The 247,763-nt window shown below is 45.6% G+C and overlaps 4 protein-coding genes and 2 long non-coding RNA genes across 10 annotated transcripts; 3 read left to right on the plus strand and 3 right to left on the minus strand.

Annotated features, from left to right (window-relative positions):
• The first annotated feature begins 1,852 nt into the window (after positions 1–1,852).
• Positions 1,853–189,445, plus strand: DLGAP3 (DLG associated protein 3). Of its 3 annotated transcripts, none has more exons than XM_083625487.1 (13): positions 1,853–2,054; positions 123,070–123,167; positions 145,580–145,702; positions 147,343–148,433; positions 160,027–160,232; positions 161,318–161,432; positions 162,217–162,460; positions 163,507–163,847; positions 168,740–168,825; positions 173,339–173,763; positions 174,935–175,026; positions 176,457–176,600; positions 178,731–189,445. In XM_083625487.1, the coding sequence occupies exons 4-13, from the start codon at positions 147,408–147,410 to the stop codon at positions 178,947–178,949; spliced, it is 2,898 nt and encodes a 965-aa protein (XP_083481613.1). In that variant the 5' UTR covers positions 1,853–2,054; positions 123,070–123,167; positions 145,580–145,702; positions 147,343–147,407; the 3' UTR covers positions 178,950–189,445. The 3 variants fall into 3 exon arrangements, with proteins under 3 accessions (XP_083481613.1, XP_083481615.1, XP_083481614.1); XM_083625489.1 differs by having other exon boundaries at positions 161,366–161,432; XM_083625488.1 differs by lacking the exon at positions 145,580–145,702.
• Positions 189,446–192,879: 3,434 nt separating this feature from the next.
• On the minus strand, positions 192,880–197,788 carry LOC310767947 (platelet-activating factor receptor-like). Of its 2 annotated transcripts, none has more exons than XM_083625581.1 (2): positions 197,216–197,788; positions 192,880–195,452 (listed from the first exon to the last, which is right to left on the minus strand). In XM_083625581.1, exon 2 carries the CDS (start codon positions 195,443–195,445, stop codon positions 194,441–194,443), a length of 1,005 nt encoding a protein of 334 aa, XP_083481707.1. In that variant the 5' UTR covers positions 195,446–195,452; positions 197,216–197,788; the 3' UTR covers positions 192,880–194,440. The 2 variants fall into 2 exon arrangements, with proteins under 2 accessions (XP_083481707.1, XP_083481706.1); XM_083625580.1 differs by having other exon boundaries at positions 196,648–197,788.
• An 11,634-nt stretch (positions 197,789–209,422) lies between these two features.
• On the plus strand, positions 209,423–211,551 carry LOC310768194. Its single transcript, XR_014551202.1, has 2 exons — positions 209,423–209,598; positions 209,630–211,551. It is a non-coding gene; the product is annotated as an uncharacterized lncRNA (long non-coding RNA).
• TMEM35B (transmembrane protein 35B) lies at positions 209,981–217,516 on the minus strand. The gene is made up of 3 exons (XM_083625952.1): positions 217,056–217,516; positions 213,866–214,046; positions 209,981–211,749 (listed from the first exon to the last, which is right to left on the minus strand). Exons 1-3 carry the CDS (start codon positions 217,161–217,163, stop codon positions 211,619–211,621), a joined length of 420 nt encoding a protein of 139 aa, XP_083482078.1. The 5' UTR covers positions 217,164–217,516; the 3' UTR covers positions 209,981–211,618.
• A 5,753-nt stretch (positions 217,517–223,269) lies between these two features.
• SFPQ (splicing factor proline and glutamine rich) lies at positions 223,270–241,067 on the minus strand. Of its 2 annotated transcripts, none has more exons than XM_083625534.1 (12): positions 240,040–241,067; positions 237,711–237,899; positions 237,285–237,586; positions 237,074–237,169; positions 235,306–235,502; positions 234,216–234,300; positions 233,897–234,014; positions 233,601–233,649; positions 233,397–233,518; positions 225,220–225,267; positions 223,814–223,883; positions 223,270–223,360 (listed from the first exon to the last, which is right to left on the minus strand). In XM_083625534.1, the coding sequence occupies exons 1-10, from the start codon at positions 240,751–240,753 to the stop codon at positions 225,244–225,246; spliced, it is 1,896 nt and encodes a 631-aa protein (XP_083481660.1). In that variant the 5' UTR covers positions 240,754–241,067; the 3' UTR covers positions 223,270–223,360; positions 223,814–223,883; positions 225,220–225,243. The 2 variants fall into 2 exon arrangements, with proteins under 2 accessions (XP_083481660.1, XP_083481659.1); XM_083625533.1 differs by having other exon boundaries at positions 225,220–230,701.
• On the plus strand, positions 223,882–227,224 carry LOC310767988. The gene is made up of 2 exons (XR_014551145.1): positions 223,882–224,721; positions 224,770–227,224. It is a non-coding gene; the product is annotated as an uncharacterized lncRNA (long non-coding RNA).
• Positions 241,068–247,763: the final 6,696 nt, after the last annotated feature.

A 247,763-nucleotide genomic window follows, 5' to 3' on the forward strand; every position in this document is an offset into this window, starting at 1 on the left:
AAAACTCCCCACAATTCCACAGGTGCAACTTCACTCTGGGGGTTTGTAGGAAACAAGTGCTTGCTGCTCCTGGGGCCCCTTGGAGGAATGCCTTTGCCACAACCAAAGCCAGGGGATCAAAGGGGAGGAAATGTTTTGTTTCGATTGCAGCGCATGATTTATGCTTGCTGGTTGTTTCTTTGATTTGAATGCATCTGTGAATTCGAGATTTGTTTTGTCTGGTGCCTTTTGGAGTTATTTTTATTTATTGCTGTTGGAAATCTGTGCAGCACATGCTACTTAGGCCCTTTGCTCCTATCAGCCTCAGGCCCCTCCATACCCTTTAATCCGGGCCTGGGAACCTGGAATCCGCCTTGCACAGAGTCATTGGTTCATCTGGCTCAGTACGGTCAACACTGGCTGGCAGCAGCTGCCCTGGGTTTCAGGAATGGGTCCTTCCCAGGCCTACCTGCAGCTGCCCGAAATGGAACCCTGGGCCCTTCTGCATGCATAGCAGGCGCTCTAACACCGAGCCATGGCTGGAAGCTCATCGTTTAAGGAACATTGAAGACTGCCTTATGCCACTGGCATTGTCTGCACTGGCTAGCAGCAGCTTTCCAGGGTTTAAGGCAGAGAGCCTTGCACACTCCTACCAGAAGATGCTGAGGGCCCTTCTGAGGCCCAAGCAGGTGCTCTGCTACAGAGCTCAGGAGCTCCCCCTGGCGGAAGTGGCTGGAGCCTTTACCCCGCCAGAATCCACTCTCACTTGGCTGAGCTGCGTGTAGGAAGGCCTCCTTCTGAACTGCCCCCACCGCCACCCCACCCCACAGTCCCGAGGGAAAGTCCTCCCCGCTTTGCCAACCCCCAATGGCCAGGCCCTGCCTGGGCGAGACCCGCGGTGCTTTCCCCCTTCCCTTCCTCCTCGTGAGCTTTGATCATCCTCTTTTTCCAAGCACGTCTCTTCCTTCCACCACCCCGTCCCGAAAAGGCTCTGCCTCTTCCACCACCACCACCACCACCCCGCCCCATCCTCCCATCCTGCTGCTTCTGTAGCTGTGTAACAAAGCAGAAAAACAGCAGGCAATTTGTTCCGAGTGCCCAAAAATAAGCAGCGCATCCTCGCTTCTTGAATGCAAATCTCTTCTCTCCCCCCCCTCCACTCCCCCCCCCCGCAACATCTCTTGCTCCTGGGCTGGGCTGTTGGAAGGGATGTTCTTACATCGGATCTTTTTAAAAAAGAAAAGAAAAAAGATTTTATTTTTTGCTCACACTCTTGTGAGCCATAACGGCTCCGGATTCCCATTGCAGAGAAGATAAAACAGAGCCCAGGAGAGCTCCGAAAGCAGGGAGGGGGGGGTTGAGGCGATGGAGAGAGGGCGGGGAGGGGGCTGCAGGTTCCACGAAGCTCGTGTCGAGATGCACGGCTGGCATTATTAACACGCAAGGCCGGGCCAGTGTGTGTGTGTGTTCGTTCGTGTTCGCGTTCACGCGCGTGTGCGTGTGAGTTGCCAGCGATAAAAGGCCGGGATCGTGGCCTTCAGTCAAGGAGAAGTCGTGTGGAGTCTACCTGCCAATCAAAAAGAGAAACCCCCTCCTCCCCCGCTCTGCCCAGTTCCTGGGAAATCCACCTCCGCATCTTCGTGTTGTCCCCTCCCACTCCCACTCAACCGCCCCCCCCCTCTCATTTTCTCTGTGGTTCAGTAAGTAAAGGAACCTCAAGCCTCATCTTCTTACTATTAACCCATAGATCTGCAGTGCAGGGCTGGAGAGGCAGAGAGACAGAGAGCATCTTTGAAGGAAGCATCCACGCCTTCTCCAAATCGCCCCCCTCCCCGCCCGGCTTTCTTCCCTAAAACACCTTCCTTCCCATACCTCAGTCCATCGAAGACCAACTTGGATCCTGCCGGCTGGGGTGCTCGTGTGAGTGTGTGGAAGGGCCGCTTCTTCTCAGAAGGACAGACGATATTCACGGAGCAGGGTTTTTTTCCACCCCCTGTTCCCCTTAAAAAAACCAAAAAAGACAGAAGGATGTAGCAGCGGTACCCTGACCAGGAGCCTGGATCCCATCAGGCGAGGTAAGGAGATTTTCCACCCCCTTGTCCTTTTTGGATCCTTTCTCGTGCCAGTGGCTCCGAGAGGGTGGGGAGAATGGCTTTGTGTCCAGGCAGGAAGGAGGCTCCCCCCCCCCCGCACCCTCCCAGGTGGAGGAGGGATGGGACTTGGAGCTGTGGATGCTTTGATCAACAGTTAGTGCCAGGCACCTTGCGCATCTGGCGTCAGTGACGGGCACCCACTGCGCCCAAGGTGCGAAGGGGGAGCCACCCAGGGAGAGGAGCGGAGAGAAAGAGGGGGTGTGCTTCCTCAGTCCCACATTCTCCACACGTTGCACTACGGATCGCGGTGGCGCCTTGCACTCCTGCCATGTGGCGGTGGCTGAGCATCCGCTGCCACCACCCCAGCTGCATTCTCACATTACAGGGAGTCGGGAGGGAGGGTTGCCCGTCTTCCCAATAGATGCTCAGCTTAACCTCACAGGGTTATAAAAGCAGGGGAGACAAGAGCCTTTGCAGGTCTCTCAAAGGCATCCCAATTCTCCCTATCTTGAAAAGGATGAGGTGGAAAGAGATTGTCAAGCAAAAACCAGCAGACCCTCTTCTCTCCTCTCCCTGGTGCTGAATGCTCTAAGCTTTCTCTCGTGTCTGCCAAGAGACTAGTCCTCAGTGAGATTCAGGGTTGTTGCTTTTGTTTAATGGGTCTCGCCATGTGTGATTTTCTCGAGAGTGAAAAAATACCCTCACAAAGAGGTCATGGGCTGTGAAATGGTTGCATGATGTGGGGGGAATGGCCAAGTGTCTCCGTTAGATGTGAAAATATATGAAGTCGGAAGGATGAGCTGCGCTGGGAAACATGTGGCCCAGCCATCCTGCATGCATTTACTTTTGTGGGTCTGCTTTCTTTGCCAGGTGAAACAGAGATCACTCAGCTGGGTTTGGAAATTATGCTTTTCATAATGTGTCTCAGGTGTGTCTGCATGCTCCCCAGAGCCATAGACTTTCCTGCACTGGCAGGGGGTAAACTAGATGGCCTTTGAGGTCCTTCCCAACACTTATAATTCTAGGTACATTTGCACAACAGCAAGAGATCAATGGCTTCTCCTGACAGAAAGTTGTCAGCGGTGGCAACTTGTCACAAACACCGCCAGCAAATGCATGGATCAGCCTGTGGGCATACAATGTGCAGGTGAGGTTGCTTCCAGAACCATTGTGCCTCTCCCTTTTGATCTTTTGCTTAGGCTTTAGAGGTGCTCTTCTGGGGCGCACAAGAAATGTGGCTAAGCAAATCTTCTCTGTCTTGTCATTTGGTCCGTCACATGGGGTACCCAGAGAGCTCTGTGCAGCATGCAGAATTTAGCTGTAAGACACTGCTGGGGGTGCTGTGAGAGCTGCCCAAGGTGGTTTCAGGTGGAAGAAAGAGCAGGGGGAAGGAAGGCCTTTGTTTGGAGGGGGGAGAGGAAAAGTTCTTTCATGCCGTGTGAATGTTCTTTGGGGATGTGGAGAGTGATTTGCTAGAAAGACAATCTAATGTGGAGCTCTCCAGATTCTCACACTGTTGGAGAAGGACAAGCAATCACGCTTGGGTCTTTATTCATGGAGAGAGATGACAGAGGTTTATAAAATTATGAATGGAGGAAGGAGACAAGAGAAACATTTCACCTTCTCTGATCGTGAGATCAAGAGTCTCCCAGTGAAACTGACTGGGAAGGAGATTCAGGATCTGCTAGACACAAGGAAAGGTCTTCTTCACACAAAGCGTAATTATTGCCTTGAGGAATTCCCTGCCACAAGACGTGATGGCTGCTGGCTTTGAAGGCTTGAAGAAGGGGCTAGATGAATTCACAGGTGATCAGTCATAAAAAGGAATTAGTCTAGAGTGCTATATGGAACTTCCAGGTCTACATCTCTGAATACCAGGCGTTATGGAAGCAAAGAGCAGGGAGGGGCCTGTCACTTTCAACCTGGGAGCATCTGGCTGTCTACTATTTAGAACAGACATAGGCAAACTCCAGCTCTCCAGATGTTTGGGACTACAATTCCCATCATCCCTAGCTAACAGGACCAGTGGTCAGGGATGATGGAAATTGTAGTCCCAAACATCTGGAGGGCCGGAGTTTGCCTATGCCTAATTTAGAAGCTGTTTTAGAAATGGGACGGTGGACTAGATGAGCTCTTGTTCTGATCCAGGAGGGATCAGAGCGGGGGTGCTGTAGCTCTCAGAGGCAGCATTTTAAAAAGATGTCTTTGGAATCCCACTGCTGAGCATTTGGGTAACAGCTGGGGAAGCTGAAAAGACCGTTCAGAAGCTTCAGCTGGTCCAGAATGTGGCAGACTGGTTGTTAACGGGTGCTAAACATTGGGAACAAATTGCATTTGAATGTGTGTGATTTTTTCAAAAATCTATTTTTATTTTGCAGTGTGTGTGTGCGTGCTTGCGTGCGCTCGCTTGCTCGCATGCATGTGTTAAAAGAACTCCATTTACCCATTCATTTAAGAGTGGAACACATGCTGTCAGACACATGGAGGCTGCCACCCCAAAAATGGCACCCCTAGGTGCCAGGTTCTCCCATCTTCCACTGTGACATATTGTGCCACTTGCTTCTTCATGTGACACCATCACATCTTGCCAGGCTCAGTGTCACCACCCAGCGCCCACAGACACCTCAGAGTCAGGGCCCACCAGCACTGATGCTCAGCCTGCTCTCTGCAATTGTGAGCTACCATTTAAATTTCCTAGAAATGTGTTTGTCCCAGAGCTATAGCTCCCAGTACCCATAACAAACTACAGTTCCCAAGTTTTGGGGGGAAGAGGGAGCCATGGCTATTAAAATAGCATGCAAATGCTTTAAATGTGCAGTTGTGAGTGCAACCTCTGATAATGCTTCTTGCCTGCCTAGATGGAGAGCAAAGCTGCATGTGTGAGTAAATTAACATTCGTTGCTCCACCCATTTCTGCTTCTGGCCTTGCCCACCACCAGCACATGGCCCATGAGAGGATGCCTAGAAAGGAACTACAGCCCTTGGGGTGACAGAGGTTTCCCAACTTCTACACTTGGGCATTGGACAAAACTTAAAGGGGCACAGGAATGAGAAGAGAAGAGGGTTCTTTGCAAGGTCTCAGACCTGGACAATGTGCCTTTCTGCCTTTGCTCCATTACATTTAGGGATGGGCAAATCTATCAGTTTCTCATTTTTTTCTCTAATCTTAGCTTCAGTTCTTCAGATTAGTTTGCAATTTTCTTTCTTCCTTTTTAAAAGCCCTCCTCAGAATTTCAGTGCGAATTTCTCCCAACCAATACACATTTGTCTGCAATTTTGCCTGACTGACGCACACATTTTTGCAAAACAATTTCCTCTACTAGAGTGCATTTTTGCATGTTATCTTCACAAATATATGCATTTTTATGCACGATTTACCCTGGTAATCTGCAATTCTGTACATGTTACTTGGCTAGAAAACTGCATGGCAAACTTCAAAAAGTGTGGATTTCTAAGGATGGTTGAGTTTGGGTTCTCATATTGTTTTGGAAAGTGTGAATTACATAGGTTCACCTTTAAATGGGAACTGAACCGAATTTCTCTCTGTCCTTCATTACATTGGTGGACACAGAATGCTTGACATCACAGGGTTAGTCCCAGTAAGGAAACACCCCATTAAGGTGTTTCCAGCAGTGTATTGTTCTGCCCAAATCAAGCTGGCAACCAGTTACACATAATTGTAACACATAATCACAGGAGAACTTTAAAAAATGGGTGATTGTTTCTTAAGGAATAGCACAGTTGTAATGTGTCACACTGTCCACAAACCATTTAAAGTTCTGCCTATTCCCTTTAAAAACCTAAATCGTCTGGTCACCCCATATGAGCTCCTTCCCAGAGTCATTAGATCACTTTTTGAGATTTTGCGCCACCGAGCGCTGCCATCTGAAATTAGGTTTGCATTTATGTGCCCATTTGTAAACCCACTTTTGACCCTTAAAAGGCCCTCTAGGCAGTGTACAGCAGTCAGAAAGTGTGATGAACACTGAAAGACAACAGTAAAGTTAACTTTGAAAAAAGAGCATCCCAGGAGAAAGAAAAACACAGGCAAAGAGAGAAAAAGAATTGCACCAGGTGGGATGTAAGAAATTGATATTTTTAGTGTGGCAGCAACCACACTTTGGAACTCCCTACCTTCACTATGCTGTTTTCAGCACCTGCTTTTTGGCAAACCTATCCTGATACATAGAATGTTGACATGCATTTTTATCTGCTTTTGCTTGTCACCGATTTTAATTAATTTTTTGATGTTTTGAATTGCTGTTTTTAACAATAATTTTATTGGTTTATTCTTTCTGCAAACCACTTTAACTATAAAGCAGTGTACAAATTTAATGCAGTAAATCAATAGATAAATAAATAAATAAATGTAACACTGAAGACCCATTGAAGTCAATGAGTCTTTGCCCCCTTTCTTAATGTTTGCAGCACAGGGAATGGCTTTATACCAAATGAGATTATATTGGTCTATTAGTAATGTCTACAATGTCCGAAAGCAGCTCTCCAGGGTTCCTGGCAGGGTCTTTGCCTGGAGACAACAGGGATCAAAGTCAGGACACTTTGCATGCAATACTTATGCTCTACCTCTGAACTGTGGTGCAGGAAGAGGCTGGATAGGAGTCCTTCAGGAGGCAATTCCAGGATTGGACCCTGCAACCAAGAAACCCCTGCCCCAGGTAGCAACTGGCTGCACCTCAAATAGCACTGACACACAAAGAAGAGACACGCCCCCTCAAAAAAATATTGGTGTGCAGCAAGGGTAGGAAAACTGTGGACCATTAGATGCTGCTGGGCTACAGCTTCCATCATTCCTGAACACTGACCATGCTGGATGGTCATCTGTCAGGGATTCTTTAGATGTAATTCCTATATTTCAGGGGGTTGGGCTAGATGACCCTTTGGGGGGATCCCTTCTAAGGGTAATGGTAATGCTACCATTGTGCGATTCTGTGATTCTATGCTGGCTGGAGCTGATGGAAGCTGGAGTCAACCCCTGATGTACAGGTAGAGACAATTGGGAGCAGGTGGCCTTTTATGCACCTTGGCCCCAAATTGCTTTAGAGTTTGAAAAGTGATCACCAGCACTTTTGAATCAGGCTCGGAAACAAGCCAGGTGCCGAGTGCAAGATCAGATGATGATATGCTCCAGATAGCAGAGCCCTGGCAGCAGCATCCTGCACCAGTGGCTATTTCTGAACTCTCTAAAAAGTCTAAAGGCAGCCCCAGGTAGAATGTGTTGCAACAGTCAAGCCTACATGTGACCAAAGCACACTGCAAGGTCCAGGACTTTATTATGGTGCCCCACTTTCTCCCCAGGGGAGTTCTACAAACCTGCACTTTTAAACTCTTTGAGATGAATGAATCTTTTAAAAAATCCATTTTATGAAAATTGAGACAGCCTCTCTTATTGCATCCTTCACTCCCTATGCTGGGGACATCTATTGCAAGCCCTTTCTCACACCCCTTATTGCAGTCCTGGTAGAAAACTAGGAAGCTAACTTATACTGAGTCAGATCAATTATTGTCTACAATGACTGGCAGAGGCTCTTTAGGATTTCAGACAGTACATTCCCAGCCCTACCTGGAGATGGCAGGGATTGAAGCAAGGACCTTCTGCATGCAGTAGTAATAAGCTTAGAATCCATTTTGGCATATGAGCAATATATAAATTTAGTAATAATTATAATAACAACAACAGCAATTAATGCAAAGCAGGTGCTCTCAGAGCTGAGCGACATTTCCTTTCGAGTTCCTTGCATGATTATCAAATCATCTCTCCCCTCAGTCCATTAGTATTTAAAATTGCCTTTTTATTGCAAGACTTTGCAAATAATATGCTCCAGTCATTCTCCAGGCTTCCTGGTTTTTGTTATGAATGCATAGTTCAATCATTCATCGTGACTGATGGGACTCCTTCCTCAGGACACTTTGGCTTTCTGGTCCAGGCAACTGGTTCACAATAGTTCAGTAGGCAGAAACCCATCAGGCAGTGTATTGACCCAGTTAATTGACAGGCTGCTCACCCACTGGCCTGTCCCTTGGTGCTGTTAGCATTACTCAAGCTTCCCGAGGATGCAACCCTGGTTTTTTGGCAGGACATGTTGCAACAAGTTGAGCACTCATTTCTGTGTTATTTGCTTCCTGGGGGAAAAAATAATCCGCTTGCAGCCCTGTTAACCCTGAAATTAGCAGGACTTTTGCACTGTAATTTCATGTGATGAGCTTTCGGGTGGTATTCCAGCACACAGTTCTTTCCTGCCATTTAAAATGTAGCGAGGCTTGGCAGTATATAGATCAAAAGAAGATCCACAGTTCCATAATGCAACAGGTAAAGCCGTGTAAAAGGAGCACAAGAGTCCATGGTAGAAGCACTAGCATTATAATCAGGAAAACTAATGGAATAATCCCAGTGTCTGAGTGCACCCAAAATGTCTAAAAATCTACTCCAGGCCTCCTGTTTCCAGTGGCGGCCAAGATGACCCTTTTCTAGGAAACCCACAAACAGAGCATGGAAACAACAGCCCTCCAGTGTTGTCCTTCCCCGCTCAACAGGCATGTTCTCCCTAACAGGAGTGTTCAGGGTTCCAGCCAGCCATGCCCATTCCCAGGATACTGCATTCCATTCTCCCTATCCCCAGAGGTTTTTTTCAGGGGAAACACACAGGAACTCAGTTCCAGAACCTCTCAGGTGGGTGCCATTGCCATTCTAAGACAAGGGTGGTGTTCATGGTGAGTTCCAGCACATCTTATTTTTAGAAAAATAGCACTGCCCATCAGAAAAATCAGCACTGCCCACTATTTTTCCCTTTTCCAGTGTTTCATGACTAGCATTGCTCAGTCTTTGTCGGGCTGCTTTTTCAGGAAGGGGGAAGATCCCCTTTTTCAGTTTTTCAGTAGCCCCGTTCTGGCACTCACTACCTGAGTTTGCTGGAATGATGATGGCAATGAGGGAAGGAGGCTAGTTCCTGCCCAGAAAGCAGGCCAGATGCAGCCTTCCAGCCCTGAAGACTCTCGCTAGGCCACAACCTTTGCCCAGGCTTGGATTAAGCCCTGTGGGAGGGGAGGAGGCAGAAATTACTAGCCAAAGGAATCTAACAGCCAAAGGAAGAAGGCTGGTAAAGGTAATTAAAAGATCAGAGTGGCTTGTTCCTTCCGCTGGTGCCAGGAAAATGCCCAGAGGGAGGTATTTTTACAGCACTCTTCATGTCTTCCCCCTGGCACTCTCCACGGGGAACACCCCGGGCAGAAATGGCTTCAGCTACAAAAGAGACATCAATAAATCAATGGACGGGCATCTGTGAGATTAATGTCTGCCTTTCATCTTTTGTGGTAGGAGGGATTGTGCGAAAGGGGAGGTGAGGTCAGTTCAAGGGTTGTCTTGAAATAAATCCTTCTGTCTTGCCCATGTGACAGTTTCACAGCCCTGCAGAGAGAGAGAAAGAGAGAGAGAGAGAGAGATTTCCATCTGCTGGTCTTGCTTGGAAGCAGAACTTGCAGAAAGTTACTCTGCCTGACTTCCTCTGGGGCACAAAAAGGACAGAGAGTCAACCTGTCAGTTGGGACTGTGCTGTTTCACCTCCTTTTAATTACACACAATTAGCAGGACCCCTTTCCGATATGTTGTCAGGCCCCTCCTAAACCAATGACCACAGAGTTTGTGCAAAAATGTGTCATAGAGGAAAGCTCCCCTGAGCTTGTACAGAGTGCTTTCCCCCTGCTTCTGAGCAGTGATAGCCGGTCAGTAGAGGATGCTCCATTAGGGTGAATTTCCCAGAGCTTGGCTGGATCTTATTTTTAAATGGATCAGCTCAGTCCACTCTGTGACTGGTGGGACTGAGAGCGATTCATCCCTATGGAAGCCCATTTCAAATGATGCTCAAATTGACCCTTAAAATGCTGAGGTTTGAGGCTTGCCTTTTGCAGGTTGAATAATAATCAAACTCACTAAGCAGGCAAGGAGCCTAACATGTTCAAAGGTAACTCTTTCTACGACTGGAGTTCACTGAAAAATGAAACAGGCATGCTCAAAATAAGAGCAAGATCCTTAAAGATGCTTGTTTCTTATGCCTAGATGTTCTTTAAGGATGGGAGTTGCCCCAGCGGCAGCTAATCCATTATGGCTTTGGGGGCAGTGCCTCACCAACCCCAGTCCTTCCTCAGTCTGCCCACTCCTTCCTGGCTTCTGACCCTGGCTCTCAGCTTCCTCCTCCTCTGTAGTCTCAGTGTTTGCCTTGTAGAGGAAGGTTGGGGGCAAAACTGACATTAGTTGGCTCTGCGTCGCATTGGCTCTGGCTTCACCTACTGTTTGATCTCCCTGCCTCTGCCCTACCAGCCTCAACTGCAACCAGACCCCAAACCTCCCATTAAGGGCCCAAGGATGCTTTGAAACTCACCAGGCTCATCTGGGTGGGGAACTTGTGGTCCTCCAGGCATCATTGGACTACATTATCTTTGACCATTGAGCATTGAGGCTCATGGGTCATCGAGTGTGTTACATCTGGAGGTCCACAGGTTTCCGCCTCCCTCCCCGGCCCCGGCCTTTAAAGATTCCTAGCTCACTTCCAAGACGGTTGCTGCTGGGGGGAAAAATAACATTCAATATCGCTGGATTGATTAGATTTGCTGTCCCACCTTCCAGCCCACATGAAAGCCAAAGACAAATTGTCTAACAAAATAGCATGGCATTTGGGGTTGGTTCTATCCTTTCCAATAGGTAGCATTTCTTTGGGAACTGAGGGTTCCGATTTAGAGCTAAAGAGTGGGTTTTCCCTGGGAAAAGAGCAAGAGGAAAACTGCCTGGATCCATGCTTTCTAGGCACAAGACAAGCGGAAGTGTTGACGAGCCCACCGTCAGGCCACCTTGCTTAGTATTGTAGGCACTGACTGACAGCCACTCTCCAGGGTTTCAGACAGGGGCCCTGCCCAACCCTGGTTGGAGAGGCCATACACTCAGCAACCACCTTCCTCACCTCTGAAGGTGTGGCTCATGGAGTAAGGTCCCTGATGTAGATCTTAAGGATTAGGCAGTCCCTATGGTAGGGCTGGGACTGGGCTATCAACCCTGCAAGCCATGTTTGAGAGGTAGAAGGTTCTCTCCCAGCTCTACTGAGGATGAAACCAACCCAGTCTTTAACTCAATACGTTTTTCCTTCCCCTGCCTACCCCTTGCATTGCCCAGATCTGACTTTCATGTTTTTAAAAAAGCTCTCTTCCCCCACCTCTAACTTCCATGCTGATTTCAAAATGTGTACAGATTGTACCTTTTTCGTCCACTCCATAAAATGCTGAAACAAATTTTAAAAAGAAGCCAAATTCATTTTTAAAAATTGAGTCTGTGCAAAGAACACAGACTGCAAAGGACAACCTTGGCAGTGATAAAACAATGATTTTTTTTAAAAAAAACCTCACAATGTGTGTATATTGCGGCCCTCTCCCAGGTGTCTGAAAGATGTGCTTTGCATTTATGGCAAAAACAACCAGCTCTCCTTATCTCACTAAGGAGCCACTGCCTCAAACCCATCTCCTGTACATGTTTCTGCATCTCTATTGTTAATGAGGAGGGGAAAGGGAGGGGGGAGGTTTGATGAGGTGTAGAAGCCAGAAGTGATGAGTGTTTTAATTTACACTTGGCACATAGGTGAAAATTGCCCAGTCTGATTTTCTCTTTGAATATTCATTTAGCACTCACAGAACTGTTTCAGAGCAGGGGAGGGGGGATTCAAACTCTAAACAAGCTGCTTGGTGGTTGTTGTTGTTTTAAATTGCAATGGCGCAACTCCCTTTGGGTTTGTCATTAAGGAAGCCACATCTCACAGGAACATAGGAAGAGTCCTGCTGCTGGATCAGAACCCAGGCTCATCTAGTCCAGCATCTAGTCCAGCAGGACCTGAGTGCAACAGCAACACACCCCACTTGTGATTCTCAGCAACTGAGATTCAGGAGCATACTGCCTCCGACCGTGGAGGGTGAAACAGCCATAATGGCTAGCAGCCATGGGTAGCCTTATCCTCCATGAAATTGTCTAGTCGTCTTCTCCTGAACCTCTCCTGACATGGAGACTTAGAAATAGTGGAGATGGTGCAGTGCTTGAGAACTGATGGGGTGAATCTCAGCAGTGGCGGTTTGTGGCTCAACACAGGGATGGAGAAGTGGGACCCGTGCCCTGTTTCAGGATATTCTGTTCTATTTCCCCTCCTCTCTGTGTTTCCTTACCCACAACAGCCTGTCAACATTCCATGCCAAGCTTCCATCAGCCTCAGCCAGCCTGGCCAATGGTCAGGGATGATGGAAGTTATAGTTGGTTAACAGCTGAATTAGCCACCAATTAGCTGCCTGAGCTATAGGGAAATGGCTCTGAAGCTTCTTCAGCAATGTATGAATTGGCGACTTTAAGCCCACACCCTACCTTGTTTACATCCCCACCTTGATTCTACCCTTCCACTTACCTCCTCGCCTCTGATCCTCTAAATCAGGGGAACCTTTTTCAACCCAGAGGCCACTTTCGCTCTTGGGGGCAACTTTCCAGAGGCCTCTTGCCTGTTATGCATGGTGCCAGAGCCAAACATGGCTGGAGCACAGGATTTGACTCTTAGCTTTGTAGCATAGGCTACCCTCCAGCCCTGCAAAAAGCAGAGGTATCTGCACACACACACTCCTCCATCCTCCTTCCAGACAAGCAAGAGTTCAAGCAGGGACAGCCCAATACATTTTGCCACTTGAGGCAAAACAGAAAATGGTGCCCCTCTGCTGCCTCCTCCTCTGCCACTTTCGCCTGAGGCAACTGGAGGTGGCCCAGGGAGAAGAAAGGAGGTTGGAGAGGAGTAGCAGGTGGCGGCAAACCTGTTGTTCCTTAGCACAGGAGGTGGTAAGTGACACACACCTTGGGGGCCCGGATCTGCCATCACTCCCTACTGTCACCAGTTTGCAGCCTGAGGCAACTGCCTCACCAAGGCTAATGGATGGGCCAGTCCTGAGTTCAAGGACACATTCTAGCTAGGAATTCAAGTGGGAAGTCCTCTGTGGGAGGGGGCATAACTTGAGGAAAGTCTTGAGGGCCTTTGGCCCTTGGGCTGAGGTTCTTCACCCCTGTTGTAAAGGACATTCAGGCCTTGGCAAATCTCTTCCTCGCTCGCCTTCTCCTTCTCTGCTGGTTTCTCACTGTCAGATAGGTGCACTGGGGCCAAAGCCGCCCGAGCTGCAAATGTCTCCACCATGACCTATCTATCGAAATAGTTTCCGCGCCACTTTGCTGACGAGCACATCTCCATTTCCCCCACTCAGCTGTTAGGAGCTGCTTCCATTGTTTCTTCCGAGCGCTAGGATATTATTAATTTCCCAGCACATTCAAAACATTTGCATGAGCAACAAGAAGCGCTTCAAAGGGATAATGAGAACGACGGGCTCCGGCACTCGGGCAATTGCAAAACAAAGGACCTCTGGAGCCATCAGAGCTAACGGGATGGGAAGATATGAATTGGAGGCTGATTAAAAATCACGTCAGGACCAGCTCTTTGGTTCTGCATTTGCCACTGCATGGAGGCGCAGGGGAGGGAGGGAGCGGAACCATGTGGCCAGTTTCATTAGGCACTATAGAAAATGTCATGCGGAAGTTTCAAGGGGAGGTTGGAAGGAGGCTGGCCAACGTAGATATTGCTATCATTGACCTTCTCATAGGCAGCCCAGTTGCAGATAAATCCGCAACTCGTTCAAATTAATTCCTCTCTATTTCATGGGCATGTTGTCTGCGTGCTAGGTGGCTGTCATGTTTTCCTGAGGCTTCAGGGCTTGGACAGAATTCCTGTGCATGTGTTAACATGGCTAGTCCCTGTGGTCAGCTGGCATGGGCAAAAGCTGAGTACCTGATACATGGGTAAGGTTTACCAGTCTACTTACCGTTGGGAGGATAGGGATCCCCAGGCCCAGGGACAGCATGTGGCCTCCAGATCTCTCTTCATGGCCCTCAGGACTCTCTCCCAAGGCCATACCCATCAACCAGGCCACACCCCTCACCAGCACTACCCAACACCCTCCTTGAGTGCTTTTGCTGGGATGAAGTATGTGACCTTGAACTGTGGAAATCTCTGGATGGAGGGTGGGTGCAGAAACCTCTGGCCTTTTGTATGGCTGGAATGTAGCTTACCAGTAGAGCAGCCACATTCATTGCATCTTCCACTCTTGCCTGTGCCTCAGCCCTGACGTGCAACCCCAGAAAGCTGTCCATGAGGGAAGATGGTGCTTGGGCGGAAATCATTTCCCCATCCATAGCCTACCACTACCAGGGTTTGTATCCCCTTCCTTCCAGCATGCTCAAGTTCACTGCGACTTGAGGTGGACAGGGTGGGGAAGACGAGCAACAATGCGATGTGCAGGAACAGCTGGATCTCGCTGAACTTGGCAAGAGCCCAGGCGCTCCACAAGGCAGGGAAGATGAGTGGGAATGCTGCACACAGGAATGCCTCAGCTCTTGACAAACTTGGCAAGAAATGGAGCACTCCACAAGGTGTTGCTGTTCATCTTCTCTGTCTGAGAGGCGCAGAAGATGAACGGCGACAACCATGCGCCAAAATGCCAGTGACAGGGGGATGGGTGTGGCACCACCTCTCTTGCTTCTGCTGCCTGAGACAGGTGCTTCACCCCGCCTCATTGGTGGGCTGGCTCTGCTTTCCAAATATTTTGCTATTGTTTGGTGCCCTTTTATCCCCCTAGCTCTTTCTGCCTTTGATGCAGAGCACAGTGACCAGGCTGTTGAACAGAGCACAGGGACGGGCGAATCTGACCATTTTCTCTCACCTCCTCAATTTTCCAGTGTTAAGTTCAGTTTCCACGTCTCCACACCAGTTCATCAGCATGTTAAGGCAAATTTCTCCTAGTAGGTACATTTCTGCACGCAGTTTTGCTGAATGTACCATTATGGCTAATATGCTTCATTTTTGTATGCCATTTTCACAAATATAAGCATTTCTATGCACACTTTACCTCAATATATGCATTTTCATATACATTCCTTGGCTGGAGAACTGCACTGTAAAATTCAGAGAAGTGCGAATTTCAAAAGATGTGTTTCAGTGCATGTAATTTGAGGAAAGCACAAATTAGGTAGGTTCACCTGTAAATGTGAACTGAATAACTTGCAAACATAGGGAGCCTTTGGGTCCCTCTAGTTTTATATATCTACTTTGACTGACAGCAACAATCCAGGGTTTCAGGACAGAGACATTCCCAGCCATACCTGGAGATGGGGGGAATTGAACTTGAGACCTTTTGAATGCAATGCAGACGCTCTACATACCTCTGAGCTGCATGCCTTCAGTTAGATCACCTGGGAATATTTTACTAATGGCACTGCATTCTAAAAAAGAATCACAGGGCAGTGACCGAAAATGGGCATTTTCTGCCTTTGCCCGACACTCTGGAATAATCTTCCCTCTGCCATACGTGAAACATCATCCAACAGACGCCTTGTAATGCCAGATCTTTTTGCCTAGGCTTTCCTTGACCTGTAAGATTGGAGCGTGTAATACTGAGTTCTTGTTTTTAATCTGCTTTTAAAATACTGTATTACTGGGGTGGGGGTTGTCTCGTCTCTATTTTTATGATACTGTTTACTGTGTCGGGCTTTTTTGTATACTGCTTAGAGACTTTTAAATTTGACCAGTTCAAAAATGCTTTTAAGCAAGATAAGTACATCGTTTTTCATCTTTGCCTTTATTTGTCAATACACATTTCAAGTCCACTCCTCACCAAGTGGCCCTAAAACAACAAATCCACAGAAAGCAGATCATCACTAAGCTAACAATTAGAAAACCGTCTTAAAGAGAAATCAAGGCCAACAGCAGGACTACAAGAGATCTTTCGAGAACTGCAAGGAGGGGCAGGAAGAGTACTTGACTTGGCCCTCAAATGCAAAGCGGGGTGTGTATGTGGAGCTCAGGTTTAACACTTGTTGCTATCTTGGCATTTAAGAAGTTTCACACTGTGTTTTTTATGTACCGTATTTTCCCGTGTATAAGATTTTTTATTATTATAGAGAAATGTTAAAAATTGGGGGTCATCATATACACGGATAGTGCCAAAGAGGGATGGGCGATTGGTGGCAGCCGCGAGCAGGAGATTGTCAGCGGCGATCGGGTGGGTGATTGGTGCCTGCGGCAAGGCCTGCTGTCTACTGGCTGCTGCTGCTGCTGCCGGTTGGTGGCTTTGGCAAGGCGTGCGATTGGCAGCGGTGGTCAGGCGGGTCAGCGATTGTCAGCAATCCCCCCCCAAAAAAAGAAGCTCAACAACCCTGGGCAAACCCGCCCCCCAAACGCTGAACAACTCTGGACAATCTCCCATTTCCTTAATTTGGAGTCCCAAAAAATAGGGGTTGTCTTATACACGGGGGCGTGTTATACATGGAAAAATATGGTTGTTGTTGTTTAGTCGTTTAGTCGTGTCCGACTCTTTGTGACCCCATTGACCAGAGCATGCCAGGCACTCCTGTCTTCCACTGCCTCCCGCAGTTTGGTCAAACTCATGCTGGTAGCTTCAAGAACACTGTCCAACCATTTCGTCCTCTGTTGTCCCCTTCTCCTTGTGCCCTCAATCTTTCCCAACATCAGGGTCTTTTCCAGGGAGTCTTCTCTTCTCATGAGGTGGCCAAAGTATTGGAGCCTCAGCTTCACGACCTGTCCTTCCAGTGAGCACTCAGGGCTGATTTCCTTAAGAATGGATAGGTTTGATCTTCTTGCAGTTCATGGGACTCTCAAGAGTCTCCTCCAGCACCATAATTCAAAAGCATCAATTCTTCGGCGATCAAAAACATGGCATGCACTCCCAGCTTAGAGCAGCAAATCTAAGCAAATAAGAGATGTGATTTGGTAAATGATATGATTTTTTAAAAAGAACCTGATCTAGATTTTGTCATATTAAAGAATTTAAAATGTTCATAAAAATTAATTAAAATATTTCTGTTTCAAAGGCATAGGATTAGACCATGATGAACATGTCATCGCAGGCCAGCTGATTAGATAAACAAACCACAACTAATTTTTATTGTGGCCAGGGGCCTCAAAAACTGGAAGGGGTGTGGGTACCTCTGTACCACCGGGAGGGCCTGCTCTGCGAAAAATGCATTTATTTGGCTTGCAGAGGATTGAGAGATGTCACCCTGGCAGAAGAGAGCATCATCTTCCCTGTTGTGAAATTTATTATGATGATGATGATGATGATTTATTTATACCCCATCCATCTGACTGGGTTTCCCCAGCCACTCTGGGTGGCTCCCAACTGAATATTAAAAAGACAATACAGCATTAAACATTAAAAACTTCCCTAAACAGGGCTGCCTTCAATGCCTTTTAAAAGTAAGATAGTTGCTTATTTCCTTGACATCTGAAGGGAGGGCGTTCAACAGGGCAGGCACCACTACCAATAAGGCCCTCTGCCTGGATATTTATGTGTTCATTTGTTTTAATATTACATTTCTATCCCATCTTTCCTCCTTGGAGTTCAACCTGGCATACATGATTCTCCTGCTTTTCTCTGAGGAAGGGCTGTAGCTCAGTGGTAGAGTATGTGTTTTGCATGAAGAAGGTCTCATGTTCCATCTTCAGCATCTCCAGGTAGGGCTGGGAGGCAACCTTGCCTGAAACCATGCAGAGCTCCTGCCAGTCAGTGTAGACAATACTGAGGTAGATGGGCCAATGGTCTGGCTCTATATCAGGCAGCTTTGTGTGGCGGTGCTCTGTCCCTGCTCCACTGCTCCACTGCACCACTGGCCATGACAATGTTAACTTGATTTCACCAGACTTTCCTTTACAAGACACCAAAGGACCCTTTCCCGCCCACCAATTTCTGGTCTTTCTTTTTTGCCGAAGGGATGCTCAGGGGAATCTTTTTAAGAGCGCTTGACAACCAATTAAAGAGTTATTAGTTTATTAATGACCTGCCTTTTAACTGATTTGTGTGTCAATTCCATTTTAATAAACCTCAAGATGGGCACCTTTAAGGAAGAAAGGAAAAAAGATGGAGGAATTATGAGATAACATGCAATGGAACGAGCCCAAGCTGCAGGTTCTCATTAGAAGGAAAGGACATATTTAATATTTTCTTTCTTCGTTCCCAATTACGGTAACACACTGGAACCAAAATAGCCTCCAAATCGAATAAGTGCACTCTTAAACTGCTCTCTCCTCTCTGATTAAAAATGTGCCCATTCTGATTAAAATTGGCATTCATCAATTAAAGCTTTAGTTGATTAATCGACCAATTAAAGTGATGAAACCTTGCAACATCCTTCTAAGAAGGAACATTACTGAGTACAGTTGTAGGAACACTCATGCGGGGGAGGGTGTCTGTATCAAGCCATACAGTCTTATTCAGGTGGTGTTCAACCCCACGCAAGTAATATGGCATTGGGGCTGCTACCCAATGGGACTGGTAGGACCAAAGTCAGAGAGAGAACAAATGTAGAGAGAGAAAGAGCCAATGACACTTCCCAACCAACCAGCATGTTACAATAACTGAGATGAACAAGAAAATATTAAAGAAAAAGAGTCCCCAGACCTGTTATTCCTAACCAACCTTCCTTCCTTCCTTCCTTCCTTCCTTCCTTCCTTCCTTCCTTCCTTCCTTCCCTCCTTCCTTCCTTCCTATATACATAAAAATGTTAGGTTGTTGTCATCCTGCAGTTTGGCAGCCACGCCTAATCCACCACAATGAAGAGCAGCCAGGCAAGTGAGGAAGCAACACTGGTGGCAGGCGGCCCAGGGGAGCTGTTTAAACTGATGCGGGAGAGGAGCTTCGCAGAGCAGTGTAGAAAGCCACTTGGTGAAGCTCCCGCCTCGTTTAAGAGGGGTTGGGGTTGGAGTGAGCTGTGAGGGGAGGCAGAGGGGCTTGGGGCAAGCTGTGGAGGGAAGGTGAGGCAGTGGGGTATGTGCAAAGGGAGCTGGGTTTGGTCAGGTGTAGAGGAAGGGCCTTTGGCAGAGGGGGTTGCAGGTATGTGGGGATGGTGAGCAGGGGTGGCAGCCCCTAGCATGTACATATTTATGAATGACACTTTCCGTTAAAATATACTTCCACCATGCTTCCACCATTGCTGCTCCCTCAGTCCTCTGCTGAATGCCTGCAACTTGCTCTATCTATGCATGCTTCCCATGTGAATTAGAACCTTGGATGATCAAGGTTCTAAATTGCATTGGGAGTCCACATGGGGAAGGGCCAGTGGCAGGGCATTCGCTTTGTATGCAAAAGGTCCCAGATGCAATCCCTGATTGGAGAGATCCTTGTCTGAAACCCTGGGGAGACAGGTAGATAGCCGTGTTGGTCTTCCATAGTCAAAACAAAATAAAAAAAATCCTTCCAGTAGCACCTTAGAGACCAACTAAGTTTGTTATTGGTATGAGCTTTCGTGTGCATGCACACTTCTTCAGATACACAGTGTCTGGGGAGACACTGTAAGGCAGCTCTCCATGGTCCTGTGAGTAGAAAAGATGGAGTCCCTGCTGCAAAAGTGTAGCACCCAGAGGGCTACAGGAACAGTGATGGTGACACAATGGAGCAGGTAGGGCCAGGGTTTTGTCCTCTTCTCCCAGGATAATGTTACAGGGTTATGGCTGGAAGCTACAGGACATGCACTGATTGGCAACAAAGCAGTAGGTCTGCCCTGAATCTTTTCCAGGAGCAAACAGCATTGAAAGCAGTATCATATATAACGGCCCTGATACCACTATGAATACAAATAATCATGAATGCAGACACAGAAAAGGATGTCTGAAGGGCCCTCACATTCTTCCTATTGTGTCAATTGATTTTAGTTTGTGAGCCAGAAATGGCTCTTTTTAAAAAGATGGTTTGCACACCCCCTCATAATTTCAGGTGAATAAGATATTGCGATGGGAAAGTTGATGCTGACTGAACTGCCAAACATTCCAAAGAGGGGGCATTTGTGCCATTTTTCTTTTTGTAAAGCAAGTTGTTGACATCAACATGAGTTTCCCCAGTGCTAACCATCAATATTGAGTCACCCGGCATGTGTTAAGCCAGTCTTGTGAATGTGTCAACATATGTCAAGATTGCAACACACACACAGCAGATCTCTGTCCTCAAATGGCATGCTTCCTATTTGCTCAGCTATTATAATCTCACTCAGGGCTGCTGCATGAACCCCACTCGATGGCTGTTAGTGGAATAGCTAAAGATATGCAACCGAAACACCTGGAATTTGCCCCTTAACCTGGTATTAGCAACCTCCAATGTTTCAGTGCACACACCCAGCTGTATCATATACACCAAGCATTTGATCGTGTCCTTGATGGCTTCACAGCAGAGGCATGTTGCTGCCCAGCTTTAATTTACACAACAGGACCAAACTCACTGACAGCTGACAGAGTCTGCCAAAATGTCTGCAGTGAGAATATTCTCCCCCAAACTGTGAGTTCTTTTGGCTCATCCCTATTTTAAATTCTACCGGGCTCCGTACAGAGAATTGAAACAGGCGCATCAAGGCTGGAGTGACTTACAATCGAATTGCCACTACACATAGTAAAAGAAGAAAAGGGGGGGATAGGAGGAAAAGCTGTACATGCAGAGGTCAGGTGTGTTGCCCATTATTTACAAATGACTCAGTGGAATGGCCACTGGTGGAGTTTGTACTAGATTGGAGGAGCTGCTGGATCAGACCAAAGGCCCATCTTGCCTAGCATCCTGTTCTCAAAGCCAGGTGCTTATGGGTAGCCTGCAAGCAGGAACTAAGAGCAACAACACTCTCCTGGCTTGTGAATCCCTGATATTCAGAGGTATACCACCTCCAAAATGGAGGTAGAACATAGTCATTGTGGCTTGCAGCCCTCAAGAGCTTTATCCTCTATGCATATACTGAAGAAGGACTCAAATATTCCATCTCCAGCATCCCCAAGTAGGTCTGCCTGAAACGTAGAGCTGGAAGGGACCCTGAGGGTCATCTAGTCCAATCCCCCTGCAATGCAGGAATCTCAATTAAAGCATGTCAGATGGTCATCCAACCTCTGCTTAAAAACTTAAAATGAAGAAACATCCACCACCTTCTGAGGAAGCCCATCCCACTGTCGAACATCTACTGAGCTAGATGAGACCTATGGTCTAATTCAGTATGTTAGCTCCCTACCATCCACAATGATGGAGAGGGCCTAACTATCTCGCTTTATGCAGCCCTGAAACAGGGGCAACACTGGCACTGGGTGGAGCGACATCGTGGTCTTCTCCTACACAAACAAGGGCTTCTGACATTACCCAGGTTTGGGGTGAGAAGATGCACCACAGTGATTTCCCTGCTGCAAAGGCAATGCCAAAACCTGAGTTGCCCTAGAGCTGGCATTGCCCTGCTGCAAAGGCAGTGTCAAAACTGGGGCACCTGTGGCCCTCCAGATGTTACTGGACTACAGCAGCCATGATCCCTAACCATTGGCCATACTGGCTGGAGCTGATGGAAGTTGGAGTTTCACATCTGGAGGGCCACTGGTTTCCCAGCCCAGAATAAAGTGAACAGGCATTCAATGCCAACAGAGGAGGATTTAGTTAAGAATCTGAGCCAGCATGGTGCCTAATCCCACCATACAGGGTCACTGGGAAGATAAAACAGTGAAACCTATGGTTGCCTCCCTGAGATCCTTAGGCTGAGAGAATGTAATTGGTCACCCAGTAATCTTCATGTGGCTGAATGAGAATTTGAACCTAGGTCTAGTCTGACACTCTAACCCAGCCTTTCTCAACCTTGGGTCCTCAGATGTTCTTGACCTACAACTCCCATCATCCCTGACCACTAGCTAGGAATGATGGAAGTTGTAGTCCAACATCTAGGGACCCAAGGTTGAGAAAGGCTACTATAACCCCTACACCACACTGGATAGATAGATTTGTGCTTTTGGGGGGAGAGAGGAAATACTGCAAAGTATCCCATGTGGGGGAAAGGTAAACAGGGTGAGAGTATTTGTTCATGGCTAAAAAAAAAATGCACCCGAAAGCTGGATGTGCTGCCTTTTACAGGGAGCAGCCTGGAGCTTTTCTGGCTAATTCATTAAAGATTAGATGATATAACCCCTGCATTTCTCCCCCACTAATAGCTCATCTTCTCTTCCTCCTAAGTGCAGGCTCCATTCCAACAGCAGGTGCTGAATTAGTTAAAAGCCGGGGAGATTCTCATTGGCTGAGGGGGAGCCACACTAATCTTCTGGAACCTTAGCTGAATTGCTGAAGCTGGCAGTTGTTCGGTGATTAAAGTACACAGGAGCCCACTTAGCTGGCTGGTGGTGAGGAACACACTCACACACCAGTTAAGAGAATAGCTCTTCCCAAGATCAGACAGAGGAAGTGAGCAAATGCATTCAAGCTGCTGCTTCCATTCTTTTCCCCCAATGCTGAGTACTTCATAATGCATAGTATTTCTATAGCCCTTTCCATACGTTGCTGCAGTCATCCTTACAAGAGCCCCATAGGGTAGGTTGCAGTAATAATTCCCCAAACAGTCTGTGGAAGAGGGACGGAGAACTTTGTTTGAGAGCCAAGGCAAGGCTCTTTTTCTAGTTCTTGCTGCCTGATCACAGCCTAACCAACAGAAAGGGAAACAGCCCTCTGAGTATTTCAGAATTTTACACGTGTGCAGGGGCCAGAATGAGTGGCAACCTCTGAAGGCAGCTTGTAAGTGTGTTTGCCTGGATGCATTGACAAGCCCTTCTGCAAATCAGCAGCCCTAAACAATAGGGGTTAGGGGTGGCAGGGAAGCTTGCAAGTGCATTCAGGCAAACACACTTACAAGCCCCTTTCAGACCTGGTTGCTCCATGAGCAGAAGCCAGAGCTGGAAGGTGGAGGGGCCACTGCATACGGCCCCCTGCCTCCTGCAGGGTTTGGATGTTAGATCATCTGTAAAAGGTTAATGAAGTGGAACTAAAGCAACATGAAGAAGTCATATCCAGATTAGCAAACCATCTAGTCAGGGAACATTCTGAATTCCCAAATCCCAGCAACAGATGAATCTCACAGAGACTCATCTTATGTAATAGAACGTAAGTATTTATTATGCTAGTATTGCAGCGAACGTAGGCTGTAATACACAACACACATTTAAAGCACACACACCCCAAGAATTCTGGGAGCTGCAGTTTATCCCTCACAGAGCTACAATTCTGAGCACCATTAACAAACTACACTTGGGGTGGGGAGAATGTGCTTTAAATGTGCTTTAAATATATGGTTTGTTCGCAGCCCAAAATATAGTTGTGCATTCCTCACCATCCAGGTGCCTTTTGAGGGAAGGGTGAGCTAACTTACATTTTAAAAAACAAAACCCTTTGTTTTTCAAAGAAACAGCTATCTTTGATAGTTTCTTTTTCATTCCCTAAGAGAGAAAGAACACACTGGCACCAAAACAGCTTCAAAAGAGACACAAATTTCACCCTGCAGACCCACCAATTAACAGTTGCTATCACAGCAATTAAAACTGCCACCATTGCAATTCAAAGCTTTACCTGACTAATCTGCTAATTAATCACCAATAGGAAACTATCAAGATCCACGAAAAGTAGCCACAATAAAGCAGCAGTCAGCCATTACGCACCTGCCAATGCCTTTCAGCATCCATCATTTCCCACAGTCAAATATTTTACAGTGGGAAGAGGCATGTTTGCCACCATTCTCTTGGAACAATTGTGGAATGGTGCCAATGAGAGAGCCAGGGAAGAATTTCAGTTTAAACCTACTTAATTTTCACTTCCTGAAACAAGATGTGAAACAAAATGCAGCTATGTCCTTCGAAATTCACACTCCTCTGAATTTTGTGATAGAAATGTGTCCAAAAAATGTATATATGGAAGGAAAGCACACAAATGCATGCAGTCATGGACATAATGTATTTGGGGAGATTGCTTGCAAAAATGTGCATCTTTTTGCACTATATTTGTACTAGTCCATCTTCACACAGCTCATATTGGAGGATTTGTAGCGCTACATCACAATGCTGAAGTCAGAGGGCAACCCCGATTGGGGTTTTTGGAGTGCCTCAACACAGCCCTAGGTTTGAATGAAGTTAAGCAGCTTAGGGGAGCAAAAGAGAAGGCAGGCTGTACAATAGCAGTGACCATGGAGTGGGAGCGAGAACGGAAGGACACTGAGAGGCAACAGTGGTATTTGAAAAGAATAAGTAAAGGTAAAGGGACCCCTGACCATTAGATCCAGTCGTGGCCGACTCTGGGGTTGCAGCGCTCATCTCGCTTTATTGGCTGAGGGAGCCGGCGTAGAGCTTCCGGGTCATGTGGGCAGCATGACTAAGCTGCTTCTGGCAAACCAGAGCAGCGCACGGAAATGCCGTTTACCTTCCCGCCGGAGCGGTACCTATTTATCTGCTTGCACTTTGACGTGCTTTCAAACTGCTAGGTTGGCAGGAGCTGGGGCTGATCAACGGGAGTTAACCCCGTCGCGGGGATTCGAACCGCCGACCTTCTGATCGGCAAGTCCTAGGCTCTGTGGTTTAACCCACAGAGCCACCCGCACCCCCCTTGAAAAGAATAGGAGAGGCCTAAATAGATTGGAAATGGATTGGGAAGGGAGAAATGGTTTTAACAAGTAAAAACAGAGGAGAAGGGTACAACACAGAAGCCAGCACCAAAATACTAACACAACAAAACCTTTCCCACTGTCCTCAAATCTTGCTTTAAGCCACTTCTTTTTCCCTCTCAGTGTCCCTCCCTGCTGACTCAAGCCTTTGTCATTGTTTAAAACTGCCACTTTCCCCCTCTCAGTGTCTTTCCATCCCTGCTTTACTCAAGATTCTCCCTCCTCCATTTCTTAGCTTCCTCATTTGTGAGAGATGAAGGAGCCCTCAAATATTATTTCACTCTTGGTACCATGTGTTGTCTTCTGCATGAAGTTCCATATTAGATGTAGCGATGTAATATTTTTTTACAAGCAAATGTACAACATCTATCACTTAACCTTCTCCAGTTGAACAAGCTAACTGAAAGGGTTGCTCTCAAGACTCTGTTTATCCTAAAAATGCATTAACATGCATCTGCAGAAGTAGGAGGTTGCAGAAACCCTTAGAAGATTTGTACACAAGTAGTAGCACCTTCAACTTGGCCTGGTAGCAAATCAGAGATCTGTGCAGAACTCTGAGCACAGGTGTTACATGCTGACAATGTCTCTCACTCCTGTCAGCAACCATGCTGCATCATTCTGCACTAACTGCAACTTTCGGATTAAGCACAAGAAAAACCCCAATCAAGCACATTGCAAAAATCCATTCTTGAAGTAACCAACACATAGCCTATTGTGACTGTGTTTTCCCAGTCCAGGAACAGCTGGTAAAAGACACTTCTAGCCACCGCAGTTACCTGGGACACCCATGACAGAGATGGATCTAGAACCACCACTCTGCACCATACAGTGAACTTTCTCCTTCATGAGGAGTACAACCCCATCCAGGGTAGGCAATTGACCAGTGTCTCGGACATAGAAACCATTCACCCAGGTCTGTGCAGAGTGGGGGGCAGCTGGATTTATTTGCCCCAGGCCCCAGAGGGCTAAGCTGGCCAGAGGACTGCACTAGGGGACTGTTGGACTTATGCTGTCAAGAACAAGAATCCCACCCTGGGCCTCAGCCAAGTTCTGCACTCACCCACAGTGCCTCTGTCTTGCCAGGATTCAGTCTCAGCTTGTGAAATTGGTGGGAGACAATGACTGCAGAGTAAATGGATCCAGAAAGTGAAGTAAAGTTATCAACAATGGCTGTCTTGGGGTGGTAACACTGCATCTCCTGTTGTGTCTATGGAATGCTGGAGGGTAGGCTGTGTCCAACTGATTTCATTTGGGATGCAGAAAATGGGGAATCCATAAAGGAGAAGTCCTCTGAGCTTGTCCACTGTTATAAAGGATAAATGTGGTGATGTTGTTGTTGTCATTTTTTTAAAAAAAAAACTTAATGCTAGTTTTCCCCAATCCTGTGCCCACCAGATAATGTTGGACTCCAACTCCCATCAGTCCCAGCCAGCATCACTTATTATCAGGGATTATGGGAGTTGAAGTCCAAAATATCTGGTGGGCACCTGGTTACAGAAGTCTGATTAAGACATTTGCCTTTCATTCACAGGCATTGCATTTGGAAGAGGTGTGTGTGTGTGTGTGTGTGTGAGAGAGAGAGAGAGAGAGAGAGGGGGGGTTCATATATTTTTGGTATAGGTTTCTTTACAACCCCAGTGTGCATTTGAAGACTGCATGTTCCTTGTGCAGGAGCGTGTGAATATTTTGGATTATGGGTATGGATCTCTGAGGTTTCATTACTCTGCCTGCGTGGGTAGGTATCTCTGGTTGATAACTATCTCTCAGCAGGCAGGGATGTGTGTGTCTGTGTGTGTCTCCCTCTCCCTCTTTGTGAGGATAGCCAGCCGTCGGGTTGTGTGGGTGGAAATCTGCAGAGGAGTTTGAATGGAGGTGCACTTGTACATTGAGGAAGCTCACATCAGCTCCTTTTAGCCGGTCCTGACTATATGAGCATCTGTTTGTGTCCTTCTGAGTGTGTCTAAGAGAAGGAAGAGGTGAAGAGAGACACCTTTGTGTGTGAGAAAGAGAGTGAATGAGAGAGACTGAGATAGAGATAATATATTCCTCATTAGCATCCTCAGTATCATAGAAGTCTGGTTTCCAGGGCAAGGTGGGGCAGAGCCCCAGCTGTATTTTACCTGGAGAGTCCTACCTTTACTGCTACATTGCTTAAGTGTCTGTCCAAGTCCATAATTTGCATGGCCCTGCCCTTTAATTTGCATGACCCCACCCTGAAGTGGCATAGCCCCACCCATTTGGGAGTGCCTTTTGTGGAGAGAGGGAAGCTTTAGGACAGCATCTCTTCAGCAACAGCTCCTTTAACATTCTGGTTTGCTTCATTATCTTTGGCCTTTTAATCCTGATCATAAGCATTGCTGCGTGTTGGACTGAGAGATTCAGAGGGAACATCACTGCCCCTTGGATAATGAGGGTCAAAAACAGATTCCTTCTGCTTCCTTTATGGATTTTTAATAGGAGACCTTTAAGCAATTACTGTACTGTATTCTTACAAAAAAAAAAAGAGGGGTTTTTGTTGCGTTTAGTGGCTGTGTGGTGTTTTGTTTTAAATGGAGGGGGAAGCCTGCAGTCTCAAAACCCAGCAACATGCAAACAACCCCTAGATTCGCCTCTCATTGCCAGGGCTTTGCCAGGAGAATCAGGTTGTCTATCCTTTATCTTTCATATCCTGACAATTCCTTTGCGATGGAGGATGAAGGGAATAGTCTCCCAGCAAATGGAAAATATTTTCTCTGTCCCCTCCCACCCCGCTTTCCCCACCATTAAAAAAAAAAAATCTTTTCATTTACCTGCAGCAGGGTTGCCAGAAAAACATGATCATCCTTTTTTTGGCAAAAAGTGTCCCCTGTCCTGTTTGGACCTCAAATGGGATGACTTTTTCACGTATTCAAGCTCTTCCTCCTCAAAACTGCATGGGTAGAGGGTGGGTCTGGGGGGAGGGAGAGCCAGAGCCAGAGCAAGGGTTTATGTAGGCAGAGGGTGGTCCATGAGGAGGAGAGGAGAGAGAGAGAGTTATCATGGGGCATGGGCAAAGGGTGAGGTGGGACAGGGAGGAGGAATTTGAGAGAGAGAGAGAGAGAGAGAGAGAGAGAGAGAGAGAGAGAGAGAGAGAGAGAGAGCTTTTGTACTGGCAAAGAGTTGGTCGCAGAAAACAAGAGAGGGGTTTTGCATGGACCTGGTCTGTCCGGTGGAGAGAAGGGGGCAGGGAGATAGTTTTTGTGCAGGCAGAGGCAGGGTGTGTGTGAAAAGCGAGATGGGGGTTGCACTTTGCATGGGCCTGGTCCGTCAGGTGTGGTGGAGAGTTTGCACAGGCAGCAAGCAACAAGGGTGGCCGGCCGAAGAGCAAGATCGGAAGAAAAAGAAATAACTGGGTGCAACATAGCAGCTAAAATGCGAGGACACTCACCCCAAAAACTCATTCCTTGCAAAGGTGTAGTGGTGAGTTAGCTCATAATCTTGCTCTCTGGTTATATTTATGGTTTCTTTTTTGGAAATTGAGATTTATTAGGGCGCAATAGTTTTGTTTCCAATGTGGCAATGGTTTTGTAATGGATTGCTTTGAAGTCATTTCTGCACTAGGTAAAGTAATTTTAGGGGGCCTCCCATTCCCCCTGACCTGTCCCATATTTTGCTCAACCTGTCCTTTATTTTGCCCAACCAAAGCTGGCAACCCTAATCTGCAGCTGCAACAGCCAGGTTCTTCTCCAGAGTTGCTTGCATTCAGCACTGATTGCGCTCACTCACACACACTGTACATGCTTTGAAGCATTCCAAGTCTCTTACACTAGAGAACAAGGGACTGTTTCTTGCAGGATCTTGAAGGTGATATGAGAAAGACATCGCTCCCCGTGGTGTGTGCACAGTCTTTCCTCCATTGCTAGGCAACCTCAAGGGCTGCTGTTCACTTCCTGCACCTTTTCTGAAAAAGGCAGAATAACCAGGTGGTTGGAACAGCTGGCTCTGCAACACCCATGGGGCAAATGTGAAGAGACCCCCAAACCTGGATTTTGGAGGAAGTCATGGGCATTTGCTTCCTGAGCTGGAAAAGCAAGCAAGCAAGCAAGCATTCCTCTCTCCTTCCCCCTGGTCATGGTGTATAAAATTCAAGGCCAGCTAAGTTACTGTGGCAGAAAAGCTCATATATACCCCTCCACCTTCCTTCCAATAAAAACACAACAGTGAATTCAGGCTGCAACCCTAATCAGGTTACTGCAACAATAAAGTCCCATTGAATTCAGTGGGTTTTACTCCCAATTGAGTGGAACTAGGATTGCAGTCTAAACAACCAATAATTAGCTGCCCTTATATGCCACTCAATATCAGTTACATGGGGTGGTCACCTGCCTCTGCCTAATGGTAGGGCCAGCCCTAGACATGGATAATGAGCCCAGTCCCAGGATTAGCAAACAAATCAAGTTGTCCCTACTGGGTCAAAATCTGGATTCAGCTGTCCTTAGCAGATTCCATCTCATTTCAGTCTTCTTTTCCTATAGCGGGGCTTATGTATATGTGTGTGTATACGCACACGCCCCCCTGTTTGTGTGTGTGGTGTGAAAATATATATATATATATATATATATATATATATATATATATATATGGACCACAGTAAATAATTATCCAAACCTGGCAACTGAAATAATCATCTTCTCAATTAAGCGTCTCAGGTGACGTCTTCTTCCATCTGATATGGAAGCAGAAAATTAATTAACCCATCAGTCTGACGTTTGTAGGTCACCACTGTCTCCTTGAATGTAAAGGGCAGAGCTGACATGTCTTTAGCGGGAGTCATTTCAGCTGAGGGAGCTTTCCAGGGCCATGTTCACCATGGGGCAAAAGCCTGGGGGTGGAGGACGCCCCCCTGATAACAGCAATTTGACATTTGTTTGTTACACATGACAGAGAATCAGCTTCAGCCTATAAAAAAATGAGACCGCAGTTAATGTAGGAGTATGTCTCACTGGATTCAGTGGGACTTACTTCTGAGTAGACACGCATAGGACTGAACTGTTAGGGAACGATGTGAATTAGAAGGCCGCTAGGGAGTCCTGAAACCGAATGTTGTGGTGTGGAGTGCTTCATGTTCAGGGTGCCAGCCAACCAGTCAGCCATGCCCTTTCCTAGATTACTCCATTCCATCCCACCTCCCAGGAAGCTTCCCCTCTCCAGTAGGCAGCCAGCATGCCCATGCCACTGAGTCCCCACTGGGGTATTGTTGCTGCTTCCTTAGCAATTTTTCATTCTTCTGCAAACCTTGCAGTTCCCTGAAGCCTGCTGGTGCCTCCTTGTGCATGGATAGGGTTGTTTTGGCTAAATGAGGATCTACACTCAGAATGTGTTTGCTATGAGCATTTGAAGTTATGTTTTCTAATCACATAACCTCTAGGGCTCATCCACATTTCTGCTTTCCCTGCTGCTTTCTCCCTGGGGAAACCTGATCTTTACTGCTGAATTGGAACAAACGTCTGTCGGGTTTTTCACAGATCGGCGTTTTCTCCAATTTATTGCTAAACAGTGAGTTTCCTGGGGGAAAGCAGAGGGGGAAAGGCAAAACCACTGAGACCTATGTCTAGGAAGCATGGGGCAAGTGGGAAACTACTCAGACCTGTGCTTTCTAGGCACAGGACAAGCAGAAATGTGGGAGAACCCTCTCATAGCCCCCTGGCCAGCAACCCTGGTGTTCTGGTATGCCACTTTGGAAATGGAGTTAATGGGTAGTGACTCCAGGTCCTCACTCCCTTCTCCCAAAGTTTCCTGCAGGCAAATCCAGTCGCCAAAGAGTTTTGGATTTGGATTTGATATCCTGCTTTATCACTACTCTAAGGAGTCTCAAAGTGGCTAACAGCCTCCTTTCCCTTCCTCCCCCACAACAAACATTCTGTGAAGTGAGTGAGGCTGAGAGACTTCAGAGAAGTGTGACTACCTCAAGGTCACCCATCAGCTGCATGTGGAGGAGCAGGGAAGCGAACCCGGTTCACCAGATTACGGGTCTAACGCTCTTAACCACTACACCACACTGGCTCTCTAAGACACTGCTTTTTGGATCCAGGGTTGGCAACTGCAGGGCCAAGAATTACCTTCCCAAAGGGGACAGATTTGGCCCGGAGGCTTCCGGAGCTAAGATCCCCCTTTCACCATAACACAGTACCTATGGTTAAAGTTTTTATGGCTCTGGACTTATTGTATAAGTGCAGAATCAAATATCCGGCTTTGCATTTGTTACTGTGACTATCTCTACATCCATGTTTTAAGAAGAAAACCAAGTTTCTAGACCTTAAAGCTAAAATAAGCCCCTTCATGCAGACACGCAGAGCACCTATTCTGGCACTCTGTAACCAAGAGGAACTAAAAGGCAAAAGGCTCATGGGAAGCTCCCAAGCAGAGTGAATCTTCAAGCATCTCATTTGCAGAGGAATGGTGCATGAAAACATGGAGGTTTGATTTTAGACTTAATTGATCAACAGTCTTTGAAAGACATATCCTCTGCTAATTCATCTAACACTTCCTCCCCCCCCAAAAAAAGTCTCTCCATGTTAGTGGCTGTCACATCTAGTGGCAATTAATTCCACCAGCTGTAATGCATTGTGTGAAGAAAAAAAGTACTTCATTTTAATGAGTGGGATGTTTTAGCTTGTGTTTCTGGTTTGGTCGGGCTGTGCTGATTTCCTTAAAATGTTTTTGCAGCAGATGTTTTAATGTAAGTGTTTTCAACAGTGATCTGTCCTAAATTCAAAAGATGGGGTGAGTGAAGCACTTCCTTTCCTCCATTTCCCCACTCCCCAACTATATATTGTTTAAAATTCTAGAAATCAGGATCGGTGGGGCAAATGAGTGCAGATAACTTGATGTGGAAATATATATATATTGGGGGTTCCTGTGTGTAGTCTACAACACATTACTGAAGTTACCTTTGTGGGAAATGGACACACGTGCTTGCATGTGTGCATATACTTGTGGCCCAGATTTAGCTTGGCAACTGTGATCAATGTGCTGTGTGTCCCAAGTGCCTGTCAACTGGTATAACACACATACACACAAGGTTTCTAGAAGATTAGGCTCATTGTGATTCATGTCACTAATATGTTAATCCTAGGAAAAGATTACTTTTCTAATATGCTTTCCAGATTTTTCGGATGGGATAGTGTGCTACCCTTTACCATTATCGAATAATAAGGTGTGTAACCTGGGGCATGATGGGGAACCTGTGCCTTTTCCTGATGTTGCTGAACTACAGCTCCCATCAGCCCCAAGCAGCATGGCCAACAGGGAGGGTGATGGGAATTGCAGTCTGCCAGACTATGGAGGACCACAGGATAGCCACCTCAATACAGAGAATCCATCTGCGTGCCTCTGCAGCCCAGAAATTAAGTGACAGGTTTATTTGACAACCGCTCAGTTGGTAGAGCATGAGACTCTTAATCTCAGGTTCAGTCCCCATGTTGAGTGAAAGATTCCTGCATTGCAGGGGATTGAACTAGATGACCCTTGTGGTCCCTTCCAACTTCCAGTTCTATGATTCTATTATTTGATCTTGTGTCACAGGGATCTGTATGTAATTGGGGGGATAGTCTAACCGTTGTTATGATTAAAATGCAATAACCAGATTTTAGATAATTTTTGTGTGTGCTTTTAACCATGGTGCTATTTCCTTTCTTGTGTTTATGTTGTGATGACCATTGATGGTGAACAAAAGCAGTCATTAATTCAGAGAGAGAAAGAGAGAGGTGTGGAGGAAAGGGGAGCTGTATTTCTGAGCACCCCAGTGCCTGGGCTGTGCATGCACGCTACTGATCTATGAGTGTCTGTGGCACCTTGTATATAAGCAGCCTGATAGGAGTGTTGAAAAGGAGACAGTGAGGATATATCAAGCTATGGTGTTTATATGACATCTATTACCATAGAAACTGAACACTTCACATCCCAAGCCATATTTATCCGAACAGCACCCCAAGAGCTGTCAACTCCATGTTACAGGAACAGTAGTCTAACTGCTATTCAGTTAACAGAGATGTTTGTAGCAAGCATTGTCACCTATCAGATGATGGATACCACCTCTGCTGGCATCTCCCTACTGGGAGGGGCTGTAGTTCAGTGGTAGAGCATCAGCTTTGCATGCAAAAGGTCCAAGGTTCCATTCCCAGGTAGGTAGGTTTGGGAAAGTATCCTGCTCTGAAACCCTGGAGAACTGTTGGCAGTCAGTGTAGACTGAGCTAGATGTACTGATGACCTGATTTGGTGTAAGTCAGGCAAGCAGCTAGGTAGCAATCCCAACCATATCTACTCAGAAGTAAGTCCTGTTGAGTGGGGTTTACTTCCAGGTAAGTGGGAGTGAGCACTGAAGCCAAAGTCAGAAAAAGTAGCACTCAGGCTAAAGCTGCAGCACCTTGGATAGCTCCAAGCAGATAACTTGCCTTAACCATGACTTTTAGAGCTCAGCTGAAGCCTTTGATCTTGCTTTCATCACAGACTCCACCTTTTTCCATAAAAATGAAGAGCCTTAAAGGGGCAGTCTTCTTGCTTGGAATCTAACACTCCATCACCTCTCAGTCAGCTCCAACCTTGGTCATTACCTGCACTGGGGAGCTTGGGCACCGTGGTGAAAAGGGTGGGCAGTTCTCACAAGAGAATCAGACCCCAGGGGTGCTATCTCTTGGGGTCCCAGATCATGGAGCTCTGGCTCAAGGGGCCAGGGGTGGGAAAGATCTGGCCTGGGGCCAAATGTGGACCTCCAGGCCTCTGTGTCTGCCCCTTGGACCAAACTACCTCTCCCCAAACTGCATCCCTCACCAGCCCTGCCTCCTTGAATGCTTTTGCCTGGCTAGAATGTGTCTTTGAATTCTGACAATGCTTCTCGATTTATTTGGGACAGATGGGGGATGTGCATGCAATTTGTGCAGAGCCCGCTCTGTGAGAGGGGCTGCCATGTGTTGGGGCTTCTTTGCAGACAACTATGCACAACAAATGGTTCTTGGAGGAAGGAGGTGCATCATCTGGGTGAGGCTGGCCTCCACTCTAGATTCAACATGACCTTGTCCTAAATGTGAGGAACATGTGAATTGGGCTCATGTCCACTTGCACATGCCCTCACCACTGCTTCTGGAAAATGTGCAAAGCATCTTAAGGATGCTCCTGGATTCCCCTTTGTCACAGGAGACCCAAGAGGATTCATTAGAAAGGAGCACCCTCCATTGTGGCCATTCCTGGATCAGGATAGCTTGGCTGTGGTAATCCTGCCATTGGTAAACTTCAGATCAGATTACTGCAATGTGCTGCATGTGGGGCTTCCCTTGAAGCTGCAGCAAGTTCAAGATGCTGCAGCAAGGCTGCTAAAGTGGTTATTCTGTTTGACAGCACCTAATACCAGCACTGTCAGGCAATATGCTACCGGGCCAAGTTTAAGGTCTTGCTATTAGACTATGTAGCCCTGAACAACTTGAGACCAGGTTACTTCTGAGAATGTGCGTTGACCCGAAAAGGTGAGCTGGTCTGGAAGCCTCGGCTTGCAGCATATTGATGGTTAAGATGACCCCGGTCTAACTGATAGCAGCTGTAACACTTAGCTCATGTGTATCCACAGGCCCCAGGTGTGGCTAGAGGGGGAGGTAGTGGTTAATACCAACCACTTGTGTTCCCATGTAACATTGCCTGCCTGGACCTATAAAGATTGTGTGTACCTTTACCTGGGTGCAGACAGGCCATTTGCTCGCTATGGAGTTTGTCCCATGGAATGCTGCAAGGAGGGAGCTATCAGACTGTAAGTTCGTACCCTTCTTTAATAAATTGTTAGAGCAGATCACTCTGGTGGTTTGGGCATCTTTCTTTGGAATTCCTGCCCATCTGAGCTCCTGCCCTCCCACTCAAGCTCTGCAGGACATTTCAGAATGCAGTATCTTTGATTTTCAGGAAAGACACTCTTATTGGTGCATATGCTTCCCAAGGTTTGTCTCCACTAAGACCTCCTTCAGTGCGGTGGCACCTGCCCTTTGGAATGTGCTCCCACTGAACATCAAGCAGGCAGCTACAGTGCTGGCATTTAGGCACCTGGTGAAAACTCATCTGTTCTCATCCAATCAATCACTCACATCTTATCAGGAGGTCCACTCCACACACTATAGAAATTGGGCCTGTAGTGTTGTGGCACCTATACTTTGGAATTCCCTTGGGTTAAATATTAAACCGGTGCCATCTCTATTGTCCTCCTCTTCCAGCAGGCCTTTTAAATTGAGATCTTTCCCAGTGTGCATCTGCATTTGAATTGTTCTTGGATGTTTTAATTGTGTGTTTGTTGCACAGGCTCCATTGGGAGGAAGGGTGGGATATACATTTAAATCATCATCATCTGTTCACCTGGACTTTTCAGCTTTGTTGATGTCTCTGATCTGCTTATTTCTGATGCATTTCGTACTTGTTTTATGTATATCCTTCTATGCTCTTCATTGCTGTGATTTATTATTAACATTGGTGGTATAGAAATTTTTGCAAATAGATAAATAAGGCATGATCTGGCAAGTACCTAAACATGCAAGTGTTGTATCTGTGGGTGGAAACCAAGTCCCACCCCAAGTTACCCATGTGCCACTGTGTCCTTGACCTTCCCTGGTTGTCTCCTCCCCAGCCAGCCTGTCCACAACCTTTCCACATTATGAATGGAAGGTCAATTGAATGTGAATCAAATACCTTGCACAATCAGGGACCCTGCTTTATTGGCATTCCCAACTGCATGGAGGACTCTACTTGCATTCAAGTGAAAGCAAGTGAAAGTCCCCTGCAGACCTTCCTGGCACAACAAGGCACACAAGGAGTGGGGCAAATGCAAGCATCTCTGCTGTCTTCCACACTGAGGAACATAGGAAACTACCTTATACAGAGTCAGGTCATTGTTCCATCAGCCTTTGGCTGATTAAACATTCTATGGCCTTTTTAATGTGCTTGCAAGACGGGAGCTATTGGTTTGTTTTGTCTGTTTTATTATGCATTTTGTGTTCTCATTTTGTATTTTTATGCTGGGAACCCTCCTGTGATCTTTGGATGAAGGGTGGTATGCAAATGTAATACATCATCACCTCCACCACCACCATCTAGCTCAATATTGTCTACACTGACTGGCAGTGGCTCCCCAAGGTTTCAGGTAGGGAGTATTACCTAGCCCTACTTGGAGATGCCAAGGTTTGGACCTGAGACCTTCTGCATAGATGACTGATGCTCTACCACTGAGCTACAGGCCTTCCCCTAAGACCATTTAGAGACCCTTATGTGTTTCTGAAGTGGGCAAATGTGTGCATGTGTGAGTAAAGGTGGAGGGGATGCATTCCTATCAACGTGTTTGGAAAGCTGATTCCCGTGGGAGTGCTTTGATCATGATCATGTGTGCCTGAGTATCTTGTGTGTGTGATCATGAGATAATTGTTTAGGCTTTTCTCTATCAAAACTGGGAACGAGAGAAAGTGTGGTGAAATGGTGATTCCCAGCCAACCCCCACTATCTGGCAAGAGCCCATTCTGAGACTTATTCAGCTAAGATTTCTCAGGCGGCTTGTATGGAGTAAGCTTTCCAGCAGTCAAAACACACATTGAGTCACCTTTTCCCTTCCACAGCCTTGCTTCTCCTTATTACATTTTCTCCTTTCGCGTTCACATAAGGGCTCCACTGGCTTGTACCAACTTGAGGAATCAGGGCATACCTTGGCATGACCATTGGCACAGATAATGCAGAGAGGTGTGTGTGACCATACTTGACAATAGCAGAATGCGTTGGAAGGTCAGGCTGTTGGGAGGAAAGGCAGGTTATAAATTTAACAAGTAAGAAATAAACCCCCTGGGGTAGAGCCTGGTTGGATCAGAGTGAAGAACCATCCTTCACTGCCCCCCCCCAGATGCTGCTTAGCCCAGAAGCAGGACCCTTCCTCATTGTTGTTCCTCAGCAGCAGGTATCTAAAGGTAAACTGCCTTTGAATCAGGAGGTTGTATATAGCTGCCATGGTTAATAGTCACCAATATCCTTCAATGAATTTCTATTATTATTATTAGGCGATTACTCGTAGCCGAGTAAGATTGTCTTCCATTAATATGGTCTTAACAGTGTGTCCATAAGTGACTGTAGAGGCTAATTCTGGATCCACACATCCTTCCACAGTGGGGACACAGGTTTCTGGGCGGGAGTTGATCATGGCGAGGATTTGCCAAACGTGCCTTCCTCTTAGGTCATTTATCCTTTTCGTCCTGAGTTGGAGCGTCTTCAAAGTCCATGACACCTTTGGTAGAGGCTGTTCTCCAATTGGAGCACTATCAGACCAGTGTTTCCCAGTTGTCAGTGTTTATACAACATTTTTTAAGATTTGCCATGAGAGTGTCTTTAAACCCATTTTGTTGTCCACTGTCATTATGCTTTCCATTCTTAAGTTGAAAATAGAGTTGTTGTTTTGCCTTCTGCAAGAACACATTCTTGCTCAAAGCAGCTCCCTGGAACTCCCAGCTGCTGCAGACCAAGGCTTTCTCTAGCATGTCATGCACACACCCCAACACATAGCATAGATGCAGCCCTCCCACTCTTAGCACGTGCTCTTCCATGATGCTGCGCACGTGCGAACCAGCACTGACTTCATGCCCCTTTGCTTGAAGCCACAGAGAAAGTGCAGAGCTGGAGGAAAAAGGAAGGGAAGCCTTTTATCTGCCACTGTGCAAGCTGGCTGGGCTCCGACTCTCTGCTTCAGAGACTCCGCTGAGCTTGTTGAGTTTTAATGAGCCAAACCAGAGATAAAGCTGCATTTGCCCTATATGCCTATCACAGCATGAAATACGGTGTGGACAAAAAAAAAAACACGTGTTTGTGTGGGTCCCACCTTTTAGTGGGATTGGGGGGTCGGGAGTCATCTGAATTTTTGAATGCATCCATTTATTGAATCAGAACCCAGAGAAGCTGTGTATACACAATCTTTTATTCTACAATCAAGGGAGACTAAGTTCTTGCTTTTTCCATGTAGCCTACACACAATCTAGATATGGTTTGTTGTTGTTGTTGTTGTTGTTGTTGTTGTTGTTGTTGTTGTTGTTGTTGTTGTTGTTTTGGTTTGGTTTTTGGTTTTTTTGCCCCTGAAAACTGCTTCCTGAGAAGCTGGTTTCATTCCAAAAATAAAAGCTCATTGCAGATTGATTCTGGAACACCCCACATCATATTCATTTGAAAGCAAATGAAAACAGATGTCGGCAGTCCTGGCAGCATGGGGTGCATCCACACATGCCTAGCGATGATGTTGGAAGGAAGGTGGGGGATATCACGGTCACAATCACCACTTCTTTGTTTATTCACCTGGAAATGTTGGAAGGGATGGAGTTACAGTGGTACCTCGGGTTAAGTACTTAATTCGTTCCGGAGGTCCGTTCTTAACCTGAAACTGTTCTTAACCTGAAGCACCACTTTAGCTAATGGGGCCTCCCACTGCCGCTGCGCCGCCGGAGCATGATTTCTGTTCTCATCCTGAAGCAAAGTTCTTAACCTGAAGCACTTTTTCTGGGTTAGCGGAGTCTGTAACCTGAAGTGTATGTAACCTGAAGCGTATGTAACCCAAGGTACCACTGTATTCGACTCCTGAGACATCTGAAGGCAATCCTGTATAGGGAAGTTTTAAAAAAAAATGTTTAATTATGTATTTATATAGGTTGGAAGCAGCCCAGAGTAGCTGGGGCAGCCCAGTATGATGTGTGGGGTATAAATAGTAAAATTACCATTATGGAATGGGATGTCCCTATTTCATAGGAGAAATGTTGGAGGGTATGCAGGTTCATTTGAATGGGGCGTGTGTGTGTACTGTACATGCTCATGTGCATGCTAAAGGCCGCCAACCCTACTCACTCTGCTTGCCAATCCACCTAACCATTCCCCTTTCCCAACACCTGAGCAAACCCCCTTTGTTTACACCTCCCCACAACACACCTTGCCCCAGGCTCTGCCCCTCCCCTCCCCACCCCTCTCACCCCACCTGCTGTTAAAGGACAAGGAAGCATTTCAAACTGCTGTGTGGTGGGCCTTCCCCACTCTGTTAAACAGCTCCCCTGGGCTTGCCAGCCATTCCTCATGCTGCAGCTTTTCAAACTGCAGGGCGTGACAACACTTTGCATTTTTTATGTATATAGGAATACACACACACCTTTTGCTAGAAGCAGAAACATGCCTAGCAAATTTCTAGGAAGGCAGATTGGGGAAGGGTCAGGGGCACAGAAAGATTAGGAGGTGCTTTGCAATCATCTCTTCCTAATTTTTGCATCACCTTATCACGCTCCAGTCTCATTAAATTAGGCAAATTGAAGCAGCAGATATTTTTATGGAGGCTAAAGAATGCACCTAGACTCCATAATTACCCAGCCAGGGTGTATTTATGACATGCTGTGTTGCAAGTAAACAAAAAAAAAACCTTTGGATCAAAGCACTTTTTTTCAAGTTAGTGCAGAAACTTTGCATACCTTCCTCTTAGTCCACCCTCTCCTCTCTCCTTCTTGTAGCATACAAGACGACCTCAGATCATTATCATCCCACAGAAGAATTCTGCTGAGATTCTGAAGAGCAGATATAAGCTGTGGTAGTGAACTTGGGAAGAAAGGCAGGGGGAGGAAAAGAGATGTTCATAGTTATTGAAATCTTTGTTGGGGCCAGGCCAGCTACCTCACCCAATTGAGACTTGGGGCAAATTTCAAATTAATTCAGCTCAGGGCTCCTTGTGTTTCCCATTGCTGAAGCCTAATACATGACAGAAGAAATCTCTGTGATGCCCTGGCAAGCATAGAAGGTTGCATTCTGTTTATACCTGTTGTGGCAAGTACATTGGCTTCATACAAACTCATACAGAGGCTTGCAAACCGACACTGAGAAGCTTCATACTGCCCTCCAGTCAGAGAGATGGGCATTGCACCGCTCTGCCTCCTTCTGAATCATCATTAGGAGAGACCTGTTGCATCAGACCATAGGCCCATCTGGTCCAGCCTCTTGTGCCCCACAATGGCCAACCAGATGCCTATGGGAATCACACACAGGACACACATTCAGTCAGCTGTGGCTATTGTTGTTGTAGTTTAGTTGTTTAGTCGTGTCTGACTCTTCGTGACCCCATGGACCAGAGCATGCCAGGCACTCCTGTCTTCCACTGCCTCCTACAGTTTGGTCAAACTCATGTTGGTAGCTTCGAGAATACTGTCCAACCATCTTGTCCTCTGTCGTCCCCTTCTCCTTGTGCCCTCCATCTTTCCCAACATCAGGGTCTTTTCCAGGGAGTCTTCTCTTCTCATGAGGTGGCCAAAGTATTGAAGTCTGAGCTTCAGGATCTGCCCTTCCAGTGGCTATTATTCCCCAGCAACTGGTATTCCAAAGTGTACTGGCTAGTAGCCACTGACACTCTTGTCTTCCATAGATTGGTCTGATCCTCTTTTAAAGTTATCCAAGCCTGTGGCCATCAATCCATCTTGCAGGAGAGCATTTCATAGTTTAACTGTCCACTTTGTGAAGCAGTACTTTCTTTTGTCTGTCCTGATTCTTTCAAGATTAGCTTTGCTAATACTAGAGAGTTTTCTCCCTATCTACTTTCTTCACACTCTGCATTTTATAAATCTTTTTCCATGTCCTCTCCCATTTGCTGCTTCTTCTTTTTTATCTAAAAGAGGCAAAGATGTCGTAACCTTTCCTTGTTAGGGGCATTGTTGCTCTGTCCCCTTAAAAAAGCTGTGTTGACCATTTCTGCACCTTTTCCCAGCACAACAGTATCCTTTTTTGAGGTCTGGTGCCCAGAATAGTTCACAGTTTTCCAAACATGGTTGCACCCTAGTTCTGTATTAAGGCGCCAGAATATTGGCAGTTTGCATGGATCCCCCAGAGCTTGTCTGGATCTTATTTTTAACTGGATCGCCTCAGTCCACTCTGTGACTGGTGGGATTGAGAGCGATTCATTCCTATGAATGCCCATTTCAAACGATGCTCAAGTTGACCCTCAAAATGCTGAGGTTTGGAGCTTGTCTTTTGCAGGTTGAATAATAATGGCTGAATCAAGCTCACTAAGCAGGCAGGGAGCCTAACATGTTCAAAGCTAAAGATAACTCTTTATATGGCTGCAGTTCAGCTGAAATTGAAATGTGCATGTTCTAAGTAAGAGCAGGATCCTTAAAGATGCTTGTTTCTTATGCCTAGATGTTCTTTAAGGATGGGAGTTGCCCCAGTGGAAGCTAATCCATTATGGCTTTGGGGGCAGTGCCCCACCAACCCCTATCCGCCCTTAGTCTGCCCACTCCTGCTTGGCTTCTTATCATAGCTGTCAACTTACAGATTTGAAAATAAGGGACCAGCAGCCAAAATAAGGGACCTGCAGCCTCACCTGTTCCAGGCACTCCAGTCTTCCTGTCCTCCTGCAGTCTGGTCAAACTCATGCTGGTAGCTTCGAGAACACTGTCCAACCAACTTTGTAACCAGAGGTTCAACTGAATAGAATCTGAATCACATGCACCACAAGGCCTATGCAGCCTCAAGATGGCTCCCCAGCCTGGCTTTGCACTGCAAAGTTTGCAGCAGCACGTGCAACAAAATGGCACCCAGCATTCAAAAAACCCCTCAGCTTGCATTAACTAGCCACACACACACACACAGCCTCCCCCCCTCACCACGAGATCGCCAGTCACCCACCATTTTAGCCAACCAGCTCCTTTCTTTTCCCCCTATAAGTCAACTGAAGGAGCCTCCAAAACAAATTCAAAAGGCAGAAAGCCCAGCCAGCAGTCAAATGAAGCCTCAAGGAAAACCACCGTCACCTCTCCGCTGGGAAGCGCTGAGCAAAGGCAAGTCCCCAGGGAACACAGCCGATTTGGTCAGCACAAGGCATGCAAGCTCCACCCCCCAGTCGTTCTTATTGGGTGAGCAACACAGCCAAGCAACACAGTTGGAGCCTCCCTCCTCCCTGGCCGGCAGGGAGGGAGGGAGAGGAGCTGCTTCCTTTGAAATTTAAGGGACATCATTTAAGGGACATTTAAATCAATAAGGGACAGCAGCGGGACATGGCGCTGGAATAAGGGACTGTCCCTTCAAATAAGGGACACTTGACAGCTATGCTTCTTATATATAACAAGTCCAGAGGTGACCCTGGCTCTCAGCTTCCTCCTCCTCTGTAGTCTCAGTGTTTCCCTTGTAGAGGAAGGTTGGGGGCAAAACAGACATTAGTTGGCTCTGCTTCTCATTGGCTCTGGCTCCACCTACTGTTTGGGCTCCCTGACCTCTGCCCTACCAGTCCCAATGGGCACCCACCCACCCACACACTGAGTTCTCTATGTCTGGATTCCTGTGAACCTTTTTTATTTTAATCTCAAGCCTCCCTTGGGGAAAGGTCATGACATTTGACCAGAAAATGCATGTGTCTGGAAGCTTGCCAAAGGTGGGATCAGGGAAGTGATGTTTGGAGTCTACATTTCTCTTTGGGGTCTGTGTTCGCCTGGAGTCAACTCAGCTTGCTTTGTGTGGCTACAATGGAAGCTTTGTCCTCTATCCTGTCATGTAATCCATACGCGTGACTCAGCAGCAAAGCACACACAATGCCTTGAGAATGTTGAGCCTCTGTGGTGCGTTTGCCGTGCCGCGGGGAAGCTGATTTTTCTGGTCACATTAACAACCTTCTCTCCCCTGTTAAATCCACAAACTGGTGTGTGTGTGTGTGTGTGTGTGTGTGTGTGTGTGTGTGTGAATGTATCAGAGGCTATGTGGTTGAAGTGAACTCATCAGACACCATCTGAAAACTGCCCATCCTTACTGTGACCCAGCTCCTTAAGACCCAGCACATGTTGCATCCCAGAAAATAATCCCACATCCAGCAATTGGGGGGGGGGAGAAGGATTCAAATTCTCCTGTCAGAATACATTACCAAAGTCTAGAGTACATTTGCATACATTCCTTAGCTTGGCATCATTTTATTCTGATTCCAGTTGCTTTGACAAAGAAGTGAGTGTCAAGAGGGAATCTAGGACTAGGGAAAGAGGTTTCTAAGCTTTGATCGGAAAACATGAGGGCTAGAAGATTTCCTTTTGAACTACATAAAACACTGAGATTCTCAGCTTGGCACCTGCCATGCATAGCTAATTTCACATTCCCTACAAACCTGCTACCAAAGAGAAATAGAGGCAGAGGTCAAGAGGCTTCAAGGGTCTGGTCTGCATGAGGACTAGAAAAATGCCAGCAGAACAAACTGCTGGGTACATTCTTAGCTGGGTACATTCCAAATTCTACTTACCCAGGAAATCTATTACTATGTGAAATACAGTGATTTCCCATTCAGAACGCACAAATGGACTGGGTCCAAAAACTGACCTCCTGATATCTTAGGGAATGAGTGCAAATGATACCCAAAATGGAGAATCAGAGATGGAATCGGAGATAAAACAGCTCAGGATGGATGGTATACGTATTTACAAGTTTATATTGCATGTACAATAAGGACAGAGAGAAACAGGATGAAGGGAATTTATGTGCCCTAGAGTGCTTCTAGGCTTCCAAGACAAAAATTTCCATGGTTGCATCTACACCAGTGATGGCCAAACTTGGCCCTCCAGCTGTTTTGGGACTAGAATTCCCATCATCCCTGACCCCTGGTCCTGTTAGCTAGGGATGATGGGAGTTGTAGTCCCAGAACAGCTGGAGGGCCAGGTTTGGCCATCACTGATCTACACCATACATTTAACACATATTTAAGACCACAGCTTCCCCCAAAGAATCCTGGGAACTGTAGTAAGTCTTCACAGAGCGACAATTCCCAGCAGCCTTAACAACTACAGTTCCCAGGATTCTTTGGGGGAAGCCATGTGCATTCAATGTTCTGGTAATATGTAGTGTGGATGTGACCGAACTACCCCACTGTGGCCATTACATTTCATCATTTGTTTCCCTTCTTGGCCAGCCTCACACTAGAAATACAAATGCTAGAGTGAGAAAGATACACCCTTGTAGGAGTTGTAAGTAGATCCCTGCTGGATCAAACCACTCTAGCCCAGCATCCTTTTCTCACAGAGGGCAACCCAGATACCCAAAGGAAGCCCACTGGAGGACATGAGTGTGGTAGCTCTCTCCTGCTCCTGATCCCAAACAATTGGTTTGCAGAGGTGTTCTGCTTATGCTAGTGGAAGTCGTCTAATCATCATTACTGGTGGCCATTGGCAGCCTTATCCTCCATTCATTTCTCTGATCTGCTTTTAAAACCATGATTCCATCTCAGTTAGTGGCTGTCGCTGCATCTCGTGGTAGAAGACCCCATGGTTTTAACTATGTGCTGTATGGAAACATATTGCCTTTTGCCTGTCCCAAATCTGCCACCATTCTAGTATTAGGGAGAAAAGCATCTCCCTGCCCTCTTTCTTCATGCCAGGCATAACGTTCCATATGTCTGTCCTGTCCTCCCTTGCCTGCTTTCTAAACTTAAAAGACTCACATGTTGCAAACTTTTCCCCTTAGGGGATTTGCTCCAGTCCCTTGATCATTTTTTTTGCCCCTTTACTTTTTGCAGATTTACATTATACTTTTTGAGGTGCAACAGCCCAAACTATGCACAATATTCCAAGTGCAGATGCCCCACAAATTTGCATAAAGGCATTGTGACGTTAGCCATTTCATTCTCACCCCTTTTCCCGATGATCCCTAGCATGGAATTTGCCTTTCTCACAGCTGCTAAATGCTGGGCCGACATTCTTATCGAGCTACCCACCACGACCCCAAGTACTCTTTCGTGGTCAGTCGCTGCTAGTTCAGGCGCCCATCAGTGCATATGTGAAGTTAGGGTTCCTTGTGCATTAATGTGTCTTTTCACTTGCTCATGCTGACCCTTGATAACCCACCCAGATGGAATTTAGCTGCAGCATTGGGGGGGAGCATGAACATTTGTCCAAGGCCATGATGTGAGTCAAGATGGGAACTTGAGCTCAGCGTAATGTACAGAGTCGAAAGCAGCCCTTGTGAAACAGAAGCCTTAGTACCTCACCTTTCCCAGTTCTTAATCTGCCTTTTGAAAGATGCTTGTTCGCTCCCTCCCTTCTGCTAATCCGCTCAGTCTTTATCCCCATCGTTGCAATTCACAAGGCAGGAGGCTAGGAGTGCTTTACAGGGCATGGATCACACATGCTGAATTACTGATTGTCAGCTTAGTGAGGCGAGTGATTCCCCAGCACACGTACACAAGTTTGCGAGCTCGCAAACACCACTTGCCTTTTGCTAGGGAACTCTTCTCCAGCCCATATAGAGTGAAGACAGATGTGTTTTTATCCTAGGCCCATAGTGAAAACCTCTCTCATTTGCAAGTGGCAAACCAGGGGAAGCAGTTCAATGCTTATGGGGAGAACAGACTGCCAGTGGTTAGAGTGCCAAACTAGGACCTGGGAGACCAGGTTTCAAATCAGCCATGAAGTTCATTGGGTGAGCTTGGGCCAGTCACTTATTCTCTGCCTAAGCTACCGTATTTTTCGCTCGATAACACGCACCTGACCATAACACGCACATCGTTTTTAGAGGAGGAAAACAAGGGAAAAAACATTCTGAATGAAACAGTGGATGTATCATTTTTGTGCTTCATGCTGTGGCCACAGACATGTGATCTGATGGTGAATTTGGGGTGACCCAATGCAAAAATCCTGAGAATCCCTGTGGATCCATGCTTTGTAACGTTTTTGCACCATTGCAGCCCCAGGCAACAGTGGGTGTGTGATTTTGGGGGGGGGCAGGCTGTAGCCATGGACATGCTATGTGCTCTGATGGTGAATTTGGGGTGACCCAATGCAAAGATCCTGAGGATCCATGTTTTGTAACCACGTTTTTGCACCATTGCAGCCCCAGGCAACAGTGGGTGGGTGATTTTGGGGGGTGCAGGCTGTAGCCATGGACATGCTATGTGCTCTGATGGTGAATTTGGGGTGACCCAATGCAAAGATCCTGAGGATCCATGTTTTGTAACCACGTTTTTGCACCATTGCAGCCCCAGGCAACAGTGGGTGCGTGATTTGGGGGGGGCAGGCTGTAGCCATGGACATGCTATGTGATCTGATGGTGAATTTGGGGTGACCCAATGCAAAGATCCTGAGGATCCATGTGGATCCATGCTTTTTAACCACATTTTAAGTGGGGAAGGAAGGAAAAATACAGAATGGACAAGGAGCACGAGAGGGGTGTGCAGAGAAGCAGCTGGCTAAGAATGCAGGAGAGGGGTATAACGGGAGGGAGGAAAGGAAGCTCTCTCTCTCTCTCTCTCTCTCTCTCTCTCTCTCTCTCTCTCTCTCTGCTTGCCTGGAGGGGAGGGGCTTTCCCTGCTCTTTGTTCCGTTTGAGCAAACACAGCAAGGAAACAGAGAAGGGTGGGCAGTAAGACCCTGAGGCAGCATGCAGGAAAGCAGCCACTTCCTCTTTTCAGGTTTCCCTTCTCCGAGACGCGCGATTTGATTTCTGCCTGATTTTTTTTGCCATTTGGCTCCAGGGACCACACATTCGCTCAATAACACGCACAGACATTTCCCCTTCCTTTTTAGGAGAAAAAATCTGCGTGTTATAGAGGGAAAAATACGGTACTTCACAGGGCTGTTGTGACGATAAAATGGAGAGGAGCTCTATGTAGACCACTTTGAGTTCCTTGGAGGAAAGGTGGGATACACATGTAATTATTAATAGGAAGAACACAGGGAGCTGCCTTATTCCGAGCCAGACCTTTGGTGCATCTAGCTCAGTATTGTCTACATCTGGGGTTGCTAAACTTTTTGGACCAGTGGGAACATTTTGAATCTTGAGAGAGTGTTAGGACACTCTTCACAAAATAGCTGCTATAGACAGGAGGGGCATAACACTTAGAGAGACAGCCACCCCAACAACCATAGACAGACCATGGGAAGTCAGCTATGTCCTGCTGGTTGTGATTAGAAGATCACACAGTATTGAGCTGAAAGACACAGAGAGAGATGCTGTTGCTACCTAATAGGAACAGGCAGTATTCCTAAGTACCAGGAAAAATATACAAGGTGGCCACATCACACACACACACACACACACACACACACACACATTTTACAGAGACCGTTTAGAAGATACCTGCACATTTTTGCTCCATAAATTTCTTTCTAGGAGGGCTAAAGACTTGCTTTAAAAAAATGAAAGCTCAGAGTCTGGGGCACCTGCCTGGGGGCACCAATGAAAACCTTCATAGGCACCATGACACTCACAGGTGTTGGGAACCCCTGATCTACACTGACTGGCAGTATCGCCTCCAAGTTTTCAGGCAGGGGTCCCTCCAGTTCAACCTTGCGTTGCCAAAGACTGAACCTTGGGCCTTCTCCAAGCAAAACATGGATTTTGGTCCTTCCTCCTCCTCTGCATCAGTTTGCATTTGTTTGTTTTTTGTGTGTGTTTTTTTGTTTGCTTGCTTGCTTGTTTTTGTTTGTTTACTAAACCCATGAAAAATTGTCAGCATTTTGTTGCAAATTTCTCCTGGTATATCCATTTTTGTGTGCAATTTTGCTGATTTACACATCGTTGCAAGCGATGTTCACTAATATTTTAATATCTCGCTTTCACTAATCTATGCATTTCTCGTGCATACCTTTCCCTAACGTATACATTTTGTATGCAGTATTTCATCAGAATTGCTCTGCAAATTTGAGAGAAGTGCCGGTTTTGAAGGATAGCTGTGTTTTGGTTCACATATTGCTTCAAAAATTAGGCTGGTGCAAATTAGATGGCTCCACATTAAAATTGGAAGTGAACAGAATTTCTCTTTCAGCCCTAATCCATCTTGAAGTGTGGTGTCCATATTACTGGTGAGCAGAAGGTAGATTTCAATCTGCTGGTAGATCTATAGATGATTCACAGCAAATCAGCCAGCATTTCTGACTCCCACTTGTTCGATACAACACAAAGATGTGACTTTTTTCTCCTTAAAGCTCATTGCTGAAATGATGGAAACTTGTAACCAGGAGTGGGCTGTTGTGTGAACAGACTGTGTGAGCTCAGGTCATTACTGGTGCTTTAAACAAATTCTTAGCTCAGAATGGGCTCGGAGGCACCCTGTTCTTTGATTCTAACTATATGGGTTTTTTGTACCTGACTCTGGTTGATAGATCTTGTGGTCTTATGGAAAAGCAAAGCAGATCTGACAAGCCTGAAGTCTGCCCCCTGCCGCTGCCGTGCTCTAGATAAGGCCTGTCTAATGGAATAGATTGATCAGGACAGTGGGCTGCCTCTGGTTGATTTAAAATACCTTTCCACAGCTTGGGCCCAAAGGACCCTCCAATCCGTGAAATGGCAATTTAAAAGAAATCCATCAACAATGTAAGATTAATAACAATTTAACAAGGCAGATGGGGAGAATCGGCTACAGTGACATGGTAGCAGCAACAAAGAGTTCATAACATCACTATTTATTTGTCCTAGTTAATACACACACACACACACACTACTTCTCCCCTCCATTTAAGGAGGGGCTCAAAGTAGCTTACAAATGTAAAAGTGACAACCATTAAAACGTGTTTTTTTAAAAAAAAACAACTCTGGGAAAAAAAACAGCAAGAAAAAGCAAAGACACAAATCACAGTACCAACAATCAATACATTGGAGCAGCAACAGAATCGAAATCTTGTTTAAAAAGGAAAGTTTTCAGTTTCCAACAGGACACAAATGAAGAGGAAGGCCCCAGGGCGGGTTACACCGATTTGAAAGCACAATATAGCAATCACTTTAAAACAAATTATAGTCAAGAGAGTAGGCTGGATCCTAAATACCTATATTTGACATGTCTGGGACAAGGAAAGAGGAGCATCTTAAGCACACAGTGGAAACTGCACAATTCCATCTGCAGGGAGGGAGTTCCAGAACTAACAGGTTGCCATGCCCTTCCAACATTTCTGAGGGCAGCGGAACTACCCTCTGTTGACAGAGACTGTAGGGAGGAAAACCTGAAGTAGAGCAGGACTCTCTTCACTTGGGATTCCCAGCAACTGGTATTCAGAGCCATACTGCCTCCAACAGTGGAGGGTAGAATAAAGCTATCATGGTTGGTAGCCTTCAGTAGCTCTATGCTCCATGAACCAACCCTGCCTCAGAATGCAACAGCACACCCAAGAGGGATGCAACAGTTCATCTTAAAGGACAAGCTACTCATCCAACTACTCAACTAGTCCCAAATCCAGGGATATAATATAATGTCCACTTGGTGCCTAAATGATGCAATTGTATGCACACGAAGTAAGCATTCCTAGGGAAGGTGTTCTAGGGATGAGGCACCATCACAGAGAAAAGGGTCGTTTTCCAAGTTGCCATCCACTTAACCTCTGGAGTAAGGCTTCAGATAAAGATCTCAGAGAACAACCATCTGAACAGCCATTCCATCAGGCTGCAGAGCTGGGGGAGGGAAGGGAAGCATGTCTAGTCCATTGGCTGTACTAAGGCACCAATTGCCTTTAGCTTTTCTCTCATCCATTACCTAGCAATAGACAATCCATCAAGCTCCCTGTACTGTTTCCATCCCAGCTGGTCAGAATAAGAATGATAACTTTAAGAACCAATGCCTGAGCTTGCTTCAAACCCACACCCCTCTACCCTCCCCAACCCTTTTTCTTTTTGTGCTGTTTCTTTCATACTGTAAAAGACAGTCTCTTTCTATTATTGTTACTGATATGTAAGCCAATCTGGACACCTTTTTCATTTGAAGAGCAGGGTGATAACAAATGCTTTAAATAAACAAATAATAAACAATGGGCATGTTCTTACAAGAGAAGGTGATCCCAGCCCATATAGAGGTCAAAATCAGCGCTGCAAATTGCTGAATTTGACCAAACTGCGGGAGGCAGTGGAAGACAGGAGTGTCTGGCGTGCTCTGGTCCATGGGGTCACATAGAGTCAAACATGACTAAATGACTAAGCAACAATGTTGAGTGTGTCCTATGGTGAGGCAAATGGCTTAAATAAAAGAAAATAAAGGTACAGAATTCAGAGTAGTCAAGAAGATAGTCAAAGCAAAATCAGAATAATATTGTCCATTGAAGTGGCAAAGATATTGTGGCAACAGACAGAGGGAAATTAAGCTACAGGAGATTTTGTCTCCTTTCCCCGCCTCAAATGTGCTACACCTCACTTGTTTCATCTCAGTCTGGAAAATACTTTGGCATGTGCACAGAAACGTGGGGATTTCCATTTGAAGAGAAGCTGCCTCACTTTCCCGGGTGAGCGAAATCTCCCTTGGGAAAGCTGCCAATTTCAGCCCAGTCCACGTATTGAGACGTCAAAGAAGCGCCCCTGAAGTGACCTCTGATCATTGAAGAGGAAAATGGAACTGATCATTAGTTACTTGCTGGAGCTTCTCACGCTAATGGAGATCTCAAGGGAAAGGAAGAGGACTCAAGGTGACTAAGGTGCTCTAGAGCAAGACTCTCCAACCCTTTTAGGCCCCTGGGCACGTGGGGATTTTTGAGTGAGTGCTTCTCTACCCCCTGCCGCCAGAACAGAGAGAAAGTGTATGCCCGCACACTTAGCTTTTCCAAGGAATCTGATTAAAATAATCTGAGCCTTGAAAAGCACATAGAGGTGAAAAGAGGAAGTGAGAAAGAGCGTCACTCTTCCAACTTCCTCCTCAAGTTCCATGCATTTTTCATGGGTTAAACAGTAACCTCACCACCTCATTCATTCATAAATTTTATATACTGCTTGCTTGTTGTTGTTTTTTTAAAAAAGTAGTTTACAGTAAGAATAAAATCATCACTAAAAACAGTTAAAAGCAACTATTTTAAACATTCAAAAAAATTAAAATCAGCAAAACTAAAAACAGCTTAAAAACACAGAGATTCTACATATCTGTGTAGGCTGCCTAAATAAAAATGTTTTTAGCACATGCTGGAAAAGTGACCAAGGGATAAGGAGGCTAATGGGCACCACATGGATGCCACATTGTTGCAATGCCCTGTGACTACAAGCAATAAATATTTTGTTGAATTGGGTGCCACACCAGTGAATCCTGCTCTAGAACAGTCTTCAACCTGGGACTCACCTCTAGCCCAAACATGGCATCCAGCTGCTCCTCTTCTTCTTCTTCTTCTTCCTCTTCTTCTTCTTCTTCTTCTTCTTCTTCTTCTTCTTCTTCTTCTTCACCATAGTTCCATTCTGCTAGGGCTGCTTGTGTCAGGAGAGGGACAAGACAATTGGTTCGCTGTTTGACATCCATCTGTTTCAGGAGACAATGGGGGGACTAGACATTTCACGGAAATGGGGTGTGGAATGGCATTGTATGTTTATGCCTCAGGGACTCCACTCCATCCTTTCTCCATTAAGAACTTGGGGTCCTTCTGGATTCCCCCTGTGATTCAAACACCTTGCCTCTGTGTTGGAGAGAAGGAGCCTGGAAAACGATTGGAGAGGATGAAGCCAAAGAAAAAGGTTGTAATCTTATTTTGGCTCTGTGGATTTTTATCCAAACATGTTAGATCCCGGTATGTTTTTTTAATTCCTTTTATGTATTTCTGGCTTTTGCTCTTATGTTAGAACCTGTGTTGAGCCTCCAGGGTAGAACAAGTTTATGCTATAACTGCATTACTTCCCATCTGTGCAGAATACTCTCTGATTTCTACCTATGCACTGGGACCCACCTGGATAGTCACGATCCAGGGATGCAAGGCCCAGGGTTCAAGGCCCAGGTGAGTTGCACCCTCTCAATAGCAGGAAGCAGGTTTCTTCACCTTTCCAAAAATGCTGCTGCTGCTGCTGGTGCTGCTGGTGCTGCTGTTCACCAGACAGGCCCAGGGTGGGTTGTAACATTAAAATCAGTTAAAACAGTTTGGAATCAGAAGATTAGAATGGATCCTAAAAATATTTCTCCCTGCGTATGACTAAAGGAGTACAATGAAAGTACCAGGCATTTAAAAAATTAACTTTTGCATATATAATTGGTGGGGGACATAATGAAACATCAGCTAACATGACCTATAACAATATTCCATTGATCCTGACTGAAACCTATGAATTAATATAGGTAGTTCATATGTCCAAATAGGATCCAAGTGAAGTTGATGGTTAGAAACATCTTTGTTTAGATGTAGAAAGGGCAGTGAGATCTTCAAGCTGCGAGTAGGGTATTGATTCTTCCAGTTTCGCAGTACATTTCTTTGTCATCACAGGGCCTCACAGGGTTCATTTTCACTGTCCATCTGTGAGCCCTCACACCTCAGGTATATAATTTAAGAGGGCATGAACATCCACAAATGTCCAGGTTTATTTCCAAGGCAAACAATAATTGCTGATCAGAACGAAGGCATCACAAGAGCACATCCCCACATAATACACCTTGAAGAATCTTTCTTACTGCAAGGAGGATTTGTGTGCATCCAAAATCATTTATCTTATCCATCTTCATTTCTTAAATTCACAGTAACATGATCTAAACCCCCCTTTTTTTTACCCTTAACATCCACTCTCTATAGTCATCCTGCGTCTCCAATGGGTTTGCCTCTCTCACGGCAGGGACAATTGAATCTTAACAACCTTGGATTTCACAGGCCAAACTGATCAAAATCGCGGACCTAATCAAACACATTCATCTACTTTGTTAGGAACGGAACTAATCAAACTTAACAAAGTCAGCATCCCTCATGAATATTTGAAGTCTGTTAAAATTGAATTAGAAGACTCAATAATGGAAATGAATCTTCAGATTTGCTCCTTACGTCCATTACCCTACTTTCAAATCAGTTCTGTTGTACAGCTCGGCAGGCTGCTTTCAGCCCAGACCCATGGGAGGGGGGAAAGGGGGTTGCTTCACCCTTGCATTTTGCACCCCAAGTTTACACATGGCTATAGGTAGGGCTGAGTCACAATTGATCACACCCCAAATACGCACCTGAATGCAGAAACTGTTCCTTTGCACTGCAGTGCTTCACGTTTGAGGGGTCCTTATCCAAACTGCCCTCTGAAGGGTCCTATGTTAATTGGTCCCTGGAACTCTTACCTGTTGCAAAGGGTCATAGGAAGCTCCATTTTTGCTCTTTTTTCTGCCTTCCTCTTCTCTTTCTGCACTCTCTCTCTCTCTCTCTCTCTCTCTCTCCCTCTCCACTACCCCATTTAATTTTCTCTCTCTGCTATTCCCTCCCACACTCAGTTTCATCTCCCCTTCTCTTCCTTCCATTCCTTTTATTCTCCCTTTCTGCCACCACATTTTCATTCGCTCTCTTTTTCTGCCACCTCTTCCTCTTTATACGCTGCCAGGCTGCCAGGGAGAGGGGGCAGCTCACTCTTGCCAGAGCTCTCAATGGATCACTTGCAGTGGGCTTTTGATACTAGGTCAAGGGACATGTACAATTAGGTTGCCCGTCTCTGCCCTATTCCCTGCCACATGCAAAGAGGGAGCTGAGCACACATAGTCCACAGGAGTTCGCTCCCTTGACACACGGCTACAGTCAGAAGAATAAAATGTGCAGAGGTTTAGAAGGGGTTTTTTGTGAACATTTTTGCATCCCCCAAAATTTCATCTTTCCTCCACAGCAGAAAATCAAACTGCACAAGAAGTCAGCATAGTGCTAATGACGGGAATAAGTCCCTTCCATTGAATATATGCAATGTAATTGGCCTTGCATGTGCTGTTTCTCAAGAGATTTCTAGCCTCCAAATGCACATTTGCTTGCTTTCCCCCCACCCCATTTCGTAATGTTTTTATGAAAATGACCCTTGATTCAGTAAGCATCCATAGACTGGAGCACAGTGGTACCTCGGGTTACAGGCGCTTCAGGTTACAGACTCCGCTAACCCAGAAAGTGGGTTAACCTTGCTTCAGGATGAACAGAAATTGTGTGGCAGCGGTGGGAGGCCCCATTAGCTAAAGTGGTACCTCAGGTTAAGAACAGTTTCAGGTTAAGAATGGACCTGCAGAATGAATTAAGTTCTTAACCCGAGGCACCACTGTACAGACAGGCTGCTGGAGGGGTGGGTGGGTGTGCGTGTGCGTTTGTGTGCTTTGCTACTAGCTACTGGGAGCCCTGGTTCACACAGACCTGCAGAGCGCCTTATAGGGGCTTCTCCAAAGTTTCTCAGGGACTTCTTCAGTGGCAAAACCAGTGATGGCTAAAAGACTTTGCACACCATCATTTTCTGTTCTGATGTTTTGGATGCATTCTGGGGCACTTATGCAGTTCATATGGAAAGGACGTTGCTGGCTCCCATTGTTCTGGGAACCTGAAGCCTAAATCAGCAGGATTTGCATATACCATATTTCTCTATGCCTGATTTCATACTCTGGCAGGAAGCCAGCAGCTCCCCAGTCGTACCATTGCAACAAGCTGGTTTATGTGCTGGAAATGCTGAGAGTTTGTGCATCGCAGTTTTATTTTCCTAGAAAGACGAGACTCTGAAATCAGAGAAGGAGGGGGAGGCAGCACCCATGCCTGGAGGTGTGGTCACTGCAGAGCGAAATGTGTCCAGTCACCAGTTCAGAATTAAAGCCTCTTAATTTAATCACTAGCAATACATGAGCTGCAGCTGAGAGCGAGTTGCAGGAGGCAAGAGGTACCGTTATTTATTGCACTGCCGATTGATCGTAGAGTGATGCCTGGGGGGGAGGGGGAAGCATAGAATTAAAAATAATTCTTGGCAACAAGACACACGGGCACTTTGAGCCTTTGGCTTCAGCAGCAGTAGGATTGTTGAGTTGGCCTGAGTGTCTGCTTTTTTTGTGCGCAGTTTTGGAGATGGGGGAAATAGGCTGGTAGCAGCTAAGCAAAATAAATGCCTCAGTCCTCACACATTGTTTTCTATGTTTAAGAGCTGAGCCGTAGGCAGCTGTTGAGTAGAAGTCAGGAGCCAGGAGTTAGGAGAGAGTCAAACCCAGAGGTCAGAACCAAAGAACAAACCAAGCACCAGAGCCACTGAAATCTATCATCATCCAAAATCTGCCACTGCCCCAGCAGTTCCATGCTGAACAAGGACACTTTCTGGCCTCTTTCTGCTGATAATGCTGGCCCCAGACATTTTGGTGACTTAAGTGGAAAACCCCAAACCTGGATTAAGGTGAGGGCCCTGGTGCAATTCCCCAAATAGGATTTCCCTGCCCCCCCACAAAGGAATGCATACAGTGAATTACCATTGGGGCACCATTCCACACCTTTTTCTTCCCCCCTCTCTTTCTTGGCAAACAGGAGATCCATTGCTCATGAGACTTTTAATCTCAAGGTTGTGGGTTGTGGGTTGGAGCCCCACATTGGGCAAAAGATTCCTGCATTGCAGGGGGCTGGACTAGATGACCCTCATAGTGCCTTCCAACTCTGCAATTCTACGATCACATAGACAGGCAGAAGCAGGGTGGGGAGCAACCCGGCATCTCACTGCCTTTCTTTTCCTTCCTTCAAAAGCTCTTCTGTCCGCAGTAAATATGTAATGCACCACCAGCACACAGGCAATGTGGTGAAGCTAGAGAGGAAGCCCCTTCTACTGCCCCTCTTCATCTCCCGCTCTGTTCAAAAGCCTGAGTTCTGGGCAACAAAATATGTCCACTGCCAACACTTCATTGCTGTATTTTTGCCCCACCATCCCCGCCCTCCAAAAAACCCATCAAGGGCAAATAGGCTTACTTTTGGCTGCTGCAACCATCTTCCACACCAACTCTCAGAATTCCCCCCCCCCCAAGAGAAAGGGAGAGGAAAACTTGGCAGCCAATCAGCATGGAAGCAAAAGAGCCCTTCCAATACGAAACCTGTACCCCTTGCTTCAAGAAATTCTCCAGTCAGGTGGGTAACTTTCCTTCCAGGAGGGCTAGAGACTTGCCCTTTTTAAAATGAAAGCGCAGATTCTTGCCCACCTTGCAGGCATGGGCACTTGTGCAATTGCTGTAACCACACCATGGATAATCTGACTTTGGGAAGACCAAATCCCCACTACCATGCTAGGAGCAGCCCATTAAAAGAGGGATGGGGAATTTTGAGCCTTGGGGCTAAATGTGCCCCCTCCACAGGCCTCTCTATGTGGCTCTTGGGAAACCTCAGGCTATGTCTCCTCCCTAGCCACAGCTCCTGCTAGACTGAGCTTGCACCCTTCTTGTGTACATTTGCCTGGGTGCATTGTGTCCTTGAACTCTAAGAATGCTTCTCACTTGCCTGGCTGGAGAATGGAAAGAGCTGCATGAGTGTGTTTAGAAGTTAACCTAACAGGACAAAGATCAATTTTGCATTCATTGCTCTGCCCACTTTTGCCTCTGGCCATACCCAGAACTGGCATGTGGCCCCCAGACAGCTACCCAAGAGGGATCGTGGCCTTTGGACTGAATACATTTTCCCACCCCTGCTTTGAAAAGTCTCACCCACAGCATTCAGACATCAATTCCTGCCTTCTCCCGTCCCTCTAAATTCTACCACCAGAAGCCACCCACTTCCCCTTGCTGCTTGATAGGGGCAGCACTGCCTGCTGAGGAGAGCCCAAGGCCAGGCTGGCACTCCTTCAGTATGTGGGACCTCTTTTCCCACCAGGGAGATGCCACAATCTGTATCCCTGGTGGCTCACCATGTGGGACTGTTTCCAGCTCTGGCCTTAGCAGCTCCTGATGGCATTTAGAAACAAGGTTGAGTTGGAAATGCTTCCCCTCTCCTTTTCATAAAGGCATTGCTGTGATTCAGAATGACAGCACTGATGTGATATGAGTTCTTGGAACAGAAGGGATGTCAAAGGTCAGAATGGGCTTGGAGTCCAGAGGCATATTTACACACATCCAGGATTCAGAGGTTGTTATCTCAAGGTGACTTACTGCTGTCTACACCAGGAATAGGCAAACTCAGCCCTCCAGATGTTTTGGGACTGCAACTCCCATCATCCCTAGCTAACAGGACCAGTGGTCGGGGTGATGGGAGTTGTAGTTCCAAAACATCTGGAGGGCCGAGTTTGCCTATGCCTGGTCTACACAGTCATGGGGAAGCCTAAGTAAGGAGGGAGCTTCCTCCAAGGAGCTCAAGGTGTGAAGTTTATCTTCACAACAACCCTGTAAGGTAGGTTAAGCTGAGGGGCTGTCAGCTTTATGGCTCAGTGGGAATTTGAACCCTGGTGTCCCCATCAGAGGCTACTAGCCATAGTGGTTATGCTCTGCCAAAGGCTGGAGGCAGTATGAATACCAGTTGCTGGAAATCGCAAGCAGGGAGAGTGTTCTTGTACTCGGGTCCTGCTTGCAGGTTTCCCACCCCTACTTCTCACACATTTTTGGTTTCTTTCTTTCAAAAACTGATTCTGAACCTTGAATGACTGCTGGGGGCAGAGAAGGGTGCTGAGAATGGAGAAGCACCAGTAGACAGATGCAGCAAAGTTGCCTTGCTTTCCCTCTGCCCCCTGCTGCTTATAGGGCAATGGGCACAGGAAAGAGAGGACAGAAACCTTTCAATCCCGCTCCAAATTGAGCTCCAACTTAACATTCAAATAAGATGATTATGCACTGAAGACATGCCCATAAATTCCGGAAACTTAATTGCTCTGTTGCCAAGCAGAGGTTCAGGTATCTCAAGTGTGTCTTTCTCTAATGCTTGAGTTGTGCGGTGGGTGTTGTTGTGCTCTAGTTGCATCTGACTGGGCGTTTGCAGTCAATCCATGTGACCTTGGTTACAAAAGTTCTTAGCTGCTGACGGAGGAGCAAGGGACAAGATGTTAGGTGGGGTTGTGCACAAAACACCCAGAGAGACTGTGGGTCGGTCTTATGCATTGCTTAGATGCATAGGTGTCTCTCTCTCTCTCTCTCTCTCTCTCTCTCTCTCTCTGTGTGTGTGTGTGTGTGTGTGTGTGTGCATATGCCTGAATGAATAAATGAGTGGGTATATGTGAGAATGAATTGTGTGGCTCTTGTGTGAGATGTGCATGAATAAGAACAGAAGAAAAGCCTGGCCATTGGAAGATCATTTCCAAAAAAACTGTACAATGGAGGTGGTGAACCTGCAGCCCACAGGTTGCATCCAGCCCACTAAATTTCAGAGCTCCCCCAAATGCAGTTTGAAAACTAGTGAGGAGTTGGTTTGGAAGTGGGATGCCCAGGTACAAACCCCTCACTCAAGGCCAGCATCCACTGCTGATCCCCGCCCCCTCCCATTGCCCTGTTCCTCACAGGGACACACACAGCTATCTTATACTGCGGCAGACCATTGGCCCATCTAGCTGAGTATTAATTAATTGAATCTTGGAAAGAAAAAGAAGAAAGAAACTTGAAATGAAATTTTTAAAGTCAAGGCACACACCTTCCCTTTAATTGTCTTTCTGCAGCTGCAGTCAAACTATTTAATCACAGGATCAGAGGTGGCTGTCTTCTACTGACTCGGACCTATGGCCCTTCTAGCTCAGTATTAAGCATGCTGACTGGCAGCAGCTTTCCAAGAATCAGACAGGGTTTTCTACCATCCCTGCCTGAAGATGCCATGGATTGAACCTGAGACGTTCTGCATCCAAAGCTGATGCGCTGCTGCTGAGCTGTAGCCCTTCCTCCTACTTGCTGTTTCTGCCTATTCACCTTCCTTGCCCAAATGTGTGAGCATTGATAGAGCCACTTCCCTGGCCTGTTGCATTCCAGTTGTTTTGGACTACAACTCCCAGCAGCCCTGTCCATCATAGCAAATGGCCAGGAGTGATAGGAGTTGTAGTCCAATAACATCTGGGGGGACATCAGGTTGAGAAATGCTCACTAGTAGCAAGCAGGAAACAGCAGCAGTCTCTAGCTGCCTTGGCTTCTCCTTCTGATCAGTGGTGGGAATGGGCCACTGATGACAGGAACAAGGAGGTGGTTCTTCTCATGGAAGGAGCCCTACGAAGAACCTCTGGCCCTGAGTTCTTCAACCTTGGGTCACCAGATGTTTTACTACAGCTCCAGTCAGCCCCAGTCAGCTTTGCTGGGTCAAGAATGATGTAGTCCAGCAATATCTTGGGAATCCAAGTTTGAAGAAGACTGGTCTAGCCCAAGGTTCACAAAACCTTCTCAGCCAAGAAAGTGCTCCAGGTGACCATACTGGCTGCAGCACCTCTTTTACATTCCAGGGATTGCTGCTAGTGTGAAACCAAGAAAGATCCGTGAAAGGCTTTCTGTGCCAAGGAATGTTACAGAGAGAGCAGAGAGCAAAGTCTGGAGTGGCAATGGAAGAGCCATCAGTGGAGGCCTATCACGTATCATTGGGTGCCCTTCAAGGTTTACCAGCAGTTCAGCAATCCAGCTGGTTCAGCCAATGCAACTTGGAACCAGAAAACTTGAAAGTGCATTTGGGTCCATGATAAAGGTGCGCTGCTCTGCTACCTCCTTGAGCTGCGAGGGCCAAGCCGTTGCTATATAAATAACTTTCTCAGTATGAAAGGCCCTCGACCTACTTTCCAGACAATAGCACCGGCCTCTGTCACTCATTCATCAACCACTTTCCCCCCACCTACCCCTGGCTCCCGGCAGGAGTCTCATGTCCTGGATTGCTGCCATTCTGCAGCCTTCTCCACCTTTCTGTTCAGACAGCCTGCTTACTGTAAGAGCCAAAGTAACCCTCTGGCCTCAAGGTCATTCCTTCTCGGCCATGGACAGGCATAGCAATCAGTCATAGGACAAAGGCACATACCGTAGTACCTTTTGAAGCATGGTGACAGTACTTCAAGGGGCAGGCAAGTGAATTCTTAACAATACAACAGGAGTTGTAGAGGCTTCCATCAGTCCCAGGCAGCATGGTCAATGGTCGGAGATGACCTGACCATTGCAACATGTGGAGGGAACCACATTGACTGCCCCTTAGATAGGGGGTGTGTGTGTGTGTGTGTGTGTGTGTGTGTGCATTCATGGATGTATTTTAGCTCACTAGCAGAGTGCATGGCTTCCATGAAAATGGTCACAGCTTCATTCACTGGCATCTCCAGTTGCATTGTAGTGCGGAAAGTCTGTTTCTGGCTGAAATCCTACACAACTAATGCCAGTCAGAGCACACTAGGGCTAGCCAACATGGCATCCTCCAGATGTTCTTGGACTCAACTCCTATCAGCCCTAGTGAGCATGACCAATGGTCATGGATAATGGGAGCTGGAGTCCAACAGCATCTGGGGGGGACACAATATTGGCTGTCCCCTGTAGGAGACTATCCTGGGCTAGATGGATCTGACCTGGCAATTGTCAGCTTCCTCTTTTCCTTCCATTGGAAGAATTGTGCAGGGCAGCTACAACACTCTAAGGAGGCTGAGAAAAATGTTTCTCATTTGAATCCAAAGGATGGGCATTCAAAGAAGCCAACCGAATGGATGTCTTCTCTGGAACACACCCTTTCAGAGTAGAATTTCTGACAAAGAGGAATGAGCATCTATCGACAGATGTATCAGGAGCAGAGTCGATCTTAGGGGAGACACTCCTGCACCACTTAATAAAAAAAAGTCAGTATTTGTATAAAAGTTCCCCGTGCTAATCAATACATAGAGATGCAAAATTAGATGCGTTCTATTTCTATTCAAGTTATAGCAATTGCATCTCACCATACTGGATCAATTTATAGTTATAGATCATAGTTAAACTACGGAACTTATTCCCAGAGCAGGCAGTGATTGCAACCAACTTGGATGGCTTTAAAAAAAGGATTAGACAAATTCATAGAGCATAAGGCCACTTGCCCCGATAGCTAGGCTCTGCCTTCTGAATACCAATTGCTAGAAGCCACAGGAGGGGAATGTGCTATTGTGCTAAGCTTTTCCTGGCAGTTCTCCCGCAAGCATCTGGTTAGCCACTGTGAGAACAGGAAGTTGGACTAGATGGGCCATTGAGCTGATCCAGCAGGATCTCCTTATGTTCTTAGGTGGCCTGTGTACTTGCTCAGCCTGCCATTCAGGTGCTCACTGCTGTTACTGAGCAATTCCAAGGCCCCTTTCTTATGTTATTTTCTTTTTTTTAAAAAAAAAAACCACTTTAAATTGGATTTGTACCACGCAGCCCTTCAAATAGAGCACTGACCTCTGCAAAGTATGGTACATGGTCCTCCTAGGTGATGTGAAAAGAGGTGGCTCAATATATTGTTAGTTTCAATGGATTGTAACCAGGGCTTTTTTCCCAGCCGAAATTCACCTGATCTCAGTTCTGGCACCTTTCAGGTGGGCACTATTGTAAGAGAACAAGGGAGGCGTTCATGGTGAGTTTTGGCACCTCTTTTTCTAGAAAAATAGCACTGATTATAACAAATGTTAGTCCTACTTGGAGTACACTCACCAAAATGAATGAGGTTGCATAACAAAACTCCCTCTATTTCAAGAGGTCTACCCCAGGGTGATATCCAGCACAGCGCTAAGGCAAATATCCAATTAGAACAAGAATTTCAGCTTGCATAATGGAATGTTACCCCTCTCCTTCCCTTGTGTGCCCCATAAATCTGTTCTAGGGGTTTTCCAAAACCTCTGAAGCAGATTTAGGGAGAGAGTGGGGTGATGAGAGGGGGAAAGTCCCATTGCACAAGCACTCATCCTGGCACTGATAGGATCCATTAGTAGAATACTGCCTCCTGTGTCAAGGTGGTTCCATAGCTCTTAAATTCTCCTTGCTATATGTTCTTGGCCACCCAACCCCATAGGAGTTGGCAAAACTTAAAGCACCAAGCCCAAGGTGATTGCCCAGGTCCCTACTAGTTCATCTGTAAGCATCAGGAGGGTGAGCTGACAGTTGGCTTAGATGAGGCCAAAGCACTGAAGAGGTTAATGAATGAGTAATGGGGGAGAAGTCATTCTTGGAAGAGAGACAGCTGTCTCCATGGCTGGCTGTGGCTGCAACGCCAGCTGGCTGAACTTCCAACCGGCTCAGCTGTTTGCATCAGCTTCTGTGCCAAAGATCGGAGTTCAGATGGAGAAAAGGGCTTGCAGACATGCAGTGCTGAAAGTAAAGTACATGTGTGTGTTTTCCCTTGAAACTTCCAACTATGTATCTCGGTATCAAAGCTGGTGTGGACCAGCTATGTCCAACTGAAAACAAGGTTCATCCCCACGAGACACACCTTCCTCGACCTAATGCCTTCCAGACATTTTGGACTTCAGCTCCCGTGGTTGGGACAAATAGGAGTTGAGGACACCAAGCTGGGGGAAGGCTGAGCCTTATACTGAATCAGACCATTGGCCCATTTGGCTCAGGATTGCCTACTCATTGGTAATGGCTCTCTGGTGTTTCAGACGAGGAGTCTTTCCCAGTCCTACCTGCAGATACCAGGGACTGAACCCAAGACCTTCTGCATGCAAGGCTGATGCTCTACCACTGAACCACACCATCCCCTTCTGCTCCCTCCCTCTGGCCAAAGGGGAGGAGACGGGGATGATGACAGCAAAGGCAAGCAGCAGCCTTCAGCCTGCCTGCCCCTCCTTCTCCTCAGTGCCAGGGTCAGTGCAGGCCAAGCCTAATACCCACACCGCTGCCCAGACCACAAGACAATGCCAAGGAGGAGAATTTGGTTCACCTGCTGTTCCTCCTCTTCTAAGGGTGACTATGCAGGTTGAAGCAATGAGAGAAGGAGGCTTTTGCCCTGGTGAATTGCTGGTGGCCTGTATGTATGAATGAATGTGTGTGGCTACAACAGGTGAATGGGACCTTTTCAGTTTGAGGGCCACATTCCCTTCTAGGCAATCTTCTGGGGGCCACATGACAACAATGGACAGGGCAAGAGTCAATAAATGCAAATTTTACCTTTGTGCAGTAGGCTAGGTCCTGCAAACACTTTCACACAAGTCTGTATTCTCCATCCAGGCAAGCAAGAGGCATTATTGGAGATCAAGGGCACATTCCAGTCAGGCAAAACACTCAAGGAGGGGTGAAGCCTAGGGAGAGTCCTGAGAGCCAGCTAGAGAGGGGTGGAGGTTCCCCATTCCAGTGCTACCAGGCTACATTTCTTTTTTGCTCCCTGCATGTCTGAATGCATTCAAGTAAACGAGGGTAAGGGGCAGAGTTGTGGCCTGTGGTGATTTTTGCAGGACACCATTTTTTAAACAAATAAGCAAATAAACCATGATTGAAGGACTGAGTACACACTCCAGTTTTTTGACAATCTCAAATTTCCATTTTAAACAGATGACAAGTTTCTAGTCCTTAGTGCTGCAAAGCTGTGCTTCAAAGTGCATGGGCAGCACCTGACAGAACCTCAGAAGCAGCCTTCTGGTGGGTCGGGAGCAGGGCTGCTGTGCCCACAGAGTTCTTCCCTCATAACATGCTGAACAACACCCCCCCCCTGAAAAAAATTATGCAGAATAAATAATAAAAAGCAAGGAGAGTGATGTGCAAATGAGTCAAATTATGCAAATTTGCTCAATTTGAATAATTTATACAGGTCATGGAATTTTAACTTTCCTTAGTAAAGAATTTGGGTTGCCTGGGTGTGGAATTTAATTTTTATTTTGTTTAAACTTTTTAGTAAGGTGTGCACACTGCTGCCCTGAGTATGGAGCAGCGGGAGGTCTATAGATAAGGAGGTAGAACCTAGTGAGGTCCAGATTCAACCTCAGCATCTCTTATTAAAGGATCTCAGAGATCTTCCTGAAAAGAGGGGAGCCGTAGCTCAGTGTGCAGAAAGCTCCAAGTTCAGTCTCTGCAGTCTTTACTTTAAGAACTGATCTGGTAGAAGGTAGTGGGGAAAGACCTCTAGGCCCTGGAGAACTGCTGCCTGTCACATTAGGGGGTTAGCTAATGTGGTTCCCTCCAGATGTCATTGGACTACATTGTGCTCCAGCCATCCCTGATCTCTGACCATGCTGGCTGGGGCTGATGGGAGTTGAAGTCCAACTTCTGGGATGAGGCCACATTAGCCATCCCTGCAGCAGCTCAATACTGAGGCAGATGATGTGCAAATAGTATACAGCAGCTTCCTTGCTGCCTGTAGGAGCAGTTGGCACTAGGATAGAAGGGCCAGTGGTCTTATCTCAAGAAAGCCCCTTAAATCTACTGCAAGAGAACTAGCTCCTCTTCTGCAAGCAGGGGTACACATTCCTGGCTGCCACCCGCAGGGCTTGATTCAGCTGTACAAAGTGGGGATGGAACTCCTGTATTTCAAATTCCCCCCAAGATCAGGCTGCAAAGTTCCTGGAAGGATCTTGAGTTGTATTTTTCTTGCCTGCCACCAGGAGTGCCGACTTGAATAAAATATGGGGGAGAGGCAGTTAAGCCCTGCTCTGCATAATTGATCACATGATGCAGCACACACACATCATGAGTGGGAAACCCAGCCAGATGCAGTGGCGTAGCGTCGGTTGTCAGCACCCGGGGCAAGGCAAGTAATTTGCGCCCCCTAACCCGTGGATTTGCGCCCCCTAACCCGTGGATTTGCGCCCCCTAACCCATGGATTTGCCCTAACCCCAGATGTTGCGCCCGGTGCGGCCCGCCCCCCCTGCACCCCCCACGCTACGCCACTGGCCAGATGGGAAGGGTATAACTAAATTATTATTATTATTATTATTCAACTATCCTGTACATGATCAGTGAATAGTAGCACACAAATGACAGCCCATGCGCACGGCACATAATGGTGCAGCCCATGCTCATGATGTCACAGCTTCCTACAAGCAAAGTCCAGTTTAGGTAGAGGGTTTTTTTTAAAAAAAAAATTGATCAGGGCTTTGTGAATATCCATTATTTTCTTTGTGATTATTACAATGGATAAGTGTTCCAAATAGGCATCGAATCTGAGAACATTATCCTTCCTCTGCTAGTAACTATTTGTTCAGTCTGATATTCAGACTGTTTAGGGAAGTTTTTAATGTTTGATGTTTTATCATAGTTTTAATATTCTATTGGAAACTGCCCAGAGTGGCTGGGGAAACCCAGCCAGATGGTCAGGGTATAAATTATTATTATTATTATTATTATTATTATTATTATTATTATTATTGGCAGGGTATAAATTATTATTATTATTATTATTATTATTATTATTATTATTATTATTATTTGAATGGCAATGCACATTTATTTTGGGCTGCCCAGGGCCCTCACATATTTTATGGGGGGTGAAGACCCCTCGGCCCCTCACAGTTGGTTCCTATGCCTGCCACTCTATTCCTTCCCTCCTCCTGCCCCGCCTCCCCATCTGAGGTTCTTTGGCTCAGGCAACCAAGCATCTGATTATGCATCAGTTGCTGGAAACAACAGGAGGGGAGAGTGCTCTTGTGCTCATGTTTTGTTCCCTGCTTTCCCACAGGCATCTGGCTGGCCACTGTGAGAACCCGATGCTAGGCTAGATGGGCCTTTTGGTTCTCATGACTGAATCATGAGTATGAAAATTGGGGGAAACACCTGTCAGGAATTCATTAACTGTGATTCCTGTAAAGAAGGGGGTTGGACTTGAAGACCCTTTGCATTCTTTCCAACTCTACAATTCTATGATTTTATGAATCATACTAACCTATTCATGGATTTAATTTCCATGATTTGGCACATGACTTCAAGCAAGCCTTCTTTATTTATTGTGCTTATTCTCATTTCACAATATTTGCATACCCTTTGATTGCAATGAAACAGTTTATTCTGAGATGGTTCATCTGTATATTGCAGCTGGCACCATCTTAGAGGATCTGTGATACATAAGGTTGCATTAACATCTTCCTTTATATTAACATCAGCCACCTTCAAACTTTCTTCACTGCTTATACAAACATCATCATTATTATTATTATTATTATTATTATTATTATTATTATGTGAACTATGCATCAGGTTAGGTAAAAGTGGGGAGGGGTGTCAAGTTTGTCATTTTTATATGTAACAGAATACAATTTTTTGCAAGTATAGAACGCAATAAAAATTTAAAAGAAAAATGGTCGGCCAATTGGTGCCAAAGAAGGACAGAACTTTCTTTATGTATGCCACAACAGCAGCAAGAATACTTATTGCAAAGTACTGGAAGACACAAGATCTACCCACCTGGGAAGAATGGCAGATGAAGGTGATGGACTACATGGAACTGGCGGAAATGACTGGCAGAATCCGAGACCAGGGAGAAGAGTCGGTGGAGGAAGATTGGAAGAAATTTAAAGACTATTTACAGAAACATTGTAAAATTAATGAATGTTAGAAGGATGTTGGAATGATGTTATGTGACTTTAGCAGGAAGGATATAAAAGATTTGGGAAAAACTGACTGTTAATTGGTGAAAGGAGGGAAAGTAAAGCTACATTATACTAAGATAAATTACAGGACTAAAATTTGAAAAGATGGAAAGGATTTGCTGAAATAGATAATCGATCTAGAATACAAAAAAGGGAGGTGTGAGGAGGTCAAGAAAATAAGCTAATGAAAGATAAGTAATGGGAAGATTTGTTGTATTTTTCTTTGTTTTTTTCTTTATTGTTTAATGGATTTTATTTTTCTGTGTTTTTTTTTCTTTGTATTTTATCCTTTTTTCTTTACCTATTGTGATGTATTGTATTGTTTTTTGTTTAAAATGATGTTTTTTACTTTTTCTTTTTGTACCCCTTAAAACTTTAATAAATATTATTTTTAAAAAAATTAAAAGAAAAATATCTTAGAAGATACATCCTCACCTGGATTAGAGAACTGGGGAAATCTTTTATGGATAGATAAATTGTGAGAGTCCAATTGATCAGGGGTGATTTTTTTGTTAGATTAAAAATGATTGAAGGTTGATTAAGAGGTTGATTAATGTTGATTTAAGAGATTTTTATCTAAATGACCAACTGATTAAAGATTACAGTCTGATTGAATAGAAGATCAAGCATTAACTTTCATTATTAGTATTATTCTTGTAACTACTACAACACCCTTAATGTGCACAAGATAACAGACTGCTTTCTAGGAGCTTACAATCTGAATGACTTTGTCACCCATTTCAAGACATGTCCTCTCTTCTAAGACTTCTTATTTTAAGTAATCAGGGTTTCCTGAACTTCATGTGTACCAAAATCAGCTTTGCTCACAGAAAAGTGTTGTAAAATTGTTGATACCCGCAACAGTGGCTCAGTCCCAGGTTCATTGTGGTCCCTGTCTCCTTGAAGGGTTTCCCTACTGATATTTTTCAATATGAAGGCTGCATTTCCTTTTTAGGGGCCTCGTACCAGTCGAGAGCAAGGCCCAGAGGGAGATGTGAGCAGGGCAACGGGTGTGAATTTTACCTTTGTACAGTTGGCTAGCTTCTACACAAATTTACACACCCCTCTCTGTTCTCTATCCAAGGCAAAGCAAATGCCATGATCAGAATTCAAGGACACTTTTCACCCAGGCAAAAGCACTCGAGCAGGGCCAGTGAGGGGCATGGCTTGCGGAGAGTGCCAAGGGCCAGACAGAGAGGTCTGGAGGACCATGTTTGGTGCCTGGGCCTGAGGTTCCCACATCCCTGCCTTATTGCTTCTTGATCTCCTCTCCTCCCTGGAGCTCCAGCCAGGGTTTCATCTCAGCTGTTCTTTGCCTCTCCTTCCAAGCCAACTGTTCAAACAGTTTTTTCCCTCTTCCCCCTGCAAACAAAACTCCTCCTGGGCTGGGTAAGGCGAGAGCTGAGCAAAGCGGAGGAAGTATAATATTTGCACACATCTCATTACTAAATTCTCATCCCTGAGATTTAGCAGACTGTGACCAGGAGCATCCCTGGCAAATAATAAGCAGAAGGGCCATCAGAAAGGAAGCCAGCACACAGACCTCCGGGGACAGTAATTACCCATCACTTTTTCAAGCCGAGTGGAGGCATGAAGTGGATACCATCTGAGATGGGGCAGGGGAGGGAATGGACACAACATTAGGACTGAAAACTGTAATAGATTTAATTGGAAGATGAATCAGTCAAGATTTCGTTGATTAATTGGTCAGCCTGAAACTGATGAGCACGTTATTTTGTTGTTTTGGAAGCCATTTGCTGAGAAGAAGGCTGTGCACAGCCCACGTGATAAGCCTATGGCTGAGCTATACATCTATGTCAATATTATCAAAGTAGTGACCTGCTGCTTCCTCTCTAGAAGACTAAACAGAGGACTCTGGGGCATGCCTCACTAAAGGGAAAGGGAAAGGACCCCTGACAGTTAAGTCCAGTCGTGAACGACTCTGGGGTTGCAGTTCTCATCTCACTTTACTGGCCGAGGGAGCCGATGTTTGTCCGCAGACAGTTTTTCCGGGTCACGTGGCCAGCCTGACTAAGCCGCTTTGGCGAACCAGAGCAGCGCATGGAAATGCCATTTACCTTCCCCGCTGGAGCTGTACCTATTTATCTACTTGCATTTTAACGTGCTTTCAAACTGCTAGGTAGGTTGGCAGGAGCAGGGACTGAGCAACAGGAGCTCACCCCATGGCGGGGATTCGAACCGCCGACCTTCCGATCAGCAAGCCCTAGGCTCTGTGGTTTAGACCACAGCGCCACCCGCGTTGTGCACAAATCAGAGTATCTGCTTTCCATGTAGAAGGTAGAAGGTTCAATCCTTAGCAGCTGCAAGTAGAGCTGGGAATGCCCCCATGTCTGAAAGCCTGGAAAGCCACTGCCAGTCAGTGTAGGAAGTACTGAGCTAGATGGACCAATGGTTTGCCTCAGTATAAGGAAGCTTCCTGTGTTCCAGTGTGTTTCTAACCAGTGTTACCTCCACCATGTGTTCAGCCATAAGTCTCAGGGACCTAGGACAGGGCATTCTCAGTGGTGGCACCCCAGCTATGGAATTCCCCACTAAAGGAAATCAAACAGTCTCCCTGCTTTACTTGCCTACAGGAGACATGCAACAATTCTTATTTATTCCAGACTTTTGATCAATAGTTTTATGAAGTTTTTTATATTGTTGGTTTTAAATGCTGTCTGTCATATAATGTTGTTTTGTATTGTTTCTATGTAATTTTTTGTGAGTTTCCCTGGGCTCCCTTAGGAAAGGAAAGAAGGAATATACATTTCAACAAATAAAGAACAAGTCCATTCCCTTCCATTACTGAATTCATCTGCATGCCTATGCTTGGGATGTACTTTTCTTTGTGTACTTTCTTCTCAAAATACACATTTCTAAATGTGTTTTTTAACATCTCTTAAGCCAAGAACTGAGTCAGAACTTTCAAGAAGTGTGAAAGCCGGAAAATAACCGAATTCCAATTCACACGTGAGTCCAGGAGGTGTAGTTCAGGTTGGTTAGTACAGGATTTTGCAGACACAGAAGCCTCCCTATCCCTCTGTGTGTCCCCCACCACAGCTACTAAAGGTAAAGGTACCCCTGACCGTAAGGTCCAGTCATGGACGTCTCTGGGGTTGCGCGCTCATCTCGCTCTATAGGCCAAGGGAGCCGGCGTTTGTCCACAGACAGCTTCCAGGTCATGTGGCCAGCATGACTTAGCCGCTTCTGGCGAACCAGAGCAGCACATGGAAACACCATTTACCTTCCCGCCGGAGCGGTACCTATTTATCTACTTGCACTTTGACGTGCTTTCGAACTGCTAGGTTGGCAGGAGCTGGGACTGAGCAACGGGAGCTCACCCCGTCATGGGGATTCGAACCACCGACCTTCTGATCGGCACCACAGCGCCACCCATGTCCCTACCACAGCTACTACCCGTCCCCTAACACCCCATACACCCCTGAAGCAGTCCCCATCAAGCCAGAAAATATGCCTTGTGGGATGTATTCAGGAGAAGAAAAGGCCAGGGAGTGAACCCTACACAAATCCAGAGTGGAGTCCCTAAGATGGTTGGATGGCGCCTTGTACACTTCCTTCTGGCAACTCCAGCAGCCAAGCTGGTGTCAAACATATGGCTTTCCTTTCCTTTGGACCTTATCAGTGAGGCTGAGAGTGGGTCATGTTGTCTGGATAGCCCTGGACCTTCATATACACTGCCCAGGCTTGCATCCCAGGGAGGTCACTTTGGTCTGCTAACACAGTGGTTTGACTTCACCCTTGGAAGCACACTCCATTGTCTCTTGAGACAGACAGGTGCCAACAGCAACAGTGCTTGGTTTGTAATCTGTGTTCACATGCATTTTGGATAATGTATCTGCATTCTGTACCTTGTTATGAGATACTACCCTTTGATGTGTTGTTTCTCAAACCAGCTTCACACCAATAAGCCTTTCCTAATTCATCTCTAGCCTAAGGTGTGAGCACATCTGCATAGGGCAAAGACACCCCCACCCCATCAATGCCCCCTGATGAGTACACAAATAGATGAATCAGACACTAATGAAGCTGTGCTAATGTGAACAGCGGGGGGTGGGGTGTAAAATGTCTAGGGGTAAAACAACTTCCTGTGCTCTAAGACAGTGTTGTGAACACACACAAACTGCTTAGAGAATATTTACACCAGGGATGGAGGGACTGCAAGCCTAGGACCCAAATGCTGCTCCCAAATGCTGCTCCCTTTGCAGCCTCCTTGGGTGTGTTGGCTTTGGCTGGAGTGTGTCCTTCAACTCTGTATGCCTTTTGCTTGCTTGGATGGATGGAAGAGAGAACTGTGTATAAAAACAATCCCTCAAAGGTGGCTAGCTTGCATCCCAGTCCCGTGAGGTGTGCCATCCTTTGAATGGTTTGTGATCTCTAAGGAGGCTCCCTCTCTGCTACTAAAATTAAATATCAATTTGTACAACAACTGTAAACCCTCTTTTATCTTTAACCCCTAGTAGCAGGAGCTGCTCACGCCCTTAATCAGTGCTGAGTGCTTTGTTTTCTTTTGTGGTTCTTAAGTTGTATGTGTCCCCAAACCAGTAGGAATATCTTGCAACTTTGAGGGACCTAAAGCTTCAGTACCTTGGACAGCTAGAGGAAAGTCGTGAGCATTCTTGTGCGTTCATGACCATCCCTTGATTTCTCACTTGGTGTTTGAGGTCTTGCAGCTGAATGTGTTAGTGGATTTTACTGAAGCCTATTGCTTCTGAGGTGATGTGAGGTGACAGGAAAGTACTGTTCTGGTGGTTCAAGGCTAGCAAGAGAAATTTGATCTAGAGAAGGGGAAAGCAGCTTGCATTCCCACCATTCACAGGTTTTTTTTATTGTGTGATATACTGCTATGAAAATCACTCCTTGTTTTTAACTGATCTAAGTTTAACAAATAACAATAGTAATAATAATTAGTTGCTTTTTTTACAAAAGTAACTCAAAGTAGTTTATGACAACAAACAAACAAACAAATACATACATTAAAACCAGCATTTATAAAACTAAGAAAGATCTAAAAGACAATCCTTTTTTATTTTTATTTTTCAATGCAGAATCATAACAAGAATGACAAACATTTTTGACAATCCTTTTTTTAAAGGCAGGATTAAAACACCCCATCCACTGGAGGAGACCGCATATAATTAAGCGCCAAAGATCTGGTAAAAAATAAAATAAAGGTTTTTACCTGCGCCTAAAGTTATGTAATGATGAGAGGAGGCCCCAATTCTCCTCTTCACAAGGAGTTCTGAGAACTGTAGCTCTTTGATTGTTAAAGCACTCTAGAAATTATAGCTCTGGGAGGTTAACTGGGGCCTCCTAGCAACTCTCAGCACCCTTAACAACCTACATTTCCCACAAGTCTTTGTAGGAAACCATGGCTGTTTAAAGTGGTATCATAGTACTTTAAATGCTCGGTGTGAATGTAGCCAAGGTTTAAAATACTCAATGTCTGAGTGGCACTGGATCCCTAGTGTGATGAGCACAAATCACCCAGACACAAAATTGGCATCATTGTATAGATTTTATTTACTGTTTACCATAGATCTTAATTTTTATTACAAATGGATAAAAAATTTCAAGGCAAGAGAACTCAGCTTGCAGCACAATATGCTATTGTGAGTTGGGGGTAGTAGTGCTTTATCACTGAACACTGGCAGGGTCAATAGTATACAAATGTAAGAAGGAACATAAGAAGAGCTTTTTGCTGCTGGATCAGGCCAGAGACCCATCTAGCCCTGCATCCTGTTGTCACAATGACTAACAAGATGCCTGTGGGAAGCCCAAAAGCTGGATGTAAATCAAACAGCACTCCTCACTTGTGATTCCCAGCAGTTGGCATTCAGACACATACAGCCACCAAGAGTGGAGATAGATGGCTGGAGAGAGATGCCTAATATCTTGTGATCCGCCCTGAAATCTTTTGATGAAGGGTGGTATATAAATCTAATTAAAAAATTTTAAAAAAAGAAAAATAGCCATTGATCCATACCATTCACATTCGTGCATAACGTTTACAGGTCCAGTCATACAGGTATGCTATGTACATGTTGACCCAGCTATAAGCAGGGGGTTGCTAGCCTGGCACCATAGGGTCCCAGTGCACTTGCTAGTATCTTCATTTGACACCGACACACCATCTTGGAAATATCCCCTCAAAAATGCACAGTAAGCCAGGGAGTGTTTGCTCTTCTTGCTTAGTTCATGTTTGCATTTGCAAAGCCTCTTCTACATTGAACATGCCTCCTTAAACACACCCACATTTCATTGTATGCCAGGATTCTGAGCAGACGAGAGGTGCAAAGAACTTCTCTCTGGGAGTGAGCAGAGCAGTGGCTGATGTGGATGCCTGTTTCATCCTTGATGGGGCAGCTGACAGGAGAGAACACCTGAAAAATTTTGTGGTCCTTTCTCTCTCTCTTTGCTCGCTTAGATGGGGCAGCCATTACGCCATATCCTTGTGGCAGCCATTTTGCGTCATGCCATGTCCCACAGCAGCCATTTTGTGTTTTCGTGACTAGCACCAATGGCACTTCCTCAAAATTCCAAACATGCCCACTGGCCCTCAAAGGTTGGCAACCCCTGAGCTATATAGTCAGTTATATATATATATTTCCCAAATTATGCACATCCCCATATCCAGCAAGACACGCTACTATCCTGTTTAGCAGTGGCCTGGGCTGATGAGCATCACGAAGAGGATTCATCCCTCACTGTGTCATTTGTACGCATGGATGTTCCTGCCTGGGTCAGGGTGAGAATATGTGAAGCGACGTAGGCATAACATCCCCCCCCCCCCAGCTTATGCTGCGGAGAGAAAAGCAGCCAGAATATTGCGCCAGATGCTCAGCTCTGTAATGTTGAAAAGGGTCAGCCGCGCAAACGAGGCTCACATCTTGCAACGCTCCCGGGACCTTCATTGCGATTTGTGCATCCCAGCATTTCCATCTGACCATTCTAATATTTCAGAAGCATGCCACATTGGCACATGTGTTTGCACAAGCCAAATGGGGAAATGTAACATCGGAAGCAGCCCGTAGGCGCAGTTCACTCCCCCTTTCTGTCTGTGATCACCTTTACACCGACGTTTGTTCCAAAATATTGTAACAGGAGTGTTTTCGTGGGGAATAAAAAAGCACTTGGAATTTTCAAGGCTGAGAAAAACACACTCGTAGTTTGCAATGACACAGAAGAGCCTTCTCCAACCTGGTGCCCTCCAGATGTTTTCAGATGATACAACTCTCATCAGCCCCAGCCAGGACAGCTGCGCACCATTTTTATGAGAATTTTGTCTGGATTCTTTAAAAAAAATCGAATCTGGACAAGCACTTGAAATGGGGACTATCAGTCACATGCAGAAAACCCATGGACTAATCCATTCATCCCTCAATCCAGAGTACATTTCAGTTATCTTAACCTTTTATGCCGAATTTCTTTAGAAATCATTCCACTTGTCCCTGAAAATGCTCCCCGATTTGCAGATGGCAAAATGTGCATGTGGAAGGGGGATGTTTTGCTAATTTTCAATGTCGGACTGAATGGTTTAATGGTGTTAGTGGAAGGCACTTATTATGGGATGGATATTTGACACTGCAGCAAGCAGTAGCTTCCCCTCTTTCTTATTTTAGGGTGAAAATAGATGGAAGTGGCAGGGTCCTTTGAATAATCGTCCATTTTGATACATGATGGAAATGGACTAGTTGGTTGGTTGATTATCCCACCCTTCCACCAAGAAGTTCAGGATAGTATCCCTGACTTTCTGCCCATTCCATCCTCAAACCAGGCCTGTGAGTCATGTTAGGCAGAGAGCAAAGGACCCATCCATGGTCTCCCACTGAGCTTATGAACCTCTTCATATAGTGCATAGTTGAGCCATGGAGTGCTCTCACAGGTGGCAGTGACAGTCACCAGCTTGAAAGGCTGTGGAAGATGATCAGACAAACTTATGGTAGATAAATCTATCAGTAGCCAAAATGGCTATGTTGTCTCTCCACTGCCAGAGGCAGCATGCATCTACATCCCAGTTTCTGAGAATCACCCAGGTTTTTGGGGGGTTTCCCAGGGGCACCTGTTTGGCAATTATGCAAACACGATGCTGAATCAGATGACCATCTAATAGGGCTCTCCATGGGACTGAACGGAGCTCTCTCCATTATGTGCAGTACTCCTCCCACCGCACTGTCGCTCGGTCTGCAGCTGGGGGTGAGCACAGCTGGGAGGGACTAGCTTGCCTAAGGCCACCTAAGTGCATCCATGGCAGACATGAGATGCGAATCAGGGACGTGCTGACTCACAGCCCCATCTCTTGGCTGCTCCACTACATGAGAGCATTGTCAAGACCAGACACGATGCCAAGAGGATCAACTTGAGTGGTCCTGCCACTTTGCCGCCCTGTCATGTAAGAAGCTTTACGGCGGCATCTTTGCAAAGGGCCTGGAAGTCAAATTGAGTCATCTGGCTTCCAAAGCAGCAGCAGCAGCAGCCCGGCAAACAGAGGCAGGTTAATCGCTGCCTTCCTGCTAGCTCGCTTTGCTCTGCCTTGTGGCTGCAGGCTCGGATGCTGGATGCGGTCCCTGGGACCATATGGGCTGCATTACCTAGAGACAGCAGGGAGGCCAGGAAACAGATTTCAAGAACTTGCTCGGTTTGATTGAGCTGGATTCCAGTCCCAAGCCTGACCTGGATTCCTGCCTAGAAACCGTTGTTTATCACTCTCCCTAATAGCAAACTCAAGTGGTGAGAGCCGGCAGAAATGGAGCCAAAGCAAAGCCACAGAGAAGGAAGAGGGTGGTGCCGTCAGGGAACCCAGAACTTTGCATGTGTACAAAAAAGATTTCCATTAAGAAAACTAAGAAGGCAAAATAAACTTTGAAAGAAAATAAAGCCCAATGAAGAATGAGCATGTTCCGTAGTAATAGAATGTTGAGCATCACTTACAAAAGAAAAAAACAGAAAATTGGGGGATGGGATATTCTGGAGAAGGGCACCTAACAATGTCCATAGGACATTGATCATTTTGTCATTGGATTTTACTGTCTTCTGATATTGATTCTGCTGCATCGTAGTCCACTAATTTAAATAAATAACTTCAGGACTGTGCTAGTGCACAATTGTGCCAAAGTCACAATTCACAAATACACAAATGGGCTTTGAAGCTGAGTTTGCAAAGGTTACCGACACTCCATGCAGCCTACCTGTTTAGCCACAGGTGCCAAAGTTAGTCATGTGGGGAACACCAGTGGTCTGAAGAAAAAATGGGGGAATCTAACCCTGGTTTTGAAAACACTTGTCTCCTAGTCACCTGGAAGCAGTCCTGGCTCACCACAGGTGATCAAGCAAGCCTGCCTTAAAGCATGGAGGACAGAAAGAGAGAAACAATTCTGTTAGAGCTGCCACTGAGGCAAATTTAAAGATATGGTATGCTTTTAGAGAGCTGAGGAATGATCTAAGAATGACCTAGGAAATCCTCCTGGCTGTTTCCCCAGAAAAGAAAAAGGCGGGGGGTGGGAATACTTGATGGATGGAAGCAGCTTTTAGCTACTGTTTAAGCAACCATCAGGGGTATTAGCTTTCAGTTCTCAACAGTGCTTGAGAAATAACATCTCATTTTCCCTCCTGCCTGATCGCAAACATATGAGTGTTCGGTCTTTACAGTTGTGCTGGATGGGGAAGATGGCCTCTGATTTTTTCCAGGGAGAGCTATTAGATGCTACTCAATTTTTCTACTGTAATGTGCCAGGTGAGTGGATGAGGAGTGCAACATTTGAAATAAGATTAAGTAGTCCCAGACATGTTCACCAGTCCTTAGGCACATGAAGAAAAAAGGGGACATTAAATGGACATTGTCCTCAGCGGGGGGAATCTGATGGGGTTTCGCCCCCTCCGAATGGATTAACAAAGGTTGTCCTTTTTTGCAAAGAGGAATTCAAACATCCTGGAGTGATCAAGAAAGGCTGACTCTCAGGAATACCTCAGTTATTATTATTGTAATGATTATTATTATTAACCCAAACTTTTTCCCTGACAGGGACTCAAAGTGGCTTACAGATAAAATAAGATCTGCTAAAACTATGGGGCATGGACAAAAATAATGACAAAACAATTAAACATTAATAGAATAAAAAAAATTATATAGCTAAAAGATCTATTTAAAGCATACAGATAAATTACGATAAAAACAGCACGGCACCATCTCTTTCATTAAAAGCGGTCAGTTCCCAAAAGCTATTGGAATAAGGACAGTAGCAGAACAACAAAGGGGGAGTCAATCTAGTTCTCTAGGGAGGGAGTTCCAAAGTCTGGGAGCAGCCACCGAAAAGGCCCTCTCCCATGTCCCTGTGAGGGTGGTGAGACAGAGAGAAAGTGTCAAGATTAGAGTAGAGCCCTGGGGCAGAAGGCACAAAATTGTAAACTGGTGTTCAATTTTGGAGAAACAAACTTAAGATGGGGGGGAATGAGAAGCCGAGATGAACTGAAATTGACATATTTGCCCACCCCTACTCCACACTGCAAGATTTGTTTCAGGCCCCACCTGTCTGTATTCTAATTTGACCCAGTTTCACATGTTGAGATTATAAGAATTGCTGGCTATGTCTGCCTTAAGCAGAGTACGCTTTGCAACTCTGAAGTCTCTCCCCACCCCTAGCCGGAAACCTAGAAAATGAAGAGAAGGATCACAATCTAATTTATATCTAATTTCTGAAACAAGAAGTACCAAACCTGTGTAAGGATGGCTCCACACATTATTCAGAAGCATCTGTGGGTTTGACATGGAAGCAGGCTTCAGGCATTAGAAGACATCTGAAGGCAGCCCTGTTTAGGGAAGTTTTTAATGTTTGATGTTTAATTGTGTTTTTAATATTCTGTTGGGAGCCACCCAGAGTGGCTGGGGAAACTCAGCCAGATGGGTGGGGTATAAATAATAAAATTATTATTATTATTATTATTATTATTATTATTATTATTATTATTATCATCATCATCATCATCATCATCAAGCAGCCTGGCCATACAAGGGTGAAAGTGTGTAGTGGGCCAGGGTCACAGGCATCAATCCCATCCCACTATAACCCTGGATGCAGGACTTTTACTTGGGATTCAATAGCATTCTGACAAATTCATGTTGTGCAATTAAAAGATCAGACTTTTTGCAATTAGGAAATGAATGGGGAAATGCACTAAACAGTGTGAGATGACATTTGCTTGACATAACATCATCCAGCCTTCCTGCAAACAAATCTGGATGGATGTGCAATAAACAGGTCACCTGGAAGCAAGTCTTTTGCATGCTAATCATGCAAAAGTTGGAAGAGGAGGGGGCTGTGCCCAGCAACTTCAGGGTAGGACCGATGTGTGCACCCCCATCCTGCACACTTTTTGCTTTCACATGTCCAGGCTGAAAGGCTGAAGATGGCCTGAGTGTACCATAAAAACAGCCACAACCAGTCTCAGCCTTCTGACCTGCTATGCTTGTTTGCAAAAATATATTTGCTCCACTTAGCCATTATGTTTTTAAAGCATCTTCGATGTACACTTAAAAACTGTGCAGTGTGAAACGAGCCTCTAAAACGGAGAAAGATTCTGTGCCTGGGCACAGGGGCTTTTAATTCTTAATGTCTGTGTCTTGGGACTGTTAGGGTTTGAAAGGTTCCTAAAAACTCAGAGGCCTCAAGAGGGGCCCAGTGCCTGGATTTACAGCAGTCCCACCCAAAAGCCAGCATAGGTTTTGGGGGTTCAGCAAAGGTTTTAATCAGATCAGACCCAATCAACATTCAGACAACTAGTGCTCAATAAATTGCTTTTATTTCTTAGCAGAAAAAAAGTCAAATAGTCTATCACACCCTTTCTGCACTGCCAAAGCTTACCAACTGAAAACATGCTTACAAACAGACACAAAGTAGAAAAGCAGAGAACTTCACTGAGTAAGGACCATGCCCTGTTCAGATCACAGCAGCACAGAGTCTGCCTTGAGTGTCCAGGGAATTGTCCCAAACAATGGTTGAGTCCTGCCTTTATTAGCCTGCCTCATAACTATTAATTTCTGTGTTAAATCTTGTAAATTGATTGGTCAAATAACATCTGCATCCCAATACTTCCCTCCTTTTTCAGAAACTGAAACCTTATACAACCCCATTTCTAGGAACTGACATGTTTGTCATCAAAATGTTCCCAAATTGTCCAGCCAGCTTCCCATTTCCTTGACCAGCACAAACTGACTAGTTTCTTTTCTTAAGTGACCACCTATTTCTCCTTTTAACCACAAGGTATTATTGCTGTTGCTGTCCCGTTGTTCTTCCATTCCACTAATAACTGATAGTTCCCCTGTTCCATTAATATTGATAGTTAAAATGCTTCTAGAAGCCAAAACCAAATTTTCAAGGAGAAGTCTACTAAGAGATACTGAATACCTACTTTCTAAAAACTCCATGCTGTTAAATCCCTAACAAGGGCAACTTTCTCTTTTGGGGTAGTTTTAGGGTAGGCCCTCCAAGTGTCCCTATTTTCTGGGGATGCCCCTGATTTAGAGAAGCCATCTCAGTTTCTGATTTGATCCTGGAATGTCAATGTCCCACTTTTCCTTAGGACATCCTTTTTTTTAATGTTTAATTTTTTTTTTATATGTTGGAGGCTGCTCAGGGTGGCTGTGGGAACCCAGTACGATGTGTGGGGTATAAATAGTAAAATTATCATTATGGAATGGGACGTCCCTGTTTTCATTGGATAAATATTGGAGGGTATGCATCCAGCATTGCCAACTTTTAAAATGGGCCTTTAAGCTGTGCCTTTAACAGCAGTTGGATGTGTACAGACATTTGCAGGTGTTTTCCTACAGAGCAAACTACTGTTAAAGGCACAGGAGCATATCGAGCTGGTTTTTCTGACCAGTTGGCGATCCAAGGTGTATCCACTGCTCTACCTCTCTTTGTGGCTCCCATAAACCAACAGCCTCATAATTAGGGGCGGGGTAGATATCTTGGCACATTCAAAGATGAAGTTCCTTAATCCGCTCTTTCTGAAACAAGATGCAGATAAAAGCACAGCCACTCTTTGACATTCACACTTCTCTGAATTTTGCAGCTCTCCAGCCAAGGAATGTGCACAAAGATGCATGTGCTAGGGTGGGTTAAAATATTGGTAAAAAGAGCTTACAGAAAGTGCATTTATATTAGTGGAAATTGCTTGCAAAACATGTACTGTATATTGGGGGGAAATGCATACAGAAAGGTGTGTATTAGGAAAAATTTGCACTAAAATGCTGGTGGACGTTCAGGATATTTTTTTCCAAATATTGCAAACTTACGGGGCAATGTGGAGAACTGAAATTAAGACTGAAAAAAATGAGAAACTGAGAGAAACTGAAATTGTTAGTCACCCATCCCTACTTCTGAAGCCACTCTCACACCTTTTTCATAAGTGTGTGTGTGCTTGCCTGACAACTACAGGACACCCCCCCCCCCAGCTCACTCTCCTCCAACTACTTCTGGAGTAAATGAACGAGCTTGGCAAAGAGGTTCCACAGTTGCTAAGCAACCACACTGTACTCCTCTTCTCCCTGGAAGTTGCAAAATGCCCAGCTGGGAGCCTTAATCCCTGCTCTGAATTTAATTTTTTAAGCACTCCCTCATTTCCCTTGCAAAAGTGCCTGATCTGTGCCATGTTCTGCTGGATTTGCCTGCAACTGTGTCTTAATGACTCGCCGTAGCAACCCTTTGCCAAGCAAAAAAAAAGTGGACGGCTCTTTTGAGAGATGTCGGTCTCTTCTCTCTGGAGATTCCGCACTCAGACGTGGAACATTCAGATATTTCTGTTCCGTGCAAATGGGTTCCTCTCACTCTGTAACAGCCTACCAGCGGCATTGATCTCCCAAAGACCGACCACACATTCTCTCTCTCTCTCTCTCTCTCTCTCTCTCTCTCTCTCCTATTCCAGAGGAGTGCCAACTAGACTCAGAGGTCCAGAGGCCTGGGCCATGCCCAGCTTTTGAGGCCCCAGCCGTAATAAATGATAATAAAAATGATGGCACATGAAAGGAAAATAAGGCACCAAAACAGAGTGAGACATAATTTGAGGCTGATGAAGCAGGTAGGGAGATGGCTGGGTGAAGTGAGATTTGCAGTAAGTAAGTGGCCAGACTAGACAGCCCTTTATATTGCTTTTCTTTGAAAGTTAGAATGATGTTGGACTGGAAAGTAAATGGTTACTATTAGCAATGGTTAAGACAAGGAGAATAAGGAAGAATAGTCTAAATTTAAATTAAAATAAGGGAAGATTTGCTGAACAATCGATAAGAATTTGGAATACAGAAAGGGGAGGCATGAGGAAGTCGGGGAAGAAAGGTATAAGAAATTAGGATATGAAATGATACATGTTTTTTGTTCTGTTTTTGTCTTTGTATGTTTATGTTTGTTGTGTTGTGTTTATATGGAAAAAATAAAAATATTATAAAAATATATATATATATTGCTTTTCTGGTTGGTTGGTTGGTTGGTTGGTTGGTTGGTTGGTTGCTGCCCTGGGCTTGTTTGGAAGGGAAGTGCAGCACGGGAATGTAATGATTAAGTAAGTGTGATCAAACACAAATTAGGACATTTTGTTTTGGCATAAGAAGAGCCTACTGGGTCTGTCTAGTTGAGCATCCTGTCCTCACAGTGACCAATCAGGTGTCTGAGGGAATCCAACAAGCAAAACTTGAGCTCAACAGCATTCTCCCCACTGAGATTCAGGGCTCCAACCCTCTTTTCAATCAATCAGTCAGTCAGTCAGTCAATCAAACAAACAAACAGATAAATGCTATGACTTGTTGGGGCAGGTAGTGAGCTTTCTCTCCTCCCTAGATCTTTCATCTGCCCCCCCACCACCACCCACCACCCGGCATCATAAATTCAAGCCATGTCAACCCAAGCAAGAGCTCTAGCTCTGGGAGGGAGGCAAGCATAGAGGCCAGCCAAGCTTTTGCTCTGCCCCCTCCACCCGCTGCCATTTAAAATGCTAAAGCAGACACAGGGGAACTTCAGGTCCAGGGGCCGAATGTGGTCCTTCAAGTCTCTCTGGTGGCCCTCAGGATTCCTCCCCAGCCACACACCCTCACTTGGCATTCTTCTTACCCCGGTTGCCTTTGGCTTGCTGGAATGTGCCTGTGAACTCTCTGATGACATTATTAATATTAAAATGGAATAATGTCTCTTGCTTGCCTGCAAAGAGAACAGGGTCACGGTGCTGGTGAATGTGTATAGAAACTAGCCAGCTGTACAGAGGGCAGATTTGCATTCATTGCTCCGTCCAGTTTTGCCTCTGGCCCCACCCGCCACTGGCATGTGGCCTCCAATAGGTTGGGAACATGGCCCTCAGGCTGAAAAAGATTCCCTATCCCGGACATGGGGGAAGAGGAGAGGAGAGGAAAGACACCACCATCACAAGCAGCAGAATTTGAGAAGTTGTCTATGGGGGGAAAGAAGATGCTGCTGCTAAACAGCAGATTCTGATGGTCATTTTAATTTTTTCTGGGTGGGGTGCAAGGACCAATATAGTCAACCCCAACAGACAAACACTCCATTCCCTTCAAATCAGAATTGTTTCTCTAATTCACCTCTTGCAGTTGTGGGTGATGAACTGGGGGTGTTTGTTTTGTTACAGTCCTGGGTGCAATTGGAGCATGGGTAGGCAAACTAACTATGGTGCTGGAGGAGACTCTTGAGAGTCCCGTGGACTGCAAGAAGATCAAACGTATCCATTCTTAAGGAAATCAGCCCTGAGTGCTCACTGGAAGGACAGATCGTGAAGCTGAGGCTCCAATACTTTGGCCACTTCATGAGAAGAGAAGACTCCCTGGAAAAGACCCTGATGTTGGGAAAGATGGAGGGCACTAGGAGAAGGGGACGACAGAGGACAAGATGGCTGGACAGTGTTCTCGAAGCTACAAACATGAGTCTGACCAAACTGCGGGAGGCAGTAGAAGACAGGAGTGCCTGGCGTGCTCTGGTCCATGGGGTCACGAAGAGTCGAACATGACTAAACAACTAAACAACAACAGGCAAACTAAGGCCCGGAGGCTGAACCCGGCCCAATCGCCTTCTCAATCTGGCCCCCGGACGGTCCAGGAATCAGCTGAGGTCCAGCGCTGAGGGCCTTCTGGCGGTTCCCTCGCTGTGAGAAGCCAAGTTACAGGGAACCAGGCAGAGGGCCTTCTCGGTAGTGGCACCCGCCCTGTGGAACGCCCTCCCACCAGACGTCAAAGAGAAAAATAGCTACCAAACTTTTAGAAGACATCTAAAGGCAGCCCTGTTTAGGGAAGCTTTTAATGTTTAATAGGTTATTTTATTTTGGTGTTTTGTTGGAAGCCGCCCAGAGTGGCTGGGTATAAATAAATTATTATTATTATTATTATTATTATTATTATTATTATTATTATTATTATTATGTGTCCTTTTATTTAAAATGCATCTCTGGGTTATTTGTGGGGCCTGCCTGGTGTTTTTACATGAGTAGAATGTGTGCTTTTATTTAAAATGCATCTCTGGGTTATTTGTGGGGCATAGGAATTCATTCATTTTTTCCCAAAAAAATATAGTCCAGCCCCCCACAAGATCTGAGGGACAGTGGACCGGCCCCCTGCTGAAAAAGTTTGCTGACCCCTGAATTAGAGCTTCCTACTTCTCCTCTCCGCAAACTCCATGCCCCACAGATTTACCAGGCATACATGACAGCACACCATTGCTACATCTGACAAAGTGGGCTTGAGCCCACAAAACTTTAGGCCATCATAAAGGTGTTAATATTTACAACACAGGAATGTGCCTTATGCCAAGGCAAGACATTGGTCCATCAAGCACTGACTGGCAGCAGTTTTCCAGAGTTTTGGGCAAGAGCTTTTCCCAGCCCTGCTTGGAGATGCCGGGGATTGAACCTGGGCCCTCCTGCTTACAAGGCAGGTGCTCTGCCACTGAGCCACAGCTGAAAGCTGCCAAAAGATTCTTGGCTGTTTTTCCATCTCCCAGGAATCTCTCTGGAGAAGGGCTGTCAGGGATTCTTTAGTTGTGATTCCTGCATTGTAGGGGGTTGGACTAGATGGCCATTGGGGTCCCTTCCATTCTATGATTCTATGACTATTAAAAGAGTTTTAACTCTGTGGGGCCTGTGGATATGCCTTGCTAGTGTGCCACGCGACTGACAAATAGAAAAACAGTTGTGTTCTCTGCCTTTCTGCCCTCGTTGGGGTTAACCATTTTCTTCTGCTGCGACTTCTCTCTTTCTCTCTCCCTTCCCCCTTTTATTGGGCCGGTGCAAAGAGCTGTAATTATGTATTTAAATATTTAGCTGTTCATCAGCTTTGCAAATTAAAGCCATCAATTCAGAAAAACCTTCACCCCTCAGCGGTTTCTCCAGCAACTCATAATATTAAAAAAAAAAAAAAATCCAAGAAAAAGCCACAATGGTTGTCAAGTCCTTGCTTGTGCTCCCCTGCACGCACCTGTTTCCTTCATGTGGTTTGTGGGAGATGTAAGAGGGAGAGGGTTTCAGGAGCCATGTAACGCTAAACCTCATTAGGGATTCTGCATCCTTCCCTGTTAATTGTACAGCTTTCTGCTTAATAAAACATAGTGTACACGCCTGTCAAGGAGCTCAGCTGAGCCCAGTGCTGGCACACGAGCTGCAGTGAGATGTTCCATTTTGTTAGTATTTTGGATTGGGGGTAGGTGGGCCAGGTTAACAGCTAAGGTAGTGAGAGCACCCCACAGGCAATTGGGGGGAGTGCCCCAACCATTTATGTGAGCGCTGTGAGAGAAATGTGGCATGATCAGAGTTCTCTGTCTGCTGGTTTATCTCATGTATTGCTGTTGTCAGAGTTGGGGAGGTAGCAGCAGAAATGAGAGCGCTGCTGCTTTTGCAAAAAAAAAAAAAAAGGAAAAAAGATGCAAGTGTATTTGGTGGGTCGGACTAGTTGCCTCTGCTATATTTCCCTATTTTGGATCTGGTGCTGTGGTCTAAACCACAGAGCCTAGGGCTTGCTGATCAGAAGGTCGGGGGTTCGAATCCCCACGACAGGGTGAACTCCTGTTGCTCTGTCCCTGCTCCTGCCAACCTAGCAGTTCAAAAGCATGTCGAAGTGCAAGTAGATAAATAGGTACCGCTCCAGCAGGAAGGTAAACGGTGTTTCCGTGCGCTGCTCTGGTTCGCCAGAAGTGGCTTAGTCATGCTGGCCACATGACCCAGAAGCTGTATGCCAGCTCCCTCGGCCGTAAAGCGAGATGAGCGTCGCAACCCCAGAGTCGTCCACGACTGGACCTTACGGTCAGAGGTCCCTTTACCTTTACCTTTAGGAGTGATTATGGTGCTCATAAGTTTGTTGTTTTGGCTTATAGCGATGTTTAAGAGCAGGAATGCAGAATTGCCGCCCAGGTCTTTCTCTCCCACCCCATCCCCAGGAGCTGGTAATGTCAGGTGATCTTTTTTTGCCCAGCCTACTTGAAATCCCCACTTGCAAAGCACAGGATGGGCAGGTGATTGGCAGGACCAGCTGATTGGCAGCACCCACTAACCCAATTTGGGCCCATCCAAGTCTTTACCTGCCCCACACCTGAGGTCAAATATGATGTCAGGTGTTGGGCAGATGGGTGTGGCTTGGCCAAAACAGCCTTGCAGGTCACTTCCTGTCATCCAGAGCCGAGTATGGGGCATCGAAAGACATTCCGGAGGCATCTTCTAGGAACACTGTAGGGAGGGAGAGAGGAGACATGGAAGGGGTCCTCAAGCGTGGCAGCACACGCAAGATGGAGGGAAGCGGAGTTCCTGCCCGCTGCAGGGTACCAGTCACCGCTCAACTCTTCTTTTTTAAGTTTCAAGCAGCAAGTGGGCATCTGAGGTTTACTCCATATTGATATACCATGCATTGGTAACGTCACAGCTACCCTTGGGGTTGATCCAGAGGCTGTCACTAGTGCAGAACATGGCGGCTAGGTTGGTTGTGGGGGCAAGCTTGCACCATCGCATAACACCAGGCTCTGCATTGGTTGCCAATCTGCCACCAGACCACATTCAAGGTATTGCTACTAACATATAAGTCCCTGTGCAGCTCAGAACCGAGTTACATAATAATAACAATAATAATTTATTATTTATACCCTGCCCATCTGGCTGAGTTTCCCCAGCCACTCTGGGCGGCTTCCAATCAAGTGTTAAAAACAATACAGCATTAAATATTAAAAACTTTCCTAAACAGGGCTGCCTTCAGATGTCTTTGCCTCTGTCTGGGCTGAACAATGGGGGTGGAGACGCTCCTTCAGGTACAGTGGTACCTCGCAAGACGAATGCCTCGGAAGACGAAAAACTTGCAAGACGAAAGAGTTTTTTGTTTTTTGAGTTGCTTCGCAAGACGATTTTCCCTATGGGCTTGCTTCGCAAGACGAAAACGTCTTGCGAGTTTGTTTCCTTTTTCTTAAAACCGCTTGAAGAGGTGCAGTTGCGACTGACCGTGCTTTGCAAGACGAAAAACATCGCAAGACGAAAAGACTCGTGGAACGAATTAATTTCGTCTTGCGAGGCACCACTGTATACAGGACCGAGGCCGTTTAGGGCCGTTTAGACGCCGCTTTATGAGGTCCAGCGCCGAGGGCCTTCTGGCTGTTCCCTCACTGCAAGAAGCAAAGTTACAGGGAATCAGGCAGAGGGCCTTCTCGGTAGTGGCACCCGCCCTGTGGGACACCCTCCCATCAGAGGCCAAAGAAATAAACAGCTTTCAGACTTTTAGAAGATATCTAAAGGCAGCCCTGTTTAGGGAAGCTTTTAATATTTGATGAAGCACTGTATTTTAATATTCTGCTGGAAGCCGCCCAGAGTAGCTGGGGAAACCAAGACAGATGGGCGGGGTATAAATAATAAATTATTATTATTATTATTATTATTATTATTATTATTATTCCTTGTACACCCAGTAAATTGCTGTGGTCTCTGGGAGAGTCTCTCCTGCCAGTTGCAAAGATCTCAGAAACCTGCTCTGTAGTAACCCAGAGCAGGGCCTTTAATGTGGCTGCCCTGTCAAGATACAACATGTGCCCATTTATCTGCATTTTCTGGAAACCATTGAAGATGTTTTTATTCCAAGAGGCTTTCCCAGCTGGATACATGGGTCCTTACCACCAGTGTCTATAAGGGATTTACGGTAGTTTTCTTTTAAATGTTTTTGTGTGTGTGTGTGTGTGTGTTTTTAACTTTTTTCTTTATAAGTCACCTTGAGATGATGGTTTAGAAGGTGGTTAACAAATTAATAATAGTAATAGTCCTTTGTACTGCACCATTAAGCTACATGGCACTTCACAGAGTGCTTAAGATGGTGGGAGAAAGTGACAAAGGGGTCTGGGGACCATATACTATGAGTAAAAGTTTAAGGAGCTGTGTGTGTTTAGCCCAGGGAAAAGATTATTAAGAGGCGACATGATAGGCATCGTCAAGGATCTGAAGGGATGTTGCACAGGTGATAGAGCATATTGGTTTTCTGTGGCTCCAAAGAGGAGGACCTAAACCAATAGGTCAGAATGCCAAGAAAGGGGATGCTAGCAAAACATTAGGAAGAGCTTTTGGACAGTGGAAGAGGCTGCCTCAGAAGATCCTATGGTAGGAGATGTCTAAGCAGAGGCTGGATGGCCACCTGTCAGGGATTCCTGCATCAGAAAGAGTTGGGCAAGATGATCTTAAAGGGATGTTCCCACCTGATCATTCTGCAAGAGAGGCTCCTGCCTGCAAGAAATTTACAATCAAAATGTTGCCACTGGTGGAGATGGCAGACTTAGTTGGAGATTAGTAGCACAATCTTAACTGTCGAAAGCCACTGTACGTTACCTCCATTCTGAACTCTGTTCAAGAGGAATTTGATTTACACCACCCTTTTTGCCACCTAAGTTCCCCTAGCTTGGTAGATCATGTGACTGAGATGAAAGGGGTTGGGAAAAGGCATCTCTCTTTGCCCCACCATACCCCCCCGAATGGCGCTTTTGGAGGACTTAGGCTGGTGGAGCCCTGGTTCAGCCGGTAAAGCCTGAGATCCACCAAATCCAAACACTCTCTTCCATTTGCAATTCTGTACATTAGCAATTCTGCTAAGGCTGGTTCTTCCATTTTGGGAGTCCCTGGATAGGCTCCTCCAGCCTTCACCAACCCAATCTGTGCTTGCTGGGGCTGATGGGAGTTGTAGTCCAGAATTAGCTGGAGGGCACGAGGTTTGTAAAGGCAGGCCAAAACCATTCTTCAGATGTTACTGACCTAATTGAATATTGGATTTCCTTCCTGTGAAGAATTCCTTTTTAAAGTTCAGGGTTTTCTGCATGGCTGAGTCAGCACAAAGCGCTGAAAAGCACCAGGAGGTGATAAACTGGGTGGAGGAGACGGAAAGAAGCAGGGTCCCTCTGGCAGACTCTCAGGACTGCAGTTTTAAATCGAGTGTCACAGAGGAAGCTAAGGAGAGGCACTTGTGAACAATGCCAAGCTTAAGACATTTTTGCCATGTGGCAGGGGGAGATAGCAGTCGCTTTAAGACCATGTCAGCGTATCATTTCCCTTCCTCTTTTCTTATTGTATAAAGCAGACACTGAGCTTACACATCAAGCCAGGGGGACATGAAAGCTGACCCAGGGATTGGGGGCAAGGAGTGTGGGGCAGCCGAAGAGCTCTGAGGCCTAATCCTGCTTTTGCACAAACGAAAGGCGGCTTTTTGGAACTTAATTTATTTTTGGGGGGGTCCACAAAAGGTACATATATGCCGCTGGGTTGCATATAAAAGAAACCCCTCTAAGTAGTTTACAAAAGGGATCAAACAGTAACATTATCAGTAAAAAGAAGAAGAGGAAGAGGAAGAGGAAGAAGAGGAAGAAGAAGAGTTAGAAAAAACTATTTAAAACATTCAAAAATTAATTGTAATCAACAATAAACAAAAACAGGCTAAAACGCATGTCAACAGTCGACATATTGGAGTAAGCTTGTCTGAACAAAAATATTTTCAGCAGGTGCTGAAAAGAGTACAGTGAAGGTGCCCGATGTCACTAAGTGCTTGTGCCATGTGCCCCTTACTCTCTCCCTGTGCCACTCTCCACATCATACCACCCCTTGGTCAGAAACTCTGCAATTGGAGTTGCCCCTGCTCTCCCAAACTCCTCTCTTCCCAGGCACGTCTTACTTCCCTTAATTTAAAAAACAACAAAACCCCCAAATTTAAAACACAAAAGTTAGAAAGCTGTTAAAAGCAATGTAAAACATTTTAAACTTAAGCAGGCATGAATGGTGCTGGCTTCCCATAGTTAGGTTTGCTACCTTAGTCATTTTAGCGGTGCATAGATGCTGAGTGAGATATTCTCACGTTCCTGAAAATTCTATACTAGCACTTCATTTAAAGTCAGGCTGGGTGTCCACAGGGAGCTCTCCGACTCTATGAAAAGTACCAAGGGCATCCATCAAGGATGCACCCTGGCACCTCTCCTTTTCAACTTATATAGAAATGATGTGGTTACACAGCTGCCTGGTCCTCAGTATTTCCCCCTCCACAAATATACATAACATGCACGTAAGAACAGATGATGAATTCATTTCCTCCCTTCTATATTAAGATGGCACAGCACTGATGTCTTTAGCTCAGACAAGGCTTCTGCAGTCCTTCAGTGACTACTGTAAAAATGAAGATTTGCAGCCTAACTGCCAAAAGGTTGTTTTCAAAAACAGAAAAGACCTCACAAACACCTTTGGAGATTAGATGCAGTGGAAATTGAGTAAATACAGTTCTTTAGATATTTGGGGCTAGTTTGTTTTCTCACACAAGAAGCTGGACACAACATGTAGAGTTTACAAAGTGGGCAAAACAGCATGGGGCATCTTACATTTTCACAGAACTAAGGGTGGATACAACTAGCTGTGCAGTTGGAAATCATGTATCCCCCAACTTCTTTTTGAAGCCCAGGCATGGGCCTCTGGGAAGCTACTAAGTCCAAAATAAGCTTTTGCAATCATTGGCGGTCCTCCCCCCCCTCCAAATTGCCCCTTCTCATCTACACAGAGCTGAAGTTGCATTAATTACAGCACAAACAACAACATATAAAATGATGTTAAACTTTTGAGGGAAAACATTCTGGTAGTGAGCCATGTTGTCTATTTTGAGTAGGTTTTAAGGCAATGAGGAATCACTCTTAGAAAAGTTTCACCTCAACTTTAGTGCTGAAATTAGGGTCCTGTGAACAATAAGTTAAAACTTTGGGAACAGAGTTTGCTAAAAATAAAAACCAAAAAACCCTTGAAGCACCAATTGTGTGATGAATCTCTTCAAACAGACAGAGCAACACTGTCTCTATTGTATAATTTTTTCCCTTATATGCCTTTGACACTCATTGCCTTGCCAGTGTAAGGACTTCCATTAACAGAGATAGTAAAGCCTGATTAAAACTGTTGCCTTCAACTGCTTTAAGGTATTCGAAATATAGACAGGGCTCTGAACATCCCTGTCCTGTGGTTTAAACCAGGTCAAAACCTTCTGCATATTGTTAGAATCTGCCCTTTATATAATGCTGTGAAAGAGCAATATTTGGGACAGATTTTAGGGAGCAATTGGGTGAGGCCTGACTCTGAGTCTATAGTTCACTTACTGAGTGGGCAAGAAAAATATACAGCTATGACAATGGCATATTTTCTATTGGCAGTAATTGATGAAAGAAAAAACTCACAAGAGGGGCTGCAGGGTTCAATTGCACTCTCGCCGCTTGTGATTTCGGGCAACTGGTATTCAAAGTCATCCTACCTCTGACAGAGGAGAGAGAGAGAAGAGAGACATCAGGCTAGTAGCCCTTGAAAGCCTTATTCTCCAAATAGCAACCCCACCTCCCTTGCACTGTGCTACCACTCCAGATGGAGACCACCCTTCATTGTTTTTTGTTAAGGAAAGAGCAGCCAGTTGTGAGCACACTGGTAGCATATAATTCAGCCCTAGAAGTCTTAGCAGCAGTTAAAAGTCTCTGCTTCCAATGCTGTCTCAGCTTCAAACTCACTAGTGAGCCTTGGCAAGTGAGTCGTGATCCAGCAAACATCTTAACCCATCATCTTTATTAGATGCTGCTTTATTGTTTTGTTTTGTTTTTTTAACCACCCACCCATTTCAAGTTACGGAATTCGATTAAGAAGCAATAAACTAGCTGTCAAGTTGTTTGCATGCTTTGTGAACTGGGTGTCTGCCGGATAACTTTCACAATTGGTTCCGAAGGTAGGCTGAAAATAAACCAGTTGTGATGTTCAAGACCCAAGATTTACTGGTTTTATGATGTTGTTTTCATTTGTATTTGTTTAATCCTTTGCGGGGGGGTGCTAGCATGAGGGTCTTTGGCCAAAACACAACCTACAAATTAATAGTAATAAACCTGAACTTGCAATATGGAGCTATTGCAATGACTGGTGAGATAAAAGAACATAAACATATGAAGAGCTCTACTGGATTGGACCAAAGTATCCTTTCCTCACAATGACCATCCTGGTGCCAACAAGCAGGAGTGCAAGAGCTCTTTCCCCCAGCCATTGTTCCCCAGCCTCCGATCATGTCGACTGCCTTTGAAGGTGAAATACTTTAAATGCACTGAACACATGTGAAGTATTATGTAACTTGGCCTGTTGTCACCATCAAAGCACCTGGAAGGCATGAGGTTGGGGAAGGTTGGCCAAGGATTTTGTAGGGGCTTGAATACTATGGCAGGAATCAGGGCTGGCAAGATAAAACTTAGCGGAATCAGATGGAAGGTGGATTCAGGTACAGCTTGGGTGACAACCACAGGCCCAGGGGTCAAATGTGGCCCTCCAAGCCTCCCTGTCTGGTCCTCGAGTGTCTCCCACATCACACTTACTCTCTCCAGGCCATGGTCCTCACCAGCTCTGGAAACAAAGGTTCCAGGAGGCAGCCCAGCTGCTTTCGGTTCACTGAGTATGTGAACCCTAAGTGCTAACCCTAAGTGCAAAGAACCATATCCACTAGGCAGTTGACTTTTCCATTAATAAGGCATTTCCTTCCTGCACAGTTTATGCTTAAGTTCCTTGTCTTTCCTTTAGTTGCCACTGAGGAAAAATAAGGAAAAGAAGCGTTTGGAAGCACTTAAGAAAAAAAGCATCCAAGTGCATCCAATAGTTCCTCAACAAGGGACTGCTTCATCCCAGCCTAGGGTTGCCCCATGGAGGGGGGGCTGCCCCAGTGTTTTTGATGGCATGTTCTGATCTGATGCCAGATCCCATGGAGAAGAAGGCAAGGCCAGAGCAGGTCAGAGGTTGCAGGTCTGCAGCTAGCACCTAGTGAGTAACTTGCTCCTTCACAGGTTCAGAGCAGGCAGAGACCTTTTAGGCTTCTGTCTCCAGACTGCATCTTCTAGAGTCCCTTGTGAATAACTTTAGTCTCTTAAAGGGCCAACCCACTGGTCTGAAGATGCCCAATTGTCCTCATTCCATAGCCTCCCTGCACTGCATGACCCATGAGGTGCTGCAGGAAGCACTGGGTGGCTGAAAGGAAGGTGCCAGTGAGGGCCTTGGCTCTGCCTTGCAGGCCCTGGCAGCGCAGAAGGTTGTCCTGGTGGCTCCTGCCTGATAACCTTGGGTGCCGTGGCCTCTTGATCTCCATCAGCCAGCCCAGAGCCTTAAATGTGGTCCGGCCCTGAGAGCCAGTCTGGTGCAGTGATTAGAACATCAGATTAACACCTGGGAGAGAATAGGGTTCAAATCTCCACTTGACCATGAAGCTCACTGGGTGACCCTTGGGCCAGCAGCTGCCTCTCAGCCTAACCTACCTCACAGAGCCGTCGTGAGGATTAAATGAGGAGGAGGAGAACCAAGTACATACACCACCTTGAGCTCCTTGAGGGAGAAAGGTGGGGTTTGAATATAACAAATAAAGAAATAGCTGACGCCTCCACATCTGTTTCCAGCAGATTCAAGGGTAATGGCTCCGCAGCTGACTGACAGAAATGTAGTATGGTCAGGTACCCAAAGTGTCATCTAGTCCAACCCCCTGAAGATTTCAAGGGAATCTTCTACCACCCAGGAATAACTGCTTCATTCAGGTGATTAACATCCCTGAAGCATCAAGCCTGCTGTCAGAAGCACAGGAGCAAGTATAGCTTTGCTTTGATTTTTAAGGTGCTATCCATATGCCGGTTGGGAGCTCATAGCCACAGCCAGCTATAAGGCTGAGAAACTATGAAGGGGTCCCATCACGAGCCCTGCTTCAAAGTTGGGGTTCCAAGATGGATGCCCCTGTGTTCCATCTGCCCGCACCGGGTACAGCAGCCAGTTTCTGGCTCAGCTTCTCTGGTTTCCTAAACCCTGACAAGGTTTTTGACAGGGAGCCTCTGATGCCCTTTGCCTCACTTGCTCATTATTACTATCCAGGGGCTTGTTGGCAGAACATAGTACAAGAGCTGTTGGCCACCTGCCACGAGAGGATTTTGGCAAGGCCGGGCCAGGCCAAAAAAAGAAATCAGGTCCTTACCGACAAGGGAGCGGGGGGGGGATGGAGGGCTGGACTGTGGGTCCACTAAGGAAGTAGGATGTGCTTTTGATGCATAGGTTTCAGAGCATGGCTCTAGATGCAGGGTTCATAGCCTGCACATAGAAAGCTAGCATGTCAAGGATAATGCCCTTCTCCCTGACATGCTAGATTTTTCTGTATGTGGAGTTTTGCATTTAAGATGTAGGGGACGTATTATGTTATTTTCCCCCCACATACAGTGTAATGTATCAGTTTGTGAGAGGGGTGCTCTAATGTTTAAGTATGGTTTATTTGGTCCACCATCTTGATTCAACATGGCATCTGTAGTCTAAACATAGACAAAGAACTCCTCCTCCACCTCAGGAACCCTTGTGCCAAGTTGGATGAGGCATCCAGATTGGCACAGGTTGGAACTGCCCTACCAAATTGGGCAATGGCTTCAAAGCCATCAAAATTGCACTGGTTGGAACCATCACACCAAAATTGGTGATATATTCAGAGGTGTACAAAACAGCACAGTTTGGAACCTTAATGCCAAGCTATGCCTAATAATAATAATAATAATAATTTATTATTTATACCCCGCCCATCTGGCTGGGCCTCCCCAGCCACTCTGGGCGGCTTCCATAAAAACCAAAAATACAATAAAATATCACAGATTAAAAACTTCCCTGAACAGGGCTGCCTTAAGATGTCTTCTGAATGTCACATAGTTGTTTATCGCTTTGACATCTGCTGGAAGGGCGTTCCACAGGGCGGGTGCCACTACCGAGAAGGCCCTCTGCCTGGTTCCCTGTAGCTTTGCTTCTCGCAATGAGGGAACCGCCAGAAGGCCCTCGGCGCTGGACCTCAGCGTCCGGGTAGAATGATGGGGGTGGAGACGCTCCTTCAGGTATACTGGACCGAGGCCGTTTAGGGCTTTAAAGGTCAGCACCAACACTTTGAATTGTGCTCGGAAACGTACTGGGAGCCAATGTAGGTCTTTCAAGACCGGTGTTATATGGTCTCGGCGGCCGCCCCCAGTCACCAGTCTAGCTGCTGCATTCTGGATTAGTTGTAGTTTCTGAGTCACCTTCAAAGGTAGCCCCACGTAGAGTGCATTGCAGTAGTCCAAGCGGGAGATAACCAGAGCATGCACCACTCTGGCGAGACAGTCCGCAGGCAGATAGGGTCTCAGCCTACGTACCAGATGGAGCTGGTAAACAGCTGCCCTGGATACAGATTTGACCTGTGCCTCCATGGACAGCTGTGAGTCCAAAATGACTCCCAGGCTGCGCACCTGGTCCTTCAGGGGCACAGTTACCCCATTCAGGACCAGGGAATCCTCCACACCTGCCCGCCTCCTGTCTCCCAAAAACAGTACTTCTGTCTTGTCAGGATTCAACCTCAATCTGTTAGCCGCCATCCATCCTCCAACCGCTCCTCCTAAATAATGCTTTGGTCCACTTTATTAATTCAGAATGGCACCTGGAATCCAAATGTAGACAAAGATCACCTACTCCTCCTCAGGAATCCTCTTACTGATTTGGGCAAGGGTATCTTCAGAGGTAACCAAATTGGCGCAAGGTGAAATTGTCACACCAATACTTGGGTGAAATCAGGGCAAAGTCACATTTCGTCCACTATCTTGATTCAAAATGGCAGCCAGCGTTAATGAAAACTACTGCCCCCAACATCAGGAACCCTCGTGGCAAGTTTGAAATTGGTGCAGTTTGAACCTGGCAAGTCCAAAATTGGGCAAAGTCACAGCAAAGTCACATTTTGCTTTGCCACATTGATTCAAAACGATGGCTGGTTTCCCAACATTGACTGAAGCCATTTCCCCAATGTTAGGAACCTTTGTGCTGAGTGTAGCAACAATATCTCCAGAGGAGTCCGAACGCATAGAAAACAAACAACCAGGCAAACCATTTCCCAAAATATATAGCAGCTTAAAAAAGAAGTAACGAATAAAACCAAACAGGAGGATGGCATTGCACAGAATAATATTGCTTGCTGCAAATAAAATATGCAACATCGACAAATATAACCTTCCTCACTGCGAAACAAGTGCAAGGTAGAAGCTTTTCCAGTCTCACAATAATTCTCCCCATCGTACATTTTTGTCTTCTCTAGTCCTTCAGTTCAAATTCAAGTGAGCTAATGGTATGACAGTCATTCAGTCCCTGATGTATGAGTATGCACATCGCCAGCATCCTATATTAGGGTTGTTTTACAATGACATGCTCAGCTGGAGCATACCTGTGCCTAGTCTGTTAGGTCAGATTTTTAGTTTTTTTAAGGAAAAAGAAATGTGATGGGAAGGGAAGAAGTCCGGTACACAGCCAAGGGTCATGTAAATCATGCATAGTTCATTTAACCGAGTAGATAATAGTGATGTCCTCCAGCACTTGGTGCCTTATTACTAAATGCAAGAAATGGGCAGGCCTGGGTTGATGCAGGTGAAATATGCTTGCTAATGAGGTTAGGTGAGCTTCACGAGAAAGGAATTGCTGTTACACAGCAACAACATGTTGGCTTCTGGCATGCTACACTTCTGCAGTTATGCCATGCAACTGTGGGATGGTGCAGAATTCACCATCCCAAGAATCATTTTTCATTTAAAAAAATAAATAAATAAGGTTCTAGCCCTATCAAAGGACACAACATGTGCCTGCACAACTTGTGACACAGCTGAACATAGTCCCCATGTCATGTATTGCACCCTACCAGACAGTTCTCAGTGCTCTTGCATTTATAGTCCCTGGCAGGCAATAAAAAATTGTTGTATTGGACCCATAGAAAGACCTCATATCTGGTATCTGCATTTGCGTTGGTTCAGGCCATCTAGTTCAGGCCTGATATGGACAGCAGTTCTATTAGAATTTTATTTACATATACAAAAATATCCCTGTCTCTTCGCGGTAAAATCATTTATCCTGTGTTTCATTCAAGGAGCTCAAAACGGCATATGTAGTTCCTTCTGGTTTTTATACTTGATCTAGTTGAGATTCCTATACTGCAGAGGGTTGGACTAGGTGATCCTCAGGATCCTTTCCCACTCTACAAGTCTATGATTCTATGAGCCTGAGAAATGCCCCCATTATTCCTTTTGTGGGTTTGATGAAACCATCTTGTGTAGCATGCATGGCTGGTTTTTAAAGGAGAATTGGCAACTAACTGCTAATAAGTCCTTTGGGGAACATGGTTCATATTATCCCTAGCAACAGCATTGCAACTAGGGTCACATTGCGATGGGGCCTCTCCCTTTGTTGCGATGGGGAGATGAGCGCAAAATGGGCACCCCATATCATGTTGATAGCCATTAAATGATGCCTCCAATATGCAACATTAAGCATGTTTTTCAAGATGGGAGATGAAAAGCCAGCTGCCATCTCGCACAGAGGTTGAGGGCCGAGCTACACATTACGTTAAATGCACAGGTTTATCAGCGCTAAAGCGCAAAGGGAAGGTAAAAACCTCCCCCCCCCCCCTTTGCACTTAGCCCTGATCCTGTTCCAACTGCAGCTGGTAAAGAAATAAAAAAGAAATAAGAAATCAATGTGTCACTTAGTGAGGGCAGAGGTGCCACTACTGCAGCTTCTCAGTGGCCTGCAGCCTAACACAGTACAGCACATTCAAGCCATTCAGTAGCATTTTCAGGAAGTAGAAAACAGGAGGTATTGTGTAGCGGCAGGAATACTCAAAAGCAGCCAGAGAGGAGAAGGGAGGAATTCAGCAGCGGTATTCTCAAAGGTGTAAAGCAGGGCTGCTCAGCAACTGTTGCTGGACTCCAACCAGTGGCCATGCTGACTGCAGCTCACGGGAGCTGGAGTCCAGGGCGGCCACAGCTTCCCCATCCCCAGGGCAAAACTATTCTTAGCTTCTTTTGGAGCTGGTTTTCCATGCCCTAGCCTCAGAAATGCCTATATATAGCCAAGATTATATGGATTACATAGCCTGCATGAATTACACACTTCAGCCAAATAAGCAGACTTTCTCTAATTCTGCATGAATTATTTTGCATTTTAAAGGGCTCTGAGTAACGAGCACTCGCTTCGTTGCGATGGAGGTGGAAATGCAGGGCAAGGTCTCTAATCACTAGAGATCTATTTCAACCACCTCTCTGGCTTCAAAGAGTTCCTCAGGCCTTGCCCACGCATTTCCAAGCATTTCTTTGGCATCCTTGTGGACTAGGAACTTGTTCTTCTCAAAAATGCAAACCCAGATTCCCAAAAAGTGCCCGCCTCCTGTGCTTCTGCACCTCCTCTGTACCGCTGCAGAGCCGCAGTGTACTAAACACACACACCCTTCTGTTTCTGACACTGTTGCAGTATTATGGGCTGTTTAGCATAGCACGCCAAATTAGACCTGAGCATCTGCTCTCAGCAGTGGCCAGCAGGGGGCGAGGTGTCCCTCTCCTCCAGTTGCTAACGGTGGTTAACAGATGGAACTCACGCAGGCAAATCCTGAGCTGTTGTTAATGCATCACTTTCAGCGCTGTTTCCTCCTTTGGAAACATAAAAACCCAGTGTGTTGCCCTTTGCCTCCTGCCCCTCATTCCCTTTCCAGATTTGTTAAATGTGAACTCTGTGTCCTTCCCTCCTCCTGTGTGTCTAATGGAAGGGAAATTAAGAGCGACTCTCAGCCCCACCTTGGGTCTCTGGACAGAATTTTTCCACCCCAGATTGCTATTAACCAATTGATTCCCATGGTTCTTGTTCTGGAGAGGCCAGAAGAAGGGTAGTGTGTACAAGAAAACAATAGAGCATCCATCGAGGAGAAGATAAAAAAAAAGAGTCAGAGTCAATTCAGTTTAATTCCATTGCATTGAATGATGATCCTTTCTTACCAAGATGCTCAGAAAACGGGCTTGACAGGTTGCTCAGAGCTTTTCTTGGTCCTTCCTCTAATTAGTATGTGTAAAAATGGGGGAACAAATTCCTCTCAGTTTGCATTTAGTTTGATCTCACCTTTTTCACAGTTCCCAAAACAATATGAAGCACAGTGGTCCTTCGAAATGCACACTTCTCCAATTTTCTGATGCAGTCCTCCAAGCAAAAAATTTGTACAAAAATGAGCATGCAAGACAGAAGGTGTGCATAGAAAGGCACATATTGGTGACAATGACATGCAAAAATGTGTTATATTACAGAAAATTGCTTGAGAAAATGTGCATACTAGACAAAACTGCAAGCAAAAAATAGTATATTAGGTGAAATGCACACAAAATGCACACTGAAATGCTAATGAATTGCCATGATTCCCTTTTTAAAAAAATGTAAACTGATGCAGAAATGTGGCAAACTGAATTTAATATTGGAGAGATTGAAACTGGCCACTTTGTCCATCCCTCAGCATGCACAGCTCAGCCCCCGCCTTCCCCTTCGTTCTGCTACCAACCAGGAGTCTAGGCGCCTGGGCAAGGCATTCTTGAGACTCCTCTTTAAAACGTGAAAACCCTGAGAAGATGTGACAGATCTATCTTTGCAAACGCCACAAAGCTCTTCCATGAAAAACGCCTCCATGGTTGAACTCATGTGCCTCCCACATGTGCACACACTTAAATGCACTCATGTGCAGTTGAATCATGTGGCAACTTGTGTGTCAACTCCCACATGAAAGAGATTTCCATGTAGAGTGACCGGAAACGTCAGAGGTTGGAGCTGCTTCTGCAAGAAGGTTGCCTTTTCTTCTCCTCTTTTAAAAACCGTCTTCCCTGTTTCATTTTGCCTGTGATCACTTTCTCATGTTCTCTAACCCTCTTCAAGGACACTGCTTTATATTGTTTCCATGAAGCTCCCAGACTATGGAGTTCTTTTTTGTTCTTGGGCCCCAAATCAGGACATAACTCCCTGCATCCCAAATTCTCGGAGTAACAAGTCAGAAATTTGGGGACAACTTGGGGTCCATTCCGCAACCCCAACCCCACTCTTTTGCCTTGATAGCTGCACCATGCAAGTGAATGGAGTGGAAGTCTCCAGTAGCATAAGAACTATCCCCTGCTGGATTTGACTATAGCTCCATCAAGACCAGTATCCCATTTCTAGCTCTGGCCAACCAGATACCACCCAGAAGCCTATAGCTGGAGCCACAGGCAGCAGCCATCCTCTTCATTGCCTGCAACATGTCCACTGGTATTCAGATCCACTGCCTCTGAACCTGGAAGTTCTATTTAGCAAACCTAGCGCAACCTCTCCCCTCATCCATTTGCCTCCTTTTCTTTTGAGGACTCTGGACAGCCACACATCTTTTCCATTGAAGCCAGAGGCATAGCTGGGGGGGGGAGGGGCACTGGGCACCACACCATGGGGGGCAGCACTTACTGTTGGCCCTGCAGTGCGCCCGAGCCACACATCTCTCCTGGGAGTGATGCAGTGGCTCAGGCACCTGCAGGCTCCGCGCTGCCCAAAACGGCAGCATGGGGCTTGCATCTGCCCGACGCCTCTCACTCAGATGCCCTACAGCTGAGGGGGAGGTGGTAGCTGTTAAGATTCCTGCTCCTTGATTGCAGTCATGGGATTGTTGTCTATCACATGACGGTGGATGTTTTGACTCCACAGGGTGGGAAGTGACGGAGACAGGATGTTGTGTTACTGTGTTCCGTGAAGTGGGACTATTGTCCTTTGTTCATTCTCTTTGCTGTCTGATGAGAAAGAGGAAGGAGCTAAGTCAGAATGCGCCAAGTGTGTTTATATGTAAATAAAGTAGATTAGCCAAAATGCTGAGCTACTGAGTTCTGTAACGTGAACTGAACACACTCTGCGGATCCCTAAGTGTGCTGATGTCTGTTGGCATCAGTCGCTGTGATGTTCGGGCTGAAGAAAGCTTTTGAAGCTCCTGAACAAATGACCATGAGGGAGAGAACATGCCAGTCGGGCATGTGTCTCTACCAGGGTCCCACTCAAGTGTAGGATGGCTCCTGACAGTAGCGAGGCTCCGGACAGTGCGTCTTGTCCCAGCTAGTTCTGCTCCCAAGCACAGGGCACCACCCCGGGCACCCGAGCAGCCAGCTATGCCACTGATTGAAACACTGGTGTATGTAGAATGAATTCAAAAGGGCTTCCACCTAGGAAAGCCCTTGAAGAGAATGCACAGCGCGCGCACACGCCAAGACCGTTGGTAGTTGGGGGAATAGTATTCAGGTAGGAAAGCAAGACAGATGGAGTTAGTTTGAGTAATACATTGGTGGCCCGATAGCCAGCTACCATCCTTCCATGCTGGAGTCAATGAAAGGAAAGTCACGCCCGGAGAGTGTTCTCTGCTCCGAGGAAGATGACTCCGTAATTCACACTGCCGGCTGGCGCTCTGCTTCCTGTCCATGGTTTTATTGTGTCCATGAATTCTCAATGCAGTAATGACTGTCTGGCAATGATAGGGGCCCATTGATTTCCTCTTACTCGCACAAACCATGTCTATTTCTCTTACACGCACACACACACAATTTTATTTATTTTGGTTACCTAAGCAATAACCATGCTAATCACAGATGCTCCTTGAATGCTAAGCCGCCTGCTGCTCAAGGGAGATAGAGATGTATATGCTGGTGGCACCCAGTGCCAGTGCCAGGTGCCAGGGATTGTGCTGCGGCAGAGGGTGAAAATGAAGCAGGGAACGAGGCACACTTCCCAAGCAAACAAGGACCAGAGGCTGGCAGAGAGCAGGGAAACATCCCTCTTCCCCATCTCTCCAAGGCATGTGGGGGCAACCAAAGCAGCTGCAATTCACTTTACTGAAATTGTATTGGTCTCATGCAATGCCAGTAAAAGAGAGGCTGGCCTATAGTGTGGGGGGGTGATAAACAGCAGCACCCCAACCCAGACTCCAACTCCCATCAACCCCAGCCAGCATGGCCAGTGGGCAGGACAATGGGAGCTGTTGCGCGGCCACAGCTGAAGGGCCTTAGGTTCCCCTGCCTGCTGTTGCAACTTAGCCAAGTTGGGGAAGCCCACTAGGAAGGAAGGAAGCTCTGGATTTTGGAGACATTTAGGGCCAAGTGAAGATGGCAGTGCACCCAGTGAGGACTGTTGCAAGGGTGGCTCAGACATCAGCATCACTGCCACTTACTGAGAGGCGTTTTGGCAAGGCAGTGGTGAGGTCAGTGTCATGAGCCCCAAGACAGCATCCTGATGGGCTGGTCTAATCGGGAAAAGGGGTGGGGGGAGTTTGTGGAAGTGACATTGGGGAGAGAGACCCAGCAGGTTGGAGCAAGCTGCGTCAGGACCCCAGAACTCATCCAGGCTGCCAGTTGAGGAATTCAAGCACCACCTCCCTCCCTGCCAGAGCATCCACCCTCACCAGCCTCTGCTGACAAGCCTCTACCCACCCAGGAAGGGTCCAAGTCTGTCTCCAAGCTGGCACTGTTACCTCCTCCATCTCTGAGGACATAGAGATCCCAGTGCTGGTGTGAACAGACAGCCCAGGCCCAGGCCCCAAGGTGGAATTCCCATTGGCAGCCACAAATAATAATAATAATTTAATAAATATAATTAATAGCATTACAAAATGAGTTCGAGTCTTTTATCCAGCAGGAGCATGGACAAGTCAGAGCTGTGTGGGTGGCAGGAGTACCAGGCTGGGTCCAGCAGTGCACCTGTGCAACTCCGACCTCATTTCTCCCTGTGAGTGGTAGCAGTGCTGTCCTTGTTGCCAGTGGCTCCTTCCCACCAGGCGAGCCACACCTGTGCTGCGGACTGGTTGGTCTGCAGAGTTAGAGAAGCTTCACTGGCTGGGAAAAAATGGCTGACCCCCCCCCCAAAAAAATCATTTCCATATTTTAAAAATGTTTTCTTTTCAGGCAAGGCCCTCACAAAGTGGCTTACAAACTTGAAAATCAGTGAAATGCAATTGATAACCTTTTGGTCATTAAAACAAATCAAATTAGAACCAAAATAACTAGCTATAAAATCAAGAGAATCTTGGTGGAATAAGGGGTTTTTTAAGATCTCTTTTTTTATTAAAAAAAAAAAAAGGGAGGGAGGGAGGGAAGTAGGGAAGAAACTGAGGAATTTCCAAAGATGTGAGGCCACCACAAAAAGGCCCTGTGCCTGGTACCTGTCAATGTGCTCATGTGCTCTTTCTTAATGGTAGGCTGGAGAGCAAGAGCTCTGGGGTTGACCTTGGGCCCAAATGAGTTTGTATGGTTCTTCAAATACACAGCTTTTTAAGAAGCAAGAGCCTTCCCCTGTTTTGAATCTGACCGGTTACCAAGGTGCTGGTGCCTTTTGGGTCAGACTCCTGTTAGAATTAGGATGGCCACTTACACATCACCCCAAAAATGGAAGACAGATAAGGATGCAGATTTGCATAAAATGTGCATTTGCAATTATATAATAGATCTCACCCTAGTGGAGCAGCTGCCCAGGGCCTCACTGTTGATGGGCCTCTCCAAGGTCACTCCTGCTCTCCCGTCCAAGGGTTCTTTTATATTTAAATCAGCCTTGGATCAGAGAGCCCTTCTGATAGAGGATTGCCCTCTATAAAGTCGGGCACATAGCCACCCTACTGCTTAGGGACGTCATCCCCACCCTCTAGTCCCAGAAACAATTGGTACCCTTCACACAATGGGGTCATTTGAAACATGTCTGTGTTTGAGTTCCCAACAGGAGAGTAGGAAGTGAGATATCCTACAATTTGGTGCCATTCAGATCTTCTGTACATAACGGATGTAGGGAGGGGAAGATGCAACCTGCCAACTCTCTTGAAAGTGACAAAAAAATCACCCACAACTTCTGAAAACAGGTGCTGGCTGAAACACTTCATCTTTGACTACTCTACATTGCATGAAGGCATTTTGATGTTTTCCGATTGCTGCGTCGACATTTCTGGGTCACTCAAAACCATCAGTTTGGACTGAGATGAAAGTAAGATATTGAACTGAGTGGGGGCTTCTGTGGAGCATGAAACCAATCAATGATAACCCCCTTGAGCTATGAGAGTACACACACACACACACACACACACACACACCAAGGGCTGGGAGTGGGGACTCAGCTGGAGCTTCTCATCAGGAACAAAGATACTTTAGCATGCAAGAGTTCCATCTGAAAAGCTTCTCTTTATAGGGCAAGATGCTCACGTTTATTCACTGGCAGAAGAGATGAGGCAGAAGCTGGAGAAAGAGAGCAGAGGGGGAATATTTGCATAAAAGTCACATCCGTCACAAAATCGCATCTCATTCCATTTCAGCAATAAATGCAAAGCCTTATTATTGATCTCCCTCTACCCTTCCCCTGTACTCTCCTTCCCTCGTGTGCCTTGTCTTTTTAGTTTGTAAGCCTGATATCAGAACTGTTCTCTCCCTCCCCTCCCACCCCTTGATGTGAAAAGCAGGGTAAAAATATACTAAATAAATAAAATATTTCATCCTCTGCAATCTGCAGCCAGATCAAACTCTCTAGAATTTTGGTGCTTTAGTCTTTGTTTAACACAAGTTATTTTGGGTGGCTGGGTGTGCAAATGCTGCTTCCTAGGATTAAATGTTTTAACTGGAATTTCCACTAAGGCTCACTGACCTTTCATCAGCAGTTTCAATGGCCCTGAACAACAGGGATTTGAACAAGGAAACTTGTGGGTCCAAGCTGGAACCTAACCTGGTGAGCAACCTGGCAATGTTTACATTCTCTCCTCTGAGCCCTCTTCTGCAACAGAAGGAAATAGGGTTGTGTATGACACTGGACCCTGTGATTCGAAGGCAAAATGAAGCCTCTGCATTGGGCAGACATGGATAAATATTAGCAGCTTTTTGCCTTTTGTTCTTACCCGGTCAATAGGACAAGACCTTCTCTGTGCTGGCTCTGGGATTTCTGCACTTAGTGTAACTGCTGGGACTTTGGGCTGAAAAGCACACACTCCGAGTCTAGGTTGTATACAGCAATCCATGTCTTGTCCTAACAGTTGAGTTCCTCCAACCCCATTGCCCATACATGCTTGCATTCAGAGTCTGAGACTCTTTTAGGGCCTTCAGACTATGAATGCATCTCTCTGTGTTGTCTTTGCTACCTCTAAGAAGTAACAGAAGAGGAGGCAGAGAGGGTCCCATTTGGCCAAAAAACTAAAGCAGGAAGTTGGCTCCCAGGATTTGACGAAGGATGGCAACGGTGTCATGGCCTCTAAGTAGCCTGCTCCACTGGGGCTTGCAACTTGAAGGGGAAGGGGAATGCATCAAACAGAGTTTCTTCCAGGCAGGTCAAGTAAGCAAAGGCAAAGCAAAGGCAAGGCAGGTCCGGCAAAAGCAGGACTCTATAGGGAGAAGTCAGAATCACAGGTAGTGGGGAGATATTGTTGCAACAGAGAGCTGAGGCCGTCTAAAGCCTTAAGTAGGCTGACAAAGTCTGTAGTATAGTTGGCTCCAACTCCTTTGGGGGAGTTGGTTTTGCTGTCCTAAAGAGCTCTGGTCTTATCTGCAAGTGTGTGGGGGGGGTGTTATGGGGGGGCTTGGCCTCCAAAGAAGGCAGAAGGACTGATGTTCTCAGACTAGGAGGAGAGCTCAGGAGGAAGTGTTGAGCTCCCCTCTAAAATGACATAATCCTCCTCATCTGTAGCAAAAGGAGCTGAATTTGTGAGTCATGTCAATAAGGGACCTCATCTGGATTTTGGACCTGACTAAGGCATCAAACTTTGGTTTGGCCTGAAATGTGTACCCACAATGGAAGGGAATTTTCAGATCCAATGCCTAATTACTCCAGATATAAAACATGATGTGCTTATACCAGCTGCAGTATATAGGTTAGTTTAGCATCACATTGGGATCTTCTTTGGCTTGTCTGTGCATGGAGCAGAACAAGATAGTAGTATTCAGTGGTTTGGGGATGTACTGTACCACTTCAAATCACAAGTAAGGAAATGTGATTCCCCACCTGCAGCCTAAAGTGACACAGTCCATTCTACCACCACAGGAGCACTCAGCTATTTCCTTAAGACCTCCTTCGAGTGCACTTATAGACCATATAAACAAAGCAGTGCTACAATGTGATAGGAAAGGCTCATAACTCAGTAGCAGAGCATAGACATTGCATGCAGAAGATCTCAGGTTCAGTCACCAACATCTGGAGGTAGGACTAGGAAAGACCAATGGACCCTGGAGAGCTGCTGCTGCCAATCCTTCAACAAGTTCAAGCTAGATAGTTATAATGCAGCTTCCTGTCCTAAAAAAATTACCGTACCATCTATTTTGAGGAGGAGATGAAGTGCTAGGATAGATCACATGCTTTGCCTGCAGAAGGTCCCAGCATCTCCATGTAACGCTGTAGAGCTGCTGCCAGTCAGTGTAGACCATGGGTGAGGAACCTAAGGCCCAAGGAGAAAAGGGCCCCCAAACCCTTCTGTCTGACCCTTGGGACTCTCCCCAGGCCACCTCCCTCACCAGTTCTGCTTCGCCCCCTGCTTGAGTGCTTCTGGCTTAATAGAATGTGTCATTGAACTTAGATCAGACTGTTGGACTACCATCTGTCATGGGTGCTAGTTGGGTCATAGTTGTGAATCCTGCATAGCAAGTGGTTGGACCAGTTGACCATCAAGGTCCCTTCCAGCTCAACAATTCTAGGATTCTTGCTTGCCTGGATGGAGCAGAGTCAGGTGTGTGAGCATGAGTAGAAAGACAAAATGTGCATCTGGTTGCTCTGCTAACTTGCCTCTGACCCTTCACACCACTGTTGTACAGCACTTGGAAGGTTGCCCAAAAGGGAATGTGGTCCCAGGTCTGAAAGAAATACCCCACTCCCAATATAGACAATACTGAGCTAAATGGACACTCATTATATATCAGGTTCCATGATGGCCCAGCAGGTTTTTAGCAGAAGTGAAATGCAGGGATTCCCTGCAAGCTTGTGGAGAGAGGGAAGGAGGGAGGCAGAAAAAGAGAGTCAGGATAGATGTTTCATGCTCCCTGCATGATAGATGGAACCTGGCAGGAGGGAGAAGTTTGTCAACACGGCTGCTGGAGGTGACACCTCTGAGGTTTATTAGGAAGACTGTGCAAGGAGAGGCGTCCCCGGGAAGATGGATACAAGGCTGTCTTTCTCTGCCTGGAAATGCTGTGGGGAATGCAGGGGAGGCCATTCAGCTGAAATAGCAGCAGCGGCAGCACAAGGCAATCCACACAGATTGGGACAGGCGCAGAGTGAGCTGGTATCATGGAGTAGTGAGGAGTGTGTGCCTTGGGAGTCCTGGTGTAAATTTCACTTCTGCCATGAATGCTCTAGGTCAGAGGTTGGGCATGCTGTGACCCTTGGCCCTGTTTCATATGGGTGCCAAGATGGAGAGGGGAGTGGCAGAAAGAGAAAAGGTGGGGTAGAGAGAACGATGTGATGGCAGAAAGAGAGAGAAAGGAGGTGGCAGAAGGAGGAAGATAGGAGGTGGTAGAGAGAGAGAAAGGGGTAGCGGAAAAACAGAGAGAGAGAGAGAGATTCAGTCCATATTTGGGTTTGCTCATGCCCACCATGGCTCTCCTCATTCCCAGTGGCTCTCAAGAGAGAAATGACTCCATCCACACTCTAGATGACAGAAATCATTGTTTCCATTCTGCCAGCCCAGGCAAGTCCCATAGAGGAATAATGTCAGCCTACCTTGTTGTTGTAAGAGTTACTGAAATGTGCTTTGAGCACCATATGCATATCACATCTGTTCTTCATCGTCCACAATCCTCTCCTTTCTCATTACTAGCTGGCCTGCACTTACCAAGAGAAGGTCACTCCCCTCTGTGCCTTGCTTATGGCCCTTGACCAAGGGCGGGGGGACCCCCATAGCCCTGATGCAGATGAGCATCCTTGTCCTGCTTGGCTGCCTCTGTGCTGTCCAGCTGCCCAAGTGGTGAGGAATTTGCTTCCCATCAGGTGGCACCAACCCAGGGCAGAAAGTGTGTTGAAATAGCCATCCATATCTGCCTCAACAACCAAATGGGTACTTTGGTTGTCTGCCTGGGCTTTTTGTAAATGGCTCATCTGTGTTCACCCGCAGAGACAGCAAGGAACAGCATACTCTCGACCAAAAACGTTCAGGATTGTCACAGCAACATGGCCTCTACACCCCTCTGTTGCTCCATCTCCAGCTGCCTGTTCAGCTATTAAAGATCAATGCACATGGGCATCTCACTCTCTTTTGTTCTTCCGTAGGAGGCTCTGCTTCTTTTTCAGAGTTCCTTTTTGTCTCCTTGCTGTTTATTTCTGAGCCAATTTCTCTGTGGGCTTCTGAACTCCCTGCTCTTCCCTTTCTGTTCTCTGTTCCCTTGCTGAGCTTGTACTGTTTGAAGGCTGCTGCTGTTCGGAGATGTTTCTTGGCTGCAAATCGGGGCTGGAGAGATCAGCCCATTTTTGTTAGGACCAAGATTTTTCCCAGTCACGACGCAGGTCAAGTTCCCTGATTGTGGTTAGTTTTAGTAGAAAGTTTCCTTGGGTCTGCCTTGAAAAGCTGGCTGTGTTGGGAGATGTGTGTTTGTGGGAGCTTTGTGGCTGCAGCCAGGGCTGGATTTAGGTTTGATGAGGCCCTAAACTACTGAAGGTAATGGGGCCCTTTATATGTCCAGTTGTCCATTGTCAACAACAAATTGCCACGGATTTTTGTGTTGAATATATGCTATATGGTAATTTATGGACCTAATAGGTATCTAAAGCCATTTGAACATGACAAAATATGTATTTTATCAAAGTAATTGTTGAACTGAAATACAATTAAGAATAAGTATATTAATAGTGAAATATTTGGGGGGGCAAGAGGGGAGCCCTAAGCTATAGCTTGTTTAAAGGTAAAGGGACCCCTGACCATTAGGTCCAGTCACGGATGACTCTGGGGTTGCTGTGCTCATCTCGCTTTATTGGCCGAGGGAGCCGGCATACAGCTTCCAGGTCATGTGGCCAGCATGACTAAGCCGCTTGTGGCGAACCAGAGAAGCGCACGGAAACACTGTTTACCTTCCCACCGGAGCGGTACCTATTTATCTACTTGCACTTTGACATGCTTTCGAACTGCTAGGTGGGCAGGAGCAGGGACCAAGCAACAGGAGCTCACCCCGTCGCAGGGATTCGAACCGCCAACCTTCTGATTGGCAAGCCCTGGGCTCTGTGGTTTAGACCACAGTGCCACCCGCGTCCCTTTATAGCTTGTTTAGCTTATATGTAAACCCAGCACTGGCTGCAGCTTAATAGTAGAGCACATGCTTTGTGTACAAAAGGTCCCTGATTCAATCCTCAGCATCTCTGGATAGGAATGGGAAAGATTCCCTGGCAGAAACCCCAGAGAGCTGCTGCCCTTCAGGGTCGATCAGAGATCATTTCCCCTTAGAATCATAGTCATAGAAATGAAGGGCAGGGTAGAAAGTTAATAAATAGGCCAACCCCTTCAATGCAGGGATCACAGCTAAAGAATCCCTGACAGATGGCCGTCCAACCTCTGTTTTAAAAATCCAACAAAGGAGAGTGCACTGCTTTCTGAGGTAGTCCATTCCACGGTTGAACAGCTCTTGCCATCAGAAAGTTCTCCCAAATGTTTAGCTGGAATCTCCTTTCTTGTAATTTGAATCCATTGGTTTCAAACACCCTCTAGGTGTTAGAAGATGGTTATCATACACTTCTCAGTCTACTCTCCTCCAGGATAAACATACTGAGTTTCCTCATAAGGCTCTTCTTATTTTAATGCTCTTCAGTGTGTTGTTCTAATACTGTGGTTGTTGTTTCACTCTGGTTCTAGTCCACGAGCTGATAAAGTATGTATACAGTAAATCATGTTGGATTGACTGGTGAATCCTGAATATATCTCTGTATCAGCGTTACCCTCACCTTGGGGTCAAGGGTGCCGTGATGGGATTAACCATATAATCCACCCTGTCCCATCTAATAACTTGTAACCAATGTAATAACTTGTATGGCTATATATGCTGATGACAGCAAATCATTCAGGGTTGTTAAAGGGATTGTAAAGAGCTCCCCAAACTGGGTAAACAGGCTTTAAACAAATTTAAAGTGATGCATATTAGGACAATGCTTCTCCACGCACACCCCTCCTATATTTACACTGATAAGAGTTTGAGAAGTAAAGGAATTGTGTTGAGCAGCTCATTGAAAACGTCAATCCACTGTGCAGCAACTGTGAAAAGGGTGGATTCTGAGTTAGGGATCATTAGTAAAGGTGTCAAAAATAAAACTGCTAATATTGTGACGCCTTGATACAAATACATGGTGCAATCTCAGTCAGAATACTGTGTACCATTTCTGGCTGTCTCACCTCAAAAAGGAAATCGTAGAGCTGGGAAAGGGCATCCAAAATTACTGTGGAACTGGGGCAGCTCCCCTAAAGTGAAAGGCAACACTGGGCTTTTGTTTGTTGAAGCCATTGTGTTTCATCCGACTAAGTTTATACTCAATGAATGGACCCAACTTAGTGATGTCCATTCATTTTAATGGGTCTGTGCTGCACATGACTACGAATTGGATATAGCCTATTGCTTCTATTGATGTCCTTTGCTTTTTATTATAATATTTTCAGATGCATTTTTATTACTCTAAGATGTCTTGAATATTTTATACAACATTTTCTTTTCTTTTCTTGTAAATTTTACACAGCTTCTTTTCTTTCCTTGTAAATTTTATACAGCCTCCTTACCCACACAACAGGTAGGCTGGAAGATCTAGAGATATGGCACCGATGAACTCTTGAAAATAGCAAAGATCTAATTAATGAGCAAACTATGTCTTACAAATGATAATGGTTTGTTTATTATTGCATTTATATCCCACCTTTCCTCTAAGGAGCTCAAGGTGGTGTACATAGTTCTACCCTCTCTTCCCCCGTTTTATCCTCACAACAACCCTGTGAGGTAAATTAGGCTGTGGGAAGCAATGGCTGGCTGAGTGAGCTTCATGACTGAGCAGGAATTTGAGCCCCAGTCTCCCAGGTCTGAGTCCAACACTCTCACTATCACACAACACTGGAAGTTCAATTTGGACATTTTAAACCAGGGTTGGGGTTTCCCATGCAAATTACTAGTCCTTATGGATATGAAGATGAGCTTGAAAATGTATGAGTGATACTTGAGGGCATGTCACTTTATATATATATATATTTGGGGGGAAAGTGAAGTATCTAATCACCAAGCATGTTCAGGAGGTGTGAGTGAGAGTGAAAAAGAAACAGAAGGTTGTATCCGACTAAATTTTACCCATTGAAATTGATAGGCCTGGCTTTATTTCAGTGAGCCTACTCTGAGTAGGAGTAGGACTACAACCCAGTGGCAGGTATTCCCTAACACTTTACAAGGAATTACTGCACGGTTGTAGCTTATGGCAACTCCTATCTCTCCTGGAATGTTAATGAGCCAAGAAGACAAATGGGTCATTAAGAAATAATGCTGTATTGTAGGATTTCTCGATGCCCCCCTTCTCCCTCCCGCAACACTGCCCGCTCCCCAACCGCTGCCTCAGCAGAAGTAATGATCTTTCTCTTGCTTTCTCAATCAACCCCAGCAGCTGCTGCCAAATTTAATCAGGTGCTTAATTAACTATACCTTTCACATCAAAGCTGCCCTTCCTCGTAGTAGGATATCCAGCATCAGAATAAGCCAATGGCTCAAATCTCATTATTGAAAAGCAAGACACCATCAGATAAGTAAGCAGGGAGCAGTGGGGCAGGGGGAGATATGAACTTGGAAACCTGCAATGCAAACAACTAGGCTGAGACTCTTGGCCAGCCTGCTCCACCCTGCCTCTTCCTAAGATGTTAGTTAGTTAGTTAGTTAGTTAGTTAGTTAGTTAGTTAGTTGTGTTAATACCTCACCTTTCCTCAGGGTGACCTACCTACTTCTCCTCTCGCTCATTTTATACTCACAACAACCCTGTGAGTTAAGTGAGTGACCGGTCCCAGCTTCACAGCTGAGTGAGGATTTGAATCCTGGTCCAGCACTCTAAACACTCCAACACACTGGCGCTTAGGTTCCAACGCCCAGCAGCTCCGAACAGAGTGGCCAATGGAGTCCCAACAACATTTGGACATCACCAGGTTGGATAAAGGTGTTGCAGGCTAAGGGAACTGTCTGGGTATAGTTCAATGTGGTGCCTTTCAGTCACATACCGGCATGATCCAGGATGAGGCTGTACAGGGTAAAGGGTGGAGCTAAGCAAATAAAATGATTGGTTCTTGATTATAGCTGTGCCAAAAAATCAATTTGTCTTTTTTTAACCACTCAATGAAGTGACTCCCTCCTGAGAAATTGTTGAGGGGAGTGTCACTAAAAAATTCCAGTATGGGTTGCCACTAACCTTGCCTAACCTTACCAGAAGCCAAGGGTTTTCCATTTTTATAGGTACTAGCAAAGAATGCCTAGGTACTAGCAAAAAATCCCTGGGATTTTTTAGAAACCAAAAGATATTTTGTTTTTAAAATAGATAGTGTAATTTGTGAATTTTGACCCCTAGATTTATTTTGCTTTTTTCCCCTTTAAAAAATAAATAATGACAAATACTCTGGTCATAATTTCCTCCCTAGTTTTCAATCCATCTTTTTCTGGCAGGTGACCAGGAAATTGATAGTCTGTTCAGGCCTGTATAAAATTAGTAAGTTGTATTAGTAGCAGTAATGGTATTTGAAGAATCATTGCTGTTGTTCTTGTTATACAGGCTGTAGCCTCCCCCATAGCAGTTACCAATAGGAACACAAGAGTCAGACCATTGATCCATGTCTTCTTATCTGGCGATCACTTGTAGCCGAGTAAGATTGTCTTCCATAAACACGGTTTTAAAAGTGAGTCTGTAAGTGACTGTGGAGGCCAATTCTGAATCCACACAGTGGGGACATAGGTTTCTGAGCAGGAGTTGATCATGGTGAGGGTTTGCCAAGCATGCCTTCCTCTTAGCGCGTTTCTCCCTTTCGTCCTGAGTTCGAGTATCTTCAAAACCCATGACACCTTTGGTAAAGGCTGCTCTCCAATTGGAGTGCTCACAGGCCAGTGTTTCCCAGTTAATGGTGTTTATACTACATTTTTTTTAAGATTTGCCTTGAGAGAGTCTTTGAACCTCTTTTGTTGACCACCAGCATTACGCTTACCATTTTTAGAGTAGTTGCTTTGGAAGACAATAATCAGGCATCCGCACAACATAACCAGTCCAACGAAGGTGATGTTGAAGAATCATTGCTTCAACACTGGTGATCTTTGCTTCTTCCAGTACACTGGCATTAGTTTGCCTGTCTTCCCAAGTGATGTGTAACAATTTTCAGAGACACCATTGGTGGAATCTTTCGAGGAGTTGGAGATGCTGTTTATAAGTGGTCCATGTTTCACAAACATACAGTAAGCTTGGTAGTACAATAGCTTTGTAAACAAGCATTTTGGTTTCCCTACAAATCAGGAGAAAGCTGTTACTCATTATTGTCTCTACACTGACTGGCAGCTGCTCTCCAGGGTTGCAGACAGGAGTCTTTTACAGCCCTACCTGGGAATGCCAGGCTTCTGTATGCAAAAGATGGACTCTACCTCTAGAAATGCAGAGGTGGGCTTTTTCACTGGTAGCACCAGGGTTATGGAATGCCCTCTCTGCTGAAATGTGAGAGGCCCATATGTATTGGCCTTCTGCTAGCTTTTGAAGATGCACCTGCTTACACACAGACATTCCCTTGACCTGAAACTCCTGTTCTAATTGCTCTGCCACAGCAGAGCAACAGAAAGGGGAAGTACTAGGAAAGGGAGAGGTTAACAGTGGAAGAAGATGGATCAGTGCAGAGAAAGCCCTTATAGAGCAGAAAATGGCTCAGGACACTCATAACAACTTTCATAATGGTGGCCACAAGTCAAAACCATTTGATCCCTGCTGTTGTTCCTCTAATAATGTCTATCTCTCTGCACTTCATGCAGCTCTTCTTCATGAGCCCCTTTCTTTATGCACAGGCCATGTCAGTCTTCTGAAGGTAGAGGGAATTGCTGAGGAAAGCGTACTTAATGCTAACGAGGCTGGCAATTGCTTGCTGCTTGCTCTCATTGCGGTTTAATAACCTTGCTGTCTTGGACGCGCTCAATCATTTCAGCAAGGCACATTCATCAATTTGAGGTGGGATGAAGAATGAAGTCGTTTGTCAAGGGCCCAGCTGCAGAAAGCAAAGAGGGGCAGTCAGATGGGATGTGGGACTCCTACCCCCAAAACTCTGCCCGGACTCCTTCTGATTTGTACAGCCGTTGGCATGATGCAGCCAAAGACAAAAACTTTTCAAACTCATTTTTATTTCAATAAAACCCATCAAACATGGACTCCAAAGTGGACTCACCTGTTTCAAACAAGGTAGATTGTGACCCAGTCGGATCATGAACTTACTTCAGAATTCTACAGAACTCTTTACAATGAGGCCCCAGGGCTGCAGGCCTGCCTCTGTGTCCCTGTAAAAGATTGTTTTGCCTCTAAACTATTTTAAGCAGGTGATCCAGCCATCAAAGGCTCCTTATTACCACACAGTTTGAATGTGATATAGCAATTCTACTCTGTCACTCTCAGGGGAGATTTATTGTGGGGCGGGAAATACAGCTTGTATTTAAATAACGTGGTAGCAAGGAGTCCTGAGCACTAGTTATTTCAGGCTGCGAGTGGCTGGATTACCAGAGGCAGCACTGCAACCCTTGGACACCTTGTTACCTTTGTGTTTCTGCAAAAGCAAAAGAGGAGGTCTATCTATGCTATGAACTTACTTTCAGCTATGACTTCCTCCAATAACTCCTGGGGGCTCTCATTTACTGAGGAGCCTTTGTTCCCTAGAGTTCCCTAGCGGCCACTCTTGTCACCAAAATACAGTTCCCAGGGTTCCTAGTGAGAGGACATGACTCCTAAACAAGTTTAAGCCTGTAGGGAAGGAATGTCTAAAGGGTCTTAGCAACAACGACAAAGATCAAGCCTAGCCTAGCCTATGGCTGTGCGGTCTTCTAACTCATTAAGTTCTAGCTAAGGGAGATTCTGTTTTTAGGGCTATGGTAGTGGAAAATGAAGTGGCTGATAGCGCCATGCAGGAGGGAGAAACCAGTACTGAGCCTGTCATATGTTCATTTGAGCAGTAAAGACACATGGTGAGAACTGGGGACTTTGCAAGGTGTTGCATCCCTGAGAATGTACCATGGTCCTGACATAGTTTGTGTAACCCCAAAATTATCTATGAATCCAGCCCACCTAACTGGTTGACAACTTAAATAAAATCCTTACCAATCTGCATTTCTCTCCCTTTCAGCAAACAATTTACATTAGAGCAAAAAATTGTCTCTTTTTTGGTGGAGGGGAGATCAGTAAGGCTCACCTATTCTGAAGGTCTGTATTACATAAGGCTACAGAGAAACAGAGGGATCCACTCTTTTATCATCAGGGAATCTTGAGAGTATAGTTGTTCTACAAGGCTCACGGGGAAGAAGTTTCAATTGCTAAGATTTCAGCACCAAGGATAGCTCCCTAGTGCACCCTGTTCTCTCATTCCTTGGAGCTTCTTAAGTTCTAGTCTGTTGCCTCAGCACTAAACTCAATGATCAAGGAATGCTACAAAGTGGGGTGGGTAACTTTACATTGTTATAATGCATTGCACAGTACCCCCACGACCCCCCCCTCTGCACATGTGCCTTGTCACCTTACTAAGTTACAGGAGAACTACAAGTAGCCCTGAATAAATTTGGGAGGTCTGAAGAATGTATGCTTTAGGTGGACAAAATTTAGCACAGGTGGACAAAATTTGGCCGTACTGTGGGCTAATTAAATGCAGTCCTCATCCCAAATTTAATAGCCCTCTGCAAGCAAACAGTGTAGATGTCTGACAAGAGTGATCTGTCCCTCCACTGCCTGCAGCCTGCTGGATGGAAAGGGGGAAGAGAAGAGGGCTGGCAGAAAGCAGGGAGACAAAGGGGGGTGAGAGAGAGAGAGGGAGGGGGGGAGAGAGAGAGAGAGAGAGAGAGAGAGAGAGAGAGAGAGAGAGAGAGAGAATGCTGCCACTCACTTTTTGATCAGCCCCCCACCCATCGCTGGTTTCAGCCCCACCAACAATCTGCATGTTCCCCCCCCCCATACATTACCACCAAGGAAATACCATGCTGAGGGGGGGGAGGGAGGTTTCTTGCTCCTGCTTTATAGGGAGCCCATCCCTACCACTCCACCTTTCTTAATTAGAGGGAAATGTTCTGCTAATTAAAAATGAAACGGTTCCTCAGGACTTCCTACTTAATGTACAGTGTTGCCTACAATGAAACATCTTTTCTGGGCAGTTGGAATCCATTGCTTCTTACATAATCGGGGGGGGAGTATTAATGTAACTGTCTTCACTTAGAGTTCACAGTTGTATGATTTTCAGCAGCCATGAAACCATGCAACCATCTTTTGTCATACTTTAAAACAGGCATAGGCAAACTTGGCCCTCCAGATGTTTTTGGGACTACAACTCCCATCACCCCTAGCTAACAGGACCAGTGGTCAGGGATGATGGGAGTTGTAGTCCCAAAACATCTGGAGGGCCAAGTTTGCCTATGCCTGCTTTAAAGAGTCAGGGGATGGGTTACCTTTCTCTGTGTGTGTGTGTAACTTTTTTCTTGAGGGAGGGAGGAAAAGAAGTGACAAATAATATTCTCCAAGGCTCTTGCAAAGGGTAGGATGCTCTCCCAATGGTGTGAACTGTTGTGAACTATCAGCCCCAGTCAGAGTAGCCCATGGTCAGGGATGATGGGAGGTGTAGTCCAACACCAGCCGGAGGGCACTACTTGACTCCCCCTGTGCTGTGTCATTCTCCACAAATTAATGAGAAAAGTAATTGCATCATCAAAGCTCAGGAGAAGACAGGAGGTCGCTCCTTCAGACCAGATTGCATGAGTGCCCTTCAGATGTTTTAGACTTCATGAGATGCACTGAGTTTTACTCAGAGCAGACCCATTGAAATTTATGTGCCTAATTTAGTCATTAATGTCACAGATTTCAGTGGGTCTATTCTATGTAGGTCTGGCATTGGAGACAACCCCAAACTTTCATCTGCCCCAGCCAAAATGGTTAATGGCCAGCGATGTTTGTAGTTGTTGTCCAAAACAATTTGTAGGGCACCATGTTGGGGAAAGCTGCTCTAAGCCATTGTCTCCTCTCTGCTGGGGCAAGGGGGGTTCTCTCTTCAAGCATCTCTGCTCAACCTACCTTTGGTGCAACCGCGAGTTGTCCTTCAGGACTTATCAAACTTTAATTTTGATTCCTATTTATAGTTGCCTCACCCACCTCTTCTGAACAAGTTGGTATGAGGTTTATCTGTTTAGCCAGTTCAGTGAGCAATAATTGGTCCTTGCTTCCAAGCTAGTAACATGTCCAGCAGATGATGGGATTGTGCATAGAGATGTAGCTGGGAAAGCAGGCTGTAGCTGAGTGGGTGAGTGGAGTGCCAGACCCAACTTGCCTTCCCAGTTAGTTGTGCCCCCATCTTCCTTTCCCCATGCATTCTCTCCCTCTCCAGTCCTGGAGACTTTTGCCTCCAAGCTTTCCTCTTCTGTCTTATACAGCTGTAGATCCTCCCTGTATCTGGTTAAGTTCAAGGTGCTGGTAGCGGGGCACAGAGCCCTGTACATCTCATCCCTTTTGCACCCAACTGATCACTGCACTTTGCAGCAGAGGGCCTCCTGCAGATACCACCTCATCAGGAGATCCATTCTGTGGAATGCATGAATCAGACCTTTAATGTTGCAGAACTTTGGAGTCCCTGCTGTTACATTTCAGGCAGGTGCTGACTCTGTTTTCTTTTCAGCACCTCTTGAAGACTTTCCTTTTGATAAGTGGAGATTCATCTCCCAGTCAATATCTGTATTGGATTTGCATTGTGAGTGTGTGTGCAAGTGTAATTGTTGCTGTTGTAATGTATGCAATTTTTGCATATGTTTTTATTGTGTTGTGAAAAAACTTGAAGATGCTTCATAGGAAATTATTCATAAATGGAATAATTATTTTTTGCCTATTTTTTCCTTGCACCAAAAGCCACAAGAGGGGTTGAGTCTATCCATTTCACCATGATGCCACTTTGGGTCTCCAGAAACCGTTGTGTTGTGTCAAGGAAATTACAGAAATTTCTCTTTCTCTTTCTTTCTTTCTCTCTCTCTCTGGGCATCTTTCTAGCTTTATTGCTTGCTTAAGAGCTTTAGCAGCTTGTGACTACTAGCTACTAGAATGTGTGACACACCCCACCTATGCCCATGCCTACATGGGGGCTGAATGAGAGTGTTAGGTGTCTTTAAATGCAACCTGGGAACAAGAGAGAAGTCTGCATTTCTGCAGCTAGATGGTAAGAAGCAGTACTTCCAGCAAGGAAAATGAAGGTCTGGGGGGAGGAAGATACTGTAGGGTCCTGGAACATTCTAGATCCACAGGCCTCCTTCCTTTGCTACCCTAACATTGATGAAAATGCTGTTAGGCAGTGAGCACATAGAGACTCATGAATGCTGAAGGCGAATTAACAGAGCAGGTCACTTGGGCCCTGACTGCTTCAACGTCAGAAGCACAGCATCTTGGGTCTACTGGTCCTTTTACAATGATGTCCACCAGGCACTGGCTCTGAGCCATTGAGTGTGTGTGTGTGAGAGAGAGAGAGAGAGAGAGATGTGGCTAATGTGAGGCCTAGCAAAATATCTGCCTGGCAAGAGATTGGGCGGTGGGGGTGGGAGCTGAATAGTGTGGTGTGGAAAAGAGGGAAGAAAACTCAGGAGCCAGCCTGAGCCGTTATGTAGGTCACTGTAGCAAGCAGCGAGATAACAATATGTGTGTTTTAAAGCCTTCGCGGGGTAGCACTAAGCAAATTTCCATCCCGCTTTATCCTGCTGTCAGCAGGCTTAGAGTGAAAGATTTTACATTCAGCTCCTCGGGAGAACGTCTTCCCAACAGGACACAGAGCAGCCGAGGGCAAAGCCAGCCAAACTCGTCATCACACTTTCCTCCCCTTTTACTCTGCTTTGAGTAAACCCACCAGGATTGTGGCAAACGTACAGCTGTCCCTCGTCTTTGGGGGCCCTCCAGACATCCTTTTCATGGCACAATCATGACGGTACTGAGGCAGTTATACGCATTCCAGTTTTCAATACCGTCTATGCCTTCAAAGGTTTTGGGGTGAACCTATGGCTTTGTTTCCAGTCCATGCATGACGTGCAACTTCCTGCTGAAATCCTGAAACTTTTTATACGAAAAAATGAGTCTGCTACTGTTACACAAGAAAATGGTGTTTTACATTTGTGCAGTAGGCTCTCTTATGGGGGCATCCAGACAAGCAAGAAGTATTGTCAGAATGCAAGGACACATTCCAGCCAGGCAAAAACACTAAAGGGACGGCAAAGCAGGGCCCATGAGGGGTGTGGCTTGAAGAGAGGTAGTGTAACCAGGGAAGGGGTGCATCCTGGGGAGAGTCCTGACAGCCAGATAAAGAAGCCTAAGTATGTGTCATCCCCAGCAACAGCAACCACCACCAGCATGGCCAATGGTCAGGGATTATGGAAGTTGTCGCTCAAAACGTTTGGAGGGCACCAGGTTGGGGAAGGCTGATCCAGGTTCTCAAGCAGAAATCTTTTCTCCTTACCTCAGGCAAGGGGGACCTTTGGCCATTCTGATGTTGCTGAACTCCAAATCTCATCCACCCCAGTAAACACGGCCAGTGGACAGGGGTGGTGGAAGTTGTAGTTCAGCAACATCTAGAGGGCCAAAGGTTCCTCACACTTGCCTTTCCTGGTCCCTGATTTCTGGTTTCAGTGGAGATGCTGAGGATTTAATCTGAGACCTTATTCATTCGGAGCATGAGCTCTATCCTTGGAGTCATGGTCCACCCAGGCCAGGCTTGGCTGCTTCTGAATGGCAGCAGTTATCTGAGGTCTCACAAAGATCTTTCTGTTTGAAATCCTTCCATCTGGAAATGCAATGAGGGTCTTTTGGCTAGCAAAGCATGTACTCTGCTCCTGACTAGTGGACTCTCCCGAGCATATGAAACTTAGAGCAATAGAATGCCCTGTCTCAACCTAAGCCACCTGTACAGGGTTGTTGTGGGGATAAAGCAGGATGGAAAGCCCGTACGTTGTCTAGCCTCCTTAAAGGAAAGGTAGAAAAGAAATGTGATAGCAAATGAATAAATAAAATTATGGAACAGGTGACAGATAAGAGGCTGCTGTTTGTAGCAGAACTAGTCCTGTGCTGGGTTAGCTACAGCAAAACACAGTGCTCTTGCTACTGTAACATTGCAGAGAGTCTCTTTTGAAAATAACATATCTAGTATTTATTTAACAAGCTGATGCAAATTACATCCTCACCTTCCTTGTGTGTGAGCCACCAGAGAGAGAGAGAGCGAATCTGATCCTCTTTCAGCTAATTCTCATTTTAAGCAAATAATTACTTGCTACAAAATTATGTACTGAATTAGCTGATTCCACGCCAAGCCCATTCTTCTTATTTTCTTTTTATACAGAATATGTTTTTGTACTTAGCATGGCATAATAAAACAACACCATAATTAGTAATGTAATAAAGTGAATTATTCCATTATTCTTTTTTCACATAACAGCATGTTTTAAGAAAAGAAGTGTGGGGTGAACATTGCATTCTTCCTCATTTCTGCTTCAGTAGTGAAAAATTATATTAGGTTGGATGCTCTTTTTTTCCTGCAAAGCAAAATTGGGTTCTGACTTTGGGGCCCTGTGTACCAAGGGCAAATCTGCCACTCACCCTGCAAAAACAAAACGATTTTTTTTCAAAAAAATAAGGAAAGCCAGTTCCTAGTGTTTAGTTGGTTAGAGGTAACTATGTCTGTTGCAGTAGAAACGACAAAGAATCCAATGGCAGGGAGATTAGTGTGGTGCAAGCACTCTGGCGGAGCCTTTCCTGCTGGAGTGTTTGCACCATGGAAACCTCCCCATCTCCTCACCTCTCTCCCTCTCAGTAAGTCACAGCAACCCACCTGCCTGGAAGCTAGCATAGCAGCTCCATCCTGGTCAGAGAGGCATTACTCCTCATTTGGGTTCATTGGGCTCTTTTCCCGCCCTTTTCCCTGCCCCTAATTTTTTTTTTACTTCTGCAAACTCCCACTTGGGTGGCACCATCTTGCTTAGAACAGGGGAAAGAAGAAGAGCACTCTGGCCCCATCCGTTGGGCAGAAGAACAAGAGTCACCAATTGCTACTCAAGCACATAAATCAGGAAGGGAAGATCATCTTGGCCTGAACTGGATAAAAATGCCCATTATAGCTTACCACTTTGTTCTGGCCTTTAAAGACTGATTTCCCTCCTCTTTCCTTTCCTTCCACTCCACTTCCCTTGAGTGTCTTGCCTTTTTAGTTGGTAAGCCTGATAGCAGGACCCATCTGTCTCTTTTGATTGATATGAGCCACTTTGAGAGATAGTAGTGATTTGAAAAGCAGAATAAATACAGTATACAGTAAGATAAATAAATAATGATTCACACTGGGGGATGAGTTTGCCATCTGGATATAGAATTTGTTAAGCGTGTAGTTCCTATTCTTATAGCACAGTACCATAGGAGCCAACTCCTAGGGGCCAAGATGCCGTTGGCCCCCCAATAAAATATTTGAGGGACCAAGGGCCCCCAAAGTTGATGGGCATTGTCATTCAAATGGTGTGCATGTGCCACATCACGTGATTGATTGTGCAGAGCAGGGCTTACCCGGATTTAATCCCAGGTAAGAGTGTACAAGGTTGTAGCCCTAATTGACTATAATACAGGGGACCTTTTTTGCTTCCCCATCTGAAATTTGGCAGATCCAATCTCAGGAGGGATAGGAGAATGCCTGAAAATTCATGTCAGACAGGTGGAAAACAAAAGTTGCAGGCAGCAGAAGAACTCTTGGGTCCCCCACTGAACAGTGAATGAAATGAAGTGTGCCTGATTTTAACAAATGTATAATTTAACAAAGGAAATTTTAATCTACAAAATGAATAGAATATGGAAATTGGGATGGAATTTGCACACTCACAAGGAAAACTGTTCTCTAACTGTACTATTTATGACTGTAGGTCATTTGAATGCTTGACTGTGCCTTTGCATGAAAAACAAGCATAGAATTGTAGAATTGGAAGGGACCCCAAGGGTCATCTAGTCTAATCCCCTGTGATGCAGGAACCACAGCTAAAGAATCCCTAACACGTGACCATCCAACCTCTGCTTTAAAACTTCTGATAAAGGACTGTCCACTTCCGAAGTAGTTTGTTCCACGGTTGAATAGCTCTTACAATCAGAAAACCCTTCCTAGTGTTTAGTTGGAATCTCATTTCTTGTCATTTGAATCCATTGATTTGGATTCTACCCTGTGCAGAAGCAGAAAACAAGCTTGCTCCATCTTCTATGCGACGGTCCCTAAAACTATTTGAAGATGGCCATTATATCTCCTCTCAGTCTCCTCTTTTCCAGGCTAAACATCCACAGCTCCCTCAAACTGTTCCTCCTAAGGCTTGGTTTCCAGACCCATGGTCATTTTGGTTGCCCTTCTCTGCACACGTTCCAGCTTGTCAAGATCCTTCTTAAACTATGGTACTCAGAACTGGACACATGGCTCCAGATGGGCATATTAGACAGCAGCTAAGCTAGCACTGTTTTTCCTGACACGCTACTTTGGTAGGTACGTGGATCAGTTTAGGAGGAGAGGTGTATTAATCATGCAGTTGCAGAGTGAGCCAGGTCTGGGATGCTTTTAATATGCAACTTGCTGTTTGTCTCTCTAGCAGTTGGCAGAGTATGGATGCAGCTTACCAAAAAGAGGGAGAGGGGAGAGGCAGTGGTGTGGATGGCATGATGCAACAAACCCAGTGAGAGTGCCAACTGACTCTGCTAGTGAGTTTGCACTCTCTTGACTATGCTGCCACTTCTCCCCTCTCCCAATTAGCCACAGCAATGCCAGTGACAGAGGGTCAGTGTAAGGGTCCCAGCCCTGTTGACCAGGGGTCAGCAAACTTTTTCAGCAGGGGGCCGGTCCATTGTCCCTCAGACCTTGTGGGGGGCCAGACTATATTTTGAAGAAGAAAAATGAACGAATTCCTATGCCCCACAATACAGTGGTACCTCGGGTTACATACGCTTCAGGTTACATACACTTCAGGTTACAGACTCAGCTAACCCAGAAATGTTACTTCGGGTTAAGAACTTTGCTTCAGGATGAGAACAGAAATCACCCAGCGGCGGCAGCAGCGGGAGACCCCATTAGCTAAAGTGGTGCTTCAGGTTAAGAACAGTTTCAGGTTAAGAACGAATCCAGAACGAATTAAGTTCTTAACCCGAGGTACCACTGTAACCCAGAGATGCATTTTAAATAAAAGCACACATTCTACTCATGTGAAAACACCAGGCAGGCCCCACAAGTAACCAGAGATGCATTTTAAATAAAAGGACACATTCTACTCATGTAAAAACACACTGATTCCGGGACCGTCCGCGGGCTGGATTGAGAAGGCGATCCGGCCCCCAGGCCTTAGTTTGCCTACCCATGCTGTTGACCTCTACTAGCCAGCATGGTGTCCTCCAAACACTCCTTGGTGTGAGGAGGTGAGGATGTTGCAATCCCATCTTTCAGTTTCTTTGTAAGATATTGGCAGGAGCAAAATCAGCCTCTACATGATCAACGTAGGATGCAAGAGCATCGCAGAGTTTTAGGAAACATCTCTGATTTACACACACTGAATAGAGTGTAAAGTGCACTTTTTAAAAAGACATCTCCTTCCCATTTTTATTTCCAAGCCTGAAATGCAGCAGAGGCTTTTTCACAAACAAGCAAAAGAGCAGGAGCAATTTCCCATGTTTTCAGCTGGCTGGCTTGGGGCAGAGGGTCCTGGAGATTGTGAGGCTTTGCTCATTTCCAGAAGCATTTGAAAATCTACCTCCTGCTGCTCTTCAACTCATTTCCCTCTTAATTGCGACAAATAACTTCCTGTTACAAGGAACAACAAGGGCAAGAGTGGAGCATTCCAATAAATCTAAATTCTGTTTATACTTCAGAACGGTGTTTGATGCAAGGAGGCTGCAGCATAAAAAAAAAAAACAGCAACTCCAGCTGCAAGACTTTCCCTCTTTTGGGGGGGGGGATATGCAGGCCAGTGCCTCAGTTGCTGTGAACCAGGGGAGGCACCACTGAAATCAACCAACCACTTTTGTGTATGCTTTGTGCCACGGGGTGAGGGGTAGATGGTAACTGGCAAGATGGTCACAAGATCATGCTCAAGTCATCAGCAAGTGAGGAGAGATCCAGTTTGGTGTAGTGGTTCAGATGACAAGCTTGGACCCAGGTTCACATCTCTCCTTGACCACAAAGCCTGCTGGGTGACCTTGAATCACACCCTCACTCCTTTCAGTCTAACCTACCTAACAGAGCTTTTGTGAAGGCAGAATGGGATGCAGGGCCCTGTGTGCCAGCCTTGGCGCCGGATCAGGCCCCTCCAAGCAACTTTATATGGATCCGCCACCCAGCTCAGTGCATACATGCCAAGGACATCCTGTTTTTGTTTTTCATTTATTTCACTTTCTTTGTCCACTGAAAATTTTCAATAAAATGTAAATACGCAAATCAATAAAAAGAGATTCCTGCACAGCAGGTGGTTGGACTGTATGTGTATTTATTTTTCTATTTCTTTATGGGAATATTTACAAACCATCAACTTCTAAAATACGTCAAGGTGGTGTACATCGTACAGCTCTATAAAAAGACTTCTGCGTTCTAAAATTATGCTGCAGAAATATAGTGCCACATGGGGCTTGAATCTTTTCTGTGTATTATACATATATGTATTTTTTGTATATAATTAGTTGGGGGAGGTTAAAAAAAACTTTACAATGGCCAAACAGCTTGGACATAAGTGGGCACCCAGTTCAAGAGGTGGCCCAGGCCTCAGTCCACAGACCATGTATAAATCCACTTAAAATGGCTTCCACCTCATCCCTACTTTCCTCGTTTCCCCAGAAGTCTCACCACTTGCCTTTTTTCATTTCCAGAACTGCTTCCTTGTCGCTGGGGAGGAAAAGGATCTTCCTGGTTAAGGATATCGGGTTTCCTGGGGATATGAAAGGAACTTATCTTTAGGAACTAGCTGGTGAGTTAGAAACCCTCTCTTTCTTTCCTTCCTCCCTCTGATGATGACAGTGGTGCGCTAATTCAGGGGTGGGCAACCTGTTTCTGCCCAAGGACCACATTCCATTCTGGACAACCTGCTAGGAGCCACAGACAAAAAAGGGGGCAGAGCTAGAGGCAAAAGTGGGAAGAGCAACAAAATGTAAATTTTACCCACATACACTGGGCTAGTTTCTACAGTCTCACATCCAGTCAGGCAAGCAAGAAGCATTGAGAGCTGAGGGACACATTCCACTCAGACAAGGAACACTCAATGAAGGGTGCAAAGCAGGGCAGGTGAGGGCTGTGGCTCAGGAAGGTGTGTGGCCTGGTGAAAGCCTCAGGGGCCAGACAGAGAGGCCTGGAGGGCCACATTTGGACCCTGATCCTGAGATTTCCGACCCCTGTTCTGTGTTTCCCAGTTGACCTTAATCATGGGACATCAGAATCCCACTGAGCTGTCCTGGAGATACTGAGCAACAAATGTCATCTCACAAAGGGTCAAGTCCAGAGGCTGATAATGCTGGGTCAAAATGTTAAAGTAACCAGATCTGCTATAAGAGGACTGGAGCTTCAAGGGAGCAAGTAATACCTGCTGCAACAAAATAACTGCAGTGTATATTTATTTCCAAGCAGAAGTGCTCCTGTTCAGGATTCCTGCCAGTCAGCCTTGCCTTCCTCTAGAGTAACATAAGCAATGGTAACCAACCCGATGTCTTCCAGAGGTTGCACTATCAACATCAGCATTTGCAGTTCTCAGGAACGATGGGAGCTGTAGTCCAACATCTGGAGACCGCTAATTAATAGGTTAATAGGTTATTGTATTTTAGTGTTCTGTTGGAAGCCGCCCAGAGTGGCTGGGGAAACCCAGCCAGATGGGCGTGGTATAAATAATAATAATAATAATAATTATTATTATTATTATTATTATTATTATTATTATTACTTTATAATAAAAAATAAAAAATCCATACTTCAGCAAACTTCAGGGTACCTCCAAGGATGTCAATATTTCCCTGTTATTTCTATTAAAGGGAGAAACGTTTTGGTAGATCTTGCAGGAGAGTTGGCAAGACTGGGAAGGAAGGTTACAAGAGTGATGAGAGGAGCAGATAAAGCAGGGACAAGTGGGTGGATAGAGAGCCAGAATCAGGATGTTGCTCAAAGAAAGACCCAATGCTCACCTGGAACTATTCTGACACAGGAGTGGGGCTGTGAGCCAACATTTACAGGAGGCCAGAACAGCATTCAGAGCTAAGTTCAAAATAGTGGCTGGAGTGGGAGATAAAGCCACATGTAAAATGATGGCTTAGGGTGGAATTATTGCCTGCAGAACCCATCAACTGTACACTGGAATGACCTGCATATACCAGTTCCAGCAGGCATTTTTTATTTTATAGTTGATTTAAAGTGATTTTATCTCTACTGTATCTTTATTAACCTTATTTATTTATAAAAAATATTTGTTTACTGCCTGCTCATTTAAGTTACTATATGGTAATATATAAGAGCACAATAAAACCCCAAACACCATAAAACCAATGCAAGATAATCATTTGAATGACTGGCTAATCAAGAAAGTGGAACTGGCATTGGCCTATCAGCATGAAAGGGCCTCCGAGAGATGTCTGAAGGTTAGCTAGCTGAATCTCTGCCAGGAGAGTATTCCACAGGTGACATTTAATGCCTGGTGTCTCACTGAAGCCAGTCCGGCCTCTGCAACACAGAGAACGACAAACAGTGCTCCTTCGGATGATCTCAGTGATCAGGCTGGGTGTGGGGAAGGGCTCAGGAGATCCTTGAGGTATCCTGGTCCCAAGTTGTCCATGTCTTTGTATATCAACACAACAGCCTTGAATCTGGCTCCGTAGCAGATGAGCAGTCAGTGCAGATGTTTTAGCAAAGGTGTTGCATGCTGTCAGCCATCTTCTCCCATCAGCAGTCTGGTGGCTGCATTCTGCGCTAGTTGGAGCTTCCATCCCAAGCCCACGGGAAGCCACACAGAGAGCACATTGCAGTAGTCCAATCTTGAGATTACCAATGCACAGAATACAGTGGCCAGTTTATTCCATTGCAGGATAATGAACACCACTTAGAGACTACCATTTTCAGACTACGATGTTAAGCCGGTATATAGATGGTTGAAATAAATACATCTGTATATGTGTTACCATAATTCAGGGAGGCTTCTGGCAGTATAATTTTAGAAGAGAGGAGAGAGCTATTCTGCTATTATTACCATAACATCAAACAAAATGGCGACATAGTTGAAAAATTGGCATCCTCCTGGTGCAAACTAGAGGAAATTTCCTAACCATTGAAAGTGGGCAACAGGAGACCAGCTTTTTTTTTTTTTAGACATTTCAAGTGAAGACTTGCCAAAAGAGAAGAAAAAACTTTTTATGTGTGTTACAACTGCAGCTAGGATACTGCTAGCCCAAAGATGGAAAAGCAATGAAATACCAACCGAAGAAGAATGGCAAGAAAAATTGATGGAATATGCTGAAATGGTGAAGCTAACAGAAAGACTTAGAGAAAAAGAAAGTAGAGACTTTAAAAAAGATTGGGAATCATTTATGTTGTATCTACAGAAACAATGTAAAGAAATGGACTCACTAGCAGGGTTTGAGTAACAATTAACAAAATAAAGATAGAAATTACAATAGGATGTTAAAATAATAAGAGCATAACAATATTTAATATAAAGGAATTCAACATTAAGATACAATAAAGCAAGCAGGAGAAGTTAATATGTAAAAAACCGGAAGAGGAAGTTGAGGGAAGTCGGGAGGGGAGGGGAGGGGAAAATAGGGGGATTGTATTTCTTTTTTGTTATTTGTTATGTTGTTACTATGATAAACATGTAAAACTCGATAAAAATTATTATAAAAAAAGAAAGAAATGAAGTCAGCAACAGGAGCCCAATGGAAAGTGAGATGTTTAGATTTAGCTCATGGTTAAAGTTTTTGGGAGACAGGCAAGGCAGAATCTTTTTGTATTTTGTCACCTCATTATTTTGGAAGGGGTGACCTGCAGCTGACTGAAGCTCAGGGATGAGCAATGCTGGAGAAGGCAACTGCAATTGGTGTTTCATTTTGAAAGGCATCTGCAAATCTGTTCTTCTGCTAGATGCTTTTAGTAAGGCTTTATTATCCTAATTTCTACGGAGAATGGTTTATTGGATTTAAATATGGGATTTTAATGAGGTTGTAACATTGTGATTATTTTGATTCTATGGCTTCTCGATTGAGTGGCTGTATTTTATTGTTGCAAATCTCCTTAGGCGTCTTTTTTTAATAAGTAAGAAAATCTACAACGTAGAATCATAGAACTGTAGAGCTGGAAAGGTTCCTGGGGGTCATCTAGTCCAACCCGCTGCTATGCAGGAATCTCAACTAAGGCTTCTATGACAGATAGCCATAGTAGATAGCTCGATGACAATTTCAACCCTGTGTGTGGTAGCAGCAAAAATGCACTTTCTTTTAACTGGCTAATTGGTCAGTTAACTGATTAAACTGAACTATATATGCACGCAATGAAAACATCTACCTTTCGATGATGCTGAAAGGTGTGAGAGATAGCTCAATTTTGTCTTGATCCCCAACCCAGGCTCCTTGCACTGCCCTGAGGAAAATACAGGGAGAGAGGAAATACAACAGGTAGACTCTCTCCCTGGACTTTTCCCATGTAAGGACTGAGCTCCCTCACTTCCTCAGACTCAGAGGACAAGCCCCCAGGGTAGAAATCAGTGCCAGCAGAATTAGACAAGCGCCCTTTAAGTCAGCACAGTCAGCCCCTCAAGGACGCAGGGCCAACTGCAGTAGAGGCCTTTTCAGCCAATATCAAGCCTTGACACCATCAGCTCTTGGCTGAGACAACATCCTCCATATCCCAGTTAGCTGTGTCCACTGGGAGCTCATTAGGGCCTGCCCTTTCCTGATGACATCTGCTTTGATGAGGCTCTCTTTATTGCTTCCACTTCCTCTAGAAGCTGAGCCTCAAGCCTCAATAGATCAGGGAAACTTACAGCTACGATCTTTAAAGCCTCCATTAGAATTTCAGGATGTGGTAGTTTTTTGGGGAACATCCAAAAGTTCCGCCAAGGCTGGCCATTACTGGAGCCATGGGCGCAAAAGATCCCTGATTCAGCCCCCAGAAGGTCCAGTTAAAGGGCTTCAGGCAGCAGAACCGGTACTGATCTGGGTGTATACTGGAAAATATCTGAAGATCATGGAGCCTCTGAGCATGTGCAAAGTGATCTTCAGACATCATGTGCTTTGGGTCTAAGGAGGTGGCGTGGGTGGGTGTTTCAACCCTTCTTTTGCTCTGCAGATTAAGATCTTGCCCTAAAGCTGGCTGCATCTCTGGCTGGCTCCCAGCCCCTCCCTACATCCCAAGGTGGATGCATCCCCTCAGGTGCCTTCCAATTGCTAACACAGCGGGTGCTGTTAGGCAGAGCCTTCTAGCCATGGGGTGCCTGACAATGAGCAGAATGTTCCTCCTGCTAAGCACCATAAGGTCTACAGCACCCGTGGGAAATTAATGCTTGTTGGCAATTGGTGGAGGGCCCATCTATCAACCCACCCACCCCAAAGCCCCACACCAATTGGTTACAAGCTCCCCTACTCCCCCACCAAGTTGGATTTGGCACCACCCACCCATAATGCCCCAAATCCAAAGTGGGTGCTTAGCTTGGCAGCAGGGGGCCCTGGTTTCTCCCTGTATAAGCAAATATAAAAGCACAGGGTGGGGGAAGTTATTTGTAATGACAATTATCCTCGACCATGTTATCCTGGGCCCTCCATTATGTGGGCGTGAGGTTCCCAGTGGTGGTAATTATTCCTGCCTTCGACAGCACAATATTAAGACTTGATGATCTTGCTGTTGGTCTGTGCATTTAACAAGTTCCATTTGGCTGAGAAACTCCAGCTCCTCTTTCTTATAAATCCTCTTGCCTGGAACCATTAACTGACTTGACTCCCTGCTTTTTCCCTCCCTGCTCTGGATTCAGAATTACTTTTTTTTTTCCTGGACTTCTCCAACAGCGTCCCACTTGGGGATCTGTTATACTAAGCTTTATTATCTTGAAATACGAGTAGCCTCAGGGCTCGGGTACATACCGAGATACAAACGGAAGGAATCGTCTCATATTGCATTGTATCTTCCTCGGAAGCAGCTGTTCCTGTTGTTGCTACTTGGCTAGGCAGAGCATGGAACCAATCCAGCCTAGCTATTGCTGCCTATATTTCCCTGGTGCCTAAGTAGCTATGCTGTGAGACGTGCCACAAAACAAGAAGTGCATTGTCAATTAGATTGTCTTCTTGGTTTTCAATGAACTAACATTTGAAGTGTCAGAGGCAAGGTTGTGAGTCACACAGAACTGTTCTTCAGGCTGACATGTTCAAAGGGAGAAATGAAGAAACAGCATCATTAAAATGATATTTTTATTTGTCTGATGCTTTTCAGGGCAAAGAGATTAGATCATTAGGGTGTGTCATTTTAGGGGGTGAAACTTAATTTTTTGCAAATTTCTTCAGAGAGGGTTCTTTAAAATATGTTTTGGGGTATGAGGGATTCAAATGTGCCATTATTTTTGTGACTGGGCAACATTTAGCTTGGTAAGTATATGTTTGATTAAGCAGCAAATAAACTGCTCCTGGAAAACCAAATAATTTAAATTCTGCCTTCTGAAAGTGTCAGGTAATATAAAATATGTATAATATGTAAATAAAAATAACATTAATTTCTTTTTAATGATTTCTATGCAATTTAACACACATTTTATTTACCAGGCAAAACTAAATTATAGTAATTTTACCATTTTTTGAATTCCCAAGCTATGTTACAACTTTTTAGCACCTCTCATTTTTGGAATTTGAAACTGAAAAATTCAACACGCCCTATTCTTGCTGAAAACTCATTTCTTCATGGCTCACTAGTATTATGGCTAATATTTCAGTTTAGTGCCTTGAATGTTCCTGTATGTGCTGTAAACTGCTTAGAGGTGTTTTGTTTTGGTTAATTAAGCAGTATATAAATCGTGCCAAATGAAAATAAAGTTGTTTTAAAGTGCTGATTTAATGAATTTGCATTTTAGGTTGTTGTGAACTACCCTGGAATGTTGCTTTTTTTTAGTAGAAGGCAGCATAACAATGTTTTAAATAAAAAAGAACAAAAACAAAAACAAAAGCCCACACAATTGGGCTTACATACAGAAGGCTTCTCCTGCCTGTGATGGATTGAGCTTTCCAGGCTAGGTTTGGGAAACCTTCAACCCTCCAGTTGCTGCTGGAGTACAGTTTCCACCATCTATGACTATTGGACATGCTGGATGTGGTTGGGGGGAACTGTGCTCCCAACAAGATCTGATGAGCCAAAGTTTCCATAGCCCTGGTCAAGATCAAACTGCAGCCTGTTCAAAGCCTCAGCCAACTCCAGGCAACTGGTGAAGCAACATCTAGTCGCCCTGCTTGTGTGTTAGCACCCAGCCTGCGCTCCACTTGGAGCTGTCTCAGGTCCTGTATCCAACACTTGCATCTTTCAGGTGTTCTGCTTGAGCCTGAGCAGTTGCTGATGCCTAAGCTCCCAAATGAAACTTGGCTTGTGCTTGCACCTCACCCCAGCTATGTTCACTGCATGGGCTAGGGACAAGAGTGCCATGATAATTGGGGAACATACCCTAGGAGTCTTTCAGGTTAAACTGGTAATCTTTGTTGGATGATGCCAAATATACGTTCCTGGGAGAGAAACTTTCCAGGTGGCATGAACACTAGATAAGATCATAGTCTTACTTGTGAACTAGAAGAGCAGCGAGACCTGTCTTTATTTTCTTCCGTGTCTCCCCTCCACAACCATGTACTCCCCTTTTTTTCATACACTTTCCATCTTCTATTTCACACTGATTTTGCCCCCACTTCCAAGTTCCTAATCCTTTGAAAAGATGCATTTGTTCAAAGAGATCAGCATGTGGAAATTTGCATTGAAGATGTTGATTTTGATAACCTTGGCGCAGAATATAGAATATATATAATTCATACATACATGCATATATACACAGAGAGAGAGAGAGAGACATATATTAAGTACACAAGAATGTTGCCTCTATAAATTCGGCCTTAATTTCTTATGAAGCTGATTTAGGTCAGCCTGCTTTAAAGGTTTCAAAGACAGATGAAGTTTCTTAAACAAGTTCGCTCAAGAGAAAGGAGACTGTGCTGTCCTGTGTCCAAGATGACCTCCAATTTTATCATTTTCTGGAGGGAATTCTCGACAGAAGGAATGGTAGGGACTGTTCAAACCATCAGGACAGGTTTATTAATGTGTTTGGCATCCCTTGTCCTACCCCAGCGTCATAATCACCTGACAAGCCTACCTGCAGGGTAAGGGACACTCAGTCCTTTCATTTTAAAGGGGAAGAAATATATGCGGCGTCTCTAAACCCAGACTAAAACAGACACAAAATAAAGAATAGACCTTGAAACAGGACGGATGAGGTGGTGGTGGTGGGTTGTGATGGGGAAGGAGGAGGTTCCGCATCTTCATACACACACACATGTTTAATCAGGGCTTCTAAACCCTAATTGAACTTGCTGTTGGATAAGGGGATGGGGAAGGAGGAGGTGCTATGTCTCCTCTCCTCCCCACCCCACCCCAAACATGTTTTAATTAAGTTTTGAACCCACTGGATGCTGCTTCACCAGCATGTTCCTTGAGGGGATGTGCTGGTGAAGCAGACCCCTTCAGAGAGCAGGGCTGAAGGTTCAATCCTGCCGGACACTGCTTCTGATCAGAGCTCCTGCATGGGCCCAATCCCAGCCAGGCTTCTATTCAGCATTGAATTTAAATCCAGTGCCAAAGGCAAGCCCTGCTTGCAATAGGAATGCAGTCCACTCCTGGTCCTTTAAAGCTGAATCACCTGGTACCATATGACCTGGCAAAAGTGTCCTGTGGAGGCTGGATCCAGTTCCCCAACCCTGCACTGACTGGCAGCAGTTCTCCAGGGTTTCAGGCAGTGGCCTGCCCCAGTCCTACCTGAAGATGCCAGGGGTCAAACTTGCAATCTTCTGCATGCAGATTATATGTTCTGCTACTGAGCTACAGCCTTGCTTCTATTCCTACAGCCCTCCCTAGCTCATTGGTGGCCTCTTGCCTAAGAGGACACAAAACTTTGATGGATCTACCCAAGTCTAAGAGAGAAAATATCTTCCCTACTTTGGGAAGTCTTAACTCCAAGGTGCAGGCGGTTTCTTGTTTTTCACCCGGTTGTTAGAAATCCTGCTGGCAACACTAAGGAGGAAATGAATTTTTCATGTGGTTTTAAAATATTGATTGTTTTACTGGAGCACTAAATAAAAACAGAAAGGCTTCTGTGGGAATCTGACATTTGGGAATACTGTGGTTTCTTTTTTATATTCTCCCGGAACAGTGTAACAGGGCTGTGGCATATTAGAGGACTAGGCGCCACAACTAACATACCAGCCCCTCCCTGTGATCAGCATCTGGAGGGCCACAGTTTCCACACTCCTGGTTTTTATTTTGTTGGGTGATATCCAAGGGAACTCAATCCAAGGGAACTGTAAGAAGCTAAAAAAGGCCACTTAAAAGGTAAAGGGACCCCTGACTATTAGGTCCAGTCGTGACCGACTCTGGGGTTACGGCGCTCATCTCGCTTTATTGGCCGAGGGAGCCAGCATACAGCTTCCAGGACATGTGGCCAGCATGACTAAGCTGCTTCTGGTGAACCAGAGCAGCGCACGAAAACGCTGTTTGCCTTCCCACCTATTTATCTACTTGCACTTGGATGTGCTTTCGAACTGCTAGGTTGGCAGGAGCAGGGACCGAGCAACAGGAGCTCACCTCGTCGCTGGGATTCGAACCACCGACCTTCTGATCAGCAAGTCCTAGGCTCTGTGGTTTAACCCACAGTGCCACCCGCATCAAAAAAGGCCACTTACACCCTCCATTAAAAAGAATCAAGGGGACTGTGGGATAAGGAGAGCACATGAAGTTTGCACTAGGCTGAAAGCAAGGATGCTTAAGAACGTAATAAGAGCCTTGCTTCTGCCTCAGGCCAAAAGCCCATCTAGTCCACCATCTTGTTTTCACAGTGGCCCAAAGGGGAAGCCTACAGTGTAATGGTACTTCCTCTCTTGTGATTCCCATCAATAGTATTCAGAGGCATACTGCTTCCAAACGTGGAGCTAGAACATAGCTATCATAACTAATAGTTGCTGATAGCCATCACAACATCTAGTGGGAGTAAATTCCATAGTTTTAACTCTCAGCCCCAACCACTGGCTAGGCTGGCTGATGGTGTCCAACCATGTTTGGATGGTCGAAAGTTCCCCATCCCTGCTGTAGACCTTCATGGTGTCCGAACTCTGCTGCTGCCTCATGGCAGGGCCACCTCAGCTATTATGCTCCATCTCTACTTCTGGCCCCCAGCCTTCCTTCATCCTTAAATTTATTGCTTCCCATTGCTGCCTGAGCCCCCCAAAGTCAGCTCCCGATGTCAGCAAGTTCAGGCACTGCCTAGGACCTCTATGGGGGCAAAGGGCCTGTTGCCCTAAGTGCACAGTTGCCCTCATGGCACAGCGTCTCATGGCAGAGAGCACGGGAGGCGGTTGGTGGTGTAAGAGAGTCCTTAGCTTGCAGAGAATTAGGGGAGGCTTTGCCCTGAAGGCTCCTTGAATCCCAGAGCTGGCACTCATGTGCTGAGCCGCCCAGATAGGCGTCTCCCTTGCACTTCAGGTCGTCAGGGAATGACAGCTCAGCGCCAACATCTTTATGAGAAAATTGCAAGGCTCCCTCACCCACACAATCCCCAGGCCCGACTTTGTTTATTACATCTAATTTGTCTGCACAAAAGCTGGCTCACTGCATAATGACAGGCTTGGTTGGCTGTTGTGACTTTCTGGTTTTCTTTCTTTCCTTTTTTTCCGATCCCCCTCCCTTAACTTTTTAATATATTTTTTGCTGTAGCGGTTGCAATATTTAAAGCTGTTCCACCAAGTTAGGTGGGGGTGGGGGGTTGCATGTGCATGCTGTTATTTATTGTATGGCAACTGATGGATTTCCTGATTCTCCTTAGTTCCTGCTATCACTACTACTTTTAGTAGTAGTTAATTTAGACCACATTCACACCATGCATTTCAAGCTGTATGATATCACTTCAAACAGTCACAGCTTTCTCCAAAGTACTCTGGGAGCTGTAGTTTGTTAAGGGTGCTGAGAATTGTTAGGAGACACCCTATTCCCCTCCCAGAGCTACAGTTCCCAGATGGGTTTAACAATCAATCCATCTTTGCAAGGAACACTGGGAATTGGAGTTCTGGGAGAGGAATAGGGGGTCTCCTTACAACTCTCAGCACCCTTGACAAACTACACTTCCCAGGATTCTTTGGGGTAAACTGTGTATTCAAAGCAGTATCGTGGTGGTTTAAATGTATGGTGTACATGCCACTTAATGCCATAACAAGGCTTCTAAGGCTTCTAAATAGTTTATTTTAAAAAAAACAATTACACAAACATTAAAATGTAAACATCCATAATTAAAATGCACAATAAAACAGTCCCATTAAAATATAAACCTGGAGAGGTGAAGAGAAGCTTGCAAACTGGATGCTTATTTAAAGGGACTTCTTCTTCTTAAGGGTCTTCCAAAGCCTTGGGCCATCTGACTAATGGTTCCATCCTGTAATGCTGCTCCCTGCAGCTCTGTTATTTCAAGTGCATTGCAAACCCTGACATTGCCAGGGATCAGAGATGGCAAAGAAAAGCTACCAATTTTCAATCTGCGGGCGTCCAGCACTGCAGCCTCCTGGCAAGAGGCAATTTATCCTTCATCTAGTCTGGGAGCTGGAGAGCTTGTTCCCATGCAAGGAACCCTGAACCTCTCTGTGTCTCCTGTAAATGGGGCAGGGGCTTGTCATGCAGAGAAACAGCTCCTGAAATTCTTCTTGTTCAAAGGAGGACAGGAGCACAATAACTAAACTGCAGCCCAGGTGTATACATTCAACAGAGCAGCTGAAAAGTATTTTCTCCTAAGCATTCTACTCTAAAAATGCTCCACGTAGGGACAGATGAATCTGTTCATTTTGGTTTTCTCCATATATCATTTTTTTCCAAACTTAAATTCAGTTCTCTGCATTTCCTCAGCAATTATTTTTTCCCTTTTTAATCCTCATGGAAATTCATCAGCACTTCAGTGAGAATTTCTCCTAATAAACACATTTCTGTATGTAATTTTGATTAATAAAAACATTTTTGCAAGCAATTTCCCCAATATAATGCATTGTGGTATGTAATCTTGTGTGTTATTTTTCACTAATATATGCATTATCATGCACACCTTTCAAGTAGAGAACTGCATTGCAAAGTTTGAAGAAGTATGAATTTTGAAGGATAGCTGTGTTTCAGTTTGCATATTGTGAGACGTCCTAATTAGGTGGTTTCAAATTAAAATGCAAACAAAAGCAAATTTCTTCCCTCACCCCATTATTCTCCAGATAGCTGCTGAAGGTTTCCTATCTTTATCTGACATCATACAATATCAGATTTCAATATTTGGCAAGATATAATGGCAGACAAATGAGGTGGAATTTCTGCCTGTACTGATTAATATCTAGTGGCTCAATCACATGAGAAAGCCGTCACTTGAGAAGTCAGTGCACGATGAAATCAGGGATGACTATAGCTGTGTGGCAGAGTGTGTTCATTACACCAGGGGTGGGGAACCTCTGACCCACAGGTCAAACACGTTGCATGAGGCCATTGAGGGGAAGCACATGCCCATATGCCCTGTACCCGACATCATACATGCTGTCAGGTGTGGGGAAGATAAGGGTGGTAATCCATAGGAATGATCAGGAATGGACTCCAGATTGCTTTAAGTGGACTTCACCATGCTCCTTTGGACTGGAGCAAGACTTGCTCCCAACGGACCATCATCTTTTCACCTAGGAATACCCAACATGGTACCTTCCAGTTGTTGTTGGACTGCAAATCCCATCAACGCTGACCACTGGCTATGCTGGTTGCAGCTGATGGGAGTTGTTGCCCAACAATTTTTGGAGGGCACCACATTGGCTACCCCTGTCGCAGCCTATTTAAAAATATTTATATCCCATCTTCCCCATAAAATGTCCAAGGTGGCTCACAAGGAGCAATAAAAAGACAATAAAGGACATCTAAGCAATAACAGCAAAAGATGACAAAAGACAGCTGGCAAAATAGCTTAAAACCAAGGATTCATGTGCCAGAGGGAGCTAAAATTAACAGCAGGCCAGGCCAAATGCCTGTCTAAAGAAAGGAAGGCCTTTATAGAGTGCCAAAGTGTAAGTGCAGCCACTGAAAAGGTCCTATGTCCCACCTTCAGAGACTGATGTTTTGCACAGATTGCATCAGTCAACAATCTTAATACATAGAGTCATAGGTGAGAATATGGCCAAAGCTCAGTAATAAAACCAGTGGCGTAGCGTGGGGGGTGCAGGGGGGGCCGGCCGCACCGGGCGCAACATCTGGGGGTTAGGGTTAGGGGGCGCAAATCCACGGGTTAGGGGGTGCAAATTACTTGCCTTGCCCCGGGTGCTGACAACCCACACTACGCCACTGAATAAAACACATGCTTTGCATGCAGAACATCCTGGGTTTGATACCCATAGGGCAGGCATAGGCAAACTCGGCCCTCCAGATGTTTTGGGACTACAACTCCCATCATCCCTAGCTAACAGGACCAGTGGTCAGGGATGATGGGAATTGTAGTCCCAAAACATCTGGAGGTCCGAGTTTGCCTATGCCTGCTATAGGAACAAAGAAAGCTGCTTTAGATTTAGATTTAGATTTTTGTCTTTTTAGCTCAAAAAAAACCCAAGTATCCAACCTTTCCTTGGTGATTGTCCTCATCCTCTGTCTTCTTCAATACTAACACGTCACAAACCAACTTGAAAGCCTCATGCTCAACCAAATACCATGCCATCACTTACCCTGGCACTCCAGCAGATAGCATCATCGCTGCTGCCCTGAAAACAGTATCAGTGCTGTGCTCCCATAGGGGAGCTTAGTATTGTCTACACTGACACGCAGCAACTCTCCATGGTTTCCAGCAGGGGACATTCCTTACCCAAAAACTCCAAGGGTTGAACCTGGGACCTTCTGCATGCAATGCAGATGTTTTACTACTGAGCTACAGCTCATGCCTTTTAATGGGACTCCATAGGACTGCAGATTCTACAGAAGACTAATGGAGCCTCATGATTTGATTCAGGCCATTATCTGCTCAGATCAAATCAAATCAAGTGAATCCACTTTGAGATCTGAGTTCTGCAGGTTCCTTTTCCATCCCAATTACACTCCAACAACACCCTGAAGCACCATTTTAGCTACCCCCTAGGGTAGGTAGTGCTGATCTAGATGAACCAATGGTCTGACTTGGATGATATAAGGCAGCTTCCTAAGGCCATCCTTTAGACTTCAAAGGCCATGAGCATCACTCTGAATGGGCTCCAGAAATGACTCAGAAGCCAATGTGTGCTGGGCCCAGGGGTTAACCCAAGCAACGCGGTCCAGGTCCAGTCCCGAATCCAAGGATTCCATGAGGAGTCAGTCTGACAGGGCCAAGGCAGGACACAAATTCAGGAAACCAGACTAGGCCAGGCACAGGGTCTCAGGCAGATTCTAGCAAACAGCAATGTTGCTCCCACAACCTGGGGCAGGGTCTGACAGCCTTTTATATTTGTCAGGGTAACGGCCAGTCCTGATCCCCAGTGACTCACCTCCCTGTCTCGCCCGAAGGCAAGCACTCCTCCTGCAAGTACTCAGGTCTCTCCTTCTCTCAGACCTTAGTCTCTGCAGCTCGGGTGATGTTGGTGGGTTACTAGACCCAGAGGCCGCCTCAGCCTCTCCTGACCCAACTGGTAGTGGAGCAGCTGTAAGTGATTGCCCAGCTGAAGGCAACAAGATAATCCCCGCATCTGGAGCCAGGGCAGGCTCAGGCCCCTGACACGACCCAGCTGGTGCTTGTTGCAGGGGAACCTGTGCAGACTGGGGCTCTTCAGAATCAGGTCCCAGACCTGGTTCAGATGCTGCCTGAGGCAAAGTATCCAGTGTGGACTGAGACTCCTCTGGTTCTGAGTCCAAGCCCGAGTCCCAGGCCATCACACAATGCAAGAGAGGCTCATATTCTTGGCTCTGTTCAAGAATCTATAACCACTGGATTCTGGAGAGTTGAAGTTTCTAGGTAGCCTCACATGGAGTGTGTTGCAGTAATCCAGTCAGGTTGTAATGAAAGCATGGGTCACCATGGTCAGATCTGCCTTTTCCAGGACCAGACATGGCTTCCAGACACCATCATTCACTTCTAGCCATGGACATCAGCTGGGCAAGGTTCAAAACTGCATCATTTCCCACCTGAAATATGAGGCTAATGTTACTGCCCTACTTGCCAAGCATATGAGCAAGTCAGCTATACAGCAATGGCTCACCTCTCCAGAAGGTATGGGAGAATGTGCTGCTAACCAAGATGAAGTTCTACCAGGCTTGCGAGTTGAGCATGCTGCTTTATGAAGGCGAGTCTTGGGCAATTCACAGCCATCAGCGGTGATGCCTCAATGCCTTCCACAAGCGCTGTGTCAGGAGGATTTGGGGTATCACAAGGCAGGACAGAGTTTCAAACAAAGGTGTGCTCTCCCAGGCCCACATTCCCAGCATGTTTGCACTCCTGTCTCAGCGACATCTACTCTGGCTTGGTCATGTCCACAGAATAGGTGGCAGGATCTCCAAGGATGTGCTGTAGGGGGAGCTGTCTTCAGGTACCAGGCCCATTGGCAGACCAATATGTTAGAAAGATGTCTGCAAATGAGATGTGGAGGTTGGCAACATCAACCCCGCTGTGTGGAATCTCTTGCAAATGACTGCAGTGCCTGGAGACAGACAGGCAGGTCATGTATCCACAGCAGTGTACAGAAGAGCAATACCACTAGGAGGAGAGCAGAGAGAAGAAACGGCATGGTGCATCTGCAGCAGCACAACCGGACACCTTCATCTGCCCCAGCTACAGCAAAGCATGTCTCTCCCATATCAGTCTCCACAGACACAGCAGGCGCTGCAACCTTCCAACAGTGTGACCTTACCCTCAAAGGCACAGTCCTCCATTGCCTCCCAAGACAGACAGATGCCAGCAATTAATTTTGCAGTGTTGTTGTAAGGAGTACAAAATAACATACCTGAAGTATTTTGACCATTCAGAAGCGCAATATGAATCAGGAGTGGGGAACCTTTCTCTGTCTGAGAGCTGCAATCCCTTATGGGCAACCTTCAGAAGGCCACATCCCAGGAGTGGGCAGGGCCAGAGGCAAAAGAGGGTGGGGCCATAAATGCGCATTTTACTTTGTACAGTAGGGTAATTTCTACACAAGCTCACACCTCCCTCTTGATATGCCATCCAATAAAGCAAGAGCCATTCCAGGAGGGTGTGAAGCCAGGCCTTGGGAGTGAGAGGTGTGGGAAGGGGAAGGAGTCCGAGGGCCAGACTGAGAAGTCTGCAGGGCCACATTTGGCCCCCAGGCCTATGGCTCCCCCCCCCCAGGAGTCTATTATGTAGGGAGAGGTTGCAGCCCTAGTATTGCCGCTTGCCTTTCGATTCTTTTCCTAACGCTGCCATCGCTTCTTCTGTAAGCCCAAGAAGGCATAATTCTGCCAATACCTTTTCCCTGGTACAATTTACCTTTACGGTTGCAATAGCAGTGCCAGGTAGCCTATGGCGGCCCTGCTTAATATGCTAACAAGATTGCTAATGATGCCTGTTAATTAGTCAAGCTACGCACGGAACAAAGTCATTTCCTCCTTGGAAGGAAGCTTTCTGAAGGGTCCTAATGAGGTTATAACAAATCCCTCGCATACTGCTTTGCACATAGACGACGTGGAAAATGCAACCCATGAGGTTGGCTCCAGCTTTTGGGTTGTCCTCTGGAAACATGGCTCAGAAGGGCCCCTCTGGTGATGGGGGGGGCAGACAGTAAAGGTTTTTCCTCTGGTAAAACATGGTCCCAATTTCATCCCAAAGTTTGCTTTTTGAGCAAACTAACTAATGAAAATTGAGATTGCTTGAATGACTATGGTAGCCATGAGTCAGGATTCACCTCCCTCGCTGGGAACCCTGGAAGTTAAATTTCTGAAGGGGGGGTTGAGTAAATGAGGTAGCCCATGTGGTGCCCTCCAAATGTCGCTGGACTCCAGCTCCCATCATCCTTTGAGCACTGGCCATGCTGGCTGGAGCAGATGGGCACTGTAGTCCAACAACCTCTGGAGGGCATCCCTTGGCAACCCCTGGTGCAGGTGAATCCCTAGTGCACGTCCATGCACTGGAACACTAAAGCGCATTGCAGCACGCAGCCTGCTGTGAAAACACACCGCAGCATTTGAACTCCTGATGACATAGGATAGTACAGTTGCATTTATAGATCTTCAGCCATGAGCCCAACTATTCTCTTTTGCTTTAGCATTAGTGCAGAGTGAATGAATACAACATGGAGCATTTGCAGCAGACCCGAAGCAGATGCTCCACCCAGAAAGGGCTGTGAAGAAATGTTAGTGGATGGATGTTCTATGCACAGCTGCAAGGAACTCTGGAGCACATTATTATTATTATTATTATTATTATTATTATTATTATTATTATATTTTATTTTTTATTTTTTATTATTATTATTATTATTATTATTATTATTATTATTATTATTATTTATACCCCACCCATCTGGTTGGGTTTCCTCAGCCACTCTGGGTGACTCCCAACAGAGGACTAAAAACAGAATAAAACTTCAAACATTAAAAGCTTCTCTAAACAGCACTGCCTTCAGATGCCTTCTAAAAGTCAGACAGTTGTTTATTTCCTTGACATCTGATGGGAGGGCGTTCCACAGGGCGGGCGCCACTACCGAGAAGGCCCTCTGCCTGGTTCCCTGTAACCTCACTTCTCGCAGTGAGGGAACCGCCCAAAGGCCCTCAGAGCTGGAGCTCAGCGTTCGGGCTGAACGGTGGGGGTTTGCACAGCACAAAGGCTATTCTTGTTATGTTATGGATTCCATCACCGTTTGCTTTCTCCTTCTGAGAGGTCCAGTCAATTTTAGCAGCCAAGATACCTTCCATGGAAGTCTGCTTTGGGATATTAGAGGTGGTTAAACAAGCCCCCCCCCCCCCCCCGGAGAGGCTGGCCCCTCTCACTGCTCTCGGAGCTCGTTTACCGGTAACCTCCTCTGGCTGACTTCCCGGACAGACCAGGGAGATTTTGATAGGCGACATTTTCCCAGCGTGGGTAAATGCACACCCCCTCCTCCTGCTTCCCTAGCAGGGAAAGAAGAGTAGTCAGAAATCTATTTACATGTTTATTTCTGACTTTACAGCACTACAGAAATCATGTACGACCACTTCAAACTTCATCTAGCAAGTCAGACAAACTTCCTGTACATACGCAAACGGAAGGTCTCAAATTACACTCTTCACAGAGCTCTGAGAAGCCTGTAAACTTCCGGGAATCTTCTTTCCCACAGCTAGCCGCATCTTGTGATGTCAACAAGCTGGCTGTCTGCAGCTGCGATGTTCTCATATACTGACAGTGATGCTGTTATCCCTCCAGGAAGTCCCAGACTCTGCTCATGGTCAGCAACATTAAGTTTCAGATAACATTGTTTGGCCACCTCATTTAATTATACAGTCTCAACGTTTGCCTACTTTCTTATTCTCCCCCACTCTACAGAACTATAGAGTTCTATCATGCAGTGTCTCTGCCCACCTTCTTTTCCCCCAGACCACAGAATACTGGAGGGCCTGGCTTTTGCCTCCCCTGCTGTAAGATATCTATCTTAAAGGACCATTGGTCATCCTGTCTTGAGATTATAGGAGCTGGAATCCAACAACCTCAGAAGGGCACCAGGGCGCTCCACCCCTGGTATAAACATTAATGGACCAGATTCCACTTCATTAGATGCATGAAACAATCCCAAATTATAGCTAAGGAATAGTGTCAAAGTTATCTTTTCCCTTCGCCCTCCCAGTCCCTTTTCCTTTTGTATCATGTCTTTGTAGATTATAAACCTGAGGGCAGAGACTGTCTTGTTGATATTGATTTGGGAGCCACACTAGGAACCTTCTCTGGCTGATGTGTGGAGTAAAATGTCTTTGAGTGAATGAATGAATGAATGAATGAATGGAGAGGGGGGGGACCCAAGGATGTGTGTGTGTAGAGGAAGGTCAGAGGGAATAAAAAAGTACAGATAATTACACAAAAGCAAATAGCTACAACGGCAATTAGCAGGGCTGTCTTGGTGATAACAAAAAGTCCTGGCATTTGTTAATCTTTGAGGTATCACAAGACGCTTTGTTGATTTTGTTACAAGAGACTAACAACACAAATCTAACCATGTCTATTGAGATATAAAGGTTAGGACTGAAGGCTAACATGGCACCACTCTGGAAATTCTAGCATTGGCAACCTATCTGACACACATCATGTGCTTTTAAAAAAAGCATTATCTTGATTTAAGATGCAGATTTGAATCTTCTGGTTGTAATTTGGCAGTTCCCTGTTGCAGTCTCCATTTGAAATTCTTTTGTTCAATAGCCACCTTAAGATCAGTTGCATAATATCCTGGGGGCCTGAGATATTCCCTCACTGGCTTTTCCCTAATGCCATTTCCAGTGTCAGATTCGTGCCCATTTTATTTTATTTTTAATTGTTTTGCAGTAGAAAGTAGCCAGTTTGGCCTATGCAGAATGCAAAGCAGCTACCCAAGTAGATGGGAGTTTATAGCTCATGCTGGAAGTTGAGCATGTAGATGAATCCCTGGTGTTGTGGGTGTTTTGAGGTCCTTAATAGCATTGCATGAGTAGACATAGGGACCAAGGCTACATTAGGGGAATAAGGGTCTTTCCTAACAATGCTCAGCACCCTTAACAAGCTACAGTTCCCAGGATTCTTTGAAGAAGGCTTCCAGGGATGGGTGCCAGTGGTGGCATGACTGGAGCCACAAGAGGGCAGAGTAAACTGATGTAACTCTTGGTACTGAAAGGTACTGAAGGCTACCTTTCAGCTAATGATGGAAGAGTCCGACAGCTCTGGTTTATCTCCATTTCTCATTTTTCCTATCTCCACATCAGTTCTCCACATCAATTTGCAAATTCTTTTTCAGAAAAAGTTTTCCCAAAAGTTCATTAGCGTATAATGTGGATTTCTCCTGAATCTACACATTTTTGCAAAGCAACTTTCTCCAGTATAAAGCATCTTTGTACTCTGTTTTCATGAATTTATGCAATTTTATACACACTTTACCTAATATATACATGTTTGTGCACATTACTTGGCTGCATTATAAAATTAGGAGAAGCACAGTTTTCAAAAGGCAAATACGCTTCGATTTGCATATTGTTTCAGGAAGTGTGAATTAGGTAGATTCATCTTTAAAGGTGAACTGAGCTGAATTTCTCCCTACTTCTTTATTCCAGCTGCACCAAAGTCAGAGGCATCTAGCCATAATGACTCTGCTCTGCCTCCACAGTCAAAGGCAATAATGCTTCTGAATGCCAGTTGGTGGAAGCCAAAGGCATCTGATTGGCTGTTGTGAGAACAGGATGCTGGACAAGATGGACCATTGGCCTCTTCCAGCAGGCTCTCCTTGCATTCTTAGGGTTCTACACACACTTTTCTCCATCCAAGCGAGCAAGAGTCATTGTCACAGTTCAGGGACACATCCCAGCCAGAGAAAAGCACTCAGGAAGGGCATGGAGCAGGGCAGATGAGGGGTGTGGCTTGCAGAGAATGCCATGGGCCAAAAAAAAGAGGCCTGGAGGCCGCATTCAGCCCCTGTGCCTGGGTGGGGGGGGGGACTCCTGCTCTAGAATTGTAGCCAATGAAGGGAATTATTTCACTCCTCCATTTGTATTCAGTGATTCAAACAACCTTAAAAAGGCAGCCATCCAGCAAAGCTCAGGTGGAAGCTGAAGAAAGATCTATTTTGTCGCCCAGAACTGTGGCTAAGTTCAGGGTCCCAATAAGACCCTGGCATGTGTGCATTACGCTTTGTATTTGCTCCCAGCGCCTTGCCAAGACACCTCAGGACAATGGTGACAGAGAAACATCCTCCCAGCTTGAAATGTCGTGGTCCCCTCTGCACATTTTTGAAGATGTGCAGCTTTTTTGTGGGTGGCCTGAGTGCTTTGCCTTTGCCTGACAAGTGCCCTGGCATCCCAGCTGAACTGACAAGGCAGCCGTCATGCAGGTTTGAGGATGCCTCTTGCCGCAGTTGCTTCCCCTCCCGCTTTTTAATGCTGCAGTTTTATATTTATGAATAATTGAAGTGTGATTTGTGGCTTGCAGGAGCCTGGCTGCACGGCGCCCCCATAAATCTGCTCCAAGAATGGAGTGACCTTGTGCCTTTTCTCTCTCCCCTCTGCTTTTCTTTTCCTTTGGCCTCCTCTTCCCCACCCCCACCCCTTACATTCATTCATCTATCCATCCATCCTTGCATTTTTTATGAATAGCTAAAAATGAATCCACACTTTAAAAAAAAAAAAGCAGGGGGAGTGATAACATGAAAAACTATCCACAGGGGCTTCTCAACTCCTGCCATAATGTTTTGTCCTGGAATGGGAAGGTACACAGATATCTCCTTCTCAAGTCTAGAGCAACCAGCTTTTGCATCCAGACTTACCAGCTTCCTCTTTAGGGTTGCCGACACTCAAGAGCCAGTACAGTGTAGTGGTTAAAGTGTCAGACTAGGATGTGGGAGACCAGGGTTCAAATCCCCTCTTAGGCATGAAGCTCACCAGGTGACCTTGGGCCTTTCAGAGACCCTCAGCCTGGTCTACTTCACAGGGTTGTTGTGAGGATAAAATATGAGGGAAAGGAAGTGAGAGCCAAGGACTCCTTGGAAGAATGGTAGGATATAAGCTGGCAATTGAATCCTAGGCTGAATGAAACCATTGGTCCATCTAGTTCAGTGGTTTCTACACTAACGGTGGTTCTGTAGAATTTCAGACAAGGGTCTCTCCCAGACCTACCTTGCAGCATGGGTATCTCAAAAACAAGTCATGCCAGACTAATCTTATTTCCTTTTCTGATAGAGTTACAGGCTTGGTGGATCAGGGGAATGCCGTGGATGTAGCACATCTTGATTTACTGCTTTGCTGGTTTCAGGCTGTATTTTTGTTTTCATGATACTGTTTATTGTTTCAGTGTTGTGCACTGCTTAGAGATTTTTAAAATATTAAGCAGCTTAGAATTTCTTTTAAATGATGAATAAACAAACCAGCTATATTCCAGCCATACTACACCTGACAGCACTATATCAGACTCTACCCCGAATACACCAGGTTCTACCAATAGCCTGCTAGATTCCACCCCCAGCCCATCAATGCTCCATCCTCATTCTCCCACATCCCACTCAGCCTTTGCCCTAGACCAGCTGGCTCCACCCATCATCCACCGGATTCTACCCATGCAAACAGTTTGCCAGATGGAGCCTAGAACAATCCAAAGTGTATTTATCTATATGTACAGAAGATGGGGGAGAAATCTGATGCAGTTTGCATTTAAAGGTGAACCCACACCATCTGCATTTTCCAAAACAATATGAGGACTGAAACAGCCATCTTCAAAATTTGCAGTTCACTGTATTTGCAATGCAGTTCTCCAGCCAAGTAATGTGTACAAAAAAATGCACATAGTGGTGCAAAGTGAGCATTGAAATGCATATGTAAGCAAATATATATATATATATATATATATATATATATATATATATATATACACAATTGTGTATTGATTTATATATTGTGTATTTGGGGTAATTGCTTTGCAAAAATGTATATATTTGGCAAAATTGTACCTACGAATATAAGGAGAAATTCATCCCAAAATGCTGGTGAATTTTCATGAGAGCTTTTTAAAATTAAAACTGAGGTGGAAATGTGGAGAACTAAAGTTGGGAAACTGAGAGAAACTGAAAAGTGACAGATTTGCCCACCCCTAGGTTGGTGGTGCGTTGCTTTGTTTTGCTTTGTTTTGTTATGGTGGGTGAAGATTCAAAGGTACTTCTTCCCAACCTGCAGGAAAAGCTTCACCACTCAATTTTCCTGGTTGAAACTGAGAAACATGCGATCAGCAGGGATCTGTTCTTTCACAGCTCAGGTTTTTTTGCCCCTTTTCCTTCCCTGATTCTTTGAAGTCTGGTTCCAGTTGCAAGCTGCAGTCACTTTTGAGTCAAAGTTTTGACTAAGAGCTAAGGGGGTGGGGAGGTCTCTCCAGCGGTGCTGAGCTTGATTGAAGTTCCTGCAGGCTGGATTGGTATGGATCAAGGTCTCCAATCGCTCCATGGCCTCTGCCTTCTCTCCATCTTGTTTCAGATGCTGATCATCCAAGGAGGAGACAGATTTGGAAACCTTTGCTCAGGCTCACCTGCTTTTGCTTTTTGGATGCCTGTTCTTAAAAAAGGAGACCCTGAATATGTGCCCCCACACTAGGGATAGGCAAGTAAATTTTGGTTCCTCTCTGTTTCTCACAACGTTTTAGTGCAAATTTATCTTAATCTACATATTTTTCTATGTAATTTTGCCTAATATACACAAATTTGCAAAGCAGTTTCTCCTAGTAATGCATATGTTGTTTTCACTAACACATGCATTTCCAGGCGCACGTCATCGAAGTATATACAGTTTTGTACATTACTTGGCTAAAGAACTGTATTCCAAAATCTGGGGAAATGGAAATCTTGTGTGCTGTTTCAGAAAATGTGAATCAGTTATGTTAGCCTTTAAATGCCAACATGGTGGCCTCCAGATGTTGTTGCACTCCAACAGCAGCCATGCTATAGTCATATAGTATATGGCTATTGTCAGGGAATCAGGAGCAGGAGCAATGGGGAGAGAGGAATGGGAGAGCGAAGGGGAAGAATCCGAGGGCAGCGTAGGGGAGTATGACAGTGGCCCGAGAGATTCCATGAGCTTCTCCAGCGAATCAGAAGATTCCCAGAAGGGGGCGCCGATGGTCAGGGCAAGGGGGGTCCCAGGGGGGACGCACCAGAAACAAGGAGCCAGAGGGGAACCCCAAAACAGCAGTGGAGGATCGGGACCAGTTTCCCCACCAGAGCGTAGTGGGGGGGGAGAGTCACATGTGTCAGGGCCAGCGTCTCCTCCAGAGAGGGAGTCAGGGCTGACCACGCCTCCATCGGAGAGTGGAGGAACGGAAGGGAGGTCAGTTGCAGCTAGCCCCCCCGAAGGGGGAAGCAGTGACAGCAGCAGTGAAACGGTCAGGAGGAAAGCTGCTGGCTGGGCGCGCGCGCCAAGTTCAAATGTGCAGGCGCGCGGGACAGCAGGAGACCCGGATGGGGAACCAGCTCCTAAAGCCCGCCGGAGGGAGGGAGACGGCTCAGGGGAATCAGCCTCAGAGGAGGCTAGAAGGGGCGAGACCCCGGCAGGCAGGCGGACCCAGAGGAGGAAAGAGCAGCGGAAAAGGTGGAGCAAGGCTAGAATCTTAAATTGGTGTCAAGGGGGAGGAGACTCAGACGGAGCATCAGCGGTCTGACAGTTAAGACGTAGAGCTGCGCGCTGCGGCTCTGGAAGTGAAACTGAACTTCAATAAAGACTTTTGTACTTAACAACGAAGCAGCATTGGTCCTTTGTGAGCTGGGACCTAGGGTAGCTCTGACAGTTATCCTACCCTGAACATTCCTGAACTCATCTGATCTCTGAAGCTAAGCAGGGTCATGCCTGGTTAGTACTTGGATGGGAGACCACCTCCTTGTCTCAGTAGAGCATGAGACTCGTAATCTCAGGGTCATGGGTTTGAACTTCACATTGGACAAAAGATTCCTGTATTACAGGGGGTTGGACTAAATGACCCTCATGGTCCCTCTACAATTCTATTATTCTATTAGCATGTTCAGTGGCCAGGAACTACGGGAGGTGGAATACAAGAGCATATGGAGAGCATGTCGGCTAGCCCTGGTTTCCACCAGCAGGCAAAACCTTTCCAGGTTTCAGAAAGAGATTTTTTTTTTCCCCAGCACCAGGGATTGAACCTGGCATCCTCTTCTGCATGCAAGAAATGTGTTCTACTACTCCGCTTCTGCTCTCCCCTCACCTGTTTTTGCTGGTATTTCTCTTGGTAGGTTCGTCTGCTGCCACCCCACCAATGGCAAGATGAGTAGGCCACGCGGCGCACGGTTATGACACCATGAAGAGTTACCATGGCGAGCGCAGCCAGTCACGAGAACACCCCTGCCACTGCGTCCCGGAGGCCTGCGACCAGCCGATGGAATACATCCACCATAGCCAGGAGTCTCGCCAGCCATACCTCCTCAGCCCCAGCGAGCCTTGTTCCCTGGACCACTACTGCCCATCGCGGGGCTCTGCCGAGGCCCCGCTCAGCCTAACGGAGCCCCTCTCAGCCGCCAGCAGCAGCAGCACCTTCCCTAGGATGCACCACACGCCGCAGCAGTACGACTCCTGCGACGAGTGCATGGCGGCCGCCCACCCTTCCGGCAAGATCAACCGGCTGCCCCCCACCCTCCTCGACCAGTTTGAGAAGCAGCTGCCCCTGCACCACGACGGCTTCCACACCCTGCAGTACCAGCGGGCCAGCAGCACGGAGCAGCCACGGAGCGAGAGCCCCAGCCGCATCCGCCACCTCGTCCACTCGGTCCAGAAGCTCTTTGCCAAGTCTCACTCCCTGGAGGCCCCCTCCAAGCGCGAGTACAACGGCACCAAGATGGAAGGCCGGGGGGGCGAGGGAGGGTACCACCACCACCACCCTCACCACCACCACCGCCAGTCGCGCCACGGCAAGCGCAGCAAGAGCAAGGACCGCAAGCTGGATTCCTCCTCTTCCTCCTCCCGCCACCGGAACAAGATGATGGGCTGGTGGAGCTCCGACGACAACCTGGACAGCGACAGCAGCTACATGGTGTCCGGGAGGCAGCACGCCATCGACCAGGCCACCCAGTACTGCGTGGACACCCCTGAAAGTGCCTTCAGAGACTTGACCTTGAAGAGTCTGAAGAGCGGAGGTGGGGAGGGCAAGTGCTTGGCATGCGCGGGAATGTCCATGTCCCTCGATGGCCAGACGCTCAAGCGGAGCTCCTGGCATACCATGACCGTCAGCCAAGCGCGGGAGGCCTACCCCAGCTCGGGAGGAGGCCCAGAGAAAGCCTTGATGCTCCAGGAGGCCAAGGCCAAGGACCGATCCTATCATTATCTTCAGGTAAGGAGGTGGGTAGAGGCTACGCTGCTGTAGAGGAGGAGCAAGATTTGTGTCTCCAGTTCCATTCCATAGAGCCCCTTAGATAGAGAGATATAGGTGTCTATACTTTGATCGGGAATGGGGATGTTTTTGGATTACAGTCCCCAGCATCCTTGGCTGTGCTGGCTGGGGCTGATGGGATGGGCTGATCAGGCAGGTAAAGCTGGGACGGCGCATCCCATGCGCTGCGAGATGTGCACTAGTTAAAAGGGGCTTGATTCCTTGATCCAAGCAGCATATGAGGAGCCCCCTTCCATGATTGCAAGTCAGTCCATCGTAGATTTGATCATGGATTAAAAAGACAGGAAGCATGCAGGGAATAAGCCCCTTCCTACTGACCAGGCCTGCAAAAAGAAAGGAAGGGGGGGAGGAGAGCCTTGGGCTTTTCGGATTCCCTGCCATACTGTTTCCAAGGGCAAATGCCCATCTATCCAATGAATGGCCAGCCTAGATCACTTTCAAAGGCTCTCCCCTGACGGTTTCTTCCCCAAGCTTAAGACTCCCCTCCTGCTGATTCCGAAAGCTCCCCCCCTCCCATTTGCCGTCTTGCTCTCTATTCCCTTTGCTCTCCTTTGCATTCCCATGATGCACTGCAGCTCCACCTTGATGTCGGTGATTAGAGAAATGTCAGGGCTATAATAGCCTCTGCCTGCAAAAGGAAGAAGAAGCACAAAGGCGGCTCTCTGTTTTAAAAGGCCCGAGGTTTCTGAGGAGCTGCTGGTTGCGTCAGCTTACCAAGGTGTCCGAAGACATCCGAGCATTGCATTGCTCTTGCTAATAATGCCCAAACAAACAATTAAGATGAACCACCTTGCTCATCTCTCGGAGGGCGGTTTCTGTGCAGGCCTGAACAATGGGCTCCACACGCTAATGAGGAGGGCAACCTGGGACAAGGCAGCCAGAGAAAACACATGGGGGCCTGAAGGATCTCTCCAGAATTAGATGCTTATGGAAGCAGATGCATGAAACCTCTCCCCTTTGGCGCTTTTCTAAGTCTCCTAAGGGCCAAGCATGTAGGGGAAGGGGAACCAGATTACCCAACCAAGCATCTGGAGGGCTGGCCTAGGTTGAAGTGCAGGCCCACTAATATATTAGAAGAAAGGCAAGCTAAATTATTGTTGAAGTTATTGCTGCTGTTATTATTAATATTATATCCCACCCTTCCTCCAAAGGAAACTGGGATGGGAAACATGCCAGTGCTAAAACAAGACAACTAAAATGTCTCAAAACAGTTTAAAAACTATGTACCTCCTAACAAACAGGTCCAGCCCATCCTGTTTCTACCTTAATCAGCTAGTTATAAAAGTGAATCTACATGGAAATGTCTATTTAGATGCCTATTTTATCATGCATTAATATATTTTATCTAACTATTCACATTTCAAACATGTTTTATCTTAAAATATATTTCTCCACACATTTGAATAGTGGTGCAACAATAAAACTGCTAGCACATTTGCAAAGCTAAGCAGGGTCCACTATGGTTTCAACTTGAATGGGAGACCGTGTGTTGAGATTCCTGCATTGACTCTCAGGGTCCCTTCCAACTTCTATGATTCTATGTTTCTTGAACTGAATACTGTATCACAAAATTCTGAGAGGTGCAACATCCGAAGAATAGTTTCATTCTGATCTGTGCATTCCTCCATGAGGTGCGGGTCAGGTCAGCTTGCTTTGGAATCCACAGAATTCCACAGAAGTCGATGGCTGAATTGCACATTGACTTGGAACGATTGGCCACACCTTGAGCTTTAGGGTGCTGGACTCTTTGTTCTCTATCAAAGGGCAGTAAGCTGCCTTAGGGGGCACAGGACAGAACATGTCCAACACAAAGGGACACCGCTGCCACCACTGACACACACTCTCTGGTTCTGCCGCCTGAGGTCATCTCCTCACTCTGCCTACTAGTAGGGCCGACCCTGTTTAAAGGTTTTGCCGGAGGCATTGATAAAGGTGAATCTGGTGGGTGCCCTTGTACCTAGGGACCTTGTAAAGCTGTTGTCCTCCTCCCTAGGAACCAAGGTTCCTGAAATGCTAAAGAGGTAAGGACAGGTCTGGTGCATTGTGTGGTTAACCCAGCAGTATTCCTCTTAGTCAAGGGCTTGAGAATAATTTTGCCTAATTTCCTGGACTGAGTTCCCAGTTTTCTGCCTTTTGTTCCTCGGATCTCTTGTTCATATTCCTGGCTGGATGCGCAGAGTGAGTGTTGGCGCTCATTTGGCTAGGAGGCTGACAGAAACAGAGACAAAACTTGGCATAGCTGCACACTGCTGGTGGATGTGCTTGATCCTGGTGGAAAATTAAGCAAGAATCTGACCCCAGCTCAAAATGCAGCCAGATTCCAGAATCTCACTCCAATTCCTTGTTTCTGAAGCCTCGCATATATTTCAATCTCTGCCCTGACTCTTCCCAAAGCTCAAGACAGCTTTGATTTGACCCATGATTTGATACAAATGAAATATTGTTCAAGCGGTAGGCCCAGTTCACTGTACAGATAAAATGTAGAAAGTAAAATGACCCCCACAAAAACCCATGCTTGCTTAGATCCAACTGTTAATAACCAGAACCTCTTACAGTTAGGACTGTGCAAGTAATTAAAGTTTTTATTCGCTTGCTTGCTTATTTGTTTCCTTGCAGGGTTGTAAGTAAGAAGATGGGCAGGTGAGGGCTGGCTGAGAGCAAGCTGAGGTTGGTGGAGCCAAACCCCACTCAGCCTAATGGACCAGCCTTCACTGGCCAGAATTACTCCCAGTCTCAGATACTGGCTGGTGGAAGGGGAGATCAGGATAGAATTAGGCATTTTCAGGGGAACTTCAGTGGGTGGGGAAAGGGTTAACTTCTGCCCCATACTTGGCCTTGGCATTAAGTAGCAAACTCAGGCTTGGGAGCTCCATGTTTACTCTGTAACACATATCTCTGCCCTGTGGGGAGGGGGGCTTTGATTCAGGGGGCACTGAAAGGCGAACTTACCTAATTCACACTTTCCAAAACAAGATGTGAGTCAAAGGTCAGCCATCCTTCAAAATACTCACACCTCTGAAATTTGCAGTGAAGTTCTCCAGCCAAGTAATGTGCATAAACATACACATACAAGCATCGATTAAAATGCATGTATTAGTGAAAAGAACATATATGAATATCAGTGGAAATTGTTTTGCAAAATTCTATTAGGCAAAAGGTATATCAATGTATATTAATGCAAAAAATGCATTAAAAATGTGCATTTTAGGAGAAATTTGCACTGAAATGCTAATGAATTTTTATGATGACTTTAAAACACACACACACACCTTGGTGGAGAAATTTAAAGAATTTAAGACAAGATAAATGAGAAGCTGGGAGAACCTGAAACTGACAGACTTGGCCAGTCCCTATCCTCTGCCTTTTCCCTAGATCCAACCAGGCTGCCTTGTGCAGCTAGGGTTGTGGTTTGCTTGCTTTTTGCAATCTGCCTGCCTCAGTCCCTGGTTCCTCCTGCATCCCCCCTCCTCCTCCTCCTGTCTTCCTCTTTAACATGCACCTCACAGACTTTTGCAGAGGTCCCTGGCCTGCCGGCCTTCAGCCTGCATCATCAGGGCATCCCCCCTCCCCTAGCACACACCTGGATGGCTGGATGGCTTGAATGAGCCTAGCAGCTGCTGCAGCTGCTGCATCACCACCCTCCCTTCTTTCTCCCGGTTTGCTTCCTATTATAAAACATTTAAAGGTATTTCTTTAAAATAAATAAACAACTGCTGCTGGAAGGAACCAGGACTCTTCACCCCAGCTGCTGTTTGATGAACTGTGATAGAAAAATATACATGTATCCCCCCCCCCATAGTGCTGGGATACTCAAGTTACATCATGATGATGACGACGACGACATGTATTTGTCACTTTTTAAACCAAAGTGTCTCATAGCAACTTACAGGATAAAAATAGAAATTATTGATATTACTATTTATTAAATTTGTTGGTCACTTTATCTTGCCCAATGTAATCCAAAGCGACTTACAACCGAACGAATGAACAAAAAGTCCACATAGATGCATTAAAACCAAGCTGGGGGGTGGATTAAGAAGGAGCATTGAAACCAAATATGAAAACAACAATAAAGTAAAACCTATTGTGCTCATATGCACACACGCTATGGGCTTCAGCCCTGCTCTCTCCACTGGTAGATTCCACTGCCCACTACTAAGTTTTCAACCCCTGTTTTCACCTTCACCCCTGTGGCCATGCCTTCCCCCTATATTTGTTTGCTTCAATCATCTGACAGGAGACTCCAGGGTGGGCTCTCAGTTTGCATATCTGGTCCTTTCTGTAACATGCTGCTTCAGGAGGATGCCAAAACCTGAAACTAGCCCTTCTTGGGCACACAGGCCCACCACATAATACACACACACAGGGACGCAGGTGGCGCTGTGGTCTAAACCACTGAGCCTCTTGGGCTTGCCAATCAGAAGGTCGGTGGTTCGAATCCCCACAACAGGGTGAGCTCCCGTTGCTCAGTCCCAGCTCCTGCCAACCTAGCAGTTCAAAAGCATGCCAGTGCAAGTAGATAAATAGGTACCGCTCCGGCAGGAAGGTAAACAGTGTTTCCGTACGCTCTGGTTTCTGTCACTGTGTTCCATTGCACCAGAAGCAGTTTAGTCATGCTGGCCACATGACCCGGAAAGCTCTCTTTGGACAAATGCTGGCTCCCTCAGCCTGGAAGCGAAATGAGCGCCACAACCCCATAGTCACCTTTGACTGGACTTAACCGTGCAGAGGTCCTTTACCTTTTTACCTAACACACACAGAGCTATTTTGGAGCTGCTTCTATGATCTTCTAGCATGTGGCTGCTATAGCTGTGTAAATATGCATTTATTTATTTAAAAGCATTCCTAAACCACTTAATATTTTAAAAATCTCTAAGCAGTGTACACTGTGTACAATATAAAAACAATATGCGTGAAACAAAATACAACCTAAAACCAATGGAGCCATGTAAGAGCAAGTAAAGAAGTGATTCAGAGGGTTCATACAAATAATTCAGGGTCCAATCTTATGGGTCAGGGAATGTCTGAGCAAAAAGAAACATATTTTCAAGATATTGTGTGAAGCAGCTGGTGGCTACTGTTTCACCTGTGGTAGAGGAAAGGGCATTCCACATAACAGGGTCAACAGCACAGAATGCCCCATTTTGTGGCCACCACCCTATGGTATTCTGTAGAGTGCAATGCCACAAGTAGACGCTCTCCAGTTGGCTTAAGCGATCAGAGTCAGGCAGTTTTTCATGCCTGAGATAACCCTTCCCTTTAGGTAGAGTGAAATCAACCCCTCAGGTGGCAAATGCTATGGACAGTGGGGTCAGTACCCCAGCTATGATCCTTTACTGGAAAGACAAAGCTGTGTGTTCCATGTGGACTGTATTGCACCGTCCCAGTCAATCTTTGCCAACCTGCCTTCCTCTAGATGGTGTTGGACTACATATCCCATCAGCTCCAGCAAGCACAGCTGTGTTGGCTGGGGTGGGTGGGAGTAGTAGTCCAATGAAAGATGCAATTAAAATGCAATTGACAATCACAGCACGTTACAAATGCTGCAGCCACGTTACAAATGCTGCAGCCAACAGAAAAATCATTAAGCAGTCTGCCAAGACCTTTCACAATTTGCAAGTGGTCCGTGGAGGGCAGGGGGACGTTTGGGCACCACAGTCCTAATAAACACATTTTGTATACAATTTGGTGTAATATACATAAGTTTGCCATCCATTCCCCTAATATAATGTAGTTGTATGCTATTTCCATTGATATACAGTATGCATTTCTGTGCACATTTTGTTCTGCCAGAGAACTGCATTGCAAAATTCAGAGAAGTGTGAATTTAGTAGGATATTTGTGCTTCCGTTCATGTATTGTTTTCAGAAGTGTGAATTTCTCCAAGTCCCCTCCCACTTATTCACCAAATAACCTGTGCTCTCTCAATATGACAGAGGAGAATGCAGCAAGATGACTGGTGAGTTACTGAGTCTCTAGGGTCCTGTGTTATCATTAGCTAAGACCACAGCCCAACACTTCTCAATACTATTTGCAAGATCACATCCTGACAACAACAAGCATTACTCTGCTTGAACCAAACCATTTTTATTTGTTGATCCTACAGTATTTCTACCCCATTCCGCAGCTGCGAAAACCTCCTAAAAACCAATAGAGTTCTGAAAACATGACACAGTGGTTGGGAGGAGGAGGGAGGAAAGCAAATTCGCATACTAGTTCTTCATTTTAAAAAAGTTATTATTGTTGTTATAGATATTTATTAATTGCCTTCCAGACAGATAGCTATATCAAGGCAATGTACAAAAATGAGTGAAACTTAGTTGGATATAACCCATTATATTTAGTACATTGCCTTGATAGTCTAACTTAGTCATGTTCATTAATTTCAATAGGTCTGCTCTGAGCAATAAAAACAACTTTTAAAAACCCAATTAGGAACAACACAGAAAGCAACAGAATATGCATTTTTAAAACAATATGAAATGGACACTGCTGGCAGAGGCCTATTCATCCAGCTGGGAAAGCTTGTCAGGAAAATAATGTCTTCATTCCCCGCCAGACAAAGTTCTTAGAAGTGTTCTTACCAGTTTCCCACACAACATTATCTCTCCCAACTGGATAAACAGCCCCATTCATGGAGAAGGAAATTCAAAGGTTTGGTTAGTAGGTTGCTTTTGTTTCAGTGAGGCACAAGTTACTCAGGCCTTGTTTGTATGCATATACAGTGGTACCTCGGGTTACATATGCTTCAGGTTACATATGCTTCAGGCTACAGACTCCGCTAACCCAGAAATAGTGCTTCAGGTTAAGAACTTTGCTTCAGGATAAGAACAGAAATCTTGCTCCGGTGGCGCAGCAGCAGGAGGCCCCTAAAGTGGTGCCTTCAGGTTAAGAACAGTTTCAGGTTAAGAACGGACCTCCAGAACGAATTAAGTACTTAACCCGAGGTACCACTGTATCACAGTTGGAAGGGACCACGAGGGTCGTCTAGTCCAATGCCGTGCAATGCAATAATCTTTCACCCAATGTGGGGCTCAAATCCATGACTCTGAGATTAAGAGTCTCCTGCTCTACCGACTGAGCTACTTCTAACCTTCCCCAACCAGGTGCCCTCTAGTTGTTTTGGACTACAATTCCCATCCTGCTGGCAGGGGTGATGGGAGTTGCAGTCCAAAACATCTGAAGGTGGCTAAATCCACAGTAAAGTTTTGCTTCATGTGAAACTCTGGTCAGGCCTGAGTGTTCCATTTCCCAGCATTCTCTAATCACAGGGCACTGCTCACACTGGAAAGCTAGTTCAGTAGAAACAGCCAATCCCAGCCCTCAAGCCTGAGATTTAAGGCTCCAGTTAACTTGGGGGGGGGTGCCAAGCTGGGGACAACAAAGATTGGAGACCACCCTCCACAGCCCGTGGCACTAGTCAAAGTCCTGCCTAAGGATCCCCCATCTCCTTCAGCCTCGACATATCAAAACTTATCCTGCTCCTTCTGTTTACATCCTTCTGCTCCCAGACATGATCCAAACTCCCCCCTTACCCCAGCTTAGAGGCTTACTCAGCCAGCCAGCTCCATGACGGGCTTGTTCTTTTTTAATTAAAAGCTAATTAACTCTTCTCGCTCTCCCTCTCTGTGTGTGTTTTTTTCCCCAGGGGGAAGGAGAGATTGAATGACACTTGACTTGATTGCCCATCCAGAGTGAGGGGCTGGGGGGAGGAGGTGCTGTATAGGGAACACTCTGCCCATCCCATCCTCGCTTTGGCTGTCCCCATCTCAGCCTACTGCAGCAGGGGGGTGGGCCCAAGGATGAAAAGAAACATCCCTTGATGTTTCCTGGGAGAAAGAGACAAAGAGGCAACTGTGTCTGTTCCGGCCTCTTGCTCCCGTCCACCTGTTTTGCCCTCCTCCCGATAGCCCAAGGGATGCCAACTCGTCACCGGAAACTGGTAAGGGTTCATCGGTGCAGACAGATGTTTGCCTGTCTGCTTTGCTGCTCTGGTTATGGGTGGGATTTCATCTGCCGGAGGAGCTATGAGGTGAGGATTTCTGGATGGGAGAAAGCCCTGCCTCTTTCTAGAGCAGACGTGCTTCCATGGGGTGGGAAACGAAATGACTTGGTCTGGGGAAATTCCATCACATCTGGAGAGTCTTGAGCTGAAGGGTAGGCAGGGTTCAAGCTCTGTTGCCAACCTGGCAACCTCCAAATATTTTTGAACTATAACTTCCATCAGCTGAAGGGCACCAAGTTGTCAAAGGATGCTCTAGAGAACTATGATGTATAGGTCAGGTTGTGTCTACAAGTAGGCAGTTTCCAGCTTTCTGGGGGCTAGGAAGCCAACTTTGGTTGCCTCTAGCCAAAGAGCTCTGTTAGCTCCAAGATCTTGATGAGTCCATGTTTTGGGAATTTGGAATTGCATATGGAAATGTGGTGATAACTTCAGTAGCTAACCTAATCGCCAAACTGTACAGGGTATCAGGAGTTCCATCACTGGATCCCCTGGCTTTTTAGAAAACTTAAAAATAGCTACCTGGGGGGTGGGGTGCAAGTTGGATCTGAACCACTGAGGTAGGGGGACTAATGCATTTCCCCAGACTGTTTCCCCAGTTTAACTGTTCCATATGTGCCCCCCCCCCAAAAAAAGCTTAGATCAGCTGTGGAGGTAGAGAGAGCTCATCTGTATTTTGCCTGTATTTTCACCTTTGCTGGCTAATTGAAGTTTCGGTGATTAGGATTAGGATTAGGATTTATTTACTGCCCTATACCTGCAAGTCTCAGGGTGGTTCACAGGATAAAATCAAATTATAAAACCACCAAGTACATAATCAAAATAAAAGCAACAACAACTCAATAACCCTCCCCCAGTGCTATGTATATGATTTATTCTGTGTGTGTTGTCAGGGCTTTTTTTCCAGCTGGAACTCACCAGAACTGAGTACTGGCACCTCTTTGGTGCATTTGGGGCAAGCTTTAAAAAACATTTCCCCTCTTTAAAAAGCTCACATATGATTTGGCTGTAGGAGACAATCGCTTTAAGTGTATGAAGCAAAATATGGCACATAGGACAACCAATTTTACTCATGTATCTTATTCATCCTTCTCAGTATGGGCTCCTGAAAGCTGTAGTCCATAACACCTGGTGAGCACCAGGTTGGCGAAGGCTAGTTTAATGTATTGCAGTACCAACATTTAATTACCCCAAAAGAGAACTTAGCAGTTGTACACATCTCTTATTTAATTTGTAAATCTTAATAAAAATATTGATATCTTCTAATAAACACTTAGCTTAATGTATTTTGGGATATAGGAACTCAGAGGAACCCTCTGAACATCAAGTCAGATCAAGTTTGCACACCCCTGTAGATCCCTTGATTTGACATCACCACCTGATGACTGGTAGCTGAATGTGTGAATGAGCTCTGATGAAAAATGTATGTCTTCTTGAAATGACGTCTGAGAGTGCAGTTCACTCTCAGATAAGTATCTTTCAGCTGCAGCCTCCTGCAACTATGTTAGCCAGGATCAACCCCATAAATTAAACAATGGGTTAACAGTTGATTAGCAGACTTGGATTTGGCTGCTTTTTGGCTGCAGAAGATCAGATCACTTTTTTTCTGAACTCGTACAATATATAAATACCAACATTTCTTTATGTAAAAAGTTCTTCTTAAAGCTCAGGGATAGAACTTTGAGTGGACTCTGTTGTTGTTGTTGTTTTAAAAATCCAACTTCCTTTAAGATGTGAGTATTTTCCCCTTGTGAATATTTTTAAGTAAAAAGAGCAATATTCATTTTGACATTTCACATGAAGATAGAAGGCAGCAGAGTCTGGAGAAGATGTTTTCAGAAGCAAGGGAATAAGGGTTGTATCCAACCACTGCAGCACTAAGTCAAAGTCTCTTGGCAGCGTACTTCTTCCACTAGCAAAATGTTTCCGCTGCAGCAGAACATTGTTGCACAAGGAAATGCATAAGCAGGTTGCTGGTAACTTTGTTGCACAATGGATTTCACAATCTGTCGTGCAACAGATTTCCCCTTGTGCAACTGTTGCAATGAATTTGTCTGTTGTACAACATTAAAACTCACCCATGTGCCAACACAAAAGCCCTTGGCACCAGCAAACAGAGAACATTAGATACAGTCCTATGACATACACACACCAAAGAAAAAAGCCCACAGAAGAAGAAACTAGCTGGGCACATTTGCATCCTAGTTTCTATCTTATGATGCATAAAAAACACATCCATTCTATGCAGATAAACCAGTTTATGATTTATTGATATGGCTTCCTTTTAGCATGAAGGGATGATGGGAGTCATAGGACAGCAACACATGGAGGGCAGTGGGTTTCCCATTAGTATTGAGGTGTAATAAGTTCAGAAAGCAAGGTTTACTAGGACCCTGGGGTCCAGCAACCTGGAGCCAGGTGCAGAATAGTGACCTTGGGGTGGAGCCAGACCCAAAACAGTACTTTGGGGTGGAGCCAATTACATGATGCATCCCAGGAGCCATGCACTGAGATGATCTGCATCTGCAAACCTGAGGCTACATCTGAGTTGCTACCGATCAGCAATTCTAACACATAAATCTAAAACAGGTTAGCAGAATTGAGCAAAGACCTGGTCGAAAGCAACTGAACAGCCCTTACAAGCAAGCAATACAGACACTGCGAGAGAAGTAATTAGCACAAGTCCAATCATGGCAGAGATCTATTTCTTTTTTGCTTGCAATTTCAGAAACAGAGGAAGTTACTTTACACCGAGTCAGACCATTGGCCCATCTAGCTCAGCACCGTCTACATTTACCAACAGTGGCTCTCCAGGGTTTCGGAGAGGGTGTCTCTCCCAGCCCTACCTGGAGGTGCCAGGAATTGAACCAGGGACCTTCTGCATGCAATGCATGTCCACTGTCACTGTGCTTTGGCTCTTCCATATTTTACTTACTATTGTTAAATCATTGAAAATCAGAACCTGTAGCAAACTACAAACCACCCAGGGACCTAACATTAGATCTCAGTGTATTTGTAGCAGGCAGGCAGTTTCTTACAGACAGCTTATGAGAGCCATAACCTTTGCATCCCTTAGCAGTCTCCAGTGGAGATGTCAGAGAGCTTCAGGGCATCTAACCTACTCCCCCCCCCCTCATCTTTCCCTGGGAACTGTAGTTTGGGCAGGCTTATCGATCACTGGCAGAAAATTCTCACCAAGCTACAAAGAGTCCCTGTCAGGGATAAAGAGGGTATAAATAAATAAATAATGGTGATTATTATTACAGTTAAGGGTTTTTAAAACCAATACAAGTTTGTTGTGCAGAGTGGACTCCTAAGTCAAACAGAGTGCTATCGTTCTCACAGGGATGTTTGAGCAGGTTGGTAGAAGAACATAATCAAGATGCAGTCATTCCCTCAAATGCTATAGGTGCATCCTTGGGGCTGTCATAAATTGTCACCGGCATCTTCTGTGGAACTTCCTATTAGCCTCAAACTATCAAGCATATATGCACACAGATACACTCTGCATGAAATTTCTTTTTCCTTCAGGTACCCCAAGATGATTGGGGAGGATATCCAGCTTCAGGGAAGGATGGAGAGATACCCTGTCGACGGATGCGGAGTGGCAGCTATATCAAGGCCATGGGAGACGATGACAGTGGGGACTCGGATACCAGCACCAAGGTGTCTCCCAAGGGGGTGACCCGGCGTGAGGGGTACCGCCGTTCCTCCAGTGTAGATCAGGCCAGAACCAAGTAAGAAACTGAGAACAGCGCATTTCTCATATAGCCACGCAGGGTGGTGGGGAGATGCTCAGCAAAGGGAACAAAAAATATATGGAATTTTTATTGGGTGGCAACTGATAAGTAAGGTGAGATGTCTTGACCATGAGCAGGAGCCCATGCATAGAAGGGGTTCTTAGGCAAGAGGCATGTAGGACCAAACTGGAGTTTCAGGACCTTGGAGAACACCAAGCCCTGCAGTTGCACAAATGAGAAACTGGCCTTCTATCCCTTTTGGACCAAACTACACCCTTCTAGGCTTGACTCCTTTCCTAAAGGGTGGAGTATCTTCAGTGGGTAGTTCTGGAAACTTAGCTTTTCATCACCTTATAATCAGCTTCCACCTTATTCAAGTCAGTGGGAAGCATCCAGCCCCTGCTGTAAATGGGTCCAGCTTCTTGGAAGAACCTGGCTCAGAGTGTACTCAGTCACAAGGGGCTCTTGGCTAGGCTTAGTGCCAAGCTCAGCACCTCTTTCTGATCCAGCTGCCTCTTCCTCCTTTGATACAGTCCTCACACCTGCTCAGGATCCATGACAAAGGATGGGGGCTGTCATATAAAGCTTCTACCCATCCATTTTTGTGTTTCTTTAAAACTATGCTCCACACCAGCTGAGAAACCTTTTTCCAGCCCAAGGACCATATTCTCTTGTAGGAAACTTTCCAAGGATCACATACCAGGGATGGGTGAGCAGAACAAAAATGTACAGTTTACCTTTGTGCACTTGTCTGGCTTCCAGACATCCCTCTCTGACCTCCATCAGGCAAGCAACAGACATTCCAACCTGGCAAAAAGAAAAAAAAAGTGAAGCAGAACTGGTGAGGGTGTGGCCTATAGAGAGAGGGTGTGGCCTGTGGAGAATCCCAAGGGCCCAATAGAGGGACTTGGAGGGCTGCCTTTGGCTTTGGGGCCTGAAGTTTCCTACCCTTATCTGATAGGATCAGGGCAGAGAGCTTGCAAAGTCAAACCCAGCCAGCCCTGAGTCAATTTCCATCTGCTCTGATCATGTCATGTTTTGGGTTTTGTTCAGAAACCTTTCTTCCCCATGTCTCTCATTAGGTTTGCAAGTAGGCACTATTCTGACTCATATATCTGTAACTGTCCCAGCTGCTGCACATCACCCCGAATCCGGCCACGGGGACAAGGGTATGGACGTTCCTTTACCACCGGGCAGGTGAGGTGATTTGTTTTTAGCTCTTGCCTTACAGGAAGGGGACTGGGTAGAGATGGGTGAGGGATCTGTGGCCTTCCTGCCACAGGACTCTGGCTCCCATCAACTCCAGCTGGCCCTGGCTAGTGTTCAGGGATGGTGGGAACTGGATGTGAAAATCTGGAAGGCACCAGACTGAGCAAGGCTGCACTTCACCATACTGGATTTTTCAAACATCTGGATTTGAAAGCCACCTTAAAGGTGCTTGTCCAAATGTGGGTGACTCATCCAGTGAATTGCTCTGTCCAATAACAACAACTCTAAAGCAGCCTTCTTCAACCTGATGCTCTCCAGATGTTGTTTACCCTCTAGACGATGCTCAAATCCAAATCTAATCAGCCCCAGCCAGCATGTCCAATGATGAGACAAGGTGCGAGCTGGAGTACAACATCACCTGGAGAGCCACAGGTTCCCTACCCTGGGGTACAAGAATTGGAGAGTGGAGGGGAAAACTGACATCTGTGTAAATTGGGCCATGTGTCTTCAAATGTGGGGCACCTTCCTTAGTGGGGTTCAAGTGGACTGTCAATATTTCAATGCCACCATAATCAGTCAGTTTGAAATATCAAGTGTCCACCTGAATCCCCAAGTGAGGATTTTCTTTTCCCCTTCCAGAAGTGTGGGTGCAGAGGAGGATGGGATTTTGTGGGGAAATTGGACAGATTTGCACATCCCTAATCCTGGCACCATAGGTCTTAGCTCCATTCACGGCCTTCCATACCCCTCCATCTTCTTCCCCTTTCCTCAGATTAATGATGAGTTGAACCACCAGTTTGAGGCCGTGTGTGAGTCTGTCTTTGGAGAGGTGGAGTCGCAGGCTGTCGAGGCCTTAGACCTGCCCGGTTGCTTCCGCATGCGCAGCCATAGCTACCTGAGAGCCATCCAAGCTGGCTGCTCCCAGGACGATGACTGCCTCTCTCTCTTTACCATGGCAACCACCACCCACCAGCCTGGCCAGCCCCTCACCAGCAGCATTCTCAAGCCAAGCACCTGTAAGTACCAACACAGGACTTCGGAAGCTGGTTTGAACCAGGTCAGACTCCTGGCCCACCCAGCTCAGTACAGTCTGCCCTGGCTGTTTGCATCTCTCAAGGGTTTCAGAGGCAGATTCTTTCCCAGCTCTACCTGGAGATGCTGGGATTTAACCTGGGACCTTCTGCATACAAAGCAGGTGCTCGGCTCCTGACCTGCACCCCCTCACCAACAACAGGAAGTTGGTTCATCATCTTCACACGGTTTATTCAATGTGGTGCCCTCCCCTCCAGATGTGGCTGAATTCCAACTCCTGTGCGAGCTGAGGTTGAAGCGAGTTAGAGTCCGATAACATCTGGAGGGCACTTCAGTGGCTCCCCCTGTTCTACACTGACAGGCAGAGGCTCTCTCAAAGCTTTCAGACAAGACTTTCCCCAGCCCAACCTGGAGATGGCTAAGGTTAAATCTGAGCTCCTGGCCCAAACTTGTTCTGGTCCGATGTGACCCACTCTCAGAGATACTATGCAACATTTGTATATTTTATCTGTTTAAAAATGCCTGTCCCAATTTCCTTGCTAAATTAATTCAAAATGGCTCACAAATTGGTATAGGAAAGGAAGGTGGGGAAACCCCATAGCTAGCAAATACCTCTGCAAGTCTTCTCACTCCTAGGCCAATGACAACGAAATGTGTGTGTGAAACATTTCCAAAACAAGGCAAACAGTGGAGGGATGAGGGAGCTTGAAGGACATGGAGGCTGCCTTATATTGAATCAGACCATTGGTCCATCTAGTTCAGTACTGTCTGTGCTGATTGGCCGGAGCTCTCCAGGTTTTTGGAGATGATCCTTTCCTAGCCCTCCCTAGAGATGCCAGGGATTGAACCTGGGACCTTCTGCATGCAAATCAGTTTGGCACTGAGCTACAGCCCTTCCTCATCCCCATTGCCTCACCACATCATGAGCCCTGTCCAATAGGTGCCCGTATGAGTAGAAAGCTCCCTTCTTATTGACACATTTTGCTTTCCTTCCCTGTCTCTCCACCCCGCACCCTACCCCTCCGTGTAGCCTTTAGTTACAGGAAAGCTCCCCCTCCCCTCCCTTCAGGAATGAAAGCCAAGCCCCTCATTTCGGTGACGACGCAAAGCAGCTCTGAGTCCGCCCATGACAGCTTCCTGCCCAGGGAAGTCAAAAGGAGTCCATCGTGGTCCAAAGAGGCCGCCAAGCGCTGCAACTCCACAGAGAGCCTAGAAAGCACCAAGATCACTGCCATGTCCCTGGACTTGCCTTCAATCCAACCCAGGACTGCCCCCAACCCCCCCACCCTCATCATCAGGACGATTCCGGGGAGGGAGGAGCTAAGAAGTTTGGCTCGTCAGAGGAAATGGCGCCCATCTATCGGAGTTCAGGTAGGTTCAGGGTGGGTCCAGGACTGCAGGGAGGTTCGGGCTTGGGGGGCACAATTTAGTGAGTGGGGAAAAAAACCAGAAGGAAACCTCTCCCTGACTACTAAAGACATGCGCAAAAACCCAAAAGTCAAAGTTTCAAATTAAGTGTTTTTTATAACCAACCTATGAGGTATATATATATCACTGTTTTCTTTTTTAAAGTATTCCACCATCAAAAGGTCCACCATCAGCCTTTAATATAAACAGTTCTCTCATAAAATATTATATCACGTAATACACAAAAGTATAATTTTTACATGAACATAGATTATATCCTAAAGCTTAAATATATTTCTGGAGCTTCATACTGTATGAACCAGATACTCTGTTGATGTTAATACTGTCCATACATACATCAGCAAATATTTCACACCCTTGCCCAGTTCAAAAGATGGTATCGCTCTAATCCACCGAAGAAGTTTGCTGAAGTAGAAACACCTGTGGCACCATCAGGAGCTACTGAACACACCTAAATTACAGATATATATATATCTTGTGATTTAAAAGACAGCTCATTATATACCTTGAGAAATCTGCCCTAAAATGTTGATGAATTTTGATGAAGTCTCTTAAGAACAAATTGCAAATTGGTGCAGTAATGTGGATAACTGAACTTAGGACTGGAAAAATGAGAATCTGAGAGGAATCAAAACTGGCAGATCCATCCATCCCTAAGAGAAGGACAAGATAGTGCCCCTCACACCCACATACATTCCACATACAGAAGCCAGCTGGACTGGCAGACAGACCTTATTTCAACACTGGTGACAGAACCGCATTCTCGGCTCCTTTGCCCAGCCATTGGGTGGTTAGTTTTATTGTTCTATGCTGCTTTACGTTGTGTGTGTTCTTTGGTTTCATGGCAGTTTATGTTTGGCTTTTATCGTATGGTATGTTGGTTGATCCTGTTACATACTACCCTGGGATCTGTTTGGATGCAGCCTGGATTAGACATTTAAAAAATACATAACCAATAAAAAAGTACCTTGCTAGCAAAGCAAGAGAATATAAGATCACAGGACAATGTTTCTCAGTTGCTTTGCTTCAATTTGCTTTGCTACTCCATTCATTTTTAAAATTTATTGGTTGTGTTGATCATTCAAGCCACGTTTGTTTTGTTTTCCATTTGTGCACGGGGTCTTCGGTTTTCGTTCTTCCCATCTGTTATTTCCCTTTGCAGTGAATCAGTTGTGAATTTGTAGGCACTTTGGGTTTTGTCCAATGTACTCGTTCCATTAAGTATTTACAGTTGCACAATGGAACATTCCCCCCTGTCCTCCCCCCTTAAGTGCCCCAAGCCCTCCCTAAATCTGTGCTGGAGGGTTGGGGGAACCAACTCACAAACAGATTAAGGGGTGGCATGTGGAGAGAGGAGAGTTCTGTTGGGCACACATAAATCATTGTGCTAATGGAGCAAGTTACTTAGTGCTGCATTGGACAGCCCTATTGTTTGCCTCAAAGGGTTCAGACCTCTGCTGTGTGTTTGTAGTTTTGAGCGCAGGTCAGGCTCATTATGCATCTGGGCTGGAGTTGGCTGGAAGGGGTTAGGAATGAGACTGCCATCCCTGTGGTGGTTGGTAGGGGAGATACAAAGGTGAGCAAAGGTATATGACATCAAAGCCCTTGCCCCCTCTGTTTCACTGGTTGCATTTCAAAGTCTGTGGGTGCTAGTCAGTCAGCCCCCTGCTTGGTGGTGGTGTTGCTAAATGCCAGGTCTAACCAGAATAAAACCTTGATCATCCATGATTTGTTCACCTTATTTTTGAGATTGTAAGTTATTTTCAACTGTTTTTAATCTTGTGTTTGAATGTTGTAACCCATCCTTTGAGCTTGGGGTGAAGGGTGTGTAAAATAGTACCAGTAGAATAATAGAATTTTTGAGTTGGAAGGGACCGTGAATGTCAACTAGTCCAACCCTCTGCAATTCAGGACTTTTTTATACAACATGGGGTAGCAAACCCATGACCCTGAGATTAAGAGTCTCATGCTCTACTGACTGAGCTATACAGTAACAGTAGTAGTAGTAGTAGTAGTCGTAGTAGTAGTAGTGATGATGATGATGATGATGATGCTTTATATGCTGGAGGTACTTGGGAGGAAAAATTGGGTGAAGTCTCAGAAATTTGAGTATAAGCAGGGAGGGGGAATCTTTTTTACCGCAAGGTCAACCTTTAGAGGGCCACATGGCAGTGCTGTGTGGGGCCAGAAGCAAAAGTGAGTGAAGAAATGCATGTAAATATTACCTTTGTACAGTAGGTTAGTTTCTACACACACTTCACATCCTTCTTTATCCTCCATCCAGGCAAGCAAGAAGCATCACCAGGGTTCTAGCCAGACAAGACTCAAGGAGGATGCCAAGCAGGGCCAGTCCCAGAGGCAGAGTCCCAGAGGCAAGACAGAGAAGCCTGGAAGGCTGCCTGGACCAGAGATTCCTTGTCCCTTTGATAAGCTAAAGAAGTCAAGGGAACCTCAGGTAGCCGGAAAGGAGGTAGAATCTGGAACAGCCTTTCCTTCTGTCTTAGACTAGATTAGGAAGCTTACGCTGAGCTTACTTAGAGAAACTCTGAGGCTGCATGGCTGTTTTTTCCCAAGGCTCAGAGATGTCGCTGGGTTTGTCCACTAGTCTCTAGAGCTTTAAAGACACTATTGGATTTATTCCAGCAATTGGCATCCAGGGTTTTGCCTAAAAATAGATTTAAGTAAAAACTGCTCTTTTCTTCATGCCCCCTGAAAATCTCCATCTGACCTATTCCAGCTATGAAGGGGGCAAACAAAGCAAACGAGGGATACATAGAAGCAAATGAATATATGGTTATCAGAACTCATCCATTCCTCTGGCATTTGTTTCTTGACTGGTTCCAATTTGGAATGAAATTAATAAACCCATTTAATTTCCATTTCCACAAAATGCCCATGCACCTTGATCTGTTACAAATTGAGGGTCTAATGATACTCCTCCATAGGGGAAGCCAGAGCTCAAAGGAGCAATGTAGACAGTTCTGGCATTCATGTTCACTGGTTCAATCCTCCTGAGCATAGAGAGAGTTGAGTAGACTGTCCTTTTCAAAAGGTGGCATTGTTTATCTTACGAACAAGGGAGTGTGAAATGAGGACTTTCATCTTAGCTTACACAGGCTACAGAAAATGCCTGTAGGGTGAAATTCAAGTCATTTCTGACCAGATGTGGAAAATCCCAATGGTTTGTGACGTTTCATGGTTTCAGTAAGCAAAGATTCCAATTTTTGGCGATGACTTCAAACTTCTAATGAAAAAGAGCTCCAAGGCAGGCACCTGGTTCATGTTCTCCCCTTTTGCTAGTTTTAATTTTTATTAGTCTCCTAAATTTGCATTTCCTTTGCTTGCCATTTGTTCCTACTTCGTTAGCAGGCCTGTCCCTTGTCAGTAAGAATCAGCACAGGTGTTGTGGAGGGAGGTTAAATTAAGTTCAGACAAGTGTATCCGAGAGGTTCAGCCGAGGGGGCAAGCTGGCGGAAAGGAAGTGTCTGATCCGACTTCATGGTGCGCAGTTGCTTGTTTGACAAGGTCAAAATGTTGGGAGTGGGGGCTTTGGCTCTTAACGAAGCACAAGAAGCTGATGCAAAATGATTCAATTAAGCCACAGCTACCGTTTTCCAAAGGTACTCTTACAAGGCATCACGTCCCGTAGAGGAAACCAATACTTTAGAAATGCAAACTTAAGAAATTAAAATGCCAAATTTATAATTTCTGCTCTAGTAGGGGTTCATTCGACTGCATGGAAGGCAGATAGAGGCCATCAAGAATTTCCACCATTATCTTTACCAGCCAGTTGGAGGCAGATCCATTAGGGCAAATGGCGCACTACCCCGCTGACCTCAGGCTGCCCTCAGCCAGTCAAGGGGTTATGGGGGCCCTGGCTGTCGGCTTCCTCCTCCTCCATCTTGGTGTTGCGCTTGTGGAACTCAGCAGAGGACGAAACTAGACTGAGTTGGCCCTGTTTATCAATGGCTCTGCCTCCACCTACCATTGGCTTCCCTGCCTTCCACAGGGCACCACTGTTACCAGCTCTGCTCCTGTGACTTTAACTACTTGGCATGCAGAAATCTAGCAGATAAAGCTTTTTCCTTTCGTAAAGCCAGGATTGCCAGCTTTTCTAGTCATGTGCCTTGGATTCAATGGATCTGCTCTGAGTAGGGTTACTATTGGGTACAGCCCAGCACTTTACCCACTGTTGCTGTGGAGTTTTCCACTTGAGCCAAAGGAGCAAAATAATTCCCTACCAGCTGCTCCCTCCTGGAGTGTGGGGGTGACCTTTCTCCTCTCTTCCACCCGGCTTGCAGGAGCGTCTTGGCGCTCATCAGGCCTGTGCCTTTGAATGAGGTTCAGCATCCCCAGGGGAAGGAGGGATGAAAGGGGAGGACAGGGCTCCTGAGTACTTGATCTCTGCTCTCCACTCACATGGTTTATCTGGATTTCCGTTTGCATCTGGTGATGGGAATTCAAAATGCCCCCCGCCTGTTTTGCAAGTGCTCTTTCCTCACAGCTCCCTCTCCCTCCCACACAACTATGAATCGTTCTCTGATGCTTCCCTTCTGTACTTCAATACACTTAACTATTCATCTTTCCCTTTCTCCCTCTCCTTACTTTGTTCTCAATTCATTTTGATCATTTTGAATCTTTCTCGCACTTGTCTCCATCTCCTTCATTATTTTTCTTTCCTCTACTTATCAATCCCCCCTTCCCTGTTATCTCTTGCTTCTGCCACTTATCAATTCACCATAAGTGATACCACTTCTGGATTTCCCTTTTCCTCTCTGTTTATCTTTCCTCCTCTTTGCTTCTCCCTCATCCTCATTTCTTTCTCTTTCCCAAAGGTGGAAACCATATCCGATTCAGACACAGAAAGCAGGAGCCGCAGAGAGTTCCACTCCATCGGGGTGCAAGTAGAAGAAGATAAAAGGTACAGCTGGCAAAACATCCCTCTTGGTCCTTTGCATTCCCACCAGGAGGAGCAGCTTTTGCAATCTGCGCACAGCTGTCCCCATGCGCCCTTGCCCCCAAATCAGTATTCATGGCACAAGCCTGGACCAGAGAATCGAGCAAGAGAACCTCGTGGAGCTACGGATGCTGGCTGCTCAGGGCAGCTGGATTGCCCTCCCAGCTCATGAAACAAAGGGGTATCAAGACACAGAGGTGCCAGGCAGAAGCAAATGCCCACACAAGGCTGGCGGTGATGGAATAGGTGACCCGGGACATCCCCTGTCACCAAGCCATCCGCTTTTGTAAAACACTCAAATGCTACATGTTCCCAGCTAGAACCGAAGGGGAATATTAAGCAGGATGAAAGGCTTTATACTCAGGGCTCAACGTATGCTGCTGTTCTGGAGGGTAGAAAAAGCCACAGAGCATAGAAATACGTGCTGGATTTAAGCATACTAAGGCTGTGTACAAACTATACCTTTAAAGCACCATGATACCACTTCGAACAGGGATGGCTTCCCTGGGAAGTGTAGTTTCTTAAGAGGGCTGAGAATTGTTATGAGATGACTGGTCCCCTCACAGAGCTACAATTCTCAAAGTCCCCTGAGAAGAGGGATGGACTATGAAACCACTCTGATGACTATAGTGCTAGGAGTGCAACAAGGGCCTCGTCTCAGCACTTTTAACAACCGACTGCTCCCATAATTCTCTGGGGGGTTTAAAGGGGAATCATAGTGCTTAAACTGGATGGTGTAAATGAGGCCAAAGTCTACATACGCACTATACCTTTAAAGCACATCCATAGCGCATTTCCCCCCTCAAAGAATTCAGGGTACAGTGGTACCTTGGTTTACAAACATAATCCGACTCGGAGATCCAGTTGTAAAACAAAACAGGTTGTCACCCAAGGCGTGCTTTCGCCAATGGGGCCTCCCCCCCCAAAATTGGTTGTAATCCAAAAAAAGGGACACACACTTCCTGGTTTGACGTGGTTGTAATCCAAAATGGTTGTAATCCAAAGCAGTTGCAAACCAAGGTACCACTGTACGGCAGTTTCTTAAGAGTTTCTGGGAATTGCAACTCTGTGAGGGGTAAGCAATGGTGCCCAGAATTCTTTGAGGGGGAAATGTGCCTCAAAGGCACCTTAAAGGTATACTGCATCTGCATTCTAAGAATCTCAGCCTTCACTTGGAAGGAGGGGGAAGCAATCTTACAGCTCTTGTAGGAGAAGTTTGGCTAGAATATTGAAACCCAGTCAGGGTAGCAGAATGATATTTCCAGGGGACAGGAGGTGGAGCTTCAGCAACCCACATATTCACACACACACACACACACACACACACACACACACACTAACACACACTGACTTGCAGCAGATGAGTAAAATGTGCAGAAAATGAAACAATTATGCAGATGTGCTTAAAATATTTGGGTCACAGAACTCAGCTTTCCCAGGCTCAGAATGTGGGCTGTTTGGATTTAAATTCTAAGCGCACGGTAGCTGTATGTAGATACAGGATCAGGCGAGCAGCTTATCTAGCCCAGGTGAGCTGTGGTCCTCCAGATGTTTATGGGCTACAGCTCTTAACATGCCTAATCTCTGGCTCTGCTATGTGAGAGTGAGGAGAGTTGGAGCCCCAAAACTTCTGGAAGACCACAGATGTCCCCACCCCTGATTTAGCCCAATACTCTCGACAGCAGCAGGTGGAAACTCTTTGGGGGTTTTCTCGCTAAGATCTTTCTCAGACAACTTAGCTGAGCCCATGGAAGTATGTGGGTGATCACAGAGAAGCACAGTTTCTCAACAGAAAAGCTTCCTGGGCTCAAAACCCCCGAAGAGGACCATCCATGGACTTGGAAGCCTTGGTAGCTAACTTCTTATAATAGAAACATAAGATGCTGACTCACACTGAGTCCATTTAGGTCAATATTGTCCACACTGACTAGCAGTGGCTCTCCAGAGCTTCAGGCAAAGAGTCTTTTCCAGCCCTACCTGGAGATCCTCAAGATTGAACCTGGGACCTTCTGCATGCAAAGCTCTACCTTGCTCTACCACTGAGCTATAGTCCTACCCAATAATGGGGCTTGTGGGGTGAGGGGCTCACTACAAATTATTGGGGAAGCTTCCATCATTCTCCACCATTGGCTGCGCTAGCTGGGACTGATGGAATTTGAAGTCCAACAACATCAAGGGGATACAAGGTCTCCACGCCTGATATAGACAACACTGAACTAGAAGCCATCGGGGAAGAAGGACCATAGCTCAGTTATAGATCACATGCTTTGCATGCAGGAGATCCCTGGTTCAGAGCTGGGAAATTCTCCTGCCTGAAACCTGGAGAGCCACTGCCACTTTGCATTTGAAATATTGGACCAGATGGGCCAACAACCTGGCTCCAGCTTAATTGTCTGGAAAAGGGCTGTAGCAGTAATAGAACAGGCTTCCTCAACCTCGGCCCTCCAGATGTTTGAGACTACAAGTCCCATCATCCCTGACCACTGGTCCTGCTAGCTAGGGAACCTGGGAGTTGTAGGCCAAAAATATCTGGAGGGCCAAGGTTGAGGAAGCCTGTAATGGAGCATCAGCCAAGTTCAATCCCTGGTGACTCCAGGTAGGGCTCTGGGAATATCCCTCTGAGGGGAAGTAGCTCAGTGGTAGAGCATCTGCCTTGCATGAAGAAGGTCCTATGTTCCATCTTCAGCATCTCCAGGTAGGGCTGGGAGGCAACCTTGCCTGAAACCATGCAGAGCTCCTGCCAGTCAGTGTAGACAGTGCTGAACTAGATGGACCAATGGTCTGACTTAGTAAAGGGAAGCCTTTTGAGGTGTGTGCATGCACTCCTCAGACATGCACTCTAGACTCTCTGAGAAGTCCAGCATCTTTCCACCCCCATTTATTTCCCTTCAGTTCACTGCACGGACACTTGAATCAAAGAGCATGTGAGGTGATCACCATGTAGCTGTCCCATATCTTCATTCAGTCAGGGACTGGCTGGCACGTCCTCTGCTCTGTGTGCTCCCTCCCTCCCTCCCTCTAGTCCTTCAGCATCCATCCAGCGCTGGTTGTCATAGAAACAGGCCAGTGAACAGGAAGGAGGGAGCGATGGAACCATGCAGGCATGATGCTGCTTAGTGGCGGCTTGTCAGTTTCTGAGTTCTCTCCCTCATCCCTACCGCTTCCTTTCTGTAAGGAGAGGAGCCAGGGTTCAAGCATCTCTCAAGCCCCCATCTCACACATGGGAAAGCCCTGCCTCTGAATCCTTTGGGTATTCCGTGGTGCAGAAGGAACATGCAAACTTACACATAGACAGTGAGGCTCTTCTGCTTCTCTTTGAAATGTATTCCAGGGCTGAGCCCTGGCACAAATTAAGCCCCGCTGATTAAGAACATAAAAATATAAAAAGAGCCTGCTGGATCAGAACAATGGCCCATCTTGTCCAACATCCTGTTCTCACAGTGGCCAACCAGATGCCTGTGGGAACCTGCAAACAGGACCCGCAAGCAGGATCCTGCCCTTCCTTCAATCATGACCTAAGAATAAAAGCATGCAAATATATGAGTACCACCATAATAGAACATTTAAGATTACAACAAATGAATTCCACATGCACAACACAGAGCAGCCAAATAAGCAAATAAGCAAAGCAAGCCAGCCAAATAAGCTGGCTGTTAATGTCCACAGCCAGCCACTAAATGCCTGGTGAAATAAGTACATTTTCAAATGAAGCTGAAACAGTAGCAATGTCAGGGACAGTCCGATCTCAGCAGTGCAGTAGTTCCATAAATGGAGAGCCACCATCAAGTAGGCCCCACCCCATGCCGCTTCCCTGAAGATCTTAAAGCACAGGGGAGGCACTCCTTTATGTACTTGGGTCCAAAGCCATATAGGGCCTTACACACCAGCACTCATCTTGGCCTGGTAGCTAATAGGCAGCCAGTGCAAAGTTAGAAAGATGAACATAATATGGTCCCTTCTCACTGCCCCATATAACCATCTGGCAGCAGCTGCAGCCTCCAGACCTTCTTCATAGATACTGAGCGATATGGACCAGCAGGTTGACTTGGTATAGTAATAATAATAATAATAATAATTTATTATTTATACCCCGCCCATCTGGCTGAGCTTCCCCAGCCACTCTGGGCAGCTTCCAACAAAATATTAAAATACAGCAATCCATCAAACATTAAAAGATTCCCTAAACAGGGCTGCCTGTTTGTATAGCACAACTTCCAGGGTTCATACCTGTAAGAACATAGGATACCACTTTATACTGGAGTCATACAATTGGTCCATCTAGCTGAGTATTGTTGACACTGGCCAGCAGCTGTCCATTGATACTGAAACTCTCCAGGGTTTCAGGCAGGCAGCCTTTCCCAGTCCTACCTTGAGATGCCACTGGGGATTGAACCCAGGACCTAGTGCTTGCAAATCCAAGCTGGTTGGTTTTTGCAGCCCTTGCAAGGGACCGAACCCTCTCTCCTCCCTATCGCAGGCGCGCTCGGTTCAAGCGGTCCAACAGTGTGACTGCCGGCGTGCAGGCTGACCTGGAGCTGGAGGGTTTGGCGGGGCTGACGGTGGCGACGGAGGACAAGGCCCTTCAGTTTGGGCGCTCCTTCCAGCGGCATTCCTCAGAGCCGGAGTCCACACGGCAATACTCGGTGTACAAGACGGTGCACACGCAAGGGCAGTGGGCCTACCGGGAAGACTACCAGATGCAGTACGACACCGTGGAAGTGCCGCGCCAGGATTCCTGGATGGACAGGGGGTCGCGCAGCCTGCCCGATTCTGGCCGAGCATCGCCCTGCCACCGGGACGGCGAGTGGTTCATTAAGCTGTTGCAGGCGGAGGTGGAGAAGATGGAAGGCTGGTGCCAGCAGATGGAACTGGAGGCTGAAGATTATGATCTGCCGGAAGAGAGTGAGTCTCCGCCGGGTGCTGTGGGTTGGGGGATCCCATCTGGGGCTGCCAGCTTCCTTTTACAAGCTGGTACAGTCTGGTAGATATAGTTGGGTTGGGAACCAAGCTATACAATTGTGGGTCCATGTGAAGAATCTGTTGCTGGACTGCAGCATTCTTTGGACTGTGAATTGTTCCTCTGTGTTCTTTGAGAGAGAGAGAGAGAGAGAGAGAGAGAGAGAGAGAGAGAGAGAGCGCTACCATGTCAGGAAGAAATGCTAGCTTGCTTTATTGATGGGGGAGTGTCGTGGAAATGTCTATTGGAATTCGGGACGGGGGGGGTAAATTTGGTCCGGTTGACATTTTAATGCAGACCTCTCTAATTTGCGCTTCCCTGAAACAATAGGCAGAATGAAACAACTATCTTTCAAAATTCACACTTCGCTAAATTTTGGGAGGCAGTGTATTAAAAAAAAATCAAATCACATTGGGGGGAAGTATGCGTAAAAATGCATTCATGAAAATAACAAATATGAGGAAACGTGTATATTAAGCAAATTTGCACACAGAATTAGGTATATTAGAATAAATGTATACTAAAGTGCTGATTAATGTTTGTGAGAACTTTTTTAAACTGTTACAAATTGATGTGAAAATGTAGCAAGCTGAAGCTTGAAACTGGGAAAATGTGACACTGAGGGGGAAACAAAATAGACAGGTTTGTCCATCCCTCATTGGAATGTAAGATTTATATGATTGTAATTTTGTTGTCATAATGATAAAGGAAGAGCCCCACTGGATGACACCAAAGATCTGTGTAGTCTAGCATCCTGCATCCTACATTAGCCAATCAGGTGATTTGGGAGAGCCCACAATCAGGGCATAAAGTTATCCCCTATCAGCGCCAAATTTGGGAACTTTCCTCCCAGTGCAAATACCAACTTCAGAGCAGGGGGTCTTCCTCCAGAACACAGCAGAGGAGAATAGAGGCTCCCTGCCTGACTGATGCCATCCAGATAATTGTCATCAGTTGATGTCATTTTATTTTTTTGTATTGAAAAAACAACTGCATGTTAAATGCAAAGACATGGTTAATGTCACACTCTGGTAACCAATGGAAATTCTCCAGCATTGGGAGTTCTCTGGAGCAATGTGGTACTGACCCTCTCATTTTCTTTGTGTACCTCCCTAGTCCTTGAGAAGATTCGTAGTGCGGTGGGCAGTGCCCAGCTCCTGATGTCACAGAAAGTCCAGCAGTTTTACCGACTCTGCCAGCAGAACATGGTCAGGGAATCTCCTTGTGTGTGCCTAGATTTTGTTGTTGTTGTTGTTAGGTCCTCCAACTTTTGTCACTTTTAAAATTAAGTCACTTTTTGATGTCACCTGTGGGTGGTTTAGCCTCCTTTCTTGCGGGAGAATGACATTTTTACAAGGGATGTGAGACTACTGCGGAAAACAGCATCTCCCCATGCTAAGTTCTTCCCTGGAGATGTGGTGTCATTGTATGCCAGGGATTGCCAATGAGATGCCCATGTGCAGAATGGTGCCCTTACAGTCTTGACTTGGTGCCTACAAATCCTCTGAACTCTGCCCCTCTTTCACCTCAATGAGGTGGTGAGCATCCTTACCCTTTCTTCTCCGTTGAAAAGTACCGTATTTTTCGCTCTATAAGACGCACCAGACCATAAGGTGCACCTAGATTTTGGAGGAGGAGAACAAGAAAAAAAATATTCTGGATCCCAGAAGCCAGAACAGCAAGAGGGATCTGGCTTCTGGGATAGCCTCTAGCTGTTCTGGCTTCTGGGATAGCCACGCCAAGCCTCTCCTGGGCAGCGGGATGAAGGCTCCCCCTGCCTGGAAGAGGCTGCGCGCAGCTAAGGCAGAAGCCAGGAGAGGCACTTCGCTGAAGGGGCACCGCGCAGCTCTCCCTCTCTGTGCAGCGCCATTGGCTCCATAAGACGCACTCAGATTTCCCCTTACTTTTTAGGAGGAAAAAAGTGCGTCTTATGGAGCGAAAAATATGGTATATAGAGCTGAAGGAGGAAGTTGGAAGAGTGACTTATCTTTCCCACTTCCTCTTCCAGCTCTATGTACTTTTCAGGGCTCAGGGTAATTCTACTGTAAGTGGCTGGGGAGGGGGCACCAACAGCGCTTCCTCAAAAAATCAGAAGTTACATGAAAAGCAGCTCAGTACTTGTGTGCTACAAGAGATAAATCAACAGGCTTGTTAAAAGCACTCTTGTAGGCACAAAGGTCTCCTATGTCTCTGAATGAAACACTGCCCTTGCTTTGTCTCCTTCTCATCAGAAAGTGGATGATTCTACCATATCTGTGTGTTGGGCAGGATTGGGTCCCTTTCCAAATGGAAGAGACATGACAGGATTACCCATTCTCAGAGAATGCTGCCTTGTTGCATCTCTGCATGAGTTCTTGCTCTGGCTTGTCTCCTGCCAATAAGGTGAACAGAGCGCAAGCCATTTTTACCTACTCAAAATGCAAACCTTTCATGTTGCAAAAGTGAAGTGCACCTCAGAACCCTGGGGGAAACAGGTGTGACTTTGTATCTCAATTCCACATTCAAAGTTCAGAAAACCGCCTGCCCCATTTCTTCCTTCTTGTTTGTTCTCATCCAGGTTTATTTCCGCCTCCTAACAGGAGGGAGCCTTTGACACCAGCTCAATCTTTTTCCTTTCCTTCCTTCTCCTTCCTGGCAGGACCCCAATGCTTTCCCCATGCCCACTTTCCAGGACCTGGCCGGATTCTGGGACCTCCTGCAGCTCTCCATTGAGGATGTCAGCATGAAGTTTGCTGAACTTCACCAGCTCAAAGCCAATGGGTGGAAACCCATCGAGCCCAAGGTGAGAGGAAAAGGGGGCAAGGCAACCAGGGAACCAGATGGTTCGCAGTGCATGTTGTAACAGGGTTCTTTGCCCCTGGAAGTTCAGTATAAATAAGTAAGTAACCTTGCACCCAGGCCAGTGGAATTCTACATCAAGTAGGTGCATGTGGGCTGATAGCAAGTTGACTAGAATTCAGAAGGCTCAGAGGGAGGGCCGGATTGCTTCCCCACAGTAAAACGTTGCCCAGGATTAGGATTAGGGATGGGGGAGAAATCAAATACTGTTGGCATTTAAAGGCACACTTCTCTAATTCACACTTTCTGAAACAATATGCAAACTGAAACACAGCCACCCTCTGAAATTCACACTTCTCTGAGTATTGCAATGCAGTTCTCCAGCTAAGTAATGTGTACAAAAGTGCATATACTAGGATAAAGTTTGCAAATATGTATGCGCATATTAGTGATAATGGGGGAGTGATGCTTTTTATTACCCAACACACTCCCTGTGTTGCCCCTTTAACCCAGAACAGTTAAAGGCACAGCAGCCCTTCCAATGTCACTCTCCTCTTTGTGTGTCCTGCACAGAGTGGGGATGTGCTCATCCTCTCACCCGAGCTCACTGCTGTTCTGCACCCCTTCCTGCGCCTTATCTCAGGTGGCCTGTGAGATTTCCAGCGAGGGATTCAGATAAAGCCATCACAGCTGTTTTCCTCTCTCCCCGCGGCTCTAGAGCTGCATTGCTGGTCGAAGCAAAATAATTGGGCATTTTTAATGAACCTTTGTTCTTTTTTTTCTTTTTTAAAATTAAAACTGCAGAACAACAAAGCTCTTTATTCCCTCTGAATTGAGAGGCAGGAAGCAGCTTCAGCCTGGGCTGAAAAGCTATTTCCGATTGGTTTGTTTAAACGTCGTTCTTAACACTTTTGTTCCCTTCCTGCAGATACTTGCATTCACACACACTCCAGACTGGAGCTCTTTTGGGGGCTGTCATTTTCTGCAGCGTGTCATTGATGCAATAATATTTCATGAGTGGCGGGTTTATGCTGGGTCATCCGCACATCGTTCTCCTTTATTGGTTTTCCTGCGATGCATCCCCGGGGTTACTGCATCACTACTACCTTGGAGGGTCTTTGATACCCTCACGAGCACAAACTATCATGAATGCACACTATAAACGACACCTGGAGAGAACTTGGAAAAAAATTTTGCAAACTGATCTGGAAATGAGAGCTGAACTTAAGGCTGGAAAAATGAGGAATCAGAGAAACCTAGAGAAACTGAAACTATCAGACTCTGGGAATTATACTGAAGCGAGTGTAGGGATGTGTATATATAGATGCTAGAGGACATATTTATTAGATATTATCCTTCCTTCCTCACATTTGTGAGTTCAGCAGACTGCATCCCTTTGCAGCTTAAAAGGAAGCTGCTTTTAGCCTTTTAGTTTAAGTAATCCAGGATGCTTTGAGGCAGACTGGATTCTCCTGGTACTCCCGCCTTGTCTCCTCCTTAAAACAATAATCACACCAACAGTCTTGTAAAAGGTTTTTTTAAAAAGCATTTACTCACTCATAATACTTGATGAAGAGTAACAGATACTGCTGCTTTTGTTCAGGCAGGCTTAAAATGGTAATTCAGTTACAAAGTCTAGCTTAAGGTGGAGTCTGAGAGGTGTATGTTCTACATCAGGCATAGGCAAACTTGGCCCTCCAGATGTTTGGGACTACAACTCCCATCACCCCTAGCTAACAAGACCAGTGGTCAGGGATGATGGGAATTGTAGTCCCAAAACATCTAGAGGGCTGAGTTTGCCTATGCCTGTTCTACATTGCTGGAATGGGGTGAAAGAGCAAAGAGGAAATGCCCAGCCAGGTGATGATATTCTATGTCAGGACCCAGTGGAAGCGGCTCTCGGAGTTCTCTCTAGCAAACTTACAGGAAAACTCTGTTTTCCCATCATGAGCCTATCTAGCAATCATGCATTGTTGGCATGACTGCATTGTAAATATCCCACAGCGAGGGAGGGAAGGGCCTTCCACCATTGCTGCAGCCACCACCCCAGCGCTGTGCCTGTCATGGGTCCTTCCCTTCCCACTAACGCCTTCCCTCCTTCTCCCTCTCTCCCTCCCTCTTTGTCCTTTTGCAGGAGGAAAAGAAGGTGCCTCCGCCAATACCAAAGAAGCCGCCACGCTCCCGGCTGCACCCAGTGAAGGACCGGTCCCTGGACTCTGTGGACCGGCAGAGGCAGGAGGCCCGCAAGAGGCTCCTGGCGGCCAAGAGGGCTGCCTCCTTCCGCCAGAGCTCAGCCACCGAAAGTGCAGACAGCATTGAGATCTACATCCCCGAGGCCCAGACCAGACTGTGAGGGCAGGGGCCTCTTTTCTAACCATCCTGTACGTGCAGAAGACACAGCACCACTGTGATCTGTGTCCCATCATTTCCCCAGGGAGGGCAACTCTAGGCCTGATCGCAATCCCTGAATTTTTTAACAAGAACTTCTGCAATCCATGGACCTGAAGCCAGACAGATGTGAAAACTGGCCTCCTTCACTCGTCGCTCTTATAGCAAGATGTGGCGGTTGCCAGCCTTCACCGGTTGCTCTCCTCTGGTCCATCCAGACCGGAACCTTTCCCCCTTCTATTCCTCTGATTCTCTTCTTATATAACCTTTGCCCCCTGCTCCCATTGGTGGGCATTTCCACCACCAAGACCCCTTAACCCGCCCCCTTTCCATGAGCTTTTTTCACTGTCCTGCAGGCTCGGGGCCCCCATCAACAACCCCGTCACTCCGCATCCACGGATTCGAGGCCCATCAATATTTATATTATAAATATTATATGTATATGTACTTCTATAAATATAACCGAAGGGCAGAAACTGCCCAAGACCACAGCTGTGTTTCTGATGGCGAGAGCCTTCTCGTCTCCTCAGGAGACCCCGTCCCGTCCCGTGTCAGCAGCCTGAGTCCCCACACCCTACACGCACAAAACATACTAAGATCTCCCCCACCACCAACACATACACACAAACACACAAGTTGGATGAAGCAAGGGAGATAGCTAGAGGGATGGGTGGCCACCACCATATCCATCAGCCCCAGAAACTTGGCTGAAGGTCTGCTGGTCGACAAACATTTGGTGGAACTGGTTCCGTGAGGAGTGGTGCATCTATAACTTCCTGAGTCTTGGCAGCTGATGCTCCTGATGAGAGATTCTTAAAAAATAGCATTGGCTGTACTCTTCTGTGGTGATACCACTCAAATGACCAATGACTCATTCTCTTGCATCAGCAGCAGCACAATTCCCAAGACTTGGGAAGTCATGATTCCACTCTGCACAGCATGTCAGGGAGTCGTCTTGTATAGAATTATGGGTTTTACAGCTCAAGGAGGATAATGAAAGCCAGATTCAGAAAAGAGCTACACCTATGAGAAAGGATCTTCTAGGAGCCAAATTGTCCAATGGGGGGGGATTATAAAGGAACTAGATTCTAGGTTTGGCTCAAAGCAGTGCTTTTAAAGCTTCCTTCCTTCAGGGAACACTCCATGTTTATTTGCCTGCTTTGGAACCTTTGCTCATTCCAAAGGATTCTGGGAAGTGATCTAAGCTGCGAATTTAGTTTGCATGGGGTACTGGCTAGATCTGTTTGGCCTCCCTCTTACCCACTGTAAACTAAGACTAGGCCCTAGAACAGGCCTAGTTTTCTCCCACAATTCCACTTTGCAAGGAAAGAAGGATGGTGGTGGGTAAGATCTTTCAGGAAAGCTTATCCACCTTTCCTGGTCTTCTCATCAACAGATCCACACAGACACGCACCCAAGTTCCCTGGGACACAGTTTTGAAAGCCATTGGCTTAGAAAAAGGAAGAGTAACAGGACTAATTTACATATATATAAAAAATTAAAAGGGCATCAACATGAAAATAGATGGCGTGATTATTCACCCTCACCACTGAGAGCATAGAGTAAGAAGAAGAAACAGCGAAAATAAGCTACTAAGAGCGGTTATGGGGTGCTAAGAGCGGTTGATGGCATTTTCTAGAAGAGGAGCAGAAAACATCACTTTGGGATTTTGAAGGTTGAGGATATATTGTATCATGACAATGATTCTTATGACGTGAGAGCAGCATCGTTGACAACCCCTCATGACTTCTCCTACACTACTCTGGTAATGCATCAACCCAGTGGGGGAGCAGGATGATGTGGGAAGGACTACATCAGAGACCAGGTCTGGAGGAGTGGCTTTGAGGTGCTCCAGTTTTCTTCAACCCTGTGAAGTAGATTGGGCTTAGATGCAATGAGCTGCTTTAAGGTGAACTTCATGCTTGACCAAGGATTCCAAACCAGGACTTCCCGGTCCTAGACTAACACTCTGCACCATACAGGGGCTCAGCGATCCCACCATTCTGTCACGTGTGTTTGTGTGTATATGTGTTTTCTAATGTAAGAATTGGCACATGTTAAAGGGTTGTACTCAGGGTGTGTGGCTGGGAGTGTGGCTGTGTTTTCTAACATAATAATTGGTGCATATTAAGGGGTTGTACCTGATCAGAGGTGGGGAGCCTGTGGTCTGCCAGATGTTGCTGGACTTCAGCTACCATCAGCTCTAGCCAGCATGGCCCAGTGCATAGGAGCCAACTCCTAGAGGCCGTGGGGGCTTCGGCCGCTGGAATAAAATATTTGAGGGGGCTGGAGCCCCACAAAAAATAATGGGCATTGCCATTCAAATTGTGTTCATGCACTGTGTCATGCAATCAATTATGTGGGGCAGGGCTTACCTGGGCCCCCACAATATTTCATTCAAGTTGGCACCCCTGACCCAGTGGTCCAAGGTGATGTAGTCCACCAACATCTGGAAAGCCAGAGGTCGCCCATCCCTGTTTGAGATGATCACCTGAGGGTCTTCCAGCTGTTTTATCTTCCAGGAGGAGACATGATGATATTTTCCAATACATGTCAAGACTGGAACTGCCATGCCACAGAAAACCTTCCAAAAGGAGGCCAGATGAAATCAACGTAGGCTGGCACTTTTGAATCCAATTCCTCATGGCGAAATCAACTTGAGTTGATTTCACAATGACAAAAAGGGCCTAGCAAAACACCAACGGTTGTTACCAGCTTTGCCTCACCCTCCCAAATCAAATTCAAGGTTTGGGGCAGGAGGCATAGAGGAGGCCTCTCAAAGGCCATTGATTGAGTAGCCAGGGTGCTTGGGTTGGAGGGAGGCCCTGGGTTGAGCCCTGCTGGATCAGACCAGAGACATATCTAGGCCAGCACCCTATTCCCACAGTGGGGAACCAGATGCTTGTGGGAAGCCTGCAAGCCATACCTGAGCTCCACTTGCAATTCCCATCAGCTGGTATTCAAAGGCATACTGTCTCCAGTGGCGGAGGTAGAACATAGTCACAGTGGCTAGTAGCCACTGATAGCCTTATCCTCCGCGGGTTTGTCTAAAACTCTTTCAAGGCCATCCAAGTTGGTGGCCATCACTACCTCTTGCGGGAGAGAATTTCATAGTTTAACTGCGCTGCGTGAAGAAGGACTTCCAATATTCAGCTTCATTGGATGTCCATGAGTTCTAGTGTCTAGTCTCCCCATCCACGTTCTCCTTGCAGTGCCTTAGGAGGAAATCCTAAGTCCTGCTTGAGGCAGAAGTCCAGACCAGCATGAAATAGCTTAGCCATTTCTGACCTCCCAAAGGCAGCACTAACTACACAAGCATCACAGCCCTGCATTTCCTCAGAATACCAGTAGCTGGGGGAACAACAGCAGGGGAAGGTGATTGCCCTCATGTCATGCTTGCATGCTTCCAAGAAGCATCTTCTTGGCCGCAGTGGCAGCCAGGATGCTGGACTAGGTGCCCACCCTTTGATCTGAACCAGCAGTGGGCTCTTCATCTTCTCAGTTCCTGTCCACTCAGTTGCCATCTTGGCATCTTGTTCACATTGCATTGGCCAAGAAGCATAGGCTTAAGTTGAATATGAGAGGGTATCTTTCCATTGGGTCAATGAAAAAAAGTGACTGCAAAATAAACAGCCCACCAACAGAATGGCTGGATCCATGAGCTAGGGAGGAGCACAGAGTGTTGAGGTGGCCGCAGAACTGAGCTTTTTTTCCATCTTCCGAGAAATAAGTTTCTAGACCTTATGGTTGCAATGCTAAGCTTGAAAGTGGAGACAGTGGCTGGTGAAGTCTCAGAAGATGTGTGCATGGAAGAGAGAGTGTAAAATATTCAGGAGTCATAGCGCTCATGTTGCAACTTGCCTTGCTCCCATCACTGCAACCTGCAATTTGAATGAGGCAAAAATAGTGTTACATGGTGGTGAGTAGAGCAAGTTTTCTTTTACTCCATCAAACCATTAGTCCATTTAACTCAGTATTGTCTACACTGACTAGCAGCAGTTTCTTAGTGTTTAAGGCCAGGGGCATTCCCAGACCTACCTGGAGACAGCGAGGATTGAACCGCAGACTTTCTGCATGCAAAGCAGATGCCCTCTGCCTATATTTCATCATGCAAACTTCGGCAGATAGAGCTAGGGGGATGTATCCACTGTTAGTCATACTCAGAGTAGACCCAGTGAAATGAATGGCCATGACTAATCTAGGTTCATTGATGCCCATGGGTCTAGCCTGTATGAAACTTAAGTTGAATACAACCTAGTGTGCAGCCTTCAGCCAGTACAAGCTATGTCCCCTGTTCAAAGCTAGTCCTGAGCTGAACCCAGTGACAGTCATTCACTGTGTTGGTGGGTCTCCTTTGCCGGCTTGCGCAAGCAGATGGCTGAGTCCAGTGTCACACAGTTCCAGTGGAAACAAGTACATTGGTGGGATGGCTCATCCGGCAATGGAGCCGACGTGGCCTCAGATGCAGACTCAAACATCAGCTGTCACATCAAGTATGCAGGGAGGGTGAGCTGAGAAGGTAATTAGGAGCTGTAATTCATGCTAGGGCATTGTAATCCGATTGTCAGGTGGCTTTTTGCTCCTGCCCTGATTCAGGTTATGCCCAGTCCTTATTTGGACAGAGAACAGGGCAGCCGCTGCTGATCTAGGACAGGTGATGTGCTTGGAATATGCATGAGATGACTCAATGGCTTTTAAGGGGCTTACATCAGCCTGGTACCCACAAGCTGATTTAGGCTACAACTTCCATCAGTCCCAGCCAACAGGTAGTCCAAAATAGCTGGAGAGCACCAGGTTAAGGAAGGCTGGCTTGTATATTCAGGGGGCTCTTTTTGCACAACTTTCCCAGGGCTGGATGGGATGTTAAGAGAAGCACAACCCACCATGCCATCAGAGATGGCATCCTAGTTTTGAGATCTCCCCCTTTCCGTAGTGCTCAGTGAAACCCACCCTGTTTCCTGCTGTCATCATATCAGGCCCTTGGTGACCGATACTGTAGAAAAGGGGAAACACCCACCGCATGGTGATAATTAGGACATGCAATAAAGCAGCACAATGCATTGTGGAAGAGGAAGGAAAGAAATGACCTGGGGTTGGTGGGGTTGGCAGTAAACCCATGGCTCGTGTACAGAACTGGCCCTACTGTTAGGCAGAGCAAAAAAGTGATCTGCCTCAGGCAATGGTTGCTGGGGGAGGGCGGTGGCAGTAGCAACAGCAGCAACACGCACCTCTGGGTGCCTCCTCCCATTCCTTCCCAGTCATCTCCCTCTGTTAGAGTACAGAGATGAAGCATCATGAGGATGTAGTGCCTGCAGCCTCCATTCTAGCCTGCTGACCTCAGGAGCTATGGTGGATGCTGGCCCATGACTTGTGTTGATGTCACTGCCTGAAGTACATGGAGTAAAATCACAAGATTATGATGGGGGGGTTTCAGCCGGAACTCAATTCCGGCCCCTCTCAGGTAGGCACCATTGCCATTATAAGAGAACAAGGGTGAGTTCCAGCACCTCTTTTTCTAGAAAATAGCAGTGATGAGAGCCCTGCTGCTGGATCAGGCCAAAGGCCCATCTAGTCCAGCACCCTGTTCTCACAGTGGCCAACTAGATGCCTCTGAGAAGCCCACAAGCAAGGTCCTAAGTCCAAGAGCACTGGCCCCACTCATGGTTCCCAGCAGGTGGTACTCAGAGGCATTCTGCCTCCAACAGTGGAGGAAGAGCATACATGTCCAGTTGAGCAGCCATTGATAGCCATCTCCTCCTTGAATTTCTCTAACTGTGAATTGTGTGGAGGACCTTTTTTTGTCTCTCCTGAATCTTCCAACATTCAGCTTCCTAGAATGTCTCTGAGTTCTGGCACCACCAACCACCCAACCTGCACAAGTGGAACTGTGTGCCATCTTCAGACCTTCCCCATCAATGTGGGAAGGTAAGGGTGGATGACACAGCAAAGGGGACATTGTGGGGGCAGTCTCCTTGCTTGCCCCCCATCCTCCTTCCACACTGCAAGTCTATATGCATTCAACGAATGCATGAGCAGAGCTCAAATTCCTCGGGCCTTTGTAAACCAAGTGCATTGCTTTCATCTGGGTGCAGTGGTGACTAGCTTTATGCGCAGAATACCTTCAGTCAATGTACGTCCACCAGAGGCCATGGCAGCAGTGCCCCACCAACCTCAGCCTGGCCCCAGCCAGCCTCCAGCTGCCGCCCCTCTTACTTACAACCAGTCAGGCAGTGGCTCTATTTGTCATGGGCTCAGACTCCACCTACTGCTAGTCTCCTTGCCTTCCACCCTACCAGTCCCAGTGGGCGCCAATCGCCATTGCATACCTATCAGAGATGGGGAACACCTGTGGTCCTCCAGATGTTGTTGGACTCCCAACTTTTATCAGCCCCAACCAGCAGGACCAATAGTGATGGTCAGTCATGGTGGCTGGGAATGATGGGAGCTATGATTCAACAACATTTGTAGGACAACACTTGGCATCCAGTGGTCTAGGAGGGAGTTCCTGGCATAAGGGGCAGCAAGAGACCCTGTCCCTGCTCAAGGGCACATTCCTGCCTGCTTGGGGAGGGGAAGGACCGGGGCCAGAAGGGGGCACAGTCTGGGGAGAGTCCCACGAGTGAGATAAGAGGACCCTAGAGAACTGCATTCAGTCTATGGGCCAGGGGTTCTCCACTCCTGTCTTAGAACAGAGTGATGAGTCTGTAGGGAAAATAGCTCATTGTCAAGGTCATTTCCAAGAGTTGCATCTAGTGGGGTAAGATATATGAAGCGATATTATTTGTGGGTACCCTACTGCTCCCAACGTTCAGTGCATGCAGACCCACCTTTCTACCTTCCTCCCCCCTTTATCCTTTTCATGCCCATTCTGGCCATGTGGAAGCACCCTGAGATGCTCCACCATTAAACCTTCTGACCCACACCAGACATCCCACAAATGTCTGCCTTGCTGCAATCTATCTGTGAGCCTTTCTGAAGACCACAGAGTGATGCCTTATAAAGAAATGCAACACTGCCCTCTGCTGGCAGATAGGTGGAGCTGCTAGCAGAGTCCCTGCCTTCTCTGCCCTAGAGCCTTTCAACCTGTCTGGTCACTCTGATGCCCCTTCCTTCCTGTCTCCAGTCTCCACTGCTTGCACCCAGTCCTGGGAATGGGACAGTGGTGTGAGGCTGGCATTAGCCTCAGCCAGCAGCTTTCAAGTTTTCTACCTTGAGGGAAGAGCTTCCACATCTTTCTGTTTGCCAAGGCTGAACTAAGGCCACTGAACCCATGCACATTGCAACAGGTCAAAACTCTTCAACATAAGGGCCCCAAACATTGTCGGGCTACAGCTCCCATCACCCCTAGCCAGTTTAGACAAAGTTCGGACAGAATGGGAGTTGTAGCCCAACAAATTTTGAGAACCCAAGGTTGAAGAGCGCAAGTCCTCCTCCTATGGGTGTATCTGAGTGGGCACCTGTTCCCTCAGTCTTTATTTTCCCACAATGCATAGGAAGTTCTAGTTCTAGCACACTGTAGGTTAACAAAATGGCCACTACAGAGTTTTTTGTAGTGGTGGCCTTTTTTTCTTTTTTCCACCCACAAGGCAGAATGTCAGGTGCAAGTGGCCACCAAAGGGACCAGAGCAGGGGACTGCTGCCTAATAGTGGTCCTCTATAGGCACCGCTAGTGGGATGCACCCCAGCATTTACCTGACCATGCCACATGGTGGCGTCGGGCCTTGTGATGATGGTTGGAACTCTTTCAGGAAAATCTGTCCACTGTTCCAAGTCCTCTTATTGAGGAACCTCTGAGAAACCACCCAGCCATCTTTCAGGTTCCCCAAAACACACTTTGAAAACCATTTGGCCTAGAGTCAAAAGGATGCAGTGAGGGTTGGAGGCACAGTGGTATTTTGAAAGGCCTCTGACCAGATTCGTAAGAGCCCTGTGTGATGCCACTAAGAAGTTCCACTTTTTGTTTTTCTATTAAAAATATCAAGGACATTAAAAGCACGACCGTGCCATTCCTATTTTTCCCCCCTGTGCCTTTTAGAGCAATTGTTTTACAACATTTCATCAATTCAGGCCAAGGTCACCAGAAAGTCACTTATCCGTGACTCTCTTTTCATAGAAATCAGTCCAATGTCAGCAAAAGTGGGCTTCAGCGATGACAAATTGTTCTTTAAAAAAAACTAACTGTAAGAAGAAGAAGGGTGCTTGATTGTGTACAGCTGCCTTTAGTGGGGATTTGATTCCAGACTTCGTGCCTGGATTTGTGCCTCTTGTCGACCAAGTTGAACCACCGAGGCGTGTCCTGAATCTCTGGGGCACAATTCACAAAAAAGAGACATTCCCTCATTGCCATCTCAAAGCACGTTCATTCAGTCCAGGAGGAAATTTCAACAGAGATTTCTCTCCTGTGCTGTCTGCCCCACCAACACAGTGGAGAGTAAACTAACTCCCTTTGCTTTTGAGCATTCCCACCTTCCATACTGAAGCGCTTTTAGAGGTAATGTACTGTCGTGGGCATTAGTTGCAACTGGCTTTCACCAGAGAGTGCCTGGACAGTGAACAGGTGAGCCTCTTCAGTAACAGAGTTTCCCATATCAGTCTATCCTTGGCTGTGGCACAGTATGAAGCATTCTTGTGAAAGTGAAAGAAGTAGTTCATTGCATCTCAGCACTAAGCTACAGGGGGCTTTTAAAATAAAATAAATAAACAAATAAATAAAGCCGCAAAGGTAGCACATTCATAAATGCCCAAGATGGAGACCCAAATAATCTGTGTATCCACATATAGTGTAAAAGGAGCAGGCCTGCAAATAAGTTAAGATCTTTCCTCTTCTTTATACCTTTATATCTCCAAAAAGTCAAGACTAGGGGGTGCTACCTATTTGGATGAATGCAAAGCAAAATGCAGGGAGGGGGGCTTGCTCGCATATAAAATGTCTACAAAGAAGGTGCAAGAATTTCAATAAGATGTATGAAATTTCTCAGGGGGAGGGGAGTTCCACACACCTCTAAGTCGCCACCAAATGTCACCCCGAAACTGAATTCGAGGTAGATTTGGAGGGTCCTGCTCAGGCAAAAGCATCTCTAAGAATTTCGAGAGAAATGTTTTAGGAAATCAGAATAACAACTCTGGGGTGGGGTGGGACAAAAATCATACACATCTGTAGCCAAGACACTGAAGGGCTGGACATACCTTTTGATATCTCCTCATCACCAAGCCTCCCATCTTTCAAGGCAGCCTACATGTAAGTGCCGCCTCCAGTGGTGAGGGCTGGGAGAAGTGGTATGGGTTGAGTCCTTGGTTTTCTGGGTTTGAGCATACGCTGCCAGTGAGTTTAAAATGTCAGAAGGCATTGCTGATGGAGACCCAGCGCTTTTGGGTTCCTCTGTGCCCTCCTCCTGGTGATCCCCAAAGTTCTCATCCTTTAGCATCCTTGTGCTCTCTTCCTGCTCACGGTCACATGGTCCACACACACCCCCTCCCTTCCCAGCGCACCCACAATGTAGCATGTTCCATGGAGTTGTAGGGGAAGAGTTTGCCCAAACTTCTTCCATCTATGGAGGCAGTTGGGTGCCATATCCAAGTAAAGCAGGGAGCAGGGATTTTTGGCAATCCAGCATCTGGGGGAAGATGAAGCTAAGTGCTACTTTTTGAGGCTTCGAAACCAAGGAGCCCCACCGCCACCCCCGCACTGTGAAAACCTTTTGGAGGCGCCTTTTTAATCTCACCCTCCACTGCTGACTTAGGAGAGGCTCCACCTCGTCCGGAAGGAGTCCATGAAAGACGTGCCACGGACCCTGCTCTTCGCCACACTTTCGCAAGCAAGGACAGGCCCAAATCAAGGGCAAGGGACTGTGTGCCACCCGGCATCCTGGGAGCGTGATCCCTGATTGGCTGCCGTGACTGGACTGTATGGAACTTCCTGACTGATAGATGCTGGGAAATCCCACGGGTAAGCAATGTGCTGTCTGGAGCTCCCCAAATCAACCATATTCAGGGCACAAGATGGAAGTGATATTTCATAATTTCAGCGGCTGCCGTCCATCCCTCACCTGCAAGGTTTTAACGTCACTTCCATACTGAAGGGTTCTGAGTGACCGACAAGCACAACAGCTAAGGCTGGTTGGGATATATAACTGTATAGTATAAAATTTTAACTTTTAATCACATAACTGTAGCACTAGCAAGAAACCCACAGGGCATATAATCCTTAAAAAAATCTACCATCTAGTATCAACCATCATACAAAAAACCCACAAAAAATCATGCTTCTTTCTTTCTGCATAAAATTGCAGTGTTTACTTATCAGAAGGAAGTTGCTGCTGCTGCTGTTTTTAGAAGAGTTTTGATAACTGTTACCAGGCTCATCCCAAACCCTTTGCATTTTTGTTTTATTTTGCATTGGAAAAGACCGAACAACCCAAATTTCTAGCCATTTGTGGATTGGTTGTTTGTTGTTTGTTTGTTTGTTTTTAAAAAAAGAAATAGTCCTTTCTTTTGATAAATAGCCTCTAAAATGACATTTCTGAAAAAGGCTTTCCTAACAGTTATTTTTTTAGGCTGCAATTCCCACTTCCCTGGGAGTAAGTCACAATAAACTCAATAGGGCATCCTTCTGATTAGACGTGTTAAGGAAAATGTAAGTTGAGCTGTTAATGTGCATAAGAACCAGTCACTGTGCACATTCACTAGCGTTCATGGAGAATGTGTGCATAACCATTCCACGAAGAAGGAAATGTGCACATTAACCTGTGTTAATCTCCAACAGGCCTCAGGAAATATGATCTCGGCTGAATTTTGTACTATTTAGTTTCCTCCATGGGTGTCTAATGTGGTGCTCTTCCTGGCAACCTCCTTTTCTCGTTGGCCTCCTTTTTGTGCATAAATCAGTCTTTGCCAACCTGGTGCCCTCCAGATGTTTTAGACCACAACTCCCATCACCAGTCATGCCAGCAGTGGCTGACAAGAGTTGTGGTCTGACACATTGGGAGGGTACACGCAGTTGCAGCATGCATGGAGAAGTCTAGATCCAACATGTTAATTTTATTAGCCATGACTGTATCAGCTATGAAAGCTATCATAAGGTGTGGTTTTTTCCCTTGTTGTTTTTTTTTTAAAGGATTCTATCTATATATCCCAAACAACCTTAGTTATTATGGGCACAACCCACAAAGAATGTCTCTTCCATGAGTCCCTCTGAAATGAATGGGAACTGCACCATCATTTCAGTGCAGGAGGACATCCCAGTGGGATGCGCACCCAAATCTTTTCAACCCCCTGGGCCAAGTCTTGTCCAGTCAGTGGGAAGAATTCCACAACAACCTCATGTCTTAGTAACTTGTTGAAAAATAGGTGGATCTCAGGAGCTTCTCCCAGGAATCGGGGCCTCCACCGTGCTGAGATCTGCCTGTAGCTTAGAGACACGAAGGGATGGCGACCCTCCCCCACCTCTGACACTTGGTGCCCAGCCTGTCTTCTCAATGCCATGCCAGGGAACCGAGAGGCGGTCTTCTCTCAATCTCAGCCTCTGTCCACATCTTAGTTCTTAGCAATGTGCCTAGAAGCAGAAGGCTTTCCACTCGTTAAGACAAAACAAACTACTGTACAGTGACTGTGACATGTGGTTCCATTTTTATTGTAATGAAATTTAGCCGTAATGGAAACAATACTGACGATGATTATGATATTATTATTATTATTATTAAGAAGAAGAAGAATTAATAAGAAGAATTAAAATAATTACTGTTTGATTACTCCAGGCCCAGAGCATTGCTTGGGAGGCATGCTGAGGGGCCTGGTCAACCTTTGACATCGTGGCTCTCTGGTTTCTTATTTGAATTTTATAGGGACGTAATAAGCTGCCTTATACTGAATCAGACCATGGGTCCATCTAGCTCAGCGTTTGTCTTTGTTGACTGGCTCTCTGGGATTTCAGGCTGGGTTCCCTCCCAGCTCCACCTGGAGATGTCAGCGATTGAACCTGGGGACTCCTGCCTTCAAAGCAGGTGTTTAACCACTGAACAGTGGCCTTTCTCCTAGGTGGCGAAAGGGAAGCCTGTCTGCCGCTGGCTTGAGGAAAGATGATTGGCACTGTAGACATTATGGAGAACTGTTCAAAAGGCCAGAACGAATAAATAAAATCTGGCACTGGAGAAGTCCCATGTTCTTCTATGGGATCAGGGTGGCTCACATGTCCAACTTTACAGAGGACGGTCCTCCATTGGAAGGGCTGCCAGTCGTCTGTTTGAAACCGTCCTCTGTTTCATTGGTCTTCAGCTGGTGGGACATGGCCTGATCTCAGGTGGGTTACAGCAGCAGCAGCAGCAGCAGTGAGCAAATAGACGATACAGAATTAAGAAACAAGTCCTCAAATGAAGACTACTGCTTTAATGGAAGGGGTGTCCAGTCCAGGAATGATTTAACGATACAAGAACCATAAGGAGGGAGAGCAAGAGAGGCCTCGGAGTTGGCCAGCCACCACCATCAGCATTTGGACAACAGACTGAGCAGGCAGGCACAGAGGACACCTGGTCACAGTCTTCCCTACTATGGAGAGATGAACTGTATTTCTATTTAAATTACAGTAATCATTTCTAAGTTTGCATCTGTACATATAAATTAGCACATGCAAATTTTATGCAGATCTGTATCCTCTTTTGTCCTCTTTCTTTCTTTTTTGGTGATGGATAAATGGCCACCCTAAGGAGTACACACCCACCCACCGACTGTCCCCATTGGTGTGGGAAAGTGTTTATTCACTGGTACGTGTCCCTGGCTGTATCTTGCCCCTGTTTTCATTGATGCTTTTTTTAAAAGGGTGGGGGGGAGGGAAATGTGCTCATGGTCAGTTTACTGCCACCTCCTGCTTCAGAAGCAAGCACACAACTGTCTGTTGCCAAAAAAAAAAGTGGATATCTACAGCCAGAGTTGCCAGCTTTTCAACCATTCCCTGTAGCTGTGCCTTCAATAGTAGCAGGAGCTCCAGCAATTACATTTTTTCTCAGTTATGATTACATTACAGTGGTACTTCAGGTTAAGAACTTAATTCGTTCCAGAGATCTGTTCTTAACCTGAAACTGTTCTTAACCTGAGGTACCACTTTAGCTAATGGGGCCTCCCGCTGCCAACACGCCCCCGCTGTGTGATTTCTGTTCTCATCCTGAAGTAAAATTCTTAACCCGAGTTACTACTTCCGGGTTAGCGGAGTCTGTAACCTGAAGCGTTTGTAACCTGAAGAGTTTGTAACCCGAGGTACCACTGTATATACTGGTTAATGTCAAAATAGGCTTCTTGGTGGTTTACAAGTACACAAATCAATTCAAACACTGAAATATGAAAACCAGTCAAAACCTTGGAATAGAAGCATGCATAGACAGTGTGGCATAGTGGTTACAGCATCAGACTAGGACTCGGCCGACCAGGCTTCAAAAATCCCCACTCAGTCATTGAAGCTCACTGGGTGACTTTTCAGCTCGTCACTGTCTCTCAGCCTAACCTACCTCATAGGGTTGCTGTCAAGGATAAAATGGGGAGGGGGAGAATGATGTACACCACCTTGAGTCCTGGGGGGGCGGGGAATGGCGGGATAGAAATGTAATGATAGATAAATAAATAAAACAGGCAATAAAGCGATCTCATTAAAAGAACACAGTAATTAAAAGAGGAGGCTCAGTCAGGAGGAATGTCTGGGTAAAACCTGTGGCAGTGATATGGTCCAAGATTAAAGGCACAGCAATAAGGGTATGCTTAAAAAGCTGACAACTCCACATTCAGCAGGCCAAGACAATGTTTCGGTCCTTTCTACATTTTTAATCTGTGAAGCACCGGCAAGTTTCAGTCTGGCCTTCCTTCAGAGAGTGGGCCAAGCCAAGGCAGATGTGACGCACCACTGAAAGCCAGAAAAGCAAGCTGGGGTTCATTTCCAATAGTCAAAGCAGGTAAGCAAGTTGTGGGGAGGGAAGCAAGAAGCCTACACTGGGGAGGCTGAAGAAACAAGAGAAGCTGACCCAGGCAGAGATAATGCGATGTGCAGGAGGAGGTGCTTCATTGCGCAATGTCTCTGAACAGTAAAAGGACGTTAATGTAAAGGGAGAGGGGGAAGTGGAGGGTGGCCTTCAGGGATGGAGGACCTCCATTATTAGGCCAAGTCATGGAGGACAAGACTACCAAGGGCTTCTAGTCACAGTGAGTATGTTCTGCCTCCACTCCGCCTCTGAAGACCAGTTGCTGGAAATATAGGAGGGGAAAAGGTATTTGTGCTCAGGTCCTGCTTGCATGCTTCCCTGTGGGGCATCTGGCTGAGAACAGGGTGCTGGACTAGATGGGCAATCGGTATAGAGTCCAGCAGGCTTTTCTTATGTTCCTATGTCAGCATCTGGAACACCCTGAACCACATCCGGCCAATGAAGACTTGGCACATTTGTCATCATCCCCCCATTTGCCAACTTCTAACCTAAAACAGGGGTTGGGACATTGGTTCCAGCCACCAGATTATTATCCCCCTCCATCCTCATGGGTCAAATCTGACAGGTGGCTGGGGTCACCCACCTGTCAATCATCTGACATCACAACAACACGTGGTCCGTTTCTGCCTGCATAGTTTCAAGGGTGGAGGCAAAGGCACAGGGCTTCCAAAGTCCCACAAACAGCACGCTGAAAGCCCCAGAAACCGCTGAGGATTGGTGCATATGGAGGTCAGTGCACACGGATTTGCAAGTACCACTGATCAGCTGATCATCACTTCCTTCAAAAAAAACAACAACCAACCTCAACTGCATCTTTATGTATCCCACACCTCTATGACCAGGTTGGGGAACCTCTGGCCCTCCAGATGTTGTTGCTGGACTACAACTCCCATCATCCCTAACCATTGGCCATTATTGCTGAGGCTGATGAGAACTGGCAGCCGACAACATCTGAAGGTCCAGAGGTTCCCCAGCCCTGATATATGACATCAGGTGGGCATCAGGCAGCTTGGTGGGGCTTGGCCAAAACAGCCTTGCAGGCCAAATGGGGAAATCTGATAAGGCCTGTTTCGGCCTGCAGTCTGAAGGTTGCATACCACTGAACTAAAATGATGAAGCCATTCAGGAAAACAACCTATTAACTGGAGCTTTACAGCTATGGCCAGGTAATTCACTGTTTATTCCCATTTCCAGCCATTTCTGTGTGATCCTTTTAAAATTGTGCTTTACCTCTGCACCAGTTGTGGATCACTTGATTTGACCATGGTTGGAAAAACCTGGTTGTATAAGCTCTGCCAACCCGACCCCCTTTCAACCTCATGAATTCCATGTGGATGGTAGACAGGGAAACTGTTCTTACTGGAACAGTATGGCTGGGATTTGCAAGCCACAATCTGGTCAAAAAGAGGTCTGTAGGCAATATCAAATTCAAAAACATCGAGTCTAAATGATGGAAAGGGAGGTTGAGATAGTTCCATCTGAAGGACCTTCACTCCAGCTATGAGGAAGTTAAGGATGATGACCGAATATTGGGTGGAGATCTGTTTTCTGGTGGTGGTGGCGGCAGCGTTGAGGGGAGCGGGAGGCAGCGTGCGACCTTCTGCACCATCGTCCACAAATCAGTCCGGAAGCGTTTGATGGAGAAGCAATAGATGAGGGGGTCGATGCAGCTGTTGAGGCTCAACAGAGCCACACTCAGCATGTGTAGGTTGTCCAAGAAAGACGGAGGACTGCAGAAGGAACTGGCCATGCGGTCAGCCACCCAGGGAACCAGAGAAAGATGGTAGGGTGCCACACAGACCACAAACACCAGCAGCATGCCCAGGACCATGGCACGTGCCCGCCGGCGGTGCCCACCTTGGCAGGTGCCGGCTGAGGCTGAGAGAGATCTCATGATGGACATGTAAGCCCCTAACACAACCAGGAAGGAGGCTGCAAACAGAACCACCATGGCGCAGGCATAACTCCTCCTCCCCGAGTGTTGTTCAAAGCATTTCATGCTAATCGCTTCCACCTGGTAGGTCTGCTGGGTGAGCAAGGAGGGGACTGCACAGGCAAAGCACAGCAGCCAGGCCACAACACAGCCCACTAGCGCCCCCAAGGGCCTGTTCAAAGCCATCTCCAGCTTGGCAACGGTACAGTAGCGGTTCAGGCTGATGAGTGTCATGAAGGCCATAGCACTGTAGGTGGCCAAGTAGTAAGTGGCTCCAGCCAAGCGGCAGAAGGCCTCCGGCAGCTCCCAATGCCCCTCAGCCAGATAGTAAGGGATCCAGAATGGCAGTGTGAGGTTGAAGAAGATGTCCGCCAGTGTCAGGTTGATGAGGTAGATGCGGATAGCCTTCCTCACCCTTCCGCTCTGTAAGAAGACCAGCAAGGCCGCCATGTTGCCCGGGAGTCCCACACACAACACAAGGCAGTAGACGGCCGGCACCAGGATGAACTGCACAGGGTCGTTGAGCCGGCACTGGCCAACCACCAGCCCGGAGGTGGTGGAGTTGTTCATCCCAATGCTGCCAGAGGAAGAGAAAGGAGGGAGTTTCATCATCAGACCAAAACAAAGCAAAATCAATGAGGAAGATGGCACACCAGTTTGTGGGTGTTTATGGCTGGCGGGTGGGAAACACTTTGCAGATGGATAGTGTGGGTAGATGGCTAGATCAACTGACAGGACAACCTGAATGGATGAATGATGGGCAGGACACTTTTTTAGTGAAAGGACATGGTGGGTTAGTACATGGATGATCAAGGGGATGGATGGATGGGCACAGACAGAAAAGGGATGAGCAAGATAGGCAAGACTGAAGAAGCCAACACACACACACACACACACACACACTGCAATAATCCTCAGAAAGTTTTAAGCACAGGAAAAGCCCACTTGCATTCCAGGAAGTCTGACTCTCTCTTTCCAGCACGCTGCTCTGATGCTTGGAAGTTTCTTCTGGAGGAAAGGGTAGCACAGCTGCGAGGAGATGCCTCCGAGAGCTGCCACCCTTTGGTGGAGACATGGCTCCTGGCTCCAGCCAGCAGCTGCCGGGGCTTAGCGCCGGAAAGTCCCGCGCCTCTCCAGCTCCCGACACAGTTCACCTGTTCTTATCCGAGTCTCACTGCCAAGCGAGAGCACAGCTGAAGCTGCCGGGAGGAGCTAAAACATGTAGCTTGGTGAAATCTCCTCTCCCTCCCTTCCTTCCTCCCGCTCTCTTTTTCTCTCTCTCTCCTCCCCAACTTTGGCAGAGAAAAAGGAAATGCAAACCAAAGCATGGATCGGCTAATCAAAGCAAAAAGTAGTTCAAGGTTTATTTTCCTTGGGTCAGAACAAAGGGGAACTAGGGGCAAGGTAGGAATTGAAATTGTGGATGTCAAATTCAAATATATATATTATTCTTGCAACAAAAATCCAGCTGAAAATTACCCCATCGAGGTTGAAGAAAGAAAGGTAGTTGTGGATTTAATAGTAGCTCAATTATTATTTCACACACACACACACACGAACACACACATTCCCGCCAATAACATCATCAACTGTTTCTTGTCTGGTGTAGTGGAGAGAAAGTTGATTTGACTTTTCAATAAGGAGGTTAAAAAAAACAGCAAATACACCTGACACACAGACATTTTAAAAGAAAAAATACCTAGCTCTTCATTAGCAAAATGTTTTATACTAAACTGGTCCTACACACAAACATGAATTAGCCAGCATTTTACCAGATAGCTTTGGGGTGATTGTTTCTTGCTGCCATACAGTTCTGCAAGGGAAACCACAACAGAATGAAATAATTTGGAACCAGACTGGTGTCTTCTGCCGTTTTGCCCAGTTGCTCACACCTGAGCACACTCGCATTGGAGAAAATCACAGGCATCATTTTCCCAAGATCCCTCTAACATTCCATATCAAGCCTTCCTGAGTGTACATAACACTTAAACAATAAAATAAAAGCTAAATAAGAAGTAGTCTGAATTGGTCCCAGTTATAGTTGATGGGTCTTAGACGTTGCCAAACCTTTCTCACTGTCCTTGCTCCTGTGCCTTTAGCAACAGTTTGGCATGTAGATCTGAGCAGGTGGAGGGGTTTCCCCCCCATCCCCCCCCCATGGAGTTACCATGCGATACCACCTGCAACATTTATTTGGGTCAAGCTGCAGAGGAGCAAGGACAATAAAAAATGTTGGGGAATTCAGTGAATCTATTAGACAGAAATGAGCTCCAGGGCAGAGTCGATATATTTCCGGAGCAGAGATGGGTGCTTCTAAATCAGCTTAGGTTCCATTCTTACCTAGCAAATGCAGTCAAAATCCTGGCGAGAGTAGCACAGTGTGTCTCGATGCAAATCTGCCTTTCTGTCTCTGCTTCCAGCAAGCCAAACTACCCATGCACAAGAAGCGCACTTAAAGCCCAGCTTTCTGCAACATGCTAGCAAACGACTGTCATCATTTTTTGTGGTTATTTATCACAACTGAGTCATTTCGGTACCAGCTGGGCAAAACACTGCAGGGATAGAGCAGGCAGGTGGAAACAGTTGTCGATTTACAGTATTCGTAAAAGTTTTGAAAATCCAGCTTTGGCAGCGCAAAAGGAGCTGGGAGGGTTTCTTGTTTTCTTCTGTTGGCTCAACATGTAAAAAGGCAGGGTCAGGGGAGCTGGGCTTCAAAGCGAAAAGGGTGTGGGGTCGCATGGGGGGATTCCCATTACAAAGGGTTAATTGATGAGATGGTTGAGATCTTTAAAATGGGACTGAGCATGGGTCTTGAGAAGGGCAGCTTTTCAGGGGGATGAAAGCACAGTTCGAGTTCAAATGGGAGCTACGTTTTGTCTGCCAGAAAGTTATAAACCTCTGCATATGTGCACATGTGGCCATGGCTGCAGAGGTGTCCTCAGGGCAGGGGACAAAGCATGACAGCTAATGCTAGCTCAGTCCTCTGTGATTTTGTCAAATCCCCTTTTCATTGAATCATAGATTTGTAGACTTGGAAGGGACCCTGGGGATCATCTAGTCACACCCCAGCAATGCAGGAATATGCAGCTATCCCATACAAGGATCAAACCTGCAACCTTGGCATTATCCACACCACGCTGTAACCAACTGAGCTATCCAAGATGTTGGCCATCATTTTATCATGTGGGAGCAAATTTCGTACTCCGACTCTCTGGCATGGCCCCTGTTCTATGGGTGGGGCTGATTAGAGTTGTAATCCAAAACATCCGGAGGGCACCAGGTTGGGGAAGGCCAACACATATGTACCCACAGCAGTGGGGTGGAGATAGCATTGTTGGTTTCATTCAAATCATTTAAATTGAAAGAGGATGCTAGGTCACTCTGGACCTGTGGCAAACTTTGGGCTCTCAAATTTCAGCAGCACCCTGTGCAACACCAACATTCAACACCCCCTCTTGCCTTCCATTATTCTTTCTTGTTGTGGCACCCCCTGCAATGCCCTCTCAGCTCTGCACCCAGTGTAGGAGAACCAGCTGCACTTCCTAAATCTGCCTCTGCTCTGGACCATCCAGTATAAGCATCATTCTTGACCATCAGGTGTTCCCAGGCTAAGAGTTTATGGCATTGCCCAGTCATCATTCTTCACCCCCAAAAGCTACATATCTTTCCACACTTCAGCCAGTGTACCCTCTATGTCAATGTTCACTCGCTTTCTGCAGAGCAAAGAGGGGCAGTTCTAATTTTAAAACCAAGCATGGAAGTGCTTAAGAAACCAAGGCAGGTGATGGCTGCTTTAGCATCTGAAACGGCACCTGTGGCTATAAACCTCCCTCCAACTCAATAACTAGACACACAATCAGGCAAATCCTTGCAGCTCCAATAGCCCACTTCACCCCAGTTGGCCCAGCTGACCCTTCCAAAAATCTTTCAGTGCTTTCTCCTTGGAAGTGGTGGCTGGTGCCCCATAGGGCAGAAGGCAGGGAGGCCAACAGTAGGTGGCGCCAGAGCCAATGACAGGCAGAGCCAACTACAGTGGTACCTCAGGTTAAGAACTTAATTCATTCTGGAGGTCCATTCTTAACCTGAAACTGTTCTTAACCTGAGACACCACTTTAGCTAATGGGGCCTCCCACTGCTGCTGCGCATCGCTGCACAATTTCTGTTCTCATCCTGAAGCAAAGTTCTTAACCTGAGGTACTATTTCTGGGTTAGCGGAGTCTGTAACCTGAAGCATCTGTAACCCGAGGTACCACTGTAGTTCTAGTTCGCTTCCCATCCTCCTCCCTGCTGAGTTCTACAACAATGACACTATACACACACATCCTTTTTTTTGCACGTTCATGATTTGTGCTCTTGATGCCATCAGCGAGGTCACACATGATCTCACTTTCAGTATTGTTTGTTCCTGCATTGGGGAAGCAATACAGAACAAACTAATGCAGAATGAATCCACCTGATGCATTTTAGTTGCGTCAATAACTTGTTGCAGAATACGCCCAAAATAAAAGAGCAGGCTGGAGGGGCCCCAGGAGGAACAAGCTGGTGGGTAGTTTCATCCATGGAACTGGCTGTAAGTAGAAGGCAAGCAGGTGGGGGCTGGCTGGGGGCAGAGTGAGGTTGTTGGCGCAGCACCCCGTTCACTCTAATGGACCATCCACCATTGCTCCTTGGCACCATCCTGCTGACCCAGGAAAACCTCAAGTCTTACTCTAGGCATGGACAAGTCTGTAGGTTTTGGTTTCTCTCAGGTTCTTATTTTCCTACTCTTAAATTCAGTTCTCCACATTTCAACATCAGTTTGGTGGGGTGGGGCCTCAAGAAAACTCACCAGCATTTTAGTCTCCATTTCTCCTAACATTCACATTTTTGCTATGCAATTTTCCTTCCGTGTATGTTATTTTCCCCAATGTATCCATTCTTATGCATAGCAATCGTATTTTTGTACACACTTCTTTGGCTGGAAAACCGCATTGCAAAATTCGGACAAGTGCGCCTTTTGGAGGATGGTTGCGCTTTGGTTCACATATTGTTTCAGAAACTGTGAATTAAGTCGATTTGCCTTTCAAGGCCAACTGTATCGAATTTCTCCTGCATTCCCAGAAGGAAGGCAGGTGGGGGCTGCCTGAGGGCAGACTAAGGTTGGTGGGGCAGCACCTCATTCGCCCTAATGGACCAGCCTCCAGCACATCCTTGGCACCTCCCTGCCAACCCAGGAAAACCTCCAAGTCTCTTCCAAGTAGCCTTCTTACCCTTCCATGGTGGTCTGTATTCCCTGCTCCCACGGTGCGTTCCTCTCAAGAAATCCTGCTGTGTTCTCTCTGATGTGCGAGTCTTGATTTGCCCCCCTCCCTCAGCGGACTCCCTCTATCTTTCTCCCCACATGCACAACCCTCCCTGTCAGAGGTTAATTCTTGCAATTGTGCAGACAGCAGCTGGCTGTGGGGCAGTGCACCTGTGCATGTATGTAAAGCGGATTTCCCCAAAGGAAACAGGAGTCAGAGTGGCATTGCTAGGAGTGGGGGACACCGGGAGGCCAATGAGTCCAGCCCAGTGTTCATCTACCCCTCACACATCTTGACGCATTGAACTGAGGCCACAGTGCAAGAGGAAAAGCAGGGCTGCCAATGCATTGTGCTGCCTGCAGGGCAGATAGTGGCAGCTGGCTCAAGGAAGTGAGCCCAGCCGCAAATAATAATACAGTGGTACCTCGGGTTACATACATTTCAGGTTACAGACTCCACTAACCCAGAATAGTGCTTCAGGTTAAGAACTTTGCTTCAGGATGAGAACAGAAATCGTGCTCCGGCGGCGCGGCAGCAGCAGGAGGCCCCATTAGCTAAAATGGTGCTTCAGGTTAAGAACAGTTTCAGGTTAAGAACAGACCTCCAGAACGAATTAAGTACTTAACCTGAGGTACCACTGTAATTATTATTATTATTATTAATAATAATACCCTGCCCATATGGCTGGGTTTCCCCAGCCACTCCTTTTTATTTCTACAAATCTTGAGGCTCCCCCAAACCCACTGATATCTTTCTCTTGTGCCCATGGAGCTGTTTTGGGCTACATAAAAAATGCCACTCACCACCTGAAAATAGAGGAAACAATGTTGCCTTTAAAAAGAATCAGCCATAGTCCTTTAAATCTTTTTGATATATTTTTCCCCTCCCTCTCATTCCCCAAAATGACACACTTTCTGGGGTGGTGCTTGGTTCCCTCCCCACTTCAGCCCCCTCCCCCACAATGCATGTTGCACATACACAATTGCTCTTGTCTTGGCAGAACTTGCATTGCGGGGTTGTCAGCAGAACAGAGCACAAAGAAATGGGGAGAGGATATGAATCAGCACCGGAAAAAGGATCTCTGCAAACAAAAGCATCTAGGTCACCCACTATATCCTGTTTAACAGTACAGTGCCTGGAAAGCTGAATAACCAAAGTGTGGGATCCCAGCAAAGGAAGATCCTCTTATTTCCATGCATGCACACATCTGGTGAGCTGAAGTGAGCAGACTTGTCCCTCCCATGTCCCATGTCCCATTTGGCATTTAGCTTTTCATCCTCTCATCAAAGGAAAGGCACAAAAAGAGCATCACAGAATTGCAGAATCATAGATTAGGAAGGGATCCTGAGGGTCATCAAGTCCAACCCCCCCCCCCCGTAATTCAGAAATCTCAGCTCAAACATCCATGACAGATGGCCATCCAACCTCTGCTTAAAAACCTGCAAGGAAGGAGAGTCCACCACCTTCCAAGGGAGGCCATTTCATTTCTGAATAGTTATTACCACCAGAAAGTCTTTCTGGTGTTTAAGCAGAATCTCCTTTCTTGTAACTTGAATCAGTTGGTTTTGGTCCTCATTTGCTCCATCCTCCATGCTGCAGCCCTTTAGTTATTTGAAGATAGCTATCACATCTCCTCTCAGTCTCCTCTTTCCCAGGCTGAACATACGCAACTTCCTCAACCGTTCCTCATAAGGCATGGCTTCTAAACCCTTGATCATCTTGGTCAGCCTCCTCTGCACATGTTCTAGCTTGTCAAGATCCTTCTTAAATTGTAGTGCCCAGAACTGGACACAGTACTCCAGGTGTGGTCTTAGCAAGGCAGAACAGAGCAGACACTATACTTCTGTTGTTGCAGCCTAGAATAGCATTAGGGCATTTTACTGCTGCATCACACTGTTAACTCATCTTAAGCTAAGACACCTAGATCCTTTTCACATGTACTACCAGCAAGCCAGGTGTCCCCATCTTATATTTGTGCAACTGGTTCTTCCTGCCTAAGTGTGTAGGCTTACATTTGTCTATACTGAAATCCATTTTGTTATCGTTGGCCCAGTTCCAATCCGTTGTCATCTTGAAACCCGATTCTGTCTTCTTTGGCATTGGATCTCCCTCCCAGTTTGGTGTTATCTGAAAATTTGATGTGTATCCCCTCAATCCCTGTCATTTATAAAGATGTAGAACAACAACAGGCCAAGGACAGAACCTTATAGCACCCCACTTGTTACTTTTTCCCAGGATGTTGAGGAACCGTTATAGTGAGCACTATCTGGTTTTGCTCAGCCAACTAGCTACAAATCCACCTAGCAGTTAGCTCATCCAGCCCACATATCAGCAGCTTCTCTGCAAGAATCTCATGGGGAAACTCCTGTGTCAGAGGGAGACAGGTAGATAATATGGAGGGGTCCCTGATTCAGGAGGCAGTACCACTGCTGGCAGCAATTCCAGGTTTGCTACATAACTGGTTGTAAGCTTGCACAACAGCTGGAGGAAGCCTGAAGTACAATGGCACAGTAGGTCTTGCTGCTGTTGTTATTCCATTTATATACTGCTTAATGCCCAAATGGATTTCGACCGGCCTGCAAAGCCTAAAAACCAACAGTATGACATTCTTAAAATACAGAATAATTAAAAATACACCATAATTAAAATGCACATTAAAACAATCCCATGAAAATAGAAATGGCCATAATTAAAATGCACCATGAAGCAATCCCATTAAGACAACCCAGCAAGTAAAACAAGAGCTTATTCCCATCCATAAGACCATTCAGAGTCTAAAATTAAAACAGGCAATTTAAGGGAATACAGCCACAGCTCAGTGACAGAGCATTTGCTTGGCATGCAGAAGTTCTCAGGGTCTGTCCCCTGCATCTTGACTCCAGGTCGGGGTTGGAGAGATCCCCGTCTGAAATCCAGGAGAGCCACTGCCAGTCATTGTGTAGACATTGCTGAGCCACATGGACCACTGGTCTGATTCAGCATAAGGCAGTTTGCTGTGTTCCCAAAGCTTTCTTCATTTCCACAGCCTAAGTTACATGAGGAAAGTTGTTTTGCTGTTGCTCATTAAACAGCTGGGTGTCAAGAATCCCTGAGATCCACCAGTAGGCCCTAGTCTACCTTCTGCCTGTCTCTGGATACTACACACTGCAGCCTGACTATAGCATTCATGGCATTTTGTGTGCATTGGCTTCTTTCCATAATTTCATTCCTGCTGGCCATAGACAAAGACAAAGAGCATTGCTGGTCACTGTAGCCCCACTCGCACCCAATATGGACAGCACTGGAAACTTAAAGCCCTGCTCAACCCCCCCCCCCTCGGTCTTCTCAGATTTCATTATCCACCATTTGCTTTCAAGGTTATCTATCTGAAGAGCCAGCAGAAAGCTCAGCACTTGATTGCACGATTGTGGGAAGCCCAGAAAAACCTTTTGGCCTCAATGGGACACATGTGGCTTTTTTGATCTCCCACCATTTTTTCCATTCTGGAATGTAGCAAAGGTTAAGCATCACATCTGTCACTCCACCACTTGTTGCTCCTGGCCCCATGCACCAGTCATGTGGACCCCAGAAGGTTGCCTCCAAGGAAATGTGGCCCTGGGGCTGACAAAGGAACCCTCCCTTTGCCCTGGAACCTCCTGTTCCTCCTCCTCCTCCTAGCTGTTGCCTGCTTATCTGCCATCTCTGAGCAAGTGGGAGAGAAAAAGAACAAGGAGTAGCTCATGTGCAGGGGTTAGAGGATCTAACGAGGGATCCAGGAGCCAAGAGTTCAAATCCACATTCAGCAACACTGGGCCAGTAACTGTCTAACTTACCTCACAGCGTTCCTTTGAGAACAAAACAGAGAGGGAGAAAATCATGTATACCTCCTTGAGCTTCTTGGAGGAAAGGTGGGATAGCCTATCTTACTATATAATAAAATTATAAAGCGTCATCACTCTGTTCTCACTGACTCTTTTCCAAAGTTCTAAAAGCAAGGTGAGGTGAAGTTGCTCTGAGAAATTATTATTATTATTATTATTATTATTATTATTATTATTATTATTATGGCAAGGATGGTGAGTTGAGAACACAACAAGGATGGGGGGGCACTGTGAGCATCTTGCCTGCAGGAGCATCTTGGCTCCCAAATCCTGGAACCAGCAGCACCACCAATCCAGGCATTCTAACTAAACAGCAGGCATAGAGTTAACTGAGCAGCCACTTTGCTCAGTCCTTTGAGACTCAGCGAACACCCCACTAAGAAAGGCATAAAGGCTGCCTGAGAGGCAGGGGGTGGGGTGGGGGTTCACTTTCCAAATGTAGCAGCTGTGGAAGGAAGAGAGCAGGGAGACAAAAGAGAGAGATCAAAGTTAGAGCTTTTTTTTTCTTATGCCTTTTCAAAGAGACATTCAAACTTCCAAGCATCAAAGACACCCAAAAGGCTGAATTATGCTTATGTTAAAAAGTGTGCGCTCTGATTTGCAACACAGTGGAGGATTCAGAAGAAGATATAATTTTTTTAAAGTCTGAATTTAGCAGCTTCAGTCAGCAAGATGGGTTAAAGCACTGTTCTGTACCACCACCTTCCAATAAACCTAGAAATAACCCTTAAAACGCAAAAGGCATTGAGGAGTGGGGAATGTAGGTAAGTCTGTGCAAATTCTTCAGTTCACCGTTAAGTACATGCCTGCCCGACTTCCATTTGGAAGTTATGGTGCCAAAAATGAGGAAAGGGCCCCATCATGGCTTATGTCTAGACAGGCAGCAAACCCCTTTTAAAATTCCAAAACTCTGTTTTTAATTGTCCTTAACCAGGCTTGGGTCTAACTGCCATCTGCTTGTATAAAACAGATAGCCAAGGTTAGTCATTCTCAGAGTAGATCCACTGAAATTGACTTAACAGATCCATTAATTTCAATGAGTCTACTCTGATTCCATGGTCTATCACCCAATGTTTTCTATTATGTATTGCTGTCTCATTTGATCATTGTAAGTGATCTTGAGAATTGTTGTTAAGTAGCAAGTGCAGCGAGTGGTGAGAGATGAGGGGAAGCTCAGAGTCCAGCAATATCTGGATAATAAATAATAATAATAAACCTTTATTGTTCCCTTGTTTAGGGAAGCTTTTAATGTTTGATGTATCACAGTATTTTAATATTCTTTTGGAAGCCGCCCAGAGTGGCTGGGGAAACCCAGCCAGATGGGCGGGGTATAAATAAATTATTATTATTATTATTATTATTATTATTATTATTATTATTACTACTACTACTACTACTACCACCCGTGTGCAGTGAAATTAATGGCCACAAGGTGGCTGCTCTACAGCTCACGGGAAAGTACAGCTCCTCTTACATGGCTTTGCAGAACCTTTTAAATGATTTAGGTGGTGCTTTTATTGGTTTTAACCATCTCTGCCTATTCGGAACACCTTTCACTGCTTGTTTTTACAATGTAGACCCATGTCTGCTCAGAAGTAGCTCTCATTGAATTCAATGGGGCTTACTCCCAGGAAAATGGATATAGGCTTGCAAGCTCCTCCTCACATTTTCAACCGTCGATTTATGATTTGAGAATGCTGCTAGCCACCTTGTGCTTTTTATGAAGAAAGACAAAGTACAAAAGTTTTAAGTAAATGAAGTATGACTGCATTGTTTTGTTTTGCAAGTTGCTACCAATGGACTTCTTTACCATCTGTTTTAGGGGATTCCAAACAATCTAGTGCTCACAATAGATTAATCTATTTCAATGGACAACTTTAGTGCTGGCACCAAAGATAATATGGAGCCAGGATTTTTCCCTGATGGCACCGGTATTGTGCAATTCCCTAAAGCAGCTGAAATATAAAGCACCATCAGTATTGGCATGCCACTGGCTTTTGAAAATACACCTATTTCGGGAAGCATTCCCCTGAACTTGAACTTCCTCATCTGATTGTTTTTACTGTTAAAACTTTTTACTTGCTTTGTTTTAATGTATACATTAATTGTGATTTAATGTAATTGTTTTACAGTGTATTTTAATTATGTATGAATTTTATAAATGATTTTTTATAAACCACTTAGAAGCCATTTTGGCATGTAAGCTGTATATATTTAATTAATAGCAGTAACAATCATTCTGGTTTCTTTTACTTCTTCATCTTGCTTTCTGTATAGGAGTGCAGGAAGAAAACTACAGAGAAAAAAAGGAATTTTATACTTTTCAAATAGCAGAACCACTCTGAGCAGACCTCCAGACTGCCACTCTTTTGCAGGGTTCCAAACCAAGAACTTTAGTAAATTAAAACCCAACCCGCCTCCCATTGCCCTAGTAACCAATCAAACTGTTTATTATTTTTTTTAACTGGACTTTTTGCAGCTAAGAACATGAGAGTGAAATGTACTAGGAAGTGTGAGATTAGCAAATGATTAACAGGAAGGCATGTAAACATTCCCCAACCATGTGAGCTATGTGCTAGCAAATCACTATTTTCTGGAGAGGACTTAAGGAGCCTGGGAATGCACTAGGGAAGAGAAGAGAAGGAAAAGGAGGGATTCGTCTTCCTTCACCCACAGCAACAATCATTTCCAGCAATACACACACACACACACACACACACACACACACACACACAAAACTGCTGGTGTGTAGAATGGGGGAGAGGCATCTTTCAAACATGGCTCTCTCCATTTCTCATTTTTCCAAACTTAAATTCAGTTCTCCACATTTCTGCTGCAGATAGATGATAGATAGATCTCCTCATGAAAATTCACCAGTATTTCAGTGAGAATTTCTCCTAATATATATGTTAATATGCAGTTTTACCAAGCACACGCATTTTTGCAATGAAATTTTCTTTAAAACAATGCACTTTTGTATGCTACTTTTCACAAACACGTACATTTTTATGGACACCTTAACTCAGCACACACATTTTTGTTCCATTATTTGACTGAAGAACCACACCGCAAATTTGGAGAAGTGCACATTTCAAAGGACGGCTGTATTTCAGTTCTTGTATTGTTTCAGAAAGTGCAAATTAGGTAGGCAGGCTCATCTTTAAAAGTGAACTGAATGTGAATTTTCCCCCCAACCCCTAGCGTGGGACGTCCACTGCAATTCCACTTATAGCTTACAATAGGAAAGCAGTGATTTTACAGGACCAGGAGGAGCCTTCAGTCTGGAAGCATCCTACATTTTCAGATCTGAAAGAGGACGTCTGAAGCCTCTAGCCTAGTGCAAAAGAAAACTGTGGCGGTGATAGAGGCAATGAGGACTCTAAAACAGGCATAGGCAAGCTCAGCCCTCCAGATGTTCTGGGACTACAACTCCCATCATCCCTAGCTAACAGGACCAGTGGTCAGGGATGATGGGAGTTGTAGTCCCAAAAACATCTGGAGGGCTGTTTGCCTATGCCTGCTCTAAAATAATCCCTTGCCCAAAGTAACTGAGATCACTGGGAAAACTCCAGGATTCAGTGTGTAGCAGCTTAAGAGGGCGGGGTGTTGATAGATTTTCCTTCCATGAACATCAATGAGGTGTGACTGGTGCAGATTCCTCTGCCAACTGGTCCATGTGAATGGACATCCCAAGGACTTTCTTTTGACGCCTGAAATATTATCCAAGGAACCTCGTGACAATTTAGGAGGACTTGGCTATTTAAAAATGTCATCAGTGTCTCTGGATCCGAACAGTTGCTGACAGATTTCAGCTTCTTCAATAAGCTAATGCAGTCCCAGCTTACACAGTGCAATCCTACACGTCAACCAGCGATTCAGCACTACTTACCGTATTTTTCGCTCTATATGACGCACCAGACCACAAGACGCACCTAGTTTTTGGAGGAGGAAAACAAGAAAAAAAATATTCTGAATCTCAGAAGGCAGAACAGCAAGATGGATCGCTGCGCAGTGAAAGCAGCAATCCCTCTTGCTGTCCTGGCTTCTGGGATAGCTGCACAGGCTGCATTCGCTCCATAAGACGCACACACATTTCCCCTTACTTTTTAGGAGGGAAAAAGTGAGTCTTATAGAGCAAAAAATACGGTATTTCATAGCAGGGTCAACTGTGTCATCTCCCACGCTATTTGCCAGTCTTCTGCTTGTCAAATTAATAAGCCTTCCTCCAAGAGCAGCGCATCAAATAAGCTAAGCAGAGGAAGCAGTAGGGTTAATTTCATCTCATTTTGAAAAATTTCAAACTAACCCCCAACCCTTTATTGTGACCAACAACACGCCACAAGAGAGTAAGCTTTTGCATCTTTATCAGAAACAGCAAAATGGGAAGAGGGAGTGAGAGAAAAGCTGGCTTGATATGGATGCCATCATGTAGTGAACTTTTTTTTTGCTGTAGTCTAGGAGCCTAGCTATGAGGGTATGACTTCAGGGTTGCAATGAAGAGATGTCCACTACATAACGGACATCTACTCAAGTTAGCCCTGCCAAGCCCGATGGAGCTTACCCCTGGGAATCTAGGGGTAGAATTGCAGCCTTCAACACCACTGTGTAAATTATTGTGTGCGATTTGTAGCACCGAGAGTAAATTCTTGAACTTCTGGAAGCAAAAAAGGGAGTGGAGAAAGACTCCCAAGAAGGAGAAGAAATTATGAACCCAGTAGTTAGCTGCTCGGATCTTTCTCTCTGGAGAAAGGTTGGTGGTAGAATTATGAGGCTATCCAAGCGTAGAACTGAACACCGCTCTAAAAAATATTACTTGCCACACTCCACAAATGAATTATTCTAAGATCAGCCCTCATATTACATATTTGTATTCTTTCTATAGGCAAAAAGGACTAAACAGGCACTGGAATGTGGGATTTGGGTTTGCGGCTTTCTCCTCAAGAGGGGAGAGGCTAAAACTGGTTTGTCAGAAGTCCATAAGAAAGCTCTCTTAGACTGGCAAGTTTCCCTATCAAAAGCAGAACGAAGCAGGTCTCCTTGAGAAATTGAAGGGAAATCTAGACAAGGCAAGGAAGGCCTCTGCCAAGAGCGTTGCTTTGTCACCCAGCAACGGAGGAATGAGCAAATTGGCCTCATCTCAGGAGGAGCCCATCACACCTGTTGCAGATGTTTAAAATATCAGTTTTATCCTACATGGAGGCAGAACCAAGAGGGGCTGGTGCCTGAAGCTCAGTCTCACAATGTATGACATTTTTCAGAGGAAAGCTGCCCGAGGGCAAGTGCAGGGTACCTTCCTCTCACTGCCATGGTGAGACAGTCTCCTCCTTTTTAAGGAATTAAGCACATTTGCGAACAAAGCACAACTTCATCACACTCACACACAAGCAAGCAAAAATACCAGCTGCTTATCCAAAATTATTTGGTGTGCCTCCCGCACAGCCAAACTGTTAGGATAACCTGCCCACCCACAGACCACTTGGATAGAAAAGGTAGCAAGGGTTTCGTATTTGGGCTCCATGACTACCTTCACTTTGGATCCCTATTTGAAGGGCTGCCAATGTTTTAAACTGGCTCAGTACCTGTGCCTTTAACATATAGAGTTTAACACAGAGGAAGTGAATAGGCGATGGCTTTCCTGGCATGGAGATAAAGCAGTGGCGAAACATTCAATTGATCCATTTCCATCTCTTCTGCCCAGCTTCACTGAGGGCAGGTGTGTCTCCTCTTCAGCCTTCCCTCCACCCCTAGCTCAGCTTTTGTTAAGTTCCTAGATTAAAGGACAACGTTAGGGTGATGCTCTTTCTCCTCTCAGGCCAAATAAGATTCATGATGTGTTTTTATCTTGTCTGCTGACAACCGGCTGTTTTATTTATTTGCTTTTTAAAAAGACTCTGCCCCCTTCCTCTAACGCTGGCTATCAGAACCTCTGATAGCATCCCTCAAAACAAAGAAAAATTGAAACGTTTTAGAAATCAGTCAACACTTTAATCATCAAGGAGTCAATAGAAACAGAAAAACATTGCCAAAGCAGATCAGTAAAGCCAGCACCAAAAATATATATATAATGACTGAAACAAGATGGACGTTGGCTGGTTCTTAGATTACAGTGCCTTGTGCACCTGTCTAGTAAAGGACTTTGATAATCAGAAAGCAACCACAGTAAAAATCCAACCTCTGCTCATTTCATGCCTAATCTCTAGAACAGGGGCAGGAACCTGTGACGCTGGAGATGTTTTCTAGCCTTCAACTCCCATCAGCCCCAGCCAGCATGGCAAAAGGACTGGGCTGAAGGGGATTGCAGCTGGAGAGCCTCAGCTGGTCCCCATATTCCTGCCCTGAGGGAAAGATCTCCTGCATAAAAGCCTCTGGTGGCCATCTCAGTGGACAGGCAGGTGGAGAGGGGAGATGGTGGAACCTTAACAGGTCCACAGTAGGGCAAGAGCTTTTCCTCTTCTGTCAAACTTCCTCCCCACCCCACGTTTATCATGAATGTGAAAGAGTATGTTAGTGCAGGAAAGTATTTGTCACCCTTTCCAGAGGCAGGCTTGCTGAGAAGCACTCTCCCAGCAGGGAAATACTGGGGGAAAGGTTGCAGCTCTGCCTAGGATGCAGAAGGTCCCAGGTTCAATTCCTGGCTAGGAATGTCCTACCTGAAATCCCTGAAAGCCACTGCAAGTCAGTGTAGACAATACTGAGATAGGCGGACCAATGATCTGATGTTTAAAGGAAAGCAGCTGTATCTTAGTAGACAGACCACAGATCAGTGGTAGGGGCAGCTGCTTCTCTCACACAGTAGCCAACAAAATCCTTCAGTGCCACTCAATGAACCCCACAGAAATGGTTTGCCCTGAGCCAAAAAAGGGACTGCCCTGTGCCAGGTGTTGTTGTTGTTTTTAAGTGTGCTTCTATTTTCTCCCAAGGATTACCCAAAATTTATTTCACACATCCCCTTCCATTTCCTTCCTCTGCTTCCCCAAGCTATGAAATTCAAAGATTAAGGCAGCACCTGGCTAATTTAGCACTTACGCCAGGCCTAAGATGGGAAAGAACACCGGTGAACAGGGTAACTGAGAAAGACCCAAAGTCTAGCTGCCATCGACTTAAAGCAGGAGTAGGGACCCTTAGGACTCTGCTGGTTGTGCCCCCACCCCACCCCGCCTCACTGGCTCTGCTTCACACCCATTTTTGCCTGATTGAAGTGTCCCTTAAGTCTGACAATTGTCACTGGCTTGTCTGAATGGAGGGTAAAGGGATTGTGAGTGTGTGTAGAAATTAACCTATAGTACAAAGCTAAAACCTTCATTTGTTGCTGTGCTCGCTTTTGCCTGTGGTCCCTGCTCACCACTGGCATATGGCCCTCAGAAAGTCACCCAGGAGGGAATGTGGCCCCTGGGCTGAAAAGGGGCTTCATCCCCCAATCTATGGTGATTTCAAGGTCACAAACACCCCCTGGATCATACATCCACAGGACCCAGTTTATACCAAGTTAAAAAGGACCAAGCAAGGGGAGGAGGGGTGGAAAGCACACAGACAAGGGCCAACAAGAGATTTGCTGCCATTTCCGAACTCTCCCCTTCTGTCCTCTCCAGTTCGACACGCCCTCACTCAAACTTTGACTTGGTGGGTCTCCCTCTTCCCCGGATATTGAGGAGAAGCAGAAGACCCAGGGAGATAGTGGCCGGGGCACACATGGCAATGGGCTCCTTCAAAACCAAGAGGCTGTAGATGGCACCTGCAAAGAGACAAAGCGGGAAATATTTAAAAAATTAATTGCAAAAAGACCATGAGATTCATTGGCCAAACAACTCTCCACCCCACAGCAATCTCTAGCCTCGACTTGCACCTGTTTTGGTACATTTAGTCATACTTGGGAGTAGACCCCCTGAAATTAATGGGCATCATTAACTTAGATCCATTAATCTCAATGGATCTACCTGTGGGACATTATTGCAGTCAAGCCCATTCATGTTTTGCCAGATAGGCACACAAAGGGACTAAGGCTTACATAGCTTTCCTGTAAAATTTGCTGGAGAGAACTCTGTGAAATCACTTGGTCTGCCTTTGCGGGAATACTTCCTGCCTAGGCATCTCTCTCTTTCTTCATCATGCCAGATTTCAACCAAAAATTAAGATGCATAAAAATAACTCAACAAGAGTAAAAAGAGACCCACTTTAGAAGCGGTTTTTAAAAAAGATATTGAAGACAGCTAGATAATGCAGTCTCCTGACATCCCTTATAAAGCAGGGATCCTACTTTTTCTGCTTTAGAAAACTTTAGAAGTACCTTCAGCTCCTAAGTCTATGCACGCTTATTTGGAAGTAAGCCCATTAAACCTTCCCTGGGACTTCTGAGCAAATATGCATAGGATTGTGGTGTTCAGGCTGTCTGTTCCCTGGGTCAGCGGCCTGCTTTTTCTGGCACATGAAACTCTGCAAAATCTCATACACACAATGATGCTGATGTATAGAAGAAAAAGGTATCCTTCTGAGCAGTATCAGCCTGTTTGCCAGTCCTGATATACAAAACAGCTTCACCCAGTTGCTGTCCAGCTTTCCCTTCACCACCACCACCCTCTAACTGCTTCTCCGGTCAGTGTTACCCAGAGGAACTCAGGGGCCTGATAAAATCCAAATGCAGCTTTAAGGGAGCCAGGAGTGATTATATCAGTAGTCAATTACCCAAAGCTAGAAAAATGGTATATCTGTAATAATAATTTTAAAGAAGGTTCCAGGCGGTTGGTATCGTCATGAAGACGAGCGTGCGTAGCATTAATTAAGGTCAGGGTTTTGAATAAAAATAGAATTTCCCAGTTGATGTGAAGAACTTTTGCAAAGCAGTGGCTTAATTAGCAAGCAACATGGATAACTAATTAGCTTCTGGTGCCCCCTACTGGAACATACACAAACAGACTCACACTTTGTCATGCGCAGAAGTTGGGCAGCTTTTAATAAAGTCACGTTTATTATTTGTAACCAAATAAAATATCGACATGTAAATAATAGGGACTGAAGAGCTACATTACAAGCCAGTTTCCTTGTGAGGAGAGAAAATGGTGCCTTTTGTACTTTTTATTTTTTTTAATTACAGGTTGAGCAGACGAAAAGCAAGCATCTCTGCACTGAGGCAGCACTGCTTCCCAAGCAAGATCAACTGAATACCTTAGAAACAATTTTATGAGGTAGGACAGAGCTGAAACTCAAGTAATAAGGGGGATTTCCTTGGTTTTGAAGCTATGTGAGAAAAATGCAGACTTCTATGCTTCTGTAACACAGTTCAACCTGCTGAACTGAGATCTGCTTTTACTAAAGCCAGAGAATAATTCCAGATGTTGGCAGACTCCAAAGCCCATCAGCTCCAATCAGCATGGCCAATGGGAGTTGAGGTCCAACAGCATCTATAGGGTCACAGGTTCCCCATTCCTGACCAAAGTGATATACTGTTTAACCCTAAAACCAATATGGCTGACACCCATTATTTATAAGCATACACTTGAAAAACAAAACACACTGCTGCTTTCAGCCCCAATACAGCCTCATCTGTAGTTGAGATCAGAAACACTCAAGAACGAGGGCCTTCAGCCAGACTTCAGCTCCTGAAGAACAGTTGTACTTCGGTTTCAGAACATCTGCTTTGCACGCAAAAGGTCCCAGGTTCAGTCCCTGGCATCTCCAGGGAGCACTGGGAAAAGACTCCTGCCTGAAGGCCTGGAGAGTGGCTGCCAGTCAGCGCAGGCAATACTGACCTAGAAGGGCCATTGGTCTGACTCTGTATAAGGCAGCTTCCTACATTCCAGCAGCCCCTCTCTACCTTACAGAAGGGAAACAGCCGACCCCTGCACAGCTCTTACCTATCATGACGATCGTGAGCACAAAATTGCTGATTTCCTGCAGCAGCTGAGGCCCAAAGGCCATGAGCAAACCAGCCGCCAGTTCTATCCAGCCCACAGTTTCCAGGTACTGGATCGGCTCTGGCTTGTAGCCAAACTCCTTCAGAGGAAAGGCGTCAGCAAACTGCACAAATTGCGATTTCTGGAATAGAGAAAAGAGTTTAAAAAGTGCCAGTGTGGTGTAGTGTTTAGGGTGCCCACCTAGGACCTCCTTGGAGGAAAGTAGGATATAAATATAATAAATCAATAAATCAATAAGTGTAAAAAAGTTAAGTGGGTGGTGGTTCAGCGGTCACCCTACCTTGCAAACATCCCCAGAAATAGGAAGTGGGCCCATGAGTGAGATGGCTGCAAAGGGGTGAATGGCAGGTGCCCCTCCTTTTCCAGTGAGTGGTTAGCTCCTCCAAGTTACTCTCTAGGTCCATGTTTCTCAAATGTGAGTCCCCAGTTGTTGTTGGGACTACAACTCCTGTCATCGCTAGCTAGGAGGACCAGTTGTCAGGGGCGGTTGGAGTTGTAGTCCAACAACAGCTGGAGACCCAAAGGCTGAGAAACACTGATCTAGATCAAGAGGGCACCGACCTATTTTGAGCCAGCTGGCACATCCGGAATGTTGAGAAAGTTATGGGCACTGGTCACAAAATGGAAGCCACGGGAACATGGCATAACACAAAATGGATGCCGTGGGGGGGCATAATGGCTGCCACATCAAAAAGAGCAGAAAAAGACAGGGCCACAAAACGGTGCAAGCATGTCCCCATAGAATTATATGGTATACAAGTATCATAGAATCATAGAGTTGGAAGGAACCACTAGGATCATCTATTCCAACCCCCTGCAATGCAGGAATCTTTTGCCCAACATGAGGCTTGAACCCACAAGCCTGATATTAAGAGTCTCAAGTAAGCTATCCCAGAGTAATAAAAACCATCCAATAATGCCATAAAAAAATTAAAACAGTGTTAATTAAACACTGTGGAAGGATGCATTCTTGATTGCCTGCTCAGGCCTGGCAAAACAGACAACTTTTCAACGGACACATATTAGGGAGAAGTGTGCATTCAAACCGATATACTGTATTAGTGAAAATAACATGCAGAAATGAATATTAGAGGAATTTGCAAAAATGTGCCTATTAGTAAACTGAATACATAAATATGTTTATTAGGAGGAATCTGTACAAAAATTATGAATAATTTTCATGAGGATTAATAAAAAAAAAAGAATGATTGCTGCAGAAATGTAGAGAACTGAATTTAAGACTGCAAAAATGAGAAATGAGAGAACCGACAGGGCCAGATTCTTCCATCCCTTATGAAGCTGCATCTCATTGCTCAAGCTTTTTCAGAGAGGCCCAAAAAGGCAGTGGTACACATGGCAGTGGGTTTATGTACACCCATATACAGGCCGAACTTAAAGTGGAAGCATCACATGTGGTCCAGCTCCCCTTTTAGGTTTGGGGTGGCACCAAGGCCAATGCTTTGGATTCAGCACAGATAGCAAGTCAAACCTTGCAGACATCTTGGTGACATCCCCTCCAGCCACTGGGTGGGGAAATGTTGCAGCTATAAAGTCACAGGCTTAGAGAGGTCCAGAATGAAACTCTTCAATCCAACCCCAAACTATTTTAGATATTGTTCCGTATATTTGTTGTTCTGAATTGCACATTACAACCTTTTTGGCTTTCTGAGTCCACCCTTATATATATATTTTTTTAATGGCAGGCTCAATAAATAGACTAATCACACTATTGTACGACTGAATCAATTATCAAGTTTCAAGTTTCAAGTTTTATTGCGGCAAAAGCCAGTAACACTAAACATCACAAGATCAAACAAAAAGAGATCAACAACAACATCAGAAGGGGGGAAAAAAAGATTACACAAGGGAACTTTGCAGTGTGCCATTCAACAGAAGAGATTTACGCTTCTCGGCCTTTTGGCTAAGATCAAGTGTAGTGTAGAATCAATTATCAATAGGCAGCATTTGATAAGTTCATGTTTACAATTGAATTTCGTTTGGCGAGCGAATCTGGTTTGGGGAGGTACTGGCTAGAGTTTTCTTCTTTTCTGTTGAATTCCCGCCAAACTCAACTAGTGAAACGGAAAAGGCTCACAAAATTCAAACCCCAACCCGATTCGCGCCAAAACAAAAAACTGTTTCAGCAGGCAGCCAGGAGAGGGCGGAGATGTCAGATTTGGACAAAAACCGAATCATCTAAACCTGCTCGAATAATCTGGGGTTCTGCGATGGCAAAATAGCCAACAAGTAATCCCCAAATCACAGATTTCGCTCTGACACAATCCGGAGTCCAAGACCGCTCCAAAACTGTTAAAAGCCCGTCCACACCGCGCGCGCATTTATATCAAATCCGACAGGCGGGATTAAGAGTTGCAGAAGCATTATTGTTGGGCGGACACTGCAAAAACGATAAACAACTGTCTGTCGTCTCTAACAGGATTGCAATGCTCTGCGTGCCCAACCCGATCCTATGCAAGTGCATTCGGAAGTATGCTCCACTTTGTTCACGGGTGAGAGGGGGGTTACTCCCAAGTAAACGTGCACGGGATTGCAGCCTAACGCGCCAAAGGCAATGCACACGCGGGCTTTTATAAAAGCCCCGATGGATCCAATAGGCGACGTACTTCCGAGTATAAGCGACCAGGCTCTGAACCGTGCAAATCTGGCACGTATACTCGTAAGTAAATCCGTCCACTGAGTGAAGAGTGAGCATCCTCTCTCCCGTAAAACCCCGCGACGTTTTACCTCTGCTTAAGGAACGTGTCCCGGGAATCGGCCAGGCGAGGGATCCCCCTCCCCTCCGCAGAACTCACGGCGCTTCCTTGCGAGTAAACGCGTGCTGCGGGTGGGCTGCGCGCTTCCTTGCGAGTAATAAGCCTTTATTCAGGGCAAGCACGCATGAAGGATCGGTTGCACGATTTAATACCGGTGGGGAATAAAGAGGGGTGTTTTTTTGTTTTTTGTTTTAATAGCCTCTGCGCAGCTTCGCCCACACCCAGTTGCAACAAATTGCAAAGCAAAGCGGAGGAGGGCTCCTTTGCACACTTCCCTTTCTTCCCCCCACGCACCCAAAAAAAAGCCATTGCTAAACCGTTTTTCCTTCCCCTGCACACCCCAATTCGCCGCTCACCAGCTGCTCATAAACTTCGCCTGAAATCCGATCGGTCAGCTTGACGACCCCGCAGACGGAAAAGAAAAGGCCCAGGAGCACGCGGATGGCGGAAAAGAGCAGCGCCATGGCTCTGGCTTCTCTCGCTCTCTCCTTCCCTTTCTTCGGCTTACTGGTAGCTGGGGCGGGGGGAGGGGGAGGGGAATAAACACTGGAAACGGGGAGGGGAGGAAACGCAGCCACCAAAAATGGGGTTTTTCCTTTTCTTCTCTCCCACCCACCGTTGGCCTCGGTAATCGAACCGGCGGTGCAAACGCGACACAGTCGCGACAGAGTTGGGTGAAAGATGAGGGCGCTGTTTTGCTGAGCAGACGCCTGCAAGTAAATAGGCGGTGTGATAACGGCCTGGCACCTTTGAACGGGCGAGGGTGTCCCTAAGCATGTGCAGAGAGCTTGATTAAAAGCCGAGGGTCGCTGCTGCCTGCTCTCAACTGTTTAAGGACCTCCTCTTTGAAGAACATGCTTAAGGAGAAAATTGATCATAAATCAAGACCACCTACAGATAGTATTTTAATGTTGTAAAGCGGAACGTTGTGTCCAAACCCATTCTGCGCTGGTTCGACTCTGTAAATATACATTTTATATGTAATATCACCCCTAATTAATACATGGTAGGATGCAAACAATGTAACGTGTGGCAAAATAAACACAAATTATTGTTATTCATAAAAACCAAATTAAAAGAGGCAGTAAAACAACAGTGCAATCACCAACTGCTTGAAATGCCTTGGCAAATAAGCAGGTTTTGTGCTAGAAATGTATTTTGTACTTATGTGGGTGTTTGCAGGTGGGGTCTTCCACAGGCAGTGAAGGACTGGCCATCGTGTTTCAGGTGGCAAGCTTAGGACTCATCAGTTCTCGACCTCAGAATAGCTGCAATATCAAGGAAGGTGGTTCTGAGCACCTGCAGAGTGGCTTTCCCTAATTGCTGGAAATAATTTGTTCGGTGATGAGGAAAAGACACCAAGAACGTAAGAGGTTGCTGGCTAAGGCCAATGGCCCATCTCGTTATCACAGTGGCCAGCCAGGTGCCTGCAGGAAAACCTTAAGCTAGATCTAAGCACACGAGCGCAATCTCCTCTTGTGGTCTCCAGCAAAAAATAGCCTCCACCTCCCCCATGAATTTGCCCAATCCTCTTCTAAAGCTTTGCAGGTATGTGTCCTTGATCTTTGATAATATCTCTTGCTTGACTGGGTGGAGAGGGCTGGGGTAGAAGAAGGGGTGCGGTGGGTGCGGACCACCCTAGGTGTCACCACTGAGGGGGTGACAAAATGCTGGGCAGCACTCACCACGGGGCCTGCAGTGCACCTGAGCCACATGTCTCTCCTGGGAGAGACACAGTTGCTTCGGCGCACGCAGGCTCTGTGCTGCCCAGACGGTCTGCCCACTGCCTCCCCCCCAGCTGTAGGGCAACTGAGTGGGAGGAAGCAGGCAGACTCCGGAGGCCCCATGGTGCGCCCCGCCCCCATGGGCAGCTCGCGCCGCCCCAGGTGCCTGAGCGCTTTCCTTCGCCGCTGGGAGAGGGCAGTATTAGTGCAAAGAGAAACCACCCTGCCATAGAAATTCCTGTAAAGGGAAGCTTTTTAATGTCTAATGTTTTATTATGTTTTTATATTTCAAGAGTGCAGAGCAAAGACAAGCAAGATGAAGGAACCTCACCCCATTTGGGAAGGAACCGGAGGAGGAGACAAAGAGCTTTGGGAAGGCAGCGACCTTCAGTCCCCACAACTGCCCCATAAGTGCAAGATCTACTAGGATGAGTTCCTGTGCTCACTAGGCCTGGCCTTCTGAGCTGATTACTTTGAATAGTTAACTTCACAGGCACTGTGTGAGTTATTGCTGACCTGCTCTTAACATCCACTCTGATACCACACTAAAAAGTAGATTCCTCCAAACCCCCACCCTCCATTCCCAGCTAGCTATGGGTTGAATGTTTTTCAGGAACTGGAATCCTGTAGGTCGAGATCATTTGGGTTTATTGTCCATCTCTTCCAAGAAACCTTCATCCAGTGACTCAGCATCAGGACACACTTTCCCATTGGGGACATAAACATGAATCTCTGTCTTTGGTCTTGTAATCTGGGGCAGCAAAGATGAGTTTGCTCTAGATGATGATGATATGCAGGTCATCCCACTGATCATTAAGTCCTGCACTGTGGAGCAAGCAGCCAGCCTGCGAGATCCTGGTGGAAGATCACACCTAGCTTTGCAGGGAGAGGGCTTCACAGCAAGCTGAACAGGGCTGGTAAAGTGAAGATAGGTGCATTTTTGCTTCAGGCAGCTGCCCGGCCTCCTAGTAGAAGAGAGGTTGTTCAGAATTCCAACACCTTTTGGCTGAACTGGTCCAGCAGGAAGCTCTAGGAAAGGCAGTTTTACATTCTTCCAGCCTTTGTACCTGTTCTGATTGATTAAAAAGAAATCTCAATGTTTGGATTGTTGGAAGCAGTGTTCGAAACTCACATTATTCTAGGTGCATTTTGCGACAGGGAATTTCATTAGCGCAAGCAGTTTCTGGGCTGTGGGCGCAGTATTGCACCTAAGATTTCAGATTAAAACTGCGGAATGGAAGGAGGGTGTTTTTCTGCTTCCCCACTTCCAGCTACTCTCTGAAAACTGGAGAAGAGACCCTCTTAAGAATATTAGGGAGGTGGGCAGGGGAAGGACCGGACCATGTGAAAAATGAACATAATATGTTAGCTGCAGTTCCTTCATTTTTCAGCTTTGTATTCTTGTTATTTAAAAAAGTGCGCATAGACATTCCGTTTTTGTGCCCATAACCTAGGTTTAAGAGGCCATTTAGTGCCTAGCTTTCATATCTCAGTTTCTAACACTGGTTGGAAACAACTGGCAATGTTTTACACCAGTCCCAGAAACTTTGCAACTCTACAGTTCTATGTTGAGATTCTTACGTTGCAGGAAATCAGGACTAGATGACCCTTGGGATCCCTTCCAACTCTACAATTCTGATTCTAGTAAGACTACTGATTTTGGCGGCCAAGTGGCATAGGCAGTGTGGCTTGTGATCTTTATGGAAATTAGGGTCTGGCCATTCCATTGATGATGCCTGGTCTTGACCTCAGACGTAGACCCAGTGAAGATGGCAATATAGGGTTTAGGAGTGAGTGTATTCTATGGAGACATAGGTTCAATTCCCTGCTCAAATATTCACATAGCAGGCAAAGCCAAAGTTCCTCATTTTATAAAATGGAAATGTATAGCTATACCTCAAGGCTTCTCAGAAGGCAGAAGAGCAGTAAGAAAAGAAAACTCACCTGAGGAAGGAGTCGGCTGTACTTTTCCATTAACTTCCAGCTGCCAGGTTGGTAACTACCAAGATGGGAAAAGCGTGTAGGTAGGCATGGAATCAGTGGAGCCCTCCCTGTGCCCACAAAAACAATATCGGCACTGTAGTCTCTCTTCATTACCGCTACCAGACAGGTTAGGCTCCTTAATGAGGAGGGCAACTGCAGTCTTATTTATGAATGACCTCCAGCTGCTTTTTCCTCTTTGTTTCCATCGGATCCAAGTTTGACGATCAATAATTCAAAACTTGAACTCTATGCAATATTTATGAGCAACAGTGTGGGGTTAATTTTGCCGACAGGCTTTGTAACAGGAGCCCTTCCCTCCTAGAGAAATGGCCGCGGCACTAACAGAAAATAGTCTAACATGAATGGAAGTGGGAGAAGAGCCTCACAGTTTGCACAAAAATATCAAAGCATGAGGAAGGGGCTCAGAGTTTTTGATTGCCTTCAGGAATAGAATACATCAGCAAACCAACCCATTTTATTAGGAATTTGCTTAACTTTCCCAAAAGAAAAACTTAAAAAATGGGCTTTCCTAAAAACAAAGGGGATGCTGTGGGATTAATTCAATAAACACAGCCTGAAAAGTTCTGTGTTTTTCTGTTGATATTTCGTAATTTAAAAGATGAACACATTAGCTAAAAATTGTATCCAGAATAGCAAATACCGGTACATCCACAATGTATTTTTTTAAGTGCATTATAAAAACACATTCTTAATTTAAAAAAAAATTAGTAAGTGTTAAAACACTGTAGAGAACTGAAAACATTATTTCGTCCAATAATTCAAGAGCTGCCAGGAACATGGTTATTTAGTCATAAAATGCCTGGATAAAGAAGTGTTTTCAAAGCCTATGAAGGTGCATCTCACTAAGGCAGGATGATCAAACACACGTCCCCAAGGGCTGCATACACCCCAGTGCCATTTTTGGTAGCCTGTTGCTGCCTTTCCAAAGCCTGGTGAGGTGCTGGGCTTTGAGACCGAGGCGTAAGTGCTGACAGTGTCCTACAGTCCTCCCACCTTCTGAAAGCAGTTTGTGCTTTCCCAGCTTTGGGAAAGACATAGGAGGGCTCTAGGACCTTACCAGAGCCTTGATGCGAGGGCTTGGGGGAGGCATCAAATCTTGGCCATACTCCCCCACCCCTGCAGTGTGCAGCGTGTGGGTTCCGCGTCCAAGTATTCTTGTGGCCTACTTGATACTTGGACCCTATACTATACTAGGGCAATCCACAAATACTGAACCACCAGTGAATAGGCTCCATCACAGGTCAACACCAACCAAGCAGCCCCCGCTTGTGGCACCAGCACAAAGGCACAACCTGCCAATTGTAGGGTCCGAGATGGTCGATACTGAAGAAAATACTCTTTCAGGTACTTGGATTTAGGGGACAGTTCCCATCACCTCTGACCACTGGTCCTGTTAGCTGGGGATGATGGGAGTTGTAGTCACAGAACATCTAGTCCCAGTTTGCCTACGCCTGATTTAGGGCTTTATCTGGTAGCACTAACACCTTGATTTTGGCCCAGAATCTCACTGGCAGCCAATGTAGTGCTCTCAGGGCCAGTGACATATGGTCTCATCAGGATGTCCCACTTAGTAGCATAGGAGATGCATTCTGCATTACCTGCAGCCTCTGAACCATCTTTTAAGGGCAACCCCATATAATAAATCACAGTATTTCAGGACAGCTAGTCACCAGAGAATGAGGCTACCCCTGCTGCCCCAAAACACATCCTATTAAGTCAACTTGAATGTTATGGTGTTGGGAGAATCTCCACTGTACAAGGTAGTATCTCCCACTATTCTTTAATGAGCAGATGGTAAAGGGTTGTATGAGGAATTTCCTAAATGTTAAGATTACAGGCAAAATTTCAAACCAAAATTTCGTTTCTTGGTGCAAGCACTACTGTCAACCCATGCCAGTAACAGCTCACAGGAATGGTCTTTTCCCATGCAACAACGATGGGGAAATTATTTTAATTGCTTTGCTTCCATAACATCAATCTTGCTGCATTTAGGCTCACAGGAGACCCCATTTGCACACAGCTGGTGATCAGAGTTATTCCTGGAAGAGTATATGTAAGTTAGAAGTGCAAGAGGTTCCAGAGACCTGGATCCAAACTGATTCACAGTAGTTCAGTTGTTCTGCCTTTATGGACATGGATCAAAGTGCTTTTAAATGTATGACATGGGTGTGATGAGTCCCTAGTCAGTGTGGATTTAGGAGCACATTTAAGAGTCCTAATTTCCCCCAAAGAAACCTGCAAACTGTAGCTTGTCAAGGGTGCTGAGCTGTAGCTCTGTAAGGGGTCTAATAGCACCTCTCAGCACCCTTAACAATTCCCAAGGTTCTTTTATGGGGGGGGGGGGCGGGGAGTGCGGCATGACTGTTGAAGCAGGCAGACTTGCTGAAATAGTTTTCAGCAAGTGTCTAGCACAATACAGCAGTGTCTCCCTGGTGTCTTATTTACACCAAAGGTAGCTCCTTTGTGACACATGGGGCAAGGCAATCCCTTAAGTAAACTGTTCCCAATCTATATATCAATTGTAAAACTTTGAACCTGGCCTAGTAACAAATAGGCATCCAGTTGTAGTATGTTGGTGGGGTATCACACTCTTGTTGGTAACCATGCTGTAGCATTCTGAAAATCAATTCAGTGGGACTTCCTCTACTATTACAATCCTAAGCATGTCCTACTCAGCCTTCTAGAAGCAGATTTTCACTTAAAGTACATAACTCCAGTTTAGCACTTCTAAACCTTGATAAACAAGAGTAAGAATCAATTTTTTTCCTGATCTGTTATTTTCAAGGAGTTCAAATTATATTAGAGCACTGCATGAACTTTTTATAAAGGAGAGTAATCACACTTCAAAGTTTGAATAATTTATTGAAAATTTAAGAGACTGCAACTGAAGCCCTGTAAACTTTCCTTTGAAATGCAGGAACAGCTTCTTTCTCCTGCGGAATAAAAGTTAGAAGCTTAGCACAGTATGTATTCAACAGCTAAAACAAGAGCAAAGTTTTAACAGCTAAACATCAGTGATGCTATTATTAATATTAAATCAGAACCTGGCATATCAGATACAAATTAACACAGCAAGTATATTAAGAGAAACATACATTTTAGCTACATTACCAGATTCTGAACCTCTCTATTTCCCCCTCCAGAGTAACAGGACTGCAGCACTGTTCAGAAGGATGTTTCTACTTGAGTGGCATCATTTGTATGCTTATCAGCATTTTCACATGCATAGTTTTGAATTAGAATTAACTTACACATAAGCAATTTTCTTCCTTCTAACACATTTATCCTGTGATGCCAAGTATGCATTTAGAAAATGGCTGCTTACAAAAACAAATTATTACGGTAAAAATGTCCTAAAGTTTAGCTGCAGCTATTCTACTACATACCTCTATAGCATAGTTATGGTTTTCCATTCTCCTTCATTCAATCGTGCTGGGACCTACTGGCTAATGCTTACTGTAAAAAAGTAAAGTTTGAATTACTACACGACTAAGAAAAAATCCAAATAGGCATTATTTCAAAGCTTTTCACCGAAGGTACGTTAAGGGTAATTTGGTACTGGGCTAACGGTGGGATAAACTTCACTTCTTTAGGAAAGGGACTCTCACTTCTAACTCAAAATAAAATGCTTCCAATACAATGAATTTTAGTTATCAATTCATTGTAGTATTAACATTCAATATGGGACAATTAATGTAATCAAAGGAAGTCACAGAATAAAGATCTACCACTTATACAAATATACCATTAAAGAATGGCCAAACCTTAGGTAACTTTATTAGCATCAAGCGAGAATTTCCTGATCTTTGCTAGTATATAGTTTAGGGGTTTTTTTTGCCACAGCTAACAATTAGAATTTCTTGCTTACCTCCCTGAACCAATATAACAAAGGAGACTCCCTTACAGGATACTTCTTAAGTGATACATGATAATAATTCTAAAATCATGGTCAACCTGTGTCTTGATTTGGGGACTTACAAACATAAAATGCCAACTAAGTAGCCATTTCCAAATGCAAGGGTAAAAACCACTTTTCCACTCCGTATTTAATGCTACAAATTTTCTGATAGCAAATCATTCATTTAAGTTTGAAAGTCTCACTTAGCACAATAAGGCTTACTTCTGAATAAACACCACAGACATCACTGTACATTTGTTAATTTGAAACCATAGTTGATCGGTTTAAGAAAATAGGCTTGCCCTTATCAAGTGAAGAAAAAAACCCAGAGCTAGTATTCCCTACCATACACCACCAAGTACATAGTACATAAATTGCACCAATCAATAGACAGAGGTAGACCTCTTCGGCTGCTACCTCTAGCGTTGCTAACCAATGACAAAGTCAGAAGGAAGAAACAGGATAGCGCAACAGGAAGGATAAAGATTACATAAGGTATATTGGGTAGACACCCTTCAAATAAAGGGCTGCATTTTTCCTCAGAGGAAATGGTTGGGGGCTACATACCAGCAGTGGGCAGACAAAGCAAAAGCAGGCAGAAACACCTTTTCTTTCTGTGACCCCATCCATTTGCTTATACCAGAAGGAAAGGTCAAACCTCCACAATGCACAGTGGAAATCAGCTAAGTGGCAGGATCCTGCAGCCCATGGCTCAGGTGAAAGGTGCAGGACTGCATAGGTGGATTCCTCCATCTTAAGGGTAGACGGATGATGGAGATAATCTAAACCCTTAATCACTGTTAACATTCAAGTCTGATCTCAGCAATCAACAGCCCCTATCCCTAAGTGTTTAGCACCTGGTCACAGGAAAATGCATTCATTTGAGAGTCTTACCTCATACACAGAAGCACTCTGGTTTCACCCAGCTGGTATTGCCTTCACCTATAAGGATAAGAACGGAAGTTACTAAGGGAATACAGACTGCAGAGTTTCTGAAAACAAAGTTTTAAGTTTAAACGTAAGAGTAATGTATGGAATAGTAAATTGAGGGGAAATTACAAATTCTATCAATATTCAGTTGTTGGGAAGTAGCATGGGGCACAAGTAGAAGCTGAATGCTTTATTTCAAATATTGAAACACATTATAGTGAACAAACACAACTAGTCTGAATAAATTAAATCCCAACTGCCAACCTAAGCATAAGGATATGCAGCCAGAGGTACGTTACCCCTTACGTGCAGATGCAAAGCCATTGCATTCAACTATGTGGTCGCTTTTCTGAATTGTTGCCATACACCCCCAACCCCGAAGCAAATAGTCCTTTGAACTAAAGGAAGGCCAGTCTAAATGTCTCCTGAAATCTTCACAACAGAAATTGGAATTTGTTTATCAATCTTTCTAGCTTTTTTTCTGCAGCTGTCCCTCTATTCCCCCCAAGTCCCTTTTCAGTCTCATTAAGGGCATATAGAGTGAAAAGACAACCTTTCCACCTGTAACTAACTCTTAAAAGAGCCCTTTAAGAGCTAAGAGACACTGCCAGCCAGCCAATGTGCCAGTTTCCTCAAGTCCACATCTTAGCTTAGTACTTTTGCAAAATGGAAGGAACACACATTTTAGGATAGAGCAACACAAATTTATGTTCTTTTCAATCACTAGCTATTTCCGTCATCCATTCCCACATCTCACATTGTACAGGGATTAAATGCAAGTTTTGTCTGAGGGGAATTTATATACACCACCATGGGTTTTCATGGGCACATGCTAATGCAACAATCCAGAGTGGGAAAGGTCTCCCTTTTCTCCTCCCCCTCCCAATCCCACCACCCTCACAGCATTTGCTTAACCCCAGTGAGTGGCATAAAGGCAGATCTGCAACTGACCTGTTGATTCCAACCTTGCTAGCTGTGATGGTGGAAAACAACCAATGGTCCAAACAAACCTAAAAAAGCACAATCTCTTCATATTGGGCTCCATTTAGAATGAGTGACTATAGGCCTTCCTGATTAGTTGGAGATCATTAGCAGATATTGTTTGAATGCCGATCTATCCTCAAACATCTGTTGAGCTATCAGGGAGGGACTGCAGCCAATAAAAGCTTTGCACACTCAGTATAGTAAAGCCTCCCTCCCCCACAAGGTTATGAAGTGCTTCTCTCCTGACAGCACCAGTAATCGGAACCGCCTAGCAGATTACGCATAATGTATTCTGGCACCACACTTCTGAGCTCTTAAGTCAGTTTTTGTAAGAAATCAAAAGTATTCAAAGACCAGAATGAAGAGTTTAAAAATGGAATACAATGCAAGCACTTTGTTATTTATCATGCCACTCTGACAAAGTGGTATTTTCAGCAGACGAGTTACTGCCTAGGATATGTACTGTATTTCTGTTTGTCACTGCATTTAAGTATGTACCCCACAGCCTTATTCCAATTCAACTGATCTAAGTGAGAAATATCTATTAAACCCAATTATGCAGAGATCCACACTTACTGGTTATCATCCCACACCAAGTAAACCCTGGGCATACTGGTCAAAACAGAGTACTGTGGCTGGTACATATTTGCAATCCAACTATTGCAGTTGTTTTATTGCATTCCTAGTGGAACTATTATCACTAGATTTTGGAGATCTAGCTTAAGCTTGGGCGGAATTAGTTGCACAATGCATATGATGCTCATACCAGTATTTCACACACACTTTTCAGTGGCAAACTGTTAAAAGTACAGAAGACATGTTTATCCAGTCTGAGACTGCTGCTGCTATACGCAAGATTCATTAATGAATCCTGCTCAATTATTTAAGTCCTTGAAATACAGTACCTATGTTTGACAGAAGCACAGTTCAGCCCAAAGTAAAATATTTCTAATTCTTGTGCCAGATCAGATGGAAAACACTTTTTTTAAGACACAGAATATTGAACTACCTAGCAAACAAAGCCAACAGACCTGGAGGGTAATACATGTTAGGTATGTAACCCCATTATGTATTTTCACCGTCAATGAAACAGAAGAAGCTACACCTTTTTGGTAAGATGTATATGGAACATGAGAAGTGGGAGTTCTCGATTTTTCAGTGTATCATTTGAACAAATTCCACAGCCATTATTCCACAGCCACCCAAACACATTACATAACTAACCACTAAAGTTACAAAACACCACTCCCCAACCAGCAACCAGGGCAAGTTACATATGAATATATAGCTTTCTAGCCAATAAAGGGCTGAAATGTGGATTTTGCCATGAAAGTGTAAAATGTATTAAGAGTACTTATTCCTATGAGCAACAAACAGGACCTTGAGTAGATATTTACAAGTTGTACTCCCTTTCCCATCCCCATTGATCTCTAAGAATCTTTTTGGTACACAGTAAAGATGGAAAAAAGTCATATGCACGAAGGAATCACGGGTCTGAGGCACACATCTCAGCATCACGGTTAGCTTGCCTAATGCTGATTGCAGGTTAGGCCTCAAATCTAAGCATCATACAGTATGAGTAGTGCTGCACTGAAATCCCATGGTCAGAAGTGTGATGCCAGAGTACCCCCACAGCAAGATTACACAGAAAGTCACCAAGTTAGATTATAGTGCTTTTTACCTACCTGTATGCAGGCGACAAAGAGAATCTCGGAGCAAGCAGGAATACTACTTCCAGGTCCTAATGTCCACTTGTGGTACTACGTTCCTCACAGTTATGCACTGCGAAAATGCTGACTAAGTGCTGTTATGTAGCAGGCCACTACTTTTTAAACAGTGTCATATTGCAGTCTCAAACTCCAGAAAAAAGCATGCTGCCACAAGTGGTTGCCCAGGAGATGCCAAGAAGTTGTTTTAAAAAAAGCAGATACCACAAAATACGCACAGAAACATAAATTCAGTTTTTCATTATAACTGGCAAGGATGTGGTTATAGCATGCTAGGGGTATAAGAACATGGGAAGATAGAGGAATTTGTACGGAGGCCCTTTTGTTGACTGAAAGCATAGTGGGCATGCAGAAGTGTAATAGTCACTCTTCTGCTCAAAAAGGACCTGCATATAAGCCCAAAGAAGTGTTTAAAACACATTTTTAAAAAGATAAAAACTAAATAGAACACCCAATTCAATGAGAACTCTGAATCAATTAATTTGCTGGTACCTGGGGTCCTGCTTATTATGCTTTGAAGTCAAACTACTATACAGGTATTTAAATGTGCAGTTGTCAAGACTTGCCAGGTAAGGTAAAAGAATAAACTGCAGCTCACTATATCTGTCCAGATTTAACATCAGCCTAGATTTAGACAGAATGAAACAAGAAATGAACCTTAGGAAGGTAATGGGACCATCAGCCTCCTTCACTCTTCAAGATTACAGTACTAGAAAAGAGCATGGTTTAGGGTATGTGCCAGCATCCTAAGGAAAAATGGCATGTAATCTGAAAAATAAACTGAAAATTAGTGTCCACGTCCAGAGACCCCACCACTGTCAATCTGAGTTTCTTCCAGTGGGTGTCACATGAACACCCTTTCAGAAAATGACCTGCAGGTGACTGAGCCCCTAATATCAAATGACAATGAAGCTGAACTTTTACGTTTCACTGACCTGTATACAAGGGTTTCTCTACACAGGTATCCAGCTCAAGAACTGCAAGTTAAACATTTCCCTACTGTTCCTATAGCAGCTGGTTTGGGATCTAACTTCCTGAAAGGTTGTGGAAATGTAGCTCAATCCAACTGAAACACTAAACAATCATCCAGCAGCCTTAACCACCATTTCCCAGCATTCTTGCATTTAAAATGTTGCACAGTACAGAGCTTTGTGCTAACAGTTTGTATGATCAAGATGTAATAATTGATGGCACCAAGGTTTATCTGCTCCTGTTGCAAACACATTACAGATAGCCTGTTATTGCCAAAACAGAGTAACACATTTGAAGGATTAAAAGCTGTAATAGTCAATTGTTGAATAGACATCCAGAATAAAATGTAGAGAATGGTCCAACCAAGCAGGTTGGATCTTCATTTCATCAACCACAGTATTTTTTGAACTGGGAAACACTGCTCCCAGCATTTTAGGTGCCATCAGGGTATGGAGTCCAGGACACCTTGAATTCATACATGTCTTTTAATAAGTTAAGGATGAAAGATTCAACCACCCTACTAGATTTAACACCAAATGTATAGTGTGGCCTGAGGTTCAAAACTTCCAAATTTTAATATTTAGAACCTCAAGCATCAGGTTTGTCTGGCAATTTACTACAGTGCAGGATGCTATGCATTATTAACCCCAAAGTGACAAAGGATACTTTCATTTCTGTACTCCAGTTCACAAACGAGAAGAGTTATAAAATACAAGTACCCCCCCATCCTGAGTGTTTTCTAAGCATTCCGATTAAACATTAACAGTAAAATAGGGCAGCCAGGTCATATAACACTGAACATGTTGGGGGCATGTCTCACTGAACAATCCTTTAAAAGAAGTTCAGATAGAAGTTCAATACAAGCCATGTTATGAAACCTGAAATGGGAGATGCTTTTAAGATACTCAGCAGCAAATACTACCAAATGTCTGCCAACACATTTCCCTTCTCCGACCATCTTACTCAAGACTAAAGTCTAAGTTTTGTGTATCTGCATCAGATTGCCTGTGCTTCCTTAACTGCAGGGCAATTAAACCCTTTAAAGCCCCTTAACACTAACTGCATTGCAACTTTGGTAGAACGAGCGTAGAGGTGTATTTTCAAGGTGAGTCCACCTCTTAAGTTATTTCATACTCATCTAGTTAGGGCTCATTGCATATTGATAGGTCAGTAGCTCAATTAAGACATTTTACGGCAAAGCAGCACCCAGGTCATGTTGTGCCAGACACCAAATTAGATTTCAAACAATGTATGCACAATGGAAGGTGCAGCGTCTTTGCTCTGTATACTTGGATCCAAGAAGGATAACGTTTACGATATAAAAACCATTGCTACATTTAATCTATTTATTTTAGCACAGTAAAAAAAGTTTACACTTGGGAATTCAAATGGCACACCGTACACTGCCATCAAGGTAGGGACGTTATACATCAAAAAAGCTAGGTTTTGAACACTGCATTACATAATTATATTTTTCTTGCCCAGACCACTTACAAATTCTAGGTCATTAAGTTTCTAACATCCATAAAAACATAGCTTTCTTACTAAAATGCAAGAATTAAAAAAAAAGTAGTGTCTAAACAAGACAAACGAAACAAACTGGAATGAAAATCTACAAGTCACATCTAAAATCGGGGTTTTTTGTTTGGGCCTTCATATTCTTCTCTCCCTCTCCCATAAGCTGCTGGAGTTCCAGGCCCCATTCCTCTAGGGCCCTGGCCACCTACAGGCCCCGCACCTCCCTGCCCAAATCGCTCTGGGCGCTATTAGAACATATTAAAGAGTTCATTATATGTAGTTGATGTCCATGTGTTTTAAGTATATATTTTAGAAGGTTCCGTAGTCAACGTTCGTCGATACAATCACCATTGAGCCGATCCACAGGGTACCGGGAACATAGAAAGGAAAAAAGGGTAATTTAATAATTAGTTTAATTTAATACATGCCTTGAGGTATGTTCCCAACTTGATCCATTCTCAAATGCCTGCTTCAGCAAAAAGATCTCCCTGAAGTGCTAAAAATGTAATCATTAGTATAGGCTTGATCTAAGAATTGTCTCAAAAAGAGCGTTCTGGGAGTCTGCCACAATTACTTTGCTCATCTGTACTGCAGCACAAAGTTGTCAGTCAACAAGGCCCAAGTAAGCCTAGCCATAGGCCAGGTTCAGCTCCCAAAAGGAGTCATCTTATGTAAAGCAGATGACTACTCACCAGTTTAAGAGTATGAGACCATTCTTTTTGTCATGACTCAAGACTACAGTCTGCTTACTGAAAATGCAGAAATCTGAGAGCAAAAGTTGTTAAGACACCAATGAAGAACAAGGAATAACATGAGCCTAATGATAGATTTACCTAACCAAGACAAAGTAATATGAACTGTTTGCACAGCCTTTTGCTTTTTAAGTAGTTTGACTGCTCTAAACAGCCCCATGGAGGTCCCTAACCTCATGAGGTTTAGCAAGAAGTCCACTATGACTCTGCAGTTACTGAACGCTTTCAATTGGTTTCCCATGGATTCACAAAAGTTCAGACAATGATAAAGCAGAGCAGTTAACTTTCCAATTATCTGCTGTATTTTCTTTTATTGAGCTATTAGGCACCAAGTAGAGTGAAATGGATCAAATATTTCATGTTTAGTCCTGTGACGTTAAACCTAGAACTACTTTCATACAAAAAAGGCTTTCTAGAAGCCAATTCATTCAGCATGGCTCCTTTGAAAACTAACTGTATGAATCCCTTTAACCAGATACACATGCAGATTTATTTTGTGAAAGGCTCATATACACACCCAGTTTTCTCCCCAGTAATCCCACAAACCAAAAACCTAGAACGCTCCAACCACAAAAATCACTAATGACAAATCACATGCATGAGCCCTTCACTGATTTGCATAGGTATCCAATCTTGGAATCACCAAGAGTCTGGAATTCCTAGTGTGCAAACAAGCAACCTTAGTAAAATTTCCTCCTGGTTATTTTAAAATACCCGAAGGCCAAGAATGAGCGTATCCTGTGAGGAAAGTCTACTTTTAAAGGTTATTAGCAGGTAAGGCAGCACATTGCTACATGCAAAGCACTGCCCACTGGAACTTCAAGCATTCTTCCAATACCACCAGTTCCAAGACTTTTGAGTATTTCATATGCACTGTTTATACGATTTCAATAGAAGCCTAAAACTAATCCTTTAAACTGCAAGGTCACTTAGTTCCTAGGACACCATCTTAAGAACTAGTTTTCCTGGGGGGGGGGGTGTTTGCACAAAAAAAGTGGCACACAAGGTACTAGTAGTTTATCTTAGTGAGCAAAAAGCTGTAATGCACACATTCATCTTGTCCCCACACTTGGCCATGAATTTTAAATCATGGATTAGAGCATACCCTTAAGGTGTATGTGTACACCACACCAGCACTGACTACACTTGGATTACAGAATATATTTTTTACCAGTTATGAGCACTGCTGCCATGCCATTACGTTATTCAAAGCAGGCCCAGAGACCATACCACACATATAGTGTGACTGCATATTTTTACAAGGCCTACTGTACTAGTATAGGCATAATGCATGGAGGAAAAGTCTATCAATATATCTACTAGTCCACCATGGCTATACAGAGCCTCCAAATTCAGAGGCACTATGCATCTACATGCCAGTTAGCTAGGGAGCAGCAAATTCAAAGAGCTACTGCCTTCATGCCTTCCTTGTGGTCATCCAGATGCATCTGATTGGCCACAAACCTTTGATCTCATCCAACAGGGCTCTTAGGTAATTTAAGCAGTATCTAAACATCGTGACCGAATTATATATTGTCCTTTAAGCATCAACAAGCAACTTAATCAAGAAGTACCGTACAATGAGAACCTGCCTACCCCGAGCAAGAACTGCTTTGTTCACATGCTATGGCAGAACCCAACAAATACAATACGGTATACTGTTTGTATTTGACTGCTCACTACTATCTACCTGTGACTAATCAGCTGCATTAAGTAGTAAAAAGTATGGGTTTCACAGGGTGCAGTGATTATAATTAGGCTTGGAAGAGTGTGCCTCCATCTATTTTACAAGTATTTCACTATCACTTTTATGTCCCACAGTTAACTCAAGTTCAGAAAGTGACAGACCACTTCTGCTCATTAAGCTAACAACAAGAACTTGTTGTTTTTCCAAAGACATGACTTGATGAATTCCTTCCAAGCTTAACCAAAGAACTCCAAACCCAACCAGCTACTGTAAGAGCAATACCCGAAGCAGGAGTGTCCAAGTAGACCTCCCACCATACCAAGCAAAGACATGGCTCAGTTTTCATTGCCCAACAAGCCCCTTGCTTTGCACTATTCACACTTCTGGAAAAAGGAAGCCTAACTCAAAATGCAGATCACCTAGAATCAAAACAGGCAAGAGGTGCTTCACATCTACGGAATTTGTTTGGAATTGAAGTCAAGCTGCCACAGGATACATTACCATATCACTTCCCATCATGGAGCCACTCATAGATGCTTGTCCAACTCCAGGACTGGTTTCATAGCCAAGGCCAGTACCACCTCCTAAAGGTGGGAATTTCTGAGCAGCTGTACCATAAGGATCTATAAAAGAAATCCAGGTGGTTATATGCAGGATAGATTACAATCATTCTTGTGTGAAAGGTTTAACTGGAAAATTATTTACCTCCCATGTTCATTGTGCTGGTACCTCCCATTCTCATGTCCCTCTCCCTCTACAAAAAGCAAAATACAGAGTTTTAGCAAAGAGTAAAACACTTCATGCTTTGCATTCTTGGTACACAAATCAGAGTAAGATAGCACTATGTCTCATGAGATTGCTGAAATAGACAGCAAAACTGGAGGAATAATTTAGAATTCCAAGTACAGAATCAAGAATGTATTTTGAACTCCTAGGGATCAAAACATGAGGTGCAAGCACCTGGGCAACCAATTAATGGGATTCTCATAGCCCTAACTTACAGGGTCCATGTAACCCATTCTACTATAACTTTCTTCTCTCTGTCTTCTCATTTGTTCTTCCATCTCACGTTGGCGGATCATCATCTCTTCCTCCCGCCTACGGCGCTCTTCTTCCTGTCTGAAAATTCAGATTATCCATTAGATTCCAGAATATCACTAAATTCTGCATCTCTGTAAACTTAAAACTCTGTACTTATTAAGTGTCATGAAACTGTCAAACTTTGTTGAAAGAGCCAACGTCAATGATAATCTCAACACAATTAAAGAAACAAACATGACAAACAGCACTCCAAGACATGAAACAAAAAAGTAGTTTTACCTCAGCTGGATTTCTTTGCGTTTTTGCATCTCTTGATTGTGAAGTTCTTCCATACGCCTCAGTTCTTCTTGTCGCCTCATGAGATCTGAAAATTTGATTTAACATTATCACCAATTCACAATCTTGCTCATTCCAAGGCAGAATCAGAATTTTTTAAAAAGCAGTCATGTATGAAGTTAAGCTAAAGTAAGTTTTAGCAGTGAAATTCTTATCCCCTACATAATACAACCAGCTGTCTAGTTCCCCTGCTTAAACTCACATTGTTCTCATCAAATTTATAATGGCATATACCGTATTTTTCGCCCTATAGGACGCACTTTTTCCCCTCCAAAAATGAAGGGGAAATTGGTGTGCGTCCGATGGGGCGAATTCAGGCTTTCAACGAAGCTTGGAGCACTCTCTAGGCTTCAGGAAGCTATCAGCAAGCCTGGGGAGCCCACGGGAGTTCCCGCAGGGCTCCCTATGCTGCGGATAGCAGCCTGCCGCCCAGCGCGCCCTGAAGCAGAGCGCCCCTCATGCCAGGCAGATATCCGCAGGGCTCCCTAGGCTGTGGATAGCAGCCTGCTGCATGGAGCGCGGGGCGCGCTGAAGCAGAGCGCCCCGCGCTTCGGGCAGACATCGGCCAGCCCCACAAGCTCGGGGGACAGCGGGGAGGCGCAGCACCGCCATCCCGCTGTTCCTCGACCTGGTTTGGAGGCTGGCGCTGGGGAGAAGGGATTTAGGTACTTTAAAGATTTCTACAGTTAGCTCTCGCAGCAAGATATCATGTACTTTGCACTGCATAACATATTTGAATACAATAGTAGGTCACAGAATCCTAGCACTATAGAGTTGGAAGGTACCCCCCAATAGTAGTCTAGCCCTACCCCGGCAATGCAGGAACCAGAGCTTATTTAGCCTCTGTAGGAATAGTGGACCCAGAAGGTTCTGCAGAACCCTTTTACCAATAGGTAAAGATGCTTCTTCCCAGAAAAGCTCACATAGCTTCAGAAGGCCTCAGTTCCGCTGATAATGCTCTTCAGGCAAGTTTTGCAAGCGCTCTGAGTCTAGAGAGGAGATGTGGAAAATCAATAAATGACTGGCACAATACCTTGGCGCAAAAGATTTGCCTGATGCTCATGGTATGCATCTTCCATTTCACTTTCCAGTTTGTCCTTGGCATCTTTCATGTTTTTCTCCACCTGATCTCTCTGTTGTTTCTCCATTTCATCCAAAGACTTCCATCGCTGAGAGTATTCATATTCGAAACTTCCAGGCTGTGCAAACCGTGGAGGAGTCTCTCTCTCCCTAGATACCAATTGAAAATCCAGTTAATAATGACAGTAGAGCTAATTTGCCAAAATGGTCAGCAGCAAGAAGAAATGAGAAATTCAGGACTAGTGAAAATCCATATGGAAAATTCAGAATTAGGACATAAAGGAATTTTTAGATTGGTATCACTATAGTTACTGAGAACCATTAATATATGATAGGAAAAAGGACCAGCTAATAAAACTGCACTGAGAGTTACTCTTCTGATTAAGACAAATGAACAGAAATATTGGGTGGGAAAAGTACTGCAGAGAATTATCCACTTTTATAAATGTAGTGTTTCATAAAATAAAATTAAAGACAAAAACATGTCCTTAAATAAGCCACTGAAATAGGTAAGTGGAATCTAAAGTAACACGTTGGATGTTTTCCTTGTCTCCGAACAAGGCCACACTAATTTCTGTTTTCTTTTCTAATAAATCCAATATCCTGTAGTTATGTAGTTCTGTTCTCATTAGGATGCAGGGGCATACAATTGATTTCTTAAACTTCTGCAAACCTTGGGGTGCCCTTCAGCATACTGATTGATACCTCTCTCATTTTTCAGTGGTTCTGATTTGGGCTCTAATCCTGTCAGCATTAAATCACGTATTTAAAATTCAAGGTATACCCAATACTAGCCAAATGTAAAATGTGTCAAATTGCTATCCCAAAGCAGCAGAATTTATGTTGTGCTAGCAGGTTTATTGCCCTTTCCCTCTTAACCTTAATGGAAGGCAGGGGTGGAAAACCCATGTCCCATGGACAAACACTGCTGACTTCAGCCGATGTATGGCAAGACAGGGTAAAATTCTGAATTGCACTGCTTAAGTATTTCGCCAGCCAGGGCTCCTGCTCATCAGCTAACCAGCATGGGCTATATATCTGCACAGACAGCCAAAGCAAGTATATAAACTGCAGGCTTCTTTCTTGTGCTTCCCACAGGAGGGAATTGCAGAAACAAAAAAACCCCAAACTTTTTATTGTCTTCATTCCCCCTTCAGCTGCTGCTGCTGCTCGCTCCTCCTGCAGCACTGGCCAGGTGGTAATAAAGAGGCTTTGACGGGTGGCTAAGACAACCCGCCTGTCAATCATGTTGTGTGATATCATGTGATTGACAGGTCTGAAATCCAACAAACCTGTCAAATTTGGTGTGCAGGATTGATTATGACAAGGACTTGGCCCACGGAGCCTCAATTTCCCAATTCTGGAGTAAAGTATGCTATTGAATTCCCATGTCTTGGAGTAATCCCACATAAAGTTTTAATTTCAGCATCACACTAATTGCATTTTACTGAATTTCGGACAAGATATGTCACTTCAACGACTTTTAGCTATTAACAAAACTTTTCAGATACATCATGTAATATGATGTGCATTTAGTAAGCAAAATTAACAATCAAATGAATATGTCAAATCAGATCTCTATCCATTTAGCTTAATGGGAAATTTCTCAAGGTTTTTTAGATTCAGAAAACACACATCACTGAGAAGGCGTGACTGACAGACCCCCAAATAACCAGAGTTTTTAAAAAATCTATGGTAAAATCAATGGTAAATGTGCTTACTTTTGATACATTGGATTTTTCTGAGCCAGCTTTTCTGGAAGACCATCTTCATCATCCAACTGTTCAAGGGGCTCCACAATAACAGGTCTTGGAGTACTAAAAGTAAGAGCAAAAGACACTTTAAATAGTTGCTGGAAATTTCAAGTTGCATGTAATGGATTAAAAACTACCATAACCACATAAATTCCAATCAATTATTACATTTACTCACGTTGTCAAAAGAAAGACACCTTCAGAGCAACGTTCAAATGCTTTCCGAGCTGCTGGCTTAGATGCAAATTCAACAATGCCCTTTCCTGTTGATCTGCCACGATCATCTACAATCACAATAGCTCTTTCGATTGGGCCAAACTGAGAAAATGCTTCCTCCAGCAATTCATTGGATACATATGGGGAGAGATTACGCACAGAAAGAGCAGCAGCATGGGTGGCAAAACGCACACGAAGCTGCCGTCCTCTCATGGGAGTATCATCAAGTTCAGCCTTTGCAATTTCAGCCAGAGCTCGGGATTCCTGTGAATAGATTAACAAAAATGTTACACATCTTTTAAATTCTTAACCTTCAAACTATGCAGAACGTTAAGCAATAATATATTATGTATAACACATATGAAAAATTTATAGAAATGACACTCACCAGTTTAATAAAGCCAAAGCCTTTTCCTTTATTGATAAAGACTTCACCAGGTTCACCATATTTAGAAAATAACCTCTTAAATTCCTCCTCCGTTATATCAGCAGGCAAGTTCCCAACAAAGAGACGACAGCGCTGTGTGTAGGTTTTCTCTCCAGGCCGTCTCAGAAGCGACAAATTGGCTTTAAAGCCCTAAAAATACAATTAATGACACACTTTATTTACTAAGCTTACAGGAACTGCTAACTATGCAGAATAACGGTAACTCTGCAAATATTAAGCGAAATACGAACCTACTCCCAAGAATAACAGCAGCTAATCTGTATCACCCTCCAGATTTTGCTAAACTATAACCTCCTATTGCTTACATTTAAGGCTTAAGAAACCACTTTTCAACAAATGTTCTAGTTGCGTTGTACATCAAAAATATCAAAAAACATACATAGCAAATATCTATAACTACATATAAAAAATCATCCCTGACTATATTGGCCATAGTAGGTGGGGCTGATAGGAAGTGCAAGGTTCAGTAACATCAGGGTATGTGTGTTCCTGATTCCCCATGTCTGCTCTAAAAGACAATCTGTAAATGTACATAAGAGAAGGAGTTAAAAGTAACTTAACTCCTTCCCTTTCTTATGTACATTTACAGAACTGCACACTTCCAGTGCCTTGCTACATGCATGTCAAAATTCCAGACCAGCACACCGATTTGTAATAATCAGTTCCACTCTTCTGCCCCACCCCAAGCTATCACCTTGCTTACATAGCCAATGGTTGCAATTTTTTAATAAACAAGTTTTCCTTAGACGGAAAAAAAAAACCCTAGCAAGCAGCTTTATAGCCACTTGGTTAGTCATTTTCCATTCCCATTCTACTAGGCTTCACAATCAATCAGTGTACATGTTGCTCAACTCCTATTCCAGTATGTCCGTTTTTTTGGAAAGGAAATATATTCTAATTGATGCCTGCCACAATGCTGTCTTTTTATGACAATTGCAATTTCCAAAGTACTTCAAAGTTTTCCACCCGTCATACCAAATTCTTACCAAAATATGCTCCTCTAGACCAAATAACTCTTTCCAAATTACAATCATGACAAAAAGTATTTGTCAAAAAGAGCATTAATTTCCTTATTGAACACTATCCCTACTAAACATACGATCTGTACACTCACTAGAATTATCACTGAACATAAATTGGAGTTTTATCAGTGGCATAGCGTGCTACAGTCAATGCTTACATTTCACAGTCATACCATGCTGCATTCTGTGGTATAATCCTGCTTTGGAAACTAGCTTTATTACGGCCACTGTAGCTCATCAAACCCACCCTATCCCCAAGTCTGTGAATACAGCGCCTCCAAAACAGAAACAGGCACTTAAGCTCCAGTCCATTCAAATGTCATTTACTGAAACAATCCTGTTAATACCGTTCTTCAGAGTTCACCAATATACATGGCTAGAATAAATACCTACACACAAGTACAGACAGACTTCTATGACAAGCCAAATTCCTGCCTTTTCTACAGCAGCCTCAGTACAGCCAGCCCCTTATCTGGAGCAAAACTCCTCTCAACAAAAAGCATTCCAGACCACTGTAGGGCTAAAATGCCTACATTTCTCAAGAACTAGTAAGAGCATATCAGCAACCATAATGCAAGCTCTCCTTTGCTCTTTACTCACACCCATCACACTTCTACACAGCCTTTGGGACGTTAATGATTTCCCACTCCGCTCAAAAGTGTTTTCCCTGTCAAACTGCAATAGGCACAATGGGTATTCGCCTATCTCAAAAAACAAATCATTTCATTTGTTAAGTATATTGTAGCGCTAAATGCCTGTCCTCTCTCACCCCCATCTTAAGATCCGTAAACTACTTCCAGTCACTTTATTTTCATTAACAGCTTTAAAGCGCCACCTTTAAAGAGCAAGATTTCCCATTGCTGTTGCTACGACAGAATGCAAAATCTGGAATAAGAATTTTGGGGCAGAGTAAACTTCGGGACAAGATGTGAATAACGGTGGACGTATTTTTTTAAAAACCAAGATACCACAAGATTTAAGTTGAGGGAGTTTTACCTATTCAATCCCACCACTGACGACTCCACCCCTTTCAGCGACTCATGGCCACGCCCACTCCTCCGAAGCAAACGCGCGGAGCCTCTCCGAACACTACTTACTACCTCTTGCACATGCGCACCTCAAGCAATCAAAATGGCGCCGAGGAACGCCGCACAGGGCGAGGAGAGAATAGCGAGCCGTATGAGCCGCCATCTTGTCCCGAATGCCTGTCATGACAGGGCTTGTTAAGGGCCCACAAATCTACCCACCTCCGCATCGGACATTTTCTCCCCGCCGGCACCCTGCTGTTGCTGCTGCTGCTGCGAGTGCTGGTGCTGCTGCTGCGAAGGGTGCTGGTGCTGGTGTTGATGCTGGCCTTGTCCTCCGCGCCTCTCGCCGCCGCCGCGGTGCTGTCCGGGCCCTCCGCCCTTGGGGCCTCCTCCTTGTTGGGGGCCTCCCGGCCCGCCCTTTAAGCCACTTTGTCCTCCGCCGCCTCCGGAGGACTGACCGGGACCCTTTTTAGGGCCCCCCTGGACCGGACTTTGGCTGGGCGGCGCAGACTGCTGCTGAGACGGCGGCTGATCCCCACCTCGGCCGCCGCTCTGGAGCCCCGCGGAGGCAGCCGGAGCGGAGGTCGAGTTCGGAGTGGGGGCGGAGGAAGAGACCGGAGGCGCTTGGCCGACCTGGTTCTGGGTGGGCCCCACGGAAGGCGACGCGGCTGCTGGGCTGGAGGAAACGGATACGGAGGCCGCGGAGGAAGGCGGAGTGGAGGCCGAGCTGGGTGGCTTGGCAGGCTCCGGCTTCGGGGGGCCTCCAAGACCACCGCCAATGTGGTGGTGGCCCCCGCGGGACTGGCCCATCCCGCCTGCCATGCCCGGCGGCGGAGAACGGAAGTCGTGGTTCCCCGGGAGGCCGCCTCGGCCTCCGCCGCCTCCGCGCCGATGGAAGCCGCCTCCACGGCTACGGAAACGGTCTCTCGACATGGCAAAAATGGTGGCGGTTGGGGTGGTACCGTACAGCGACACGACTCTTTTCTCCTCCTCGGAGTCCGACCAAGATCAAAATGGCGGCAGGCGCTGAGGTAAAAACGGCCTCGCTGCCGCCTTTGTCCCACCTTTATATAGCCTCGCAGTACAAGCTCAAACTCCGCCTCTCTTTCTCCCCGCCACGGCCAATCCAATAAACAATCGCCCTGGTCGGATTGATGGGGACGTTAACCAATCAGTTTGTCAAGTTGTTTCCCTCTCAGGAAAAAAGGGCGGAGGGAAAATCCGCTTCTCCCTCTATGCAACTCACTAAACCAATAGTGAGGCGCAATACAAGAAAGATTGACAGGGAAATTATACAATAGGCATTTGAGTTGGTAGATAGAAGGCGGGCAACGTCCGTTAACTTCTCTCTGCTTTGATTGGGTCGTTTGGTCAGCAGAAGGCGTGGCTTACTAATATATGTAACTAATAGAGAGGTTCAGATTGTGCGCATACCAGAGAACCTTGCTGCAGACTAGCCGGAGGCTATGGGTGCCACGTGGTTCGCTATGGGTTTAACCCAGTTTCATTATTACGTGCATCGTATAATAAATAGCTGTGCAACTGTTACCATTATATTCCCATAAATGCTGTGTTAACGTGGTCATGACAGTAATCTTAAAACTGCTATACAGTATAGCTAAAGTGGGTCCAGCACCAAACTGCTACCATGGTCCTTTTTCACTTGCCCTGCTGTTCCTGCTTGCAGTTCCCCACCGCATGCCAATCCATGTGTGCACAATTTAAGGTAATACCTCATGCATGTGATGGAAAGTTTCTGCCATAATCAATTTAGGATGCAACAAGACTCATTTTTGCTTGAAACAAACTTACACAACAACCCTTCTGTATTTGGGTGAAAAACGTACTGTATTTGTATGCTTCAAATTAAGGGAGCTAATAGCAAAAAAGACCAGAACAACCGTAAAAGAGCAAATTTTAGCATTTATCATATTTTCTAAAGTTAACCATTTCATTTGCAGTTGCTTGCCTCTTTCACAAAATCATAATATCCAGAGTCCTTTGGGAAGGAAGGAAACTGACAAACCCATGCAAAAGTTTGTATTGTAAGCCTGCTGTGAAATTAGCAGGCCCCATTGCTCAAAAGTAAACCCCCAGCATGGTCACTACCAGAGATTTTTTTAAAGGGGGTACTCAATGGTACGCAGTGCCAGCACCTCTTTTTTGTTGTTGTTAAAAATTGTGGCACTTACTGTAACAACTTCATGGTGAGTACCAGAACCTATTTTTCTAGAAAAAAACACTGGTCGCTACCAATTACTAAGCATCCTCAAAACGATTGTGAGTTCTGACCCTGTACTAGTGGGAATTTTGACCTTAAGCCGGAGGCATTTCCCCCTCTTGATTGCCAATTTGACATTATAGTGGTGCTAGCAGTCAGCAGAATGAGTCTGATGGTGATGGCCGCGCTTAAACAAAATGGACGGTCCTTTTCAGAGGTGAGGCTGCATAAGCCAAGGACAGAAAATGTTCCTACCACTAGGTGTCTCAGAGCACAGCCGCAGGAGGCGATGGTCAGCTATTCCCCATTCTGGGGCGGGGAAAGCAGTTTGTAAATGCTCCTTACAACAGTTATTGGTTTCCTTGCAACAGTTATTTATTTCAATATTGACCCATCTGCCCTTCTAATACTTGCACATTAAAGTGGGCAGCTTGCAGCAAATTAAAATCAAGGTGTTGCAAAACAACAAAAGGAAGCAGGCCTTACATATTAAATACAACTCTTCATTATTATTTACCCTGCAATAATTAAACTTTACTAACTGCCAGAAGACAGTAAGAAGGGGGGGGGGGATTTTTAATTATCCTGAGTGGTTCCTATTTGCCAGTGGTTCCTACCTCGTAAATGTAAATGCTGGAAGATTCATCATGGATTATACCACTTTGGAAACCTGGTTTCTTTTTAAAACTATTGATGCAATGTATAATAGTCAGATTAAATGCTGCTGAGAGGGATAAAAGTGGGATTGCTCTCATCCATTAAGTCTACTATTTATTCACTGGCAGACTCAATGACAGAGTCATTCCTGGCTAGCATAGTTCCAGACTTCATTTTTGTCACTGAAAAATGAATTGTAGTAAAGAATTACAAGGCAATTCAGAATTAAACTGTCATACAATGCAGCCCCCATTCCTTTCCCCCTGCTTTGTTTTCTCTCATCCTATTCTCTCTAACCTAAAGACAATGGCCACAATACCAGAAGTGAATATCATGAGTGCTAGTGGGGATTTATTTCCACCAGTTATGGAACTGCATTTGTGGTAACAAGGAGCCAGACTTTTTCACGTGTTGTGGACTGCTCTCCCTGCTGAACTATGGGACTCCCCATCAGTACAGGCATTCTGCCAGCTCTTGAAGACATACATGTTTAGACAAGAATTTTCTAGATTCCCTGACTTGAATCCACTGCTTTGATGGCTGTTTTAACTCGCACCATTTTAACGAGCTTGTTTATTATATATTTTATATAATATATAATGCCCATTAGTTTCTGTGTCTTGCAGGAGAGTATTTCTTTCCTTGAAGTCCCTAAAAATATCAGAAAACCAACACTCCACAGCAGGTCAGAGCAGAGCTTCCAGTGTGGCTGCCCTTGTTTTATGGAACAAATACAACAGGCACCCAACTGTTTGTAGTTTCCAGCATAAATCAACAAGATTTTTGTTTCAACAGTTTTTTTAAGGTCTCAGCTTTGGGTGCTTATTTGCATTATTTTTAAAAAGAAACCCTTAGATTTAGCTGCTTTTTGTATTTTCAAAACGTTTAGTTTTTATTAATAGATTGTAAATTGCAGTGATACTGAAGAGAGACTCATCAGCTCAGTAACAGTTCAGTTATTGAGTGCTGTCTGGGTTTATTAAAATCAGACATCCAAAGGGGAATGGGGTCCATCACACCTTTCCCCAGTAGGGCTCCATGACCCATTTGCTGCTTCCCAGCCTTATGTCCTTAGGAGAGTTATTAGAAAAAACTGCTCCCTTTCCCTTATGGAGTATTCCAGAGCCCGTAGAGGCCTTGAGGGTTCCCATGGCTGTAGTGAAATTTGTTTGTGTGTGAGGGGGTGGATTTTTGGATCAAGTTAGCCATATTGATTCAAATGCTGTTCCTGGATTACTGTTGTCTTGTTGGGCTATGTATGTGATAAAGGGAAACCATACCAGAATTAAGGCATCTTCTTCTATTTGTCCCTGTGTCAGTTTCAGTTTATTGTTTAGCTTTTCTAGTAAGGCTGTTTCCTATAATACTAGATACCATTGGTCCATGTTTACTCCTGACAGGTCTCTCCAGTGTCTGGCTATGATGCTTCTGGCTGCTGAGAGTAGGTGGGTTATAAGCTCTCTATAATGTGAGTGGGCATTATTATATCCGAAGATGTCCAGTAGGGCCAGTTCTGGGATGGTTATATATATATATGTGTGTGTGTATATATATATATATATATATATATATATATATATATATATATTTATATTTATATGTGGGACGCGGGTGGCGCTGTGGGTAAAACCTCAGTGCCTAGGACTTGCCGATCATATGGTCGGCGGTTCGAATCCCCGCGGCGGGGTGAGCTCCCGTTGTTCGGTCCCAGCTCCTGCCCACCTAGCAGTTCGAAAGCACCCCTAAGTGCAAGTAGATAAATAGGTACCGCTTTATAGCGGGAAGGTAAACGGCGTTTCCATGTGCTGCGCTGGTGCTGGCTCGCCAGAGCAGCTTCGTCATGCTGGCCACGTGACCCGGAAGTGTCTTCGGATATATATATATATATATATATATATATATATATATATGATTTCTTAGTTTACAAAATTTGTGCATTGTCTCTTTTTTCAAGTTGCGTTTTCTTCTGGAGTGACTTCTAATACCTGCTTAGCTATTTTGCAAAGACATGGGGCTTCTGTAGAAAATGCCCTCCCCCTTGAACCCACCAGTCTGACTGCTCTTGAAAGTGGGAACATCAGGAGGATCTCTGTTGTCAATCTTAAAGTACAGGAAGGTTGATATGGGTGAAAGCGATACTTTGAATAACTTTAAAGCTGAGGTCATGAACCAACGGCCCTTGAGTTTATGGGCCCCTCCAGAGAGGTGATGTCTGTCTGCTCTTTTGTTTACCGTGACCTGTTGTTTGTGCTGCAGTTAATAATAATAATAATAATAATAATAATAATAATAATAATAATAATAAAAAATACCTTTATTGTCAATATTGTTAATATTTTAAATGTTCTCCAGAAGGCTGTTGCAGTGACATTTATGAGGTAGTCCCTTGTAAGGCAAAAGAGAATTGGAAGTACTCACCAAACCACTTTGGGAAAAGCAATAATAGAATTGTAGAGTTGAAAGGGACCCAAGGGTCATCTAGTCCAACCCCCTGCAATGCAGAAATCCTGGGTGGCCTCGAACCACCAACCTTCTGGCTATACAGTGGTAGCTGTATGCTTCAGTGGTTACATACGCTTCAGGTTATATACCCTTCAGGTTACAGGCTCTGCTAACCCAGAAATATTACATTGGGTTAAGAACTTTGCTTCAGGATAAGAACAGAAATCGTGCAGCAGCAGCGCAGCGACAGCGGGAGGCCCCATTAGCTAAAGTGGTGCTTCAGGTTAAGAACAGTTTCAGATTAAGAACAGACCTCCAGAACGAATTAAGTACTTAACCCGAGGTACCACTGTACCAGAATAACAGCCACCATAGTCAATGCATGTTCTGTCTGGGGATGCAAGTAGAGAACACACAACCAGAAAATATTGTTACATTAGACCCTCCAAGTGTCCCTATTTTCCACAGACGTCTCTGATTTAGAGAAGCAATCCCAGTTTCTGATTTGATCCCGGAATGTCTCACTTTTCCTTAGGATGTCCCTATTTCCATTGGAGAAATGTTGGAGTTATCTGACCCCCAAGCCGTCTGAAGGCAATCCTGTATGGGGAAGTTCTTTTAGTGTTTAATGTTTTATTATCTTTTTATAAATATTGGAAACTTCCCAGAGTGGCTAGGGCAACCCAGTAAGATGTGTGGGGTATAAATAGTAAAATTATCGTTATGGAATGCGACGTCCCTGTTTTTATCGTCGAAATGTTGGAGGGTATGTTACATGGCACCCCAATCTGTGAGCAGTGAGACTCCAAGGGCTCCAGTTCTTTCCCAGAGTTCAGTTACCTTGGAATGAAGGTCCAAGGTGCATTTAGAGAGTGTGGTGCATTTAGGACATATGGTTTAATTTATACATATATACTGTACAGCCTGAGCATTGCTGAGATCTTGCTTCTCTATCAGGGTTCTATGGAAGCCCCAAGTCAGAGCAGACATGTCTCTGTCTCTCCAGCTTCCAGCATCAGCCATATTTACACACACAACTCTTTCATACACAGCTGCACGCCACCGCCACCCCCAGCTTGGCCTAGTATTTTCCATTCTAGTATGACCTGGCATCCAGCCAGTTGAGGGGGTGGGGAAAATGCCTTCCTCCTTCCTGAGAGCACTATCACTTAGCTATCCCTATGGCAACCTTTCTCATTTTTAGATGCTTATGAGAACTTAACAGGCCAAATGTCGCCATTGGCTTACAAAACAACAACAACACAACACTTGTGAGAGTGGTTCAGCAGTCTCCTATATCAGATCTTAAACCTCACAGGCTCCAGGTACACAGGTCTGGCAGGGACTCATGGGTATAACTCAGACTGACAATTAAAAAAAATGCATTCCTGGAAATCCTAGCACAGCCCATCAACCAGGGGTAAGGACACCATGGGCATAGCCGGGGGGGGGGGGGCTGTTGCCTCCTCTAAATAAAGTAAATAAATAAAATACTTAAACAAAAGTATAAATTGTAGAAAGGTTTTAAAGATTTTTCTGAACACTTGGGATCAAAAGAAGATAATTCAAAACAACTGTTTCATTCCGAATCTGCCAGACAGAGCCAGAGTATGATGACAAGTGGCTGTCCTGCCCTCCCCAACATAAATCCTGGCTATGGCGCTGTGGGTTAAACCACAGAGCCTTGGACTTGCTGATCAGAAGGTCGGCGGTTCGAATCCCCACGACGGGGTGAGCTCCCGTTGCTCGGTCCCTGCTCCTGCCAACCTAGCAGTTCGAAAGCACATCAAAGTGCAAGTAGATAAATAGGTACTGCTCCGATGGGAAGGTAAACGGCGTTTCCGTGCGCTGCTGTGGTTCGCCAGAAGCGGCTTAGTCATGCTGGCCACATGACCCAGAAGCTGTACGCCGGCTCCCTCGGCCAGTAAAGCGAGATGAGCACCGCAACCCCAGAGTCGGTCACGACTGGACCCAATGGTCAGGGGTCCCTTTACCTTTATGTCTATGGAAGACTCCCCTCAGAGGCAGATTTAAGGGAGTGCACACTGGGCGCAGAGACTCCAGGCACCACAACTATTATGTAAAATAGGCGGGAGGCAAGGAGGGGGGTGCTGAGTTTTGGCATTGCACAGGGTGCCACTGAAATTTGAGACTCCCGGGTCCACCACTGTATCCCTCCCTGCTGCATCACCACATGCAGCACACCAGACAACCCCACTCCATCCAATCCAGCAGTTGTCATGCCCAGTTTCTGACCCGGTGCCAGACAAGGAGTCCTCAGAGGTTGAACCAGACACCCATCGGTCAAAGACCTTAAGGAGAAGGCAGGGAACAAGTGCTGAAGATCCCCTTGAGACCCTTGGAGTTGTCAGGGGAGGAGACACAACTCAGTCCTTGAAAATAACAGCACAGTGGTACCTTGGGTTAAGAACTTAATTCGTTCCGGAGGTCTGTTCTTAACCTGAAACTGTTCTTGAAGCACCACTTTAGCTAATGGGGCCTTCCGCTGCTGCCGCACCGCCAGAGCACGATTTCTGATCTCATCCTGAAGCAAAGTTATTAACCCGAGGTACTATTTCTGGGTTAGCAGAGTCTGTAACCTGAAGCGTATGTAACCTGAAGC

The sequence above is a fragment of the Podarcis filfolensis genome, assembly GCF_964270895.1.
Source record: "Podarcis filfolensis genome assembly, chromosome: 8".
NCBI classification, from domain to species: Eukaryota; Metazoa; Chordata; class Lepidosauria; order Squamata; family Lacertidae; genus Podarcis; species Podarcis filfolensis.

What these genes read in the sequence shown, in the direction of transcription:
- LOC310767947 (XM_083625580.1), bottom strand. Translation starts at nt 196,805, where the DNA reads ATGATGCCTGTGATTTTCTCCAATGCGAGTGTGCTCAGGTGTGAGCAA. An exon ending in AATCACCCCAAAGCTATCTG is followed by an intron (nt 195,453 to 196,647) that starts GTAAAATGCTGG and finishes TTCCTCTGGCAG; the next exon opens with CATTGGGATGAACAACTCCA.
- TMEM35B (XM_083625952.1), bottom strand. Translation starts at nt 217,163, where the DNA reads ATGGCGCTGCTCTTTTCCGCCATCCGCGTGCTCCTGGGCCTTTTCTTT. An exon ending in GCGAAGTTTATGAGCAGCTG is followed by an intron (nt 214,047 to 217,055) that starts GTGAGCGGCGAA and finishes TCTCTATTCCAG; the next exon opens with AAATCGCAATTTGTGCAGTT. An exon ending in GCTCACGATCGTCATGATAG is followed by an intron (nt 211,750 to 213,865) that starts GTAAGAGCTGTG and finishes GTCTCTTTGCAG; the next exon opens with GTGCCATCTACAGCCTCTTG.
- SFPQ (XM_083625533.1), bottom strand. Translation starts at nt 240,753, where the DNA reads ATGTCGAGAGACCGTTTCCGTAGCCGTGGAGGCGGCTTCCATCGGCGC. An exon ending in GGTGTCTTTCTTTTGACAAC is followed by an intron (nt 237,170 to 237,284) that starts GTGAGTAAATGT and finishes TCTTACTTTTAG; the next exon opens with TACTCCAAGACCTGTTATTG. An exon ending in CAGCACAATGAACATGGGAG is followed by an intron (nt 233,519 to 233,600) that starts GTAAATAATTTT and finishes TTTCTTTTATAG; the next exon opens with ATCCTTATGGTACAGCTGCT.
- DLGAP3 (XM_083625487.1), top strand. Translation starts at nt 147,408, where the DNA reads ATGAAGAGTTACCATGGCGAGCGCAGCCAGTCACGAGAACACCCCTGC. An exon ending in GTTCCTTTACCACCGGGCAG is followed by an intron (nt 161,433 to 162,216) that starts GTGAGGTGATTT and finishes CCCTTTCCTCAG; the next exon opens with ATTAATGATGAGTTGAACCA. An exon ending in GGAAACCCATCGAGCCCAAG is followed by an intron (nt 176,601 to 178,730) that starts GTGAGAGGAAAA and finishes GTCCTTTTGCAG; the next exon opens with GAGGAAAAGAAGGTGCCTCC.